The sequence below is a fragment of the Schistocerca gregaria genome, chromosome 2 (assembly GCF_023897955.1).
Source record: "Schistocerca gregaria isolate iqSchGreg1 chromosome 2, iqSchGreg1.2, whole genome shotgun sequence".
Classification (NCBI taxonomy): Eukaryota; Metazoa; Arthropoda; class Insecta; order Orthoptera; family Acrididae; genus Schistocerca; species Schistocerca gregaria.
In genome coordinates, this window is record NC_064921.1 from 777,388,160 (window position 1) to 777,596,144 (window position 207,985).

At 45.2% G+C, this 207,985-nt stretch overlaps 1 protein-coding gene across 1 annotated transcript; it reads left to right on the top strand.

Annotated features, from left to right (window-relative positions):
- Nucleotides 1–1,126: 1,126 nt before the first annotated feature.
- LOC126335021 (frizzled-9-like) lies at nucleotides 1,127–200,739 on the top strand. The gene is made up of 4 exons (XM_049997857.1): nucleotides 1,127–1,337; nucleotides 171,061–171,676; nucleotides 188,532–188,920; nucleotides 196,378–200,739. Exons 1-4 carry the CDS (start codon nucleotides 1,143–1,145, stop codon nucleotides 196,927–196,929), a joined length of 1,752 nt encoding a protein of 583 aa, XP_049853814.1. The 5' UTR covers nucleotides 1,127–1,142; the 3' UTR covers nucleotides 196,930–200,739.
- Nucleotides 200,740–207,985: the final 7,246 nt, after the last annotated feature.

The following is a 207,985-nucleotide window of genomic DNA, read 5'->3' on the forward strand; positions in this document are numbered from 1 at the left end:
AAGACAAAGAGAAATCATTGAACAAGAGCATAACCTTAACCCGTCAGTACACGCAGGTGGTCTGTCAGACCAAGGAGAATATTTTCACATTAATGCAATGTCTGGAAGTTGTTTCCAAGACGCTATCTTCTCAGTACCTTTAAGTGAGTCTAATAGGAGTCGTTTGGTATTGTGTATCTGGTATTTCAACAATAGCACTTCCGGTTAACTCACAACAGTCTAGGGTCTTACAGGCCAGCCGCGTGCACTGGTGGTGTCAGATTATTGTTAGCTCCGCCAAGGTTATTCACGAGCGCGCATATTTGCGGTATGTGCTTAGTTTAATGATAGAACAGATTTTTTCGTGCTTTGTACCTTATTTTAGTGTGTTGTAACTGCATCATGGCTTATTCTTAGGAGGCACAGGAGGAGAGAATTTGGAACTTGATTGAAGAAGTAATGGCTGAAAGTGACGCTGGTGATTCTGAAGATCGAGAAATCGACTTTGAAGAAATCCAGGACCCAGAGTGGAAAAGTGTTGTCTACCTTGCGCATGGACTACTCAGTTTGTATATTTTGCTTATTTTTTCATAGTTCCACACAACTTCTTCCTGTTTTCTCCATTGATCTGTGTTCAGTTTTTCAAGGCCTATCCAGTGTGCCAACTTATAACTAAATCCGAGGGGGGGGGGGGGGTGCGTTGGGGAGGTTCCGTTGTTAGTAACTTACTACTTTAGTTTCACTTATTCCTGGTTGGTGCTGACTCATCTTTCATCATTTTAAAAATAAAGGTGTTCCAAGGAAAGTCCTTCATTCTGCAGTTAAGTTAGGTGCAAAAGTTGATGATAATGTGGGAGAGCAACAGACGGCAGAGGGGTGAGGGGGAGTGTGTGGGTGGATACTAGCTAACGCCGGATTCCACTCAGGTGTAATGGTCTAAGGACGTTTGGTAGCCACCGCTGTAGGAGCTGGACGTGGGCGCCGGCTGGGCTGAACGGCTGGTCCCGCAGGTGGCTCCGGCGGCGGCGTCCTGTGAGGAGCCGCGGCGCGCTTTGTCCTCCCCCTTCCTCCCCCCACAGCCCCCCCCCCCCCTGCTCCCCTCCGCTGCCGGCGGCGCGCACTCGACGCTGGGGCCAGAGCCAGAGCCGGCCGGGCATTCCGTCATGCGAGACGGTGTGGTGCGGGCGCCGCGCGGCGGAGGGTGCTTGTGTCTGGCGCTGCTGCTGCTGACGGCGGGCGGCGCGCGCGCGCTGCGCTGTGAGCGCATCAACATCCCCGCGTGCCAGGGGCTCGGCTACAACCTCACCACCATGCCCAACGTGCTGGGCCACGAGGACCAGATACAGGCCGAGAGAGCGGTGAGTACCATCTCTGGCAGCGGCGGCGGAGCGTCGTGTGTCGCCCGTGAGCGGCAAGCACAGTTCAGTGACTATGATTGTGCCCATCACGTGCTAAGTGTAGTGTCAACATCCCCTTTCAGATTGTAACATTAATGCGCGCAAGGACTGAAAGTGTACCGTCACTATAGTCCCCGAGTGGAAAAACGGGCAGAAGTACATCGTTTCTTCTGTCAAATTCCTTTCCGTACATATTATTTTTTAAAAAAATGGCGCAGACTACTGGCTGTGCTCTTAATTCTCTTCCAGCCTGTGACTAGGTAACTGGCTGAAGCATTCCGCTGTAGGATCTTGAATGACTCAATTTACTATTAAAAGCGACGGCCGCTAAATTTAAGGATCAACGGAAACATATCCACGTCACATACGTCTGATGCTAATTTATACAGAAATATAGGTAGCTATATAACAGTTTTATTTCAAAACCGCAGATAGTTCACGTCTGTATTGAAAAACACAAACAGTCCCCAGTGTCCTTTTGCGCCCTTAGTGGACTATGTTACAGGCGCAAGGACATGTATTGAGAAGTGGTAGAATTTAGATCCTCGCGCCTTTATTGATTGTACATTAGCACTGCCAGTTAGTTGGAACAGGCGCAGTGGAAAAGCTTCCAGGGGTTTGATGACCACAGTGAGTCTGGCGAGCGACGTGAAAACAGTCGGAAAAGATGAAGCGTACGGCTATGGCAACACCTAAGAACGTGTTACCCATTTCATTCGTAGAAAAGGCGTACCTCAACTGTGAGACCTTTCCATTGAGTGCCACTGGATGATGGACAAACGCAATGCATACAGCCCTATTGTTAGTAACTCGCAAATACCGCGCGTTGGCAATAACATTGTCACGGCATAACTTTTTGTTGAGCAACAATCTTGTTTCTACCACCAGTATGGGAACCAGAAGATCGGAGCATTTTGTATAAAGTTAAAAGGTACACGCTCCTGTAGTAAGACACAGTAATGTGTAAGGTGGGTGACTGATGTTCGTCGACATTGTCTCCGGGAGTCCGTCTGCCTCATAAGTGCTTCTTAAACGCTTTCCGTTGCGGTTGTGAAGGCAAAATTAGGTTGAGTGGGGAGACCTGCAGACCACTTCTGCACCTGTGCCTTGTCCGTCAACAGAGTGACAGGAGACCAATACTGCAACGGTACCGGGCGTCCTGGATCGTTCCCGTTACACAGGCAGCAGCTCACGGGACGTTATAACGCCTGTAAAAGGGATTGCTTGTATGCAGTGCGGTCAGTAGCCAACTGTGTGAAACCAGAATAGCGAACGCTGCAGCGATCTTCAGTATCAAATGTTTTTTATTCCAGTCTTTGATCACAATATCAATCCTTTTGACGATGACGGGTTTCAGGCCGTGATGACCATCCTCACATCTATAATATACAAATATATACACCTAGTGAGCAGTGTGTCTTTCAACACAATAATACAGCAACGCGTATCACAATATATTATGATACAACCAGGGAAATGTACAGATAAAATACAGTAAAACGTACCTTTTCTATACCATGCCCTAAGTTGGTAAGGCCATAATGGCATCGTCAAAAGATATAAATATAGTCAGCACAGCATAAGGTGTAGAATAGGCCACATCATCCACACAGTCATTATTGCTACTGGCTACTGAAGTACAGTAGCTACCAGAAATCTGTTTGCCTACATCCTGCCTAGATGTCGCTACTGTGGGCTTAGATGTAGTCATCATTTACGCAAAAAAAAAAAAAAAAAAAAAAAAAAAAAAAAAAAAATCTGATAAAAACACATTAGGTAAAATACATGTAGCGGAGTTTAAAATATTGATAACTATGATAGGTGTATATATTTATGTATTGTAGATCTGAGGATGGTCATCACAGACTGAAACCGGTCATCGCCAAAGAATTGATATTGATCAAAGACTGGAATAAAAAACATTTGACGGCGTTGTATCACTGTTCGTACGACTATGTCGCAGCTGGTGAGACCTGCAGTGTGTTGGGCACCTGTTGCGTGAGAACCACGTGGTGTGTTCAGCGCAGGCGATATGCCTCCCAAAGAGAATCACGGCAGCAAATTCATTCCGCCCTGACGTCCGTGTTCCCCGAGGTGTCACGACTGCCTCCGTAAAGCTGAGGTTGTGGGTTCGAATTCCGCATCTGAAGTGACTGCACCGAGCGAAGTGACGCGAAGGTTAATGCACTGTACTCGCTTTGGGGAAGAACGGGATCCAAACGCTCGCCTGACAGTTCGGAGCTAGAGTTTGCTCAACTTTCCTAAATCAATTAATCCCATTGACGGGATGGTTCCTTGAGGGAGGGCACAGCCGGTTTCATCCTCTTCCTTGTCGTATCCTACCTTATACTTCGCTTCTAATCTCGTCGTACAACAGAAAAATTATCACTTTCATCTGCAAGTTAGATCATTGCCTTCGGACTCTTTAGCTAGGTAAAGATCAGTATGTTAAATGGAAAGAAAATTGTGGATAGCGTCCTGTAAACGAGTATCGTGGGGACGGATTGGGAAAGAATGAAGGGGATTCTTTAAAAAGCAACCATGTAGGTATTCACGTGAAGTGATTTAGAGAAATTACAGAAAATCATAATTTGGAAGTCTGGACAAAGATTCCGAATGTGAGATCATCGACTAATCCACTAAGTTGTAAGGCGATAGTTGTGCCCCTCCATCGCGCCAAATCTTGGTTGTTGTGTCAAGACTGGTCTGTTGTCGCTGTCTGAGATCTCGGTTGGGTTGGAACGTAACAACCTGCTTTTGAGTTGGCGAAGTCAGTGAGTGTGAATATGAACAGATTGCTCAATAGCGTAACGCACTTTTCGTACTAAAAACTTATGCTTCAGGCTAAATGACAAAAGGTGTATTACGTAACAAAAAAAATCTCAAACGAATGTTTTGATTTTGGTGCAGATTTCACACTGAACAGGAAAACTTACAGGAGCGATGGGGGAGTATTTAAACTCTCCCCGCGAGGTTTGCGAATTACTTACAATGACAATTAACTGGCTGTAAATAAATAACCTGTGGCACATACATACAGTGACGGCTGGGTTACAGACTGTATGGCCCAGCAGCTTTTTCCACACTAATACGGAGGCTGTAGGCACTCGGCTCGCATATGTGGGGAATATAAACGTACGGTTACGTTAAGTTGTTATCGCAATCGTCCTGTTTATACAGGCAAGTGTAACTCTACAAAATGGAAATCAGTCCTCAGCGCATACCAACTAAACTGCTACTATCACTGACATGGAACCTGTACGCAGCAGAATCATTATCTCCACTCCACCTTACAGATTTAGTTGCTCCATTTCCCAAATCTCTTCAGGTGAAAGATGAGATCTACATCTACATGACTACTCTGCAATTCACATTTAAGTGCTTGGCAGAGGGTTCATCGAACCACAATCATACTATCTCTCTACTATTCCACTCCCGAACAGCGAGCGGGAAAAACGAACACCTAAACCTTTCTGTTCGAGCTCTGATTTCTCTTATTTTATTTTGATGGTTCCTTCAATAAGGTTGTGGCTATGCCTTGCTGCTCCATTCACCTCCGAACTGAGCGAACGCCCCGTCGCTAATGACATGTATCTTAGTGGAAGCTTGAATTTATCTTACGTTTACGATCCCTACGGTGTAGCATCTAAAATTCATGATTTTTGAAACATAAATGTAGCATATGTTACGGGATAATCAGACAACATTTGTCTTTCTGCCTGATCTTTGAATTAGGATTTTACGATAGTTTTGTAACTTTTTGCGTAAGTCAAAGGAAATTAGCTGCATTTCTTTGGATACACTCGATGTCTCGTGTTAGTCAACCTACATAGATCTCATATTATTTCAGTTCGTGTTGCACAACGTTTTCGAAGCAAACTTCGTCGCAGACACTGTTGTCTGTGATAGCCTGGCAATAAACTGAAGCTTTTCGCATCCTTGACTGTACGTACGTTATCATTCGGTTTAACGTCCTCACGTCAGGTATTTGTGTATTTCTGCAATGCAAAGAAGGCATGAAACTCATGCATGCCTCTTTTGTCGAAAATGGGTATGTGCGTCGAAGCGCATAACTTTCCTTTCTTGGAAGGAATGTTGTGAACTATTTGATCTACAATAGCGAACAGCGAAGCAAGATCGCAATGTGAACGGGTATTCTGTAGTGTTTGGTTAAGTGTTTTTGCCGTGACAGAGAAAGGAAATTATTCTGAAAACCGAAAAGATAGTCTCATAAATATTAAATGTGAGAGCAGTCGATTAAATAGGCTACAAAATAACAATTTAAGCTGATAAACAGAAAAGAATTAATGGGTTATATCACGTGGAAATTCGTGTACAGTGCCAATGAATTTCGTGGAACCAGATGCCTACATAATATAAGGAATATTGCAATTGCAGAACAAATCCCAGTGGCCCATAAATTGGAAAATGGTGATTATTCTATAATTTTTATACGTCTGAAAGTTCGTCGTGAAACAATTTCATTGTACGGCAACTTTAATAAAATACAATTAAACATCGTGGTCACTAAGATTCACCCACGTGTATTTTTCACTTTCAGTAACAATCACAGAACTGTTAAGTTTTCAGACACAAGATTAGGGCTCCAATTTGGATGTGAATAATTGGCTTGCAAATGGTGTGGCAATATTGCCAACCATAATCTGTACAGAAATTGCGTTAAGCATGACCACATCCTGCCTAAACAGTTTCGAAGCTTTTCGTATTCCACGACTTATTTGTTATAAATACTTACGTCTAGCAAATTATCAGTGTTCAGTTCATCTTCTACAAACTGGTTTGAAATTAACAACATTTCCGAAAGCTTGTTTTACCTATTATTTGTATACTGTGACGACAGACGGAATGTCAGAGAAAGACAAATGCACGCGAAAGGTATACAATCAGTGTTCGAATGACAGTCTGGTACAGTTTTAATGTACCAGGGAGCATCAGTATATCAAAATCATCCAACGACATTTGATATGGACAAAGATTTGAGAAAACGGGGGACAGGGTCTTCTAGATAAATGTTTAGAGAATATTCCGGTAAAATTTGAACAATTTGCTGCGGTTATTTATTATTTAGATTTCTCAATGTCCCGGGAGAAGTGTAGAAGTTGGGTAATTTTGAACCACTGTGTCTTGGAAACGGACGAAGATGTCAAGAAAATTTTCAGGGTTTATCGTGATCTTAGGAATATATCGTAAGTATTTCAGTCATTTGTTGAGGATAGCCATTTTGGAATCCTCGACTGGGTTTTGGGCTGCTGGTGACTGTGAAAATATGATCAAAAACTCTTTTTGTGGTATTTTCCGAGGAACCGCCCAAGAACTAATGATGCTTCCGTAAGTTCCATCATGCACACCACAGACCACAAGAAATTCAGAAAGAATCAATCGATTTGCTCCATTTGCCCAAGTAGGAGGAAGTGTATGATACCCCTACTTTGTATTGTAGGATGGTGGCACTAAGACAATTCTTTTGTTTGTATGCAAATGCTACCTAGCTATCGAAAACGCTTGACCCAATAGAACCTGAGGTGTGATTGCCAGAAAATCCTGTTTTTATGCGCGGCGATTTCGAACGTATTAGATACGCATGCTGCCGCATGCATACCGATAGCTGGCCGAAGGAAACGAAACATAAGAATTAACACACACACGTTAGCAGCTATTGTTTGTTTGTTTCTGGAATGTCATGGCTCAAGCGGGCAATCAAGCAATTTTGAAACTAGTTGATGTCGAGAATACGTAGAATGTTTTCATTAATTATTGTACGGTATTCTATCTGCGGAGCAGAAGTGTGACGTGCATTCGAAACCTTTATCACCGTTCTATTTGCCCTTAGTATATAAAGAATTCCAAGCCTGCATTTGCAGTGCGACATGAGGCAGTGCAAATGCGAAATATATTTTGACAGAAGCCAAACTTGGCGACTGCTAACGTTATATTTCCGTTAAAAAATAGGACTTACTTGCTTGTGTGCGGGAAATAGTTTTCTAATATTTCTTATACACGAGTCAAATTGAGGAGGCGGTAACGAAAATGGGTTCATTGCGTAAAAATACGTTCATCGCGTACGTTGATACGCTTATGAATCATGCGCTCTCGCCTACGTTAGCGCACGAGAGAGCTCCTTAGGAAGGCAGCTTCCGTCCCCCGCTACTGTGTGATGGCCTACACACACACGCACACACACACAGCTCGGCCTCCAGCAGAAGCTCCGCGCCCCGAGTGTGCTACACGTCCACTTCCACCTACACCTACCGGCTCGCGACATCCGCTTTAGCCGGAGGCGACGCCAGATGTGAGGCTGATGTCACGCCGGTGGCCCCCGCAGGCGGTGTCCGACCGTGAGCAGCGCCCAACCTGCTGAGTGGTGGTCTGACAGTAGTCAGCGACAGACCTCCTGCCGCGCCTTGTCTTGTCGCCGCTCTGCGGCCACCCAAGCTACAACCTCAGGGGCGGCTTAGAGCCTGCACAGCCGCCGGTGTCTCTGTTGGAAGTCTGCATCTGGTGTCTATGCTCGCTTCCTCTTCTTCGTGAGCAACTGCGACGAAAGTGATGCTGTATGTTTCATCTACATCTACATTTATACTCCGCAAGCCACCCAACGGTGTGTGGCGGAGGGCACTTTACGTGCCACTATCATTACCTCCCTTTCCTGTTCCATTCGCGTATAGTTCGCGGGAAGAACGACTGCCGGAAAGCCTCCGTGCGCGCTCGAATCTCTCTAATTTTGCATTCGTGATCTCCTCGGGAGGTATAAGTACGGGGAAGTACCTCATTCAGAAACGCACCCTCTCGAAACCTGGACAGCAGCCTACACCGCGATGCAGAGCGCCTCTCTTGCAGAGTCTGCCACTTGAGTTTGCTAAACATCTCCGTAACGCTGTCACGCTTACCAAATAACCCTGTGACGAAATGCGCCGCTCTTCTTGGGATCTTCTCTATCTCCTCTGTCAATCCAACCTGGTACGGATCCCACACTGATGAGCAATACTCAAGTATAGGCCGAACGAGTGTTTTGTAAGCCACCTCCTTTGTTGATGGACTACATTTTCTAAGGACTCTCCCAGTGAATCTCAACCTGGCACCCGCCTTACCAACAATTAATTTTATATGATCATTCCACTTCAAATCGTTCCGCACACATACTCCGAGATATTTTACAGAAGTAACTCCTACCAGAGTTTGTTCTGCCATAATATAATCATACAATAAAGGATCCTTCTTTCTATGTGTTCGCAATACATTGCATTTTATGACCAGGACCAGTCACAAAAGAAAGTGAAGCACCCGGACGAGGTTGAGGAAACGAGATGGAACATCACGAGGGAGTGGGTACACGAGGTCAGTTTAAAAACTTCCAGATCTTTGTCCTTCTTTTTCTTTTTTTTGTGCTTACCTTTTACTTATCGTGCATGGTCTTCTTCGAAATACTCTCCTCCGCAATTGATGCACTGCTCCCAACGCCTTTGCCACTTCCGGAAGCAATCTTGGCGCACCTCTTTCTGGATCGCGCGCAGCGCCGTCTGCGAATTTTCTTTTATCTCGTCTACGTTGCAGTCGTTTCAGCGGAGTGCAAGAGCCATGAATTGTCTCGCCACATTTCAGGCTCATTCCGTCTCCCCTTTTCTCGCAGGCGTCGCAGCACGTCCCGGTAGTACTGTCAATTAAAAAAGTTTCTCCCTGTGGCACGAATTCATGGTGAGCTAATCCTTCAAAGTCAGAGAAAATTATGAGCATGGCTTTTGATCTCAGCATCATAACCGTAGACCCACATCTGGTCACCAGTTATGAGTCTCTTCAGGAACATCTCGTTCTCATTTGCGCCATCCAAAAAGTTTTCACAAATTGTGAGATCTTCCTGGTCTCGACTCATCAGCCGTGGGACGAACTTAGCGGCAACACGACGCTTTGGAAGATGCTGTGTCAGTATTTCATGACAAGATCCAACTGAAATGTTACATTCTTCTGCAATCTCTCGGACAGTCAGTCTACGATTGCCACAGACAATTTCGTTGACGTTCCTGGCCTGAGCGTCGTCGGTAGACGTGGAAGAGCGTTCTGAACGAGGGTTACCTTTAAAGTTCCGTCCGGCCGTTTTTAAACCGTTTGAACGATTCGTAACACCGAGTACACCTTAAGCACTCGTCACCGTAGGCTTCCTGCCTCAAATGGTGTGTCTCTGCTAAGGTTTTCCTGAGTTTCACGCAAAATTTAATACAGGCACGTTGGTCCTCTAACTCTGCCATCTCGAAATTCGCAAACGTTCTACTCAATACAGCACTGAACAATAACTAATAGGCACATAACAATGAGACTTCCGGCAGTTACACATGAAAGACAGGCATGTGCAGGGATGCCAACCGTCTTCCACTCCAATACCCCATTGGCGCGAAATTACTAATGTTCCGGAATTTTTGAACAGGACTCGTATTGTTATATCCGTGATTACAAAATCGAGCGGATTTACGAATAACTTCTCAATATGAGCCCACTACTCGGTATGAAGTTGCACCCATCTGGCCCCGACGCGTGTACTGTTTCGGTTCGGAAGGGCGTTACACAGCCGTTGTACCCTCTCCTGAGGCAATCTGGCCCGCAGCTGTTGTAACCGGTCCTCGATATTCTGGATACTGGCATGGGACAGGGTTGACGTCCGAGCTGGTCCACACGTGTTCCAACGGGAACAGCTCTGGGGATCTTGCTGACAACGGGAATATTTCAACATCATACAGGCAGTTCATAGAAACACGTGCCACGGGTGGATCACGGGTGGATGAACATTGTTCTCTCCAAAGATGAAGGACGCACGACGCCAGCGACTTACGGTTGTGTCGTCAGACTTCCGTCAGTCATAACCAGCCGTGACCTGTAGTCATACCTGACGGTTCCCCACACCATGACGCCTAGAGTAACACCTCTCCAAAACATTGGAAGAATGGGACCTCTCCCCAGGCAGCAGCCATAGTCGCTGACGATGTTCAGTTCATCAGTGAACACAATGTTGACGATATTCATCAGCAGATCATGCTAACTAGGCACAGCACCACACCAAACAGCCGCTTGTGTTAGTGTGTTAACAGCAGCCTACGCATGGGACTGTACTCCCAAGTTCGGTTGCTGCTAGTCTGACCAATGCTGCGGGATGACACAGAATGTTGTATGGAGTCCATTACTTTTTATCGGGTGACAGGCGCAGATGTGAAAGGATGACGACGTGCTTGGTGAACCATAGGGTGATCATCCCTCGTTCTGGTCAGACGTGATCGAACGGAACCTTCACTAGTGTACCTGTCCAAACGTTGCCATTTAGTCCAACATCAGGCCACTGCCACATCCGAGTGGCCCACAAATCTAGATATTGTACGATTTAACTATCTGGCCAAATGGAGGGCCACAATGAGTCCCCCAACGAAGTCTGTGGGGTGCTTATAACGATGTTTCACACGATTAAGCAGCATCGCCCTGTCCTTCACAATGTTCATTCAACTTCTGACGCTGTTCACACCCCTTATATACTCTATCCCCAGGTTCGATTCCCGGCGGGGTCAGGAATTGTCTCTGCCTCGTGATGACTGGGTGTTGTGTGATGTCCTTAGGTTAGTTAGGTTTAAGTAGTTCTAAGTTCTAGGGGACTGGTGACCATAGATTTTAAGTCACATAGTGCTCAGAGCTATTTTTTATTCTCTATCAGGCCTGGTAACAACAGTAAACCCGAACAAAACTAATGCACTCTGGTGCCCATCCTGTCACAGGGAATTGCTATGCTAATCATTTACGTGCCCGCCGATGGTGTGTGCTTGTTCGAAGTTACATTGACATCCAAATATGTCTTCTGCGTGCTTCACTTGTTTTTGTCTGGCAGCGTACTTGAAAAGGAAAACTGTCGTTAACCGAAGGTTGGTTTGAGCACCAGCCTGCTCTACTAGACTTTGTCGCACTGGAAGTGGTACTAATTTTTTATTTTAATTGTAAATTTGTTGTAAGTTCGTATGGGACTAAACTGCTGAAGTCATCGGTCCCTAAGTTTACACACTACTTAATCTAACCTAAAGTAACTTACGCTAAGGAAACACACACACCCATGCCAGAGGGTGGACTCGAATCTCCTTCCTTCGGCCTTTGAATTGACTTATCCAGTCATTTATCGTGAGAACCTACAGTTTAACGTGATTCCGAGTCAGGGTTCAATTCGTCATTTTTCGCGTTAACGAAGACTGCTAGAGATGGAAGCACTGAAAATGCTTAATTGGTATGTTTTATTCCCAGTATGAACATGGCGCGACACGTTTAGGACTTGCACTCAACATCAGTGCTTCTGTCTAACAGTAAACAGATCTACATGCTAAACAATCAAATAAAACCTATACTAACTCAACGTACAGTAGCGGTCTGTATGGTGTGCTGGCGCCCGTTCTTTATTTAGTGGAATCCGCGTAGATTCAACATATACCGCAGATTAACTGTGACGGCAATGAAGTCATATTTTACAGTCTGTAAACGTCGTTAGAAAAAGTGCGTTCACCACAGATCATGACGAAGCAGCGACTGATGTTTGGACGGATTGTTTCTTGCCTTAGGGTATACATTGCTGGGAGGACTTAATGCATATCGTGCTCCATACCTGCTGAGTAATACGTAAATAATCTCATATACGTCCACGACAGCTGTTAATTGAACTGTTTTTCAACCGCTGGTTACTCTTACTTTATCAAAATGTGATGTGAGGCATATATCGTAATAATATACGTACAATTCTTAGGAAGGGCACGTTCAATAAAATCTACAGTCACACCCCTGTTGAAATGTTCAATATGGTCTCTTAGAAACACAGAAATTATAAGATTAGAAGCTCTGAATTATAAGATTAGAAGCTCTGAAGTGCGGTGCTACAGGAAACTGTTGAAGATGAAATGAATCAACCGAGTAAGGAATCAGGATGTCGTGCAACGACTAATAAAGAACAACCGAATCGCCAGATGGAATGGTGCGCCACGCATTACGTCATTAATCACTGCCGAAAATTACGATTGAAGGGGTGGCAGAAGAAAAGAATCAGATCAGACCTGGAAACAAGTACATAAGGCTCTTCGTCAATGACGCGAGACGCATAGCTGTCAAATGTCGCAACTAGAGAACTGCATCACTTAGCAAAAACTCTCGTAGACGCCTGTGCCACGTGCGTGAGTCTCGTTGCTAGTTAACCACAATGGAGCCTGTTAGGAAGCGTAGTTGCGCCTTTCCCGGTAGGACGGAGGTAGTACGTCCCGCCGCGGTCAGGTCTAGGAACGAGAGGTCGGCGGTTCGAGCCCCGCCGGGGCAGTGGCCGGCGCTGGCCGGCTGTGATCTCGCCGCCGACTTGCCGCACGGCTGCTCCTGCGCAGCTAACGAGGCCGCGACGCTGAGCTCTGCCTACAAATAGCGGCCGCCCGATACACCAGATGGAGCCTCTATCGAGCACTGTACCAAATTTGCATACTGAGTTACCTCCAGCCTCGACCGTAATTTACAGCAGCTCCCTCGAGCAGAAAAAGAGTAAGCAAAGAAGCAGAACTCATCAACGTATATACTCCAAAAGGCACACTACGCTGAAGGACGAAGGGTACTTTATACAATTCCTAGTCATTCTCTTTCCATTTCAAATGGAGCGAAGGAAATATGATTGCTTGTATACTGTTCAGGTTGTTGTTGCCTTGAGTCCGATGACTGGTTTGAGGCAGCTATCCAAGCTAACCGTATCTTATGCATCTCTGCATCTATTTGAAGCTGATTACTGTATACAGTCTTCCCACATTTTCCTCCACTGTTCGTATGTTAAATAATAGCCAGAATGTGTACTGACACAATGAGCGGCCAACAAAAATGATTCAAACGGCTCTGAGCACTATGGGGATTAACTTCTGAGGTCATCAGTCCCCATCTGTGGCTAAGTGTGTTCAGCGATGTTTACGAAAAACAAGATATATGTTTCCAACAGTGCCTCATAAAAGTAATATACATATAGTGAAAGTTTGAACTTGTGAAATTGTGAAAAACAAGACACAATGGTTTCAAAAATACGTCCTAAAAGAGATATATATACCTGCAGAAAGATTTATCTTCACAGATACTCAACCACCCACACAATGGGTACAAAAAAGCACTAAATGTATATACCATCTGATGATGAGTTGCTAGGCAGCTCGAAACCGGTCATGGTTAAATAAAATACATCTACATAAAAGGCGACTGGTTGCAGTAATTTCTGAAAACCTTTTCACACCACAGTCGCAGTGTTCCACATCCACAATGGATAAAAGTCTTAGAACTACTTAAACCTAACCAACCTAAGGACATCACACACATCCATGTCCGAGGCAGGATTCGAACCTGCGACCGTAGCGGTCGCACGGTGAGCGGCCTACAGAAGTAGAAAATAGTGAGGAGCGCTGGATATTAGCGCAGACGGAAATCGTTTCCTTTTAGAGGCTTCTGCCGCCATGCCTTGCCGCCAGCTGTCTGCGAGTGCGTGAACATCTGCGCGGCAGGTGTTGTGACGAAAAAACTGTAGCAACACGTTGGGAACTGTCGCGTTAACCGTGGCTGTTCAGTTACTTTAGAACAAGGACTTCGTTCTTCTTTACAGACACGAGGGTAAGAGTTTTAAGCACTTAAACACGCATTTTAATAGCTATTTTCACTGTTGAAACTTTTCCCTGTCAGTGTATGGCCACGTGCTTACGGAGATGATGGGTTAGATATTTTCAGTGAACACCAAGGTAAAGCGTGCAGTTTCTGTGTTCTTATTGTTGGAGCTTGGAGTAGTCTTTTCGCTTTATTCGATTACAGAATTAGCAACACATACTTGGAATTGGTCAAGTCGATTAAATATTAAGGGTAGCATTAGAAAGGTGAGTACTGAACATGTAAGGAGAGCTGCGGGCTATAGGGAGGCTTATTGTTAGATGTGAGATGTGCGAAGTCTAGCACATATACAAAGGTCACATACACGTCATTTGTAAGATCTATTACTCACTAGTAAATCTACCCGAGGGGTACACTTCGAGGTTGATCGAATCTGAGTATGTTGTGTAGAGCAAAAAAAAAAAAAAATGGTTCAAATGGCTAGGAGCTCTATGGGACACAACTGCTGTGGTCATTAGTCCCCTAGAACTTAGAACTACTTAAACCTAACTAACCTAAGGACATCATACACATCCATGCCCGAGGCAGGATTCGAACCTGCGACCGTTGCAGTTGTGTAGAGCACAAGTAGGTATACATTTATACGTGCCCAAAAGGCAGTTAAGGGGGTGAAACACCCACTCGAAAAAACTGAGATTAATAAATTTGAGTTAATACCCTTGAAAGAGTAATAGATTAAAAAAAACTTCAAATAAAACTTCTATTCTTTTTAATGTACGTTGCAGGGTACACTTAGATTTGTGAAAAAGCCATTTTTTTTTCAAAATCCCCTCCCCCCGCTATTTTTTTTATTCATTTAGACATTTGACTAACAGCAAGACGTATAGCATCGTTAATGCCAAATTCAATCATATATGATGAAATGGCATTCCAGAGATACATTTGTCAGAAATGAGCTAGAAATATTTCTGTAACACTGTAAACGCACCCAATACGCGTCCACTTCAATGCCAATTGTCATGTTCGGTTGTTTAGCAAGGCTTTCCCATTCTGAATGTATATTCTACATATATTGTTCTACGTTTAAAAGTCCACATAATGAATAAAGCAAGAACATGCAGTCATTCTACAAACATAAAATGAACATATAAAGCGGACATCAATTACATAAATAGATACATTTAGCGCAAAAAACTTACCAACTGCGGTTATTCTGACAGTTATTGCGTAAACAAGCAAATAGTCCAGTTGCAATATTTATAAAAAATTGCCAGACGAGATGATCATTAACCAAGTTTACCGCAATGTTTTAAAAATTGTAATAGAAGAATACAAAAATTGTAATACAAGTGGTGGGAAGGTTTACAAAAGCATTCCGAGAAGCAACGGAATATTAGAATAATAATTTAAGTAACATGAGGAAGAACATGTATTATATAGAATAGATTGTGTTTCGAACATGACATGTAGCAGTGATTTAGGAAGTAAAATAACTGATGATGGTCGAAGTAGAGAGGATATAAAATGTAGACTGGCAATGGCAAGGAAAGCGTTTCTGAAGAAGAGAAATTTGTTAACATCGAATATAGATTTAGGTATCAGGAAGTCGTTTCTGAAAGTATTTGTTTGGAGTGTAGCCATGTATGGAAGTGAAACATGGACGATAACTAGTTTGGACAAGAAGAGAATAGAAGCTTTCGAAATGTGGTGCTACAGAAGAATACTGAAGATAAGGTGGATAGATCACGTAACTAATGAGGAGGTATTGAATAGGATTGGGGAGAAGAGAAGTTTGTGGCACAACTTGACTAGAAGAAGGGATCGGTTGGTGGGACATGTTTTGAGGCATCAAGGGATCACAAATTTAGCATTGGAGGGCAGCGTGGAGGGTAAAAATCGTAGAGGGAGACCGAGAGATGAGTACACTAAGCAGATTCAGAAGGATGTAGGTTGCAGTAGGTACTGGGAGATGAAGCAGTTTGCACAGGATAGAGTAGCATGGAGAGCTGCATCAAACCAGTCTCAGGACTGAAGACAACAACAACAACAACAATGTAGCAGTGACGTCCAGTTATGATACAAGAATTGCAAAGATGTGTCAAGTTTTGTTAATACGAATGCATACAGAACATAAACATTTAATTTGTGAATTAAGCAGACGTTTGTGCTTAGACACTACAAAAGCATTATGGATACCAAATTCTACTACTTTATATCTCGGTGTGTGGTTGTTTTATTTTCTGTGTTAGACTCTAATGCTTCGTTGTCTAGAAATTTGAAGGACAGCGAACTATTCTACACATATTCATGTGAGTATCGAAACACGCAGCACACAAACTGAAGACAAATTTCTTGCTCCCGTATGACCATTTCTTTTGGCGGCTTAAAACAAGTCTGTCTTACGTCATTCCGAATTACTTCGTGTGCAACGACCTCATAAACTGAAGCTTCAGCAAACAAAAATAACGCTGTTGTGTTGGGGAAACGACAACGGCCCTGCGTGGTACCTCATTCCCAAAAGTGACGATGTGCCGTGTTTGTCTTGTGGGAAATTTTGAAGGTACCATCGCCACCGTGAAAATATCTTTATGTAGCGTTTTTCTACAGCTGCCCCTCTCTATGCACACGCTTCAGGTCTTCTTTCAGTCAGCTTTGTTGGTAGTTCAGCAGCCACTGTGAAAACGTAGCGTGTACACTCCCACACACACATGCAGAGAGAGAGAGAGAGAGAGAGAGAAGGAAAGAGAGGAAAGGTGGCAGAGCGGAACTAAAGGTGCAAATGAAGCTGGCAGCAATGACACGTGTGATGCGGCTGGCCTCTGATTGGCGGCAGACCGGCCTCACCTTCCGCCATTACGGATGCAAATGTCTTCATAACAGCAAAGAAAGCAACTCGCGTGCTCAGCGGGTGTTTCCTCTCCAGCTTGTTTTTAATTGTCCCTTGGCTGTCAACACAACTTGTTTATTCCAAGGCTACAGTGCCGTATTACCAGCACGTCCTAAATTTCACACAGCAATAACACTCGTAAGTGCGTCGCTAGGGACAAAGTGAACCGTAATTCCTGTCCCCGTCCACGATGACGTACACATTTCATGTGCCTGCAGAGGCTTGGTGAATAACAGTTAAGAGGCCGTAAATCGAATACAACGTTATATGTGTGGATTTAATTTTTTCTTCTTCTAGATTTAAAGTGTTAGACATTTGTCTTTTGTGGCACCCCCTCTTTTCCCTTTGGAGCCGTGCGGGATTAGTCGAGCGGTCTCAGGCGCTGCAGTCAGGGACTGAACGGCTGATTCCGGCGGAGGTTCGAGTCCTCCCTCGGGCATAGGTGTGTGTGTTTGTCCTTAGGATAATTTAGGTTAAGTAGTGTGTAAGCTTAGGGACTGATGACCTTAGCAGTTATGTCCCATAAGATTTCACACACATTTTTTCCCCTTTGGACTTAAAGCTAAGGATTTTGAGAACCAAACTGTGTGTATTCATTCATTCAGTTTTATTCTGTTAAGTGGATTTTTATTTCCAAGTGAAAAGATGTTGAGTTCGTTCCTAATCCAATGCATCCTTTCAGCGGTCTAAGAAATCTCAACTCTGCTGCCCTAATTCTACGTTCGTGTTCATTGCCTAAGTTGTATAACGGACATCTGTGCAGCTGTGGTCTTGTTGCTGCTGTTGTGGTCCGCAACCTCAGTTATGCGAGTGCTGGGACGCGATGTGTGGGTGCTGGCGGACTGGCGGCTCAGCTGGGACGTGTGCGCCGTACTCTGCGGTTAGCGTTGGGAGGGTCAGTCGGCTGAAGGCGAAAGCAGCGGCGGGCGCTGGACCAGCCGCCGTGTGACGCAACGCAGTCTGCTGGCCGCCGCTGTGCCGTGTGGCGGGCAAGACCCGCCAGGCCGGCTGTAACTGAAGACCAACGCCGTTTCGAAACTGCGAAACAATTGTATCTGCATACTGTGTGAGATATTGGGGGAAACCTTAGGAAAACCTCTCAGAAATTACTACATATTGTCAAGCAAACATTTCTATCGTCCATAACATTCGTCTGGGTTGTGGACTACTGGCAGTAGCGGCCGAAACGTTGTACTGTCATTTGACCATACAATGCGGTCTGTAAACGATAACACTTTTGTGGAAGTTGACTCCGACAGCGAAAACCTACGAACATATACACATATACACTACTGGCACATGATAAACGGGTATTCATTGGACAAATATATTATACTAGAACTGACATGTGATTACATTTCACGCAAGTTGGGTGCATAGATCCTGAGAAATCAGTACCCAGAACAACCACCTCTGGCCGTAATAACTGCCTTGATACGCCTGGAATTGAGTCAGAGCTTGGATGGCGTGTACAGGTACAGCTGCCCATGCAGCTTCAACACGATACCACAGTTCATCAAGAGTAGTGACGCGTATTGTGACGAGCCAGTTGCTCGGACACCATTGACCAGACGTTTTCAATTGGTGATAGATCTGGAGAATGCGCTGGCCAGGGCAGCAGCCGAACAATTTCTGTGTCCAGAAAGGCTCGTACAGGACCTGCGGCATGCGGTCGTGCATTATCCTGCTCAAATGTAGGGTTTCGCAGGGATAGAATGAAGGGTAGAGCCACGGGTAGTAACACATCTGAAATTTAACGTCCACTGTTCAAAGTGCTGTCAATACGAACAAGGGGTAACAGAGACGTGTAACAAATGGCATCCCATACCATAACGCCGGGAGATACGCCAGTATGGCGATGACGAACATACGCTTCCAATGTGGGTTCACCGCTATGTCGCAAACACGGATGCGACCATCATGATGCTGTAAACAGAACCTGGATTCATCAGAAAAACTGACGATTTGCCATTCGTGCGCCCTGGTTCGTCGTTGAGTACACCATCGCAGGTGCTCTTGTCTTGTGATGTAGCGTTAAGGGTAACCGCAGCCACGGTTCCAAGCTGATAGTCCATGCTGCTGCAAACGTCGTCGAACTAATCGTGCAGATGGTTGATGTCTTGCAAACGTCCCCATCTGTTGACTCAGAGATTGAGACGTGGCTGCACGATCCGTTACAGCCATGCGGATAAGATGCCTGTCATCTCGACTGCTAGTGATACGAGGCCGTTGGGATCCAGCACGGAGTTCCGTATTACCGTCCTGAACCTACCGATTCCATATTCTGCTAACAGTCATTGGATCTCGACACACGGGAGCAGCAATGTCGCGATACGAAAACCGCAATCGCTATAGGCTACAATCCGACCTTTATCAAAGTCGGAAACGTGATGGTACGCATTTCTCCTCCTTACACGAGGCATCACAACAACGTTTCACCAGGCAACGCAGATCAACTGCTGTTTGTTTGTGTATGAGAAATCGGTTGAAAAATTTCCTCATGTCAGCACGTTGTACTTGTCGCCACCGGCGCCAACCTTGTGCGAATGCTCTGAAAAGCTAGTCATTTGCATATCACAGCAACTTCTTCCTTTCGGTTAAATTTCGCGTCTGTATCACGTCAGCTTCGTGGCGTAGCAATTTTATTGGCCACTAGTGTACATAAAGTATGCGAAAGAACTTGCCCTTCTTCTAGCAGCGGTGTACGTATTCCTGGTAATCGGAAAGAAGAGCAAATAATTCCTGTTTTCAAGAAAGGTAGTCGAACAGACGCACAAAACTGTAGGCCTTTATCCCTGACGTCTCTCAGTTGTAGACTTTTGGAATGTGTTTTATGCACGCGTACTATGACATTTTTGGAGGCTGAAAATGGGCTCTGTACGAAACAATCCGGCTTCCTAAAAACAACGTTAGTGTGAAACCCAGGTCGTCCTGTCCGTCCACGAGACCAGGAAATCAATAGTTGCTGTGTTCGTTGATTCCCGGAAGGCATACGAAGCAGTTCCGCACAGCCACATAATGAACATTATGCGAGCGTACGAAATAACAGCCTAACTTTCTGATCGGAATGAAGGGTTTCTAGCAAGCAGAACGCAGCTTGTCCATCATCAAAGGAAGTAGTTTACAAAACTCTCGTTCGACGAACACTTGAATATTGCGAGTCAGTACGGGACCCTCGCTAGGTAGGAGGAAACAGAGAAGATCCAAAGAAGAGCTGCACGTTTCATTAGACGTTCATTTAGTGAGCACGAAAGCGTCACATATGATCGACCAACTGTTGTCTGGCGCTACGAGAGAGCTTTCCCGCATCGCGGAGCGGATTATTGTTTATCTTCCGACAGCATACCTTCCTAGATGAGGCAACAAATAATTGCCTCCTCCCACGTGTATCTCGTGAAAAGACCGTGAAGGTAAAACTAGAGAGATTAGAGTCCACACGAAGGCTTACTAGAAATCGATGTTCCCGCAAACTATCTGCGACTGCTACAGCAAAGGGGGAAGTGACAGTCGTGGAAATGGCTCTGAGCACTATGGGACTTAACTTCTGAAGTCATCAGCCCCCTAGAACTTAGAACTACTTAAACCTAAGGACATCACACACATCCATGCCCGAGGCAGGATTCGAACCTGCGACCGTAGTGGTCGCCCGGTACCAGACTGTAGCGCCTAGAACCGTTCTCTGGCCGGCGACAGTCGTTAACAAGGTACCCTGCGCCACATACCGTATGGTGGCTTGCGGAGTATAGTTGTGAAGCGGAATCACAGATTCAGTGATCTTTGGTTGCTGAGAATAAGTTCACACAGATTTCAAGCCTCGTGAAACAGTCAATATCTCACTAACATTACGTATTCAACTACTGAGCGATGTGTCTCAGTGTTGCAGTTCTGTACTCCTAATGGGACGATACCGAGTTCAGATCTTCCGACCAGGCAAACGGATTTCGGTTTTTGCCCCACATCGCCCTAAGTATCACAACTGAATGTCAGGACTGACTCTAAGTAGGCTATATGGCTGTTTCATTTCTTCATCTTTGTGTAACTGAGTAACTGCTGCATCACTAATTCACGTCATCGGCTGGGGCCTAAAACTCTAATCACCCTCCAGCTGCCTACGACTGTACAAATAACAAATCTTCTTCGTGACTCTCTCACAGTCGCTTACGTTTGCGTTTATCTGCTTGCAGTGCCTACAGTTAATATGAAAATAGTTATTCACGTCACAGAGCAGAGATAACTCAAAAACATCCTGTTTCACAGAATCATTGAGTCAGCTTCTCTTACCAGCGTCTCATATAACTTACCGTCGTGCTCGGTATTAATAGGAGAGTATTCTGTAGTTCTAGAATCTGAATGACTTCCACGACTTTTCAGTTAGTGGATGACCCGGTAGTGTTGCGCTCCCTCACGTCTTGATGCGGCAGACAGTCAGATAGGGTGTGTAAGCTGTCTTAAGTGTCGGCGTTTCCAAAAGACCAGCCACCCATTAGCGGACGCTTGTCAAAAGGGCCGCGCTGTAGGACACGTCTGAGGGCGACAAGGTACGTCAGCGGGACGCGTGCTCCAAGTGCAGCGTAAATTGTGCTACAGTGACCGTACTGTTTACTTCCACATCTCCGTATGTGTGTACGTACGTGGGTATCTGTAAATAAGGGACGTTAAGTAAGTGAGAAATTCTGTGCTTGTGTTTGTAACACTGTTGACTCAGTTTCAAAGCAGCGTTTATGTTTGCAGTATAATTACATACTTTCAAATGTAAGAATGCTACTCGGTAGACATCATAGGTCCTGTATTAGCCCGGACGCTCCTGGTTTTTTAGTGCTGCCCGGAGTTTAAGAATTTTGTAACTGGCGAGGACCTATATTTTATTAAACATTTTCTAAGACCGTTATTACACTAGTATATTTCTTTTACAATGAAATATGATTAAATATTCTTCAAATTTATTTGACAAAGCTTTTTGACGTGCGCTAAAAAGGGATATTGTACTGTCACCATATTTTTCATCAAAGTTCAAGGTGGAGTATAACTTATTATACGCTGCAGTTGCTTTTATTTAATGTTAAACTGCAACAGGAATGCAAATTTTTGAAAATGAAAATATGTAATGACAGTAACAATGAACGTGTTTATTGCACACTATGCCACTGGAGAATATTTTGTTGCGCGTAAATGTAAGAGTGATAATTAAAGACTACGTGAAAAAAACGTAGGAGTTCTAATAATGCTAATGCTTCGCTAAAAGTAAGAATTTTTTTTTAAACCAACGTTAGGTATAACAGTGATCTGGAGAGTGCTGCTAAAGAGGCTCAATTTTCATACCGCACTGCAAGACACGAACACCTTTTCCGAAAAGAAAGGTCATGTCTGGTGAACAATACAGTTGAATAAATAAAGTTAATGTTTCAGTATAATGCTTTAACGAATTTCGAAAATATGTCCTGGGTTGGTGAAATATCTTGGGTTGGGCCCAAAAAAACAAATAAATAAAATGTGCTAAGCCTCTTACTCGCATGTTTTAACAAGCGGATGTTGCGAAAACAGTGTCGATCGTACACTTTTATTATTTGTTCAGTTACATTTTTTATCTTGTGTAGTTTTTGTGGTATCCCTGTAACGTGCTTTTACATTTTCAATAGTATTGTAAAAAATGAGCGGAAGACCGAAATCATACGGAAAGCAGATGAAGTCATTGAAGATGGTGATTTTCTTTTTAAATTCTGGAATGCAAACAGCATGCTCTCATTCTAAGGTTCGATCATGAACTCATTTCGTTGTTGTATAATATGTTGTCATGGCTCACATGTTGCTTAAGACACGAAATGTTTGGTTCCTTTCTACCGTAACCTATCACCAGCGAAAAATGCTCCTATCGGAGCACAGAGAATTCGAACATGTTCCTGTTTATTTAAAAGACTCTGACTTGTCAAAGTGGGGTACCTGCCTCATTCTACCCTCCTCAACACCTTTACAAGTTTTCCTACTACTACAGTCTCCTCTTCGTGTCACTATCTCCCTCTTCCCTCTCTTACTGCTAGTACCCATACCTCCCTTCCTTCTGCTGCTGTCTCTTTTCATTGTCGCTCTCTCTCTTCCTCGTTGCCATTTTCGTACAATCTGTCTCTCATAATCACTGGCTCTCACCCACTTCCACTTTCTCTTTTTCTCTCTCCTCGACCCCCCCCCCCCCCCCGGAACTCCGGAACTGCCTCTTTCACTCTTCCCCTTGCATGCACTATTCTTTTACTGTCCCAAATTCCACTGCCACTGTCTCGTTCGTCCTTCCTATTACACAACCTCTGTCTAAAATCTTCCAGTATTTATTGCTCTTTCGTCTCCTCGCCACTGCCACTGTCTTCTTCCCTCTCAGCATAAAAAAGCGCGAATATGTTCGCATTTTTGGGAAATGTTTTAGGGGTGTTGAGGAAGGTAGAATGAGACAGGTAGCCCACTTCTCAGTCAGTCTTAAATAAACGCGAACGAACATATTCCCATTTTTTTGTGCTCCGATAGGAGTATTTTTCCGCTGATTCCCTTCTTTTCCCTCCTTCAGCAGGGCATGTAACTCATATCGGAAGAAATATACTGGTTAGTAAAATTGTGATACTTTACTTGCGTGAAATTAAAATACCGCAAAACTAATCTTACACCTCAGACCAGATTCTACGTGCAAAAGCATTTTGTTTGTGCTTCAAGACTACAGCATAAACCTCTCAGATGATAACGAATACACTTTACAGCATTTTTCTGCGTGCTGCCTCACTTTATCAACAACTTTTTTGCCTGCGTGCTTATTTTACATGTACGGGTAGGGTAATTTTGAACCTCTGTATTTCGGTAACGGATGAAGACAGGAGTAAATTTTCGATATTAGAAACACATCGTAAAAATTACAGCCATTTGCAGTACATAGTCGTCTCGGAATCCGCGGCTGGGTTTTGGTTCCCAAAAAACGAGTTTTTGGGATGTTCGTCGATAATGGACAAAGATTGGTGAAAACGGGGAAATGGGTCTTCTAGATAAATGCCTAGAGAATATTTCGTTAAAATTTGAACAATTTGCTGCGGTTATTTATTATTTAGATTTCTCAACGTCCCGGGAGAAGTGTAGAAGTAGGGTAATTTTGAACCACTGTGTCTTGGAAACGGATAAAGATATCAAGAAAATTTTCAAAGATCGTGATCTTACGAATATATCGTAAAAATTTCAGTCGTTTGCTGTGGGTAGCCATCTTGGAATCCTCGGCTGGATTTTGGGCTCCTGGTGACGGTGAATATATCATCAAAAACTCTTTTTGTGGTACTTTCCGAGGAACCGCCCAAGAACTAATGATGCTTCCGTAAGTTCCATCATACAGACTACAGACCACACGAAATTCAGAAAGAATCGGCCGATTTCCTCTATTTGCCCAAGCAGAAGGAAGTGTATGATATTCCCACTTTGCATTGTAGGATGGTAACACTAAGACAATCCTTTTGTTCGTATACATATGGTCCGTAGCTAACGAAAACGCTTGACCCAATAGAATCCGAGGTGTGATCGCCAGAAAATCCTGTTTTTATGCGCGGCGATTTCGAACATATTAGGGATGCATGCTGTCGCATGCATACCGATAACTGGCCGAAGGAAACAAAACATAAGAATTAACAAATACGAGAGCAGTTATTGTTTGTTCCCGGAATATCATGGCTCGAGCAAGCAAGCAAGCTAGCAGTCAAGCAATTTTGAAACTAGTTGATGTCGAGTATATCTAGAATATTTTCATTAATTATTATACGGTATTCTTTCTGCAGAGAAGTGTGACGTGACTTGGTTTCGAAACCTTTATCACCATTCCATTTGCCCTTAGTACATAAAGAATTCCATGCCTGCATCTGCAGTGCAACACGAGGCAGGGCACATACGAAATACATGTTGACAGAAGCCAAACGTGGCGACTGCTAACGTTTTATTTCCGTTAAAAAATAGAACTTACTTACTTGTGTACGAGAAATAGTTTTCTAATATTTCTTTCACATTTACGGGACTTCTTCAGATGCACAGCGGAACCTGCAACCAAAGAGTTCCACTACATACATTTGTCTATGAAAAGTCAGGAAGGAATAAAAGAAATGCTTATGAAAGGAAGGACTCTTTTCTGCAAGCTTTACCCTAGTAATGTTAAGTAATGCTAAATATAACTACAGCAGAATAAGTCAGCCGTGGTAATGTATGTGACTTGTTACGTACGTTTTTACTATTTTTAAAATTTTTATAAATGGCTCTGAGCACCATGGGACTTAACTTCTGAGGTCATCAGTCCCCTAGAACTTAGAACTACTTAAACCTAACTAACCTAAGGTCATCACACACATCCATGCCCGAGGCAGGATTCGAACCTGCGACCGTGGCGGTCACGCGGTTCCAGACTGTAGCGCCTAGAACAGCTCGGCCACTCCGGCCGGCAAAATTTTTATAGTTTTCATTTTTTTGTGATGAAGTCAGAGAGGACTGTTTTGAGATCCGACCCGTTCAGTGAAATATCGGGCGAGGTGGTCGGGAATGTTTGGGAGGGGATTATTGGTTGCGGCATATGCCTTACAACCAAAGGAAATGTTAGTTGGGTATTGGACATTGGAGTTATTTGTCGTTTATTTCTGTCTCCCCCCCCCCCCCCCCAAAAAAAAAAGACAGCCTAATGTGTGTGTTTATGCATGTTATAGGTTGACAATTATTGAACTATATGAAATAAAATCGTCATAACTTCTGAACGGTTTGCGTTAGTACGTCCAAACTGCGCGGTTGACCGCGGGCCTTGTTGAGAATTAGTACGGTTTGGATGGAAGGATTCATCAATAAGAGAAACTGGCTTGTTTGGGGGACTGAGAAACCGCATTTCGCGATCGAGAAGTCTCTTCTTCCTCAACGGGTGACTGAGTGGTATTCAATGTCCAGTCACGGAATAATCGGTGCGGTATTCCTTGATGGCACGGTAACTACCGAACGGTACGTGAAGATTTTGGAAGATGATTTCATTCCTATTATGCAAAGTGACCCCCATCGAAGCAGGAGAGTCTGTAGGAGCACTCTGGGGACCGCATTCTGGATCTGGGATACGCAGAGGCCACTGCCATGGTTCTCGATTGGCCGCCATATTCTTCAGATCTGAACACATCCGACTCCCTTTTGTTGGGTTATATTAAAGACAAGTTGTACAGCAGTGACCCAAAAATCACTGCTGAACTGAAAACAGCTATCCAGGAGGTAGTCGACAGATCGACGTACCGACATTCAGCGGGTCATGCAGAATTTCGTTATTCGTCTGCGCCACATCATCGCCAATGATGTAAGGGATATCGAACATCTCATAAGCTTAATCCGAACATCTGTAGTCTACATCTACATCCATCTCCGCATCCACCATACCGTGCGTGGCGGAGGGTACCTCATACCACAACTTCTCTCCCTGTTCCACTCCCAAACAGAAGGAGGGAAAAATGACTGCCCATATGCCTCTGTACGAGCCCTAATCTCTCTTGTCTTATCTTTGTGGTGTTTCCGCGAAATTTAAGTTGGCATCAGTAAAATTGTACTGCAGTCAGCCTCAAATGCTGGTTCTCTAAATTTCCTCAGTGCGATTCACGAAAAGAACGCCTCCTTTCCTCTAGAGACTCCCACCCGAGTTCCTGAAGCATTTCCGTAACACTCGCAGGATGATCAAACCTATCAGTAACGTATCTAGCAGCCCGCCTCTGAATTGCTTCTATGTCCTCCCTCAATCCGACCTGATAGGGATTCCAAACACTCGAGAAGTACTCAAGAATAGGTCGTTTTATATGCGGTCTCCTTCACAGATGAACCACATCTTCCCAAAATTCTACCAACGAACCGAAGACGACTATCTGCCTTCGCCACAACTGCCATTACATGCTTGTCCCACTTCATATCGCTCTGCAATGTTACGCCCAAATATTTAATCGGCGTGACTGTTAAGCGCTACACTACTAATGGACTATTCAAACGTTACAGGATTCTTTTCCCTATTCATCTGCATTAATTTACATTTATCTACATTTAGAGTTAGCTGCCATTCTATACACCAATCACAAATCCTATCCAGGTCATCTTGTATCCTCCTATAGTCACTCAACGACACCTTCACGTACACCACAGCATCATCAGGAAACAGCTGCACATTGCTATCCACCCTATCCAAAAGATCATTTATGTAGATAGAAAACAGCAGCGGACCTACCACACTTTCCTGGGGCACTCCAGATGATACCCTCACCTCCGATGAACACTCATCATCGAGGACAACGTACTGGGTTCTGTTACTTAAGAAGTCTTCGAGCTACTCACATACTTGGGAACCAATCCCTTGTGCTCGTACCTTAGTTAGGAGTCTGCAGCGGAAGTCAAGGAATATGGCATCCGTTTGACACCCTTCATCCATGGTTCGCTAGATATCTTGTGATAAAAGGGCGAGCTGCGTTTCGCAGGAGCGATGCTTTCTAAAGCCGTGCTGGTGCATGGACAGCACTCTCTCTGTCTCATGGAAATTCATTATATTCGAACTGAGAATATGTTCGAGAATCCTGCAACAAACCGATGTTAAGGACATTGGTCTGTAATTTTGAGGGTCCGTCCTTCTACCCTTCTTATATACAGGTGTCACCTGCGCTTTTTTCCAGTCGCTCGGGACTCTACGTTGGGCAACAGATTCGCGATAAATGCAAGCTAAGTAAGGAGCCAATGCAGTAGAGTACTCTCTGTAAAACCGAATTGGAATCCCATCAGGACCTGGCGGTTTATTTATTTTCAACCCATTCAGCTGTAGTGACGTTCACATGTAGAAAAAAGTATGTGCACGGCGTAGTTTGTAACTAATTTACGTTTTTTTTCATATAGTTCGATAATTGCCACCCTGCAAGCCGGTGAGTTGCTCGACATGAGCAGAGTGGCTGCGTGTGGTTTTCCGTACCCTTGTCGCAGCCTGCCGCGCTGCTGACGCGAGCTGGGGCCGGCCGCGCAGCTCGGGTCGGCTGCGCTGTGGCGGATCCGTCACGCTCTCACAGCGGCCGCCGCCCGATAAATGCGAGACGAATCGCCGCGCCGCGCCGCGCCGCGCCTCCACTGTGCTCGCAGCCCTACAGCCCGTCTCACAAACGTCGCGCGCCGGCGGCCGCTTTGGTGTACGCGCCGTTCAGGGAACGTGGGCCTCTCTTGTCGGCGGGCGCAGCGGCTGCGAAGTCGTACGAGTAAAGGCTGCGGTTACTGTGGCTCCGATATCGGAGAATTCCGCTGACCACCGACATCACCGATCTTTTCAAATCAGTACTTCACTACGTGCGCGGTCATCTTCCGAAGATATAGACTTCGAATGACGATCGGTGAAATTCATATCAGTTTGTCCTCTTCGGTCAAATCGATTGACGTTCTCGCACACGAGACATGGAACGTGAGAAACCGCTACATACTGTGCGGCTGGTCCCGGCGGAGGTTCGAGTCCTCCCACGGGAATGGGTGTGTGTGTTTGTCCTTAGGATAATTAGGGTAAGTAGCGTGTAAGCCTAGGGACTGATGACCTTAGCAGTTAGGTCCCATAAGATTTCACGCACATTTGAACATTTTTTGAACAAACCGATACATTTAGTCCGAGAAAGAGTGAGTTAGTGGCGCCCTGTGGTTGAAAATATCATAATCGGGATACAGTTCGCAATCTGTTGACTGAAAACGCAGGTTTATTCGAAATCTCAAATATGCAAAATCTTTATTGAGAATTTTAGGCACAGATTATAACGTCAAATATTACTTTGTTCAAGTGAACAAGCGTATCTTACACGCTTATAGCTCTACTGGATCTTTTTTGTGGTGGGTTGTCATTAGTTGTCTGCAAGTTATTAATACTGCTTACTGGCGTTTTATGTAAGAAGGATAGTGATACTGCTAATGTGAAGTGGTTTTCAAATGTGGTGTACGGCATATATTTTCGCCTTTAATTGCTTTAGGTTTTCGGAGTACCTTATGTTACATTTTATGCTTGTCTGTCGCCTGTGTGCTAAATTACAGTCACTGAAGGTTAATTGATGAACGTCAGAACTTTAAATAAATACAGCGAAACAGTGTTTATTACTTCCTTTTCAAGGTCGCCACGAATTATCTTGAGTATGTAACAGAAAGTGTCTCCCGTCATCGCATATGTTCGTAAAACTTGTCTGGTTATTCCGATAACTGAAGACAGAGTATACAGTACTCTCCACGTTCTATAGGAGACAGGAAAGCTCATTCACATGCATTCGGCGTCTCTTTAATAGCATAAGCGGCTATGCAGCACTCGTATCCAAACACACAGGCGTCGTAATATCCACCCCACCCTAAGAACTTAAAATCTAACGTTGATCCTGCCAAAAACTGACGCAGGAGACCGGACACGCCTGCCGTGGTGGCCGAGCGGTTCTAGGCGCTTCAGTCCGGAACCGCGGAACTGCTTCGGTCGCAGGTTCGACTCCTGCCTCGGGCATGGATGTGTGTGATGTCCTTAGGTTAAATAGGTTTAAGTAGTTCTAAGTTCAAATGTGTGTGAAATCTTATGGGACTTGACTGCTAAGATCATCAGTCCCTAAGCTTTAACACTACTTAACCTAAATTATCGTAAGGACAAACACACACACACACACACACACACACCCATGCCCGAGGGAGGACTCGAACCTCCGCCGGGACCAGCCGCACAGTCCATGACTGCAGCGCCCTAGACCGCTCGAGTTCTAAGTTCTAGGGGACTGATGACCTCAGATGTTAAGTCCTATAGAGCTCAGACCATTTGAACCATTGTCGGTGCCAGTGTGAACGCACCCTAAAACGTTGCACATGTGCACCAACTTAAGCTCAAACACACCCGTGTATTTGTCACGTTTTCGCATGTTTAGCAGACTACTAAAGAAACCGCTTCTTGTTTACGATACACTTCCTTTTCTTAGGCGAAGGTGAAAGGAATGGGAGTATGTGTGGAACGATCGAAACAGTAATTGCGGTAAGGATTACAGTTACTGTAGACTGACTCCGAGGACAGTTGACTGCATACATGCAGACACATGGTATACTGCTTTACTGGTGGTGCTGATAAGTCCTTGGTTTTATAAACAAAAAATGCATATTGCTCTTAGAGCACATCACAGTTCTGGCATCTTTGTTCCGGCTTCTGTAACTCATCTCAAATTGTTTTGAAAAATTGATTTTACTCCAGACTATTCATTCGCAGCCTTTCTGATTCCCGCAGTGCTCAAAAAACTTCTTCCTTTGAGATGTTTCCTGAGGTTTGGGAATAGATAACAGTTTGAGGTGACCAAGTTAAGTGAATAAGGTCGATGTTTGAGGATTCGAAAGTGAAGACTGCCAAATTTTGCTGCGTGATGGCTGCCTTCTGCGGAGGGATACTGCCTTGCAGTCACAAGATTCCTTTTCTCAGCTTCCCTCGACATTTGGAAACCAGGGGCTCCTTTTCTTTGTCGAGAAGTTCAACAAACTACATTACGTGATTGTTTTACCATGTTGTAAGTACCTAATAAATAGGATTCCACCTTTCCCCCAAAAGACGGATAAAAAAATGGCTCCGAGCACTTAACATCCCCTAGGACTTAGAACTACTTAAACCTAACTAACCTAAGGACATCACACACATCCATACCCGAGGCAGGATTCGAACCTGCGACCGTAGCGATCGCGCGGTTCCAGACTGAAGCGCCTAGAACCGCTCGGCCACACCGGCCGGCGGAGAACCACTGTGTCTCCATTCTGTGGACGGTTATTTTGTTTCTGAATCATAAATGTATGTCCACTCATCCATGGGGACGAGACGATCCAAAAATTCCACAGGATCCCGACGAAACTGGACCACAATGGACTGTGAAGCGGCCACTCATTCACGCTTTTGGTCTGCGTGGAAACATTCGGTAACCCATTTGGGTAAGAGCTTTCTCACGTCCAAAATCTAATAAATTGTATGATATTCTCGTTCTCGGTATATGCCCAGGGTCTCAGCAAACTTTCTGGCGTGGTTGTTTGATCGGCGTCATGGAACAGATATGACATCTATATTAGGTACAAAATTTTTAAAAAATGTTTGAAATTTGAGAGTGAATTGACACCGTGATGGATGGAAAGATATTGTTTTGTAATAATAATCTAGTGAACTTTGGCAAACATATCAGTGTCCTATGCTCTTCCCTGTCCATGTTGGATGAGAAAACTCATGTTCTTGTCGAACTTTGTTCTCGGAAGGTTGGACATTAAGAAGTGAGTGATTCTTTGTCTTCCCACTTACGTAAGGAGTACTGCTATCTCTTTCATTAAAACTCGCCTCTTGTGTCAGGACTCTGCTCTATAGGTTGCTTAAGGCGGCCTCGTCCGGGCACTGTATCCCCGAGTGCCGTATTTAGCGATTTACGTGGCGCAATAGTGAGACTGCAGACCGTTCACCTCGGCCCGGTAGACACGGTCCGTGAGTCAGCCGCAGGCCACATCTGAGCCGGGCGGCGGACTTTCCCCACCAGGCCGGGAAGGCCACGGTTGTCCACGCCTCTGACCATCTCGTTGCTTTCCTGTGCACCAAACATCTGCAGTGTAGCCAAACCAGAAATGGTCAATACATCGGTGAATCCACGCGTTTCCTGTTGGAATTAGGGACAGCTATCTAGAATTCATTTCAGATTCTGTACTGAATTTCCTGCTGAGTTTAGTCCCTCTTCTGAGTATAAACTGCCGTAGATCCCTCGAAGAAAAAACCGTGCCCAGTAGCTGGAATCAAGCACAGGCCACACCCGCGTACGGAAGGGTAATAGACCCAGAAAGTACCGCCCAATGTGCGTAAATCGATTTGTTGTAGAAACTTAGAAAATAGGTTAGGCTCAAACATAATGAGATATCTCGAACCTTGAACAGAAGGACGTTCTCCATGCCAGTCATCATTAATTCGGGAAACATCGAGGCCATCGTGGACTCCGAAAAGATCGAGTACGCAAAACCCAACTCTCACTTCTCTCACGTGACATACTGAAAGCTTGGGATCAAAGCAGTCAGGTAGATGCAGTATTTCTCGATTTCCGACAAGTATTTGAGTCTGCACAATACCTAAGCTTATTGTCAAAACTACAGTGAGGTATAAAGTGCAGTTTGCGACTGTATTGAGGTCTTCTTGGTGGAGAGGACGTAGGATGTTATCATGGATGGAGAGTCGTCTTCAGATGTAGAAGTAATCTTGGTTGTCCCTCAGGGCAGTGTGTTGGAACTGTTGCTGTTCATGTTGTATATTTATGATCTTACGATCAATATCACTAGTAATTTGAGACGGTATACAAATGATGAAGTTATTATAGTGAACTACTGTCTGAAAAAAATGTGCAAAAATACTCAGTGATCAGTGGTGTACAGGTTGCGAATCTGCTTTAAATATTCAGAAATGTAAAACTGTGTACTTCACAAAACGAAAAAATGTGGTATCAATGAGTCATAGATGGAATCGATTAACCTATACAGAAACCTGGGTGTGACACGTAGTACGGATATGAAGTGGAATGATTCCATAGGCTTAGTCGTGAGTAACGCAGTTGGTAGACTTCAGTTTATTGCTAGAATACTAGAAATATGCAATCAGTCTGCAAAGGGGATTGCTTACAAATGACTCCGGGGACCCATCCTAAAATACTGCTCAAGTGTGTGAGACCCGTACCAGATAGGACTAACAGTGGACATTGAACGGGTATACAGAGAAGTGCAGCGCGAGTGGTCACAAGTTTGTTTGATCCGTGGTAGAGTGTCACAGAGATAGTGAAGAAACTGAAATGGAAGACTCTCGAATAAAGACGTAAACTATCCCTAAAAAGCTTACTTACAGAGCTTCAAGAACCGGCTTTAAATGATGACTAAGAATATACCACAACCCCTAAGTATCGTTCCCGTAGGGATCATGAGGCACAGATGCACTTAAGCGTCATCCTTGTCCACTTGTGAATGAAACGGGAAGAAATCTTAATAATCAGTACAATGAGACGTGCCCTCTGCTATGAAAAAATTCTCAGTGGTTTGTAGAGTGCAGATGTAGATGCAGTATCGTGTAATCCCACTACGGCCCTGATAACGGCGAAGACGCGTCCTGATATGGTCTACGAGGCACCGTGAGCGTTGGACAACTCTTCTGGCCCACATACGATCGGCCACCGGCAGCAATTCCAAAGATTCGTCATATTTAGGCTCCTCGCTTGATAATAACACTGTTTTCGGTGACATAAAAGCCCACACAAGCATTTACATGTATGTCGAGTGTGTTCTTCAGATAACGCCGACACAGTTTGAGAACGATGTGTTGTTTTCACAGCCTCGTGTTTAAATTTGGCAATGAGGTCGCAACATTCATATCACTTCAAGTAAGTTTTCCAGAACTCGTTTGAAAGCATGGAGTGGGTAGATCTCCAAAGTACGAGGTGCATTCAATTTCTGAGGCCTCCGATTTTTTTTTTTTCTCCGGCCTGGAAAGGATAGAAACATGCGCATTGTTTTAAAATGAGGCCGCGTTCTTTGTCAATACGTCCCAGAGATGGCAGCACCGTACGGCAGATGGAATTTTACCGACAGCGGCGAGAATGAGAACTGTTTTAAATGCTTAAAATGGCGACGTTTTCCTTACTTGAATGGCGTGCAATCATTCGTTTTCTGAATTTGCGTGGTGTGAAACCAATTGAAATTCATCGACAGTTGAAGGAGACATGTGGTGATGGAGTTATGGATGTGTCGAAAGTTCGTTCGTGGGTGCGACAGTTTAATGAAGGCAGAACATCGTGTGACAACAAACCGAAACAACCTCGGGCTCGCACAAGCCGGTCTGACGACATGATCGAGAAAGTGGAGAGAACTGTTTTGGGGGATCGCCGAATGACTGTTGAACAGATCGCCTCCAGAGTTGGCATTTCTGTGGGTTCTGTGCACACAATCCTGCATGACGACCTGAAAATGCGAAAAGTGTCATCCAGGTGGGTGCCACGAATGCTGACGGACGACCACATGGCTGCCCGTGTGGCATGTTGCCAAGCAATGTTGACGCGCAACGACAGCATGAATGGGACTTTCTTTTTGTCAGTTGTGCAATGGATGAGACGTAGATGCCATTTTTCAATCCAGAAACAAAGCGCCAGTCAGCTCAATGGAAGCACACAGATTCACCGCCACCAAAAAAATTTCGGGTAACTGCCAGTGCTGAAAAAATGATGGTGTCTATGTTCTGGGACAGCGAGGGAGTAATCCTTACCCATTGCGTTCCAAAGGGCACTACGGTAACAGATGCATCCTACGAAAATGTTTTGAAGAACAAATTCCTTCCTGCACTGCAACAAAAACGTCCGGGGAGGGCTGCTCGTGTGCTGTTTCACCAAGACAATCCTCCCGCACATCGAGCTAACGTTACGCAACAGTTTCTTCGTGATAACAACTTTGAAGTGATTCCTCATGCTCCCTACTCACCTGACCTGGGTCCTAGTGACTTTTCGCTTTTTCCAACAATGAAAGACACTCTCCGCGGCCGCACATTCAACAGCCGTGCTGCTATTGTCTCAGCGATTTTCCAGTGGTCAAAACAGACTCCTAAAGAAGCCTTCTCCGCTGCCATGGAATCATGGCGTCAGCGTTGTGAAAAATGTGTACTTCTGCGGGGCGATTACGTCGAGGGATTACGTCGAGAAGTAACGCCAGTTTCATCGATTTCGGGTGAGTAGTTAATTAGAAAAAAAATCGGAGGCCTTAGAACTTGAATGCACCCCGTACGTCTGGACGTCTGGACGTCCGCATCGCAGTCGCACCCATCAGTTTCTGACAAGGGGAACCACCCATCGCACCTCCCTCAGATTTAGTGTTAAGGTGGCCCAGTGGATAACGCGTCGAAAACTGAACACTGGTCTAGCATGATAACAGGAAGGTGTACTGAACTGTGGAAAAATAAGCAAAATAGAAACCGTGAACGGTCAAAGCGCAAGAAGAGCAGGCCGAAACAGCAATGGCGTCGTACTTAAGTGGTGGTGGTACTGAACTGCCTAACGGGCAACATTGGGAGCTGACCGTCCGGTCCTTGAAGTGTTTGTTCTCTTTCTGTAGTCTTGGCAGTCGTTATACTATACATTGGTTATAGAATATGGGTCATGTGGTAAGAATACGTTACCGTCGCAAGTAAATGTAATGAATAGTGAGAGTTGGCGAGGTACCACACGGACGTCTCACAGAAATGAAAACAACGAATAAACGGGTGTGAACTATGTTACAACGAAGAAATTCAAGACTCAAGACTTCCAAAACGAAACGCAACTTCAAAAACGTTAAAAACATATGTTTTGACAGAGCACAGAGGAACGGTGTGATTGTGAAACTGTTGCGTCGTTTGTTGCAGCTTCTGTGACAAACTATTATGTTTTCATCATTTCCTTGCTACTGGTCACATTCACATTCATACGAACATCTACAGCGGGCAAGGAGGCATATGTCACTCACTCACACTATGTGATCAAAAGTATCTGGACACCTGGCTGAAAATGACTTACAAGTTCGTGGCGCCCTCCATCGGTAATGCTGGAAATCAATAAGGTGTTGGCCAACCCTTAGCCTAGATGACAGCTTCCACTCTCGCAGGCACACCTTCAATCAGGTGCTGGAAGGTTTCTTGCGGAATGGCAGCCCATTCTTCACGGAGTGCTGCACTGAGGAGAGGTATCGATGTGGACCGGTGAGACCTGGCACGAAGTCGGCTTTCCAAATTGCTCTTCAACAGAGGGAAGCAAAAAGGTGCTTAAAACATCAATGTAGGCCTGTGCTGTGATAGTGCCACGCAAAACTGCAAGGGTTGCAAGATCCCTCCATGAAAAACACGACCACACCATAACACCACCGCCTTCGAATCATACTGTTGGCACTACACACTCTGGCAGACGACGTTCACTGACATTTGCCATACCCACACCCTGCCATCCGGTCTCCACACAACGTTTTTCTACTGTTCAGTAGTCCAACGTTTACGCCCCTTACACCAAGCGAGGCGTTGTTTGGCATTTACCGGCGTAAAGAGTGGCTTATTAGCAGCTGCTCGATCATGAAATCGAAGTTTTCGCATCTCCCACCTAACTGTCATAGTACTTGCAGTGGATCCTGATACAGTTTGGAATTCCTGTGTGATGGTCCGGATAGATGTCTGCCTGTTACACACCACGACCCACTTCAACTGTCGGCGGGCTCTGTCAGTCAACAGACTCTGCAAGTCAACAGACGAGGTCGGCCTGTACGCTTTTGTGCTGTACATGTCCCTTCACGTTTCCACTCCACTATCACATCGGAACCATGGACCTAGGGATGTTCAGGTGTGTTGAAATCTCGCGTACAGACGTATGACACATGTGACACGTAATCACCTGACCATGTTCGATGTCCGTGAGTTCCGCGGAGCGCTCCATCCTGTTCTCTCACGATATCTAATGACTACTTAGGTCGCTGATATGGAGTACCTGGCAGTAGGTGGCAGCACAATGCACCTAATATGAAAAACGTATGTTTTTCAGGGTGTCCGGATACTTTTGACCACATAGTGTAGGTACGTCGATAGGAGGTATCATGACACACGTTCTGTCACTAATGCTGTGTATGACACACCAGACGTGTTTTCCGGTGAAGGATTCGTTTTTCTTTTTTTTTCACAGTCCAGTGCACCTTCCTGTTTTTATACTTGATCTGTGTTCAGTTTTTGATGGGCTGTCCACTGTGCCCTCGTACCATTAAATCTGACGGGGTCAGTAACCTCTATGGGACCGATGAGTCAGCAGTTTGGTCTCTTAGGAATTCACACACACATTTTGTAGTAACTTAACGTTTTCAAGATGGGCACACTTTCCAACTCGTTCGAATGCGGTGGAATCTTGACCGTTTACGACGGGGATAATCAAAACCTTCAAGATTCGTCGTTGTGTTTTAAAGTAGGTGGGCGGTTTGGGGTGGATGTTCATTCCAGCGTTTTTCCAATTCCAACACCGCAGACTTCCGTGATCAGAAGATCGTACCATGGGTGCTTGCGATGCTACCGGCGGGTAGCTTGCAGATTCTAAAAAGCGCTAGTTGAAGAACGGAGTTCTCATGGAACTCCGTCTTCTTAACTCCACATTACTAAACCCTTGTGGATTTAGGATTGCAATAGGGTATAAAACAGGACATTTTGTACTTAATTTTTATGACCTACCATTGGAGATCTAATAATGGTAATTAACCGATGGATAGCCTATACATTACGACTTCCTTTGAATAATAGGTGGGATAGTAAACTTATCGATAGTTTAGTAGCAAAAATGTGCAAATGTGTGTGAAATGTTATGGGACTTAACTGCTAAGGCCATCAGTCCCTGCTCTCGAACGTTGCAAGTTCTCAACCCTAGAACACTAAACGCAGGAAAATATTACATTGCTACCAAACGCCGCGCAGGATTAGCCGAGCGGTCTCAGGCGCTGCAGTCATGGACTGTGCGGCTAATCCCGGCGGAGGTTCGTGTCCGCCCTCGGTCATGGGTGTGTGTGTTTGTCCTTAGCAGTTAAGTCCCATAAAATTCCACACACAGTTGTACATTTTTGGAGACTGCAGAGTGACTTGAACATCCTTAAAATGTAGTTTAATGAAGTAAGGTGATGCTGGGAGAACTACACAAGGAAATCAGGCACTGAAAGTAGTAGACGTGTTTTATTATTTAAGGAACATAACGACCAAGGACGCAAGCATCTCTTTCGTGTGTAGCTACAAATGAAAGTGAAACGTAGGAGAAAAATTGTGTGCACAAGAAGAGGATAGAAGCTTGTGAAATAGGGTGCTACAGAAGAATGCTGGAGGTAGGCTTGGCAGTAATATGTGACTAAAAGAAGGGTACAGGCTGGCATCAAGGAATACTCAGTTTTATAAATGGGAGGGGGGGGGGGATAAAAATTTTAGAGAGACACCAAGACTTGTGTGTATATGGTAAGCAGTTTCATATTCATGTAGCCTGCAGTTCTGCGCAGAGATGAATGAATAGATTTGTACGGAATACATTTGGTATGAGCTGCGTCGAAACTGACTGAAGACTAGACGAAGGTGAAATGTACTATAGAAGTGAGTATTGCGAATATGCGTATAGACAAAAAAGATCATTATTTCTTTCGTCATAGTCGGGTTAGATAATGACGGATGTAATTGCGACATCTTGCAGCCGTGAGTCATTACTTAACGGTGAATGGCCCCGGCTGTGGCTGTCGCCTTGGCCTGGATTCGGTCCACGGTCTCCTGGAGCCGGGTCTGGCGTTACTGCCCAGTTGATATAACGATTACAGCCACTTGCCCGGTCGGTTTCTATTTCCAGCTTTTACCTCCCCAGTGGTGTTCTGTAGAATCAGAGCAGGATTTCTGCATGGTAGGAGAGAGGACATGGATTTGTAACGTGACAGCTGCCTTTCGAAAACAAATTACTCCTCACCATGGTAGAAATCGATTAGCTTATCATTCACCGAGTCGATAATGATTCGAGTATCGCTGTAAGAGTGCAAGGTCATTCAACGTGATGCATCTTCCTGTAGTTGAACGAATAGGATTTTTCTGTGCCATTGATAGAGCAGCGTCTGTTGAAAGGCAGGTATATTAATTTCTGATATTCAGCCAGTACACTTGGATAATCTGTATTAGCTTTTACTGTGAAAAGGACTGTTTACTTAATCGGTCTAATTGACAGATGTTACCAGTGAGGGTCATTATTATTATCATAAATCCACACTTAACTTTCGAGAAGACCCCAATCCAATTTGTTTAATTTTCCTGCTGCGATCGTTTCGCGAAATATGTGCAGGAAGGTGAAATACTGTATTCTATGTGACTCTCCTTGGAACGTCTGGTCTGAGGCATTTTTTTTAATATCATTCACCATAAATGTCGTTCTTTGAAAGCCCATAAGAGTGTCTATTAGTAGTGATTTTTATTACAATGTTATTGTACCAGTTACTTTTTATCCATGTACTGCGTGACGCTTTTTTGGAATTTATTCACATTTTTTACTTTTGTGGAATTTTATGTCAGCTCTGAATGTGATGTGTCCGTGTCTTGTTCAGCCACTCTGCCCCTGCAGTCGTCCTAAATTTTCTCTTGAGAATAAATACCAGTAATACGCTATTAAACAAGAAAAACGTAGCTGATGCAGTGCCTTTTAAATCACTGAGATTTTTCCAGTAAACTTCTCCATGATCCACAGAGCATGTTATGTTGCGCTTGTCACTGCGGGTAGGTGAGCATATTTCAGATGCCCTCGCGAATTTTTGGCGAACTGTTCCCGTTCGACTTTGGATGTTGTCTGTCGCCTCTTTCCCACACCAAAGATCCTATGTGCCAATACGACCCAGCCGAACTCAACTCCCTGCCTCGCAAGATAGCACGCTGCGAGTTAAGTGGCAGAAGTTCTCAAGCTACAAGACTTCCGTGGTCCGCAAATATTGTTAGTTTTAAATCAGTCGAATGATTGTCATGTTTGTTCAGAGTATGAGCTCTGGATCAGCTTCTGGAAGCTCTGCAGACCGCATTCTTTCATACAGAGTATTCCAAACTCCGCCAACAAAATTGAGGATCTCCTTCCGGGACATTTCCTGCTTTGGTATGAGGGACCTGGGGTCTCCGGTGGCTTGGCGTGGAGTAATTGCATTTCCTTTTCTCTCGTACGCTGGTATCTGTATTACGCTGAAAAGGTCTACGTAGCTGTTGAAATGTGGACCATATGCGCTGTGTATCTTGTCGTAAACATACGTGTCCCACTCATTTGCAGCACTTGCTATTGAAAACAGCAATGCTGCACTTAATCTTGCTCCTCAAACCTGCATACAGTACTGCTCAGTTCTGTCTCGGGTTTCTCTTTCCGCCAGTGTTAAATGTACGTGAACTGCGATACAGGGCAGTACAGATAAGTGGGTGTTCCGAGGAAGTAGCTCGTGTATGGCTTAGGTAAATGCAATGGAAGAGCGGCACAGCTACGCTTTTCTTCGGCTTTCCCGCACCGGCAGCAACCACGTCACAATATTTTTCCATTTGTCTGAGAGTTATTGTACGTGCCCTTCCAAAGGAACCATCCCGGCATTTGCCTGGAGCGATTCAGGGAAATCACGGAAAACCTAAATCAGGATGGCCGGAAGAGGGATTGAACCGTCGTCCTCCCGAATGCGAGTCCAGTGTGCTAACCACTGCGCCACCTCGCTCAATGGACGGGAGAGTAGTCACGTGTGGTTAGACGCGACACAAAATGCACGTCAGCAGACCCTGCTGCATGTACAGAGAGCAAGGCTGCCGTGGCATTCAGTGCTACAAGAAAATCAGCAAGTCTTAACTTTCGCTGCGGCCACTGCTATTATATACTGTGAAAAGAAAGAAACGGCTTTTATGGGTGAAAAAATGACTGAGCAGATGGCAGGAGTGAGGAAGCTTGACATTTCTCCTACAATAACTGATTTTTATAGGCCGAATATTCGTTTCGAAGTTAACGGAGGATAATTACAGATTCCTGCTGTAAATTGTGCAATAGAAATGAACGGAACAGTACACTGTGATGAGAAGAAGCCACCGGCTACTCTAAGATTCCGTACCACTGATGAACCGAAGTCTGTCAAACAACTAAAATTCTAATACGTAAACATCCTCACTGATAGCACCGCTCCTTTCTTTGGCAGTACTGTGAACAAAGTACGCATTTTCTTTTTAATTTTCTCCACTGTTGTCTCCGCCCTTCAGTCTGTTAATGAACAGCGTAGTTCCTTCAATATTGTATCATGTTTATTGCTGTAGTGGTGATCTTTACTTCACATCTCAAAAAGACACGGATGCAGCTCATATCGTCAATTAAAAACACTGAGGTGTTCTTTGCACCAATTTACCATATTTTTTCGTCCACGGTAGCTGCACACTGGCAGGCGTCTTTCCCATTTGGCAGCTCACCTTTGAGTAAGCGTTTCGGCTTCTGTCGGCAGTCTTCGTGTATCATCTGTTGCCTTTTTACACGCTGGTATAGACTTGCCTTCGGTTACGTACGACGTGCAGCAGCAACAACGGCAGTACGGGTGGGGAGTGGGGGGGGGGGGGGGGGGGGGGGGAGGGGGTATTGAGTATAAACATTAAATTTTCTGTCGAGAAATGCGAAGGAGCGACCTTCTTTACTTGGTAAAAAAAACTTGCTAGACAAGATCGCATGAATATTTCTTTATTTTTCGCAACCAGTTTGTCAGACTTTGCTCTCATCTTCAGGTCTTCAAAATTTTTGTTAGAAGACGTGTTCCTTGTGAGTTGGAACCTCACGCCTAGTTGTCGTGTCAGTGGATATGATGTAGCAACTTACACAAAGGTTTGTCGGTAATAAAAGATTTAGGACCCAAAAGCATCTTGTGTACATGGCCATGTGCGTGTAGGAAGCGCTCACAGGTGATTGTTACGTCATAAGTATCAGAAAATACAACAATGTGCACAGTAGCACAACTCTTTACGTTAGCTTGTCGTGTTCATTAATTGCTGATGCATCTTAGACGGCGTAAATGGCAGGCAAACGTAAACATTTGTGCTACTGTGCTTTTTATAGTTTATTGTGATATTTATGATTTAACAATCTGTGAGCGCTACATATACGCACATGGCAATGTACATAAGGTAAACGTTTTATTACTGACAAACCTTCGTGTTAGTTGCTACACTTTATCCTCTAACGTGAATAGTGAATACTTGGTGCGAGGTTCTAACTCACAATAAAAACTCCGTTTTTAACAAAAATTTTGAAGACCTAAAGATGACAGCAAAGTTTGTCGGAACCGGTTCTGGAAAATAAGGAGATATTTATGCGATCTCGATTTTATAAAGTACTTTTTACTGAGTGTAGTAAGCAGATGTGCAAGTTTGCGAAGTCGTGTTGTGCGCGAAAAGAAGCGTGTAAATGTGCCTTTTGTTGTACGTTTTGCCGGCCGAAGTGGCCGAGCGGTTCTAGGCGCTTCAGTCTGGCACCGCGAGACCGCTTCGGTTGCAGGTTCGAATGCTGTCTCGGGCATGGATGTGTGTGATATCCTTAGGTTAGTTAGGTTTAAGTAGTTCTAAGTTCTAGGGGACTGATGACCTCAAAAGTTAAGTCCCATAGTGCTCAGAGCCATTTGAACCATTTGTTGTACGTTTTGGTGATTCCATGTCACAGACTCCTTCACTTTGGTACTGGTGCTTTCACAGAAAACAAACCTCAACTGGGGTAACGAACTGGATGAAATCATGAATATTCTGTAACGAGCCACCAAGGAGCCATGGTCCGTGTAGTGAAGTACTCAGAAAATTCCCCTTAACAGCCTCCGTTGGAGTTTGCGTTCACCCTCTATATGGATGGATGCCAACAGCACTTGTGACAATGGCAGTCACCTAGTCTAGTGGTCATCTGTGCGTCAGACGGCAGCTACCCTGGATGCTAGGAGTGAGGACAGGCTTTACTCGCGAGAGCCAGGAGAACGGTAACGAGCCTAGAGTGTTTAACTGTCAGAGTGCGCAGCAGTGCTCAGTCTTTGTGCGGGACTCCCCAGCTCTGCGTGTAGAGAGCGGCCGGCTTGGCTGTGCGGGCAGCGGCCAGGGCAGGTAGAGAAGCGAGGTGCGCTAATAACGGCTATTAATATGAGCGCCGGCTCCGTTCCGCCGTGAGCGGCCTTTAAAGTGTAAATTATCGGGACCAGAGCGGCCGGCCGCGCCGGGCCTCAAAAAACCGGACCCTGCCTGACGCTGCCGCTCCTACACAGCATCACCTTCCCCCCCCCCCCCCTCCCCCCACACGCTCCTTTCTTGTACGGCGCGGCGGCGGCCGAGGCAGGCACTAAAAAACGACCAACAACATTGTTTCCCATTCGCTCCGGAGCGCCGGCCCCGCATACCTGGCTGGACCTCGCTCAGCTCTGCCCTGCCCGAGCGCCATGCCGCGCGTTGCGGACACATTAAAGCCTTTTCGCCGGCCGCTCCCAATTTTGTCCCCTTCTTTTCTTTTTTTACTTCTCGCGTTAACGTTCCACCGTCCGGCCGCTGCGTCGCTCCAAGAATTCCCTCCGTTTCTTTTCGGATACTTTCGTCTCTCATTTGGAATGTCCTTCACGTCTCGTTTCTCCAGCCAGCCGCGCAAGTTTCTCGAAATTATCAGTATTTCTTCTCGACCGTCCACCTTTAGCCGGTACATAAAGACTTACGTTAGATTTGGTGCCTGCAGAGTCAGCGTACAATCTCTATAAGAAGGTAAACACCACAGTGTTGTACTACCGAGATTGGACAAAAATACTGAAACCCCGTGAGAAATGCGTGCTTCATCGTAAACGCAGGTGTCAGCCAACCCTGCAGTTGTGCTCTTGTGCACTGGTGTCCAAAATCAAAGTAACAAGCCACTATTTCCCCGTCCTGAATCTAATTCACAATACTGTCATACAAACTGGTCGACAGATGTTCGTACGATCGTGTCCTGCGCGGAAGATGGCAATCTGGTTCAAAAATTGTTCTAATGGCTCTGAGCTCTACGGGACTTAACATCTGAGGTCATCAATCCCCCAGAACTTAGAACCACTAAAACCTAACTAACCTAAGGACATGACACACATCCATGGCCTAGGCAGGACTCGAACCTGCGACCGTAGAGATCGCGCAGTTCCAGACTGAAGCACCTAGAACCGCTCGGCCACAACGGCCGGCGGCAACCTGGTCAACGAACAACCACGCCAAAAATGACATCAGGTCACCTATCAAACGATAGTGTTTGCCGGGTAGTCCCACGTCCTCAGGCGATGTGTACGCAGTCACAGACGGTGCAGTATGCCACAGAGAACATGCCTACCAGGCTCTCTTGCGATGGAGGGTGGTGAGAAAAATGGAAGCAGGACAGTCGCAAATTGATGCCTTAAAGCGAATCTTTTTTTTTCATATATGGCAACAGTTTATAGAAACAGAAACTGTATATCAAAGACCAGGGCAGGACCGACGACGTGTGAAATCAGAAAGAGTGGACAGTTATTTGGCTGTAAGGGCACGACGGTACCGCCTTAGTACTGCAATGCAACTGGAATCTGCATCCACTGTACGTGTTGTATCGAGGCAAACGGCGTACAAAAGGCTTCGCCAAAGTGGCCTTTATTGTCAGAGACCTGCTGTATGTGCACCTCTGACGTGTCTCCACAGACGGGAACGTATAGAGTGGACCCGTCAACATGCCACCTGGACGGTCGAACAGTAAGCCAATGTTCTTTCCGCTGATGTGTCCCGATTTGGTCCGGGCCGTCACTCTCGACGGATTCGCATCTGGAGGGAACGTGGAACACGATTTCCGGACCTAACCATTTTCGAAAGATACTGATGTCGAGGATGATCGCTAATGGCTTGGGCAGGTATTATGTTGACCACTCAAATACCTCTTCATGAAATTGTAAGGTTAAATCGACAAGGTTTACCTCTGTCAGGCATCATGAGGACCTCAAGTGCGGTTGCTGCGAGGTGTTGTGGGCCCTGACTTCGTATTGCTGGACGATAATGCTGGACTTCATACAGCACGGACGGTTGATGTTTTCTTGGAAACGGAAGATGTGGCATGCATGGCGTGGCCTGCTCGCTCTCCCGATTTGAATCCCATAGAGCATGTCTCGGTGCACTAGGAGATGTATTGCATCACGTCAGCAACCAGCAAACACTCTCCAAGGCTTACGAGCAGCGCTGCGGAAGAATGGGCGTTATTGCCTCAACATGAGCTTGATGACATCATTCACATCCCACCCCGTCGTTTATTAGGCCTGTATTGCTGCCAAATGTGCATGTTGCACTTGTTTACGTTGTGTATTCTTTATATCGTTTCTACTTTACTATCACCTGATTATATTATTTTGTGACAAAGTAAACGCAACCTGGCAAAATTTCAGTTTGTTGCTTTAATTTTGGACACGAGATTATTTGACCACGAATGGCAACTGTGTGCTGCTCTCACTACGTTGCATGTGTCAGTGGGGGTTAAGACAATCTTCGTCAGAACAGCGTTCTGTATAGTTGGGAGTGCATTATGTCGGAGCTAAGTGAATTCGAACGTCCGCGTATTCTTGGTGCGTCTGCGGTGTGTGCTTGCGTAACCAACAGAGCCGAAGTGTTTGCTCTTTCAAGAGGCACCGTATGAAGGATTTATGCCGCTTTCGAGGAAAGCGGAATAACATCATTCGCTTAGTCACAACGCGGACGAAGGTGTGTGGCGAATGATGATGACGGAGGATTGTGACGAAAAACAGGGGACGACAACTGGAAAAGTCACTGCAGAACTGAATATCGCTCTCGTGAAACCTGTCAACACCAAAACAACGCGAAGGGAGCGACATAAGCTGCGAATTGCAGGGCGAGTTGGAATTCCAAAACCACACATCAGTGACGCAAATGCCCATAATAGTCATGCGTGCAGCTGAAACCATAAAACGTGGCCTATGGGGCAGTGGAAGGAAGTTTCACACTATTCCAACTTTTGGCGGAGTTTACGTCCCAAAAGTGAAACATGGCGGAGGTTGAGTGATGATTTGCGGAGACGTATCTTGGTGTTGCTGGGGCTCCATGGGTACTCTGGAAGGTGGCGTTACTGTCAACAATTGTGTGACTATTTTGATTGATCACGTCGGTCTCCAGTGGTGATGCTGTATCCTGTTCACAGAACTCAGACTCGTTTTCTGGAGGATGGATTGCTGCATCTCCCCTGGCCAGCATAGTCTTCAGGACTCAGTAATGTTGAGCCTTTGTGGTGTACTTTGGAGAGAAGGGCGCCTGATTGTTATACACCTTCATAATAATTACCGACATGTGCCACTGTTATGTAGGAACAATGGTGTACGATTTCCACGAAAACCATACAGAACATGTAGTTACCCATTCCGAGCCGACTAGAAGCCGTTTTGAATGCCGACGGGTTTGCTACGCCATATTAGGCATGCTAATGTGTTGTGTTTTTACTGTTTACATGTTTTTGTCCAGCCCCTGTATGCATGGCCTACTGGAAGTGGTGTGTATGCCCTTACTCTGACCTGTGGACAGACATAACCAGCCAGTTGTTGGGGGACTTCAGTCGAACTCAACACTTTTCACTTTAACGAAAGCGGTAGGTTGTATATGTATATTAGGGATTGTCGGAGACTTACTCCATTTGATTTGCAGTGTCACACAAACTCAGCCACCGAGCCACACTAGACTGCTCTCACGTCGCACTAAATCGTGTGGTAATAAAACAGTTGGGCCAGAAACGGATAAAATAAAGGCGCTGGTTAAATAATGGGTCTATGGTTTGGGAGAACTGTGGTTCACGACCCTGTTGGGACATCCTAAGATTCGCAATACGAGGACAGTATGCATGCATATTGGAGAACGTGGACGCAAATAAGGAGATAGATGTGGTCTTCCTGTTGGCCCTAGATTGGCTCTGAGCACTATGGGACTCAACTGCTGAGGTCATAAGTCTCTTAGAACTACTTAAGCCTAACTAACCTAAGGACAACACACACATCCATGCCCGAGGCAGGATTCGAACGTGCGATCGTTGCGGTCGCGCGGTTCCAGACTGTAGCGCCAGAAGCGCTCGGCCACAAGCGGCCGGCGGACCCTAGACTACCACCTAACCCAGAATGTAGGGAACTTGAACGTCGCATCAACGTTGGTATCACTAGAAACTGACCACTACGTCGCAGCGCACACGTGGTGGAAAAATAGTTAGAAAGAGCACTCATTATTTTTTATCCCTTGCGAACGTACAACCTGCGCCCATGGTTAAAATGATAAATGCTTACTCTTAGTACCGTAACCAGTCGCTACATGCCGCTTTTTTTTAAAAAAAAAATCATTCCTGCATTAACTAGCATTTTAGCAACTAAAGGCCTGTGTTAATATGGCTGTTGCGCTGCACTGGCGAAAATAAATAGAATTATATGTATTCTGCCGTTCTCTGGACATTAATAAATACAGCAGTGTTGCTTCGTTGCTTATACATTGTGTATTTCCTCAAGAAGTAAGCCTAGCCCTGTAAACTGATCCCCTGTATACCACTGTGGAAAACGCTCTACTTTGGTGCACTTGGTTCAACCATTTTTCGTCATTCACGTTAAAAGTCGAAAGAGTTACAGGTTATGAGATTCGAAGTGTTTCTAAATACGAACCTCTCGATAATGAGTGTTCGATGAAGCGAAAGCAAGTTAATGGGAAATGTTTTTAAAAATAGTAATACAAAGCAACTGGGTGCAGTATTAAGTCAAACCATTATTTGTGTAATGTGGGACCACAGTGCACGCCTGCAATCATCTACTCTGTAGAATAAAATGTTGTCGGGTTTCCAACCGCGTCAATTGCTTAAAACTACACGAGCTTTCCGCCAAGCACTCTTTGGCCATTGTCCAGTGATATGACTGCGAGTAGGCTGTTGGTGCGCTCTTATATACGCTAGCTGTCGGCTGTGACGTCACTGGTGCCCGTTACAATGCCATATACGGGAATGTTTTGAGTCGGCGTTCGATGTGCCCTCTTCAACCGCGCGATCGCTGGATCCCACGCAGCGCTGAGCTGCAAGCCGCCGTCTCTATTCAGGGTGTTTACGGAAATTTATATTTCAGTAGCTTCCTTTATTAAACTGTCCCAGAAACCGTTAGTGCGAGTCACGACAGAGGTATCGTCAAATTTTATGTGGTGACTGTTTTCTAACGCATGCTCAGCTAACGCAGACTTCTCTGGATAGCGTTGGCGATAATACCTCTCATCTTCTTTCCTGCATTGTTCCACAGTGCGCAGATTGTCCGATGTACTTCTGACTACACTCACAAGGTATTTCGTAGACTCCAGGTGTTCTGAGACCGGGTTGAAACCCGGGAACATTTTATTCAAAGTTATCGCCGCGATACTCAGCACTCATACTGCTGCTCTGTAGCTTCTGTGTTTGGCTCATTGGAGACGTGCAGCTTCATGTGCCGCTGTGAGCAATAGCCTTTTCCGGGGTAACCGATTCCAAGTGTCCACTGCTTACAGTTTTCTTCCTGATATTCGCTGGGAAACTGAGGTGGTCCTGCGTTCACTGACAGTAACAATTCCTAATGGCACAGCTACTTTGGGCAGCCTGCGCAAATACGTCAACGTATCGGGCAGCTTCTTTCACGGTACGGTCATGGGCACGTCCAAACTCTTAGCTCTGTCCCGCCGTTCTGTCCGGCTCCACGTTGACCAGTCTTAACTGCGCTGACTGCACACCACCGGTTGGCATGTACACACCACTCCACTTTCATCACGAACATCATGAGCGTAGGATGAGGTGACTACCTGGAACCAATTGTAGAGCGCTACAAAGCCACCACTCTGCTATTTTAAGAGGATGGCTAATTTTTTTGTCAGGTGATCTTATTTGGGGGATATGTTGGAAAGTGTTTCGGAATTAGACGCGTATTGCTGCAATCAGAATGACGTGTAGTGTGCCACTTTCCCATATCGTGGTGATCCGGCCGATTGTTATAAACGTCGACGAAGCGTAGAGCTCGGCGGCTTTGGGAAGTGTTGTGGAGCGCCGGCTCGGGTCGCGGCGCGTTTGTTTTGATGGCGCCCGCTTCCGTCGCCGGCCGCTGCTTGTTTGGGAAGGCAGAGCCGCGCCGGACGACGTTCTCGGAACGGGCCGCCAGCGGTACACCGCCGAAACTGTCTGCTAGCCGAGGGTCTCGTGCTCTCCATGGTGTTTCTTCCTTCCATCCTTTCCTGTACGCTGTACTCAACCAATCCGTGTACGGTACTTCTCCAATTTCGCGGAGAGCCAATCGTTCCTGTGTAAAGGGTTTCGTTCCTGTGTAAAGGGTTCTAAAAGCATTTTGCAGCTACTGCCAGCTCGCCTCTCCCTCCACCACAATAGAATATCTCTGTACCCCTGTAGTGTGCGTCTCGAGAAAGCCCACATAGAGGCAGTGGAAGAAGCACCGACGAGTCCGTTGAGTCAAAGGTGAACTGATGAGTGGTACAGTCAGAGATAGAGGTTCCAAATAACCCCGGAAGGAGGTTGGGCCTGCCGGAGTGGCCGAGCGGTTCTAGGCGCTACAGTCTGGAACCGCGCGATCCCTACGGTCGCAGGTTCGAATCGTGCCTCGGGCATGGATGTGTGTGATGCCCTTAGGCTAATTAGGTTTAAGTAGTTCTAAGGTCTAGGGGACTGATAACCTCAGAAGTTAAGTCCCATAGTGCTCAGAGCCATTTGAAGCAGTTTGATTGAAGAAAGAAAAATAGCTCACGGACAGAGAATGAGAGCAACGTTGTAGATCGGGAAAGCTCATCTGAAAGCACTGAGTATTCCAAGAGGGTCCATTCGAGAATAATTATAGGTTTACGTATGATTGTATTGAAAATTCTCACAATAGTCGTAATACGGAGCGTGTTACCTTTTGATAACGAGTGCATTTGCATGTTTATACCTGTAACGAAAAGGAAATGGAGGTGGGCGGGATATTTTTCTGTTGAATGAATATTAGCTGCACCAGGAATGTTCTCTGCTGGATTCCAAGAGGTAAGGAGATAAGGAGACACCTAGACGTCGATCCGATAGAGGGTTTGTAGATGAGATTAAGAACCACGGAATAGCAACATGGATGTGTTTTTTGTACAGTACGAATACTTTGAAAAAGTCTGGAGTGGCTTACCAAGCATTTGATTCATACCTAAAATACACCAGTCGCAAGACCCAGTCAATACCTTCACTGCGCGATAACAACGGTGAAGTCACTGATGACAGTGCCACTAAAGCAGAGTTATTAAACACGGTTTTCCGAAACTCCTTCACCAAAGAAGACGAAGTAAATAGTACTGAATTCCAATCAAGAACAACTACCAAGATGAGAAAAATAGAAGTAGATATCCTCGGTGTAACAAAGCAGCTTAAATCACTTAATAAAGGCAAGGCCTCCGGTCCAGATTGTATACCAGTCACGTTCCTCTCAGAGTATTCTGATATTTATTTAGCAATCATATACAACCACTCGCTCACAGAAAGATATGTACCTAAAGACTGGGAAATTGCTCAAGTCACACCAATACCCAAAAATGGAAATAGGAGTAATCCGCTGAATTACAGGCCTATATCACTAACGTCCATTAGCAGTAGGGTTTTACAACATATACTGTATTCGAACATTATGAAGTACCTCGAAGAAAATAGCAGACAATTTGAGTAGCCGTATTAGATTGTTTGTAGATGATGCTGTCATTTACCGTATTGTAAAGTCATCAGACGACCAAAACGACTTGCAAAATGATTTAGATAAGATACCTGTATGGTGCGGTAAGTGGCAATTGACCCTGAATGAAGAAAAGTGTGAAGTTATTCACATCAGTACTAAAAGAAATGAGCTAAATTTCGATTACGCAGTAAGTCACACAAATCTGAGGGCTGTAAATTTAACTAAATACTTAAGGATTACAATCACAAATAACCTGAATTGGAACGATCACGCAGATAATATTGTGGGTAGAGCAAACGGAAGACTGCGGTTCATTGGCAGAACACTTAGAAGGTGCAACAGATCTGCCAAAGAGACTGCTTACACTACGCTTGTCCGCTCTATTCTGGAATACTGCTGTGCGGTGTGGGATCCGCATCAGGTGCGACTGACGGATGACATCGAAAAAGTACAAAGAAGGGCAGCTCGTTTTGTATTATCGCGAAATAGAGGAGATAGTGTCACAGTCATGATGCGTGAATTGGAGTGGCAATCATTAAAACAAAGGCGTTTTTCGTTGCGACGGATCTTCTCATGAAATTTGAATCACCAGTTTTCTCCTCCGATTGCGAAAACATTCTGTTGGCCCCCACCTACATAGGGAGAAATGATGATCACGATAAAATAAGACAAATCGGGGCTCGCACGGAAAAATTTAAGTGCTCGTTTTTCCCGCGCGCCTTTCGAGAGCAGAACGGTAGAGAGACAGCATGAAGGTGGTTCATTGAACCCTCTGCCAGGCACTTTATTGTGAATAGCAGAGTAGTCACGTAGATGTAGATGTCAAGTGGCAGATGATGACGTTTGCTGTAATGGTCGTATTCCTTTGCTACATGTGCGACTTTTGAATGCGAATTTAAAATCGAGATTTAGACTGCAACTCGTCCATTCCCGTGGACCCGGTTGCTGAGGCGCTGACGCGGCGCCGCAGTGCGCATGCGCGGGCGCAGACGCGGCGTCCTGGGAACGGCGCGCGGCCGGAGCGTCGGGCCGTGACGCGCCTGCCTCTTTCTGTATTCGGCGGGCCCCCTGCGCGCCTCGCCTCGCCGCATGAATGACACACGCTGCGCCGCCTGTCGGCGCCTTTGTCGGCGGCCGCCGCCTGCGCCAAGGGCACGCCCACGCGCTCACGCACCTCCGCAAGCCGCGCGCTGCGCCAAAAGGCCGCCCGCCGGCCGACGAGCCCACGCTCCGGGTCAGCTTCCACCGGGGCGTACACCGGCCGGATGCGCTCACTCTCTGTAGGCTCGGGAAGAGGTTTTCAATCAGTACCATAGCGACGCATTGTACAAACAAAGGAAAACGCCCCTATATGGTAGGTAGCAAAGACACTGGACCGCAGTCGTAGCGCCGGTTCCCTTCAGATCACCAAAGTAAAGCTCTATTGGGCTCGGCTTGCACGTAGATGGGTCACCGTCCGGCACTGCTGACCATTGTTGGCAAGCTGGTTCCACTGAGTCCTTGTGAGGCCAATTCAGTAGCTATTTCACTGACAACCAGCGGCTCCGGTTACGAAAACTGATAACAGCCGGGAGAGCTGTGGTGACGACATGCCCCTCCATATCAATACCCAGCGACGCCTATCGACAGAGGATGACACGGCGATGATACGCAGACGTGAAGAATAAAGATGCAAAATGTCAGTAATGTTTGTTTTATTTAAAAGGTTTTAAGAGGTTCCATACAAAAAATTCAGAGGCACTACTTTTCAGCACGCCCTCGTACGTTGAGCAAGTGGCATCTCGTGTGGAGGGACACAGTCAGTCACTCTTCCCCTGCTCTGCCTTTGCATGTAACGGGAAAAAGCTTCATGTGTATGGCACAATTAAAATGTTATGCCAGTCCTGCCTGGATATCTGCCCAACCTCCCCCCCCCCCCCCCCCCCCAAATTCTATAAGTCCCTCCAGATCCTTGAGCGTCATGCACTCCGCCTCGCCTTCCGTATACGTCTCCCGTCCTTCACGCGGATCCTCTATGACCTCATTCCTTTCCCCCATCTGCTTCTGTTCCTCGAACATTTTCGCATCCTCTACACCTCCTGCCGCCTTGATCCCCCTCACCCCCTGGTTGCTCCTCTCCTCTCCCATCCCCACCCCCTGCCATGTCTTCACTGTTGTGTCCCCCTCACCCTTCATCTCTACGCCCTTCATCTCCTTTCCCAAGGTGGCTTCCATCAACTCCCCTTCCCAGATGATGCCCTCTCTCCCTCCATTTATCCCTCCTATCAACTCTGATCCTCATCCCCCCTCCTCTCTCGCCCCTTCCATCCTCTTTTTTTCCCCATCTACCCTCTCTCTGTCCCCCTTCTCTTCCCCGTCCTTTGCATTTCCCTCCTCTGCCTTTTCCCATTCCCTCTCGCGTCTGCCCTGCCCCTCCCCCCTCTTATGAGTCCTCTCCCTCCTTTGATTCTCCCCCCATTTCGTTTTCCCTCTCCTCCCTCCTTGTTTTCCCCCTTATCTGTCCAGGTCCCCCCCCCCCCCCCCCCCCCTCTGCCCTTGGCTATAGTGTCATCTTTGTGTTGTGTGTCTTTTCCGACGTGTTGCGAACGGACATGATACTGTCACTTGGTGTGATTTTAGATCTCTTGCGAACATTAACCAGACTGTCTCCATGTTTTTTAATTGTCTGTCTACTATGTTACCTGTCTGCATCCTGTGTATTTTTATTCACTTTGCCAACCCTTTGCTTTATGTTTTAACTTTCCCCAATTTTCCGCCGTTTTACAATTTAAGTCACCATTTTATCGCCTGCTTTTATTGTTTCTTAACTTCTCCTTACATTTTAAAAAGTCTGTAGGCTGCAGAGCAGCGTAGTAAGCTGCTGCCAGCCCGCCCCCTTAGGGGGTAATCGAAATACAATAAAGGAAAAAAAGGGGCACAATTAAAAGTGGCGTCTGCGACATAAATTATGGCGATCTGCGCCCTGGAGGTGAAGGATAGGTTGGTTTCTTGAGCAAAGACCGGCTCATTCCTTCATCGTCACGCCAGGGCTGACGTCATTTCTTCTGTGAATCCCATTCTTGTCACTGACCGTGTGTGACAACCCAGGAATACGGTATCGCTGTCCTGGGGAAAATCCGAAAGGAGTCGCTTTGAAGCTGCCCTCTTCCGACCCGAGATTTATGTGTGCCAGGACGTGACACGATTTGCCTTTCTCTGTGCTGCACATCGTTGATGAGTTTTGTCCTCCTAGAAGGACATTACGACTTCATTGCTTATATAATATTTTTCATCTCTCTGTATTTACATTCCCCCAGTAACAGACGGGCTGGCAAGCGCAATGTTGCTGCTTTTTAGCCTTTGAACAAGCCAATAAAAATACGCAGTATTGGGGAGAGTAAAGATGCGGGATGTTGTGCTAGGAGCCGAGTACGATTTGCCAGTATATTTTCTTTTAATACATGTATGTAGGCGATCGTTTATTTTCCTGTTGATGTATGTGTAAAAAGAGTGCGTGCGTTTGCCCTAGCAACACATTCAGATGTAAAAAAAGGACGTTTCACGGTAAACAGCAGGCAAAGAGAAGGGCCGGTATAAATATTATCTTCTTCATTCTGTTCTGTCTTCACCCTCCTAGTGTCACCTGCCGCATAAAACACTTATTTATTGTAATCTCTGAACTACGACACGATTGTGTTTTTTTCGAACCCCGACTTTGCGCTCTAAAAATATGAGCTCCACAGAGTATTTTAGTATCTAGCATCACATGGGCAAACTGTTCGCGTTTTATTTTTGTAATGATAGCATAATTGTTACGTTTCAGTAATTCACCTTTCTTCATCATTTTAACCCAAATATAAGCATTATGCGCTTTGAAACCGTAATTCAAATATTTAGAGTTTCTTATTGCGAATTACTGCTGAGGACCACCTGTATTGGCCTCTAGCTTTATACCAAGACTTCACGACGTGACAGTCTGCTCACCCACCAGTTATCTTGGCAGATACAGTATAGCCTGGAATACCAAGTACAGGGTAACTCAGCGGGTTTCGTATGCAGAAAAAACTGTTAGTGGTGGTGGACGCCTTTGGTGTCGAGTGAAAGTAAATTCTAGTAGGTACTAAGCTGTGACCACGATTACGATCATTCGTCAGTAATGGTAGGGAGACACTGATAGGGAACAGGCAGAAGTATGAGGAATGTGCGGGTAGCTCTGAGAGTGCTGGACCGCCCGCGCCCGGGACAGCTAGGTTTGGTTAAGCAGAGGCGCGAAGCTTCCGCAGTTAGCGTATTCTTAACGGATTCAACCGGCCGCTGCGAATGAACGGCTTCTGCACCGGAAACTGAGCCTCTGCCGCTAATGCAGCCTTCAGACGTTTCGCAATGTCTCCGAACGGCCTCGTCCACGAGGACATGTCGCGATTAACAACGAGGAATAAACAACGCAACACCAGGCCATTACCTAACGTGATGTACGTCTTATTCACAGATAGCTGCGGTTCAAATAGTATATATATGAAGGGCTTATTTCAATAGTGGTACAAGTCCTTTTTTTTTGCTCATTCTGAGATACAGAGTCCTAGAGTTTAATGAACACTAACAAATCTGCAGTTGAGATACCAGAAATATCTCTGAACTCTATAGTGTATTCGTGAGTAACTCTGGCACTTTCATGCTAGTATTGGTTGGAAAGTGGCGACGTTTGAGCAAATGTTAGATCAGTGGCACTATTCGAAAGTTTACTAAAAACTTCATATAGTATTTTTTGACACAAAGAAGGTTGTATTTGTTACGAACTCAGCTTCCATCAATCGCGTTATTGCGGTGGCATCTGAGTAGTGGAGGAAGAAAACGTAAGAAAAGGAAGAAAAGGGGTAACTGACTCCTGCTGCTGGAGTGACGCATCTGGCAGCAAATGAAGACCAAGAATATAAGAAGTGACAAGCGAATGGACAACACCAATATGAGAGATCACCATTTCCGTCATGAGTTCCGAAGCAGGCTCTTCTTAACCTGCATCCACCATGTATCAGTGCACGTGAATCACATCTATCTGCCTGTCTGGACAACAGTAGCGATCACGCCAAAGTCTCCACTCGATGTTAGCGCTCATGAGTCGCCAAAATGTCCCTGCAGCCAATCCTAACGGCTGTCTTTTTTATTAAGTTTTTATTTTAACTGTACACAGTGCACGTTTTGCCTTACGCCGTCATGTGAATCTGTCACTGCGGAGGTGCGTCAGGTTGAAAGGAACTCGCGCTAGTTGATAAAGGACAAACAAACTGCCGGCCGCGGTGGCCTCTCGGTTCTAGGCGTGCAGTCCGGAGCCGTGCGACTGCTACAGCCGCAGGTTCGAATCCTGCCTCGGGCATGGATGTGTGTGATGTCCTTAGGTTAGTTAGGTTTATGTAGTTCTAAGTACTAGGGGACTGATGACCACAGCAGTTGAGTCCCATAGTGCTCAGAGCCATTTGAACCATTTTTGAACAAACAAATTCAAATGAACATATGCCCTTTCTTAACCGTATCCGAAAAACAGCAGTTTGAACATCATGGGCGCCAGGCGCATGTCCTCCTTCACCAGCACTCTAATGTGCGTATACAGCCAAAGTGACATCAGACTGCGCAGCGTTGTCTTTATACACTCTTGGAAATGGAAAAAAGAACACATTGGCACCGGTGTGTCAGACCCACCATACTTGCTGCGGACACTGCGAGAGGGCTGTACAAGCGATGATCATACGCACGGCACAGCGGACACACCAGGAACCGCGGTGTTGGCCGTCGAATGGCGCTAGCTGCGCAACATTTGTGCACCGCCGCCGTCAGTATCAGCCAGTTTGCCGTGGCATACGGAGCTCCATCGCAGTCTTTAACACTGGTAGCATGCCGCGACAGCGTGGACATGAACCGTATGTGCAGTTGACGGACTTTGAGCGAGGGCGTATAGTGGGCATGCGGGAGGCCGGGTGGACGTACCGCCGAATTGCTCAACACGTGGGGCGTGAGGTCTCCACAGTACATCGATGTTGTCGCCAGTGGTTGGCGGAAGGTGCACGTGCCCGTCGACCTGGGACCGGACCGCAGCGACGCACGGATGCACGCCAAGACCGTAGGATCCTACGCAGTGCCGTAGGGGACCGCACCGCCACTTCCCAGCAAATTAGGGACACTGTTGCTCCTGGGGTATCGGCGAGGACCATTCGCAACCGTCTCCATGAAGCTGGGCTACGGTCCCGCACACCGTTAGGCCGTCTTCCGCTCACGCCCCAACATCGTGCAGCCCGCCTCCAGTGGTGTCGCGACAGGCATGAATGGAGGGACGAATGGAGACGTGTCGTCTTCAGCGATGAGAGTCGCTTCTGCCTTGGTGCCAGTGATGGTCGTATGCGTGTTTGGCGCCGTGCAGGTGAGCGCCACAATCAGGACTGCATACGACCGAGGCACACAGGGCCAACACCCGGCATCATGGTGTGGGGAGCGATCTCCTACACTGGCCATACACCTCTGGTGATCGTCGAGGGGACACTGAATAGTGCACGGTACGTCCAAACCGTCATCGAACCCATCGTTCTACCATTCCTAGACCGGCAAGGGAATTTGCTGCTCCAACAGGACAATGCACGTCCGCATGTATCCCGTGCCACCTAACGTGCTCTAGAAGGTGTAAGTCAACTACCCTGGCCAGCAAGATCTCCGGATCTGTCCCCATTGAGCATGTTTGGGACTGGATGAAGCGTCGTCTCACGCGGTCTGCACGTCCAGCACGAACGCTGGTCCAACTGAGGCGCCAGGTGGAAATGGCATGGCAAGCCGTTCCACAGGACTACATCCAGCATCTCTACGATCGTCTCCATGGGAGAATAGCAGCCTGCATTGCTGCGAAAGGCGGATATACACTGTACTAGTGCCGACATTGTGCATGCTCTGTTGCCTGTGTCTATGTGCCTGTGGTTCTGTCAGTGTGATCATGTGATGTATCTGACCCCAGGAATGTGTCAATAAAGTTTCCCCTTCCTGGGACAATGAATTCACGGTGTTCTTATTTCAATTTCCAGGAGTGTAGATGACCATCTCGTCGGTCCAGCTGTTTCAGATAACCATCTTAGTGGAGTATTGTATTTTGATTTTCTTCAAAATGTGTTACCAGAATACTGGAGGATATTCCTTTGGCAACGCGACGTCGCGTGTACTTTCAGCACGACGGAACTCCTGCACACTCGTTACGGCCAGTGGCACAGTCCCTCACTGAAACGTTTCCTGGGCGCTGGATCGATCCGCCGTAGAGTCATTTCTTGCACACCGAGGTCACCCGATCTTACTCCATTAGATTACTGTTTGTGGGGTTGGCTTAAGAACTAAGTCTGCAAGCGCAGAGTGGACACAAAGGAGGAAATTCTCGTTGGTATTTTACATGCGTGTGCTGAAGCAAGGAACTGTACGATGGAGGCAAAGATCAGCAACACAGCAGTTGACAAGAGCAGCAAAACGCATTACAGTTGACGGTCGACTATTTGAACGTCTTATGTGAGGAACTGAATACAATTTAAAAAAAGTGTTAGTTCAGAATGTTTCATTTACTATCACCTGCATTTGTCCTGTTCCCCATTTTTTCCATAAGTTTCCTCTGAATCTGTCAAGGACAAGATGTATGTTCATATGACGCGTTTTGTTCAGAATCAGTAAAACTACACTGAATCGCCAAATATATGCAGACAGAGATATGCAAACAGGCAGAATATGGCGCTGCTGTCGACAATGCCTATATAAGACAACAAGTGTCTGGCACAGTTGTTAGATCGATTATTGCTGCCACAATTGCAAGTTATCAAGATTTAAGTGAGTTTGAACGTGGTGCTATAGTCGGCGCACGAGCGATGGTTTGGTTGGTTGGTTGTTTGGGGGAAGAGACCAAACTGCGAGGTCATCGGTCTCAGCGGATTACGGAAGGACGGGGAAGGAAGTCGGCCGTGCCCTTTCGAAGGAACCATCCCGGCATTTGCCTGGAGAGATTTAGGGAAATCACGGAAAACCTAAATCAGGATGGCCGGACGCGGGATTGAAGCGTCGTCCTCCCGAATGCGAGTCCAGTGTGCTAACCACTGTGCCACCTCGCTCGGTGAGCGATGGGATACAGCATCTCCTGTACGACCATTTCACGAGAGTACCGTGAATATCAGGAATCCGGTAAAACATCAAACCTCCGAGATCGCTGCGGCCGGAAAAAGATCCTGCAAGAACTGGACCAACGACGACTGAAGAGAATCGTTCAACGTGACAGAAGTGCAACCCTTCCGTAAACTGCTGCAGATTTCAGCGTTGGGCCCTCAACAAGTGTGCGAACCATTCAACGAAACATCATTGAAGGGCCAGTCGTGTAGACTTTATGCCTCGCCTGGGCCTGTCAACACCGACATTGGACAGCTGATGACGGGAAATATGTTGCCTGGTCGGACGAGTCTCGTTTCAAATTGCATCGAGCGGATGGAGATAGCCTCACGAATCCATGGACCCTGCTTGTTAGTAGGGGACTGTTCAAACTGGAGGAGGCTCTGTAATGGTGTGGGACGTGTGCAGTTGGAGTGATATGGGACCCCTGATACATCTAGATACTACTTTTGAGAGGTGACACGTTCGTAAGCCAATAGTCTGATCATCTGCATCCATTCATGTCCATTGCGCGTTCTAATAGACTTGGGCAATTCCAGCAGGACAATGTGATGCCCCTCACGTTCAGAATTGCTACAAGGCGGCTCCAGGAAAACTCTTATGAGTTGAAATACTTCTGCTGTCCACCAAACTCCCCAGACATGAACATTATTGAACATATCTAGGATGTCTTGCAACGTGCTGTTCGCAAGAGATTTCCACCCCGTCGTAATCTTACGGATTTATGGACAGCCCTGCAGGATTCATGGTGTCAGCTCCCTCCAGCACTACTTCAGACATTAGTCGAGTCCATGGCACGTCGTGATGCGGCACTTCTGCGTGCTCGCGGGGGCCCTACACGAGTTAGGTAGGTGCACCAGTTTCTTTGGCTCTTCAGTGTATAACCTCAAATCCTGTACCTTTCCTCGTGACTCATCCTGTATACTCAACTCAGATTGGGAATGACGTACTTTCAATTTCGTACGATGAAAATGAAGCTGAAAGTATATCGCGTAAGTTAAATTTTTTTTTTTTGGTCATCAGTCTAGTGACTGGTTTGATGCGGCCCGCCACGAATTCCTTTCCTGTGCTAACCTCTTCATCTCAGAGTAGCACTTGCAACCTACGTCCTCAATTATTTGCTTGACGTATTCCAATCTCTGTCTTCCTCTAAAGATTTTGCCCTCTACAGCTCCCTCTAATACCATGGAAGTCATTCCCTCATGTCTTAGCAGATGTCCTATCATCCTGTCCCTTCTCCTTATCAGTGTTTCCCACATATTCCTTTCCTTTCCGATTCTGCGTAGAACCTCCTCATTCCTTACCTTATCAGTCCACCTAATTTTCAACATTCGTCTATAGCACCACATCTCAAATGCTTCGATTCTCTTCTGTTCCGGTTTTCCCACAGTCCATGTTTCACTTCCACACAATGCTGTACTCCAGACGTAGATCCTCAGAAATTCCTTCCTCAAATTAAGGCCGGTATTTGATATTAGTAGACTTCTCTTGGCCAGAAATGCCTTTTTTGCCATAGCGAGTCTGCTTTTGATGTCCTCCTTGCTCCGCCCGTCATTGGTTATTTTACTGCCTAGGTAGCAGAATTCTTTAACTTCATTGAATTCGTGACCATCAATCCTGATGTTAAGTTTCTCGCTGTTTTCATTTCTACTACTTCTCATTACCTTCGTCTTTCTCCGATTTACTCTCAAACCATACTGTGTACTCATTAGACTGTTCATTCCGTTCAGCAGATCATTTAATTCTTCTTCACTTTCACTCAGGACAGCAATGTCATCAGCGAATCGTATCATTGATATCCTTTCACCTTGTATTTTAATTCCACTCCTGAACATTTCTTTTATTTCGATCATTGCTTCCTCGATGTACAGATTGAAGAGTAGGGCCGAATGGCTACAGCCTTGTCTTACTCCCTTCTTAATACGAGCACTTCGTTCTTGATCGTCCACTCTTATTATTCCCTCTTGGTTGTTGTACATGTTGTGTATGATCCGTCCCTCCCTCTAGCTTACCCCTACTTTTTTCAGAATCGTGAACAACTTGCACCATTTTATATTGTCGAACGCTTTTTCCAGGTCGACAAATCCTTTGAACGTGTCTTGATTTTTCTTTAGCCTTGCTTCCATTATTAGCCGTAACGTCAGAATTGCCTCTCTCGTGCCTTTACTTTTCCTAAAGCCAAACTGATCGTCACCTAGCGCATTCTCAATTTTCTTTTCCATTCTTCTGTATATTATTCTTGTAAGCAGCTTCGATGCATGAGCTGTTAAGCTGATTGTGCGATAATTCTCGCACTTGTCAGCTCTTGCCGTCTTCGGAATTGTGTGGATGATGCTTTTCCGAAAGTCAGATGGTATGTCGCCAGACTCATATATTCTACACACCAACGTGAATAGTTGTTTTGTTGCCACTTCTCCTAATGATTTTAGAAATTCTGATGGAATGTTATCTATCCCTTCTGCCTTATTTGACCGTAAGTCCTCCAAAGCTCTTTTAAATTCCGATTCTAATACTGGATCCCCTATCTCTTCTAAATCGACTCCTGTTTCTTCTTCTATCACATCTGACAAATCCTCACCCTCATAGAGGCTTTCAATGTATTCTTTCCACCTATCTGCTCTCTCCTCTGCATTGAACAGTGGAATTCCCGTTGCACTCTTAATGTTACCACCGTTGTTTTTAATGTCACCAAAGGTTGTTTTGACTTTCCTGTATGCTGAGTCTGTCCTTCCAACAATCATATCTTTTTCGATGCCTTCACATTTTTCCTGCAGCCATTTCGTCTTAGCTTCCCTGCACCTCCTATTTATTTCATTCCTCAGCGACTTGTATTTCTGTATTCCTGATTTTCCCGGAATATGTTTGTACTTCCTCCTTTCATCAATCAACTGAAGTATTTCTTCTGTTACCCATGGATTCTTCGCAGCTACCTTCTTTGTACCTATGTTTTCCTTCCCAACTTCTGTGATGGCCCTTTTTAGAGACGTCCATTCCTCTTCAACTGTGTTGCCTACTCCGCTATTCCTTATTGCTGTATCTATAGCGTTAGAGAACTTCAAACGTATCTCGTCATTCCTTAGAACTTTCGTATCCCACTTCTTAGCGTATTGATTCTTCCTGACTAATGTCTTGAACTTCAGCCTACTCTTCATCACTACTATATTGTGATCTGAGTCTATATCTGCTCCTGGGTACGCCTTGCAATCCAGTATCTGATTTCGGAATCTCTGTCTGACCATGATGTAATCTAATTGAAATCTTCCCGTATCTCCCGGCCTTTTCCAAGTATACCTCCTCCTCTTGTGATTCTTGAACAGGATATTCGCTATTACTAGCTGAAACTTGTTACAGAACTCAATTAGTCTTTCTCCTCTTTCATTCCTTGCCCCAAGCCCATATTCTCCTGTAACCTTTTCTTCTAATCCTTCCCCTACAACTGCATTCCAGTCGCCCATTACTATTAGATTTTCGTCCCCCTTTGCATACTGCATTACCCTTTCAATATCCTCATACACTTTCTCTATCTGTTCATCTTCAGCTTACGACGTCGGCATGTATACCTGAACTATCGTTGTCGGTGTTGGTCTGCTGTCGATTCTGATAAGAACATCCCGGTCACTGAACTGTTCACAGTAACAGACCCCTCTGCCATACCTTCCTATTCATAACGAATCCTACACCTGTTATACCATTTTCTGCTGCTGTTGATATTACCCGATACTCATCTGCCCAGAAATCCTTGTCTTCCTTCCACTTCACTTCAATGACCCCTACTATATCTAGATTGAGCCTTTGCATTTCCCTTTTCAGATTTTCTAGTTTCCCTACCACGTTCAAGCTTCTGACATTCCACGCCCCGACTCGTAGAACATTATCATTTCGTTGATTATTCAATCTATTTCTCATGGTAACCTCCCCCTTGGCAGTCCCTTCCCGGAGATCCGAATGGGGGACTATTCCGGAATCTTTTGCCAATGGAGAGATCATCATGACACTTCTTCAACGACAGGCCACATGTCCTGTGGATACACGTTACGTGTCTTTAATGCAGTGGTTTCCATTGCCTTCTGCATCCTCATGTCGTTGATCATTGCTGATTCTTCCGCCTTTTGCGGCAATTTCTCACCCCTAGGACAAGAGAGTGCCCTGAACCTCTATCCGCTCCTCCGCCCTCTTTTACAAGGCCGTTGGCAGAATGAGGCTGACTTCTTATGCCGGAAGTCTTCGGCCGCCAATGCTGATTATCAAAATTTAGGCAGTGGCGGGGATCGAACCCGGGACCGAAGACGGTTTGATTATGAATCAAAGACGCTACCCCTTTGTTTTTTTTGTTGTTTATCTCGTTTTGTTCACTTTTGTTCGTTGCATCTGCTCGGGGCGGACGTCGTAAGACAGCCGTTTAGGTTCGTTGTTGATCGATTAACTCAGTTTTTTTTTTTTTTTATTACAGAGGGCTGCTAACTCTCTGACCGAACACGCTTAGTACCGTGCCGGCTATCCCTAGACCACGGGTTATATAAAATGTTGTAGATCCAGCTTACCTGCAAAAGAATGACATATTGCGTGATTGAAACTGCAGAGTTCCATGAGGCTGTTGTTTAAAAAATGGTTCAAATGGCTCTGAGCACTATCGGACTTAACATCTATGGTCATCTGTCCCCTAGAACTTAAAACTACTTACAACTAACTAACCTAAGGACATCACACAACACGCAGTTATCACGAGGCAGATGAAATCCCTGACCCCGCCGGGAATTGAACCTGGGAGAGGCTGTTGTTAGACGATGCTGTCGTCTATAGGGAGATCGTAATGTCAAGAGAACCGGAAGGAAATGCTATAAGACCTACCGAAGATCGGCGGTTGGCTTAATGGCTGGCAGATGCCAATCATTCTCTAAAACAGATCTCCACTTTAGTACGGTGCTTTCAAGTGAGAAACTGTTTCTTTCCCGCTGAAAAGATCGTCTTGTGAAACACCTTTCCGGAACTGATTTCCATCGGAAAGACACGTAACAAACAAGAGCTATGGCCGCGCGCGCTTTTGCCCAGAGTCAGTTGCGCAGCGTTGTTTCTTCAGCGACGATATAAGATGAAACGGAACAGAGCACGGTAAAATAACTTCGGTGCGCGGTATCTCGTCAGATTCCTGTCTGGACGAGACTCGCCACGTTGGGCTGCGTTCCCGCGCGGCGGCGGCCGTGCCTTGGTGCGGGGCCCATCTGGTGGCCGCGTTTTGGCAGCGGCCGCGGGGTCACTGAACCCCGAACTCCTACCTGGAGGGACGGACAATTAGCCGCCACGACCAGACCGGTTGCGCCGGCCAGATGAGTAAGTGCGCCATTGTGCGCGCGCCTCCGCTAATTGCACGACTTTTCATTACGGCACGTAAATCCCACGTTTAACCGCTTCCACTGGGGCAGCACTAGTTTTCCGAGTCAAGTCCGTGAGGAATTAAGCTGTACGCCAGAAAGTCAACCTTTACGAGTTATAATTGCGTAGGAAACTTACCTGAACCACAGCACCACTTAACGCAGGCGGGCGTCTGGAGCAATTTCCGGTCGGTGGTACAACCTGCGTCACACAGGTAAACGTCTCTAGACTAGTATAGAAGGTCGAGTAACATACCAGAGGATGCGAAAGAAAGCTGAAGATCTACGGTAGAGGCAATTCTGACGTTAAACTTGATAAAGGAAGCAATTCAAGGTACTTTCCTGTGGTTTTTCAGTCTACAAAAACTGATGCAAGGTGTTTGAAATTCTCAGAAAAATAGAAACGAGCTCTAAGGAAAGGCGCCGGCCGCGGTGGTCTAGCGGTTCTAGGCGCGCAGTCCGAACCCGCGAGACTGCTACGGTCGCAGGTTCGAATCCTGCCTTGGGCATGGATGTGTGCGATGTCCTTAGGTGGTATTAGCCGAGCGGTCTCGGGCGCTGCAGTCAGGGACTGTGCGGCAGGTCCCGGCGGAGGTTCGAGTCCTCCCTCGGGCTTCGGTGTGTGTGTTTGTCCTTAGGATAATTTAGCTTAAGTAGTGTGTCTGATGACCTTAGCAGTTTATTCTCATAAGATTTCACACACATTTGTAGGGAAAGATGAGCTACATAAGGTGTCTCAGGAGCAATGGTCAATATTCACAGGAGTGACAGGAACGGCCATTCGAAACGAAGACGTCTAGAGAGTATGGGCTCTAAAGTGCATACAAATGGTTGAGATGGCTCTAACCACTATGGGACTTAACATCTGAGGTCATCAGTCCCCTAGAACTCAGAACTACTTAAACCTAACTAACCTAAGGACATCACACACACCCATGCCCGAGGCAGAATTCGAACCTGCGACCGTAGCAGCAGCGCGATTCCGGACTGTAGCGCCTAGAACCACTCGGCCACAACGGTCGGCAATGTGCATACCCTAAGAGCTATGGGCACTTAATCTTCGACGATGCGAAGCATATCTCTTCTACTGTACAAGTGCTCACAGCTCCTAAGATATGCATTTTGGTATGCTAGACGTTTTTGCTTCGAACGATCGTTCATGTCATATCTCAGAATGCTGACCGTTCCTCCTGGAATACCGTGTGTACATTATGCACAAAAACCGACAGAGAACAATAAGGATGGAAGACCAAGACGTAGCGCTGGATTAAAAGGGACGTAAGGCAGGAATGGAGCCTTTTTTCCTTCTACTGCTCAGCCGCTATATGGAAGAAACAATGAAAGAAATCAACAACAACAAAAATTCAGTAGGGGGATGAGAATTCAGTGTGAAAGGATATCAATATTTACATTTGCTTATGCTATTGCTATTTGCAGTAAAAATGAACATTTACTTGTGGGAAATCACTTTATCTGCGTAGGCTGTTGTATTGTTTTGGAATAACCTTTTCATTTCACCCCCTTGGACATGATCAAGGAACAACACATAAAAAATTATAATGTGTATAGCTTGATATATTTCACACATTTGTGTGGAGGAAGCAACGTGTGATGCCGTCCCCAGCTAGATTTTCCAACAACCATAGTAGCTTCGGGCACAACTATCACAGACTTAAAATCCTAGTGGAAAGTGGGATCCTTGTGCCGGTGCCGGTTTTATCACCGCGTCAGCATACAACACATTATATTTTGTTAGAGTAGCTATTTAAAATTAAAATACCCATGGTGTGTTTTGCATCTTTAAATAGAATATATGAAGTAAAGTGATTTTTTCACAATAAAACAACTCCCCTCCCAGGAAAATGACTTCCCTCAAGAAATTCACAGCTACTGTGGGCCGGCAGTACAAACGACTATTGAGAAAGAATTATACTAGCTACTGAATGGACACTAAGAACAGAACATGGACTGAGAGTAAGCGAAAGAAAGGAGAAACTGTTAACTGAGCGAAGTGAAAAATTCTGATATCTGCATCTGAATCTGTGTGACTGCTGTGCAGTTCACACTTGAGGGTTCTTTAAACCACCATCAGACTATTTCTTTGATATTCCCGTGGCAAAAATGAACATTTAAATCTGTCTCATTTCTCTTATTTTATTATGATGATCATTTATCCCTATGTACGGCGACAATAAAACATTTTCACATTCGCGGGAGAAAGTTAGTAATAGAGATTTCATAAAAAGATCTCGCCACAATGAAAAACGCCTTTGTTTTAATTATTGCCATCCCAAATTGTTTATCATATCCGTGACACCCACTCCACTACTTCGCGATAATACAAAACGAGATGCCCTTTCTTGAAATTTTTCGAGGTCCTCCGTCAATATTATCTGATGCGGATCCCATACCGCGCAGCAGTACCCTAGCAAAGGACGAACAAGCGTAGTGTAGGCATTCTCTTTAGTAGACCTGTTGCATCTTCTAAGCGTTCTGCCAATAAAAAACAGTCTTCAGTTTTCCTTCCCTAAAATATAACGTACGTGTTCGTTCCAATTTCAGTTGTTCGTAATTGTAATTCCTAGGTATTTAGTTGAATTGACAGCCTTTAAATGTGTGTGATTTATCGTGTAACCGATATTTAATGCATTTCTTTTTGTATTCTTTTGAATGAGCGGGCACTTCTCCTTATTGGGAGATGATTGTCACTTTTGGCACCACAGAGATATCGTGTCTATGTCGTTTTGCAACTGTTTTTGATCTTCTGATGACTTCACTAGACAGTAAATGACAGCATCACCTGCAAACAGTCTAACAGTACCACTCAGATTTTCTCCCAAATCATTCATTTAGATCAGGAACACTGGAAATCACATCTGCTTTGCTCGATGATTTTCCGTCGATTACTACGTGACGTGACCTTCCTGACAGGAAATCACGAATCCAGTCGCACAATTGAAACGATACACCGTAGACATGCAATTTGTTTAGGAGTTCCTTGCGAGGCTAATGAAGCATGGTGGTCGAAGCAAACGAGGTATAAGTAGCAGAGTAGCACAGGCAAGGACGGTATTGCTCGCTAACAGAAGTCTGCTAGTTTCAAATGAACGCTTTTATCTGACAGAGAAATTTGTTAGTGTAGCACTGTATGGCAGTGAATCATGGATTGTGGGAAAACCGAAAAAGAAGAGAATCGCAACGTTTGAGACGGGGGTGCCTTCAGGGGCTGAAAAGTAACTGGACTGACGAGGAGGTTCACCGAAAAACCGACGAGGAAACTTATATGTAGGAGAAACTAACCAGAAAAGGCACAGGACAAGACTAGAGGGAGTTGTAGAAAGTAAAAACTGAAGAGGAAGACAGACTGGAATACATCCAGCAAATAATTGAGCACGTAGGTTGCAAGTGCTACTCTGAGACGAACAGGTTGGCACAGGAGAGGAGCCGCATGAAGCTACACAGAATACACATGATGCTGAAAGAAGCCGGTTTTCAGCAAACCGCAACATTCCAAGCCACTGTTACAAAGTTATGCGCACCTGTTTGAAGCGTATTGTGGTGCACGAGCTTAGCGATAAAACACGTCCAAAATAGTTGGATCACGCGAAGTGTGTGTCTGCAACGTATATTTATTTACGAACCGCTGAAGGAGCTGTATGCATAGGAGATATTTATTATCTGTTGTCATATACCTTTTTGAGTTCTCTGTAGCCCCCCAAAGCTGAAAAGTACTGCCCGTATTTCGTGGTTACAATATCTTACTGACGAAGTTTACGACGTTTATGAGAGATGTGTCTGCAGTGATTGTTGTTAAAATTTAATTTCCTTGAACCATGTGTTATATTATGGGCAACGGCCTTGGCGCAATGGATACACCGGTTCCCGTGAGATCACCGAAGTTAAGCGCCGTCGGGCGTGCTCGGCACTTGAAAGGGTGACCATCCAGGCCGCCATGCGCTGTAGCCATTTTTCGGGTGCACTCAGCCTCGTGATGCCAATTGAGGAGCGGCTTCGGTCAAGAATACCATCATAACGACCGGGATAGCGGTGTGCTGATCCCACGCCCCTCCTATCCGCATCCTCCAGTGAGGATGACACGGCGGTCGGATGGTGCCGGTAGGCCGCTCGTGGCCTGAGGACGGAGTGCTTTTTCTTTCATGCGTTATATTAAAAGATATGTCACTAGTTACTCATTGTAAGAGGACCACAATTCTGTTTCTACTCTCAGTTGTTGAACCACATGGACTGATTGCGTGATCTTTCTGTTATTTCGGAGGAAAGCAAGAGCAAAACATCTCCAACAAGACCGTGACTGTTATGGCAGATCTTCTTCTTTCCTAGCACATGTCCCCGATGGAACCAAGATTAATTGCGTACTTGCTTTCCTTTGCAACTGTCTGTCGATCGGGAAGTGGACATGAAAGTCTAATGAAATTGTTCAGGGAACTTGAATTTGAACGTCTGAAAGAGACGCGACATTGTTGTCCTGTAGACCTGCTGTGTTTACTTAGAGAACCGGTATTCAAGAAAGAGAATGCGACCACTCTGCTGCCACCACTGTGTATCTCGCTTAGGACCCAGGAGAATAAGATAAGAGAGATTAGGGCAAGTACAGATGATTTTCCTCTCGATCGATACATGAATGTTGTTGTTGTTGTGGTCTTCAGTCCTGAGACTGGTTTCATGGAGCTCTCCATGCTACTCTACCCTGTGCTAGCTTCTCCATCTCCCAGTACCTACTTTAACCTACATCCTTCTGAATCTGCTTAGGTATTCATCTCTTGGCCTCCCTCTATGACTTTTACCCTCCACGCTACCCTCCAATACTAAATTTGTGCTGCGCCCGTCCGACTTACTTGGTACTACATACAGTTTGGCAACACCTTTTTTCCCGAGCGAGCAATACAATTTATTAATGTTCTCAATATATTCAACTCCATCGCCTTCAAAAAAATTATCGTCTCTCTATTCCTCTATTCTGGCAACACTTACGTTGCGCTCCGATGGGTTTTTGTTGTTGTTGTGGTCTTCAGTCCCGAGACTGGTTTCATGCAGCTCTCCATGCTACTCTATCCTGTGCAAGCCTCTTCATCTCCCAGTACCTACCGCAGCCTACACCCTTCTCAATCTGCTTAGTGTATTCATCTCTTGGTCTCCCTCTACGACTTTTACCCTCCACGCTGCCCTCCAGTACTAAATTGGTGATCCCTTGATGCCTCAGAACATGTCCTACCAACCGGTCCCTTCTTCTAGTCGTGCCACAAACCCCTCTTTTCCCCAATTCTATTCAATATCTCCTCATTAGTTATGTGATCTACCCATCTAATCTTCAGCATTCTTCTGTAGCACCACATTTCGAAAGCTTCTATTCATGAATGAATCTAGTAGGAGAGAAACCGCCCCCCATCCAAGTGCACCATACAGTGGCACACGGGGCGTGTATGCAGATGTGGATCCTTGGATCTGAGGTATGTCACGAGCACAAAGAATTTGCCTCTGCCCTTGGATGGTACCACACAGGGTCACTTGTGCAGCCGACTCAAAGGTATCGATGTCAGAAGTGTAACCGGATGACTACTAAATCAGCACGATGTTCAAATCAACCGTTGGACCGAGCGATGTGGAGCAGTGTTTAGCACACTGAACTCGCATTCGAGAGGACGACGGTTCAAACCCACGTCCGGCCATCTTGATTTAGGTTTCTCGTGATTTCCCTAAATCGCTTCAGGCAAGTGCCGGGATGGTTCCTTTGAAAGGGCATGACCGACTTCCTTCCCTAATCCGATGGGACCGATGACATCCCTGTTTGGTCGCCTACCCCAAATCAACCAACCAACAGTTGGGTTGTGAGCTGCTAAAGTTATAAACATAATACTGTGTCACCGAGGCTATGAATTTTACAACGCCGAAGTGGTTGCAGGCCGAACACAAAACGAGAAGAAAGCAAGATGCCTGAAGATGAATTAAACAATGCGCTAGCCGATCGGACAGCGACGAATGCCAGTCGCTGGGTTGCCTCAGCGTGTGATCGGAACGAACGTGGCGTCCGCGACTCTGATGGAGCATTTATAATTTATCCGGCCGGCCAAATAAGAAGAGAGGCGCGCGCGTCGAGGGGCTCCCTTTCATGAGGCCTAAATTGCCCCGCGCATTTAACGCCGACGTTAATGGCCGGCCTTCCAGCGAAAGCGGCTAGCCTCGCCTTGATTAGCCCCCACCACTCGTCTTCTCCCGCTGTGGCCATCTGCCCGCGCGGCTAGTACTTTACACGAGAGTCGCATGCCGTAGTAAAAGTACTGTCCTCCGCTGTCTGGCAACCGCACGCTGAAGAACCCCGATACTCGGGCAGTCTTCGTCGATTTGGAGCATATACTATATTCAAACATTATGAATCACCTCGAAGGGAACGATCTATTGACACGTAATCAGCATGGCTTCAGAAAACATCGCTCTTGTGCAACGCAGCTAGCTCTTTATTCGCACGAAGTAATGGCCGCTATCGACAGGGGATCTCAAGTTGATTCCGTATTTCTAGATTTCCGGAAAGCTTTTGACACCGTTCCTCACAAGCGACTTCTAATCAAGTTGCGGAGCTATGGGGTATCGTCTCAGTTGTGCGACTGGATTCGTGATTTCCTGTCAGGAAGGTCGCAGTTCGTAGTAATAGACGGCAAATCATCGAGTAAAACTGAAGTGATATCAGGTGTTCTCCAGGGAAGCGTCCTGGGACCTCTGCTGTTCCTGATCTATATAAATGACCTGGGTGACAACCTGACCAGTTCTCTTAGGTTGTTCGCAGATGATGCTGTAATTTACCATCTAGTAAGGTCATTCGAAGACCAGTATCAGTTGCAAAGCGATTTAGAAACGATTGCTGTATAGTGTGGCAGGTGGCAGTTGACGCTAAATAACGAAAAGTGTGAGGTGATCCACTCGATAAATAGTACAATTCTCAAGGGTGTCAATTCAACTAAGTACCTGGGTGTTAAAATTACGAACTACTTCAGTTGGAAAGACCACATAGATAATATTGTGGGGAAGGCGAGCCAAAGGTTGCGTTTCATTGACAGGATACTTAGAAGATGCAACAAGTTCACTAAAGAGACTCCTTAGACTACACTCGTTCATCCTCTGTTAGAATGTTGCTGCGCGGTGTGGGATCCTCACCAGGTGGGATTGACGGAGGACATCGAAAGGATGCAAAAAATGGCAGCTCGTTTTGTATTATCACGTAATACGGGAGAGAGTATGGCAGATATGATATGCGAACTGGGATGGAAGTCATTACAACAAAGACGTTTTTCGTCGCGGCGAGATCTTTTTACGAAATTTCAGTCACCAACTTTTTCTTCCGAATGCGAAAATATTTTGTGGAGCCCAACCTACATAGATAGGAATGATCATCAAAATAAAATAAGAGAAATCAGAGCTCGAACAGAAAGGTTTAGGTGTTCGTTTTTCCCGCGCGCTGTTAGGGAGTGGACTGGTAGAGAGATAGTATGATTGTGGTTCGATGAACCCTCTGCCAAGCACAGAAAATGTACCTACAGATATAAGGAAGGAATACCTCTACATTTCGCCTGCCGCGGTGGTCGTGCGGTTCTAGGCGCTGCAGTGCGGAACCGAGCGACTGCTACGGTCGCAGGTTCGAATCCTGGATGTGTGTGATGTCCTTAGGTTAATTAGGTTTAAGTAGTTCTAAGTTCTAGGGGACTGATGACAACAGATGTTAAGTCCCATAGTGCTCAGAGCCATTTTTGAACCTCTCCATTTCAGTGAGGACCACAGACAAGCGTGGTTGTATCTCGTACCTACACAAATTACGTCGGGGGAGGAGGGGGGGGGATTCAAATTCGAGTCAGAAAACATCTTCGGCCAGAGGGAAGCCTGTGACGGAAATTACTGTCAGTGTGAGACTCCTATTGTAAAATGAATAGAGGAAGCAGAGGAGAAGAGCAGCGGTGTGTTCAGCCACTGGTTCCTGTAGCACATGCGAGAGTGTCACGGTGATGCTCAGCAGAGGCAGGCGCCATGAGGGAGGCATCGTGCATCACGGAGAGGTTTACCAGTGAAGTTGTGAGAGCATGCATCGGAGGAACAGTTAGGTAACATACTACTTCCTCTCGGAAAACGACAACGACGGGAAAATCAGACCTGCTACGAAGTCTTGTCAAATCGTAGCAGTACGTGAAGTCCCCTCCGCTACACACCGTATGTGGCCTGTTCAATATAGATGTCTGTGAATTAACCGTATGGCCTGCCACGTCTTAGCACAAAAGAGTGCACTGGAAACGAAAGTTTTATCATCGTAACAGTGTGGCTTCTCTCGCTATTTCCGTGTTCGTTTCGCAAATTGTAGTTTCCTTGAATGCTGCCTTCTGCAAATCACAGTACTTTCCTATACAGGGTGGTCCATTGATAGTGACCAGGCCAAATATCTCACGAAATAAGCATCAAACGAAAAAACTACAAAGAACGAAACTCTTCTAACTTGAAGGGGAAAATCAGATGGCGTTATGGTTGGCCCGCTAGATGGCGCTGCCATAAGTCAAACGGATATCTACTGCGTTTTTCAAAATAGGAACCCCCATTTTTTTGTTACATATTCGTGTAGTACGTAAAGAAATATGAATGGTTTAGTTGGAACACTTTTTCCGCTTTGTGATTCGTCCCTATCTTACACCTCGCTGTTGCAAACGGACTTTACACCACGACACATACATAAATTTGAATACAGCGAACAGACACTTCAGCGGCCAGATGGACAGTTCACAATTTCTTGGGAAAAAATGGGGCAGTAGAGAGATTTGAACAAAGACCGCGTCCTTCGCAACCGAACTCCGTCTCCACATAACAGCAACGGCGTTGCTATTCAAATGCATCGTTATTGCACATCTTGACCTTGGACCATTCGCTATTTCTATTGTACATCTTTTTTCCAAAGTTCAATACAGTTTCTCCCTGTTTTCATGCTTGATCTGTGTTCAGTTTTTGGCCGGCCGCAGTGGCCGAGCGATTCTAGGCGCTACGGTTCGAATCGTGCCTCGGGTATGGGTGCGTATGATATCCTTAGGTTAGTTAAGTTTAAGTAGTTCTAAGTTCTAGGGGACTGATGGCCTCAGAAGTTAAGTCCCATAGTGCTCAGAGCCATTTTTTGTTCAGTTTTTGACACGCTATCCACTGGGCCATCTTACCACTAAATCTGAGGGGGCTGCGATGGGGAGTTTCCCGTGTAAGCAACGACTACAGAAATGTGTAACTTACGAGGAGCTGCTGCCTACACACCGTCGCAATCGTCGGCGGTCGCGATCTGTCCGTACGTAAGTTCTTGGTTTAGCTATGGTTCCTCTTTCCATTTCAAAGTCATGTTATCGACAGTGTATTTGGGCAGCTTTAGAGGGGTTGAAATGTCCCTGAGGGATTCGTTGGCCAGGTTACATCCCAGCATTCGAACTGACAGGGCTCTCCCCACCGACTCATTGTGCTGTTGCTGCTTCTGACAACGCACTACTCCCCACCCACTTAGAAACTGCGGGTCCGTTTCTCGTGGCACCTTGCGCTCAGTTCCGCAATGTTTGAGAGTGACCGGATCTTTTCATCAGATAGCATACGTTACTCTTTGGCCAATTCTCATTTTTGAACTGGTTTGACATTGAACGCTAGTGTTTAACTTGAGTGAGAGCTGGAAATGTGTAGACCTACCATTTAAGGTACATGGAAAATTTAGACCTGAATGCAAAACTTAGTTTCCAAGTGACTCCAGTCGGGACTGCGAATTAGTCACACCTGCTGTGCGACCTATCAGACTGCTGCTTTTACTCGCATTATGTCCGAGGAAGCGAAGAAAGTGGGTGTATCCAGTTGCACATGATTATTAGTCTAAACAAGAGATAGAAACGGAAAAACAGAGGTTCGACACGTTTATTAAATGACCCTCCAGAATGATATAGTATTACTACTGTATATAGGCGTAGTTCAAAAGGTTTAAATGGCTCTGAGCACTATGCGACTTAACTTCTGAGGTCATCAGTCGCCTTTTCCGGCATAGGCGTAGTACTCCATAGGAATAATTACAATATAGAACTGTAAGCCTGTGCAAGCATATCATAACATCAGTAGAGCTATATTTCACATAGCTATTTTCGTGAGGTATTATGTACCATTCAGTTCTGCATTTATTTATAATGTGTGGAATAAGTTAATACTTGTTGGGTCAATGTTGCGCCTGTTTCATTTCATGTTGCCGCCTATTCGGTGTGGCGTCTATGGTATGAAAACACGTTTGCGAGCACCATATCAATTAATCGTTCAAATTCTTCAGCGTTTCCCACTCTGGCCCGCCTGCTGCTCGCCGCACTCTGTAGGGTTTCAGAGCGGGCGCCTGCCTTCTGGTTGACCTGCGCGTTGCTTGCCACAAACTGCCTGCAACTCAGGCACTGTGGCGGGCTGGCCGTTCTGGGCTACGCTTGGCCGGCCGTTAACCCTTGAGTGGTCGCGTCAGTTTTTGTAACATCAGTGGTTGCGTGGTTGACTGTCAACCAGCCATCGCTTTCTTTAAAGGCACGAAAAATACTGCCGTAACATGCTTGGTACTTGAAAAAAAAACTTATTTTGCTTTTTACATACATAAAGGTATATTTTAATGCTAATAAAAGTATCCTGCTTCTTTATTTAACAATAAATTTCTATCACATATACTAATCTCCACATCACACTTGGCCTACATTTATTTCGCATTGCGTTATTACTTCTACAGCACTTATTGTATCATATTCGGGTTACGTATTAGATGTGTTGTATTCGTCATTCTGTATACACGAATTTTACTCATCCTATTCCTCCAGCCCATTCAAAGCGTTATGCGGAAATTTTTCACAGACAGTGGTAGAACACTTTTTACACACAAACATCTTACACTGACAACAACCAATCGTGGTAACAGCATTATTTTTACTGCCACGCATAATGCAGCGACTCTTCATTTTGTTTTGTGGCATTTGTAAGATACCAAAAATATTTTGAGGCCATTTGGATGTGTAGGAATGTGTAATCTTGTACCTAAATGAACTTTCATAAGTTGTTGAGACAGCTGTTTCAAAAGTATCCTCCTTGGTTTCCCACACTGAACTGAACCAATGTTTCGGAATTGATGCCAGCGATATTTAGTAAATCATACAACCATTGTCCGGTTCTAGTTACATGAGCCACAGAGTACGTATTTACTACATATCTGGTCGACCGTGTCAACCCCTTTGTCATATCGTAGTCCACGATAATGTCTGGTTTCTTGGTTCCTTCATCAAGTGTGCTTTAACTGTGAATGGTGATCAGCAGAACAACACATTTAATTTTCTTTTTTTAGGATTGGGGGAGGGGCGGGGGGGGGGGGGGGGAGGGTACATACGACATCATTGTGAAAGCTCTATGGTCTCGAATCAGCGAAAACCCAATATTTCTGGATTTCAGCGGTACGATCACGGGAGTGATTTCCGTTTTATTTACTTATTTATTTTTCAGAGTTCCAGTGCAAGTGATGTGTTCCTGTAAAAATTAGATTGCCAGTGGATAACTAGTGAATGAACGAATATCTTCCTCTAAAAGCTGTCAACGTCACATCTATGGTTGCAAAAGCTCCCAAACTATAGCTTTCCTTGCAGTTTGTAACAAATTTATTCAAATATGGCCTGACTGCCGCCAACTTCTTCATCATTTATTTCCACCCTTCATGCCAATCAAAATAAGGGTTCCATAAGAGCAAAGATCTCTTCTCTCGAAGTCTCCTTTAAATCCACCTCTCCAGAATAGTTGTTCTGTGATATCAGATTTCTAATATGCAAGTCGGTGTATTCTACAAGCCCATCAATCATGTCCTCACCTATAATCTTGTTGTGATCCGTAGCTTCCTATGCAAAAACCCATAGACAAACCTCTTTAGACCAGGAATGATTTTTTATTATATTTTTTGAGGGCTCTATTTCCGATTCAGTGTTGTGATCGCTAACTCTTATTTGCTGTTCCGCCTCGCCGGACCTGCCAAATTCAGAATACTTACTGTCTTCGGAATCGCCATTTAATTGTTGTTGTTGTTGTGGTCTTCAGTCCTGAGACTGGTTTGATGCAGCTGTCCATGCTACTCTATCCCGTGCAATCTTCTTCATCTCCCAGTACTTACTGCAACCTACATCCTTCTGAATCTGTTTAGCGTATTCATCTCTTGGTCTCCCTCTACGATTTTTACCTTCCACGATGCCCTTCAATGCTAAATTTGTAATCCCTTGATGCCTCCGAACATGTCCTACCAACCGATCCCTTCTTCTTGTCAATTTGTGCCACAAACTCCTCCCCAATTCTATTCAATACCTCCTCATTAGTTATGTGATCTACCCATCTAATCTTCAGCATTCGTCTGTAGCACCACATTTCAAAAGCTTCTATTCTCTTCTTGTCCAAACTATTTATCGTACATGTTTCATTTCCATACGTGGCTACACTCCATACAAATACTTTCAGAAACGTCTTCCTGACACTTAAATCTATACTCGATGTTAATAAATTTCTCTTCTTCAGAAACGCTTTCCTTGCCATTGTCAGTCTACATTTTATATCCTCTCTACTTCGACCATCATCAGTTATTTTGCTCCCCAAATAGCAAAGCTCCTTTACTACTTTAACCGTCTCATTTCCTAATCTAATTCCCGCAGCATCACCCGACTTAATCCGACTACATTCAATTATCCTCGTTTTCTTTTTATTGATGTCCATCTTGTACCCTCCTTTCAAGACACTGTCCATTCCGTTCAGCTGCTCTTCCAACTCCTTTACTGTCTCTGACAGAATTACAATGTCATCGGCGAACCTCAAAGTTTTTATTTCTTCTCCATGGATTTTAATACCTACTCCTAATTTTCTTTTGTTTACTTTACTGCTTGTTCAATATACAGATTGAATAAAATTTAATAGCAATTCAGTTCCCTCCTCTGGCAACCCTTTGGGTGAAAGGAGCCCTATAAGCACAAACAAAAATGAAATTTATTGGATAATGATAGATCTGAACCCATAAAACGATAGTATAAATACAGTAATTAATATAAAGAAATTTACTGACATTCCAGTCGCGTGTTTGATTCTGTACACCATAAGAGCGTGCACAAAAATATGCTAGAATTATCGCCAACGTCTTCGTGCTACAACTCCACCAACAATACAGACGACTAAGAGATGTGCAGTTTGAAGATAGGTGGAAACGCCAGCAATCCAACAATAAGGAATTAGAATTCAGAGCAAAACAATAAACTCTGGTGGACCCGGGTCAACCAACGCGACTGCTCGTGGGTTAAACTATACTCTTCTCCTATCGCCATGCTGTGGCCCTATACTAAATTGTATTATTAAGATGTTTGTGAAAGTGAGAGACTTATAACAGCAAGAACATCGAATCCATTCGGAGTGGGCTCTGGTCCCAGCATCGCGAAGGCAGCGCAGCTTGCAGTGGCAAGAGCTGCGGACGTGGGAACGCCAGCTGTCGCATTCCAGCAGCCATTGTGCGGGCAGCCCTTTGTAGGGCCGGTGCCCTGTGGCCTCCCCAACGGCCCTGCTAATTCAGCCGCCCCTAAAACGAAGAGCCCTGTTGTGTTTGCGGTTGGGCAGGCCAGCCAGCCAGATGTTCCGCGCGCCCTGCCCTCTGCCTGTTGCGGGGCACCGGAGCGTTCTCCACGACGCCAATAACCCGGCCACAGCGCGGGCCTTTGTCGCGGGGGCCTGCATTAGCACAACACAAGAGTCCCGCCTCGGATACAGATCGCTGACTGCTTATCTCTGATACACTTTTGTGTGCGGGCACTCTCATGCTGTTGGCACACTACCGATCCGTCAAGGGGCCTAGCGAATGGACGCGACACAGAAGCTAGCCAGGAAATAACTAAGGTCTGCGCGAGATTGTAGCAAGTGGTATATGTAGTACATGGTATCCTCCTTTATTTACCTAGACTTTTGGAGTTGGACGGCGGGTGGTAGCAGCGAGCACACATAGCGTGGTAATTATTTCTCATCGAGTCGCCGTACACGGTGCTTCAACAGAAATGGTTTAAGCATACCAATTTAATTTCTTGAAATGGTTCTACTATGCACTGTCGCTCAAATTTAATACTAATGCTCTTTTGATGCCTCTATAATAGCGGAATCGTCGCTAAGTTTGGATAAATCTACTTCCTGTTTAACCCTTCGATACTCCCATGAGTGGGCGCGTTGCGGCTTTTGCACCACAATTAGTTTTACATTTTTCACCTAAGGAAAAATATTCATCCCATCAGTAATAAATAGGTAAAATGCATCAGTTTCTTATTCAGTAATTTCAGCACTTGCTTGTGGACCTGGCAAAACTTTTAGAATGTTCTTGACCTTGGTTTTAGGAGAAGAAGGAAGCGGTTCACTGCCGGCCGCGGTGGTCTCGCGGTTAAGGCGCTCAGTCCGGAACCGCGCGACTGTTACGGTCGCCGGTTCGAATCCTGCCTCGGGCATGGATGTGTGTGATGTCCTTAGTTTAGTTCGGTTTAAGTAGTTCTAAGTTCTAGGGGACTGATGACCACAGATGTTAAGTCCCATAGTGCTCAGAGCCTTTTGAAGCGGTTCACTTATCAAAATAGTTTCTTTATCTTTTCCTACGTAAAATCGGTAATCCTCTGTTTGTTGTCTCCCTCTTCAACCACGTGGTCTTCTGTTTCCTCTGTTGATTGTTCGGAGTCACTGCTGTGGTTTTCTTCTTCAATAACTTCCTCTTCCGACTCACATTCACATGAATCTGACAGTTGTCGCAGTACTTTCTCATAGTCTTCAGGTCGTAAAGTTAGACGGTGCCTTCGTTTTCTCCATTTCCACCCTTTTATGAGACCTAATGAAACACACAGTTTTGTAAAAGTAATATGCTGTAGCAAATCAATGTCCAAGAGTGTAAAAAGTAATGAAAATTGCATATGGGAACTTTGATTCGATTCGAATATTCATTAAATAGTAATATTAAAGAAAGATTGCCTTGAGGCGAAAGAAAAACACAAGTATAGAAAATTCTTACATCACAAGGCTCTTAGAGGCAAACACATCACAAACGTAACACTCACGTTTCAGACCATAGCGACCAAACTGCTGAAAGCATTAATAGCGCAAATGTAATAAGTGGTGACATTTGTTGAGAACAACAAATACGTATCTGGACGTGGACGCAACTGTAACGCTGTCTATGATACTGATAGAAAATTGAATCTTGCGGGCCGCTCAACGTGGCCGAGCGGTTCTAGGCGCTACAGTCTGGAACCGCGCGACCGGTACGGTCGCAGGTTCGAATATTGCCTCGGGCATGGATGTGTGTGATGACCTTAGGTTAGTTAGGTTTAAGTAGTCCTAAGTTATAGGGGACTGATGACCTCAGAAGTTAAGTCGCATAGTGCTCAGAGCCATTTTTTGAATCTTGCGGCTGTCTGCCGCATGCGCGCACACCGAAGGGTTAAAGCAAGCATATTACCGAATAAGCGGCGGATAGTTTTTAGACTTAAATAACTTAACTTGGAGAAAATTCACGGACAACCTAACACGATTGCGCCTACGACTCTCAGTATACGTTACTGCGCTGTCGGGAGCAGCACGACAATGCCCCAAAATTCGAAAATTAGCGCGGAACCTCTACATGTCTAACAGGATCGATATCGGCTCTCTTACATGGTGTCATTACTCACCCTATTATTGTTGAGTTAAAGTTATCGCTGTAAATACGTAACGTTGTCGCCGTTGCATGACGTTAAACCGATGGTCAGGCGATAGGAGAAGAGGCTTCGCACATGGAAGTCCGGTAGTGACGAAGGCATTGGTTGGGGAGGTCTGCGGCCAGAAGAGACGTTGCCGCGACTGCTGTGGGCGCGGCGACCAGCAGAGCCGAGGCGGCGGCGGCTTTGAAGCTGAGGAGGAGCGCTAAACACCCGTGTGGACTGCCAGCCATTGTTACTTTGGCTGAGGCAGCGCGCAGGTAGTCGCCGATACCTGCGTGCGGGGGATCTGGTGCAGGTTCTGTCTTGCTATGGCACGAACCACAGCCAGCCCCGGATCTACGATATTTCCGAACCGGGACAAAAACTTGATAGTGGCACCCCCATTCCATTACCTCGAGCGTGTGAGACAGGACGTGAAAAATTTTAAAAATTATGTTCATTTTGTAGCACAATATATGTCCTAGGAAATGTGAGACATGTTATTTGGTTTGAAGTGTGCCAAAATGCAGTGTCACGCCTCTTCACACGGCATTCTTCTCCGCACGTCACTATATGAGGCGTGTTTTTTAAGTAAGTACCGTTTTGAAATTTAAAATAAGACGTACTAAGATATCTCAATAATTTTGTTTTTACATGAAAGCCTACTTTTCTACATAATTTCCGTCAATATTGAGGCACTTGTCATAACGTTGTACCAGTTTTTTAATACCCTCCTCATATAAGTCTGCCGCCTGACTTCTTAACCATTGCATCACCACTGTTTGACTCCATCGTCTTGCAGACGCTGACCGCCCAGGTGTTTCTTCAAGTGCAGGAACAGATGGTAGTCACTGGGCGCAAGATCGGGGCTGTATGGAGGATGATCTAGAGTTTCCCATCGAAAAGATGTGACGAGATCTTTGGTCTGATTCGCCACATCCGGACGGGCATTGTCTTGCAGCAAAACGATGCCCTTGCTCAACTTGCCACGTCTTTTGCCCTGAATTGAACGGGCGCAGATTGTGCAGTGTCTTACAGTAAGCTGCTGCATTGATTGTCTCATTACGAGGCAGAAATTCCACAAGCAATACTCCTTTTCTGTTCCAAAAAACTGTGCACATGATTTCCCCGGGCAGAAATTGTTTGCTTAAACTTCACTTGTCTGGGTAAAGCTGAATGCCTCCACTCCATGGACTGTTGCTTTGATTCTAGTGTAACGTAGGCCACCCATGTTTCATCTTGAAGAAACACCTTGGCGGCCAGCGTCTTCAAGACGATGGCGGAGTCAAAACATTGGTGATGCAGCGGTTAACAAGTCAGGCGGCAGACTTCTATGAGGAGGGTATTCAAAAACTGGTACAACGTTATGACAAGTGCCCCAATATTGACTGAAATCATGTAGAAAAGTAGATTAAGGTACAGGCTTTCATGTAAAAATAAAATCATTGATATATCTTAGCGCGTGGTTTTTTCATTTCAGAACGGTACTTACTTTAAAAAACACACCTCGTATTTCGCTCCGTGGAATTCAAACATGCATATTTTGTAATGGAAGTCATCAGGCCTGTATTCAGGGCAGTGGAAATTAAAATGTCCTGTGGTGCCTCTCCTGCTCCTAATCGGCAGGTTTGACATCCTACCCCCCATTAAAAAATAACTCACAATTAATACTGGGTGCGATTATTTGTGGCCGGGAGAATAATAACTCTTCAGAAAAATTTCACTCTTTATGGCCTATTAGCTAATAACTTTATCTTTTGTGTGACAAAAAGTCACATATAGCAAACATGAAGCCAGTAAAGACAAGAGACAAGCAAGACATTACATATTTCCTCAATCGTTAGTCCCAGTATTTTTTTCTCTCTAACCTTGCTACAGCTTTACACGGCCGAGCTTTCCTTTCTGCGAAAGAACCTATTACTTCATCGAAGTTTGTCAAACGTTTTGCTACGTGAAAAATCAAAATGTCGTCGTCCAATACTGTAAAGCTGTTGATACGAAATAGTACCCAAGACTGGTGCGGTGCGGTTTCTCGATTTGTTTACGTCTATTTTGTCACTGCTAGATAAAACGAAATAGACCTTTCTAATATTACAGCAATTGGAACACACGCCAAATAAGCAAATGCTAATTTGGTGCAAATGCTCATTTTTATGTACCTAATTTACATAAGTAACACGACAGAACAACAGAACATAATTCACCAAGTATCAATATCAAATGTCTGTTAGGCCTTACTACAACCAGTTTCTCAAACATGAGATCGGAAAGTAGTAGTATGAAATATTTATATAAATTTGGAATCGTCAATTTCTTCCATATAACTTGTGCGATGTCCCCGATTATGTCGAAAATTGTTTACACTCAAATTTTTCATTTTTTGACCCAGGACTCGTACACCATTTCTCGACATAATTGTCCGATACGTTCTCCTGCCGACACATTTTGAACTGCCAGTTCCGCTGTTCATTCGGCGAGTGCTCGCGAGATAGCTGCTTGAGCCTGCACTTTAGCACGATACGTTGTCCTAGTTCCGCCTCTGCCTCCTACAGTAGGTCGGTGTAGTCGAAAGTGTCACTGGAAACAATGCCTGGGAGAATGAATGTGCTAGCGCTGCTGAGAACTGCTGGGTTTCGCCTGCAGCGGGAGCGAAAGTATGGGAACAGTTTACGGGTCACTGTGTTGTGGCCAAGTGGATGATGGTCTCTCAGCAGGTTTAACTGTAGCGTTCACACCGACTGCAAACGTAGTGTTGGGGGAAAGCAGCTACGTCCGTCGCTAAACCACATTTTATGCTCCAATGTGTAGGTAATAGTACACCGAGCGTGGTGGCGCAGTAGTTACCACACTGGACTTGCATTCGGGAGATCGACTGTTCAAACTCGCGTCCAGCTATCCTGATTTAGGTTTTCCGTGATGGCCCTAAATCACTTCTGGCAAATGCCGGGATAGTTCCTTTGAGAAGGACATGGCCGCTTTCATGCCCCATCCTTCCCTAATCCGAGCTTGTGCTCCTTGTCTAATGACCTCGTTGTCGACGGGACGTTAAACGCTAATCTCCTCCTCCTCCTCCTCCAGTATCCTTAAACCCTCTTCCACCACATCCAAATGGTGTGCACTGAGAACTTAGTTTATACGCATCCGTACGATACTCAATTTCTCTCATATTTAGCTGTCAGAGGTAACGGCTTTCGTATCCTGGTTGACACATACAGTTTTAGGATACGTAGCATATCCAGTGAACTTAACATCGACAGGGCGTTCAGCAGCACTAATCTTTTGTCAACAACAAAGTCATTGTTCTCGTGCTCGGAGTGCGTGTGGAATATGATATAGGACCCAAGGCTCCCTACACTGTTTGTTTCGCTGCGAAAGACGAAATAGTTTTTATATTTCACGTCAAGTGGCTGCGGGTACACTTGCTACCAGGCAGCAACAGTTACATGCTCTGACTGTCTTCGAATTGATATCGAGCTGATAAGTCTATCTGCTGGGGAGGGGTGCGAAGATTCTTCTTTTTTGTGAGGGAAGGGGGTACGGTACAGCTGTCTATCGTGTTTTTTTTTTTATTTACCCACATTCACCAGCATTTCTTCCATGTATTACAGGATCACAGGGACCTAAGCTGCTCAGTAAAAAATGTTCAGATGGCTCTGAGCACTATGGGACTTAACTTCTGAGGTCATCAGTCCCCTAGAACTTGGAGCTACTTAAAGTTAACTAACCTAAGTACATCACAAACATCGATGCCCGAGGCAGGATTCGAACCTGCGACCCTAGTTTTCTAGTTTATTCATTCTTCCGTCGCTGCTTGGTAGAACAACACATTTATAAATGAAAACCACAAGAATTTCGATGTCCTATGATATCGATGTATTCAGTTAACTGGTTTTCGTCCATCATCAGTCCATGACGTACAGTACTGATAAACAACTTTGAAACAGATATTACACGTGGTCAGTCTTTGAAAGAGATATTACACTTGGAGAGTGAGATGCAGAAACAGAACAAACGTCACCGTAAACAGTAAATAAATGACACAGAAAACGCAGAAAATATTAAGACTGACCGTTATGTGGTAGAATACTTTTTTGTGTCACCAACTGCGACATGGTCACATATACAAACAGCGATCCAATACTGTCAAATGTTTTTTATTCCAGTCTTTGATCACAATATGAATTCTTTAGGCGATGACCGGTATCAGTCCGTAATGACCATCCTCAGATCTTTTTTACACCATGTCCTAAAGTGATAAGGCTATAATATGTTTTGAAGATGCCATTATGGTCTTATCACTTTAGGACATGGTGTAAAAAAGATCTGAGGATGGTCATTACGTACTGAAACCGGTCATCGCCTAAAGAATTCATATTGTGATCAAAGACTGGAATAAAAAACATTTGACTTTTTTGTGTTTTTCATTTATAGATTTTGTTCACGTTACTGGACTGATGCCTCAGTTTTCCATTAGTTTGTTACAGAGTATCGTCTATGTAACACAGCGCATAGCGGAGTGCCTCTCTTATTGCTCGTAGCTCTCGGCAACAAATCTGCTCCTTCTTGCTTGTACATAGTTCCGGTATCTTTATCGAGGTGCAACTGCGACATTTGTATCCGTCCGTATGCATCGTGCCCGCTGTCGGTCAAGCTGACAGTTAATGCGCCAGGTGACGTTAACTTTTTCTGTGGCGGAGGACGGCAAGAGCCTCGTGTTTCTGGAGTATGGGCGAAGACTGGGACAGCTCCCCGCGGTATTCACCGTGCCAGAGCTCGCTGGGTAGGCGATGCTCGGCTGTTTACGGAAACGGCCCATGTCCAGCGAGGCGAGCGCTCTGGCCCAGTCGTTTATGTAAATCCCACCGTCATGTTTATTCATGTCGTAACATACGGCGGCCAGCACCAGCTATGTCCTTTTTTTTTTAATGATTTAATAGTTTCGCCGTGGATGAGCTAAAGTGTCGGCATATTACATTCCACGACGCGATTATCGACTCCACGGCACACGTGGCAGCGACTGCCACTCTGCGTGCTGCGTGTTCACTTTTTTTTACAATACTGCCTTCGATTCTTCGCCAATGCCTGACAGTACTGCTCGACCATCAGGTCCTAAATGGAAGTACAAAAAGAGTCACATGAGAGTGTTAACCGGGAGACTTCGAGATGTAGGCTCAGCCGACTAATTGAAGAGATTTTTATTCCTTGGTGCATGATGGCACCTTTCTCTCCTAATTGTGGTAGTTGTGACTTAAACATGTACAAGCTGAGTATGAACACTGAGTTCGTGTATCGCGTAGTGTTGCGTTGGACGATAAGAGAAGGAAGAGCTGCGCCGGCTTCCAGCTTACACCTCACGAACAGCAACACGGGGACGCCGTGTCCATCCGACGGCGAATCACTGTCAACAGCGTCGCGTGCCATCACACCAGTGAGAAGTTTGCAATTCAATCCAAGATATTGTCACAAAGTGTGGCCATAACCTCTCATCCCCTTACTGACGGTGAAAGTCTACCATCAAGATACGAACCGGTTGCCTCCGAAACGAGCGCCAGCGCATAAGCTTGCGTTAGCGACTTCTCCTAGGGAGATGGCAGCCAAATGTAAGTTATCGTCTGAAACTGGGGTGATATTGGGGCGGAGGAACATATCTGTATCACTAAATCGTAAACATCATTTATTGCATTAACGGGCCTTTAAGGCCTAGCGCAGAAAGAACAACTACACTGCTTTAAAAAAAGGCAGCACTCAGTAAAAATATAAAAGAACACATTACAAAATACACAATAAAATAGCTCAGTCAGTCACAGCAGAGAAATCTTATCGTCTACAATTGGTTGAAGCCCTTTCTGAAGCTAATAAGGTCCAAAGAATCGAGTTCTGCGAGTTTGTCCTTCAGCAAGTGGAAAGAGATGACCGGTTCTTATCTAAGCTAGTGTTTAGCGATGAAGCAACATTTCACACAGCAGGGAAAGACAATCGACACAATGTCCGTCTACGGGGTACTGAGAAGCCGCGGGGATCAATTCAGCACAAACATGGTGCACCTAAGGTGAACGTTTCTCTGTCATTTCAGCCAATAAAGGTTTTGGCCCTTTTTTCTTCGAAGGTGCAGCTGTAACTGGGCAAACTTGTCTGGAAATGTTGCAGAATTGGCTGTTCGCTCAACTCGAAGAAGAAGCACATCAGAGCATATTCGAAAAGAATGTGGCACCACCCCATTGACACTTAACTTTCCGTGCCTATTTGAACGAAAAGCACCCACAGCAATGGATAGGCCGCCAAGCAGCTCGTGACGGAGCACTTCATCACTGGCCTCCTAGAAGCCCTGACCTCAGCCCTTGTGATTTTTTTCTATGGGGGCATGTTAAAGATACGGTGTACCTCTACCAGCTAACACCGAGGAACTAAAAGAAGGAATAACTGCAGTTATCCAAAGCGTTACGCCGGAGATGCTACAGAGAGTGTGGGACGATAGAGAGAATGTGGAACGAGTTCAAGTATCGATTGGATGTCGCTCGAGTGTCTGGAAGGGGTCATAAGGAACATGTATGAACTTGTTTTCTACTCAAACAAAACTTTGTTAAGTACTCTTCACATTGAATAATTGCCCAATGTTCCAGCATGTTTCTTTGATTGAATATAGGTGATTAAATATAGGTTTTAAAAGTTGTATTATTTTTGGATCATTTTGTTTGTATGGATTTCAGTATACTGTGTATGAAAATTGAATTATTGGCAGTGTATGAGTTAATATTATGCTGTGTGTTAGGAACCTAGCTGCCACTCGCATTATGGGACGCCAGTGTATACTAATTTTATCGTAATTCGTATAATGTTTGGTACTTAGCTGGTTTATCATATGTTGGCTTCGTTGTCTAAAGAGCACGAGCGGTTCTAGGCGCCGCAGTGTGGAACCGCGCGACCGCTACGGTCGCAGGTTCGAATCGTGCCTCGGGCATAGATGTGTTTGATGTCCTTAGGTTAGTTAGGTTTAAGTAGTTATAAGTTCTAGGGGACTGATGACCTCAGATGTTAAGTCCCACAGTGCTCAGAGCCATTTGAAGCATTTTTTTTCTTCGGAGTAGGACTGTTGTTTCCGCATTTTCCTGTACGAAGAACTGGGGACCTATATAGGACTGTCAAATAATAAATGCTCACACTTTTATCTTCTCTATTCTTAAACGCCTCAAACAACTGGAACAAAAAATAGCTTCCGCCTCCTCCCAAGACACATACTCTCCAACTAAATATACACAATAAATTAATGCAAGAAACTACATAACATGTAAACCCGTTACAAAAGACTGCACAGGACTCTGTCTTAAAATTAATCTTCCCGCCACGCGAAAAGAACAACGATTACATTTATTGGCAAAGAATCAAATTATTTTCATCATTGACGAAGATAGCATTTTAATTAACTTATATATCCTTTACGCAAAGATGAACAATTCTTTTGAAATGTTGTGCACAACTTTATAAAATTTACAGTTATGTGTTTTTATTGACATCGAATGTAATCTGTAATGTACAAAATGTGTCATTTAGGCAAGAATAGTTTTGTGTTATTGTTTCGCAAATGGAATTACAAATAACCCGCCAGTATCTGAGAGTTCATAATGTGCATTAGGCTTGACTGCGTCACACTGCGGAAGCCTCAACAAGGAGAGAACTCGTGCTCCACGATTGCTTTCCAGGAGGGCGCTGCTATGGCCCCCCTCCTATCCTCTGCGGCAGGTATTCAGCCCAGCCGCACCATCTCATTCCCAAATTACACGTGACGCGCCGCGGGCGGCCTCGTAATTGCCATCGCAGCGCCGACACTTTGGCCGGCGCGCCGGAACCTGCCGCCGCCACAGCTTCGTCTCCCTGATACACTGTACTGCGCGGCTCAGCTAAGCTGCAACATCGCTGCGTGTACAGCTCCGCGCAGAAAGTAGGTTCTACACGCCGTGAGTACCGCGCAGTGGTCCGAAGAGTGCCACAGTTCCAAGTCTTCCTCCTTCCAGACTTTCGACTACTCATGCCTTCCTGCTTTCACTCTTCTGCACACCGCTAGGCGCTCGGCACAAGACTCTACACATAATATCACAACAAAGCACCACTGTTCTCTTCAGTTTCGCTACACAGAATCTTTAGAAGCTGAGCGAGGTTGTACAGTACTAAGAATCTGGCTGGACTCGCATTCGGGATAACGGATGTTCAAACCCTATTTGAGGCATCCAGAATTTAGATTTGTCGTGGTTTCCCCATATTACTTAAGGCATAGGGAGTACTGCCAATGTGCCATCACTGGCAAAAGGTAGTTGTCTGTAATAGCCATGAAGGTATAGACAAAAACAGCGTCATGTCACTGACAGTTCGATTTACGCGTTTTGACTCATTTGAATTCGCTGACATAAAATGGAACAAATGCGGATTAATTCACAGATTTGCAAATATCACTTACGATAGAATTCAGCGGTTACGGGAGTTACAAAAGTCATCATTTTAGGTCATGTGTGTTCAGAGTTTTCTTCCCATTATCTTGAGTCAATTGAAATCTGTCGATTAATGGAATTTAAGAAGGAATTATCATATAAAGATGATCGTCGGTAAAGCAGATGCCAGACGGAGATTCATTGGAAGAATCCTAAGGAAATACAATCCGAAAACAAAGGAAGTAGGTTACAGTACACTTGTTCGACCACTGCTTGAATATTGCTCAGCAGTGTGGGATGCGTACCAGATAGAGTTGATAGAAGAGATAGAGAAGATCCAACGGAGAGCAGCGTGCTTCGTTACAGGATCATTTAGTAATCGCGAAAGCGTTACGGAGATGATAGATAAACTCCAGTGGAAGACTTTGCAAGAGAGATGCTCAGTAGCTCGGTACGGGCTTTTGTTGAAGTCTCGAGAACATAAACCTTCACCTCCCTTCTAAGTATATCTCGCAAATAGACCATGAGGATAAAATCAGAGAGATTAGAGCCCACACAGAGGCATACCAACAGTCTTTCTTTCCACGAACAATACGAGACTGGAATAGAAGGGAGAATCGATAGAGGTACTCAAGAGTACCCTCCGCCACACACCGTCAGGTGGCTTGCGGAGTGTGGATGTAGATATTTTCACTGTGTATGAACGTTTTGCTTATTTATACATGTTCTTATTTGTGGCCGCGTGGTTAGAGGAGCCATGTCACGGACTGCGCGGTCCCTCCCGCCGGAGGTTCGAGTCCTCACTCGGGCATGGATCTATGTATTTTTTTTTTAGAATAAGTTAGTTTAAGTAGTATATGAGTCTAGGGACCAATGACTTCTGCAGTTTCGCCCCTCAGCAATTCATACATATTTGAACATTCTTATTTGTGGCCGGCCAGCGTGGCCGAGCGGTTCTAGGCGCTTCAGTCTGGTACCGCCTCGGGCATGGATGTGTGTGATGTCTTTAGGTTAGTTAGGTTTAAGTAGTTCTAAGTTCTAGGGGACTGATGACCTCAGATGTTAAGTCCCATAGTGCTCGGAGCCATTTGAACCATTTCTTATTTGTGCGCAGTGTGGGCATGTTGTGTGCCCGCGTATTGTAACGTAAATCAGCTTCTCCTTTCAAGCATTTGGTCTGTGTTGCGGAACCTTGGCAGTATGTTCACCAAATCAGAACAAACAACGAGATAAAGATTAATGAAGCACAAAAGCATAAAATCCATTACTATGACGTGAGCGTCTGGGCGACTTCCGATGCCAGCATTCTGCGCCATCGCCCTAGGTCAGTGAGAACGTCAGTACTGGACCGTCCCTGCTTAGGAGCAATCTTCTTCTTATTCGTAATTTTCGAATTTAATGAGATTGGATTTCACGCGATCCCATTGCGCGCAGCATGGAATGTAGGCAGTGGAGAAAAGAACGGCAGTCGATCGCGATATCCGTCGTTTTACTACAGCAGTTCTAGATTGCAACTATTACATAGTCGTCTTTAGTACATAAAGAACAGATGACGCTAGTCCAAAGCGTCGCGGTAAACAATACTGCTTGATCTAGAACAGGGGTCTCCAAACTTTTTAGTCCGCGGTCCACACTGACTCCTCAACGAAGTCATAAGGGCCAAAATCTACCTAGAGGGATTGAAGCACCCTAGCTCTCCATGATCACCGTAATGTAAGGCTAAAGGAAAGATAGAATCGCAAAAATCTAAGGTTATGGCAATAGCTAACACTGAAACGAACTACGATTTTTACTTAATTACATAATTTTGATTCGTCGATATACCGGACCGAAATTCTGGCGTATTTTACTCTGGCGAATTTCACCGACAAAAAAGTATGTGACTGCACATTCTTCACGAAAGCGTTCTGCAAAGTTAACGAAATCTCAAACTCATTGTTAGCTACACTATTACTTCAAGACTTAACAGAGGTAGAGTATATCAATGCATTGTTATTTCAAGCGGCGCAACAATAAGTTTAGTTATGTAGTCTTGTAGCGAGTAGCAGAGTCCAGGTCGCGGTGTATTGGTCGCGATCGGCCTCGAAACTCAATTGTTGGCAGTATAGGCACCAGCTCAAATATTTGGCGGGCCGGATACCGGGGATGTCCGGACAGGTAACGCGGGCCGGTTTGCTGGCCCTCGCGGGCCGTAGTTTGGAGACCCCTGATCTAGAACATCCAGGAGTATAACATGAACTCTGTTCTTATATCTGTTGTTTATACTCGATACTAAATTTAGCAGCGACCCACTGACGATCTAGCTGTCGGGTGATTCACACGCTGGCTTGCGAGGCCTATCCGTCGCGAGTAGCCGGTTCAGACAAGGAAGTCGCTCGTGTGGGATGAGGCGCCGGGACTGACGGTTGCGCGCTGCCGCGGCAGCGACTGTACTGTGCAGGCAGGCGCGAGGTGATTGCCGCCCTGCAGGCCGCGCCGTCTACCTGGCCGGCCGGTATCAACACCTTCTCGCTTACAACGCTGCCCGGCTCGGCTCCCGAGGCAGGAATCCCTGCACGGCCCCCTCCCGTCCTGCGCGGGGTTTAGCCGCGGTGTTCGTTTCCAGGAATGCGGAAAATGCGCGCTTTGGGCCCGGCGGTGAACTTCAAGGGAGGCGCTGGCGCGCTCGCAGGGCGGCGCGTCCTTTCAGAGCGGCCCGCCGGAGCGGTGTCGGGGCTCATCCCGGCAAGGGCGGCGCTGGCGCCCACAAAAAGTGTCCCGCGGCCGTCAGCGCCGCGGCATCTGCACACACATACACGCCACCTTACTCCTTTCCGCCATTAGTGTTTGCTGTCACCGCTGCGAGCAAGCCGTCATCGACAAGATGTCACAGTGCTGCCGTACGCTCCGTCGTATTAGTATACTGCCAGCTTACTAGGACTGGGCGATACTGCTACTAGCTCGCATGAATAATACGTTCCACGCTGGCCCCAATTAAATTTTTAACAGGGTGCGATTCACCAACAGGAAAACCAGTTGTCGCCATGTAATTTTTGGATAGCGACGAGAAAACTGTTTAGTTTTTATTACAATACTTGCTACACTACTGGCCATTAAAATTGCTACACAAAGAAGAAATGCAGATGATAAACGGGTATTCATTGGACAAATATATTATACTAGAACTGACATGTGATATCATTTTCACGCACTTTGGGTGCATAGATCCGGAGAAATCAGTACGCAGAACAACCACCTCTGGCCGCAATAACGGCCTTGATACGCCTGGGCATTGAGTTGAACAGAGCTTGGATGGCGTGTACAGGTATAGCTGCCCATGCAGCTTCAACACGATACCACAGTTCATCAACAGTAGTGACTGGCGTATTGTGACGAGCCAGTTGCTCGACCACCATTGACCAGACGTTTTCAGTTGGTGAGAGATCAGGAGAATGTGCTGCCCAGTCTTTCTGTATCCAGAAAGGCCCGTACAGGACCTGCAACATGCGGTCGTGCATTATCCTTCTGAAGTGCAGGGTTTCGCAGGGATCGAATGAAGGGTAGAGCCACGTGTCGCAACACATATTAAATGTAACGTCCACTGTTCAAAGGGCCATCAATGCGAAGAAGAGGTGACCGAGACGTGAAACCAATTGTACCCCGTACCATCACGCCGGGTGATACGCCAGTATGGCGATGACGAATACACGCTTCCAATGTGCGTTCAGCGTTATGTTACCAAACACGGATGCCACCATCATGATGCTGGATTCATCCGAAAAAAATGACGTTTTGCAATTCACGCACCCAGGGTCGTCGTTTACTACACCATCGCAGGCGCTCCTGTCTGTGATGTAGCGTCAAGGGTAACCGCAGCCATGGTCTCCGACCTGATAGTCCATGCTCCTGCAAACGTCGTGGAACTGTTCGTGCACATGGTTGTTGTGTTGCAAACGTCCCCATCTGTTGACTAGGGATCGAGACGTGGCTGCACGATCCGTTACAGCCGTGCGAATAAGATGCCTGTCATCTCGACTGCTAGTGGTATGAAGGCGTTGGGATCCAGCACGGCGTTCCGTATTACCGTCCTGAACCCACCGATTCCATATTGTGCTAACAGTCATTGGATCTCGACCGACGCGAGCAGAAATGTCGCGATACGATAAACCACAATCGCGATAGGTTACAATCCGACCTTTATCAAAGTCAGAAACGTGGTGATACATATTTCTTATCCTTACTCGAGGAGGCAACATTTCACCAGGCAACGCCGGTCAACTGCTGTTTGTGTATGAGAAATCGGCTGGAAACTTTCCTCATGTCAGCACGTTTTCGGTGTCGCCACCGGCGCCAGCCTTGTGTGAATGCTCTGAAAAGCTTATCATTTGCATATCACAGCATCTTCTTCCTGTTGGTTAAATTTCGCGGCTGTAGCACGTCATCTTCGTGTTGTAGCAATTTTAATGGCCAGTAGTGTATTAACCATTTAATACTTTGAAACAAATCATTACCACTTCTGCCTTGTCAGTGATCGCCTCTCAGGTCCATTTACCAACCAGTTACGTACGGTTTTGCTGTGAGCGCGTTACTAGCCCGCAGGCGATGCTCGCTAATGCAACGTATTCGTACGTTCCAACAGGATCGGACTACGGAGTGCAGAATTTCCGTTGCATCCCCGATCACGTAAGATGCGGGGTTCCATAGCGCCGACAGATCAAGTGCTACCGTTCTGACGCGGAAGCCGTTGTTGCGTTCACAGCACACAGTGCGATGGGCGTTCGTGTAAGTGCAGCTCTGTACTCGAGTATGATGTAAACGTGCGATACTGTCCGGTGGAATAAAAAGCACTCATTTGGCACTCGTTCTTCTCGGGGCACTAACCCAGAGTTTATTTCCTTTTGGCAGCAAATATTTCCATCTTATTAAGTACACCCTTCAATTCATCGTTACATACGTAGATTTTTTCAGCCTTAGGACTCTATGTTATACTCTTTCTTTTGTATTCTAAAGCTTCCCCTTTCGGCCAGCAAATATCTTTTTCACAATTCGACTCTGCACCCCTGCCTGCTGAAGAGGATCGTCATTCCTTCCACTCTCAACATTTTGTAACTTGGTGCATAACTCGTTTGTTATGGAAAATGCAACCGCCAGTATAACGTACCTATACTCTCCGGCGTATACAAGGGTTTCTATAGCACGTGTTTCTAATGTTATATAATTAATGGAAACAAGGCATCGAAACTGAAGACTAGTGTTTAACGATAGAACGTAGACAGTGACAGCCAGCCGGGGTGGCCGAGCGGTTCTAGGCTCTACAGTCTGGAACCGCGTGACCGCTACGGTCGCAGGTTCGAATCCTGCCTCGGGCATGGATGTGGTTAGTTAGGTCTACGTAGTTCTAAGTTCTAGGGCACTGATGACCTCAGAAGCTAAGTCCCATAGCGCTCAGAGCCATTTGAACCATTTTTTTAGACAGTGACAACCTGAACACTGTTGCACGAGTGTTTACTGTGTACTGCGACGATCGAAATGTAAAGAATGGTAGTAAGTTAAAGATTCACTGTAGCTAGCCGTAATTTTGTTTGCTAAAATTGATTCAGTCAATTTAAATTACATAATAAAAATGTCGCCAGCTCCAAAACGAGCAAAAGTTAAATTTGGTAAATGACTGTAATGACTTTGAAATCACCAAAATATTGGGCAAGAATGATGATGCAGCAACTGAGCAAAGTGTACTCGCGCGAGTTTAGATGTAGAAAACTGTAAGATGATCACTAAAGACGTTAATTTGGAGTGCAATAATGTCAGTTATAATATCGTCACCAATAACGTGCAATGACTAGGAACACTTCGTGGAAACTGTACTGTGTTACGTAACTCACGATAATGCTGTCTCTTTGAAAATATGTCAGTCGTTACAAAAATTGATTATTATTACTTACTAATTATTTTGCAAATGTTTGCTTTTCAAATTAAAGCCTTCAAAACTTTCATTGATGACAACAGCCGGCCGCGGTGGTCTCGCGGTTCTAGGCGCGCAGTCCGGAACCGTGCGACTGCTACGGTCGCAGGTTCGAATCCTGCCTCGGGCATGGACGTGTGTGATGTCCTTAGGTTAGTTAGGTTTAAGTAGTTCTAAGTTATAGGGGACTGATGACCACAGCAGTTGAGTCCCATAGTGCTCAGAGCCATTTAGCCATTTTTGATGACAACAACTATATGTTAGTACTAATGTTACGTACATATAGGCACATAATATCACTTACGAAACACAGCATAAAATCAAATAACTATTTTGACTACAAGAGGGCCAGCATACTTTTGTCAACGAAATAGGAATTGCTTTTAAATCACTTTTAGTTTGAACTGATTGTCTGCAGTAGTAGTGCAGCATTAAATGAACAGCTGTAACCACTACTGGTTTTTATTATGATTAATTACTTAATTGAAAATCAACTCTAAATTTAACTGATATGTTTTCTTCCAACTATTTCTTTCACTCATGACTTTCTCGGAAGTTATGGTGAGCAGAATACGACACTGCTGATGGCTAACGAATAGGATTAATCAAGTTTCACTTCCGCAGTTTTAGCTTTGACTAAACACACTGTAATGTTCCAGAAACGTTACTCTTACGCTGGCCTGCCTATTACAGAGCTATAAAAATACTAGGTGCATCTTTCTTTGCGGTGGGTTGCTTATTATGGAGTTCATTATTGGTACTAGGCTCTTCTTGATTAGCGAGCAGCTTGAGTAACTTTAGACCACACAGTATTCTTCATTAATTCCAAAATCTTGTTGTGACAATGTACTGTGCCCATAAATGTGCACGTTTACTTGTGTTTTCTATTGTCATATATTGTGTACCGTTTCCAGCAGGGTCTTCATTTGCATTTGTGGGCCTGTACCACACAGTACGGATGCTTCGATACTTCTCTCCGCCCTTACTTAGAGAGCCTAACCTTCACCTATAGGACTGCGCGCTCTCGCGCCAACGATGTTGTTGTTAATGAAAGATATATTTTGTGTTACGAACAGTATAAATTTCACAGACATTACCAGCGTGGTTAACTTATTGATTTGACGTAATTATTTCGTACTTATTCTTTCAACATATATTACATTTTTATGAACACCAGTTACTGACAAAATGTCCGCAGCTCGTGGTCTTGCGGTAGCGTTCTCGCTTCCCGCGCACGGGGTCCCGGGTTCAAATGGTTAAAATGGCTCTGAGCACTATGGGCCTTAACTTCTCGGCTGGTCCCGGAGGGGGTTCGAGTCCTCCCTCGGGCATGTGTGTGGGCATGTGTGTGTGTGTGTGTGTGTGTGTGTGTGTGTGTGTGTGTGTGTGTGTGTTTGTCCTTAGGATAATTTAGGTTAAGTAGTGTGTAAGCTTAGGGACTGATGACCTTAGTAGTTAAGTCCCATAAGATTTCACACACATTTGAACTTAACTTCTGAGGTCATCAGTCCCCTACAACTTGGAACTACTTAAACCTAACTAACCTAAGGACATCACACACATCCATGCCCGAGGCAGGATTCGAACCTGCGACTGTAGCGCCTAGAACCGCTCGGCCACCCTAGCCGGCGTCCCGGGTTCGATTCCTGGCGGGATCTGGGATTTTCTCTGCGTCGTGATGACTGGGTGTTGTGTGTTCTTCATCATCATTTCATCATCATTGACTCACAAGTCGCCGAGGTGGCGTCAACTCGTGATGACTGGGTGTTGTGTGATGTCCTTAAGTTCTAGGGGACTGATGACCATAGATGTTAAGTCCCATAGTGCTCAGAGCCATTTTTTTATTTTTTTGCGTCAACTAAAAAGGACTTGCAATACGGCGGCCGAACTTCCCTACATGGGGCCTCCCGGCTAACAGTGCCATACGATCATTTCATTTCACTGACAAAATTCATAAATAGGTATACTTAAAATGTTTTTAAACTAATGAAATCAAGGAGTTGGAAAAAAACGCAGATACCGGGATGTAGTATTACACCACCTCGATGTTGCTAAAGAGTTCGGCTATCTTGTCTGATACAAAGAAATAGCACACAAACGGTGCATTGACGGACGCATAGAAGTCTAAACCGAGTTGATGGCTGTTGAGGTGGGAGTCATTAAAGTAACAAAAATAATAAATAAAATGTTATTAAAGATAATTCAGTCCATTGCATTGCGTTCGCGAATGAAATTTCAAAGGAAAAGAATTCTGTAATACAGGGATGGAGAAGTTACAGACGCGCGACGTACAGGATTAGCAGAGTATTAATGCCCTGTGAAGAAAAAGACGACAGCTGCAGTGAGCGAGGGCGGCCCAGTTAACGGCAGGTGGGCAGCGATAGCAGAGAGCTTTGTGTGGCTCCTGATGATGGATGCGGCCGAAACGCTAGCGGCGCCCCGCGGTTCGCCAGAGCCCGATGAGGCGGCACTTTCTGCCCGCGGCCGTCCAAATAAACCCGCGCCGCGCCTCAAAGCATTCCTCTCTCTGCCTGCGCCCGCTATCTGTCTGGAAGGCGAGTCGCGGACCGCGACCGCTGCCGCGCCGTACAAAAAACACCTCCGGGCGCTTCCGTGTTCTCTCCTAACGAACTCACTTCCCGCTACCTCGCTTCGTTTCATTTGTTACATCGTGGAATTTAACGAGCCGACGCGGGACACTGTCAGGAACTAAAAATTAATTACATTTATCAGTGGCGGTTTTCCCGTCGCATGGAATATTCCGTCATTTTTCTGGCACGTATATCCGACAACAATACCGCGTCTTCTGATTGGCTGTTAACGAGGCGAGTCAGTGAATGCTGAGGTGAAAATCTGCCTATTTGTTTGTTGAGACGCCAAGGAAGAAAGAAAGAAAATGCACGATGGACCCGATTTGACGTAGTATACGAATTGCTTAATCTCATTTAGTAATCTCAAGAACTAAGAAATGCTGTGAGCAAAGGACAATTAGCTTCTTTTCACATGCAGCCAAAATTAATTTAAGAGTCTTTAATAAAAGACTGGAAAAAGGTACGGGAGGAAAATCTAGCTGAGGAGCGATTGGTTTTATGCGGAATAAAGGCACAAGAGATGTACAGGACTCTTGCGAATGTTGTGAGCGAGGTTTATTGAGGAAGAATTCATGTGTGAGTTCTGTAGACCTGAAAATTACATTTGATAATGTGGCTTGGAATAAGCTTGCAACTATTGAAGGCGACGAGAGCAGCCTGGAAAACCACACGATTTATAAACTGCTGATATTTAAATCAAAAAGCGTCAGCGAAAGGTAGAGGAGAAAGTAGCAACTGGGCAGAACCAGGAAAAGGAGTAAGACAAGAGTGCTGTATGTCTCCTACCCATTTCTGTCTGCACTTACAAAATTGCCCACTAGATGAGAAGGGGTAAAAATTTTTGGGGAGAAGAATTTGGTGTTCCAGGTTTGCAGAGTACACGATCCTAGCAACAGATGAAAAAGAGTTACAGGATGTAGTGGATGCCACTGAATTTAAAGGGAACAGTTACGGAATGAAATTCAGTGCAAAGAAAGCGAAAGTAATGGCGCTAGGAAGAAATAAAAGGGTAAACAAAATAATAAATGGAAAAAGTCCGCCCCCGGTAGCTGAGTGGTCATCGGTACAGAATGTCAAACCTGAGGGCCCGAGTTCGATTGCCGGCTGGTTCGGAGATTTTCTCCGCTCAGGGACTGGGTGTTGTGTTGTCCTAATCATCACCGTTTTTCACCCCCATGGATGCGCACGTCGCCGAAGTGGCGTCAAATCGAAAGACTTGCACCCGGCGAACGGTCTACCCGACGGGAGGCCCTAGTCACACGACATTAATTTTTAGGTGGAAAAACATTAGAACATATGTATAGCTTTAAATATCTAGGAAGCAGGATAGAAAACGTTTCGAAGAGCAGCACAAAAATTAATAAGCGGTGGCGAAAAAGGCGTTTTGTAAGAAAATGAGTTTTCGTCAGCAGTACGGACAAAGATGTGAAGAAAATATTAGGAACATGTTTTGTATGGAGTGTTCTCTCGTATGGTGCTAACACAATGAGGAAGACAGATACAGCAAGAATGGAGGATTTTCAGATGTGGAACGACATAAGATGGAAAGAATAAGTTGGATAGATAGAGTGAAAAGAAGTACTGAGAAGCGAGGGAGAGCAGAGCCAGTTGCTGAATGTAATAAAAACAAGGGGGAGAGACTGTTTTGGACGTAGATCAGAAAAGAAGAGACTTCACACAGACAGAGTAGTTTATGAAAGAAAAGAGGAGGCGAGGGAGGCAGAGGTTTCAGATCGTGGATGATGTGCTGTATGGCAGCATGTTTAGCAAATTTAAGAGGAAAGCGGATGGCGACGCACCAAAGGACCTCATAGCATGGCAGGAAACTGATGATGACACATCTCAAATGGTGTCCTATTTTGGGGTAACTCGTCTGGCCGAGCATGGTTTTTTGTTTCTGTAAGTGAGTTACAAGAATTATTTGTGGTGTCAGTTCAGGAATAAAGAAAATGGTTCAAATGGATCTAAGCACTATGGGACTTAACATCTGAGGTGATCAGACCCCTAGACGTAGAACTACTTAACCCCTAACTAACCTAAGGACATCACACATACCGATGCCCGAGGCAGGATTTGAACCTGCGACCGTAGCAGCAGCGCGGTTCCGGACTGAAGTGCCTAGAACCGGCCAGCCGGAATAAAGAAGTACAAGCAACTGCGTATACCCGTTAATGTTCCTGAGTACACATATCTTTTGCGAAACTTGTTGTGTAGATACACCCATCATTTATTTCAACCATCAGTTCCGTTTCGAATTTAGTACTAAGAACAAGAAAAACTGTATATAGACGTAAAGGCACCTACTTTTGCAAGGAACGACTGGTAGAAACCATAAAAAGATTAGCAGCTGACAACGTACAGGTTTATTGGTGGCCACCTGCCTCCACACTACTGACGTGTTTCTTCTCACATTGGTCTAGCTCGAATGAAACAGCTTTGAGACGGAGGGATATTAATGGCGGGCTGCAGCCAGCCACCCTCAGCAAGACCCTGCAATATAACAGCCAGCACAGCACCGCGGGCATGTGGCGTTCGACACTGAACAGACAGGCTGGTCCCAACCACTCGACTCGCTGAAACGTCAGTCGTAAAATTGTTTCAGAGGTATAAGATAATGGGTATAAGATAATAGGAATGTGAAATATTCTGAAATGCAGCAATCTTTCCAGTACAAGTAAATATTGTAATTTTTTCTGTTGTCATTGTTTTGCTGTAAAAGCACAGGAATTATTTTGTATCATATATATCTACATCCACAGTGAGGTACATGGCAGAGGGTACGTCCCACTGTACCAGTTATTTGGCTTTCTTCCTGTTCCATTCACGTATTTCACAAGAAGAATGTTTGTTTGAATTCCTGTGAGCGTACAGTAATCATTATAATCCTTATCCTCACCACCCAAGTGTGAGCGATACGTAGGGTGGTTGTAGTATATCTATAGAGATCATTTAAAACCGGTTCGTCAAACTTTTGTTAACAGATTTTCTCGGGATAGTTTACATCTGTCTTGAAGAGTCTGCCAGTTCAGTTGCTTCAGTATCTTTGTGACACTCTCCCAGGGATTAAACAAACCTGTGGCCATTTGTGCTGCCCTTTTCTGTATACGTTCAGTATCCCCTGTTAGTCCTGTCTGATACGGGTTGTGCACTCTTGAGCAGTATTCTAGTATTGGTAGCACGAGTGAACTGTAAGCAATCTCTCTTGTGGACTGATTGCACTTCCCCAGTATTCACCCAATAAACCGAAATGTACCATCGGCTTTACTCACGACTGAGTCATGTGATCATTCCATTTCATATCCCCACAAAGTTCAAAATGTTCAAATGTGTGTGAAATCTTATGGGACTTAAATGCTAAGGTCATCAGTCCGTAAGCTTACACACAACTTAACCGTAATTATCCTAAGCATAAACACAAACACCCATGCCCGAGGGAGGATTCGCACCTCCGCCGGGACCAGCCACACAGTCCATGACTGCAGCGCCGTAGACCGCTCGGCTAATCCCGCGCGGCCAACCCACAAAGTGTTACACTCTGATATTTGTATGAGTTAGCCAATTCCAACAGTTACTCACTGATATTACAGTCATAGGATACTGTATTTTTCGTTGTGTGAAGCGCACAGTTGTACATTTTTGAATATTTAAAGCAATTTGCAAATCTTTGCACCATTTAAAAATATTATCAAGATCTGACTGAATATCTATGCACCTCCTTTCAGACAGTACTTCATAATAGATAACTGCATCATCTGCAAAAAGCCTGAAGTCACTATTAATGTTGTCTGCTAGGTCATTAATATACAATACGAACAGCAAGGGTCCCGACATACTTCCCTGGAGCTCACTTGAAGTTACTTCTACATCTGACGATGACACTCCATCCAAGTTAACATGCTCCATTCTCCCTATCGAAAAGTTCTCAGTCCAGTAACAAATGTCGCCTGATACCCCATAACATCGTATTTTTCACAATAAGCGTAGGTGCGGTACTGTGTCAAATGCTTTTCGGAGGTCAAGAAATACTACAGCTATCTGGTTGCTTTGATCCAAAGCTTTCGGTATGTCATGTGAGAAAAGTGAGAGTCGGGTTTCACATGTCTTCGAAATTCATGTTGGCTGGCACTGAGGAGGTCGTTCTGTTCGACATACCCCATTGTGTTTGAACTCAGGATATGTTCTAAGATTCTACAACACATCGATGTCAAGGATATTGGACGGTGGTTTTGAGGATCACTTCTACTACCCGGGTATGACTTGTTCCTTTTTCCAAGAGCTGGGCATGTTCGAGGGATCTACGATAGATTATAGTTGGAAGAGAGGTTGACTCAGCCGCACATTTAGTACAGAATCAGACAGGAATTAGATCGGAGACTGCAGCTTTGTTTTAACGACTTCAGCTGTTTCTCAACTCCACTGACGCGATTTGCCCATGATAAATGTACGAAAGTAAATATGGGTTGTAATTCTGTTTGACGTCTTCGACATCGTTCGAGACTAATTTTTACAGAAGCACATTCATTCTTCGTTTGAAAGTCCTGAGGAGTCCCTAATTCGGAGAAATCGACATACTTCATTTTCAGCGAACACTAACCAGTCAAATAAGTCATACTTATTTTCTGTGCTTGACAAACAACCTCCACATCGAGACAGCTCCTTTCTCCTCATTGACTTTTCAATGTACAAATGGAACATCAGCGTGACAATGAGCAAACCTGCATTGTAACCTTTCCTGATTTCGGCATTTTGCACTATTTCCTCAGTGCTGTCCACTCTCATGTACTTCGTATAAAAAGAAAGGATCCTCCTTCTATCCTTGTACTTGATAATACACTGCATAAGAATGGAAATCTCATTCCGTACCACATTATCAAAAAAGCCTTCTGGAAACACGCGATTGCAATATCTACTTCCTTATTTTTCTGATTCTGTCCTGTGTATCAACCGCAGTGTTAAAATTGCTTCTCGAGTGCCCAAGCTGAATCCCTCTTCCTTTCGGTTTCACCCTTCCATTCTTCTTAAGTATTTAACGCGTGAAAACACGGTCCATGGCGGCAGTGAGGCAGTTCCTCGCGCCAGCACTGGGTCTCCGACGTTTGCCGAGCTGGGCCGAAAAAAAAAAAAAAAAAACGCCCTCGTGTTATAATTACGGTAATCTGCCGCCGCCGGCGCCCGCGTCTGTAATAACAACCATTACTGCGGCGAAATTATGGAAAACGGCCTGTAGCCAGCAGAATTCCTACTCCGTGAGCTAACGTCATGCTGCGGAACACACACGCACGCCGCCATGTTCCGTGCATCCCAACCAGCGTTAAGGTCAAGCGCCAGGGATGTGGACCGAGGCAAATGACTGTACTAAAAGATTCAAGCCAGTAGCATAAACTGTTTCTTGTAAATTATGCACCGAACAAGTCCCCTGTGATGAGACTGATTACCAAATTTGAGAAAGTCGGTTCGGTTACTGACGTAAAACCCTGAAACGTCATCGTATTAGTCGTTTCGCGTAAAAAGTTCTTAAGGGACAATGTTGAAAAATGATGCGAAATCTATACGCCGCCGTTCACTACAACCGGACATTCTCAGAATCAGCGTGCCACCAATTATGAAAGATCTTCGCCTTTGAGCTTATAAAATTCAACTGACACAAATCTGAAGCCAAACGACCACGACAAGAGCCTAGCATTTGCCCATTGGGTGCTTGCCAAACAAAGAGCTGATGGCAGTTTCATCAAGAAAATAATGTTCATTGATGATGCGCACTTTCTGTTGAACAATTTCGTGAACGAGCAAAATTACGGGATTTGGGGCATAGAAAACCTTCGGGTAGATGCGGAAAAGCCATTACATCCAAGACGATGACATTTGGGCTGTGAGCGTAAGTGCGCCGTACTTTGTCGACGATGGCGCCGGAAACGCATTAACAGGGGACGGCGAACGTTACCACAATGTGTTTAGATTTATCGTCGTCTGAAATGGATGGTGTGAATGCTGTAGAGGTTTTTATCATCAAGATAGTACAACCCGCCACACAACGATTGCAACAACGAATTTGCTATGTGAGAGGTTTCCTGGCTAGGGCATTCTCGCAACAGTGGCATGAATTGGCCACTCAGGTCTTTTGATTGTGATATCTTCCTCTGGGGTTATTTGAAATCTCGTGTGTACGCCAACAAATCGCGATCACATCAAAGCTCAAGAGCGAGATTCAGCGTGTAATTTCAGAACTGGAGGCGCAAGAATGCCGAATAGTTATGCAAACTTTCATCGAAAGAATGGGAGTGTGCCTTGAGTAATATCGTATTTCGAACATCTTCACAGGTAGCATACACTACAGTAAAATGTGTTGCTTAATTTCAAAAGTAAATTTTTATGTTATTGTGCATTAAAAAGCTGCGTTCTTTGCAGGACATGCTTTACTACTTCATGCTACTTTCGTTGTATTACTAACTAAAACGTGTCGCTGCGCAGTCAGGAGCATCGGGGTTCGAATACCCAGCCAGGCACTCGAGTTTAGTCTTCTGTAGTTTCCTTAAAACAGTTATGCAAGTGCCAGGATGTAGCCCTTGAAAACGGCGCAAGAGTGAAGAGTCTCGATGCTGCTCCCAACGGTAGGTTTGTGCTCAGTCTCAAATATCATTGTCCTTTCTCTCTTGCTAGATAATTCGACCAGGCAGCGTTTTCTTGGCAACACAACCGCTCCTATTAGATGAATACTTTTGACAGTATGTGCTCCTTTCGGATTAAAAACTAAAATATCTCCATATCTGCGTAATAATTTACAGGTATTCCACAATGTTTAGAGAAAAATTGACTATATTTCAACGTCGTGTACCTTGGCTACTGTCTGCGCCAGTTAAGGAAGATTAGGGCTTAACGTTCCGTCGCCGACGAGGTAGTTAGAGGCGAAGCGCAAGTTTAGATTGGGGGAATGGTGGGGAAGGAAGTCGGCCACTCTCTTTGAAAGGAACCAGCCGAGCATTCGCCCTAAGAGATATAGGGAAATCCCGAAGCCTGGATGGCCGAACAAGACTTCGACCCGCTGTCCTTCGGAATAGGACAACAGTTTCATGACCACTGCCTAAGCCACCTCACTCGGTAGCAGGAAAGGAAATAAATGTATCAGAAGATCCGAATACATAACTGAGAATTCTCAATAATCGGGATTAAGTAAGTGCGAACTCAGTGTCTGACCCTGGGGAAGGGGGTGAGGGGTACCCATATCAGTTTTGTGGAAGGAGGAGTGGAGTAAAGGAGGTGCAATTTCGTACAAAATGGTTGGAAAACTGTATTAAACACTTAACATAGTAATGTTACCACCTTGCAGCTGGTACTTGCTACCTACACTGTACTCATCTGAGATAATATTATTTGTGAGAGATGCGTATAATTTTACTAACGGGCATGTAAAGTTTAAATACATGCGAATGTTTTCTATGTTCACATATTTAGTAGTTTTAGACAGTGGCTTGCGGCACGAGGAAAAAAATCATAGACTGAAGGTAGAAAGCTACTGGAAACTTGTAGAATCGAAACTGTTTGGTTTTTCAGTTACGAGAAAAATGTGGCGAATGGCGAAATAGTTACGAGAGTTCACAATAGATAGCTCTTCTGCTAGTCAGTGTCCATTACGTGTTCTCGATACTGGATTGTTACTTGCGGTAACGACCTTTTTCATTTGTATCGGAAGGGTCTGGGGCAACGCTGCAGCGAAGTTCCCCACAGTGGGGTTCAGTTTACCCTCGTTGCATCATTTCGACATCGATGACGAAAGGTAGATGCACAGCTTGCTGTCTTTACCACCGATCATATCAGATTTGTAAAAGTAATTAAAAATAATTACTTATTTATGAATGCGTGATGTCAGTTCTTACCATCAGGCATATCAGATTTGGAGAATTAATTAAAGTAATTAATTATATATGAAAGCGAAGTGTGTTTTCTTTGCAGAGACACTATGCATTCATACGTAATTGATCCGCCTATCGGGCAATGACTCCACAACCTTGAGTGCACATGTACACCTTCATTAGACCTCTAGCTACATGTGATGTGTTGCCTATGTTTCAATTACTGTACACAAATGTTTTGTTAGGCTTCGGAGATATCAAGCATATACTCAGTGAGTGCCACAAAGTATCGTATTTCCTAAACGAGTGCTTCATTCCATCCCTACAAAGTACGGAGGACACTTTATGCAAAAGCGCAATGAGATAATTCATACTTTATTACTCATATCAAGCACTTCCAATTGAGCAATCCTTACGCAAGTAGAATCATGATCGTCTAACATATCTCTTCGAGGCAGAAGCAACATGGAGGAAAACTTTAGTTGTTCCATACACCACAAATTTCTAACACGGATGTACAGCTATATAGGCAACGCTTCACTCGTACTTGCCACCAAACTAAAATCCAGGAAAAAGTAGACAAGCTTTTAAAGGATAACCTCTTCTGTTGCCTACATTCTTTTCAATAGTGAAGAAAATATTACATGTAGAACAGAGCGGACGTTACATTGACTTAATGCGAAATGTGTGGCAAATTATATGTAGCTCAGTCAGGTACTGCTATAACTACTGGACTGGCCGAACAAGAAAGGAGTTTCCGACGGAACAAGACAGATTTTACCTTTGTTGAACGTTATTCTTATGATATTACACACATCAAATAAAGTTTTGCATCACCTCGGTTCCGAGAGTTCCGGAACCTGTACAGAAAATTGGAATAGAGATCAACATAAGCATCATTTCCGCCCTTTTTATTGCTCATGAAAACCACACATTGCATGTTGTACCATCATATAGTGAGACGTTCAGAAGTGGTGGTCCAGATCAAATGTTCAAATGTGTGTGAAATCTTATGGGACTTAACTGCTAAGGTCATCAGTCCCTAGGCTTACACACTACTTACCCTAAATTATCCTAAGGACAAACACACACAACCATGCCCGAGGGAGGACTCGAACCTCCGCCGGGACCAGCCGCACAGGCCATGACTGAAGCGCCTTAGACCGCTCAGCTAATCCCCCGCGGCTGGGTCCACATCAATGTTTTATTGCGTCACTCAGCGTATCGCAAAATCGATAAGGATCCACCAATCGAGTGATGCCAGAAACAGCAGATCTTCTGTCTAACAGTTCTCATCAAAAGGACGTCATTAAGAGACCCTTACGGAATACATCAGTTTCACATAGGCTGAATGGACTGCCTAAGATCCATAAAGGCGAGCCTTCACGTCCTATCGTGAACAATATTGGAGCGGCCTCCTAAGATGTGGCCAGGTACGTGGCGGCGTCTTTACTAAAACCCATTTTAGGCAAATGTCCGCATCATATAAGAAATTCGAGTGATTTTATCCAGTCATGTAAGCTGAAAAGTAGCGATTTACTGGTCAGTTTTGACGTCTTTTCCCTTTTTACAAATGTGCCTTTGGTGAACTCATTACATGTCATTGGCAATAGCTTTGTGGATACCATTACAGCGTTGTTTGGGCGTATACTCTACTCGGACTACTTTTTATTCGCAAAGGAGTTTTTTGAACAATCAGATGGTGGTGCCGTGGAGCATCCTTTGTCTCCCCTGGTGGTCAATCGTTTTATGGAAGAATTTGAGGAGCGAGCACTCGCCTCAGCTATTTTAAAACCAACACTGTTTTGGGGCGATTCGTTGATGACCCGTTTGTAGTTTGGTCTCACGGTTTGGACAGCCTTCGAGAGTTCCTTCAATGTCTGAACTCCACATCTGAAAAAATAAAATTTATTATGGAGGTGGAGAAAGAAGGTCGCTTGACCGTTTTAGATCTCTTGGTGCGGCTTAAGAGCGACAGCACAACTGTGTATTCAGTGTTTCGAAGAGCCACTTATGCTGACCTTTATTTACAGTCTTCTAGTTGCTACCATCCGGCACATCCGAGCCCGTACCATCTCAGATAACTATAGCCTTCAAACGGAACTGGATCACCTGCAGACTGTGTTCCTAAACAACGGATATTCGTTCTCAACAGGTACAGACAGCGCTACAGCCGTACAAACGACAGAACAAGGAAGGGGACGAGGCCTTCAAAACGACTGCTTGTCTACCATATATTGAAACTGGTTCAGCTAAAATAGGCAGAGTATTAAGTAACAAGGCGTAAAGTAATAAGTTACCTTCCGACCTCCTCCCAAAATATCGGCACGTTTGGAATCTGTTAAAGACAACTTAGAGTTGCGCAAAGCAAGCGTTTAAAGGATTCCGTGTGAATGTGGAAGATCTTACATAAGGCAAACAACGCACACTGCGCAGGATACAACATCAGCGGCATACTCGCCTTCTGCAAGCAAATAAGTCCGCTTTAGCCGAGCATTGTATTTTCAATGGTCATTGGATAAAATATAATGAAACAAAAATTGTGACCGGCGGAATCGTCAACAGGAGAGCTCAGAGTATTGCTCGTCAGTATTCACCTGAAGGTGGTCAGAATGCTATGCGTTGAAATATCGTACCAGCAGGTTACAGGCATCTGGCACTTCAGCGGAAATTTTACAGAACATTTAACAATTTTCTCACCGTAAGGTAATATGCTTCTTGTCAGTAGTGTAATTGTTCTCCGTTTACTCCTTACTCCCCTCTTCCCACACCCATTTTTGTGGTGTGTTGATCACATTCACCAGTTATTATGTCCACAGAACAGAGTGGTCTGTTTCAGTATTGACTTATGTACAGTTTTGGGCTTTCCATCCTTACACATATAATCTTTGAGTATAAAATAATATGAGATTTATTTGTTCATAGGTTGTATGTGAACTTTATTAATGGTTCAAATGACTCTGAGCACTATGGGTCTTAACTGCTGAAGTCATCAGTCCCCTAGAACTTAGAATCACTTAAACCTAACTAACGTAAGGACATCACACACATCCATGCTCGAGGCAGGATTCGAACCTGCGTCCCTTGCGGTTCCAGACTGTAGCTCCTAGAACCGCTCGGCCACCCCGTCCGGCGAACTTTGTTATTTTGTGTTTTTGTACAGATATGTAGTTTTGAATGTTCGGTGTTATAAAGTGCTACTGATGTGTGGGCTATCGTTTTCGTATCAAGTTGTCAGAGGATGGCCCAGAAAGTCGGTTATTATCCAAATATAAAATAATTATTATTTTGGAACACTAATACTACGTGTTTAAATTTTTAATTTGTCTACGTCGTTGCAAGTACTGACGGAATATTTCTACATGACTCTTTTGATGACAAGCTGGGGAATAGGGGAAGGATAAGGAAGGAAGACTATCGCCGCGCCATCTTCACAAGAACCATCCCGGCAGAGCATTTTAAGGGAAGCCACTGAAATCATAAATCAGGAAGGCAGGAGTTGAAGCGCCGCCTTCTCGTATGCAAGTCCATTGCCTGACTCGCCAGTGCACGCACACAGGCAAGTGGCACAGTGGTTAGCATACTGGGTTCGCATTCGGGAGGATGACGTTTAAAACCCGCGTCCGGCCATCGTGATTTATGTGTACCGTGATTTCCCTATGTCACTTCAGGTAGATGCAGGGATGGATCATTTGAAAGGGCACGGCCGACTTCCTTCCCCATCCTTCCCGATTACCTCGCGGTTTGGCCCCTTCCCCCAAATAAACCAACGAACCAACTGACCACTGCGGTATCTCGCTTGGTATATCTGCTGGCTGGCCACTGCGACATCTGCCAGAGGAACTGTAGAGCTGTTAGCCTTTGAAGGAAGTGTATCAGATACTATCAGGCTACAGACACACGTCGCCCCCCACCGGCGAAAGCGTGTAGCGTAAAGCACAGCGCAGGCCGAGCCACTGCTTGCCGAGTGGGCCCCCCACCTAGGCGGCTGGCTACAAATTGCCTCCCCTCCCCTGCCCCCCCCCCCCTCCTCATCCTCTGGCTGCGGCCGCGGTGGTCGTTTTGCGCCGGCGCTGAGTGTGGCGTGCAGTGCACGTGTCATGCCGCCTCTTCGCCTTCGTCTTTTTGTGGTAGTGTTTTAATGCGCCGCGGTCTCGCTTTGATGTAACCTTCTGCTGCTGACGCTGCACTCAGAGACCTTTTTGTGCTCGCTGCACTCCGAGGGTTCCTCTAACTAACCGTTCTCTAATGTCGAGGACCCGTGCTACACTCTTCTTTGCTTCGTGGGAAGATAGCCACCCGGTGGTTCCGTGTTCGCTTCCCGATTGCTTGCCGGCAGAATGTTCGTGCGTAATACACGCGCAGCTCGGGGCGCAAGTGTACGCTGCTCGTGATTAGCCGCTACTGGCAGTAGCGTTGTAGGTTGCGAGGTCGTTTCATATAGGCATGAAGGGGAAGAGTTCGAACGCGAATCCAGCCAGGGTACAGGAGGCCCCCCTTCTCTCCACCATTGCCTCGCACAGACAGACGTATCATTTCAGTACCAGCTCCAAGAAAGCCAGAACATGTGACGGATGTCGCACCGCGAAACTAACATGCGTTCCAATCCGCTACCCGTGTTTTTGCTTCCTAGGCCAGATCGTGGGCACGCTTTCGGCAGTTAAGAAGATCTACAGGGTAACTTACTGGAAGATTAAAACTGTGTGCCGGACCGAGACTCTAACTCGTGATTTTCGAATTTAGGTCATGATAGATATGATTGCCATCATCGGCGATGATGTGGTGCAGACGAATAGCGAAATTCTATATGTCCCGCTTTAAGTGTCGGAACATCGATGCCGTCAGTGACCTCCAAAATGGCTGTTTTCAGCTGAACAATGTTTTTCTGGTTACTGCTGTAACCTTGTCTTTAATATAGTCTCACAAAAAGGAGTCGGATGTGTTCAGATCCGAAGGATATGGCGGTCAATCGAGGCCCATGGCAGTGGCCTCTGCGTACCCCAGATCCAGAATGCGATCCCCACAGTGCTCCTGCAGGACGTCAAAGACTCTCCTTCTTCGATGGGGTCGAACTGCGTCTTGCATGAACCACATCTTGTCGAAATCATGGTCACTTTGGATAATAGGGATGACATAATCTTCCAAAACGTTCCACGTACTATTCAGTAGTGACTGTGCCACTAAGGAATACCGAACCGATTACTCTGTGAGTGGACACTGCACACCACAGGCAGCCGTTGAGGGTGAATAGACCTCTCAGTCGCGAAATGCGCCATTTCCATTCTCTCATGGTGTCTGCTAACCACACATTCGTGATTATCTTCGAAACAGCTCGTTTGTGAAGCCGTGTTTACTACAGTATTTTTGCTTCTGTTGACGTGTATTTTCGCTATTAGTAACGATACACACTGTGTTGCAGAGCGATATAATTATCTTTACATATCAATGAGTGTGAGTTATTCGTTTTGTATGAGTGCTAAAATCTAACATTTCTTTTTCTCTTTTGCAGGTAAGTCATCACTGTGATCGCTGCAGCAACCAGCTCCCTTCTCCCGTAAGTAAGGCTGCAGCATGAAAATACTCGTAAAAGTGACGGAATAGTTAGAATAAGCGCGTAAATCGGGTTAGGCTATTATTTGGCTAACTGTGCCAATGCGTTCTTTGGGACCCACTGCACGTACTGTCAAAACGGCATTGCCGCCGCAGCAGTCGCAGATGGCGACCTATGACGGATCAAAGTTCCGTCATACTGAATATGATGGCTTTCGTTTGCTTTTAAGGCGCGACCTTTTTAACGCGAGCATCAACGCCAGATGCTTTTAATGGCTTCCATAACGGAACTCTGTCTCGAAATCTGGCAGAATACCCACAGATATTCTGGTCGTATGCAACGTACAGCAGTGGCAAGATGCAATCAACACCTTGCATTATATGCAAGTGCCCGCTCTTAGAAAGATCCGTAGCTAAAGGCTGGAAAGTTGGACAAGTCACACCAGTACTCAAAGAAAGGGAATAGGAGTAATCCACTGAATTACAGGCCCATGTCGCTAACGACGATTTGCAACAGACTTTTGGAACATTTGCTGTTTTGGAACATTATGGAATACCTCAAAGAGAACGATTTATTGACAAATAGCCAACACGGCTTCAGAAAATATCGTTCTTGTGAAACACAATTAGCTCTTTATTCTTTCGAAGTAATGAGTGCTATCTACAGGTGAAGTTAAATTGATTCTCTATTTCTAGAATTCCAGAAGGCTTTTGACACCGTTTCCCACAAGCGACATCTAATTAAATTGCGTGCCTATGGAGTATTGCCTCAGCTATGTCACTAGATTCGTGATTTCCAGACAGGAGGGTCACAGTTCGTAACTGACGGAAACACAATGAATAAAACATAAGTAATATCTGGCGTTCTCCAGTCTGTTGTTCCTGATCTACATAAACGACTTAGGAGACAATCTAAAAAGGTCTTGTAAAGTAATCAGATGATCAAAATGCACTGCAAAATTTAGACAAAAATGATGTACACAAAATATCTGTATGGCGCGAAAACTGGCAGTTGATGTAGACAAAATATCTGTATGGTGCGTAAACTGGCAGTTGACGCTAAATAATGAAAAGTTTAAAGTAATTCACATGAGTACTAAAAGGCGTGCGCTAAATTTCAGTTACGCGATAAATGGCACAAGTATGAAGGCTGTAAACTCAACTGAATACTTAGTGATTACAATTACAATAATTCAAATTGGAACTCTCATATAGATAAAGTTGTGGGGAAAGCAAACCAAAGACTGCGATTTATTGGCAGAACACTTACAAAATGCAACAGATGTTTTAAGAGACGGCCTACACTAGCTTGCCCGGCCTCTTCTGGAATATTCGTGCGCGGCGTGGGACTGACGGAGGGCGTCGAATAAGTTGAAAGAAGGACAGCTGGCTGTTTATTACTGCGAATTAGAGGATACGTGCCACGAATATGATACACGTATTGGGGTGGCAGTCATTAAAGCGCAGGTGTTTTTCTCTGCGGCAGGACCTTCACATGAAATTTCAATCACCAACTTTCTCCTCAGAGTCTGATAATATTTTGTTGGCGCCCACCTACATAGGGATAAATGATGATCATAATAAAATAAGGGAAATCAGAGCTAGTACGAAAAGATTTTAGTGTTCGTTTTTCCCGTGCGCAGTTCGAGGGAAGAACGGTAGAGAAATAGCTTAAAGGTGGTTCGAGGAACTATCTGTCAGGCACTTAATTATGAATTCCAACTTGTAAGACCTGTAATGTCACGGGCCACCTGAAGTGTCTCGCTGGACCCGTGTGTACCTAAAAAGGTGTGTTCACAAGGCTGCTACTACTTAAAATATATCTGTAAACAGCTGGTGGCATGTTACTAGTGATTATATTTAGATGGAGGCTGTGGAAGAAAGGAAGAAAGATTGGGTTCAATGTTCCGTCGACATCGAGGTCATTAGTGACGGAGCACAAGCTCGGATTATGTAAAGGACGGGAAAGGAAATCGGCCGTGCCGTTTCGAACAAACCATCCGGGGGTTTACCTGCAGCGATTTAGGGAAATCAGGGAAAACGTAACTTTGGATGGCCGGATTGGGATTCGAGCCGACGTCCTCCGGAATGAAGTGGATGTGCTGACCACTTGGACACGTCGCTCGTTTGGAGGCTGTGACCCATATTGTCTGTTGCTGATGTGGCGACTCATGAATAACATACGTATTACGTCAAATTAATCCACTTACATGAGAACATAATTAGGAAGTTTACATTTCAAATACATTTCTACTATCTAGGACAATATTTGATACTAGCGTCAGAGAGAGCTGGCAACCCACGCGTTCGCAGTCGTCTCGCAAACGGCTGGTCGGGGGACCCATGTGTTCTCGAACGTCTTTAACTGTAGCATCGTATACTTCCACCCGTGTCAGTAAAGCTTTTATTATGATAAATTATGCACATGTTGATTTAATTAGTTTGCATCCGGCTTTTAAGGTCCGCAGTTGCGACTTTCTCGGGACAAAATCTGCCTGCTGCTCTCGGCGGTGACAGTAGATGGTTTTTTAGTGGGTAAACCATCTTATATTAACTGTAGTGTAGACTCCTATTCTGTCTGTCAGCATGCCAAAAATCAGTTCTTAATTTTGATTAGGGCCACAAGCATATTAATTTATTGAAATGTTTTTATGTCACTCAACACTTCTTTCACTTCTGGGAATAACTGTTAATGGGAAAAGTGCTGAGCTGCAGCGTAGGTCAGACTCCACGGCAAACTGTGAGTCCCTCTACGTGTGTCATAGTAATAAGTTTAAAGATAAAAGGAACGTAAAGGCACACCACCTCCCATAGGACCTTGCCTCCAGTACAGCACTGTGGTCTTCAAAACAACCTTGCAGCGCATTCCATTTGCTATGTACAAACTTTGGAAAAAAGCGCGTTGTGTTTTTTTCAGTATTTGATTAGTAACAAAAATCAACGTGTAAGTCTTCATATTCTAGTTATAACCAAGTAAAAATTCTGTAATTTACGTTTTATAAAGACTTATATACCGACACTAAGAATGCCAAAATTTTATTCTTAATTTTAAGTATGGATGGAGTTTAGACTTTTCGTGTAATATCCGTACTCCGCAGGCCACCGAGTAGTGTGTGGCAGAGGGTGAATAGGGGGGGGGGGGGGGGTTATACCGGAATATTGGTAAAGCGGGGGGATCCACGGACAACACTTCCTATGACTTCACTCTTCTGACTGGTTTGATGCAGCGCGGCACGACTTTATCTCTTGTGCCCAATTTTAGATCTCAGAGTAGCGTTCTCGAGTATTTGCTGGCTGCACTCCAATCTGTGTGCGCCCCTACAGTATTTACCTTCACAGCTTCTTCTAGTACCATGGAATCCATGCCCTGTTGCCTTAACACACGACCCGTCACCTAGTCCCTTCCAGTCAGTGTTTTCCGCATATTCCCTTCCTCGTTCATTCTGTGGAGGACCTCTTTTGTCTTATCTAATCAGTCCAATTAATTTACGACATCCTTCTGTAACACCGCGCTGCTGCTACAGTCGCAGGTTCGAATCCTGCCTCGGGCATGGATATGTCCTTAGGTTAGGTAGGTTCAAGTAGTTCTAAGTCTAGGGGACTGATGACCTCAGATGTTAAGTCCCATAGTGCGTAGAGCCATTTGAACCATTTGAATCTGTAACACCATATCTCAAAGATTCAATTCACTTCCTTTTCGGTTTTCCCACAGTTTTTCATTCACCTACATACTGTGCTGTGCTCCTGATATACGTTCTCAGAAGTTCCTTACTCACATTGAGGCCGATGTTTGACACTACTTCTTTCTTTAGCGAGAAATGTCCCCTTGGGCTGTGCTAGTTACATCCTCCTTGCTTCGTTCGTCATGCGATATTTTGCTTTCAAGATCACAGAATTGCTTCACTTCTACTACTAATTGGCTTTAATTTTGACGCGAAGTTCATTGGTAATTTCATTTCTTGTCAGACTTTCCACTTTCTTTGTTAGTTTTCCGAAATGTCGACACAATAGAAATAACAAAGCTAAAAACAAAGAGACGGAGGTCTATGAAGAGGCACTTTTCCCACACTCGACCTTGGAACAGCGCACACTAGGCACTGTTAATGGTTGGTAGGATACAAAGTAGTCGTTGCTTCTGCCGCGCTCTCTACAGTGTCTGGCTGTGCAGAAGAGGCGTTCTGCAGGTGAGGTGTTCCGCTAGCTGCTGGCAGGTGGAGAGCGTGGAGCGCGTCCGGCCGTTAATTGCCGGCGTGTCTGTCTTTCTGTCCCCCGACGGCCTGCCCAGGTAATTCCGGTTAATTAAGAGACGCGCAGCGGGAGGAAGGAAACGCACGCGCGCGCCGCCGCCGATAACATCGCAGCCGCCCGTAAAACCGGCGTTTTGCCTCCCAGCGAGGGAGCGAGCGACCCCGGAAAGCCGATATGCGTTCTCTGCACGGCCGCCGCTCGTCGGTTAACGGCTACGGAATCTCCCGCTCCCCGTGCAGTCTTCCGCTCGCTGATTCCTCAAGCGAAGTTTGCTTCAAATCACAGTCAGCTCTCTAACAACGTTTGTAACTAAACCTCGGTTTTAAAAGCTCTCCATGTTATAACATCATTATTTTATTCTATGCTGCTGTGCGTTATAAAGAAAAGAAAACGTGTTGCTAAGCAGTTGTTGTTGTGGTCTTCAGTCGGGAGACTGGTTTGTGCAGCTCTCCATGCTACTCTATCCTGTGCAAGATTCTTCATCTCCCAGTACCTACTGCACCTACATCCTTCTGAATCTGCCTAGTGTATTCATCTCTTGGTCTCCCTCTACGATTTTTGCCCTCCACGCTGCCCCCCAGTACTAAATTGGTCATCCCTTGATGCCTCAGAACACGTCCTACCAACCGATCCCTTCTTCTAGTCAAGTTGTGCCACAAACTCCTCTTCTCCCCAATTCTATTAAATACCTCCTCATTAGTTATGTGATCTACCGATCTAATCTTCAGCATTCTTCTGTAGCACCAAACATCGAAAGCTTCTATTCTCTTCTGTTTATCATCCATGTTTCACTTCCATACATGGCTACACTTCATACAAATACTTTCAGAAACGACTTCCCGACACTTAAACCAATACTCGGTGTTAACAAATTTCTCTTCTTCATAAACACTTTCCTTGCCATTGCCAGTCTACATTTTATATCCTCTCTACTTCGACCATCAGCAGTTATTTTGCTCCCCAAATAGCAAAACTCCTTTACTACTTTAAATGTCTCATTTCCTAATCTAAACCGAGCGAGGTGGCGCAGTGGTTAGCACACTGGACTCGCATTCGGGAGGACGACGGTTCAATCCCGTCTCCGGCCATCCTGATTTAGGTTTTCCGTGATTTCCCTAAATCGCTTCAGCCAAATGCCGGGATGGTTCCTTTGAAAGGGCACGGCCGATTTCCTTCCCCATCCTTCCCGCACCCGAGCTTGCGCTCCGTCTCTAATGACCTCGTTGTCGACGGGACGTTAGACACTAATCTCCTTCTCCTTCCTAATCTAATTTCCTCAGGATCATCCGACTTAATTCGACTACATTCCATTATACTCGTTTTGCTTTTGTTGATGTTCGTCTTATACCCTCATTTCAAGATACTGCGCATTCCGCTCTACTACTCTTCCAAGTCCTTTGCTGTCTCTGACAGAATTACAATGTCATCGGCGAAGCTCAAATTTTTTATTTCTTCTCCATGGATTTTAATACCTACTGGGAACTTTTCTTTCGTTTCATTTACTGCTTGCTCAATATACAGATTGAATAACATCGGGGAGAGGCTACAACCCTGTCTCACTCCTTTCCCAACCACTGCTTCCCTTTCATGTCCCTTGACTCTCATAACTGCCATGTGGTTTCTGAACAAATTGTAAATAGCCTTTCTCTCCCTGTATTTTACCCCTGCCACCTTTAGAATTTGAAAGAGAGTATTCCAGCCAACATTGTCTACGTCTAAAATGCTAGAAACTTAGGTTTGCCTTTCCTTAATGTTTCTTCTGAAATAAGTCGTAGGGTCAGAATTGCCCCACGTGTTCCAACATTTCTACGGAATCCAAACTGATAAGACAGCACCGAAAATTAATCAACCGCAGAAGGACGACACTGGTACTGGGTGAAACCGCCTCTCGACTTGTTTATGGCGTCAGTTTAGGGGGCAAAGACTGCACAAGCGTCTTCAAGTACGCCATATTCAGCTCATGTATCACTATGATGGTTAGGCCCCGTAGAGCTGCCGAACTGTGGGGACGGAACTTCACATCAGCCGGTAAAAGTAGCCTCACTCGTCAACAAATTGGTACTACACTGTCAAAAAAAAATTGATACACCTATTTAGACGTTTGCAATTCACTTAAGATTTGTTGTTGCAACAGTGATATGGAGTACATGAAATGATTACATTTACAGCTCAATAGCAGAAGTGTCTCTGTGGTGCACAGTATCAACTCGTGCAGAAACACCCGTATTAGTAAGTGGTGTAGCCTCCACGGGCAACACTGCAGGCGCTGACTCTGGCATTGAGTCGATCGTACGAATACTATCCTGGGATAGGTTATGCCACTTCTCCTTGACCTGTTCACGTAATTCTCTAAGAGTTACTGGTTGACGAGCCTGACGAGTCAGGTCTCCAATACGTGCTCGGTCGGAGACAAGCCCGGAGGTCGAGCTGGCCAGGGAAGTTTCTGCACGTGTTGCAGAGCACGTTGAGTTTCACGGGCTGTGTATGTGGACGAGCATTATGCTGCTGGAACAACACGTTACCTTCCTGTTACAAGAACGATAAAAGAATGGCTCTGACAACATTGTGCCCGTACCGAGTGTTAAAAAACGTCCCCTCCAGAAACGGCAGAGTTGAACGAGAGTTGTAGCTTATCACAGCCCAGGTTATAAGGTCTGGGATGGGGCGGGTGTATCATGGAAGAATGAATTCTACGATTTTCGCTCCCATGTAAACGCCACCTGTTTTGAAACGTGCTTGGATTGTCAAGCTACGTTTCGTTTTTTAGAATATTTTGTTAATATGGACTTACTGTGCAGTGAAGGAGAAGGAGAAACATTAGACTGAGCATGAGGCTGTCCGCCTGTAATATTTAAGTGCAGAGAAATAACGATTGTATTGACTGAATCAGAAAGTGGATCAACTGTTTTCCAGACGCCATATTTAACAGGACTAGCAAATCCGCTTCAGACCTTAACTTGTAAACACGTCAGCGAAAAACGATTTCCGAAATTCGGTGTTCGTCTTTCGGAAGATGTGTCGCGTCTAAGCGTAGTGTTTGGTGTTTGAAGCGTCGCCAAGGCAGAGGTTGATGTCGCTGGGCGCCACGCTTCTGCGACATTACTGAGGGAGGTTGTAGGCATCTTTGAGCCAAATTTCAAACTTATGCGTTGCAATGGGAGGCAATTGTGGGGTTTCAAAAAGCAAACCTTTAATTCAGTTGCGCTGTGTATTTAGTTGTCATATATTCCAAAAATCCCTCTCCTGTCCCGTTGTACAGAGCGAGCAAGTCTCGAACATCACGTTCTGTGACGAGAGGTGGACGTCCAATACCGTGTTGCCTACTAACACAATCCTTCCACCTCTCTCCGTAGATGCTCACGAAAGTAGCACCCTAACTTTCGAGCAGCTTCGCTGTTTCCGTGACGGTCGTTTCTAGACAATATGCCCTTTGTCATAGTCGCGTACGTCGGCGAATTTTCCCATTTGCGGCTCGTATCGTAGCGAGAATGTTTCCCTATTCGTCTCTGCTCAGGTTATACTGCATACTTTTTCTTACTGTGTCCCGCGCCCTCAGCACCATCCAGCAACATTCTACCTCCCGGCAGCCAATGACCGTAATCTCAAGTTTTCTGTCAAACTGAGAAATACTGAGCCCGTCAGACTGGTTGTACCGCTTGTTTCTAATCTACTTCTCTACTTTCATTGTTTTATGCTCGCGATGTGCACGAACTTGTTTGCGACGTGGCAGTCTTCGGTCTCATAGTCCAGGCGTTTAATTGTCGACTTGTTAATAGAATTTATTACTGCCGGCTGTTACGACTTGATGGGAAACAAAAAGATAAAGAGAAGAATGACAGCGGTGAGGAGTGTCCCGTTCTGCAGAGAGGTATGTGTGATGTGTGTGGTTTCCCGTCGCGCCGGTGGCCGTACTACAAACGCCTGGAGGGCCGCTATAAAAGTGTGAGAGCAGGCTGAAGCCAGCAGCCAGCCCGCGCTGCTTCCTGCCCACACGGCTATCTCGTGGACACAGACGCAGACGCACCGTCTCGCCATCACTTGTTTATTGCCTTTTCAATAAATCGTAGGAGTAATATCGATGTGTATCGCTTGAGCCTTGTCCCGCAGTTACGCAGGGTCAGCCATCGTTAATCGGATTTGGCATGTTAGTGGTTAAGGGGTGGCGGGATGCCCTTCCTGCCGCCACCCCGTACCCCCCGGGACGGAATTAGTGTACCCCAACTGTCTGTGTCGAGTGTAATCCATGGAATAGCGTGAATGTGTTCAGTGGAACATGGGGACCAGCTCGGTATTCACCTAGCGGGATGTGGACAACCGCCTGAAAACCACGTCCAGGAAAGCCAGCACATCGGCCCTCGTCGTTAATCCTCCGGGCGGATTCGATCTGGGGCCGGCGCGCCTACCCGAGTCCAGGAAGCAGCGCTTTAGCGCTTGCTTTTGTTTTTTTCATTTTGTTCGTTTTCGTTCGTTGTATTTGCTCGGGGCGGACGTCGAAAGACACCTATGTCAGTTCGTTGTTGATCGATTAACTCAGTTTCTTTTATTACAGAGTGCAGTTAACTCTCCAACCGAACACGTTGAGCTATCGTGCCCGCACCGCTCTCGGCTACCCTGGAGGGTCAGTAATATCGATGTGTATATTGTGTATTAAACATATATTTTTTCAACGTATTGGAAATTCAACACATCGGTTATAAGTGCTATTTGCAACTATTTCTTTCAGATTTGAAAAGCCAAGTACACCTGGATTATAAGACCGAATACTGTCATATCGTGGACTTCGTGAACAAAAACAACACTGAAAGCAGTTAGAAAAATAGATAATAACCGGAATTAAAAGCATTTTAATAATTTCATGGTTTACAATCAACAAAATTTTGATGTTGGTTAATTGCACTTTAGCTACGTATATTAATGCAGACATCAGAGAGAAAATAGTTCTCCTAAACTGAAAATATCCTTTGGAAAAAGGCAACATTAATATTTTTAAAGACGAAATCAGTAGGCCTACCTTAGTTAACTATATCACATTAGTGATCTATGGATGCTGAGTATATTACGTGTCACTCACGCGTTGTTCTGCAAGCACAATAGATCTGAAGATGTTCAAAAATGGAACGAAACTGATAATCAATGCAAACACAAGAGTGACTATAGACTGAAATAAGAACCAGTAAAATAATTTTTGTTGCTCATATACGTAGTATATCCACTTGGCATTGTATCAAGCTTGCACAGATACAGTTGTAGGAAAATTATTGTAGAACATAAATACCTTAGGATTAGAGACCACTGACAGAAAAGCAGAAGCGTTTAGCTGTCGATAGGTAATCACACAAAAGAAACGATCTTGCTAGCTTTCCGCATTATCCTTTGCCGAGCTTTGGTAAAATACACAAACACACACACACTTACACACTCACACACACGCCCCTGTGAGTCTAGTCGACACCATGTACGGTCTGCGTGTGCGTGTGAGTGTTTACGTGTGTGTCTATTTTATCCTAGCTCGTCAAAGGATACTGCGGAAAGCTAGAAAGTTTTCTTTCTTTTTTGTGTTTACCTATCGACAACTCAGCACCGTCTGCTTCCCGATCAGTGGTATCTTTTAAACCTAAAGAACTTCGTAGATATCGATATTGTTAGTACAATTTATCGATATCTCCTATGTGTCGTTGCCATCACTAGGCGCGTGTGTCCATGTGGGTCGCGATAAGCTAGTTGTCTAGCGCTCAGCTGGCGAAAAGTGCGCAATGCTGTGGGCTTTCTATCTGCAGTTCCATCCAAAAGCAGGCAGTCGCGACGATTTGATAATGTTCAACTAACCATGGTGTGTCACGCGTATAGTGACTTGTGGAAAGCTCACTTGCGACATGACTTCAGAGATGGCTTGCGCCTTGTGTATAGGCAGATCCGGTCGCGATGTAATAAACTGAGATCCCTTGTATTCCCCACTAACTCATTCCTAATTTTCTACTCATGTCATCAAGGATCATCACCTGAAGGGACGTGAAACTAATCAAAGGAAACAACTCAATTGTTACAAACTAATGTGTCAAGTTCTGTTACTAATCAGCTATTACTGAAGTGCTGTATTTCACGGAATTGTTATACACGCTAGTAAAGAACATTTAAAAATACGACGAAAGCTGGTATTTACTACTGTATTTCCGTACCTACATTAAGTGAAATAAATAACAATAGTTATTGGCAGCTGAAAGTGACTTTCTTATTCGAAACGAACCCTTTGATTCACTGTTGCATACACTGAAGGACTTTTTTTATAAACTGTTAAAGGGGTTTTCAACTTGAAAGTTGGTCTGTCTAGAAATGGGAGTGAACGCGCCGTATTCCCCAGGCCGAGCTCCTTTCTATGTCACTGAGGCTATTATTCGACTAGGAATCCAAAACTCATTTACAGAGGACTGCTATAGATGAAACTGGAAGTAAGCGACAGAATAAGTTGTAGGATTTGACAGGGACTAGAATGCGACTCTTTCCATCCCGAATCTCGGAACCTGTAGAGCGGCTATATTTAACTGTAACGCAACAAAACACCTCTGCCGACGCAAAAAATAAACGTTTTGCCCTTCTCGATAACTCGTACTAAATTCCAGTAACTTAATAAGAGAGTTTTTGTTTATTAGCATTTTTCGACAGTTTAGTGTAAGTTTGATGACTCGTGCGAACATTAAAGTTGTAACAAGAGATCAATATTTTGTATCTTAAAAGCCGGCTGTGGTGGTCCGAGCGGTTCTAGGCGCTGCAGTGCGGAACCGCGCGACTGCTACGGTCGCAGGTTCGAATCCTGCCTCGGGCATGGACGTGTGTGATGTCCTTAGGTTAGTTAGATTTAAGTAGTTCTAAGTTCTAGGGGACTGATGACCTCAGATGTTAAGTCCCATAATGCTCAGAGCCATTTGAATCATTTGTATCTTACAAATGCGCACTCTGTCAGCTTCGGCACCTTCATTACGTGTTTGAACGTAAGTTCTCTCTCTCTCTCTCTCTCTCTCCCTCCCATACACACACACACACACACACAGACATAAGGAAGACGTAATTGCGGGTCTCTGTGGTATAGAGGTCTTGTACAGAGAGGAGCATACAACTCATTAGGGACGCCGGTAAATAAGAAGACGGCAACAGCTCCGAGCATTAAAGCTATACTAGTCGCTTCCGTTTCATTTCGGAGTCCTCCGAGGACACCATCATGTGTACGGCCTCACAGGCTCTCCCATTCAGTGACAACTATTTCCGCCCTGTTTTCTTTTTTACAAAGAGAGGAAGCTGTGGGTGAATGTACCGAGCCGTTGTCTGAAAGAGACACCTCCTTCTGTATAGCCACCATTAAGAAACCTAATCCGAGTGAACACGGAGGTGCACTCTCCCCTCACTACTCAGTGTCTGACACACACGCACAACAGGAAGCTGAATGTCTGACGAACGCCACAGCAGGATGCGTTTAGTGTGCGCAAGCAGAAGCCGAATGAGCCGGCCGCCTCCTGTTGCTTATTGTTTACTTTTTGGTTTCGCGTTGCGCGCGCTGAACAGAGGCGTGTTGTAAGGCGTATATCAAGTCGCGGCTCCCCTTCCTCCATTCATAGCGCGAGGCTGCTATGCCGTGTGGCGGAGGGTTTTCTGCGACACATGTCGCCGCCTCTAATTGGGCGACCCCCGCTGCGCCGCCTTTGAGCCTCTGCGCCGCGGTTTCCGGTTTGTGTGTGGCTGGGTGGGGGTGGGGGAGAGGGGCTGAGCGCTCCTCCCCCACCCTCCCTCCCCTCTAGGTCAGGTATAGAGCGGCAGGCGCTGATAAGCCGAGCAGTGCGGACCGGAATTACCACCATAAAGATAGCCGGCGGCGGGGAAGGGGGGAAGGGTGGGGGGTCTAGTTTACAAGTCGGCGCGTCCCAAAGCGATGACGGCCACCCACAAAAAACTACCGGCCCAACGAAACACGGCTCAGCTCACCTGACTGCGAGAGGGGGTCTCAGGGACCTCCGAGTGACACACGTCACCAAGAGCTTCATTCACCCGTAATGGGACATCTCATTACACCCCGTGAATATTCACGACTCACTGTCCGTACGTAACCGGGGACGGAGCTTTGTACTTCCTACACACACAGTGACTGACGTGACTTCGAATCAGCCTAGAGACCGTTTTACACGAGCGACTTTCTGGCCTCAATGGACTACTCAAAGTGCGTGCGCTTTTCGTTCCTCCGTGTAAATCAGCGACCGACAACCACGCGAATGTGACTATGACGTCGATGATCTATAGACTGTGCTGATGTGGGTTTCTAAATTTGCGAGTATGCTCCACGCTGTGCATGAACAGAGAAGGGACTAAGGCAGCGTCAGCTAACGTCGGAACTATTCTGGTCGTTCTCACTCCTATTATAGAAATACATTTTATGCTTTCTTGTCTTCTTTGTTATGTTGTTTTCGTGGGAAAAGTTACACAAGGTCCTCGTATTTTTCCCTGCTAGCGTTCTCCTGCAAGAGAGGCGAAATATCTGAAAATAAATAATATTTTCGTTTTACAGAGAAAAATATTTACAACATGCGTAAATAAATAATACTGTACATAGGAAATGAAAATTTTGTGTTAGCAGAAGAGCCAACACCGTGTTACGAATGGATTCCGAAATGCACGCGTTTTAGCTCACGCAGGCTGGCGTGAGGAGGGAAGAACTATACTGACGTGAGATCTGGAACATGACAAGGAATGACAATTCAGAAAGCGGACATAATTAGTTTGATACTTAACTTTAATCCATTAATGATGAACGTCGCTCTTGACGGTACATGATTCACAATATTATCTGTTCAGAATACAGTCTTGCTAGGTCGTAGCAAATGACGTAGCTGAAGGCAATGCTAAACTGTCGTCTCTGCAAAAGAGAGCGTATGTAGTCAGTGAACCATCGCTAGCAAAGTCGGCTGTACAACTGGGGCGAGTGCTAGGAAGTCTCTGTGAACCTGCTGTGTGGCGGCGCTCGGTCTGCAATCACTGATAGTGGCGACACGCGGGTCAGACGTATACTAACGGACCGTGGCCGATTTTAAGGCTGCCACCTAGCAAGTGTGGTGTCTGGCGGTGACACCACAGAAAATTATTTCAGTAGTGAAAAAACCAGAATTATTGGACGAGAAAAATAATTTTCGTTGCTGTTTGACACTTAGCAAGAAAACAAGATATAAAGCAATAAGCGGCTATCTACAGCTTGCTACATATTGTCTGATGTATTTGCAAGGATATATTTTCTCGTACAAATATGTGTTATGAAATGTTTTAATGACATTTTTCCTATTCTTTTAGTTATTGTGAACAATTTACCACGACCTTTGATAAGAACTTCCACTATGAATTCTGCTTTGGTCATTAATAAACTGTATTAATATTGCTTGTTCTTTCATTTTGTCACTATATTTCGATTATTCCGTAGAAAAGACAGTCCCTCATAACATCACTTTCACCTTTCTGATGCCAAACTGTACAGCAGACAGCTCTTACAACACCGGCAGTATTGGCGCTGCCGTGTAAACGAAAATGACCGCACAAAACAGACGAAAACTAGTTACGTGAATAAAACGCCAGAGGCGCTGCAGTAGATGCACTTCTCTCGAGTAAGTTGAGACAAGAAAATCGATCGTTTTTAAGCGGCTTAAGGCTATTTCTAATGAACTACCCTGATATAAGCCAGACTGGGCTTACAAAAGCCTCGTTCGACCGTTAGTTGAGATACGCACCAGAAAAAATTGATAGAGCCAATGAGAAGGTCACGAGCATTGCGTTTCCTCACGGGACTATTTGGTGAGCGCGAAAGCGTCATAGAGATGCTCGTGAAATTCCAGTGGCAGACACTACAAGAGAGGCATTGCGCACCACGATGTGGTTTATTGTTAAAATTGCGAGAGTGTACGTTATTAGAAGGCTGAACCAATATATTCCTTGCTCATACGTATATTGCGCGAAAGGCTATTAAGGCAAGATTAGAGACATTCGAGGTCACACGGAGGTTTACTGACAACTGCGGATCTTTTGCTACTTGAACAGCAGAAGGGCGGAAGCGACAGTGGTACTCAGATAGCCTCAGCCATACATCATAAGGTGGCATGCAAAGTACAGGGCTATTCAAAAAGAACGAACAGATTTTGCACGTTTATTGCTTCCAAACTACAGAAGATAGAAACACAATTCCAGAGTCCCTGGATACGAAAAATTCAAATATTTAAGAATTCAATGTGAGCACCATGTGTTACACTACAAATTTCAAAATGGTGGCTCACATCCTGCCACACAGGAAGTAGCTAGTGTCTCGTCATGGACTGCACAGCTTCAACAATGCGATGTCGCAGTCTTTCAAAAATTGTCTGTCATAAGGGGGAGGGGGGCGGTTAAAAAAAGAGTCTTTTACGTAACCCCACACATAAAAGTCACAAGGTTTGAGGTCTGGAGACCCGGGAGGCCACCAGTGATGAAGTGCTTTGAAGATATTCTCTAAGCACGTCCGACGTTACCTGAATGACACTATACCAGGTTGTTGGAATGGAAGAGGTGGAGCGGAAGATGAACTTCATCGCCGGTGGCCTCCGAGGCCTCCAGATCTCACACCGCGCGACTTTTATCTGTGGGTTACGTAAAAGACCACGTTTTTATCGCCGCTATGCCTGACGCTCAAAAAAGTCTGCGACACCGCATTGTTGAAGCTGTGAATTGATAACGAGAGTCCAGCTGCTTTGTGTGTGTCAGGAAATGAGCCACTGTTTTGAGAAGGAGGAGGATATTGGTGTTTAACGTCCCGTCGACTACTAGGTCATTAGAGACGGAGCGCAAGCTCGAGTGAGGGAAGGTTGGGGAAGGAAATCGGCCGTGCCCTTTCAGAGGAACCATCCCGGCATTTGCCTGAAGCGATTTAGGGAAATCACGGAAAACCTAAATCAGGATGGCCGGAGACGGGATTGAACCGTCGTCCTCCCGAGTCCAGTGTGCTAACCACCACTGTTTTGACATTTGTCGTGTAACACATGGTGCTCGCATTGAATGAATACTAATTTGAACTTTTCTCTTTCGCTGGAATTATGTTTAGTTTAGAGGCAATAAATGTTTCAATCTGTTCATTCTTTTTGAATAGCCCTATATGTAGGAAAAGTCTCCACTCAGCTGTTATTTGCTTTTTTTCTGTTTATTTGCTATCTATTCGTAGCAACTGTTGCTTTATCTTCAGGTACTCTAGCTGTTTAGTTAGTGACATACACCACTGCAAATGCGTCCGGATAGCATACTCTCCGCATCCTATAGCGGGGTAGCTCTCAATTGACACGTATCGCATCGATCACACATACAATGTATTTACGAAATTCTGCATGGAATACAACTCTTGTGATGGATTTTGTTGAGAGATGGTTTGAACTGGAGCGAAACTGGCTACTGTGTTGGACGGTAATGGAGTATTCGTTGTTACTAGGCGTATTTTGAAAGTAAGGTCCGATTAGATGCAAAATTGAAACCACTGTGAAAATCCGATGTTAACTTTCCACAGATGAGTTGGGCAGTGTCATTAGTGTGACACATTCGCTTGGCGGACGAATTTCCCCCACTGTCGATGTTTGCCTATCATTTTTTGGCCGTAGTTCCACAAGGACCTGATGTCATCTGGAAAATTTTGCTGGATTGGACATGCCGTACCCTCGAGTAACCCTACTTTTAGGTTGTTATTCTCCTCCATGTGTAGTAATAGTAATAAAAAACGTACCATATGTTGAAGTGCTTGGAAGGCGAAAATTTTAGTTTCTCAATGGAACAAGCACTGGAGTTCACCTTGAGGCAGTGGAGAGTTCAAATCCCGCAGTGATAATCAAGAGCAAGCAAATGCGACGTTTCTCAAAGTGGATTAAGGAAAGTGTTTGGATGATTACTGTGATAAAGAATGGGCCAATTTCTTCCCGATTCGAATGCAACAGGAGCTTGTTCGTGGTCGTCAACAGAACGCTGAACGTAAGTACTCCTTTGATCCGTCTAGCAAACAGTTACCGAGCAGATGTAACGGAACTCTTAAGAGCACGGTGCTTTAGTAGATGCTGCCCTATGGGAAAATGCATGTCACGATCTTCGGATCTGAGAGACTGCTCATCCTGACAGTAATTTGGAAGAGGGGGGTTGTTGCAGTTTGCAGTGGAATGTTGCTGGTAGCGTAACGCGTAACGATATTTTGCACATACGCAAAGGGAGCTTCATGTTAGAAATAATGCTCAGTCTCTGTTTGAAGAGCAATAACGACAGAAAGAATTTGAAGATGTACCCCGGGAGCAGACAACATTCCATTAGAACTACTGACAGCCTTGGGAGAGCCAGTCCTGACAAAACTCTACCATCTGGTGAACAACACATATGAGACAGGCGAAAAACCCTCAGACTTCAAGAAGAATGTAATAATTCCAGTCCCAAAGAAAGCAGGTGTTGATAGATGTGAAAATTACCGAACTATCAGTTTAATAAATCACAGCTGCAAAATACTAACGCGAATTCTTTACAGACGAATGAAAAAACTGGTAGAAGCTGACGTCGAGGAAGATCAGTTTGGATTCCGTAGAAATGTTGGAACACATGAGGCAATATTGGCCCCACGACTTATCTTAGAAGAAAGTTAAGGAAAGGCAAACCTACGTTTCTAGCATTTGTAGACTTAGAGAAATGTTGACTGGAATACTCTCTTTCAAATTATGAAGGTGGCAGGGGTAAAATACAGGGAGCGAAAGGCTATTTACACTTTGTACAGAAACCAGATGGCAATTATAAGAGTCAAGGGGCAGTGGTTGGGAAGGGAGTGAGACAGGGTTGTAGTCTCTCCCCGATGCTATTCAATCTGTATATTGAGCAAGCAGTAAAAGAAACGAAAGAAAAGTTCGGAGTAGGTATTAAAATCTTTGGAGAAGAAATAAAAACTTTGAGGTTAGCCAATGACATTGTAATTCTGTCAGAGACAGCAAAGGACTTGAAAGAGTAGCTGAACGGAATGGACAGTGTCTTGAAAGGAGAGTATAAGATGAACATCAACAAAAGCAAAACGAGGATAATGGAATGTAGTCGAATTAAGTCGGGTGATGCTGCGGGAATTAGATTAGGAAATGAGACGGTTAAAGTACTAAAGGAGCTTTGCTATTTGGGGAGCAAAATAACTGATGATGGTCGAAGCAGAGAGGATTTAAAATGTAGACTGCCAATGGCAAGGAAAGCGTTTCTGAAGAAGAGAAATTTGTTAACATCGAGTATTGATTTAAGTGTCAGGAAGTCGTTTCTGGAAGTATTTGTATGGAGTGTAGCCATGTATGGAAGTGAAACATGGACGATAAATAGTTTAAACAAGAAGAGAATAGAGGCTTTCGAAATGTGGTGCTACAGAAGAATGCTGAAGATTAGATGGGTAGATCACACAACTAATGAGGAGGTATTGAATAGAATTGGGGAGAAGAGGGGTTTGTGGCACAACTTGACTAGAAGAAGGGATCGGTTGGTAGGACATGTTCTGAGGCATTAAGGGATGACCAATTTAGTACTGGGGGGCAGCGTGGAGGGCAAAAATCGTAGAGGGAGACCAAGAGATGAATACACTAAGCAGATTCAGAAGGATGTAGGCTGCAGTAGGTACTGGGAGATGAAGAGGCTTGCACAGGATAGAGTAGCATGGAGAGCTGCATGAAACCAGTCTCGGGACTGAAGACCACAACAATAACAAAAACCCACCGGAGCGCAATGTAAGTGTTGCCAGAATAGAGGAACAGAGAGACGATATTTTTTTTTTTAAGGCGATGGAGTTGAATATATTGAGAACATTAATAAATTGCATTGCTCGTTCGGGAAAAAAGGTGTTGCCAAACTGTATGTAGCACCAAGTAAGTCGGACGGGCGCAGCGTGGGTATGGTTGAACACAGTGTGTATGTTGGCAGGGTGCCTGCACTCAGGTGACTCGGCAGAGCAGCGACAAAGGAAGAGGGAGGCGCGGGCAGGGGCGGCCCGCGGTACATTGTATACTGTGCGGCCTTTCTTTTCCTCCGCGGCGTCGTCTCCGCTGGAGCGAAACTCGAGACCGGTTTGAGGCTGCTGCCTGCTGGCTGCCGCGGAGGAGAGAGAGAGAGAGAGAGAGAGACGGGTTGGCGCTCCCAGGAGATCAAAGGCTGGGCGCACGTGACGTGCGTCTGCTCTGCTCCCCCGAGATGGGCCGCGTCGAGTCGCGTTTGTCTCCGGGCAACGGCGCGCCATCCGCTGCAAAAAGGGCTCGCGCTGCCGGCATACCGCCGCAATCTCCAGTCTCACGGCGGCCGGTCTCAGAGCAGAGGCCGGCGCAGTTTCATCTCGCCTCCTCGTCTTCTCCTCATTTCGCCACTCGGCAGCATACTGGTGTTTGTAAAATGGTATTCTACATCTAGACAGTCACATGCACCGTGCTACACGAGCCAGAGTGGAGTTCGTTTTCTAAGGTACTTCGTACAAGTATCAGACATTTTCTGTTCTATTCCCATACAGTTTGAGCAACACAAAAATATCGATGTAGTTAAAATGCAAATGTACTTGAAAGTGGTTACAATGGGAGACTATACGGGAGTCTACTGTGTGCGGACATTTGCTACGCCGGACATTTGCCACGATTTTACCTGCTCCGAGGGGTTGGGTCCCTTGTCTCCCCCTCCTCCTACTCCTCATCGCTTACTGAGCCTTTCCGCTGGTTTACTTGACATAGAACCAGAATCTCTTTGGATTTTCTGCCACATTTCTAGAGAGAGTTTCGTTGTGGAAACTATTAAATGCATCTCGCATTGAAATCTGCACCAAATTTCGAGCCTCAATAAAACTTCGCCAATCTTGGAGATTTTGCGTTCGCCTAAATTATACTTGCCTTTTTCGTTGCTCCTGCAGCAGCTTTCTATCGTGTTTTGTGTACCATGGGGGATCTGTTCCGTCTCTTATTAATTTATTTCGTATGAATCTCTGGAGTGCTGTTGATACTATTTCTTTGATAGCTTAAGTCACATATGGTCTTCACTTACATAGTTTGGAAGGATTGGACACTGTCTCTTACAAAGACGTCAACCGAATTTTTGGTTGCTTTTATAAATAGGTTACGGAACTGAGCCTCGCTACGACTGTGTGTTCATGTCAATCATAGATGTTCTTATCTCTATTTAGTGAACGTATTTTCAGTCATGTTTTGAACATTGTCCCGCCACACTTTATTAACTAATGTTTCACCACAAGGGATATGGCATTTTAGAAATGTTCAAATGTGTGTGAAATCTTATGGGATTCAACTGCCAAATCATCAGTCCCTAAGCTTACACACTACTTAACCTAAATTATCCTAACGACAAACACACGCATCCATGCCCGAGGGAGGACTCGAACCTCCGCCGGGACCAGCCGCACAGTCCATGACTGCAGCGCCTAAGACCGCTCGGCTAATCCCGCGCGGCCGCATTTTAGGGTTCAAATGGTTCAAATGGCTCTGAGCACTATGGGACTTAACATCTGAGGTCATGAGTCCCCTAGAACTTAGAACTACTTAAACCTAACTAACCTAAGGACATCACACACGTCCATGCCCGAGGCAGGATTCGAACCTGCTACCGTAGCGGTCGCGCGGTTCTGCATTTTAGGGAGTAAATTAATATGGAGTATGTCGTTCTTCTTTTCAAACATTCACATACCCATTTCTTCTTGCCTTATTTTCTTTTGGGCATGCAGTTGTAGTAATTAAAGTAGGCACAAAAGCAGTGATCAAAAAGTAATTCTTAGCGTACATTCGCATTGTCTTTACACCGTTCCTTTCTTGTTGCTCTCATGGCGATGGACTGTTTCTGTCGCAATCAGTAGGAGTGAAAGGAAGGTACCGTAAAGACAGAGGGATCTATATTTATACTTGGCAGAACTAATTACATACTGACATAACCGTCGGTATTGCTTTCGTTTCCAAAAAGTTATAAATATTTCGATTTCGGAAAAGAATGTATTTGGCCAAGATGTCGATACTGGTCGTATCGAGTAAGATGTGGAGACGGCAGTTAAAAAGCGGACAGAAGTAGTACGAGGAAGGGCGTCCCTTACCTGAGGGATCGCTACCTGGCGAAGGGGCAAGTGTGGCAAATGTCCCGCATTCAGTCTACTAGACCCAGAAGGCCGTAGATGGCGGTGACGCAGGTAGATGCCGTGTCCTTCGACTTACAGAAGGCGTCAAATACAGTTCCACACTGTCGCCTAATTAACAGAACTCGAGCGTACAGAATATCAGATCACCTGTGACTGGATTGACGAGGTTCTTAGCAAACAGAACAGAAGGTGTCATCCTAAACGGAGAAAACTCTCCAGACGTAAAAGTATCTTCGGGCGCACCGCAAGGGGGTAACAAAGGGCCATTACTTTTCAGAGTGTATATACGCTCAAGCGCCAAAGAAACTGGTATAGGCTTGCGTATTCAAATACAGAGATATGTAAACAGGCAGAACACGACGTTGCGACCCGCAACGCCTTTATAAGACAAGAAGTATCTGGCGCAGTTGTTTTATTGGTTACTGTCGCTAAAATGGCAGGTTAACAAGATTTAAATGAGTTTCAGCGTGGTGTTATAGTCGGCGCACGAGCGATGGGACACAGCTTCTCGGAGGTAGCGATGAAATGGGGATTTTCCCGTACGAACATTTAACGAGTGTACCGTGAATACCAGGAAACCGGTAAAACATCGAATCTCCGATATCGCTGCGGCTGGAAAAAGAACCTGCAAGAGCGGGAGCAACAACTACGTGACAGAAGTGCAACCCTCCGCAAATTGCTGCACATTTCAATGGTGGGCCAACAACAAGTGTCAGCGTGCGAACCATTCAATGAAACATCATAGATACGGGCTTTCGCAGCCGAAGACCCACTCGTGTACCCCTGATGACTGCACATTACAAAGCTTTATGCCCCGCCTGGGTCCGTCAACACCGTCGTCGGACTGTTGATGACCCGAAACATGTTGCCTCGTCGGACGAGTCTTGTTTCAAATTGCATCGACCGGATGGACGTGTAGTTGTATGGAGACAACCTCATGAATCCATGGACCCTGTATGTCAGCAGAGGACTGTTCAAGCTGGTGGAGGCTCTGTAATGGTGTGGGACGTGGGCAGTTGGAGTGATATGGGACCCCTGATAGGTCTAGATGCCGGCGGCGGTGGCCGAGCGTTCCTAGACGCTTCAGTCTGGAACTGCGCAACTGCTACGGTCGCAGGTTCGAATTCTGCCTCGGGCATGGATGTGTGTGGTGTCGTTAGGTTGGTTAGGTTTAAGTAGTTATAAGTTCTAGGGGACTGATGACCTCAGATATTAAGTCGCATAGTGCTCAGAGCCATAGGTCTAGATACGACTCTGACAGGTGACACGTACGTAAGCACCCTGTCCTAGCACCTGCATCCATTCATGTCGAATGTGCACTCCGACGAACTAAGGCAGTTCCAGCAGGACAATGCGACACTCCACACGTACAGGTCGGTTACAGAATGGGTGCAGGAGCACTCTGCTGAGTTTGAACACTTCGCCCTCCACCAAACTCGCCAGACATGGACATTATTGAGCATCATTGCAAGAATCCTCAGGAAATGTGGTAGCTTGCAGAATGCACGTGTACTTGAATATCGATAAATGAAATACAGAAGGTCCAAAGAAGAATAGCGCGTTTCCTTACACCTTGATTCAGTAAGCCAGTAGGCGCGAAAGCCAACACCATTGGCAGACGCTGCAAAAGAGGCGTTCTTTTTCACGGTGCAATTACCTGTTAAAAGTCCCGACAGCGTACGTCCCCAGAAAACTCCTACGTATACCTCCCGAAAAGACAGTAAAGGACGTATTAGAGAGATTGCAGCTTTACACGGGGGCTTACTGGCAATCGCTCTTCCCGCGAGCTACTCGCGACTGGACCGTTGCTTGTGGAGTACACATACACATACACATGTACATGTAGATGAAGACGTAGTTGAGGAACCAAAATAAAAGGATGTTTTAATTCCGCTGACTTAAGCCACTGCAGCAGATTTATTGTAATTCGGAAAATCGTGTAATGATGCTGATCCTACCCGATAAATCGTGTATGTGTATTGAACACATTGGTCCTACTGGTGTTCCTTAGGCTAAGCTCGACGCAAACTTGTACCAACTTTGAGAAAGCTATTATTGTTATCTGTAGTTGGTGGTTGTAGTAAATTTTCAGCAACGTTTGAAAGCTGTTCTATAATTTGCTGTTGAATATATGTTATAAAACGTTTTTTACTATCTACAGTTGTACAACTTCAAGGCTTACAGTCTTTGAGTAATCACTTGTAGTTTCAATTGACTTTCGTTTCTGATGATATTCTTGTAGGGTCTGCAGCCGGACCGCACAGTCACACAAAAATATTATTTCAGCGCTTCCACCTGGACGCCACCATCATCTGAGAATGCTGTTTGCTAATCACACAGGCAAGTTTAGCAAACAGCTTCATTCACCTGAAGATGGGGGCCCGACAGACAGCTGAAATATTGTGTGTGGCTGATAGTACACTGCTTTACTGTTGCTAAAGAACAACTGATTCTTTGCTAAGCAACCTCTGCCAATTGCTACGGAACAATGGACAGTTTCTGCGGTACTCCAGGCCAGTGATAGTAAAAGGAAATGTAGACGACGGGCTGTGTTAACTGCAGCACGGACGCTCTGTATGCATTTGCTATAGTTCATGCAGTACGGTGTTTGACGAAAGTGGTTGTGGAACCGATTAGTGCCACATTCCATGTGGTACGGCTACATGTTTGCAAACCATCATTTGGGTGCTTACGATCGTGGCCGAGCAGTTGGACGGCTCGAAGTCCGTCAAAGCGTCGTCAGTACTGTGGCCACGTAAGAGCGAGTCCAAAATGTCATCTTGCGATAAAAGAAAAGGCCGCTGAAGGTGGAAATGTTGCGCGAAAGCATGCTGGTTGTCGTAGACCCACTTTACCCGTTGTTTACAAGCAAAGGTACCGACTTAGATGTTACATTCCGAAAAGCTTACCGCCCAAGTGAAGATACCAGTTCCTCGGTACAACTACTACCACTTCGGGCGCTAGCAGAAGAACTAAGTTTTAGCGTCAGTATTTCGTCACGAAAGGAGAGATAGTTATATTATTCTTTTTATTGTATTTCATAGATAACATTAGCATGTACTCTTAGTTTTCAATGGTTTATTGAAATATTCATTGAAACTAAACTCGGTTTGTGTGTGTTTTGTCGGGTGTTAATATGTTGGTAAAGAGCTGAGGCAGATTTGTTGCGTGCTCTTGCGTCCATTGAAAGTCGCCGCGTTTATTTGCAGGTTCGTTCGCCAATCTCCGCAGCGTCTCTCCAACTCCACGTCAACGTAGTGTAGCTAAAACTTTCCATAGCAACTATAATGACTAGAAAGAGTAATATTTGCTTTTAGGTTCCACCTAATTATTTATCAGAGATACGCACTCGTTTATTTCTTCCTGTAACACAACTTTTACTATCGAGTTGTAATACGCAATATTCACTGTTGTAAGTTCCCTTCGTCTTTATCAGAGCAAGAACAAAATCGGAGTCATTAACATTTCATGCAACAACAGAGATAATAAAAATCAGAGATAATGAAATAATAATATTCGCTAGAATGAGATTTTCACTCTGCAGCGGAGTGTGCGCTGATATGAAACTTTCCTGGCAGATTGAAACTGTCTGCCGGACCGAGCCTCGAACTCGGGGCCTTTGCCTTTCGCGGGTAGAGCACTTGCCCGTGAAAGGCAAAGGTCCCGAGTTCGAGGCTCGGTCCGGCAGACAGTTTTAATCTGCCAGGAAAGTTTCAATAATGTTCGCTTTTCTTATACAAGGAGTAAATGTGTTTGGTTCCTACATACAACACGGTATAAGACACATTTATTTCCGTAATAAAATGTGATATTACGTGGTGACGTAGAGTCACAGGTCGTGATGCTGCTCACTAATTACATCCGAAATCTACTACACATTGTCTGATGAATGTAAGGCATGTGAGATCGTTGACGATGATGAGTCCGATCGATGTGTAGGTTAAGCTTGGCACGTCTCTCGGTAGGTGGTATTCTGAGGGTGTAACCAGTACTTTCTCTTCGTCTGCCGTCTCAAAATGCGGTCTGGTGTTAAGCGTGATTAGCTCCGCGAGGCTTTACGATTGTGATAGTGTTGTATATTGGGAAGTTGTTACGCAAGAAAACTGGCGAAATGCAGGAAGACCTGCAGAAGATCGATGCAAGATGGAGGTTCAAATGGTTCAAATGGCTCTGATCACTATAGGACTTAACTACTCTTGTCATCAATCCCCTAGAACTTACAACTACTTAAACCTATCTAACCTAAGGACATCACAGCCGGCCGCGGTGGTCTCGCGGTTCTAGGCGCGCAGTCCGGAGCTGTGCGACTGCTACGGTCGCAGGTTCGAATCCTGCCTCGGGCATGGATGTGTGTAATGTCCTTAGGTTAGTTAGGTTTAAGTAGTTCTAAGTTCTAGGGGACTGATGACCACTGCAGTTGAGTCCCATAGTGCTCAGAGCCATTTGAACCATTTTTTGACATCACACACATCCATGCCCGAGGCAGGATTCGAACCTGCGACCGTAGCAGTCGCACGGTTCCGGACTGCGTGCCTAGAACCGCTAGACCACCGCGGCCGGCCAAGATGGAGGGAATGATAGGTGACCCTAATTATCAATTGATGTAACATAATGCGCGTAAGTGTGTGGGAAGATACGATACTTGTCGATTGGGCGATAGGCGATAAAACAGTGGAAGCAGTGACAAGCATGCGGTACCTGGCAGTACCTTGAGTGGAGCGACCATATAAGACTAATTACAGGCAAATAAGAAGTGAATCTGAGACTCATCGTAAGAATCCGAGGGAATATAACTCGTAACACGAAAGAAATAGTTTATGAAATCTTCATCCGACTGATTCTCGAGTACTCCCCCTTTCGATTTGCTTAGCAGGTTGGATTAATAGACGAGATGGAGGAGATGCAAAGACCAGCGACGCGCTTCATCACAGTGTGTTTAGTAAGCGCGAGAACGTTGGGTAGATGCTTATCCAACTACAGTGGTAGGCGTTGATACTATTTCGAAAGCGTTGTCGCTGGAAAAGTAGGGCAACATACGATTATTAGATCCCCTCACCTCTCACATACGTCTCGTGAAATTATCATGACCGGAAAAATCGGAGAAATTAGAACTGAAACGGAGGTTTACTGAGAGTTCTTGTTTCCACGCAACATTCGCGAGTGGGGCAGGAAAGAAATATTTACGCGGATCAGTCGGTTGAACTCCTACAGGAGTTTGAAGAGAGTGTTGTCTCCTTGGTACGAGTATACAGTGTTGAATTAAAGCGGTGTTTTGTGGGTATAGCCTCTGCTCCGGCAGGCTGTAGTTCCGCCACGACGTTCGCCGTTTTCCGTGCAGTGACCTCGTTCCGTGAGCCGAGGTGCTGCTGGAGATGGCAACATGTGTAGCGGCGGCGCTTTGAGGCGGCCGCGCTGCCCGATGCAAATGTCGCGGGATTCCCGCTCCTCGCCTTATACGGCGACCGCTGGTCTAGACGCCGCTCTTAGATCTGGGCAGCTGAGGCCTGCCTGCCGGCTAGACTCCGCACCGAGGGAAGAAGTCTTAACCGAGTGCGTCTCCAGCCGCGAGCACAACGGCAGTGTGCGACCAAGATAACACCGAACTACTCGGCGACGGGATCGCTCCACAGACATCCGTATCCGCCCCAACAGACTGATATTGTACACCCACGACTAGCGCTGTCTCGCGACTAATACAGACGAAGTTCACGTACGAATTTAAAACCGCCCTTGGGCATGCAGGTGTGTGATGTCCTTAGGTTAGTTACACTGCTGCCCATTAAAATTCCTACACCATGAAGAAATGATGATGATAAACGGGTATTCATTGGAGAGAGATATTTTACTAGAACTGACATGTGATTACATTTTCACGCAGTTTGGGTGCATAGATACTGAGAAATCGGTACAACCACCTCTGCCCGCAATAACGACCTTGATACGCCTGGGCATTGAGTCAGAGCTTGGATGGCGTGTACAGGTACAGCTGCCCATGCAGCTTCAACACGATACCACAGTTCATCAAGAGTAATGACTGGCGTATTGTGACGAGCTAGTTGCTCGGCCACCATTGACCAGACGTTTTCAATTGGTGAGAGATCTGGAGAATGTGCTGGCCAGAGCAGCAGTCGAACATTTTCTGTATCCACAAACGCCCGCACAGGACCTGCAACATGCGGTCGTGCATTATCCTGCTGAAATGTAGGGTTTCGCAGGGATCGAATGAAGGGTAGAGCCACGGATCATAACACATATGAAATGTAACGTCCACTGTCCAAAGTGCCGTCAATACGAACAAGAGGTGTCCGAGATGTGTAACCAATGGCACCCCATACCATCACGCCGGGTGATACGCAAGTATGGCGATGACGAATACACGCTTCCAATGTGCGTTCACCGCGATGTCGCCAAACACGGATGCGATCATCGTGATGCTGTAAACAGAACCTGGATTCATCGGAAAAAATGACGTTATGCCGCTCGTGCACCCAGGTTCGTCGTTGAGTATACCATTGCAGGCGCTCCTGTCTGTGATGCAGCGTCAAGGGTAATCGCAGCCATGGTCTCCGAATTGATAGTCCATGCTGCTGCAAACATCGTCGAACTGTTCGTGCAGATGGTGGTTGTCTTGGAGACGTCCTCATCTGTTGACTCAGGGATCGAGACGTGGCTGCACGATCCGTCACAGCCATGTGGATAAGATGCCTGTCATTTCGACTGCTAGTGATACGAGGCCGTTGGGATCCAGCAAGGCGTTTCGTATTACCCTCCTGAATCCACCGATTCCACATTCTGCTAAGTCATTGGATCTCGACGAACGCGAACAGCAATATCGCGATACGATAAACCGAAATCGCGATAGGTTACAATCCGACCTTCATCAAAGTCGGAAACGTGATGGTGCGCATATCTCCTCCTTACCCTAGGCATCACAACAACATTTTACCAGGCAACACCGGTCAACTGCTGTTTGTGTATGAGAAATCGGTTGGAAACTTTCCTCATGTCAGCACGTTTTCGGTGTCGACACCGGCGCCTGCCTTGTGTGAATGCTCTGAAAAGCTAATCATTTGCATATCACAGCATCTTCTTCCTGTCTGGAGGATAGGATTCTACGGGCTATTGAGACGAACGTAGTGCAAGCTCCAGGCTAGTGGTCCGCCAACATTGTGTAGCCAGAGTACTATTATGTGTATACTGTTTGACAAACACTATTATCCCCATCACCTGCAATCCCATGGAGGCCATTTTGAACGCCTGATGTGACTTGTATGCGATTCAGCTGTGTACTGTGTTCCGGGAAACCGTCGCTGTGCAATATGTCGGTTTTTATTAATGTTCACTGTAGGTTCGCATGAGTTGTTGCCAGCGGGCTCGTGCGCATGCGCAGAGCTGAATTCGCGTATGAGCAGTGACTTCCTCCCACTTCTGGCTACTTGAAGCGTGGCTGTTTGCTGTATGAGCAGCAGCAGCAAGTAGCCAGATGCTACCCGGAAACATTTTTGCGGCGCGCCCAAGCTGCCAGTTTCGCGCATGCGCAAAGCAAGCTGAGTTACAGTGGGAGGAGGGGGGGTCCTCCCCACGTGATTCGTGTATATGTTTCGTGTCTTCGTAATGTTGCTGGTCTCTTCGTTTACAGCTCCCACGTCAAATGAAAACAAAACAGATTTCTGTGGCCGAGAGCCATCAAGTGAATTAATATACATTCTCATAACCATGAAAGACCAAAATAAGTTAGTAGTTTCAATTTTCAGATTTTATATTATGTCCACGTTATTAGCAATTAACCATTAATGTCTTAATGGAGCTATTTCTGTCTGTTTTATAGAGAAATCGAAGTGTTTCATTCCGCATTATTGGCTGCTTCCAACTTCGTTCAATTTCAAGTGCAAAGTTTCATTTTCTGGGGCGAATGACGTTATACCATAATAAAGAACCAAACATGAGAATACAGTACTGGATCTCCAAGAAAAGTGGTATTACGAAAACCACATGAAAAGTTGAATATCAGGTACTTCAGAGTGCATCTGGACATAGAAATGTGCAATTAGAGCGTAATGAAGCATTCTAGTATGGTTTATGAAATTCCGATGCTGCTGGACTAGTCTCTGATGTCCTGTTCCTTTTATGACACTGTAAGATCTCTTACGTACGAACATTTACTTGAAGCTGACTAAGTAGGCAAATTTGGTCACTAGTTTTGAACTAAGTATTTTGTTTCAAATATAATGACAGCTGTAGCAGAATTTTACAAATCTGCCTTCTGTGAAAGTGTTTTTCGATCACAAGGCACTTGTCTAGTACTTCCTCTAGGCCTGAATTTATTTCTTAATTTGTGTTTACGTCTTAAATTTATAGAATGCCATTCTATGCTAAATTGTAGACTGGCAGCATACCGTGTTTTATCGTTTTAACTCCCCACATGGCTCCATATTTATTCCTAGAGCAGAATATAAACTGTCAGTAGTACCAGTTCTTTGCCTCACAGACAACATTGTTAATGTTTTACACATTTTGAAATAGTCATGAAATTTATTCTCCTTTATTCCGGTGTAAGCTACACAAGAAACTGTTTCTTTTTTTTTTCAGAGCTGTGTAGATGTAAACCTGTTGGAAATGTTACATAACAATATCGCAGAGTACGAATTAAAAAAAAAAAAAAAATCTGTCAAAGTTACCCCATAGCAAAATGTTATGGTATTTTGAGCCGTGGAGTCGAGTTTTGAAATGCTATTATGCCAAGAACTGCTTCCTTATTTGCATCCTTTATCTGGGTGGGATATGATAAAACAATTGCTCTAAGTACAATTCTGTATGTCCTCTCAACAACATGCCGCAGGGCTGCACATGGTCACGTGATGCCCCACCACGCACGAAATTCCTCCATAAATGCGACGAAAAGCGTATGAGCAGAGCAAGCACCAAGGCTGCCAACGTCATCGTAGCTGCTCATGCGCAGTGCAGCCTGTTGTCTGGCGCTGTCTGGTAGCTGCTCAAACGAACCTTATACAGGGTGTTACAAAAAGGTACGGCCAAACTTTCAGGAAACATTCCTCACACACAAAGAAAGAAAATATGTTATGTGGACATGTGTCCGGAAAAGCTTACTTTCCATGTTAGAGCTCCTTTTTTTTTTTTCACATTGTTGGGTGAACCATTCGCAGAAGTGTACCCGTGGAGGCCAATCAGCTGCTGATAGTGCCTGTACACGCTGCACATGGTACGGAAACAACTGGTTCTCCCGTAGCACTCTCTATGTAGTGACGTGGTCAACGTTACCTTGTACAGCAGCAATTTCTCCAACGCTGACAGTAGGGTTATCGTCAACTGCACGAAGAATTGCCTCGTGCATTGCAGGTGGCCTCGTTGTTCTAGGTCTTCCCCAGTCGCGAGTCATAGGCTGGAACGTTCCGTGCTTCCTAAGACGCCGATCAATTGCTTTGAATGTCTTCCTGTCGGAACACCTTCGTTCTGGAAATCTGTCTCGATACAAACGTACCGAGCCACGGCTATTGCCCCGTGCTAATCCATACATCAAATGGGCATCTGCCAACTCCGTATTTGTAAACATTGCACTGACTGCAAAACCACGTTCGTGATGAACACTAACCTGTTGATGCTACGTACTGATGTGCTTGATGCTAGTACTGTAGAGCACCGAAGTCAACATTACCTTCCTTCAATTCGGCAAACTTTCGGTGAATAGAGGAAGTACAGTACATACTGACGAAACTAAAATGAGCTCTAACATGGAAATTAACCGTTTCCGGACACATGTCCACATAACATATTTTCTTTATTTGTGTGTCAGAAATGTTTCCTGAAAGTTTGGCGGTGCCTTTTTGTAACACCCTGTATATGCAGATTGATTGGCAGCAGTGGACGTGGAGACCGCCGTATAAAGGCTGTTGATAAGCCGGTATACAGCGGAAGGTCATACGACCCCCAGTGCTCTTTCGGTGGGTCGGCATTGAAAATCTGGAAACCGGATCCCCTGGCGTATCGGCTGTGCATAGCTTCCTGTGTGCCAGCGTGCTCCCCTTCCACACACACACACAGGCACACGGCTGAATGCTGACGTCGGCAGACGGAGGTTCGTTCTGAAAGGGAACCCGCGGGCCCGTCGTGGAACAATGGAGCTGCCCGCAGAACACGGCACGGCTGAGGAGAAGGGAGCGGAACACGTGGCCGGACCATAATGATTAATCAGCCGCGGGGGTAATTAGAGACGCTGGGGGGCTGCGGCGTGCCCCATTACTCATTACGGGCGGCGTAATTAGCGTCCAGCGCCCTGCTCTCGACCGTAATGCAATTACGGAGCGACCGCGGGTATTAATTCATCTCGGCTCGGTTACACGGCTTTTTATTCTTGCGACTGCCTGATATTTCTTCCGCTTCACAATGGAACGGGCCGTGCCGCGGTTATTACGGAGTGGAGGATTGTATACCGCCGTGGCTGCGGTTCCGCCACAACATATGGACGTGGTCCGCACTGAGGTTTTATACACCCGGCCAGCTACGTCTCTGACCTGTCCAGCGCAGCGCTGCCAACTTACAGGATGCAATATCCAAACGTGAGCTGATGAGGGCTTACTGGTCAACTGAACACAGTAGCGCCGTCGTTAATACGAAGGCAGGCTACGTTCACGACGGTATAAGGCGACACCGAAAGGCTAACTTCAGCCCTACTGGCTAGGTACTTACTCGCTCTGTGCGTGCGAAGAACATGAAGTTGAAGTCATCCACTTTTTTCTTCGTTGCTTAGATTATTTCGTTTTTTTCATTACCTTTTTTACGAGAGATGGTCACCCTGCTCAGTATCTTGCCAGCTTTCAACCAAATAATGTTAATGGATACTTGACGAAACAAATTTCTAACTTTCGCTGCACTGGTGTATTGAAATAATTCATTAACGACAAATGAAAATTTGTGCCGGACCCAGATTCGAACCCGGATTTCCCACTTTACGCGAGCGATCGCTCTAATTGCTTTTTTATATGTATATGTTCTTTTTTTAGTTTGTTCGGTATTGTTCGTTTCGTTTGGTCTGGGCGGACGTCACATGACATCCGTTCAAGTTGATCGTTGACTCCTTTACTCAGTTCTTTTTTATTACAAAGGGCAATCGGCTCTGACCGAACACGCTGAGCTACCGTGCCGGAATCGCTTCGGCTATCGGAGCGTCTGTGCTGCTCGACCCATACTTCCACATGCCACACGTTACACTGTAGTCTCGTATTCGTCTTCGCTCGCAGCCTTATTGTGCTCCGCAAGACGTCGGACATTATTGTGCATCTGCACTGAAAGAGCGATATGCCTTCAGACACATATATTATACAGGTAGGACGCATGTTCGAAAGAACAGACACCACACCTATATGATTGTTATTGGCGCTAAACTATGGTGCGCGGTTCAACTGTTCATAATCGGCTGACCGCAGAGTTTTTATGTCGTGTCTCTGTACTTTGATACTCTTCCCAAATTTCTCCTTGGTGTCTTTTACTGGTCGCTGAATTTACAGACTGAATAAATCCGGAAGAGGCTACAGCCCTGCGTCGCTCCCTTTTGTAAATGCCACCTGGTTTCTGTACAAACTGTACTTTATCTCTGCTACACTGAGAGTTTCAGAGAATGTCTTGCAGTCAACATTGTCCAAAGCCTTCTCTAAATCTACAAATGCTACAATCATAGGTCCGCCTTTTTTCAGTCTTATCTTCTAAGATACATCGTACTGTCAGCATTGCCTCTCGTGTTGCTTTATTGCCCCGGAACGGAAACCGATCTTCCCATACGTCCGCTTCTACCAGTTTTCGCATTCTTCTGTAATGATTCCATCTGTGAATAAGCTCACCTACAAAACTTGGCTATTGTAAGTCAGATCTGCAGGGGAGGAAAGAGGCCCTCCGTGAAATACAAAAAAATACTTGTGGTCTAGATGTAGTGTCTTTCATCACTAAACAAAACGTGGTTGGTTCTAGATGCGATAACAGCCACTGTGCAGATTTTGAATAACAAATAAATGAAGGTGGTTAAGTGCCACACCAAAGTCTCGACTTCGATCCCCATTCGGTCCTAGCATTTTAATCTGTTCCTTATCTCTTCTTTCACCTCTGACGATGTTTGTTAATCTGAAAAATGACGAGTACACTGTCGTCCGGGTCCACGTCAAACTACTCCTGTAGCTGCGTAGCACCTCCAGCGAGACCATGCCTAGTAAGGCACTGGTGATATCCTTTGGGCTGATAACAGCTTTTCTTTATTCGTAGAGGATATGCATAGTAGTTAATTGTATCTTTTATGCTATGAATGTTTCATAGCAGACATCTGCTAAATCGACGCTTTCAGTGGCATGTTTGACGAAACACATGTTTATTAATATTAAGAAATGTAAGGAATGGAATTGTAATAAATATCTTTAATGATGGGGAATTATAGGTGAAACTTGTTCGAAAACAAGGAACACATCAAGGCGGATACACGAAGCACAAATTATGCCAGACATTTGTCCGTCACTCCATTTGTGAATCATACGGGAGAAACAGCGGTTATTAATGCTAAACAGTACCTCTCCACTGTAAGGTGTATTGTGGAGGATATATGCAAATGTGTTAGATTATTATGACGGGAGCTCTAGCACAACGTCTGAGGCCTTAGAATAGGAATCCTTTCCAGTAGTCACCTGCAGTGGTTTAGGGAAACTTCTCCTTTGGTCTTCAAGCATCAGGCTGGTTAGGAGCAGCTCGTCTTCGTCCGGCCTTCCTCGTGAACGCAATATAGGAGATGCAGCTGGTATTCTTCATGATCTGGTTGATGTATTCTAGTCTCGGTCTGCCCCTTGCATTGTTTCCTTCTACTATTCCTTCAGTTATACACTGAAGAGCCAAAGAAATTGGTACACCTGTCTAACATCGGGTAGGGCTCCCGCGAGCACGCAGAAGTCCCGCAACACGACGTTACATTGACTCGACTAATGTCTGAAGTAATGGTAGAGGAAACTTACACCATGAATCCTGCAGGGCTTGTCCATAGATCCGTAAGAGTACGAGGGGTTGGAGATCTCTTCTGAACTAGCAATTCTGGACGTGTGGTGTGTCGCATTGCCCTGATGGAACTGCCCAAGTCGGTCGGAATGCACATTGGACATGAATGGATGCAGGTGACCAGACAGGATGCTACGTACGTGTCACCTGTCCGAGTCGTACCTGGACGTATCAGGGGTCCCATATAACTTCAACTACACACGCCGCACACTTGCGACGTGCACCAGGGAAGAACAGCGTTCTGTTATTCGGTTTTTGCATAGTGAAGGTGTGAAACGTATTGCAATTCATCGACGAATGGAGGTTCAGTACGGTGATGCATGTTTGTCACAGCAGCAAGTCTACAAATGGAGTAGGAACTTCGCAAATGGTGTGACTTCATTGGAAGATGCTCCTCGTCCAGGTCAGGCGCGACGAGTTGTGACTCCACAGAACATTGCAGCAGTTGTAGCCATAGTGAAGCAAAAGCGCCGAGTGACACTGAATGACGCTGCAGTTTGTTTACAGATTAGTCATGGGTCAGCACATCACATTGTGCATGATGTGCTCCAGTTTCATAAAGTGTCTGCAAGATGGTGCCACAGCAGCTGACTCCTACGACGTGTTGACGCTTGTGACGAACTTCTTCGGTGCTTTGAATGAAAATGTGATGGCTTCCTTGCAAGAATCGTTACTGGGGTCGAAACCTGAGTTCACTTCCACCAACCACTTCCTCATCCACCATACTCACCAGACCTTGCCCCAAGTGATTTCCATGTGTTTGGACCACTCATAGACGCAATGGGAGGAAAGAAGTTCCGTTCTGATGAAGAGGTACGCCACGCAGTTTATGAGTGGTTGCGCGGACTACCAAAAGAATTTTTTTCTAAAGGAATTTATGCACTTCTTAAGCGCTGGAGGACTTGCATTGAGCGTGGGGGAGATTCTGTTGAAAAGTGATACAGCTTTCTACCACTTCTGCACAATAAATAATATTAAAAAAAATTAAGGTTTTCATTTGACTGACCCTCCTAATCCAGAATGAGATTTTCACTCTGCAGCGGAGTGTGCGCTGATATGAAACTTCCTGGCAGATTAAAACTGTGTGCCGGACCGAGACTCGAACTCGGGGACCTTTGCCTTTCGCGGGCAAGTGCTCTACCAACTGAGCTACCCAAGCACGATTCACGCCTCGTCCTCACAGCTTTACTTCTGCCAGTATCTCGTCTCCCACCTTCCAAAATCTCATTCTGGAAACATCCCCCAGGCTGTGGCTAAGCCATGTCTGCGCAATATCCTTTCATTCGGGAGTGCTGGTTCTGCATGGTTCTCAGGAGAGCTTCTGTAAAGTTTCGAAGGTAGGAAAAACGAGATACTGGCAGAAGTAAAGCTGTGATGACGGGGCGTGAGTCGTGCTTGGGTAGCTCAGGTGGTAGAGCACTTGCCCACAAAAGGCAAAGGTCTCGAGTTCGAGTCTCGGTCCGGCACACAGTTTTAATCTGCCAGGAAGTTTCTGATCCTCCTAATGTGTGCTAGGTTAGTAGGACACGAGCAGTAACTGGCAGTTGGGATTTCGTTACACTGCACCCCCGTAGCGCCGTCTCTGACGAAATCCGACCGGCGAGACCTCGGTGCGAGTAGAGTTTGTGCAAAGAGCAGACGGGCTCGCGGAATTACGAGCATTTTTCCGTCTCGCCGACAGTAATTTATTGACCATTAATGGCGGCCGCCCCGCAGAGGGCATTAATTCGCCGGCGTGGAGCGCGTGACGGTACGGCGCCTAATAGAGCGCATCCATCAGCCGTAACGGCGTCGGCACCGCCCCTGATGCGGTTCTCCCGATACCCGCCGCTCGCCTCCCACACCGGTCACGACTGCCCGCTGACGACGCCGCGATGCGGCCGGCTCGAAACGCAGCTGACCTGCTGCTCGTCTCGCAGCTGGGTACCGCTACATCCCAGGCTAATGGCCCTTTACAGTCCTACCAATGTTCTCCGCGCGTGTCGGCCGAATTACACGGTAGCTCGTAACGTACCACTCCTGGCCGCGTCTGCAGGCCGTTGTGGACGCCGGGGTGTGATTTGCTGAAGTGAAGATATACATTTATAATCCATACTTTCACACTAATTCTCTCCGTTACGCTTTCACGACTAAAGCGCAGAACCAATTTTGATAAAATTTGGTACGGACATAACTTGAACAATGAGGAAAAAAGCCGGCCGCAGTGGCCGAGCGGTTCTATGCATTTCACTCCGGAACCACGAGGCTGCTACGGTCTTAGGTTCGAATCCTGCCTCGGGCATGGATGTGTGTGATGTCCTTAGGTTAGTTAGGTTTAAGTAGTTCTATGTTTAGGGGACTGATGACCTCAGCTGTTAAGTCCCATAGACTCACAGTGCTTAGCGCCATTGGGACCATTTTGAGGAAGAAAATAGGTTAGTTTATAAAGTGTGTATTACGCGATATTTATTGATTTGAAGAATATAAGGCGAAGTATGGAACAATAATTACTCTTTGAAAAAGCCATTTCTTCTTTGCTTTTGAACTTTGTCATATTTGTGAAAATGCTTTTATTTTCTGATATGTTGCGCATAACAGGATTGAATGTAATGGACACCATGTTTATACGATCCTCTGTGTGCTTAATCCATATTTCCGTACTAACAGCAGTCACTGTGGTGTCACCGTCAGACACCACACTTGCTAGGTGGTAGCCTTTAAATCGGCCGCGGTTCGGTAGTATACGTCGGACCCACGTGTCGCCACTATCAATGATTGCAGACCGAGAGCCGCCACACGGCAGGTCTAGAGAGACTTCCTAGCACTCAGCCCAGTTGTACAGCCGACTTTGCTAGCGATGGTTGACTGACTTCTACGCTCTCATTTGCCGAGACGATAGTTAGCATAGCCTTCAGCTACGTTATTTGCTACGACCTAGCAAGGCGCCATGTTCATTTACTATTGATATTGTGAAACATGTACCGTCCAGAGCGACGTTCGTCATTAATGGATTAGAGTTAAGTATTCCACCAGATACGTCCGTTTTTCTCAATTCTAATTCCCTTGTCATGTTCCAGACGTCATGCCAGCCTGCGTGAGCTAAAATGCGTGCATTTCGGCCTCCTTTAGTAACACGGTGTTGGCTCTCCTGCCAACCACAACAGTCACAAACCCGTCACATCATGTGCCTCCTATAACGTATTCGATGTTTTCAAACTTGCACGAACAGCTCGTGGTCGTGCAGTTAGCGTTGCTGTTCCACGATCAGATTTTTTTTCTTTTCGTGCTGGCGTCTGGAAGTGAACATTTCCACCATCGTCATTTTGCCATCATTTACGTGCAAATCAAAGACGTGGCGTCAGATAAAAAGACTCGCACCACGCTGCCAATATCCCAATCGGGGTTTCCTGGCCAGGAAAACCATACGCACATTTAATTTTATTTTACTAATACGCGAGTGCAGCCGTAGGTAACAGCAGAATACAGTGCTTATACAATCCTCAACGTGTTTAATTCATTCTAATCCGTATTTTCTTACTAATATTATTAAATGTGAAAGTAACAATGTCTGTTACGTTCTTAGGACTAAACCGCTGAACCGATAGCCACGAAATTTAACGCGAGACAGCCTGAACCCTGCTGAAGAAAAATGGTTCAAATGGCTCTGAGCACTATGGGACTTAACATCTGAGGTCATCAGTCCCCTAGAACTTGGAACTAGTTAAACCTAACGAACCTAAGGACACCCATCACACACATCCATGCCCGAGGCAGGATTCGAACCTGCGACCGTAGCGGTCGCGCAGTTCCAGACTGATGCGCCAAGAACTGCTCGATCACTGCGGCAGGCTGCTGAAGAACAGAGGGTACTTTACAAAGTGTATAGTATAATATATTTATTGATTTGAAGAACGTTACGCAAATTAAGGGAAAATATTTACTCTTTGAAAAACTATTTACACTTTCACTTTTGATCTTCATCGTATTTGTGAAAACGCTTTTAGGTTGGTATGTTCCACGTAATATGGTTCAGCGTAATCAATACAACGCTTATTCATTTCTCAACATGTTTATTCCATACTTCCATACTAATACCAGTATTATTAATTGCGAAAGTAACTTACTCTGTTACGTTTAGTGACTATACCGCTGAACCGATTCCGATGGTATTTGATACGGAGATAGCTTGAACCGTGACGAAGTCCATAGGCTAATTTAGAAAGTTATATCTTTTTGAGTATTATTAACATTTTTAAATATGGTATACGTGAATGTCATAAAGACGATGCGGTGACTGTTAGTGTCTATAGATTATTCGGTGAGGGTGCAACTCAATGTCATCGCTCACCTGCTTTATGATATTGAGATCGTACAACACCTGGCGTAGCTGAAGAGTTTTGGTGGCGTTACAACAATAAAATCGGACGGTAAGCCCGAGAACCATGTTTAAAACTATTACTATAAGCCTCGCAAACGTATGTCTGATTTAGCGCGTAGTTCTAAGAGAGTTCACGCTCCGTAAGTTATACGCGAGTCCAACAAACTTCAGAGCAGTCTCGTGTCCGCCGGAACTTGGGTGCAGATCACTGGGCGGCCTTAAGAGCTACAGGGACACTACACGTCACAAGCCCGTCGCATTTTAGACGCTGAGCGCCACGCGTCTCTTTAGCTTCCAAGACGCATCAAGACTCACAACGACGGCGTCATTTAAATAAAGGCTGCACGACAAACAAGAGACTCGCACCTTTCGGTGCGTTACGTTGGATGTTTTTGGTGAGGCTGCGTTTCATTATGATCTATTAACTGACTACGTTAATCATAAATTAGTTATCGTAGGGGGAGGGATCAAATGGAAGGGAGAAACGGTTGGTATGTGATGCTCTGGTGGCAAAATCAGTACTAGGTGAGCCAGAGAAACCGCGTAAACATTACTGTTTCGTGGCTCCCTTTTCGTACCATACTTACCCACCATATCTTAGATACCATAAAAGAGGAAGCGGGATGGAATCATGGTTGGTAGTCACAATTTATAATTAAGACAGTTTATTGACATTACGCCTTTTAAGGAATTTGACAATCACAAATTGTGGACGGGTCACTAGATAAAGCTTTGCAAATATAGTTAGAAACCCAACGTACTCAGTACTTAAATGAACAGTCCCTTAAGAGTTTCAATCTGTTAAAGAAGCACTTGTTAAAGGGTCAATTACAAACTTAACGTCGCCAGGCACTAATACCCCTCGCTTTATTTTCCCTTATTAACAAAACAGAATTACAAACTCCCATATAGGATTTCCCTCAAATTACATGTAATGAAAACAGTTACCAACAAAGGGTGACTTAACGACACTTCAACACCAGTGCCAAGCTAAAATTCAATTATATAACATGATAGAACCACTTACAAAAAAAAAAAAAAAACTACAGCGGAAACACTGATCTTTAAAAATGAATGTTCACGTGCTCAGACGTGTTAATAAAAAAGACTACTGAAAGGAGCTGCGCAAGGAACTCAGCAGACACTATGCAATTTAAAGTTTAGCCAGTTGCCAGTAGCTAATATTTAAGGAAACAGGTTCGTACAAGAACAGGTTACATACAATATATATTTATATATCTACCGGCTTAACCCGCCTTGGCGGAAGGAAGATAAATTCTAAACTTTGGAAGGCGGTGTGTGAACAACTCGCGGTAGTGGCCAAGTTCTTAAACACTGCCAGGCCTACACCTCGGATGACATTTCACTCCCAGCCAGGCGCTGGCAAAATCAAAGGTTTTTGCGCGAATCACGAAACATAACTCTGAAACATAGAAACACTCGGCAGTACCTTTGACTCGATATATGAGTAAGCGTGTAAAGGAACACGTTACACTACTGACAAATTCGCAGCTTTGACCTTAAGCATTTTACAAATGTACAACTGTATTAATAGTGTGCCGGCTTTGAAAACGTGAACATAAAATCATTTGATTACAAGAAACATAGAGCACTAGGAAAACTTCTGAGAAAACTTTCAAATAACGGCCATCATTTAACCGGATCAACTGAACTCTTCCACACCATCTTAAAGGTCGACTATGAAAGTCTCACCGTAATAATAAAATTTAAATGCCTCTGAGTGCGACGGTCAACGAAACACAATTACGACCACTTACTTCATATCACGTACACAATACGAGGGAGCGGGTTCCACAGCTTCACCACTTCACTTCAAATTTTGTTCCCAGCGAAGTCACAGAACTTGTACCTCCAAGCTGCCCATGTCGCCAAAACGCCCGACCAATTTCACACCACAACATGTAACGATTATCACGCTGGTTCGGCAACCGTTGACACTCGTATTCCAGCGAATGTCGCGAGATATCCAGGATTACCCGTCGAAGGCTAACAAGCCAATCCCTTCGCCCGCCGACCCGGAACATAAGACACGCGAAAAGCAAAGATAGCTTAGCTCAACCACAATCGATCTCAACGATACATAAACACAATAAGACTGGCGCCAGCTCGCCAAGGCTCAATTACTCCTGCACTTTGTAATGAAACGAGCCATTTTTCTAAATATAATTCAAAAATTTCAGATTTGATAAACAAGAAAATAATAGAAATACATTCATTATGTACCTACATAGCGGCTCTGCATACATTTCTATACATACTTATCTGCGCTACTGTATACAGAGACATTTCGTAAAATTATTAGCTTACTTGAAACTTCCTGGCAGATAAAAACTGTGTGCCCGACCGAGACTCGAACTCGGGACCTTTGCCTTTCGCGGGCAAGTGCTCTACCAACTGAGCTACCGAAGCACGACTCACGTCCGGTACTCACAGCTTTACTTCTGCCAGTATCCGTCTCCTACCTTCCAAACTTTACAGAAGCTCCAGAATGAGATTTTCACTCTGCAGCGGAGTGTGCGCTGATATGAAACTTCCTGGCAGATTAAAACTGTGTGCCCGACCGAGACTCGAACTCAGGACCTTTGCCTTTCGCGGGCAAGTGCTCTACCATCTGAGCTACCGAAGCACGACTCACGTCCGGTACTCACAGCTTTACTTCTTCCAGTATCCGTCTCCTACCTTCCAAACTTTACAGAAGCTCTTCTGCGAACCTTGCAGAACTAGCACTCCTGAAAGAAAGGATACTGCGGAGACATGGCTTAGCCACAGCCTGGGGGATGTTTCCAGAATGAGATTTTCACTCTGCAGCGGAGTGTGCGCTGATATGCTTACTTACTCAGTATCACTCATCATAGCAACACTACTCACATGCTAGCGAAGCAGCGAGTAACAGCTAGTCGTAAAATAAGAGTGAGTGTCTTGCACAGCGAACAGTCTCGCTTGACTGGAAAATAGAGCAAATCACTCCTGTTGATGAAAAGCGTAGCACTCTGTTGAAGGACCCTAGAGTATGTTTTAAGCCGGAATATTATCTCGTTCCTGCAAGAAAGGATACGTCCCTCAGAGAGTGACGGTAGTTTCAGGAGAAACCACTGATGTGAAACACAGTTTGCTGAATTCATACATGAGATCTTGCGAACACCAGATGCGAGTGATTCGTCAGATTTTATCTTCTTGCTTTGTAAACGGAGGTGGCCACCTTATGACAACGTAATTACCAGCACAATATCAGGCACAGTAGCTTCGTAGATATACGGTTGGCGTTATACTGGACGGCCAAGGTACAGCAGAAACGAAAGTACCGCGAGGGTTACCCCAAGGAAGCAGAGTAGGAGTTCTGGTGTTCTCAGTGCACACATAAATGATTAACCAGGGAGTCATCAGCGAAGTATCGTTGACGGTCGTACGAAACAGAAGGACTAGATATCCACGTGGCGTAATTAATGTCAGCTATGTTTTAAAGCTAGATAAATGTAAGATAACGCCCACGACTGAGAAAAAGAACTGATTAACGGCGGCTCCATTTGCTAAGAAGATACTTATTCCACTGGTCGACCGGTTTAGGCTTTTTGCGTTGGAGCCATTTTGTAGTGGAGTGTGAAACTTCATTGTGAATGCAATGCAACAAAACATTGCAGATAATGATGTTATGAATATTTAAATACACTCTCTAAGGAAAAACAAAGCACCACGAAGGAATTGTCCGAGTCAGACGCAAATCGGCAAATGTGATGTACATGTACAGAAGAACAAACGATTACAATTAAAGAAAAATTGGATGATTTATTCAAGAGCAAGAGCTTCACGAATTGAGCAAGTAAGTAAATCGGTGGTCCACCACAGGCCCGTATGCAAGCAGTTATTCGGATTGGCATTGCTTGACACAGTTGTAAGTCCTTCTGAGGGATATCGTACCACATTCTGTCCAACTGGCTCGTTAGATCGCCAGAATCCCGAGCTGGACCCCTTTGGTGGACATCCGTGGCACCCTTCCAGACAGCGGTATGAGAACGATATTGTACTCTCCGTTTTGTTGACCTTCATGGCAAGCCATCCTGGGCTTATATTTCATCAAGGCATTATGTCCGCCCGCACACACCGAGAGTTTCTACTGTTTTATCTTCGTAGCAAGGTCGCCTGATCTCTTCCCAGTTTAAAACGTTTGGACCATTTTGATCAGGGCCCTCCAGGCAGCCCGGAATTTTGACGACCTAACGCACCAATTGGACAGAATTTGCCACAGTATGCTTCTGGAGGATATCTGACAACTCTATCAATCAATTCAAAGCCGAATAACTGCTTGCATAAGGGTCAGAGGTGGACCAACGCGTTATTTACGTGTTATTTCTTCTGAATAAATCACCCAATTTTTCTGAAATTGTCACGATTTGTTTTACTGTACGTGAACGTAATATCTGCCGATTTGCGCCCTACTCGGACAATTCCATCGTGGTGGTCGCCTTTTTTATGTTGGGGAAAAAGAGCATTCCATCATTATAAAAACTGTACATGTTCATTTATTTAAACTGAGGGTAAACTCTCAAATATTTTCATCTCGAAACATCCATGCCCGATGCAGGATTCGAACCTGCGACCGTAGCAGTCGTCGGCTCTACACTGAAGCGCCTAGAACCGCTCGGTCACATTGGCCGGCTACTGGAGAGGGTCTTCATCAATTTTGTGCAAAGCTGCGGACCGCCGGCGCTCTGCAAACACGGAGTAACTACTAAAGAGAAAGAAGACGATAGTAACCGAATATAGGATGAATGGCAAATATATGGAATACGTCATATTTTGACGGTAGGTAGGGATCATGCTAAGATGTAAAGTTAGAACCAACGAAGATGCATAGCGTTGTGTTGGAATTGTGAAGGAAACGCGCTACGAGTCCTTAACTGCCTACAGTGCTAGAGTAGTGTTCCAGTATATGGAGTTCTTACCAAGTCACAGTTTGCCAACGTGTAAAAATGCTGAGTTTCACCGTGGCTCGGATCTACGTGAAACTGTGGCACCACCCAAACGGCTGCCTATGTCACTTCAGTGGGCGGAGGAAGGCAAGAAGGTGAAGCTACCGAGTGTAGCACTGTGTTGTTCATGCTGATACTCGCGTTGTTGACAACTTTACTGTTACCTTCGACAAGACAGAAGACTATGGACGAATTCAGAGACGCTCTGCTGTGGTCATAACAGTTCGCTACAGTCCATACGAAGGTGTAACAAATGTTCCGGAAATTCAAATGGAAGTATTTGGGAAAAGAGAACCACTGTTCTTGTTGAACTCCACTGGGTCAGTTTAGAGAACCTGTGTTCGAGGAAGACTGTCAGACAGGTTTGCGACCACTGCCGTAAGTCACGCCCAGAGATCATAAGAATAATAAGGTAAGAAAGATTAGGGCAACCCAGGCACCGCTCAGTACTGTACAAGAACGGGACAGCACAGAAAACTGCTGCTATGGGTAGGAAGTAACCCGTTGACAGTGCCTTGCGCAGTATTTTCGTACGTGAATGTAGAATATGTCTGTTCTGGCACAAACCTTTTTCTCGGTATCCTCTGTCTTTCTGTCGGCCGCCAACTTGACGGGGAAAAAATGTTAAACGGCACGCAGTAAATTTGTTGCGGTCGTCGGGGATTTTAGTTTAAAAAGTTGCGCAGCCCGGTCGTCCCGTGTGATCGGCTTGTGCGCGGAATTCTCGAGTCGTCAGCGGCTCATGTTTATTCGCAGCGGGGGCCATTATTCTGGAGGGCAGGAAAAAGCGTCCCGGAGCAATTCCAGACAAAGCGGCCCAACGCCGGCTCATCGGTATGCGCGGCGCGCAGCCGCTGGCGGGCCGCTTTTGATTTCTGCCGGGCGCGCCCTGTCCGTCAGCGGGCCGTCAGCCCCCGCAACCTGTTCTGCCTTCTGCCCCCTCCTCGCCCCTCTGCACGTCCCGTCCACTGCCTCTGCCACCGCTCTGTCCGCCGTCTCCGTTTTTGCAGACGTCCGTCCAGACAAAGGAAACGTGCGTACCAGACCTCCGCACATATCTGGCGGGCTCTGGACGCGACGGGACTGAGACGAGGTTATAGCGGTTGCGCTCTCAAAATGACAAGTTCCAGCCGAGATGATTTACCACGACGAGCACACTATCCGCGCGAGTTTGCGGAGTGTTGCGCGTGCAGGTTATGTTAAAAGAGCCGCAAAGGTAAATTCTAGCAGTTCTTCCCTAGATAGTCAGGTTTTGGTGTGCGTACTATAAGACCTTCGGTACACACACCATCAGATTATTTGACTTGTTGCTCTAACGAAGTAGGCGGGTGTCAGCAAGATGTCTCGTGGTCTTATCGTGGCGTGTTTATCTTCTGCCGTTAGGTCAGACGATAGAAATGCCACTTGCACGCTTAGAGTAGCAGATTGACGGTGACCAACTTTAACCAGAACTTGATTAATTTTCACACACATTTATTAAAATAATAAAAAGGATAGACATTAAGTAACTTGATTCTGGATGCTGTTTTCAATTGACAATCTGAAGTTCCTTTGGTCTTGGTACGTTAATCTTATTTATACACTTATCTTAATGGCTGTGTATAGGAATATGATAATCTTATGAGGCGCAGACTGAAACTTGACTACAGACTGGTACAGACTAATGTAGAACTCGTGCAGACTGGTACAGAATGATGCAGACTGGTACAGACAGGTGCAGACTAATGCAGACTGACTAATCGGAGGTCTGTACACTCGTTATAATACCTCGCGCGTTCATGTATCAGTGCGCGAGTGTGATCCGCGAGGATAAAAGGTTCTACGTTAGCAGCAATCTCATTGGCTGCATTACATATTAACACGCGGATCGGCGGAAGCAGAATTTGGTCCGTCTCTAAGGCAGCGCCATCTCGTAATGCGGAGACGGATGAGCGCTGCGCCTGCGCTGTTGAGCTTAGCAGGACGCGCTCTAGTGGGAAAGTTGTGTACGCGCTGACTACGCGCAACTATGTACACAACACAGGTCGAGGCTTGCTTACCTCATGTCTACTGCAACTGTCTTAATGTCCTCGTTAGGGGCCCTCACACGTACGGTTAGAAACGCAGTGCATCTGTGCACACCTGAATGCGCGCAGAACCGTGGCGCGCACCTGCGTGGAGTGCAGTTTAGGCACACTTCCTAACCCGGGCGTAAAGCCTCCTCTCAGGAGGTGTCGAGACGCAGGTGGACGACGAGCTGGTGACGTCACAGCGTGGAAATCCACGATCCACTACACTGCGGAGCGTCAAATAAGGAATCTGTCGCCAGCCGTTGTGGCCGAGCGGTTCTAGGTGCTTCAGTCCGGAACCGCGCGACTGCTATGGTCGCAGGTTCGAATCCTGCCTCGGGCATGGAGGTGTATGACGTGGTTACTTAGGTTTAAGTTGTTCTAAGTTCCAGGCGACCGATGATCTCAGACGCCATTTTTTGAAGGAATCTGGCGTGTCAGATTTTTGCTTCGTGCAGAGGAACGTGGCCAATGAGAAGCGATTTTGTTTTAAATCGCAACCATAATATAGGAGCCACCAATCTGTATGGTGTTAAATATCGTCTTTTTCTTGTTCACAGAGTATGTGGTATGAAGAAAAGCCGTTTCAAAGCATCAGTAAATTGAGCATCTTTCGAAGACACGTCGTTTTCGCTACGATCTGTTACAATTAAATGACAGGAAACTACATATCGGTAGGTAAAGACTTGCTGTAGTTGAAGTGTCTAGTGTTATAACTTGTGTGTTACGAAAGTACTCCGTTTCAATGCTACGGCACAATGATGATCTATCAAAATCGCGTCTTTGTGGTACAACTAGCATATTAAATATCTAATAACAACATTTGTTGATACTCCTCAGACAGTGTGTGCTATATACGGAGGCCCTGATGCTATTATGTCAAAAATGTAGCGCACTTGGTAGCGTCGCGAGCTATTGAAGAATGAAAAGACAAGTAGCGGGTTCGCGTCCAATTCCTAATTTTTTTATCACCTTTGTTTCCTTCAAGATTCTGGGTTATTCTTATTCATTTAGTAGCTATATTATCTCAAAAGCCGTTGTTATTTACTATAAATAATGTATTTACTGCAATTTTTGTTGCGAAGGGCAACGACTGGAATGATTCTCCAGTGGTCAAAAATCTTAACGTGACAGCCATCCAATGTTTCTCTAGGGATCGGAAAATTGATGATCTCTCGGAAACGCGACGTTTTATCGACAATTTATTATAATTAAATGGCAAGAAACTACATATCGGTAGGCAGAGACTTCCTGTAATTGATGTTTTTAGTATTATAACTTGTGTGCTAAGAAAGTATTCTTGGAGCGCCCAGACGGGCAAGAAACCGCGACCTACATAAAGAGCATAATCAGTCAACAACCTGCGAAACCATCACCCAACATATAGGCAAGCTCATGGACAAATACACTTCATCCACGTCACGTCACTTCTCGAATATGTTTGATCAGCAGCTGCTGAGCGTTGGCACCGGGTGCTGGTGCTTTGGTCGATTATCGATGTCTCACAGTAACTATCCACCACATCTTTCACCTACGTGTTATAAGGGCCAAAAGACACATTATCGAGATTGCAATAAAGTTACACCCTGACCAATCACAAAAGAGGTCCAGCCACTAAGCTACTAGCACTTCGTCACAATCATTAAAAACAGAATGTTGTGCGCGGAACTGCGTGGCTCCTCACTTGGATTTATCTCCAACGCGTCGCTTCGTTGCGCCACTCGTCCTAAATAGCGCGGACCACTACCGTTTTTCGTCTTCTTCGTCCACAGGGATTGGGTTCAAAAAATGGTTCAAATGGCTCTGAGCACTATGCGACTTAACAGCTGTGGTCATCAGTCGCCTAGAACTTAGAACTAATTAAACCTAACTAACCTAAGGACATCACACACACATCCATGCCCGAGGCAGGATTCGAACCTGCGACCGTAGCAGTCGCGCGGTTCCGGACTGAGCGCCTAGAACCGCGAGACCACCGCGGCCGGCCAGGGATTGGGCATTTGCATGGTACCTCCTCACAAATCTCATGAGCACCTTAATAGTGAACTTCCGGGTGTCAAGCAGAATAGCTATTTCTGTTTAGTTCACAGTCTGATTAGAGTCCAGGCAACGAGTACACTTAACAACAAAACTCGCAGCACCTGAAGAACATAGCTGGGTCGGTTGTCGAAATAATGTGTAGGAAATAGGAACAAAAGTGTCCCTTTTATTCAGGATTATAGGTAAGGGTATCCTCGGATAATATTTTATCTTTCATTCTGTTTTCATCTCTCAACATGTAAGTTCAACTCGTTAGTTACGACTTTTATTTCAGATCAGGTCACAGCTTATACAGCAATTACTTCCTTCAAGATTCTCACCAGTGCTGCCTGTATTCTACTGCCTTGTTTCCTCTTGTCCCCTCACCTCTCGCTCCTATACAATGCCACAGTGCTATAAAAATTTGATTTTTGTATCTTGTCGAGATTTATAGTTATTATCTTTGTGTAATGGGCCACACATTGCTTTAAATCAATGCCGTTTTTCTTTGAAGATCGCTGTCGTAATAATAGATCGTCCCGCAACACAAATATTTAAAATGAGGCAACTGTCACATTATTCAGGCCGTAACTCTTGTATGGTTGTTGTAGCGGTATTCATGTCGAAGACACTCAGTTAATGTACTAGATAGTGATAAAATAAGTCAAAATTTTTTTACACCTGTGTATGTAACATTAGCTCCCCATTGCCAGGTTACGAACAGCTTTTTGGCCCACATGCCACGCGAATGTACGCACTTATAGGTTACACTACACGTTTTTTCCCTCCTTTCTTCATATCTGTGCCACGGAGAAACTGTTTTACGTTGTCGTATATATTGCACTATGTCGTAACATAAAAGTTTATACATCCACAATTAAAAAATATCGTGCAAAAGGCCGAATTTCGATACTGACTGACCCGAATTTTCTTTTGGCAAGCACTGAAATAGCAAATCTGCGTTATACACGGACTTCTAGACCTTTATAGTCTATTTATATAAGTGGCAGTGAGTCCCGAACTGAGAACTTTTTCCATAAACGACTACCAAGTCCAGCTCACAGCAAATGTACAACCTGCACTTTCAATGCGTACATTAGAAAATAGAAAACCGACAAGAATCAATTGAGGGCTCAGAATAATTTCATCGCATTGGCTACACATGGTGTGTGCTATTGGGGTGTAATTGGCTTGCTACCTATGAGGTTCTGTCTCGGTTCCTTCGCCCGCCATTTGTTTACCGATTTTCCTGACTGGGCTGTAACTATGCCCCACATTATACTTTCCGTAAGCATTCCGCGGGCAAATTCAAGATGTTTCCCTCAGCCTGCGTAGAATTCTTGGGCAGCTGTCTGGGGGTTTTGTAGTACGTTTCTGTTCACGCTTAATTAGGGTAAAGAAACTTTCTTCCGCACATTCGTTCAGTCTCCCCCAGCCCTACGTTCTGCTACACCATACATCAAAACAATGTCTGCGAGTTCCTCTGACAGGTAAAGCTTGCAAGATCCCCTCGCCTCTAAACTAATACTGTAATTACTCAGCTTAGCCGCGAGCTGTAGAGGGTGATTTGTGACGTACAGTATGACTGGTCAGCATTTCCACCCGGAATTTGCGAGTGTAAGTCGGACCTTCCTCGATCCGCCTTGGTGGGTCGTGTCGTCGGATTTCCTCCTACCTGTGCGCGGTGCAGCTCTCGTAAATGCCGCACCGTGCAGATTCTTCATTGGCGCATTGGATGTCTCTGTCGGTGGAAGCTAATTATCTCAAATTGCTGTCGATCAACTTTGGGGTATCTATTTACTCGAATTTAACGTTCAGAATGCCGCAATATCACTTTTATTCCTATTAGATCAATAATGAAACACTCATGTCACAAACTACTCGTAACCGAGAGCATGGCTACCATCGAACAAGACAGGAAGAACTCTTAACGCCGACTGCCGACTTTGGCGCGCAGTCCGAATCTCTTACTAGTTTCGTCACAGTTCGTGGATTTCCCATCAAGTTCGTACTTACTAAGATATGTATTTGTTAATGAACGGGTGCGAATTTTAACGAGCCAAAATTATGATAAATAGTTTTAAACATCCAGAGGCTCCTCCTAATACTCATGTTGTCATAAATGACTTTAACTATTAAATGTAAATAAACAGCCGGCCGCGGTGGTCTAGCGGTTCTAGGTGCGCAGTCCGGAATCGCGCAACTGCTACGGTCGCAGATTCGAATCCTGCCTCGGGCATGGATGTGTGTGATGTCCTTAGGTTAGTTAGGTTTAAGTAGTTCTAAGTTCTAGGGCATTGATGACCTCAGATGTTAAGTCCCATAGTGCTCAGAGCCGTTTGAACCATTTTTTGTAAGTAAACAAAATCGGTGACTTTGGCGCCAAGATGGCGGTTCTTCCCGTCATGTATATTTCCCAGGCTAACGCTTGTTGCTACGGTCCAGCGCCGAGCCCCACCCCTCTACGCGCGACATATGGTCCCTTCGTCACCTAGCCAGCCAGCGTGGGAAATGCTCTCCGACTCATGGCCTGCTACGGACTACAGCACTTCCTAGCTATCGTGAATACATCAATAAGAGTCAATAATTTATTAAAGCTGGTAAAAATGTCTTTCTCACGTAAGAGGCACCTTACAAGCTCCATCTCCGAAAGCTAGCTATGGAATGCAAACTCCTCCGTAGACAAAACTATCACTGACGATTGTTTTTTGCTTTTGAAGATGGTGCCACAAACCTACGAGCGAGAGACAGTTGTCTGTTTACAAACTCGTACCTTTCGTACATTCTTGATTTATGACCTCGTAGCGTGTGAAATACTCATTTTCGATCATTGTTTTCTTGTCTCAGAGTACTCATACTGGCGTCCTGTACCACGCGTATAATTCTGCACGCTACATGTTTCTGATACTTTCTCGAAGTTATCTCACGTAATGACCATGTGGATACAGTTATAGAAATTCAGGCGGTATGTAGGAGATACCGTCCGCCCTTCATCACACGGTTGGTTCAGGGTGGGGGTGAAACGACAATGGTTGCAGAGTACAGATGTACAGCGGTACGTTTTCTCCACTTCAAGCAGAGGCTGTCTGCCCCTGGCAGGCAGGCAAGCCAGCGCAGCAGGCGTCAGCGGCTGACAGGCTACTGTGCGGAGGTCAAGGGCGCCACTGTGCCGGTAGCGCCACTGCGGTCGGGATCGCGCAACTTTTCACGCGTTACGAGTTGCTTCTTCCGTCTGCAACAGCATTGCGGGCTTCTACAACAAGGATTTTGCTGTAAGCGAGAGATTCCTCGACAGCTGACATAGGCAGTCACCGCCGTCTTGGGCAGAGCCTACTACCATACATTCAAACATTGGTGGCCTCAGTATTAGTGATGGGGCAACCGACTGGGTTTAACAATCAAAAGGTATGAATGTCTTTCGCTAACTCTCCGGTTTTGAGTGGTTTCACAGTAGAACACTGTTGGATGCGAGGTCCGCCAGTTATGCAGAAGACCGTTTTTTCAAGTACAAACACCACTGTGCCATCATCAGTGGGTTTCCGTTTTATTTAATCTGTAATGTGAGACACGTTTACTAAATGATTACAAAATTATGTGGATGTTTAGTTCAAACAATAGTTTGTTTCTTTTTGTAACACTTGGTGTGCATGATTTTTCAGGGCCACTTGTGTATTATTTATCACAGGTAGATTGTAAAGTGTAAAGATAGTAACAAAAGTAAACGAACTATTGTTTGAACTAAATATCCACATAATTTTATAATCATTTAGTAAAAATGTTTCACATTACTGATTAAATAAAACGGAAACCCACTGATGATGCCACAGTGGTGCTGAAACCTGTTTGGGTACTCGAAAAAATGGTGTTTTGCATAACTGGCGGACCTCACATCGTACAATTTTAAGTGCAAACACGGTAAACACAAGGAGCTGTAAATCCAAATGATAAATAACGTGAAACAATCGACTGACACAAGACTCTAGTGGTGACGTCAGTTACGTGAATGTTTTGTCTCATTCCCCGGGTAGGAGCGTTTTCACGTATGCACACAACAGGAAGAAAGTGTACTGAACTAAAAAAAGAAGCAAAATCGGAATGGTGAGTGGTCCAAGCTCAAGATGTGCCACAACGTGCGTATTTGAGTAGGAATGGCGTGGTGGTTATTATGTGATCAAGGTGTTGGACTGCAAAGCGGTAATCCATGTTTAAATCTCCCTAATGCCCGGTTTTTTTTTTTTTTTTTTTGCATAAAATTATGAACTGTCCGTCCGGTCACTGACGTGTCTGTTCGCTGCAGTCAGATTTGTGTCTATGCCGTGATGTAACGTCCGTTTGCAATAGCGAGGTGTAAGGAAGGGATCTCCTATTTGTTCTACACAAGTACTGTGTATTATGACTCTTGCGTTGCGTTTTTGAAATTTTGAATCTTGTATTCGTTTGTTCTAACATAGTTCACACCCGTTTATTTGTTTTCATTGCTGTGAGAGGTCTATGCGACACCTCACCTGCTCTCACTGCTCATCACATTTACTTGCGACGGTAATATATTCTTAAAACATGACTCGTATTCTACAACCATTGCATAGTATGACAGTTGCCGAGACTAAGAAGGAGAACAGACACGTCAATGACCGTACAGGAAGTTCATAATTTCGTGAAGAAAAATTTGTTGTGAGTGTGGTATGAATTCAGATGTCCCGCATTGCAGTCCAGCACTGTGACCGCACGACCACGACGCCGCTGTCATTCAAACGCACTCGGGGTTGCACATCTTCAGCTTGGACCGTTTATTATTTCTGTTTTTGCTTCTTTTCTCACAGTTCAGTACACTCTCTTCCTGTTTTCAAGGTTGATTTGTGTTCAGCTTTTGGCGGGCTATCGAGTGGTCCTTTGACCACTAAATCTGAGGGGTGGGAGGGGTGCGATGGGGAGTTTCGCTTGCAAGTAAACAAAAAGCAAACTCCGGACGATCACAGTAGCAGTGAGGACGGGCGATAGCAGAGGGCAATCAATGCCAACGACTTGTCAACACCGGAACGATCTACTTGCTTCGAGTCGCAACTGGATGTATCGTGGATCAGGCAGTGGTCGATGCAGAGAAACCTCGAGGAGGGGGTGCTAAAGATGTCTTGAGCTACCTTTACTTTTACTTTAATAAAAAGTAATCAAGTCCCACGCAAAGCTTAAGAAAGTTTTATTCAAACTGATTATACACATATACAAGACAATGCCATCTTATGACATGAAAAAGTAACAATTGTGGTTCTCTTCCTTAAATGATGAATTCTGTGCGCCTCTTCTTCCTGGCAAATTCGTTACTTACATCGTCAATAGGACAATCAATGTCAGGGTGAGTGTTCAACAGAGCTAAGCCGTTAAGTCGATCCTCCTCCATTGTCGACGTAAGCCATGTCTTTGTACGCCGCAATGTTGAAAAACGTCTTTCTACTGTAGCTATAGATGCAGGCAGACCAGAAAATATTTTGCACAGCGTGTGCAATGTAGGATAGATCTAGGACTAACAGACAACGCCTGCGTAACAGAATCACGATCATTAAGGGCGTTCATTCTCGTTTGCTTGTACTGGAGAATCTCTCCGATAGGGGAGGGAGGGGGGGGGGCGCCCATATGTATCCGCCGCTGGGGTCAGGCGACTCCTGTTGTCACTCTTAGCGTTCCTGAAGGGTCAGAACTCGGTGCAGACTGTCTACAGCGTTGCCTAGAGACCGGTTTACCCCTCAGAGTAAAATATCAATGTGTGACTGAATAATACCTCTCGATAACCGTGAAATACGTCCTATACCTGCTGCTCTCCAAAATGAAATGTTAACAGGTTTGTGTGCATGGATGTGATTTTTACGTACGTAGCTGATGACTTAATCTTCTGTCCGAAATAGTTACCTTCTACACAAACAAAAGGCTGAAGTGTTTAAATACTAGATCTAAATGACTTTTAATTTGTGAGATCACAGCTTTTCAGTAAAACTGGATACAAACTATCGCTAAACTTTGGGGACGTTCTTTTCTACTTTCCGTTTCACTAAGGGAAATTTTAGCTCAACTTTGCACTTACCAACGATACATCAGCCCAATTAGTTACACATTAATTTCATCTGGAAGAATCCACTGCAATATATTCATTCGTAATAAATATCAACATATTTCACCAGTTTTAAATGATGAATAGACAAACTAGTCTGTTTAGTACATAATTAAATCAACGCATATTTTAACACTGGTGTGCCACTGAGACATCTTTACGCACCGTCGGGGCTAGTGCAATCAGTGAACGTACCACTCAGAACAACCAGTGGATTTCTGGACAAGTGCAACGCTAAAGAGTGATTTCAGTTAAATGAACGAATACATGGTTCAACAGACGGAAGACTAGATAGAAGAAATAATTCAGCCAATATTAAAATCTTCAACCAATTGTATCGATTGGTTTCTTTCGGTAGCTCCCATAGACTATTTTCGTTCGAAAGAAGACGCGCGACGAACTGCATCGTTCATTAGCGAAGGAGAGCTTATCTGAGGGTCTAGATTAATTCTCGACTGTTCCAAAACAGTTCAGTAGAGTCGCGAACATCACTTTAATCCGTGACGTAGCATTAAAGTAGTCACTACTCCAATAACAGTGTTAATTGGCAGTAGCAGTCCAACTCAAGTCAAAAATACCCCGGGACCAGATCACTCAACTGAGAAACGTAGACCTCCAATTGTCAGTACAGCACCTCCGTCTAGTTTCTTGCAACTCCCCAGACAGAAGCAGGATAACAGCTCAAAGCTACACACGACTAGAGTCACTCAAAAACACTTCAAAACTAGGAAGCAAATATAGTCTAAAGAGAAATCCTCAGAATTATACGCTCGTGAACAAAATTCCTGCACGCTTTCGATATGGAAAACCAGTAAAGTACCAAACACCACTCCCGATCACCCAGAGGGCCCGAGACTTGACTCCTACCCCTAGGGCGGTTAACGGCCGACGTCCAGATTCCACGAGCTTCGCGCAATCCCAGAAACTGTTTGAATATTGGAAGTCTTTCATCTAATGAATGCTGATGTGGAGAATGAGAGTCCTATGACTCGAACACCAGCATTGCCATATTTCCCGCTAACAGCAATTCTCTGGTAGGTGCCTTCTGTGCGGAGAGGCACTATTTAAATGCAAGACAGGCAGTGAGAAATAGAAAATGAAACTGCAGCTAGTGGATGTAGGAATCGATGTTGAGAAATGAAACACGGAGTTTACTATTAAGTTTAATCTAGTTTGCAAATACTTCTTTTATATAAGTATTTTACCCATTACTAGTCCAAATTGTTGATGGAAAGCGTCGAAAGTACGAAGGGCGTTTAATAAGTCATGCAACACTTTTTTCCTCGGCAAATTTCGTTTGAAAAAAAAAAGAAGAAGAAGAAGAAGAATCGTTGTGGGACATCGTGGAATATTCCCGCTTCAGCCCTATAGTTTCATAAAGTTCCGATAGGTGGCGACGCTGTACTTAGCCTTCAAAATGGCGTATTGAGGTATGTTCCAAGTAGAGAGCTGTCATTGAGTTTCTTTTCGCGGAAAACCAGGGCATCACAGGTATTCATAGGCGCTTGCAGTATGTTACGGGGACAGGTAGTGGACAAAAGCACGTTGAGTCGTTGGGCGAGACATCTGTCATCATCGCAACAAGGTCGCGCAAACCTGTCCTCCTTCCCGCGCACAAAGGTGTGACTCCTGCGATACTGAAACGTGCGGACACTTATTCGAGGTGATCGCCAGTTCACGAAAAAACACCTCGCTTCTCAACTGGACGTCTCTGTTGGTATTGCCAACACTCTCGCCCACCAGTTACGATACTCAAAGATGTGTGATCACTTCCTACTTCCACTCATTTGGCCCGATGAAGGCCTCATTCCTCCGGATTCAGTACATGGATGATAGGGAAGTTATTGATGTAGCATTGATGCTCTGACATCTATTAGTAGAGTGGTACCATGCAGGCATAGAGGCCCTCTCAATGAGTCGGCGTAAGGCCGTCGCATTGAGAGATAGCCGGCCGAAGTGGCCGAACAGTTCTAGGCGCTTCAGTACGGAACCGCGAGACCGTTATGGTCGCAGGTTCGAATCCTGCCTCGGGCGTGGGTGTGTGTGATGTCCTTAGGTTAGTTAGGTTTAAGTAGTTCTAAGTCTAGGGGACTGATGACCTCAGATGTTAAGTCCAATAGTGCTCAGAGCCATTTGCACCACTGGGAGATTATGTTGAAAAATAGAGTTTTGTAGCCAAAAGAATGGGGAATAATACGGTGTATTTGGAGTGATTAATGAAACGAACCTGCTTTCAAAAATGTATAGCACTACTTATTGAACGTCCCACATAGTGCTGAGTGTATTTTAAAAACTGAATTATTTTCAATATAGACTGAACTTATACTAAAAGCGCCAAAATGATAGGTGCCTCTTACATAGACTTCGTGTGTTACTAAAGGAGAGGCAAGCAGAAAACTATTGCGAGGAAACGGAACAAGTGTCGAGTGCATGTGTACATACGTTTGTCTGTGGAAGTGCAGGTCATTCAGGATCCAGTGTGTGGCAGCGGCATGGGATGTGTGTGTTTTTCTGTGAAACCTGTGTGGGTGTCCTTGAGGCGGACCGCGGCTTTGTCGATTGTCCTGTCCATCAGGCGGCGCATTCGCCAGGCCTGTTGTGCACTCAGCAGATACCCAGATCTGTCGGGGCGTGTATTTTTAAAATTATTCGGTCATGTGGACGTTGGAACAAATATGATGAAACTAATGTGATTTAGATGTCGCACAATCACGCGAGGAAACCCTATGCACCGTCGCCGATCGGTCACGACGCGACGCAAAAACGTCCGTTCGGATACGTTCCGAGCGATTTGAAGTACCGAGCGAGGTGGTGCAGTGGTCAGCACTCCGGACTCGTATTTCGAAACATGACGGTTCAAATCCACGCTGTCCATCCAGGTTTGCGTTTTCCGTGATTTTCCTAAATCGCTTGAGGCAAATGTCGGGATGGTTCCTTCTAAAGGACACGGTCTATTTCCTTCTCCATCCTCGAAAGTTGAACTCCGTACCTGACGACCTCGATGTCAACGGGACGTCAAGTCCTGATTACCTTCCTTCCTTTGATTTAAACTGGAACGACTGCGCAGCTCTAGCTGAGCGGACGACAAGTACTCATTACAATCCCGAGGAAGGATCATTCATCCACGGAAGCCGTCCCTAACAAAACGATTGTCTCAACGGTTCGAGAATATTGTTTTCCAGTCTGGGGCCCATACCAAGGTAAATGAATAGAATATAAAACAACAAATCAGAGAAGATATGCGCAACTCGAAAGGGGTGGTAATTATTTAATTCCAAGTTATACTTATTGGCGTGGTTTCTATCATGATGATGTGGAGTTAGCGTACAGACTTCGCAAAAGTGATTTATTTGTGTTTATGACTACGCGCTAGCCACTTACAGAGTCCGAAACAGGGCAGTGGCTTAAAATGAATAATTAAGCGCTGTTACACTACGATTAAAATTACTTTGTGAGTGGCAGGGGCATGTAGGTAGCCACGCGTCACAAGGCTCTGCATATAGGGTCCCTACAAAACCGCCAACACAGCGAGCAGGTGAAGCTCGACAAAGAACTACGACTTGCTCCATGTGTCAGTAAAGCACACTTTTACTTTCTTTGTTCCTTTCCTTTCCTGCAATAAGAAGCTATCGTTAGACATACAGCGGATATCAACTACAATACAAAAAAGAGAATTTTTGTTTGTTTTATTACTGTATTTATAAAAATTACTCACTGAAAAATATGTAGAATATCGCACGCGATAGCCAAAAGAGTCCTCAACAGCTCACGTATATGTCGTCTCTTGACCACAGGTGAAAACAAAGTAGAAAGCCCACTTGAAAGGCTGCCTTCTGCACATACCCATATACAGCTCTAATGCGCACGCGCGAATCCACAACAGAAGAGAATGTCTTACATTTCTCCACGGCGGATAAAATCATAGTTTTGCCGCTAGGTGGCAGGCCGTCTACCCCAGACTTGCGCACCTTAGGAGTGTCGCTTAATACCGGCTTTTTAGCAGCCGGCTCTGGAAGGCACGCCAGAGGCAGGTGTGTTTCGCGGTGCATCCACCTGCTGTGCCGAGCGCCACCTGCAAGCTGTACTACTCTACTTCCGGTCGTTCGCTGCGACAGTTCATCCGGCGGGTAGCCGCGCTGGTTACTGCCGCCGCACACCAATGGGGGTTTGTTTGTCCCTTGTTTTCTTCCCCTATGCCTAATGGATCAGCTGCGGTAACCACTGTTGGTCCAGTTGTTAACCCACTCATCCATTACGTTTCGTTTCGCATAAATGATCGACATGTCGGTGCCAGAGTGCGACAAACAATGCATGACACAGTACAGTAATGCATTTTCAGCGTAGAGTGACGTAAACACCTATAACAAAGAGAACGGCACTTATCATATCAAAGAAAAATAAGCAATCAGTTCAAACCAGACGAAGCACGTGAAAAAGGAAATAAAAACATACGGACGGAGCGCCTGACGCATAGCAATGGCTACCTGGTAAAGCTTGACTGCTAAGCTTACGACTCGAACCAAACTACTGTAGCTGTATCGTCATTCATTCTACCTAAATTGTGTCTCATATTACAATGGACCGACTTTGTTGATTTGGAGGTGCGGCCTAAAAATTTTCTCTCCCCTTGAATTTCGAGTCTCAAATTTCAGGTGCGGCTTAGATTCGGGAAAAAATAGTTTTCCTTGATTTCGAGTCTCATTTTTCAGGTGCGGCTTAGATTCGAGTAAATACGGTAATCTAAGTCTTCTTCCCTGTGCGATTTTCACAGGGGCTGGAAAAATTCTCCTGCTACTGCAGGCGTATTGTATAGACTACCTGTTACGTTGATAGAGCTCCACAGCCCCGTTAATCCGCTACCCTCCATGTCAGCTCCACCTCGAGTTCCTGGAGACACAGTCGCAGCATTAGCTGCTTACGGAAAATACCCATCACTCCTCGTTTGCACATCTCGCTTATCGTTCCCGTGAGAATCTCAGTGGCACCAATTAACTACGTCTCCTCCATCACAAAACGATTGTAATTAGCTCATGTGGCCTTCTGCACTCTGTCTGAAGCCAGTATAAGTCACTTGTAAGATTTATTACACTGTCCCTATTAGAGCCTATTAGAGCCAAGGTTCAGAGCACAATTCCTGTCCTTATAGAACACACGCATTTGGATCGTGTATGATTCTTATCATTCTGAAGTTGATCTTTTTGCTGCGCAGGCAATCGATTGCTCTGTTGCTTATATACTACGCCTGCTGCTGGTTAGTAAGGCCGGTATTACACTATCAAATTTCTTTGTCCAATGTCTTTGTCAAAGAAATTTGATGGTGTAATAGGGAACTTTGTCAAATGTCGTCAAATATTTGACCAAATCTAGGGCCTCGCTGTAGATTTGATCAAAGACGTCGCTTGTCTTCTGTTCACTGCAGTGTGACATGTTACCACGGGGAGCGCTAGTATCGCTGAAGCATTCTGTATTCTGTAGTGTTTTTATAAACATTGCCAATAAATAGATTTGGTGTGTACTGACAACCACAAAATTAATAGAGATGTATGAAGCTAATGAGGCGCTTTACAACGTGAGGCACCCTGAATACAAAAATAGATTAAGAAGATTGGAGACCTGACATAACCTAACCTAACCTAACTCTCTTCTGTAGCAAGGAATCGGAGAGCCTGTCTGCTGCAGATAGATCAGTTCTTACTTGAGTATAGTGCTTTGTGAAATGAGGAAACACTTCCTTGAGCACATACAGAAATGTATGCTCATCCATTCCTATGTAATTGATGTACGACTTGGCGTCCTCCACTATAAGCTCACGTAACAAGTTTTGTTGAATGCTTTTATCGTGTCGTCGTAAAACCCACGGCTTCAGCCAGGTACGTTTCCTTTTCCCCCCCACTTCTCTTCCGCATGTATACACAGTGCAATTGTGCTACATGCAACTGCTACAGTTAATAACAAATTTTTGTTGTCAGCTATCTTGAACTTTGACGAAAAACATGATGAAAGTTTCATACCCCTTTTTAGCACCATGTCAAAGATCTTTGTCAAATATATTTGACGAATATTTGATCACAACTTTGATCAAATCTTTTACAAGGAAATTTGATAGTGTAATACCGGCCTTAGTTACGTGGCTCATAGATCTTTGAAGGATTCTTTTATTCAAATGATGTGGAACGAGTTAGTTTACAGGATATTTATGCATGATTAGTATTAACGTTAATGAGCATATTATTTTTTCAGTCCTACTCGTTCATACAGCTTAAAAACACGTGAGCTTTTTACAGGCTAGCAGTTTTTAAATACCAAATCTATCCGCTGAAAGAGTTGTCTGAAGAAATTAATTTAGCTTAGGTTTGAAGCTTCCTTTGCTACTTGTTAGATATTTTATATTATTGGCAGATGATAAAAGTATTGTTGCTTCGTATTGAACTCCTTTCTGAGCCACTGACAACTTTAACAATGGGTAACACAGGTCATTTTTACTTCTAATGTTGTAGGTAAAGAAATGACTTAAGTATACAGGACAGCTTCGATTAGACATTCACCATTGTTAATGGTAGCAATTGTATTCAGAACAGTATATCAGCTACTCACTTACTCTGTCTACAGTTTCTTGGACAGTAATTAAATATACGAGTCAGTCGCTCTGGAGTTCGTTAATTGAATTAAAAACCCCTTCTGTATTGGATTCTCCACTATTGCACAGTTTAGTCTGTGTAGGAATTTTCGAGTGCTTGAGATACATACCAGATGATCACAGTTAAAATACAACTATAATTGAAAAAGGTTGCACAGTCGAAATTGTGCAGTAGTGGAGAATCCATAATGTTAATATACTTTAATACAACTAAGGAGAGCCAGAGCGTTGCTATTCAAAAATTTTGTTTCGGCTTTGGACCGTGTTGCAACTAAAATGTTAAGTATGTGAGTTCGGCAACAGATGACACTCACCAACACGCCTCGTCATTTCGACCTGGCTGGAAACGAGAGAAGTTTAATATACAGTTCCCTTAGAAACGCTAGGTGCAGAATATTGTAATAAGCAACGACTCACACCGACTGCAGTCAGTACAATAATTTTTTAATAGGAATGAATGATACGAGCAGTAGTGGCCCCAGCACGGAGCCATGTGGAACGGCAGAGGTGTGTGATATTTTTAAGAATATCGAGAATTAGATGTATAGATATTTAAGAGAGTATCAATATCCCCGCTCGATAAATCTAAAAAAGTATCGATATATCGCAGAAGAAAGTATCAACCTTCTGGCCTATAAAAATATCAGCTGCACATTGTAAATATAATACCAGTTTTAGAGCTGTATATTTAAGCACTGATTTATTATCAGATATTCTGTACATCAACAAGCTAGCAGCCTGCCTATCCCCCTTAGAGCAAGAATTGAAAGGAAAACGATGCACGCTAATGGTTGGCGATAACCACTTTGCTAACAATGGTAACTGCATGTAAGTGGCACAACAAAGGGTGACCCGCGTTCGGTTTCGTAACATATCGGATTTGTCCTGAACGCTTCATGTCGACTTCCCCTTTTTTTCATTTCTGCCATTGCCAGGAACCTAGCAGTTGCAGTTTTAAAATTGCGTGGTGAAAAACGTTGGAGCTCCTGTTGATAGCGTCGAGTGCCGATTGCATCAGCATTTCCCCTGACACGTCTCCGCCCACATCAAATACCAATCTTCATTTAGATTTTTGTTAATAATTTTCACCAACTTCTTTTGAAGAATGCTGATGTGAAGAAACATCCCTCTAGTAGCGTTAAATTTTTTTTCCCCCTCTCTTAACGCAACGGGTGTGCCGTTTCTTCACATCGGGGTAATTCCATTCACACCGCCAGGTCCCCGTTCATTCGGCTTTCTTCTTTGTGACACCTACACATGCTTCAGACAGACAAATAGAAAGACTGAACGTGATGAAAGCTCAAAAAGTAGTTGGACTCCTTCACACAGTGAAAGTAAAATTATTAGATTCGCTACAATTTCAAAAGAACAATTTCATACAGTTACCTAAAATTACCTAAAATTGCGAAAAAATATAATGTAAAATAGAACTATCGGCCCTCGATATGACCATTTCGCCGGCCGGAGTGGCTGTGCGGTTCTAGGCACTACAGTCTGGAGCCGGGCGACCACTAGGGTCGCAGGTTTTAATCCAGCCTCGGGCATGGATGTGTGTTCTAGGCGACTGATGACCTCAGAAGTTAAGTCGCATAGTACTCAGACCCATACTACCATTTCGATATCTATATAACAATGTATCGAATAAAAATATCGGCGATATTTTTTGGAAAAGGCATTGATATTGTTTGAAAAGCCATAGCAGGTGTGTAACGGCCCGCGCGCTCTCCGTGTTGCAGCTGCAGGCGCTGCTGCCGATGGTGCACTACAACTGCTCGCGGCACGCGCGGCTGTTCGTGTGCTCGGTGTTCGCGCCGCTGTGCACGCCGCAGGTGGCGGGCGCCGGCGTGGCGGCGTGCCGCTCGCTGTGCGCCGCCGTGCAGCGCGACTGCGGGCCCGTGCTCGCCTCCTTCAGCCTGCCCTGGCCCGCCGCGCTCGCCTGCGACGGCTTCCCCGAGGCGGGCCTCTGCATGCACGAGCCGCCGCCCGCCAACAACACGGCGCTGCCCGCGCCGCTGGAGCCCGCAGAGGCGGAGCGCGCGCTGCTGGCGGCCGACGCCGCCGACGCCACCCCCTCCACGCAGCCGCCGCCCCCGCCGCCGCCGCAGGTGTGGCTGCCCGCGGCGCACGCCTGCCCGCCCAACTTCGTGCGCGCTCGCGACTCGCTGGGTGCGGTGACGTGCGCGCCTCGCTGCGGCCGCGACGCCTACTACCGCGCAGAGGACAAGCGCTTCGCCGAGACGTGGATGACCGGCTGGGCTTGGCTCTGCTTCCTGTCCACGCTCTTCACGCTCCTCACCTTCTGGGTGGAGCCCGCGCGCTTCCGCTACCCCGAGAGGCCCGTCATCTTCCTCGGTGAGTCGCCGAGCTGCACCAACTCTCACCTATTAACAGCACCCGCCACCACAGATCGTAAGGTGTAAACTCCAGACCTATGCACTTCCCATTAACTATGTCCGTCATATTGTAACCTATCGGTCCGAACATCCATTCTTTGCCACAACATCATCGCCATCAGATCCTGTTTCCTCCAACTCTGCCATGTCCCCACTCTTTCACAGAGTGTAACAAAACGACTCCGACAACTTCAAAGCGTTCTAGAGGATGTCTTGACTGACGACAGGAACCCTACCCGGAATAGTCATCCAACCATGTTACAGAGCAAGAGGGTAGACAGATCAGTTCAAAGGTCAGAGGGAGCGAAGGGCGTACCACTTCCAACTGGAGTACGCCCAGTACAGTTCTGTGGTGTTCGTAAACCAAATTTCACATTAGAATGAGTGGTAAAGGAGGAGTCACAGGCTTAAGAGACACGATAGTTTAGGACACAGGGGGTGGTGGTGGTGCTTAGTGTTTAACGTCCCGTCGACAGCGAGGTCATTAGAGACGGAGCGCAAGCTCGGGTTAGGGAAGGATTGGGAAGGAAATCGGCCGTGTCCTTTCAAAGGAACCATCCCGGCATTTGCCTGAAACGATTTAGGGAAATCACGGAAAACCTAAATCAGGATGACTGGACACGGGATTGAACCGTCGTCCTCCCGAATGCGAGTCCAGTGTGCTAACCACTGCGCCACCCTGTATATCCTCTTCATTCCCCATGTGTCCTGAACTACCCTGTCTCTTACGGCTGTGACTCCCCCTTTACCACTCATTCTGATGTGAAGTTTGGTTTATAAACACCACAGAACTGTACTGGGCATACTCCAGTAGGAAGTGGTACGCCATTCGCTCCATATGACATTTGAATTGATTTGCCTACCCTCTTGCAGGAGGAACTGCAGTTTAATGTGCTCTCCATGCCATGTGTAACTTTCAAGCTTCGACAACTCATTGTGAGGTGAAAGAACCAAGAGACAGATAAGAATCCTAGTACTGAACTCACAACTTCTGCCTAGCCACTTGCGGCTATTCTATCTTATCGACTAACGCAGTATTGTTAAGATATGGTCACGGGAAACTCAGGTACTAACTTTCCCATACTAAGTTGTTGAACATAGGTACTGTATCCCTCCTCCATCCTCCACGCCTGCAAGGCCTTCATCTGACCTGTCCTCAGTTACACCAATACTTCTTTCTATGATATCCTCTTCTAAATTCCGTCACTCTCACTAAATCTCCTGGAGCGACATGCACTCTGCCTTGTTGCTTTTCACGTCAGGTCATTTTCCTTTACACACGTTCTTCACAATCTCATCGCATTTTCCTTCTCCCTCGAACACGCGGAAGCCTCCTCAACAGTCAGCCGGTGTGGCCGTGCGGTTCTAGGCGCTTCAGTCTGGAACCGCGCGACCGCTACGGTCAGAGGTTCGAATCCTGCCTCGGGCATGGATGTGTGTGATGCCCTTAGGTTAGTTGGGTTTAAGTAGTTGTAAGTTCTAGGGGACTGATGGCCTCAGCTGTTAAGTCCCATGGTGCTCAGAGCCATTTGAACCATTTTTTTGAACCTCCTGACATATCCTGTGCACCCCTCAAACTTACTCCAACAACACTATCGTTACCCTCTCACTTCTAATACTACCACAATCTCGCATCGATACCAACACGTCCGACAGATACTACATCTGCACGTTCCGTATCCACTCACGATTTAATTTTGACAGATCGCCATTCCCCCGTTGACGTCTATCCCTCCTGTCAAAATTAATCCACTCTTCTCTTTATGTCCTCCTCTCGCATCCTTCCCTTTTTTAACCTACTACTTGTGGCCACATGTATTTATTCCTATAACCCATTCTTTCAAATTATATTTATGCTTAGGTTTCATCCGACCTTACCAATCCGTTTCACATATCCTACAATCTATAACATGAACCAACCCTCTCCTAATATCATCCTTTTCATGTGAAGGCGCCTTTGGTTTTCTTCACAGCCTCAGCAACATCAGTTTTTAAAATAGGCAGACGTGACTATTTTTAATATCTTTTTAATAATTTGAAAAATATTCGTAAGTAAACATACTATATATCATTTGTGTACTTTAAGACGTTTTGGCTAAAGAGCGGCATGTTGTACTCCTCTGGGAGTAAAATAACGGTAAAAAGGAGGGATGCAGAATTTACAAATACTACGGTAATAAAGAACAAGTTTACACTGTGACAGAAACGTAGTTGAGAGAAGTACAGACAAACAGTGATCTTTGGTATGTTGTGACCATTGTGGTTATTTTCTGGTCGAACAAGAGGTTTGCAGTTCAACGGCTTTCACACTGAACAAACCGTAACGAACCTCTTCATTACATACGTAATGTTGCTGCAGGCCTACAACCTGCAAGGGTCTGTTTCCTATCCGAAGTGACATCCGTTTAGCAACGCGATCAGTTCTCCTGTTTAGAACACCTACATGTTTATAAAGCCTCCAATACTACGTATTTTCTTCCTGTGGAGTGATCAAAGACACGTAAAAGAGTAACCTTCATTAACAAAACTGGACTCAGTTATAATGTCCTTGGATGAATATCCACATAACTACGTACAACAGAAGTATCTCTCCTGTGACGTTTTCTGTGATGTGCCTACATGACGAATCTCGAAGACTTCGAACGCCACTGGGCGGGTGTGTGACGGCTGACGTGCTGCTGGTGAAGAAGAAGACGAACCGGGCTCAGTTTGCCGGTGTGGACGGCTGAGGAGAAACTGCTGGCTCTGCAGACTGGTAGCGCTGGAACTGAACTACTGCCGACTAGAGGTGTAGGCCGCAACTGACTTCGCGCGGTTTTGTTTTCTTTATTGTTATTTAGCAGCTCATACAAGGTGGGCTGGCAGCGGAAAAATTTTACTCCGCTCTTCAGCCACAAGCAGTACAATAAAAGAGAAAACCAGTGAATATAGAAAAGTCATATAATGGTAGTTAAAAAACAATAGATACAATAATTAAAAAAGCATGAAGCTGTTCACACGCGACGAAAAACAAGAAAACTGTCGGTACTGTGCAGAAACACTGATGATTGAGACGACGCACGTGAACGAAGGAGCGTGGGCGGCGAAAAACACTGAATCACAAACACTACGGCACACACGCGAAAAACTGATGGGGATGATTTCCGGCACGCGAATGTCCACTGAACGTGTGCGAGTCAGTAGACCTACCAAGAGGGGAAGTAGGTGGTGGCGAAGGGAGAGAGGGAAGCAGAGATGCCAATGGCAGAGGAGATGGTGGGAGGAACGAAGGTATGGGGGTAGGGGAAGCCCGGGGAGGAGAGGGGAATAAGGGAGGAGGGAGGGAAGGGAGAGAGGGTGCCCTAAGGAAAAAAACACAGGGAGGGGAGGATCAAAGGTGATAGGAGGGGTAGATGGAGGGGAGGAGGGCATCATCAGGGAGGTGGAGCTGGCAGAAGCCACCTCGGGAGAGGGTAAGGAGAGTGGAGAGATGGAGAGCAGGTGGGACGTGGAAATACAGGTGCGGCATCAGACGTCGGTGGGCGGAGGATGTGAGAGACAAGTGGATGAGGGGGATCTAGTTTACGGGAGGTGTAGAGGATCCGTATCCGTTCGAGGAAATGGTGGAGGTAGGGGAACCGGATAAGGTCGTACAGGATCCGCGTGGGGGAGGGGAGACGAATACGATAGGCGAGGCAAAGAGCATGGCGTTCGAGGATTTGAAGGGATTTGTCAAAGGTAGGAGGGGTGGAGATCCAGGCAGGGTGGGCGTAACAGAGGATAGGGCGGATGAGGAATTTGTAGGTGTGGAGGTTGGTGGAGTGGTCCAGACCCCACGTACGGCCAGAAAGGAGCTTGAGGAGACGGAGTCGGGAGTGTGCCTTGGCTTGGATTGTCCGGAGATAGGGGGTCCAGGAGAGGTGACGGTCAAGGGTGACGCCAAGGTACTTAAGGGTGGGGGTGAGGGCGACAGGACGGCCATAGATGGTGACATAGAAGTCGAGGAGGCGGATGGAAGGGGTGGTTTTGCCTACAATGATCGCCTGGGTTTTGGAAGGATTGACCTTAAGCTACCACTGGTTGCACCAAGCGGTGAACCGGTCAAGATGGGATTGGTGAAGGTGTTGCGAGCGCTGCAGGGTGGGGGCAAGGGCAAGGAAGGCGGTGTCATCGGCAAACTGGAGAAGGTGGACGGGGGGTGAAGGCAGCGGCATGTCCGCCGTATACAAAAGGTACAGAAGAGGGGAGAGGACGGAACTTTGGGGCACAACGGCGGAGGGGAAAAAGGTGTAGAAATCCGTGTTGTGGATGGTGACGTAGGAAGGACGTTGGGAAAGAAAGGACCCGATCAGACGCACGTAGTTAATAGGAAGAGCGAAGGTTTGGAGCTTGAAGAGGTGACCGGAATGCCACACACGGCCATAGGCGCGTTCGAGGGAGAGGAAGATAGCGGAGCGACGGGAATTGAGCTGTTCGGAGAGGAGGTGAGTGAGGTGAAGGAGAAGGTCATTGGTAGAGAAGGACGGCTGAAAGCCACACTGGGTAACGGGAAGGAGGAGGTGCTGGCGGAGATGCTGGTGGATGCGTTGGGTAAGGATGGATTCCAGCTTCGCGCGGTCCGGCAGTGGCGTAAATAGTCTCGCGAGGATGGATATCCACGTGGCGCTGCGAGGGCACGTGACCTGGCGTGGCGAAAAAGTGCCCCGCCGACAGCGCTCTCTGCTGCGACAGTCACGCTGCCACACACCGTGCAGGCGACGTGCAACTCTGTGGTAAACAGCTCAGGCCATTCGAGGAAGATATCTCGGTACTGATGCGAGCCGTTTACCCACGTCCCCTGGCGGGGCGGCTGCCCGCACGGCCTGCCTGGTGTGCAGAGGAATCGACTACCAGGAGGGTGCATACTGTAACGCTGACACTCAAGCCCTTCGTTACAGAGTAATAATGTAATTACGATTTGTTCGATTTGTTACCCCAGTTACTTGTGTTTCTATGTCAGTATCTCCACAACAATCAACGGGTCTGTAATATGCAATCACCAAACCGTACCAGACAAAACAAAGAAGTCTCGCTGTCCTAAGTTGAAACTGGCAATAAAACACTAATAGTGTTTTTTTTGTTTTTTTTTTTTTTTCAATGAAGTGAAATGTTGGATACAATGTGTAGTTTATCTAACGCACTCCAGACCATTTCATTCTATTCTGTTTGTTGAAATGAAATGTCGTGTGGCTAGGGCCTCCCGTCGTGTAGACCGGTCGCATAATGCAAGTCTTTTGAGTTGACGCCACTTCGGCGACTTGCGTGTCGATGGGGATGAGATGATGATGATTAGGAGAACGCAACACCCAGTTCCTGAGCGGAGAAAGTCTTCGACCCAGCCGGGAATCGAACGCAGGCCCCTTGGCATGGCAGTCAGTCGCGCTGACCACTCAGCTATCGGGGCGGACATTCTGTTTGTCTATTTTGTCATTTATCCAGATGTTGTTTCAACAACCCTCAACACAAATAATCATCAACTGAGTCGATAACTCTATTGCTATTTAGTTTTCGATGTGTTGGTTAAACATAATTTTTATTCTTGATTTATCAGGCCTACTTTCAAACTTCTTTTTTTTATATTCATCGGTCTTCTGACTGGTTTGATGCAGGCAGCCATGAATTCCCCTGATGTACCAATCTCATCATCTCAGAGTAGCACTTGCGTCTTACATCCTCAGTTACTTGTTGAATGTATTCCAATCTTTGTCTTGCCGTATGATTTTTACTTTCTAAAACTCCCTCTAGTATCTTGGAAGTTATTCCCTGATGTCTTAACACGTTGTGTAATCATCCCATCCCTTCTTCTTATCAGTGTTCTCCATATTTTCCTATATTTACCGTTTCTGCAGAGGACCTCGTCATTCCTTATTTCATCAGTCCACCTAATTTTGATCAAACTTCTACGACAGCACATCTCAAACGTAAAAATTCTCTTTTTTTTCAGAGTAGGTGTGTTAAATTCTTCCATTAGTTGTTGAAGATTGCAAACAGTACAGTGTCGCCAGCAAAACGAAAGTGGTTCACATGTATTCCATTAATATGGAGTTCTTCTTCGTTCTCCCTGTCTAAGGATTTAATTAATTCGTTTGAGAAAAGTTTTGGTGCTATGGAATGTCCTAGTCTGAGTCCTCTCCCGATTTTGAATTTCCTGCTATTCTGATGAACTGTAATGGTAGTAATAACATTGAGTCAATGTCTTGCTCTTGTCACTACAAATGTATTTGAAAAGAAGTCAAAAGAGTCTGAAAACTCGTCAGTCCCAGACGACGAGATCATTCATACGCAGTGTTCCATTCTCAATTTCACTGACGAAGTGCAAACGGTCAGTTTGGTATAATCCCTTCTAATGCCAACCTGTTCCTGATTAACGACTTGTTTTTATCCACCCTGATGATTTTAGTGAAAATCTTGAAGATTAAGGGAAAGGAGAGTGGTGTGCCTAAAGTTTATTTATATTTTATTAGTCGCCTTTTTTGTCATACTTATTGATCAGTTCTACAACGTTATTTATGACAAGCAAAATATAGACCGAATTAGGTTGGGTTGGCAAATTCTAGTATGGTTCATGCCGTACGGCCACGGCCGACTGGTTCCTTATCAAACTGGAGCTGTAAGTTTACAACTGCATGTATATATGAATTACGTTTTTAGCTGTAATGCGACAACATGTCTAATATGAAACTAGTACCACTACTACAACTATTGAATGAGGTGCCCTCGAGTTCTGAAGTCTGCGATTTTCTTTTTCACAAGATTGCCCTACAAAAATTGTTTAACTTAAGTCATTTCTCAAAGTAATGTTCCTACAGCTGTACACACTTTCCACAACCTTCTGTGGCCGCAGCGACCCCTTATTTAGGAGTCTATTGTGTCCACTGGAAAGTCGCTAATGAGATAGCGGTACGACTGGAGAATGTACGAACACAGAGAGTGTCTGACGCCACTGAAAGCAGCCGAAAATCACTAGGAATCAAGTTAGGTGAGCACGAAACATTGAGAAACCATTCCAAAGCACTCGATGTGCTGGTACACTGCCTGGATGAAAGAACATACGTACGATCTCTTCCGGCAGTTTTCTTCGCAATGCTGCAAGCTTACATCTTTGGTAGTCAAACTTGAACGCACTGAGTAATAATTTCGCCGCCGCTGTCCTAATACACGACCACAATCCTTTTTCAGCTCTGCTCTTCGCCATAAAAGGTTTCAGTGCCGATGAGTATGTGTGTCATAACTGAGCTGACTGATGTTTCGCTTCACGATTGAAAACCGACATCCATGTACCATCCATTGTCAAAATAGTATAGAAACGGAAGCGCTATTCGCGCCTGTACCAGGTGCTCAGCCCTGAGGTAGTCCGTCAGCATTGGAGGCAGCACTTGCGGGACACATCCCGCATTTTCAAGTTATCTTGCAGCAACCGCGGAAATGGCAACTATGGAGGCGGTATTTTCACACTCAATCTGCGGTCCTTCCTCGCGGGGCCATGTTGCCAGACCGGTTGGTGCGGGACCTAGATTCATTTGGTTCGTTGTCACACGATGTTCAGCTACTTGTGAACTGCCGCATGCACGTTCGTACATTCTCCACATTCATTACGACGACTTCACACGTCTCACTCAGCTGTTTCACTGGCTGTTACACCACGAGAAATTATTCGCTGTCCTTGTAACGCAAAGTCACCATTTCTAGTATCAAAATCACATCTCACTCTTGCAGCAACTGCTAGAGTTGTGTGTGCCGTACGGCACTCGCATTGTCACGCACGCACAAATTGTGCCCGCGTATTGTAGAGGGTGTCCGAAAAGTCTTTCCCTGATTACATAAATTGATAACTCAGGCTAGAAGTAAGATACAAATATGAAAATGGTGTCTAATTGTTTACAAACTATTAAAGCTTTTTTCACACATCAGTAAACTTCCACATGAGCACCCTTGGTAGCACGTAGCACATCTAGGCGATATTCAATTTCTGTCCACACATTAGCCAACATCACTGGAGGGATCGTTCCAACGACTGTGGTTATCCATTGCCGCAGGGTTTCAAGATCTGGTACACGTGTTCGGTAGATCTCGTCCTTGACATAACCCCATAAAAAGAAGTCTAATGGGGTTATGTCAGGAGAGCGTGGAGGCCAAACCATTGGCCCATCACGACCAATCCATCGCCCAGGAAAGGTCATATCGAGATAGGCACGGACGTCCAAACCCCAATGAGGCGGTGCACCGTCTTGCTGAAACAAGACATCGGGGTGATACTGAAGCAGCTGAGGAACAGCATACAGTTGCAACATGTCCAGATACACTGCAGATGTGATGGTAGCCTCTGCGAAGAAGAATGGCCCGATAATTAAAAAAATGGCTCTGAGCACTATGGGACTTAACATCTGAGGTCATCAGTCCCCTAGAACTTAGAACTACTTAAACCTAACTAACCTAAGGACATCACGCATATCCATGCCCGAGGCAGGATTCGAACCTGCGACCGTAGCGGTCACGCGGTTCCAGACTGAAGCGCCTAGAACCGCACGGCCACACCGGCCGGCCCCGATAATTCGATCGTGCAATAGCGCGCACCAAACATTCACCTTTGGACTGCCTCTGGTGCACTCCATGACCTCGCCAGGGGGTTGTGAACCCCAAATGCGCACATTATGGCGATTCACTACTCCACTGACAAAAAAGGTCGCTTCGTCGCAAAAGGCAATTCGTCTAAGATAACCATCATCGTCCTCAATACGTGATAGCATTTCGACCACAAAGTCATACCGACGTGTACTGTCATTGGGCAACAAGGCCTGAACGATTTGCACTTTGTATGCGCGAAACAATAAACGTTTGTGTAAAATGTCATGGAGAGAGCTTTTTGGCATCTGTAATTCACGTGAGGCCCTGCGCACCGATTTCTTCGGACTTCACAGAAAAGACTGCCTTACAGCTTCCACCTTGTCTGCTGAGGTTCTTGGTCGACCAGACCTCGGAAGGTCAGCAACCGATCCTGTGTTCTTGAACTTCTCATACCAGGCTTTAATGCTCTTGACATCAGGTGGATTCCTTCCAAACGTTGTCTGGATGTGTCTCTGCACTGTGGTTGGTGATCGTGTCTCACACTGTGCCTTCTCCTGATTGGGTAACATGGCTTCTTGGGCACTGCACCTCATCCACTACTTACGTACTGCGAGCCTAAAACAGAAAAAAAACTTTGATAGTTGTAAACAATTCGTCACAAGTTTTATATTTGTATCTTACTTCTAGCCTGAGTTATCAATTTACGTAATCAGGGAAAGTCTTTTCGGACACCCTGTAAGCCTAACCGCATGTTTCCGTCTGCTCCGAGTCTCGAAAAGATAACCGCTAGCACTCAGAACTTGAACCTTAAGTCGTTCATCGTGTTATATTCAGTTGCAAACCCAGTCGCATACCTGTTCTGAAATTCCGCGGTCGCGTGTTTTGTTATTCGGCTTCAGTAGCCTGCCAGATTATAACGGCGCGAGGCCAGCGTCCGCGGAGTGAGTCGTGAGGAGGGACAGATGGCGGCCGGGGCAGGAAGCGGCCGCTCCGCCGCGCTCTCGACTTTTTTCGGGCCTGTTTGAAGCAGCAGTGGCCGTATCAACAGCCGCCCCTCCGCTTTGATCTACCGCCGCCGGCCGCCGGGCCCCAGCATCATAACAGCCGCTCCCAAATAAACGGCCGCATCAACAGGCAGGGCGGCACGTGCGAAAATACACAGCCCTGCGATCGCGGCGCGGATCGTGTGTCGCACAACACGAGTGAGTGCCGTCAACCACTCCCCCACGCGTCCCCCCTCTTTCTTTCTGGAGGACGCACTAGCAGTTTACATACAGCTACTGCCGTTTTTGGACCTTCACTCTCACAAAGCCTTAGCAAAGTTCGAACGTCTTGTCTTGTTACCTCAACTGTACAAACAGGTGACTCGGAATATGCAGGATGTTTTCCGTCCGCAGCAATTGCTGTGTGTTGCAACGTTGCGCGGGGACCAACATGAAGGCAATAGCCGGGTACGCTCCTGGCCGTTGATCTGGCGGGCGGCGTACCAGTTTTAGACGAAAATGACGAGCCTTCAGACTAGTGTGTTATTAGCCTCTGCGACTGTCCACAGAGCTGTGTACAATCTGTTAATAAAACCTTAGAAAGAAGGTTTGGTTAATGCACCGACTAATTCATCCAGGTACGGTAAGTAGCAATACTGCAGTACTGCGTATCGCTATTGCAGTCTGTGCGTGATACAGAGACTGATCCTGAAATCATCTTTTTTTCTGATAAAGCACAGCTCTATCTATCAGGATCTTGAACTCGACGAACCATCGACACCGGTGCTTTGAAAATTCTCATCTGGTTAGTGAAGAGCCTCAGCATTGACGTGGAAACGCCGGCCTCGGTGGCCGAGGCGCTTCAGTCCGGAACCACGCGATCGCTACGGCCGCAGGTTCGAATCCTGCCTCGGGCATGCATGTGTGTGATGTCCTTAGGTTAGTTAGGCATAAGTAGCTCTAAGTCTAGGGGACTGATGATCTCAGATGATCTCAGATGTTAAATTCCATAGAGCCATTTGAACCAATTTTTTAATGTGGAAACAGAACTCTGGTGTACACTTAGTGTAACACAATTATTGCACCGATCTTTCCCTTTTATGTCTTAACAACATACAGCAAGGTTTTTCAGTAACTTAATACCTAACGAATATGTGATCTCTTGGGATTCCCCGGCGTGATTGTTGAATGGTGGTCTTCCGGGCTGTTGTTTCCACTTTGTGCGCAATATTTGGACGGCCCAGTCGTCTTCTGCAGCTGCTACGAGTTTTGCAGATACAGGAGGACAATTAGAGAACTATATGAAATAAAATCGCTTAACTTCTGAACGGTTTGTGTTAGGACTTCTCAAATTGCACGGTTGGCCGCGAGGCATGATGGGAATTATTTTGGTTTGGTTTAGATGAGAAGCTTACTTTCATTTGGATGGGTTCGTAAGTAATAAAACTGGCGCATTTGGCGGACTGAGACTCCGCATTTCGCGATCGAGAAGTCTCTTCACCCTCAATGGGTGACTGTGTTGTGTGTTGTGTGCAGTGTCTAGTCACGGAATAATCGGTGCGATATTCCTTGATGGCACCGTGACTACCCAATGGGTTTGGAAGATGATTTCATCCTTATTATCCAAATTGATCCTGATTTCGACAAGATGTGCTTCATGCACCAAGGGCTCGACCCCATCGAAGCAGGAGAGTGTTTGATGTCCTGGAGGAGCACTTTGGGGACCGCATTTTGGCTCTGGAGCACCCAGTGGCCACTCGCATGGGCCTCGATTAGCCGCCATATTCTCCCGATCTGAAAGCACGCGACTCCATTTTGCGGGAATATGTGAAAGACGAGGAGTACAGCAATAACCCCAAAACCTCTGCCGAGTTGAAAACAGCCATTTAGGAGGTCATCGACAGCATCGATGTTCCGACACTTCAATGCAGATTTTCGCTATTCGTCTGCACCACATCTGATGGCAAGAATATCGAACATGTCATAACTAAAATCAGAATATCTGTAGTGACGTTTACATGTTGAATAAAGTGTGTGAACGCCGTAGTTTGTAACTAATTTACGGTTTCCTTTCTCATACAGTTCGATAATTGTGACCCCGTATGTGTACTCGCTGTCTGGACTCCAACAAGACTGCGAACTATTGTTGGTCTCGCGCCGCTATTCGTAGCTGAGTTCGAATCTCGACGTCCACTACAGCCTTTTGATCTCGCTGGATATTTTATCCAATAGAACTGGAAAACGCCTTGGGTATTTGTGTTTCACGGAATATCAGTGGCATCAAAGGGCTTTGTGCGCGTCGGTAGTCGAACTCAGCTGTAAATAGCAGCGCGAGATCGAGAATAGCCACAGTCTCCTTGGAATCGATGAAGCGAGTACGCATAACAGTAAAACTCAAAGCACTTGAAAAAGAAAACTGGTTCGGCCGTCGGAAATGGAAATAACAACTAGGCAGAACACACGAAATACACTATAACGCATGCAGTATGTTATGGGTCATGGTTTGGACGAATTGAGCTTAGGAAGAAACCGACTATCCTCGAAATAGAACTCACTCCGAATTGCCAAAAACAACGTTAACCGTTCTTCCGAAAAGATTTTCCAATTTTGCCATGTGAGGAGCCACTTGTTTCACCGTGCGCCACGGGGAATTTGACTCCTAGCACCACCACATTTGAGAGGTGAATACTGGCTTAATTCTTAAGAAGCTGTCCACAGACAAATACAGCCGAAGGAAGCCCATACAAAGTAATTTCGCCTCTGCCCTGTACAAGAGAGCCTGCCGCCACAGTTCTAACATGAAGACTATTTTATTCTAAACTCTTGTGTTACCGACCCCTAGCCTCGCGGCCGTGCCCATCTATTTGTATGAGTTCTACACAGGTTCTATTATTTGAAATTGTTCGTTGTTTGCTCATACTGGAGTAGTGGATGCAGATTGTATTTACTCGTAATACAGTTGTTACACGCTGCTACATGGCTGTCAAATATTTGAAGAAAGCCAGGTTGGAAGACAGCAAAGTGGAAGACGAATTACCTTATTTTTCAGTCAATTTGTTCAATGATCATCATCTGACACAGAAACCATAATACTCTCAACCAGAATTCGATTATAAATGTTATTATAGAAGTTGAAAACATGTAAGCAGATTTCATCTCAACAATAAAAGCCGAAGGTTGGTTTGAACAATGCAGTGGTCTATTAGACCTGGCCTTATTCGAAGGCGGTTCATGTGCTCTAACATTCCTCCTACTGTGATATCCAGACATTTACAGGGATACATACAGTTTAATATGGACTTCATACTATGCTACAAAGTCAATATACCGGTGATAGAGAACATACAGGGCGGCAATTATTGAACTACATGAAAAAAAACATAAATTAGTTACAAACTATGGGGTGCACACACTTTATTCAAAGTGTAAACGTCACTACAGATATTCGGATTTAGGTTATGACACGTTCGATATGCCCGCCACCATTGGCGATGATGTGTTGCAGACGAATAGAGAAATTCTGCATGACCCGCTGAAGTGTCGGGACACCGATGCTGTCGACGACCTCCTGAATGGCTGTTTTCAGCTCAGCAGTGGTTCTGGGGTTATTGCTGTACATTGCCAACCGAGGCCCATGCCAGTGGCCTCAGGATACCCCAGAGCCAGAATGTGGTCCGCAAAGTGCTCCTCCAGAACATCAAAGACTCTCCTTCTTCGATGGGGTCGAACTCCGTTTTGCATGAACCTTGGGGACATCAGGGTCACTTTGGATAATGGGGATAAAATCATCTTCCAAAACCTTCTCGAACCGTTCGGTAGTCAACGTAGCAGGAAGGAATATCGCATCGATTATTACGTGACTGGACATTGCACACCAAAAAGTCACCCGTTGATGATGTGGAGGCTTCTCGATCGCGAAATGCGGATTCTTAATCCCCCAAATACGCGAATTTCTCTTATTGATGAACCCATCCAAATGAAAATGCCCTTCGTCGCTAAACGAATCATACGACGCATACTAATTACCGTAATCCCTCGCGGTCAACCGTGCAGTTTGGACGTACTAACGCATACCGTTCACAAGTTATGAAGATTTTATGTCATATAGTTCAGTAATTGTCACCCTGTATTAATTTTTGCTTGAAATATATTTATCGATAAGTATGCCATACTAAGCGAAGGAAACCATCTGGCCTGCCACGGTGGCCGAGCGGTTCTATGCGCCTGAGTCCGAAACCGCGCTGCTGCTACGGTCGCAGGTTCGAATCGTGCCTCGGGCATGGAGGTGTGTGATATCCTTAGGTTAGTTAGGTTTAAGTAGTTCTAAGTCTAGGGGACTGATGACCTCAGATGTTAAGTACCATAGTGCTTAGAGCCATTTGAAACCATGTGGGTGATTTAATGAAAGTTACAGAATTCAGTTCGTATGAACTCTACGATATCTTTGGCTATCACAGTCGTCAGTCTCCTCCAAAGGTCAAAGCGACCTCATTTCGTGATTCTAAATCCACTGCATATAATATTTTTAAGTCAATAAAGATAGCTGAAGGAAAATGACATTGGTTTCATCTGCGGTGTAATTTGGATTTTCCACGTTCACAGATCATTACTAACAGAAAAAGCGGACTGACTGAGGATTGAATATCACATCGCCAGAGGTGTATCCTGACACGTAGCGTCCGGCCACATGACTTGACCCTCTAATTGCACATGGAATGGTCGTTTTCGACGTCATGATAGTTTAAACAATGGGTTTATGAGCCTGAGGATGATTATTTGTGGTCTAAACTGAAAAAAAACCTCTCATTCACACTTCCTTGATTATATCTTCAAATACGCCAAAAAAGAAAGAAAGACGCGTCACGAAGCAATTGTTGTGACGGAAATGGGTAGATGCGATACGTGCAGAGAGAAACAAATTATTACAACTTCAGAAACATTGTATGATTTATTCAAATGAAAGAGCTACTCAAATTGAGCAAATCAGTAATGCAATGGCACACCTCAGGCCCTTGCGCAAGCTGTTATTGGGTTGGCATTGATTGATAGAGAGTTGTTAGATGCCCTCTTGAGGGATATCGTGCCAAATTCTGTCGAATTGCCGCGTTAGATCGTCAAAATCCCGAGCAGCTGGTTTTAGGGCCCTTCCCATAATGCTCCGAACGTTCTCAGTTAGGGATCTGGCGGCGTTGCTGGCCAAGGTAGGGTTTAGCAAGCCCGAAGACAAGCGGTAGAGACTACCGCCGCGTATGAGCGTGCGTTATCTCGGTGAAACGTAAGCCCATGATGGCTTGCCATGAAGGGCGACACTGTACAGTATCGTCGCAGTAACGCTGTGCTGTAAGGATGTCTCAGATGACAACAAAAAGGCTCCTGCTGTGAAAAGAAATGCCACCCCAGACCGTCATTCTTGGTTGTCGGGCCGTGTGGCGGGCAACAGTCATGTTGGTATCCCACTGCTGTCGGGGGTGTCTCGAGACACGTCTTGGCTGGTCATCGGGGACGAAGTCGAAGCCTCATGGCTGAAGACAATTACTTCTCGAGATTCCAGGCCGAAGTCGCCTCTGGAGATGTGAGTGTCGCCTGACATACGACCCAACAACCAAGAGTGATGTTCTGGGGTGGCATTTCTTTTCATAGCAGGACCTCTTTGGTTGCCACCCGTACCACTTTTGCAGCACAGCGGTGCGTCGATGACATTCGGCACCCCGTTTTGTTGCCTTTCATGTCAAGCCATCCTGGGCTTTCGTTTCGGAAAGATAATGCCCGTCCGCACACGGCAAGATTTTCTACCGCTCGTCTTCGTGCTTGCCAAACTCTACCTTGGCTAGCGTGGTCGCCGATCTCACTCCAACTGAGAACGTTTGCAGCATTATGAGGTGGGCCCTCCAATCATCTTGGGATTTAAACGATGTAATGCGCGAATTGGACAGAATTTGTCACTATATTACTCAGGAGGACATCCAACAACTCTGTGAGTCAATAGCTATAGGCGCGGCGGCAGCCGGGCGCAGATCTATCTTTGGTCACTGAGGGTAGGCTACACTGAGAGCATCCCAGGCTGCCCCAGAGAGCTAAAACACTAAGAAGAATCGCTTCTCGGCTTTTGGCAAGATCAACGTGTAGTATTTTTTGTTAAAGGATACAGGCTGTATGCCTAGCATTCACAGGATGTACCATACTTTATTACATACTATTATATAGAGTCATATCGCCAACAAATTTACACTTCATATCCACACCACGGTTACGAAGAAACAAATGTTATCATCATGACCCAATTTACAAGATTTCCTAGTCCTTAGACACAATGGCTTATCAATACAAAAATTTGTCGATGTTTCTCCAACTCCACGAACTTGGGACATGGTAATCATGAACGTCCAAAAATGGTTCAAATGGCTCTGAGCACTATGGGACTTAACATCTGTGGTCATCAGTCCCCTAGAACTTAGAACTACTTAAACCTAACTAACCTAAGGACATCACACACATCCATGCTCGAGGTAAGATTCTAACCTGCGACCGTAGCGGTCGCGCAGTTCCAGACTGTAGCGCTTAAAGCCGCTCGGCCATCCCTGCCGGCCATGAACGTCCGATAACACAAAACATCTCTAGGAGGTACCTGCTCCAAAGACGTGGCAGTAGGCTTCGTAGTTGTATCAATATGCGTTATTGCAACAGTCATCCAACACTGACCGACAGGATGCCTCGTCCAGGATATCGTGTCTTCCGATGGAGGCCTACTATTTACAAGTCTATTTTGGACGTCGAGGCTGAAGATAATATGAACGTCAGTTCTTCCGTTCCGGTTGATGTGTTGAAAGGACAGACTGTTTCTCGAGGAGGTCGTTTTGACTTTTCATTTTCTGTTATTGACAATCCTGTTGTTCACTGTTGGATGACTGCTGCAATAGTACGTATTGATACAACTACGAAGTCAACTGCAACGTCTTTGGAACAGGTACCAAGCTCGGTAACTGCTTGGATAAGAGGCAGAGGTGGGCCAAAGTGTTATTGCCTTGCTCAATTTGTGAACCTCTTTCTCTCGAATAAATCGTCCAGTTTTACTGACATTGTAATCATTTGATTGTCTGTACATGTACATCACATGTGCCGATTTCCGTACCACTTCTCATTCGGATTGTTGCTACGTTGTATTTTTTGTTTGTTTACTTGTTTTAGCGTACTTATTTGTGCCTTTGTCAGAGTTTTGCTATAGCGCGTGTGTGTCTGTGTTTGGAACAGCGCTGTGCTACAACCTGCTGGCGCTGGGGTACATCGTGCGCGGTGCGCTGGGCGCGGCCGCCTTCAGCTGCGTGCAGCCTCCGGAGGCGGCGCTGGGGGCGGCGGCGGCGGGCGCGGGGGCAGGCCACGTGGCGACGGACGGGCTGGAGTCTGGCGCGTGCACGCTGTCCTTCCTGGCGCTCTACTACTTCTCGCTGGCGTCTTCGGCGTGGTGGCTGGTGCTGGCCGCCTGCTGGTTCCTGTCCGCCGCCAAGAAGTGGTCGTGCGAGAGCCTGCACGCGCTCGCCACCTACTTCCACCTGGCCGCCTGGGCGCTGCCCGCCGTGCTCGCTGTCGCCGCCCTCCTGCTGCGGCACGTCGCCGCCGACGAGCTCACCGGCCTCTGCCAGGTACGTCGCCGCTAGCTATATAGGTGTAGCCCGTAGGCTGGTCTGCTGCGTCAGCGGTCACCTGACTGTGCCGACGTTCCTAAAAAGGCCCGCAAACGACACGTGCAACAGCCACATATGATCGGTGATTGCTACAGCCACTGGCACTCGATGCTGAACGTTGATAAATGAGACGTATTGCCATCAATGCAGATCAAGCCTGCAGATGAGCAGAACCACAGTATAATAATTTCCATGCTGAGAATAAGAATATATATATAAAGTATAAACAGCTCTAAAAAAGATAAAAAGATTAAAGCAAAAAATCTAAAAGAAGATCAAGACAAAATTCTATTTAATAATCTAAGTTCACCTACCAAATTTAATGATGGAAGTGAAGCCATATTTGATGATCTTAAAAGGAATCACCGTAAAGTCATTCTAGGTATTAAATTAATTATACCCTTGTTAATTAATAATCTTCGTCTACCTAAACGTTGATAAATAATATTAGATAAACAAAATAACCCAGAAGAACATAAACCATGACCAACCATTAAAGAAAGAGAACCTATACAACCTCATCAATTTATGGTCATCAATCCACCAATAACCATTCTTATATGAGCGACAGAAGAATATGCAATTAAAGGCTTTAAATCGACCTGACGAAAACAAATAAATCTAACAATAACTCCACCAGATAAAGCTAAAGATAATCAAAAATAATTAAACCTTAAACCAAAATAAGAAATAACCTCTATAACACGAAAAATCCCATAAGCACCCAACTTCAATAAAACACCAGCAAGAATTATTGTACCTGAAATAGGAGCCTCTACATGACCCTTAGGAAGTCATAAGTGAACCAAAAATATTGGCATCTTAACTGAAAAAGCCAAAATTATAAATACATAAAATATAAAATAATAAGAACCAAAATCAACCAATAAAGGAAAATATAAAGTGTTAGAGAAATCATAAACCCTAAATAAAACCAACAACAAAGGTAATCTAGCAACCAAAGTATAAAAAATTAAATAAACACCAGCCTGTAAACGTTCAGGCTGATAACCTCAACCCAAAATCAAAAGCAAAGTAGGGACTAATCTAGCCTCAAAAAAATATAAAAAGAAAGAAGGCTCAATCTAGCAAATGAACAATAAAGCATAATTATTAAAATAAAAACCATAAAAACAAAAAAAAATTGGAATGTTAAGAACTCAACTAAACTGAACCTCTAGCAGTAATTATTAAAGAAAAAATTCAAAAACTCAACAAAATTAAACGAAAAGAAAAATAATCAATACCAAAATAATATCTAATTATATTTAAGTCGACATATGAATAAACACAAATTATAAAAACAAAACTCGATAGAAACAGGAGTGATTGACGCCCCTTCAGAGCTCAGACTCTTTGCAAGTGTCAGTTGTGGTCAGAACAGTCTTCTGTGTAGTGCTGATTCCATTATGACGGGGATCAAAATTTTTGGAATTTTGTGGTCAGTTCTGTGGGACCAAACTGCTGAGGTCATCGGTCCCTAGGTTTACACACTATTAATCTAACTGAAACTAACTTACACTAAGGAGCCAAGCCCAAGGGAGGACTCGAACCTCCGACGGGGTGAGCCGCGCGAACCGGGGCAAGGCGCTAACCGCACGGCTACCCCGCGCGGCGACGGAGATATAGCATTCGAACGTGGGCAAATTGCTTGTGGTCCTCTGCATGTTGCTTCCACAAACGAGGGAGCTGAAGTGCCTGGCGTTTCCTCAGAGGAACCGTATCGAAAATTGATACATCGTATGGAGAAAGCGGAAAAACATCAACCGCTCAGTCACAAAGCGGACGAAAGGATCTGTTGAGACAGACGGTCATTGAAGAGAATTGGGACGAAAATAAGGCGACAACAGCTGCAAACGTCACAGCGGAATTCAATGACGCACTTAAGAACCTTGTCAACGCCAAAACAACAATCAGGGGATCTCCGTAAGCAGGGAACTGGAGGGTGAGCCGTAATTCCAAAACAACTCCATCAGTCATGCGAACGCCCGAAACGGGAAAATGTGTTGCTGAAGGCAGAAAGCCTGGGCTGTGGAGCACTGGAAGAAAGTCATTTGGTCTGACGGGTCTTGTTGCACACTGTTCCCAACTTCTGCCCGAGTTTACGTCTCACCAGCGAGACGTGGCAGAGTTTCGGTAATGATTTGGACAGTCATACCGTGGTGTTCCGTGGGTCCGCATCGTTAAACTGCAAGGTCGCATTTAGCGATGGGCCAGTCTGGTTTATACCAGCTCGACTTAAATTAGTTGAAAGTTTGCCTACACCGAGTTATGACGAAAAAACCTGAGATAACATTCAAGGTTGTTCTCTCTTTCGCGTCCGCGCAGATTACGACTCAGGTTTGTTAACCAACCCGAGCCTCGCGGTTTCCCGATCGGTGATTACATATGAAGTCACGATCCTGATAGATACTATATAAGGCGTAGTTTTGGTCTTTCAGCTTGTAATTTTAAAGATAGACTTGTGAAAAACCTGAAACCTGCTGTATAGCTTTTGAGGGCTATCGGGCGATCGTAAGGTTGTCAAATGGCTGTTCATGATTATGACTGCATACCGCACTATATGTCGCAACATTTGATCTTTTCTTTGAAAGTTTGAAAGTAGACTTGTGAATTCACGGTATAAATTTTGACAATCATTGACCGATCGCAAGGTTGCCAGAAGCCTGTTCACGAACATGACTGCATACCGCATTACAGGCCGCGATTTTGGGTGTTCTGACATGAGATTTTGAACATGGTGGTACATCAGGGACATGGAATGGGTTTTCGGCGATCAGGAGACCTTAAAGTAGCCAAATGCCTCGTGAAGAGCTTTAATTGATGGGACGCTACAAGCTGAAATTCGAAAGTACACTCATGAAACACTTTGAATTTGCTGTAACATTTGGACGGAGATGCGACGATCTTAAGGTAGCCAAATGCCTCGTCATGTGTATGAATTGTTACCGTGCTATATAGCCGATAACGCTCGTGACACACCCGGGTTTTGCTGTAAGGATTCTGACGACGACCGGACAATATTAAGGCAGCCAAATACCACAGCTCGAGCATAAATGATATGAAGTTATCCCTTCATCTTCGTCACCCTCCGCCACTTTGTACTCATAATTCGATAGATCTGTATTTCCGAGTTCCCATGACGCTAATGTTCTTCATAGATCCACTTTTAAAATAACATTTATGAAACGCTTCACGAAAGGATGTAAAGAAAAAAATTATAATAACCTAGTGCACTTTTAGAGATCACAATGAGTGACGTCCCGTTCTGCAGGCATAGACTCAACTAGGTAAACCGGATAGCAGCGTGAACGCAACCCGGGCTAGCAACATTCTAACTCGGGTTGGCTTGAAATCCCCTCAACCCAGTTAACTCTGTTTGGTAACTCGAGCTGACCCATCTCTAGTCGCATTACTTCCCAGGATTATGTGACCATTTCGGCTGAGGGGTTTCATCCCATGGCAAAATGTTTATTCCCCAGTGGTGAGGCCGTATTCCAAGCAGACAGGCCCCATGTTTACACTGCTCGAATAATCCATGACTGGTTTTGTGAGTACAAGGTTGAATTGTCGCATCTTCCATTCCCGCCAGTCACCAGATTGCAATGTTAGTGAGTCTTTGTTATCCTATTCACCTCCATCATCGTTACCAGAAATAACAGTTACTTAGCACGAGGACTGGTAGAAAGTTCCACTGAAACTCATACGCGGCCTGTATTTATACATTCCAAGACGACTGGAAGTTGTTTTCAGTGCCAACAGTTTTCTTAACCGTATTCGGCATGGTAATATGTTTTTGCTGTCCCCATATTTTTGTTCGCCTTGTATACGTGAGTTGTTCCACTCACCGTTTCCTCGGCCCGCAATTGTAACCGCACGCCGTTGTCGCGGAATCATTTGGTGGAAGTAGCATAATATACAATCAACTGCTATCGAACAGAGATATTCCGCGAACATGATTAACGTGGCAAGAGTGCGCTTCCTTGGCAAAGCCTCCGTTAATGCTCAACAATGGAGTTCTTGCGGTTACCTCGTTCGGTACTGTAGAATGTCAGAGCTGGGCGACATGGTACCAAAGCCTTCTCATTGCTGACAACTCAAGAATTGAAACGAGACTGATCGACCGTAGTGTTGCAGAGTATTTCATAGAATAATAAGTGAAATAAAAAAATCTCTCATACATATCTCAACATTGCATCCGACTTTAATTTCCTGTCAGGAATCCTTTATATTAAAGTGCTGTATCTTATTTTGCAAAATGTGCATCTGATTTTGATATCAAATTTAGCAGAACCATTAATAAAGCGCAGCTAGTTAGCGAAACAGCTGTTTGAAGTGCCATGCGATAGAGTTTATGATGAGGCTTGACACCGCTTTCCATTTTCATATTTTGAAGGTACACAATTTTCAAAGAAGGGGTTATGACATGCTTATCCTCTCACAGAAATAGCATTTAGGATATTTATGACAATGATAAGGACTGCAGTATCTTGAGAACGCAGTTTCAGCAAATTAAAGATGACAACACTACTTAGAAAGTCGAGTATTGCTGAAAGCAGATTGTCAGATTCAGCTGCTATGGAAAACCTGATTTCAACGCACAGTCTACATCTACATCTACGTACATACTCCGCAAGCTACCGCACGGTGCTGTACCAGTCAATGAGTTTGCTTCGCCAAAGCGTAAAAACGCGAAGTAAAATAATGATAGAAAACAAAGGTCCTCGAAGGGATATTCTCTCAACTGTTAGTTATAGCGCTTTTGCTTTTATTTCTAATTAATTATTTATGCTCTGTTAATTACACTACCGGCCATTAAAATTGCTATACCACGAAGATGACGTGCTACAGACTCAAAATTTAACCGACAGGAAACAGATGCTGTGATATTTAAATGATTAGCTTTTCAGAGCATTCACACAAGGTCGGCGCCGGTGGAGACACCTACAACGTGCTGACATGAGGAAAGTTTCCAACCGATTTCTCATACACAAAAAGCAGTTCACCGGCGTTGCCTGGTGAAACGTTGTTGTGATGCCTTGTGTAAGGAGGAGAAATGCTACCATCACGTTTCCGACTTTGATAAAGGTCGGATTGTAGCCTATCGTGATTGCGGTTTATCGTATCGCGATATTGCTGCTCGCGTTCGTCGAGATCCAATGACTTAGCAGAATATGGAATCGGCGGGTTCAGGAGGGTAATACGGAACGCCGTGCTGGACCCCAACGGCCTCGTATCACTAACAGTCGAAATGACAGGCGTCTTATCCGCATGGCTGTAACGGATCGTGCAGCCACGTCTCGATCCCTGAGTCACCAGATGGGGACGTTTGCAAGACAACAACCATCTGCACGAACGGTTCGACGACGTTTACAGCAGCATGGCTTATCAGCTCGGAGACCGTGGCTGCGGTTACCCCTGACGCAGCATCGCAGACAGGAGCGCCTGCGATGGTGTACTCAACGACGAATCTGGGTGCACGAATGGCAAAACGTCATTTTTTCGGATGAATCCAGGTTCTGTGCGGCCAATCCAGACGGCTAAAGAAGTCATGTAAACTGGCCTGATATGACTTCAGAAAACCGATTACAGCTGTACACCCCGTTTTCTGGTGCAATTTGTTTTACCGGCGCGCTACATTACTTTGGCGAGGGATATCAGTGTGCATCTGAACTGCAATCTCTTACGTGCAAATAAAAAAAAAACGCTAAATTGATTACGTAACTATGTTTTCGAGGTAATCGTTGAACTCCATCACTCCCAGTCGTATCCAGATGTTATATTTCTGAAAACTATACCTGCAATATGTTGTGTGTTTGTAGCGCAGTAGCGTATAGCAAATTTATATATTAATACACTCCTGGAAATGGAAAAAAGAACACATTGACACCGGTGTGTCAGACCCACCATACTTGTTCCGGACACTGCGAGAGGGCTGTACAAGCAACGATCACACGCACGGCACAGCGGACACACCAGGAACCGCGGTGTTGGCCGTCGAATGGCGCTAGCTGCGCAGCATTTGTGCACCGCCGCCGTCAGTGTCAGCCAGTTTGCCGTGGCATACGGAGCTCCATCGCAGTCTTTAACACTGGTAGCATGCCGCGACAGCGTGGACGTGAACCGTATGTGCAGTTGACGGACTTTGAGCGAGGGCGTATAGTGGGCATGCGGGAGGCCGGGTGGACGTACCGCCGAATTGCTCATCACGTGGGGCGTGAGGTCTCCACAGTACATCGATGTTGTCGCCAGTGGTCGGCGGAAGGTGCACGTGCCCGTCGACCTGGGACCGGACCGCAGCGACGCACGGATGCACGCCAAGACCGTAGGATCCTACGCAGTGCCGTAGGGGACCGCACCGCCACTTCCCAGCAAATTAGGGACACTGTTGCTCCTGGGGTATCGGCGAGGACCATTGGCAACCGTCTCCATGAAGCTGGGCTACGGTCCCGCACACCGTTAGGCCGTCTTCCGCTCACGCCCCAACATCGTGCAGCCCGCCTCCAGTGGTGTCGCGACAGGCGTGAATGGAGGGACGAATGGAGACGTGTCGTCTTCAGCGATGAGAGTCGCTTCTGCCTTGGTGCCAATGATGGTTTGGCGCCGTGCAGGTGTCCGCCACAATTAGGACTGCATACGACCGAGGCACACAGGGCCAACACCCGGCATCATGGTGTGGGGAGCGATCTCCTACACTGGCCGTACACCTCTGGTGATCGTCGAGGGGACACTGAATAGTGCACGGTACATCCAAACCGTCATCGAACCCATCGTTCTACCATTCCTAGACCGGCAAGGGAACTTGCTGTTCCAACAGGACAATGCACGTCCGCATGTATCCCGTGCACCCAACGTGCTCTAGAAGGTGTAAGTCTACTACCCTGGCCAGCAAGATCTCGGGATCTGTCCCCCATTGAGCATGTTTGGGACTGGATGAAGCGTCGTCTCACGCGGTCTGCGCGTCCAGCACGAACGCTTTTCCAACTGAGGCGCCAGGTGGAAATGGCATGGCAAGCCGTTCCACAGGAATTAAACCCACATCTCTACGATCGTCTCCATGGGAGAATAGCATCCTGCATTGCTGCGAAAGGTGGATATACACTGTACTAGTGCCGACATTGTGCATGCTCTGTTGCCTGCGTCTACGTGCCTGTGGTTCTGTCAGTGTGATCATGTGATGTATCTGACCCCAGGAATGTGTCAATTAAGTTTCCCCTTCTTGGGACAATGAATTCACGGTGTTCTTATTTCAATTTCCAGGAGTGTACATGGCCGCATTCAGTTTCTGAAATATATATCTTTGTCGTTCATGTATATTTTATACCTCGCCTCATTCAGCATCGCTGAATGTTGGCCTTCTCGATGAATACGCCGCGTGCATGAGTGAGAGGACTGACACCAGCGTTTGGTCGCAGGTGTCGGAGTCGGCCGCCGTGGCGCTGGTGGTGGTGCCGCAGGGCGCGCTGCTGCTGGCCGGCGTCGTGTTGGCAGCCCTGGCGGGGGCCGCCCTGCTGCGCGTGCGCGCCGCCGTCAAGGTGGCTGGCCGCGGCGCGGGCGCCGGCAAGCTGGAGCGGCTGATGACGCGGCTGGGCGTGTTCTGCGCGCTGTACGCGCTGCCCGCGGCCGGCGCGCTCGCCTGCCTGCTCTACGAGTCGTGGCACCGGCCGCGCTGGCGCGCGCTCGCGCTGCTGCACGCGCTCGACTGCCGCATGGCCGCCGCCACCGCCGCCGCCCCCGCCGGCTGCCAGCCGCAGCCGCTGCCCGCCGCCGCCGCCGTCGAGGTGGCGCTGCTGCGCCTCTTCCTGTCGCTCGTCGTCGGCGTCACCTCGGGCATGTGGGTGTGGTCGGGCAAGACGTGCCGCGCCTGGTCCAAGCTGTTCACGGCGCCACGCAAGGCCCACCAGCACCACGCGTTGCCGCTCGCCAGGACGCCCGCCTCCGGCTCGCTGCACGTCTCCAGGGTCTGACCGCCTCCGCACTGCGAGTTTCTCCGGAGCGCGGGATGTACCGCCGGTCGGCCCTCCGTGTGCACCTACCGACTACCGTGCTACACTGCGCGACGTTATGTCGGCCAGTGGTGTGTTCGAAGTAAAGTATTGAGATAACCGCAGTACATTTCAGTTCTTGGAGTATAAAAGCCGGCTCTGGATGTAGTACACACTGGTGGGGTGAGAATTAGCACGACCCTTCGAATGCGTCGAGGGCTCTCTCCCGGTCTACAGCATCGTCACCTCTAGTGCTGTACGAGACACTGACCTCTCTTGCACAGTGCACAGCTCCTGGTCACAGAGCTATCCACTCCAGACTGTTACCAGTTTACATTTTCACCATATACAGTGTGCCTACAGCAGTTCCTCTCAGTGGGTATCCCCTGAATTCCTTTGGAAACACTATTCAGCTCTGATAACTTATATGCCATGATTGGTCCCACTACAGAGCCCAAATTTTCTCACAGTATTGTGTGGACACTATATTATGGCAATTTTAGGTGGGGAGTGTTTTGAATTACGGTTGTGTAAGGTACCAATAGAGTTCACTCCTGAACAACCACTGCCAACTGCAGCAAACATTTGCACTATAGCCACTACCGAACACTTTGTATACTTGAATTTGCTTTGCGTCGTGGCTTTTTTTTTTTCTAATTTTGAAATGAGTCAAGAGACTAATCCTGCTGCACAAAGGGATTCAAATTCAACTCTCATTACAACAGAAGGAATTAGTGCTCCCTATGACCGTTATTACAATTTTGCTTTCGTGGAAGCACAGAAAGCAGACATAAGATGGGCAATCCTTTGACAAGGAGGTACGCTTATTGCTTCGCACCACTCGTCTCCTCTTTGGAAATCTTAAGCTCTCGTTTGTTTGTGTTTGCAGCCAACTGCCATGATATACTGTCCATATAATACATCCATATATTAAAAAATAATACTTGAATCCTCTGATTTCATTACCAGCAATACAACTGCTTACATATTCATTTTCTTCCAAGCTGAATAACTGAGTTCATTTCATGTAAAGTTATTACACATTCCTCGTGTTACTAAAGTGGAGTCAGTTCCTCAGTTTCTTCTTGACTCTGGGAATATTTCCTTTGTGTGATACCCTACATATTTACATACAGTGTAAGTTGAAGTAATGGTGCAATGCTTTTTCTATTAATTTGGCTGACCTGTGAGGTTGCTAGTAAGTTGCAGATCAACATGATGGAACTTCTAAATTAATATTGTATGCAAAGGGCTGGTTAAAAAATATCCACAGCATGTGTTTAATTTTACTGTGGGGTGCCTTACTTTTCCACCCGAGCATAAAAATTTCACAGGTCTTCTGTCGTTTCCATGAATTGTTGCAAGTAATACTACTTTCTAACAAGGTCAGGCTGTTGAATCTACTATTCAGTTCTGTGTTACAGTTTGTTTGTAGAAAATAATGATGCATTTTTGCATTCCACATAATTAAATATATATTGCTCTGTCATTTTTGTTTCATTAACAAGTACTTCATCAACAGTTTCCTAAGGTCAGAATTATTTGCTGTAAATGATATCACAATAAAGCCTTCCACTATTCTATGTTGGTGTAACTGTGTAGACTGTACACCTCAAAGATGTCTGGTTCAGGAGTTGTTGCACTCTGAAGACATGAATCAAGTACCTGCATATATTTCACAGGATTTTTTTTGCATTTATTTTCATTATGTCTGTGATGAGTCATTGATATTTCTGTAGTATGAGTAAAAAATGAAGAAAAGTATTTTGGAAATGTTTAGAATTTGATCATTACCAGGAATGTGAACTGTGTAGAAGATTGGAATTATGTGGTATATATTTTAGAGACATGGCCTACTTGTATATATAGTATGTAAAAATATAGTGTGAAGAATGTACAAAAAACAATATCTTTTAAAACTTGTACATATTTTCCAAAAATACTCTAGTTATGTTTTTGTCACCAGCAATACTACTGCCTATGTTTTTTCATACATTTGTTGTTATTAATATTGTAATATTAATGATACAGTATTTTTAGACCAACATTTTAACACAAATTTACAATGAATGTATTTTTAATATTTGTATACTTACAAAGAAATTGCTGAAGTCACTGCTTGCTCTCACCAACAACAACTGAGTGAAGTGATGCAGTGATTAAGACAGTTTGAATGCCTATCTGCCCACCCAGATTTAGGTTTTTAATGGTTTCCATAAATCAGGTAAGGTTGTTTGCTTTGGAAAGAACACAGCTGATTTCCTTCCCCAATCCTACTATGTTGATACACTCCGTCTTCAGGCCATGAGTGGCCTACCAGGACCATCTGACTGCTGTGTCATCCTCCATGGAGGATGCGGATAGGAGGGGCGTGGGGTCAGCACACCGCTCTCCCGTCTGTTATGACGGTATTCCTGACCGAAGCCGCTACTATTCGGTTGAGTAGCTCCTCAATTGGCATCATGAGGCTGGGTGCACCCTGAAAAATGCCAACAGCGCATGGCAGCCTGGATGGTCACCCAACCATTGCAGCAAGGCCATTGCCAATCCTACCACGTGCTCCACCTCTAATCACCTAGTATCAGTGGGACATCACACTCTAATCTTGCTTCCCTTTTTAATAATAAGAATAACAGAAATTCTGTTTGTCATTACGTTACCTTTCGAAAGGGCTGCAGACTTTCCATATAATGATGGAGGAACACTGAGCAGTCTTTATCTTTTTTGTAAAACACAAAATAGAAAAGAAATTTCACAGAGGGCACCCTCCAGCACCTGTTATATCTCATGGACCAGCATGGTTGGAACTGACAATTTCTGACTGTAGTCACCATCTTGGCATAAATAAATTCTGTTAGTGTTGGGATGCAGACTGCCATGAACCTTACATCCCTGCTACTCTTCCAGACTCGCATCACATTTGGAGTAATAACAGAATGTTGTCACAATGGTCTTTAGCATAATGGTCTTCACCACATTATGATACATGTTTCTCCAACACACTAGGCCAGGCACTTGAAATTAGAAGTGAGCCTCTGCTGTGACTGCTGGTGGACACATGGCATGAGGTGTATTGTTCTGCTTGGCATGTGTTAAAGTCCAATACTGACAAGATTCCTCAATGTTGAATGAAGGGTGAGAGGTTCAATACTGCATAAGGAATGGTTGTCCATTTTAGTGGGCACATTTTTTCGGGCTCCCTTACCCTAGATCAGTTCTTAAAGTTGAATACAACTTGGATCCATTCTGGCATACCTTGCATAGTGCTAAATAACAAGCAAATTTCTAAGTCATACTATGAAACCATTCGGTTGGTGAAAATGTGCCTTATTTCAAACACGACTAGAACCCTGGAGGAAAATTGATGCTAGAGTCAGTGACTAATAAGCAGATAGAAGTTTAGATTCAGTAAGTACCTGTGTAAGATATTTGGCTCAATTGAACTACATGAACAGGGTACCTACTGTTTATGCAAAGACCAACCAAGTGGTTATTATACAATCATGCTTCTATACTGCCAAGTTTGTGTCAAATATGTAACAGAGTGCACTTGTGACTTAACATGTCATCTAATACTATGATAACGGGGATAACGACCACATGCAGATCTTTAATTATGAATAAATTGCATTAACCAAAAAAGATACCAGTTTATACCTTGGGAGTCAGATCTTCTCTTTCAATTAAAAAAGTTCCTGTGTTAGCAAGTGCTACGTTCTACTATTAGGTAAGTACAGGGATAAGGAACAGCAGATCGATGTGTTGTTTGCTAGTCTTTCAGAGCCTACAAAATCATCAGGACACCACCATTTGTTTTACAACAGTATTCATCATATTAAAATATTAAAGTACCTATGGCAAACAGTGCCTTAAATTGTATCATAAACATATATAACAATTTTATTGTGATGGTTACATATTCCATCACTTAGCAAACCCTCTGTTAGAGCTACAGTGCATTATTCTGTATGACAATGTACAGCATACCACATTTATAAAAAGCAATATTTTGTATTAATATTTTTATTTGCTGTGTGATGTTTATTTGGTCCATACAGAAGACATATTGATTCACTGAGTTTTTTATGGGCAAGTGGAAGCTGCTTGTGACACAATGACTGGTAAAAGACTGTAATTTTCTATACAGTGTGTTGTTAAAATGTATTATCTTGTAAATATTTTGTACATACTTTTAATTTTGAACCTAAATAAAGCTTCTACAGAAGTGAAACTTTGGTCAACTTAATTACAACTCAACATAGTAACCTAGTTTAATGTGCTTTATCATTTCTAATTACCCATCATTGACAGGAAATGAAACCCCCAATCTCCATTCCTTCCTTTCATGTGCTATGCTGATAGGAAACTAAGTGGGATCCCTGTATTTGATAACTTACTTCACTTTCTGTATCTGATATGCTTACAGTGATCAGCCGGAACATCGTAACCACTGACCTACTATTGATGTAAACCCACCCAGTCAATAGCAGCTACTACTCAGACACATGCATGGTGCATGTAGGATCAGTGAGTGTGCCATCCATGTCTAGAATGGGGATGGCGCGTGACCTATCTGAGTTTGACAGAGGGCAGATTTTGATGACCTACATATTCAATACAAGTATTCTAGGAACTGCACAACTTATTGGGTGCTTGAGGACTGCTGTGGTGAGTGTCTTCAACAAGTACCAATCTCAAGGTGAAACTATGTCCTGACATTGCGGGCTTGGGAAGCCGTCCCTCATTACAGATGTCGGACACCACAGGCTGGGCAGACTGCTAAAACAGGACAGGTGGAAAACTGTGGTGGAACTAATATCAGACGTTAATGCTGGGCAGAGTACACGTGTGTGAACACACAGTCCACCCAACACTCCTAATGATGGGCTTGCGTTTGTCAATTTTAACACAACGACATCGGCAATTGAGACTGAAATGGGTAAGTGACGATCGGGACTGGACATAGGTGCAGTGTCAGGGCACTGCATGATATAATGACTCCTGATACCTTCTTCATCTTGCCGATGAGAGGATGTGAATCCGTTGTCTTCCAGGGGAACAGCACCTTAACATCTGTACCGTAGGACGAAGACAAACTGACAGTGGCTCCATTATGCTCTGGGGAACATTCACATGGGCACCCATGACTCCAGTGGGGCTTGTGCAAGGCACCACGATGGTTAAGAAATATTGTCCACCCATTGCAGAGCACAAGCACACTTTCATGACGATTACGTTTCCTGACGGCAGTGGCATTTTACAACAAGATAATGCACCATGTCACAATGTTGGGAGTGTGATGGAGTGGTTCAGGGAAAAGCGGTGAGTTCCTGTTGATGGACTGGCCCCAACCTTGACTGATCTGAATCTGATTGAACACATCTGCGATGTGATTGAACGTGGCGTCAGAGCCCATCGGCCCCCTGCTTGGAATTTACGGGTATTAGGTGACTTGTATGTGCAGATGTCATCCCAGTTCCCTCCAGCGACCTACCAAAGCATCATTTCATCCATGCTGTGACACGCCACTGCTGTTATCTATGCCAGAGGTGGACATTTCGGCCATTAAGTTGGTGGTCATAATGATGTGATTGATAAGTGTAAGTGCTTAGCGCAAGAACCTCTCTTTCTTCGAGTGACAGCTGAACTCCTAAGAAATTAGCATTGAACAACAAAATGCACTTTACATTTTATAAACGTTCTGAGACCTATGTCTTTAGCTGCTTCTCTTCTTTCCTTCCATTTAATTTCCTTTTGGCTGTCTTTTGTTATGATACATTCCTGAGACTGGAAATCACTCAACCATGGCACGTTTTGTTTGAGTTCAATACATTGAAAGATATAGCTCCACTTCATGGCTCAATTTACTGACTGCACAATACAATCTTCATAGTTAAAAATCAATAAGAAGAAACAACAAAAAACAATATGTTAAGAGATCTTTTTCAAACGGAGAGAGAGAGAGAGAGAGAGAGAGAGAGAGAGAGAGAAGGTATGATGGAGAGTGAGTGCAACTGTCATGTCAGTGGTAAACCAAACATAAATTAAAGTTATAGAAGCATAACTTCCAAAGAATTTTGAGCACTTTTGGCATCACAGAAATGGTAAAACTTGCTAATATGGATTCTGAAATGGAAAATTGTAAAGTACTTATAAGAGATGTTGGCCTTTCGGATCATTCTCAGATAATAAAGCTAAAGACAGGCTTGGCGAAACCTGCAAGACAGCAAGCCCACAAAATAATTTTCTCAGGTCATGAGACACATAATTCTTCCAGGCCATTGGCAAATCAAACATGGGATGAAGTGTACATGGGAAGCAATATAGATGTAAGTTCTTTAAATTCTGCACATCATTTAAATTAAGTTTTGAAGCAGCATTTCTAAAACAAGCAGCTGTGGAAAATAGATGGACACATAAATTTTTCAGGACTATGCAAAAGCGCTGCACTAGCCCACAGTTCCATATGTAATGTAACAGGTATAAAAAAATATACGGGAACGTACTTATGGCAAGAAAATCATTCAATGAGAACTTAATGTAGAATACAAAAAATAAAAGCAAAGCAAAGTGATGTGGGATTTGTAAAACAAGAAACTGGAAAAAATAGATGGCACTTCTGCTGGTCATGGCAGGTGGTACCTATAGAAATTAGCCATGCCTATGAAATAACATAATTGCAGATAGGTTTCTGTTAGGGGAACTGCTTTAAGACGTCACATGCACAAGCCTCTCAGTTTCTCTTGGGAACAAAAGTTCTGTGAGAAACCTAAAGCCACGACTGCATCTCATTGACAGAACATAGGAATTATCAAACTGTGTGCTGCTGTGAGCCATGATTTGACATCTGAACAATTTCTTGATGCAGCTGGAAAACCACTGATGACTGAACATGTGTCAATCAAATAAATAGCTCATTCCACCTGTCCTTATACAGCTGATATGACATAGGAACGCTATGAAGAATAGACTGCCTGTCATCTGTGTTTGAGACAGGTATGTTGCCAACATGAAGAAGTACATTGTTAACATGCAGCTGAGTATTGGTGGCACACTTTCTTATAATGGAGGCAGAATTGTTTGCAGTAATGGGTAGGTACTGTACAGTGGAGCAATTGGTCATGCTTATTTCCAATTGCTGCCCCCAGTTTGGTAATTTCATGGGTGTATGTGTTTGCTCTCCTCCCCCCATGAACCATGGACCTTGCCGTTGGCGGGGAGGCTTGTGTGCCTCAGCGATACAGATAGCCGTACCGTAGGTGCAACCACAACGGAGGGCTATCTGTTGAGAGGCCAGACAAACGTGTGGTTCCTGAAGAGGGGCAGCAGCCTTTTCAGTAGTTGCAGGGGCAACAGTCTGGATGATTGATTGATCTGTCCTTGTAACAATAACCAAAACGGCGTTTCTGTGCTGGTACTGCGAACGGCTGAAAGCAAGGGGAAACTACGGCCGTAATTTTTCCCGAGGGCATGCAGATCTACTGTATGATTAAATGATGATGGCATCCTCTTGGGTAAAATATTCCGGAGGTAAAATAGTCCCCTATTCGGATCTCCGGGCGAGGACTACTCAAGAGGAAGTCGTTATCAGGAGAAAGGAAACTGGCGTTCTACGGATCGGAGTGTGGAATGTCAGATCCCTTAATCGGGCAGGTAGGTTAGAAAATTTAAAAAGGGAAATGGATAGGTTAAAGTTAGATATACTGGGAATTAGTGAAGTTCGGTGGCAGGAGGAACAAGACTTCTGCTCAGGTGACTACAGGGTTATAAACATAAAATCAAATAGGGGTAATGCAGGAGTAGGTTTAATAATGAATAGGAAAATAGGAACCCGGATAAGCTACTACAAACAGCATAGTGAATGCATTATTGTGGCCAAGATAGATATGAAGCCCACACCTACTACAGTAGTACAAGTTTATATGCCAACTAGCTCTGCAGATGACAAAGAAATTGAAGAAATGTATGATCAAATAAAAGAAATTATTCAGATAGTGAAGGGATATGAAAATTTAATAGTCATGGGTGACTGGAATTCGGTAGTAGTAAACGGGAGAGAAGGAAACGTAGTAGGTGAATAAGGACTGGGGCAAAGAAATGAAAGAGGAAGCCGCCTGGTAGAATTTTACACAGAGCACAACTTAATCATAGGTAACACTTGGTTCAAGAATCATAAAATAAGGCTGTTTACATGGAAAAAGACTGGAGATACTGACAGGTTTCAGATAGATTATATAATGGTAAGACAGAGATTTAGGAACCAGGTTTTAAATTGTACGACATTTCCAGGGGCAGATGTGGACTCCGACCACAATCTATTGGTTATGACCTGTAGATTAAAACTGAAGAAACTGCAAAAAGGTGGGAATTTAAGGAGATGGGACATGGATAAACTAAAAGAACCAGAGGTTGTACAGAGTTTCAGGGAGAGCATAAGGGAGCAATTGACAGGAATGGGGGAAAGAAATACAGTAGAAGAAGAATGGGTGGCTTTGAGGGATGAAATAGTGAAAGTAGCAGAGGATCAAGTAGGTAAAAAATCCTTGGGTATCAGAAGAAATATTGAATTTAATTGATGAAAGGAGAAAATATAAAAATTCAGTAAATGAAGCAGGTAAAAAGTAATACAGACATCTCAAAAATGAGATCGACAGGAAGTGCAAGATGGCTAAGCATGGCTAAGGATGTAGAGGCTTATCTCACTAGGGGTAAGATAGATACTGCCTACAGGAAAATTAAAGAGACCTTTGGCAAAAAGAGAGCCACTTGTATGAACATCATGAGCTCAGATGGAAACCCAGTTCTAAGCAGAGAAGGGAAAGCAGAAAGGTGGAATGAGTATATAGAGGGCCTATACAAGGGCGATGTACTTGAGGACAATATTATGGAAATGGAAGAGGATGTAGATGAAGATGAAATGGGAGATAAGATACTTCGTGAAGAGTTTGACAGAGCACTGAAAGACCTGAGTTGAAACAAGGCCCCCGGAGTAGACAACATTCCAATGGAACTACTGACGGCATTGGGAGAGCCAGTCCTGACAACACTCTACCATCTGGTGAGCAATATGTATGAGACAGGCGAAATACCCTCAGACTTCAAGAAGAATATAATAATTCCAGTCCCAAAGAAAGCAGGTGTTGACAGACGTGAAAATTACCGAATTATCAGTTTAATAAGTCACAGCTGCAAAATACTAACACGAATTCTTTACAGACGAATGGAAAAACTAGTAGAAGCCAACCTGGGGGAAGATCAGTTTGGATTCCGTAGAAATGTTGGAACACGTGAGGCAATACTGACCCTACGACTTATCTTAGAAGCTAGATTAAGAAAAGGCAAACCTATGTTTCTAGCATTTATAGACTTAAAGTAAGCTTTTGACAATGTTGACTGGAATACTATCTTTCAAATTCTGAAGGTGGCAGGGGGAAAATACAGGGAGCAAAAGGCTATTTACAATTTGTACAGAAACCAGATGGCAGTTATAAGAGTCGAGGGATATGAAAGGGAAGCAGTGGTTGGGAAGGGAGTGAGACAGGGTTGTAGCATCTCCCCAATATTATTCAATCTGTATATTGAGCAAGCAGTAAAGGAAACAAAAGAAAAATTCGGAGTAGGTATTAAAATCCATGGAGAAGAAACAAAAACTTTGAGGTTCGCCGATGACATCGTAATTCTGTCAGAAACAGCAAAGGACTTGGAAGAGCAGTTGAACGGAATGGATAGTATCTTGAAAAGAGGATATAAGATGAACATCAACAAAAGCAAAACAAGGATAATGGATTGTAGTCCAATTAAGTTGGGTGATGCTGAGGGAATTAGATTAGGAAATGAGACACTTAAAGTAGTAAAGGAGTTTTGCTATTTGGGGAGCAAAATAACTGATGATGGTCGAAGTAGAGAGGATATAAAATGTAGACTGGCAATGGCAAGGAAAGTGTTTCTGAAGAAGAGAAATTTGTTAACATCGAGTATAGATTTAAGTGTCAGGATGTCATTTCTGAAAGTATTTGTATGGAGTGTAGCCATGTATGGAAGTGAAACATGGACGATAAATAGTTTGGACAAGAAGAGAATAGAAGTTTTCAAAATGTGGTGCTACAGAAGAATGCTGAAGACTAGATGGGTAGATCACATAACTAATGAGGAAGTATTTAATAGGACTGGGGAGAAGAGAAGTTTGTGGCACAACTTGACCAGAAGAAGGGATCGGTTGGTAGGACATGTTCTGAGGCATCAATGGGTCACCAATCTAGTACTGGAGGGCAGTGTGGAGGGCAAAAATCGTAGAGGGAGACCAAGAGATGACTACACTAAGCAGATTCAGAAGGATGTAGGTTGCAGTAGGTACTGGGAGATGAAGAAGCTTGCACAGGATAGAGTAGCATGAAGAGCTGCATCAAACCAGTCTCAGGACTGAAGACTAAAACAACAACAACAATGTGTTTGCTCAACAGCTGTCCAAAGTGTGAATGATATCAGCACAATTTGCATGTTGGTTGGTGTTACCTCATGTGCTACACCATCTGATAGGTTGAGTTCTGCTGGGAGTAGAAGGATTGCCTCAGAGTCAATGCTGAAGAGTGTCGATGCTGCAACATAGTGCACTCACTCGTTCTGTAAGTAATATCTGCTGCTCCTTAGTGGTGGCATTCATATCCATACCCATGATTGTGTGTTGTGCATTTTGTGGGGGACCACTCACATCATTGAATGTTAGAGTGTGATAAAGCTGATCCGCAATCAATAGCTGCAAGTTGTAAGGTGAGGAGGTACTGGGAATGACTATGATTTTCACTGCAAAAGGTAACTAGCTCATCCAAATCTATTTGAGCATGATGTGAGAACCCTCAGTCATGGAAAGCAGTGATCACAGGTGACACCAAAAAGTAGAAGGGGCATTGTTGCCAACAGTTTCACCTTGAAGTACTTGCTGAATGCACTTGTCCATCAATTTGCACACTCAGTGAAGTATTTTGTTCTTCATGTGTTTATATCTGCTCTCAGCAGGCCCACATCTGATAATCACAATTAA

Bases quoted from the DNA above. Each gene is read 5' to 3' on its own strand.
- LOC126335021 (XM_049997857.1), top strand. From the start codon at position 1,143: ATGCGAGACGGTGTGGTGCGGGCGCCGCGCGGCGGAGGGTGCTTGTGT. The intron at 1,338-171,060 runs GTGAGTACCATC...TCCGTGTTGCAG, and splicing joins AGATACAGGCCGAGAGAGCG to CTGCAGGCGCTGCTGCCGAT. The intron at 188,921-196,377 runs GTACGTCGCCGC...GTTTGGTCGCAG, and splicing joins AGCTCACCGGCCTCTGCCAG to GTGTCGGAGTCGGCCGCCGT.